At 33.8% G+C, this 243,793-nt stretch overlaps 5 protein-coding genes across 5 annotated transcripts; 4 read left to right on the forward strand and 1 right to left on the reverse strand.

The window, feature by feature from the left end:
* Positions 1–2,766: 2,766 nt before the first annotated feature.
* On the reverse strand, positions 2,767–3,978 carry LOC106721130 (distal membrane-arm assembly complex protein 2). Its single transcript, XM_014516004.2, has 2 exons — positions 3,438–3,978; positions 2,767–3,242 (listed from the first exon to the last, which is right to left on the reverse strand). The coding sequence occupies exons 1-2, from the start codon at positions 3,836–3,838 to the stop codon at positions 2,822–2,824; spliced, it is 822 nt and encodes a 273-aa protein (XP_014371490.2). The 5' UTR covers positions 3,839–3,978; the 3' UTR covers positions 2,767–2,821.
* A 25,762-nt stretch (positions 3,979–29,740) lies between these two features.
* On the forward strand, positions 29,741–30,172 carry LOC123721951. The gene has a single exon (XM_045682314.1). The coding sequence runs from the start codon at positions 29,741–29,743 to the stop codon at positions 30,170–30,172; it is 432 nt and encodes a 143-aa protein (XP_045538270.1).
* Positions 30,173–32,309: 2,137 nt separating this feature from the next.
* Positions 32,310–32,888, forward strand: LOC123721952. Its single transcript, XM_045682315.1, has one exon. The coding sequence runs from the start codon at positions 32,310–32,312 to the stop codon at positions 32,886–32,888; it is 579 nt and encodes a 192-aa protein (XP_045538271.1).
* Positions 32,889–35,598: 2,710 nt separating this feature from the next.
* LOC106721153 (spondin-2) lies at positions 35,599–43,831 on the forward strand. Its single transcript, XM_014516040.2, has 10 exons — positions 35,599–35,761; positions 38,405–38,589; positions 39,605–39,819; positions 40,169–40,363; positions 40,668–40,874; positions 41,813–42,073; positions 42,639–42,819; positions 43,051–43,090; positions 43,313–43,487; positions 43,745–43,831. The coding sequence occupies exons 1-10, from the start codon at positions 35,736–35,738 to the stop codon at positions 43,829–43,831; spliced, it is 1,572 nt and encodes a 523-aa protein (XP_014371526.2). The 5' UTR covers positions 35,599–35,735.
* A 463-nt stretch (positions 43,832–44,294) lies between these two features.
* LOC106707400 (DE-cadherin) lies at positions 44,295–237,524 on the forward strand. Its single transcript, XM_014516041.2, has 24 exons — positions 44,295–45,076; positions 204,513–204,595; positions 205,705–205,827; positions 206,364–206,489; positions 206,734–206,883; positions 207,951–208,136; positions 208,668–208,870; positions 208,945–209,122; positions 209,200–209,692; positions 210,362–210,633; positions 210,856–211,140; positions 216,157–216,310; positions 217,421–217,608; positions 222,503–222,694; positions 223,676–223,831; positions 225,488–225,685; positions 226,680–226,896; positions 230,483–230,701; positions 233,867–234,091; positions 234,604–234,734; positions 235,258–235,393; positions 235,755–235,961; positions 236,306–236,458; positions 237,177–237,524. The coding sequence occupies exons 1-24, from the start codon at positions 44,974–44,976 to the stop codon at positions 237,296–237,298; spliced, it is 4,500 nt and encodes a 1,499-aa protein (XP_014371527.2). The 5' UTR covers positions 44,295–44,973; the 3' UTR covers positions 237,299–237,524.
* Positions 237,525–243,793: the final 6,269 nt, after the last annotated feature.

The following is a 243,793-nucleotide window of genomic DNA, read 5'->3' on the forward strand; positions in this document are numbered from 1 at the left end:
CAATCGAGTGGTAAAGCTCAATTGTAGTTAGTTAATAACAGTTTTGGTTTCAACGTTGTCGATGTTTTACAATGAAATGGGTAATTGTGCATTTAATATCGAGTTTAAATCGCTCGTTCGTGCAATATTTTAACGAGTGAGCTTAAGCAAGTAGATGTTAAACGTCCATTTGTCAACTGATGTATTTGAACTGCGCAAACGCATATATCTAATGATATATAAGTAAACGGTTACTTATCTTGTACCGGATATAAGTTTTATAAATTCACTTTTGCTTATTCTAGAAGTATACAAGTTTAAAATATGTAGAGGGCGTTAGTGTGCATATTATTGGTTGCATTTGGACGATATTGTATTAGTGAAAGATTTGGTGCGAATTTTCTAAATTAAACGAAATCGAAAACAATATTATTGTATGTTTTTTATCATTTATGTTGTGATGTCGGTCTTCCACGCGTTTTTTATTAAATTTTCTTTTTTTTTTATTATACTTTAGATGAATATCTACTTATTTAATATTAGTGTACAGTGATTTAATTTAAGTGATGTCGTGTGATTTTGAATCTTTTTTTCTTTCTTTTTGCCATGATTTTTATTTTTGTGAGACTCGATTTTAAAGCCGCTATTATTACCCTAATTACCAATTAGAAACTTGGTATATATTAACTCGTAACAGTTAATTATGTTGAACGTTAATTGAAGTGACAAGTTTTAACGGTATATCAGCTCAAAACAATATTCACACTTAGATAAATCAATGTTTATAACAATCTCATTGTAAATATAGATTTTATTATAATTTAGCACTAAGCGTTCCGGCTCTCAAAGCGTTTATGTTTTTATTTTAAAAAATCGCTGATCGTTCTAGAAGAAAAGAGAGAGAAAAGGTTTACTATGTGATTTATACTATGGTACTTTTGGCCAATAAATATTTATAATATATATATATATATATATATATCAAAATAGATATTTTTTAAAATGATCTCTTTGGCGTTTAGATAAATTGCTTTAGGAGTCTGGAAATTAAAAATGAATTTATTAATAAAATAATATGTATAAGAAGATATTTTCGCACTGTTACAATCTTTAATAGTTGTGTAGACGGCCTCATACCAAATACGGAGATGTCTCTCGAGAATTTTCAACAAGCTAATTTCAACTACGCAAATATCATGAAAATGAGCAAATACTTCCTCCTTAGAAGAACAGTCAAAATTTATAAAATTGTTTATAGGATAGTCACTATTGTCTTTGGTTTTATATATTTTCGAGAGACGACCTCTAACTTTGTAGTCAATTGGTCAATAATTGTTGTGGTACCCTAGATAGCAAGAACAGATCCCTTGTTACCAGTTAGTATGTAATAGTCCTGCCTTTCACATTTATACATTTTGAAATAAAAAAAAAACCTTTATATTCTTTCTATTGATTATGTAGAATGCATTAGGCATTGCTTTGTCTTTGTCCATATTATTTGCGTTGAAAACAAGATCCAATTTTTTTTTTAAATACAATTCGTCTGGACAGTTATTATGGAGTTTTTTTTTTGCAATGCATTTTAATATAAAATGAACATTTATTTAAATAAAAATAGTTTCACTATTTTACAGAAACAAATTTAAAAAAATGTATTTTTTTAGATTGTCATCTGACGTATTTTAAATAACAAATCTGTTATTTATTAAAAAATCATAACACGTATTTTAATTATTGCTTAGAAAATTAACCACCATTGGATAAAGATTTAACTTGCTTTATTTAACACATATGAAATAAGATATTCATTATAAGTTTACTTCCAGTTCATCTGTATTTAATTTTTTGAATTCAACTTGCTTTGATAGCGTCCATTTATTTTATTCCTTATACGATTGAATCTTTTGTGTGCTAGTTATAATAACAAATATGAAAAATCTTATTGCTGCATATTACTTGTGCCTTATTGACTCTCACATCTTAATGTATAATATATGTTTTCTACCACAATGAAAACCCAAGGTTATATTTTAAGTTATAGTTAAGTTTGACAGTCAATGAACAATCAGTAATAAGCAGTACTCTTTAGACTGAAGTAACATTTGTTTCACTTAAGTTACAATGTTATATTTTAAGAAATATTAGCAATTAGTTCAAAACGACATTTTAAATGAAGCATTTCATATTCGTTATTTATTTCCTCAAAATAAGGCATTAATCTAATTATTTTAGTCAAAGTGCCGTAAATGTAAATATCTTATTTAGATGGTTTATTTAGTGTTAAGTGTTCAATTTTGATGTAAAATTAATGCAACAATGGTAACAGAATAAATGAGGTGTATCACATTACCTTTCAACTTACGATTTAAATGTTTGTGAATCCAAATAACGGACCAATAAGTAGCACCTAACTTGAACTTAAGACATTGTAATGGATTGTACCGCGCAGCCGAACCTTCACTCCGAACTTGTTCAAATATATTGGAACATTGTACGAACTTATGTTAAACATAAAAAAATCATCGAAATTTTTTTGGGTTTTATTTTCCTTATTTTATTGTGGACATAAAAAACAAACAATTGATAATATGAGTTGGGAAAAGGTGGACTGGTATTTGTGTGAAAACAACAACCCTTAACCTTATCACTCTTTAAAAAAATAGAATTAATGAAGTCCTCATACTAACAACTAATTTGACAAAAAAATATTACTACATCCTTCATATAAGTTGATTCATTGTTTAGTTTGTTCACTTATAAAACTAGTTTGGTTGAAATCAAATTACAAAATATCATAAATTAACCTTTAATCTATACAAAGTTAATGACAAGCTTACCATCATCATTCAGCTATTTTTATTATTAATCCTGGTTTCTCTTCTTCTAGTATAGACAAAGCTGTTTGAACTTCAACATTCTCACCCGGATCAGATATGGTAAGAAATTTAAGAGCTGACATTCTGGATATAGCAATAACTGAACCCAAGGTTAGCTTATGACCAGTTATATTAAGGAATTCTAAAGTTTTTCCATTTTGACCAGCAATTCTATCAAGGCACCATACATCTATGTGTTTATTATTACAAAGTGATAACCATTTCAAATAATTAAGACCAGATAAATTTTTCAATCCTTCATATCTGATACCATTGTGATGGAAATTTGTACAGTCAACTGCTTCAACAAAATAACCATCAACATAACGGTTGGGTAGATTTAATGTTGTTATATCCCCAACAATCCATGGTGTTGAGCCTTTTAATCTGGAAAATAAATCACACATGGAATATAATATTTCTAACGTAATAACAAATAAAAATGTATCTCGGAGACTCAAAAACCTATAATTCTTTTCACTCTTTTTCACACAATTTAAAGTGCAGTGTAGGTGTACTGCCAATTAATTATTTTAGGAAAAGAATGTACGTGATGTTAGATAATACCGGTGTGAAACTCACCTAACAGCTGAGTTACGATGCGTAAAAAAGTGAATTGCAGCTAAATTTGCGCCCAAGGAAGCTATTCTTTCGGGCAAATATTTTTGATTTTGAATCTCTTGAATTTCCTTCATTTCGCCCCACCAAGTTTTTACCTTGTCTATAGTTAAATTAGGTACGTTACTCATGGCGTGCAATATGTTCATGCTTGGATTTTTTTCTACGAAGAGCGATAACTTGGTAGTCCATTCGCCGTCTCGTTGGATCCAGGGCTTTCGCCATTCCGGGTAAGGATTTCCGTGTACAGTACGAGGTTGTATCCCCTCTTCATTTCGTTGATAAACTGATTTATTATCACAATAACTTCGAGTTTTCATAAGGGTATAACGCAACAATTTTTTAGGTTGTAAGCTCAACGCCATTTTTAGAAAATGTAATGCCTAACCTATTTTAAATTACATTAAACGTTCGTATTCGTTAATATCTCGCATACTAGTCTACGATTTCAATTTAAGAATTATTCATTGTGTTTTAAATTGCGTATTTTTTGGATGTGTTTACCAATTTTTAAAATGAAAATCTTATGTCAATGTCAAATTGACATTTGATAATATATATTTTTTTATTTTATGACGTGGTAACATAGACCTTTAGGTCATTTGATAAATGAGATTGATTTTCACCATAGATGATTACAAAAAATATGCAGATTCTGCCAGTGACATAATTATAGTTCTGAACATGGACAGGACAGGCGTGTTTGATTTTGTATTTTAAGCAGTAAGGTGAAGTTAGACTGCTAGCTATTAACAACAACCAATCAACAACCAATATTCATCTATAGAAATCTATCTATCTATGTATTGTTTCTATAATTATTATAAGCAATTCGCAAAAAAACATCTAGGATTTAATTTATACTGAAAATATAATTTTGTTATTCGGATAGGGATAGGATAGCTGATATTGTTCACTTCGAAGAACATTTTATCTTATATATAAAATTCTCGTGTCACGGGGTTCGAACTTGAACTCCTTCGAAACGGCTTGACCGATTCTCATGAAATTTTGTGAGCATATTCAGGAGTCGCGGGCGACAGCTAGTCATAATATAATATTGTACCAAAATATCTATACAATTCATAAAATCGGTTTGTCTGTTATATAAAAATAATATTTTGTTAATACGATGTATATGCGTTGCTTATAACGAACAAACCAATTTTTTCTGTATGTCTGTCTGTCCGCAAATCTGCTTTTATTCAGGGTAATTTTTGAACGGCTTTTTAACGGGACTTTTAGTGGAAGGTAACTAATGTATGCGGGAATAACTTAGGCTATTTTTTGTGCGCTGAGAAAGTCGCTGGCAATCGCAAGTATGATCTCAAATTGAAACACATTGTTCCTTTACAAGTAGCTTACATCACAGAATAACGTTACAATTCCAGTCAAAATAATGATAAATTTTAAAACTTTTTATCAGTTATTCAAAACATTAGGAATTTATAAAAATGTTTGGTTACATGAAAATAACATTTCTAAAAACGTTTGTAACAAATTGCCCACTTTACAATTATCATAAAAAATCATAGAGTTGATAGAATTGATTGAATTAAATTAAGTATTGGCCATTTTAAAAAGCTAACAATACATAAGCTACTTACAATTTGCTACATAAATATCGGCATTGTGGAAACGGAAATTTTAACAGCAATGGGTATTAATGACAACAAATGCAGAGTGTAATTAGCGTCAGGGATTTGTGCATAATCAGTAAACGTATTTCATGTCACGTCAAGCCTTGCCCACGTCATCCGTCATGTTATTTGTAAAACCTTCTGAACACATGAAAATGCAACATGATATTTAATTAAATCTTGTATTTATGGAATATTAACAGAAATAACTACTGATTGATTTATTATTTTCTGGTTTGAAATCGAAAGGTTCAAATGTTTTCTTTTATTTAAATAACGTATTTTATAAAACGAAATTATTACCTATATTATTTGAACAAAATTTTTTTGGCTACCAAAAGAACAAGATGTTTAAAATAAGAGATTAGTTCGAAACTCAGTAAACTGTATCAAGTAAGATAATAAAATCACAGTAAATCCTTCTTGGCTCAGTTCCAACTTTAGGCATTATACTCAACAAAGTAAATAATTTGTTCTAGAAACGCATTACAGTCGTTTTAGAAATGCTTTTAGTTGTTATTGTGCTTATGAGCAAGTCTAATTTATTTTGCAATAATCAAGAACATATCTTTAAATTAGATTTAGGAACAGAATATTTTAAATTATTGTACATACCTGTAAAATTATTATTGAAAAATCAACCACTATGGTTTTCAAATAATCATTAGCCACTTATGTATCTTTGGCGTATGAAACATAAAACTTCTCTCATTATATATACTCAATAAAAAACTATCGGTTGATTAAGATTCCTGATCTTATGAGGTTATGTGGTCCAAAGATGGTAAATACGATATTTGGACGGAAACATTGACGCTGGCAACTTGTACCACACCTTTGCTGCATGCACTGGTACAGTTATTATTATTTGACGTTCACAAAGGTAGTAAACCAGGATAGTGTAATGGATGTAGTTAATATTGCACGCTGTGGGGGCGTGCTCGTACCTGTCACATGCCATGTCACTCCAGCAGCATTTCAATGGGACTCATCTCGCAGGCTTATCAAACGGATATTGCGACATGTCACCTATGTACTCGTACCTTATGTACACGTTTACCATGTACTATGTATGTTAGAATATATTTATAAATAAGTAATAACATTATAAAATATTTTATATAGTGTTATACAGAAAACTATGATATAATGTCAGTTTACTATATAAAATCGTACACTGGATGCAAGGCTTCTCAGTTGGGAAATTTGATGGAAAATTGTTTCGAAATTGCTCCTACGAAACTTGGACAACGTCCCGAGGGTAAAATGCGTCGATACAATTTGTTACTAATAATATACTCGTAGAATAAAAACCATGCTTAACTTAAATTCATAGAAATCATAAAAATACTCATATAAAATGAATCAACTTTACGCAACAATAGAACTTGCAACGGTATACTGACGTACCCATGGGAGTTATATGTAAATACGGCCTTCCCTTAGTGCTGATTTACTGTGAGAAATCTCCATTAAGGGCTCAAGTAACCGCTCAATGACTGAGTGTGGCATTAAATCAGTTAATATTCATACGTCATTAAGTGCATACCAAAATCCAATTTGCACGATCCATTTAAAGCAATCAGCTAAAGGAATCGTATGATAACGTATGTTATGCATATAATATTAGAGCTCTATAATAATTTTAAACCATTACTTTTTATACTAAAGATATCTTGCTTTTGGTACTTTTATAAATAGAAGAACTTGACACAGACACATAGGCAGTATTTTTCCGATTCTTCAAGAATAAGCTTGCTGTTACTGAATCTGTGAACAAAATAAAATGAATTTCCTAGTTATTAATACAGATTGATCGTCCTCGAATGGAAAGAAAACCCTTTTTCTATCTTTCGCAACTGCAGAGTTGACTAGAAAAGCCAGTAGTAATGGAGTCTTAGAATATCCTGTATATGTACATACATACAATATTACTTATATTTTGAATGCGAATAAAATCTAACATAAACAGTATTAATTACAAATGCAATTGCAAAATGCATTTCGCCCGGTATTCACGGTGCGTAATTAGCATGCATGCATAATGTATCTGTTATAAACCAACATGGTTTTGTATATGTGAAGATGTATCATGAACCAGTCATGTTGGCTATATTTGCTGACTTGATAGGATTTAAGATTCGAATCTTGATTTCTTTATAATACAAATAATTTATTAATGAAGCCATTGTAAAATATGATAATAAAAAGAAATAAGACGGAGTAATCGAGATACACGTCGTGTTCTTTTGTAGCTATTTTTTTAGTTAATGTATTAAACTTTTTTTTTTAGTAAACTATTTCACATTTGTTAGAGTTTTATTTAACAAGCTAATTGCTGGGTTCAGTTTCCTGAGTTCAGGCGATAAAGTTTTAACAAACTGTATTGAATATTCGATGATAAGTTAGCAGGAAAATTGTCCTTAAATTGCTCGTTCGAAACTTTAGCAACGTCGATGAAGGCAACAATGAAAATGTCTGATGGATAATGAATTTGGCTTCTTCAGTATATTTGCTATGTCAATTAATTTCAAAGGGTTAATAAAATCATCAGGAGAAGTAAGTTGATAAATATTCTAATCGAAATAACAAGTATTAATTCTAAAAAATGCATTCACATACGTTATCCGAGAAATATAAACATAGTTTTTGTGTGGCCAAAAGTGTAAGCAGAAGCTAACTTGACAATGTTTTATCAAATGGGGTTTAACAATTACGTGAGCGTATGAAATGATAAACGAAAAAATATACATAAGAACTTCATTACATTGAAATCATGTAGTGTAATGTAAACGTTTAACGAACAAATGTGTATTCATCGTAGTATTTAATTAACAGTGTTAGAGGACAATGATATTCTGATAGGGTTTATTTAACGCATACGCACAGAATGATAAACATCTGACGCTGGGATGTTTGCATAAAGCAAATATGCTCCTAATGAATTGCTGATCATCGATAGGTTTGCGTTCAAACCGCAGTTCAATGAGCAAGCGTTAAATGTTTTCATTGACTATATACGAGTACCTGCCCAAAAACATAGTGCTATAATGAGGGGGTCATTTCCTTTGTAAAAACAGAGTTAAAAACATGCTCTTATACCGATGTGACAGACAACACAGCCAAATTCACGGTAACAATGTTGTGCCGTACACAACGGGTTCGAGTCCTGCGGCACAAGCTGCCTTAGACTACGTCTCGCAAGGCTTGCCGTAATATTGTAAGTATATGAAGTGTGGCACTTACCAATTCGATGCCCCGTTCACCGCCTGCAGGTGCCTGGCCACTCTGTCGGTGTCAGTCGAGTCAAATAAGTCACTATCATACAGTGTAAAGGCGCCAGCAATGCTGCACTCCTGATGCATCCGATACACCGCTTCTCGTAAGCGCCCTATAGACGCGTCGTTATCGGACCGAACACGGAACCGTAAACTTAGCGACCCTGTACGCTAAATAGTAGACACGTCCGAAGTGCACTTTAATTCACTCACGTCCACTTCCGATGCTGACACGATGAACTCTGCCGACTCACTCCTTCCCCGCACAAGCGCCCGCAGGCCCCGCGCCCGTCCGTAGCGAAGAGGGATTTCGAAACTACCCGCTTGTGCGGGAGAATAAAAATGTGTCGACCTACCTTCTCTAATCTTTAAAACTGCCAAATTCAAAAGGGCATTAACATGACGTAAGCACATCGCAACTATATCGAACAAATGTTCATGTTTTTTTATTAAAGCATTTCTTTATTTTAAATTCTATTTTTATTTATATATTTTCATTTCCATTTCACTGTAGAAATATAATTTGTACGAAATTTAATTTTTTTTTTCAATTAATTGAAAATAAAATAAAATTCTGTCAAAATATCTCATTCGAGCAATATTTATGTAGAAACGGACAATGTGTCCCGCGATCATTAATTTCGTAACATTCTACGGATACAAATAAATGACAAAATATTTCTGCTCCACAATGTTATACATTTTAAATCGCAATTCTGGAAAAACCAAAATAAAAACGAAGTTTGAGAGTACAATATAATTTTCGTGGAATGTTGGTACATAATATTTGGAAATATCCAAGACCTAAAGCTATTACAAAGTAAATGAAATGGAGATTCTATAATATTAAAATACTTGATTCGTATAGACAAAAAATATTTAGATACATAAAAAAAACTCTATCAAATTAAATTTATAAATTGGTCAATTTTAGTAACACACAAAAATATAAATATATCAAATAATAAATATTAACAATCTGAGACTGTGATAACAGAAAAGTTGACGAAATAATCATTGAAATTTAAGATTTAAAATAAAAACGGTTATATTTAACAGTTATAACGGTTCCGCATCATACTTTATTTAATGCCGTTACCCAATCCTTCAGGTGTGTCAATCAATCCCGGACTGACGCGGGATGGAGCAACGAAGTGTCGGGGGAAATGAACTAAATGCACTCACCCTGTATACAATCTCGACAAGAATCGACGTCTACGTAAAGAGATACGTTGACAATGATTATTATTGAGCCTGTTTGTTTCTTTATAAAGCTTAGACATTAATATATACTACAGTAAATTAATTATCGATGCGTTATGTATTCTGACCTAAAAGTTAACAGAAAATTATAGTTGAAAAATAAATATTTTAAGTAAAAAAAAAATATTAAAAGCTCAGAATATATTTCATTATTAGAGAAAAGAAGTTATATAGGAAAGTTTAAATCAATATCTATTTTATATACAACTCAAATCTCGAGCGTAAAAGACAATCAAAGGAAAGTATAATACTAAGTTACAATACAGGGTAAATGTTTAAATAAGTTCTTTTAATGTACAAACTAATTTATACTTTAATAAATATTCAAATTTAATGCTATTACAAAATCATAAAATGCAAATTAGGTTTGCAAGCTTTTAAAAAACATAAACAAACGCGTTGAGTCGTCGCAAAAAGAGTTGACACGGGTCATATTTCAGGCTGAATCAAGCTCCTCCTGCAGCGCAGCCAGTCACAATGTGTAAGCGCTTAATCCACAGCCTTCGCTCGAGCTTTACCACGACGGCTCCAATACAAACAGTCGTAACTCAAAAAATGCCAATTTTTTAAATAGCCATTTTGGTGTACTTGATTTCCATTTGCATGACACATTTCCTAAACTAAGACTGACTATTATTCCATTTAAATTGTCATGATTTAAAGATGATATTCTAATTTTGATATCTTGCCCAGTACAGTTCAAAGAGCACAAAAAGTCAATTTACTTAAAAACGAGTTAGGACCTTACGCGTAGGATTGTCGTCGTAGTTGTAGGCGTCGTATCTCATCCTTTCATTTTAATGTTGCGAGCTTCATGAAAATACGTGTTTCATTTAACGCGCCAACAAAATGATGTTTTAAAAAGAACTTTGCAAAAATTAATTTACAGTTTATTTTTTTAATGATCATGCTGAAGTAACTGATATACCTGCCTTTATGTTAAAGTATAAATTTTGTTTATCGTTTTTGTGAACTAATGTATTTCGGCAGACGAAACTTACGGTAAAGAATACATAACAAATAATCCCTAGATGAAGAGAAAACAAAATAAAAGCCATGAAGTACATTGAAAACGTCTAACAACAGTTTACTCGAGCTCTCTTTGTAAAATCGCTTCCGACGACAAACATATCTACGACAAATTGAATTCACTTAACTTGTTCTTCAATATATTTTTAAAATATAAAATAAAAGCTATTCTCTACCGTCTATAAAGTAAATGGAGTGTTTGAGACATAGATTCAACATCTACTAAATTAAATTCATAAGGTCAAACTATAGAAAGAAATAGTTGTAAATAATCGGTTTTAAAATGGACATCAATTTTGTAAACATACCTAATTTATATCACACGATAAGATTCCTAAATTCCATAAATTTTACAGAAAAAAACTTCTTTCACTATCTTAAACACTTGCCCGCATTAACAAAAAAAAAATGATTTTCGATAAATATAGCAGAGTGTTTTTTATAGAAATTTTAACAAGCTTTGTCCTTTTTCCAATTTGGAAAACTCATTCATTTTTTAAGTCTTGTTCATATAGGTTAGGTTATAGACGATGCAATATCCCTACAACATGAATTCTTGTTTTTTTTAGCAATTTAGCATTAAAATCATCGTCATATTTTTAACCTATACGTAGAACGTATCACCATCTCAAAGGCCGGCAACACATCTGCGATTCCTCTGGAATTGCAGATGTCCATGGACATCGATGAACACCTTGGTATTCCTGCTGCTCGTTTGGCCCCTTCTCTTATAAAAAAAAGAAAAAAGAAAAAAAAATGGATCAGCTTTTCGAAATTGAGACATATTCATCGAGAAATTCTTCCTCGCTTGTGTGCAGCTGGGCCGTCTAGTTGTATGAAACAAAGAGACACTGTTAGAGGGAAATTTAGAGTGTACAGCTTTGTTAAATTAATGGGTGCTGGAGTTTGCGGACGTAAATCGCAATTTGTTCACCGCTAACGTCTAATGAAGACTTTGGAGCTTTGTTTGTTAATCCAATTTTATACTATAAGTTGCTTGATGCTTGTTGTTAGTTATATAGGTACGTCGCGTCGTTTCGATCCAACACAAAAATTATGTAAACGAAGGAATGTCTTATTCAGAACATGGCGGCCACTACGATATTTTACTTTTTCATTTATTTTGGTTAATTCTGAGATTAATTAAACCGATGTATTATAAAAGATATTTGAAAAAAGCGTTTTGAAATTGTACTTCAATCAGTACTAAATCTACACTGAAGTTCACCAAGGGACCAATTAATCACTCTGAGTACGGAACTTAGATACCGCTCGAGCAATTTTTTCTAAACCAATTTTTTTTAATAAATAACTTCCTTAGGTAAAACACTAAGCCGTAGGGTAGGAGCAATCGAATATTTATAGAAAATAAAAGATTCGCGAAGTAAAAAAAACAATAAACCTTAGCATGAAAAACGTTTTAGCAAAGATGTCTTTAGAAAAAAGGAATTCACTGTCATTGATAACTTTATTTAAGAAGAAATGCTACAAGAAGTTACTTTTGGATTACTTCAATATTGTTGGATGTAAAAAATCGATAAGCCGCAAAATTCTTGAACTCAGTAATAACGAACAAGATATCTTATTGGTTTTTCGCATGTTGTTTTAAAAGATAAACATGCGCATTCACATATCGTCCTTATAGTAATAGCATCTAAAACAAAATTTACTGATTATTTTCACTGAACAACCTAACAGAATAACTAGAGCTGCGCGTGCTTTTATATTGCATAGCAGTCAAGGACACCTCGGTGGAAATGGAAGGTATAAGGCGGGAAACGATCAAACGCTTACCTGATTTCGCTAAATAAGCGACCCATGCCCATTGACATCTTTAACAAGTTATCGATTGCTCCCTTCCTGAAATAGACAGAGGATGGGACGTACAGAAAGAGAGTACTTAATCTTTTATCCGTCCCGTAACCGTTGAGTTCAGTTCTCTTCCCCATCTAATTGGTGCTAAGAGTCAAATTATCACCCCACACTTATATATAACTTCTATCATTGTGTTGTGCTTGTTTTTTTAAAAGCACAATAAAAATCTGATGTGTACAGCATTAAGTAAATGAATATCGAATCGTTGAGTGATGTATGTACATTTTACACGTCCATTAAAGCGTAGCCCGGATCAAGTTGATACTCGACGTACCACGACACGGAATATCACTTAAATGTTGCCATAAACCCCATCTCATTTCACTACGAAGCTCTACCGACATTACATTAAAAAAAAAATTAGAACGTATGTGATACTTTTAAAAAGCTAGCCTGACTTACTATGATAATTCGAGAACGAACACAAATGGAACACGAGGGTGAATGAAGATGAACGAAGACGACGAAGACACCATTCGTTAAAATCAAATCCATCGTTTAGCAATTACAATGGAACGGACGTAATATAATATATTAACCACGGAGAACAAAACGGAGATATAAAACAAAGACGACGCTACCAACTTTGATTTCAATATATTAATATGAAGTGTAGACGTTTTCAATCATTACGAACTATTGATGAAGATTTATTATTTTGATAATACTTAAATATGTAACTTAGGATACATAAATTGAATAGAAACCTAACCTAACTTAACAGGGACGGTTTTAGAATTTCCGTTGCCCTGAACGAGATTTTTGTGGCACCCCTACCTAACCCTATTCTAAAACCGCTACCGTAACCTATTGGCGGAGTATTTCATACAAGTTCGACGTCTTATCAAGAGTAGATTTTCGTAATGTCATTTTGTACTGTACTTAAGTGACGACACTAATGATATTTACCCTAAAAAAAAGCCTTCCTGACATGACAAGCGTATGACAAATTGTAACCATCCAAGTCATTTGGCGTCTACCATATTCTAACTTAAAATGTTTTACTAGAATACTCGCATTTATTTATAAAAGTTTCTAGTTTAAATAACTTCAATATATAATGTTATGTTGCTTAGATACAAATATCTCAATAAAAGAGTTGAACTGTTCTCATAAAAGTTGACTGAGACGCACTTTGCAGCCTCTCCAGATATATTGCATCCGGCATATTAAAACGTCAGTTGCATTGATGTATGAATGTACAGTAACGATACCAGATTGCCAATATCTAAGAGTAAGTGAGATTTTATTGATCACGATATGATGCTATCGCTGCATGTTTTTGTGTCTAACTAGTTATTTTATTCATAAAACCATTTACCATATTTTCAATTTCTTGCATATAAATTTTATAAATAATCATAAAATAAGTAAGAAGCAATTTATGAAATATTACATATGTGCAATTTTATTTTTATTACAAAAGATCTTAGAAGTTTACGAAAAACGGATAAAATATTTTTATTACTCAGATATAGAGTTTTATTTGTATCAATAAAATTGATACAGGTAAACAATAAGATATAAAATTTTATGCACAAAAATATGTTATGTCGAAAAATATTTAGTGTCGGAAGAATTTACAACATCTTTATTTCGAAAGGTTTAGTACTGTTTCGTTCATACATAAACAGATACCCGAAGGATATTGGATAACAAAACATCTTGCCAACTTTATACTTCGTAAATAAACTTTTGCGTTTTGATAACATCTTCCTTTTGGTTGGATAATATCACTGATGTTTGCTACTGTAAAGAAATGAAAGTTCAAAACTATTACGTAAAATATATTTAGAGAATCAAAATGCGATATAAGACAATATAGAAGAGTTTCGATTATAAGTTCTAAATAAAAAAATGTATATTTAGAGACCTAGTGTTTAAAAAAAGTAATTTTTAAGGATTATATTTAAGTAGAATGTTTATGTGCTTTTATGTAAAAAATATTTAGAACAGTTATACATAGACTACTTCAAGCGGTTGGTGGTTGGAGTCCGTGTATGGAACTCCTAACTTGTGACGTACCTTACAAATTCTTTAGCTATTGTGATTGTCGTGTAAATCACGTTTATAAGTGTGTATGACGGTCCTTGTATATCCCGCAGTAAATCTTGAGTCCGCAAACTATCTTATTGTTTCACTGTCGAGTATCCTTAACATATGGACATGAGAGTAACAAAAGCTACCTATATCATAAATTATATGTTGTCCCACACATTCTAATATAACCGTGAACGCGTACTTCAGAAATATTATATGTTATTATCTCTTGCGACGAAAAAAATGCATTAAAAAGTTTTCAATGTTTAACAATGTGATAAATGTGATAAAAAGATAAGGTTCATAATATATTATTTATTACTGTGATAACTATCTTACTACTATTATAAATGCAAATGTTTGGATGTATGAACCAGAACGGCTCAACGAATCTCGATGAAATTCGGCATAGGTATAGATCATAGTCTGGAAGAACACATAGGCTACTAATTAAGTTTTTTTTTAATTCCTTGTGAACGGAGGGATGGGCGCCTGCTATTTATAAATATCGCACACGATATAATAACTACATAAGGTGTATTCATCAGTTTTGGATAGTATTTGGTTACAATAATTACTATAATTACAGTTCAAAGTTGAAGTCATTACACGTACCAAATTTTCTATTAGAATGCTTTAATATTTATTTTGAAAACCATACTGTAATTTAGATAAATTATGCTGCACATGTGAGCTTGTTCCTTACAATATTCCTGTGTTATTCAACAAGACTATAATAATACTGGACTAACTTACCAGAAATAATATTATTTTCATAAACTCGTAAGGGTTTATAACCAACCTAAGATACAATTAAGACGTTTACTACCTTGTTTATTTAAATTTAATTGAGTCCACCGAAGTCTATAATATCTATGTCCAATAAATTAGTATTATTCCTGAAAGAGATATTTATTACTTAGAAATTTGAAATAACTAAAAAGCGAATAGTTTTTTTTTAAATAACAACCATAGAATACAGGACATCAAAGTATTTTTTTTAAATAAGTTTAACAATTTTTTTTAACACGTTTTCTCCTTTCTCGTTTCATAGAAGGAAATTATTAAATTTGTTATTATTGCGCTCGAGTCCACGGCAAGTTAATTTTTATCTCTTTGAAGCTGAGCGGCAATTACTGTGTATTAGTAAAGTTGTTTTAATTCTTTTGCCAGAAGTGTAACAGCAGCGCTGCCAACTAACGAAGTCGGAAATAAAACAAGCGATGCTTCGCTTTCATTGAACACTTTTTTTAACCTTTTTAACACCAGCTTCTTTATATTTTTAAAGTAATAAGAAAGCAATCAAATCGTTAAAATATGCAGACTTGGTGATATAAGACATAATTTCAACCGCATTTTTTTGTTGATATTTTGTTAAATTACAAAGAGTTGTATTTGTTTGACCGTTGGAAATGAACGAATCACGAACGAACCCAAAAATCATCTTATCGCGCTACAGATTTAACTTAAAGAAGGAGTACAAAAATTGTTTGATTTAATTAAAAACAGGTTTTTGGATTATTATTGTAATGCTTAAAGTTTGAATCTTTGATTGATTTGAGAGAAATGGATCAGTATGTATCTTAAACACTCCAAGTAATAAGTACCACTGTGAAGTTATTCACATACACAATTTTATAAATATAAACTTTCAATTGTGCGACACGAAAATGATATATTGGAATAAAGGAATCGCCAGTTTTCCAATATTTTATTTCACATCGAACATAATCCGGGAGTAAGATAAAAAGTTTCAATATGCCGTAAACTTTGGATCGATATTATTTCTTTGTTATAATGTGTCATGGATTAACAAAATCGATAATATTTAAATTTTAAATGACATTGAATATAACTGTAACATAAAAATTATTCCATTATTACAATTTCAATGAATCTATAAGTGAAAAATAACCTAAACAATTGTTGCGATAGCAGCGCCATGACGCGGTTATTTGAAAAGGTTATCATGCTCATATTTGGTGCTATTTTTTTAATTGGGCTAATATAACGGCAGGTAATAAATTAACAGTTAAGTTTAAAATCTAGGATTTTTCTAATTGCTACATTCTTACAAATGCGAATTATATTTTAACTAGTATTAAATATTTTCGTTTACATTTTACTTTGTGCCAATCTAGATGGCGCTGTTTAGACACGCATCCTGCTATGGTTATGTTTGAGGGAACAAGTAAGTTTCAAGAGAAGTTATTGCGATATTAACAAATGACTTTGTTGTCCGCGTTTCGTCTAATGAGAATTTTTGAAATGTTCCGTCTGTATAAACGGCACATTCTATTACGTTATGTTACTTGTATAGTTGGTTATAGTACAAATATGCCTAAAAACATTTTCGTAACTTTAAAGAAAAAGTTTGGGCAGCTATACTACTTCAATAATTATTGATTTTTAAAAATTGACTATTGTTAAAATAATAATCATTCCCTAAAAATCGAAATAAAAATATAACAATCGTTTTTTTTTCAAAAATCGATGATTTTTTCCATCCATACTAATTCTAAACTAAGAAACTTGCTGTGCAATCATTAAGTTACCCTGAGTAACGCAGCAAGGTCTCTTAACTTCATGTCGAATTTATGATTAAACTATTTTACATCTACAAAAATAAAACTAACCTTTAAAAAAATTATCATCACCAAAAAAGAAGAATCAGATAACACAATGTACACTTATTAGAGTATGATAATTAACGGAAAAAAGTTATAAGTAAAATTAGATATTTACCTATCTTACACGAATTTACAACATTTTAACTTATCACAATAGGCAGAACTAGATCAATATATCGTATGTTTTAATCTTTAACTTACAAAAAATCTCTGTTGTTGTCTAATCTTAAACATTACAAGAAAAATAACTCACAACACGCCAACGTGTTTGTCAGTCGTTTGTCTTGACGTTTTTCCGAAACGACAACCTTTGGTTGTATCTGCAATAGAAATAAGTATCAATTTCAATAGATTACAGACCTAAATTACACTATGTTACAAAGTGATTATTTTTATTAATTTCATGTTACCAATTTAAGTTTATGCTTTTACCAAATAAGCAATGCTGTTTTTTTTTATTTTAAATACGATGTCGCCAACGCCATCTAGTCTTAAAATTGGTAAATAAATAATGTTTTAACGAATTTGAAAAACGTTAAAAATTTCACCACAAATGTAAAGTAAAAATATCTTGTTTACAAATGAAGGTAAATAAATATAAAATAAGAAAATAAAGAAAATAAAGAAAAAAAAAGCAAATACTGAGTTTTCAAACAATTTTATTTATATAGAGAATGAGATGCATGATAATATTTTTATAAAGATGTTCCCGCAGTGGAAACTCTGTTCAATAAACGCTGGAAAATTAAACATTGCAAAAACAAGCGCAGTCGGCTTGAAATTATCGTGTCGTATGGATAGTTGTTAGTCAATTAGTAGGTACGGTGTTTTCGAACAACAGTGGAAGTACAGTGTTTTTAATAATAGTGCTGAATGGGAAATTCGATGGGGTTTTTTTTGGAGACGCGAAGTAATATGCGACCGGGTATTAGGATGGCAAATGACTTCTATTGATTACTTTAAGCACCATTGCACAATATATAATGGACTGAGTAAGATGAATGCAGTTTTACAAAAAACAACTGCCAAGTGCCTACCATGAAAAAAAAAATCGGTAGTTTTAGAATATCACGAAAGTTCACGATGTTGATTATTGACTTTTTACATTAAAAGAGCCTTATGAAAATGAATTGTTATTTCTGTTGAGTAGAGTATAGTGAACATTTTTTCCATAAATGATTTAAAAAAGTTAAAGCTTGTTACAAATCGTTGTTAAAAGACTGGTTAAACGTAAACTGGTCGGCTGAATGGAAGCTTAGAGAGTATTGTTTTAAGCGAATATCCTATTTTAATTTCGCGAAACAACATTAAAATGTAAAGCACGCGGGCCCGGGGGAAATCAGTTAGTGTTGTGTTGACGCGCGGCTAACGTAGCTCTTGCAAATTTTGTTGTTACGAAACCATTTGTTTTAAGAAACATTACGGAAACATCTTACTATAACATATTAATATTATAAATTAGAATGTTTACATGGATGGATGGACGTTTGAAATTTGACATAGAGGTAGAGCATAGTCTGGAAGAACACATAGGGTACTAATTAAGTTTTTCTAAATTCCGCGCGGACAGAGTCGCGGGCGACAGCTAGTATCACATATTAACAAAGGTTGAAGGTCTCATTTTTATCGTTTATTCATTAAGTATCCGGTACTTGTTGTGAATTCGTGTTTTTACCATTTGTCAACTAATTATTCCGTTGTTACTTTTCGCTCGGTACACAAATTTTAATAGATAATTTTGTCGACGAAATTACAAAAGCGTTCTCACGAAAATTCGCACTAGGATTTGAACTAGTAAAATCCATTTAGAATGCAAGTATTTGACAACTAATATGTTGGACGGTTTAAAAGCATTTTGTTGAACGCACTCGGGAACCGTGGAAGTGCTTTTGAAAACGGAAAATATTTGTAAAAGATCGAAAAATATTTGTAAAATTTTTGTTCGCTTGTTTTACCTATCTACAACATAAGGTTAAAAATAAAGTCTTAATGTAGAAGAGGAACAAATTGAATTTAAACAAATACGAAATACATTTATGTCGATCAAGCATTTTCGTTTAACTCACACAAAATTCGATTCTTTTATCGTCTACTAGCTGTAGCCCGCGACTCCGTCCGGGCGGAATTAAAAAAAAAACATCATTATTAGCCTAGGTGTTCTTCCAAACTATGATCTACATTTATGATAAATTTCAACGAGATCTATGCAGCCGTTCTGGTGATACCTTGTAAGAAATATACATCAATCCATCTATATATCCAAAAATTCACATTTATAATATTAGTAGGATTATTAAGATTTCAACATAACCAATTTCCACCAGTCGCGCACCATTTGTCTGAAGTAGCCGCACTGGTGGAAATAAGCACTTATATCGAAGAAACTAATTTTATTTCGTTGATAATTCAAAATCAGGCAAATTGCTTTTTGTTTCAATTCCAAAAAAAAAAGACTTTCTCGTGTTGGTCAAGTTGTAGATTTAATACATTTTTATTCTATTCCTCATTTCTCATGAGACACTAACATCACAGTCACGTACGTACCTTTATAGCAGTAAGCTTTTAAATTCAGTTTAAAACTTTAGTTCCTTTAAAGAACTTTCGCGAGTTGACTACAGCAAGTGTAAATGTTTTGTAACAAGGTGACACGGTGGTGGGTAACTATTGTGTACAGACAGACTACATTTACACGGTTAAACTACTTCTTTGACTGTGAGTTTCCATACCACACTTGTATGACATTTATATTGTACTCTTCCTTATCTTCGAAAAAAGATATAACAATATACTTTTATAGGTATTTATTTCAGCAATGGAAACGCACGTCAGCGCTAAAAAGAACAAGACATAGTAGCAGCAGATGTATATGTTTAAAAATATAAAGATTAATGTATCTCATTAGATGAGTAGGTAAGACAGCATGAAAAGTTATATGAACGGAAGAGATTAAATGAGAAACGAAGAGATGAGATTAGATTAGCTAGCCTAGATAAAATTTGATTTGATTGGATTAGATAAGATAAGATAGACAGCTTGATTGATAAATATTCTTCAATCTCATTGACTGAAAAAGATAAAAGGTACAATGATTTTTAGGATTTAGTTGGTTTTCGAAACTCAAATAGTTTGAATACAGTATAGAGCATATTGCATTAGATTTTCTCACACCATTTAAGTTATAACGAGCTGCAGGGAATATCGGATGAGAAATTCGGCGACAAATTGTCTCGAAATTGTTCTATTAAAACTTGAGCGACCTCTTGAGGTCAGAAATTGTTGATGCACGAGGAATTTGGTTTGTCAAGTTTTTGGATTATGTCGCCCCCTACGAATACTTGAAGTGTGAATTCGATTAAGTTCTCCGCAAATTGATCGATTACATGTTTACACATACCATGCACCTAAGAGAAACTTTGCTGTTATCTTAACTAAGGATTTCTTTCCGTAATTATAAATTTACTAATGACGCATGTCATACTTATCATTATATGTTTTTATACATATATTACGAAAATGGAAACTGATCGCTGAATCAGTTGGTTTTATAAGACACTTGAATAACGGTTAAAAAAATTTAAAACGGTTGTTTATCTGACTTAGGAGTTATAGCACGCAGCGGAAATCTTATTTTCTATAGATTCAGACGTTACAGTAACAACAATAAATATATGAACCTACTGTTATCCCCATGTTTGACATATTAAATTTTTAATATTTGAAAACGAGAATAACGAGACTACTAGTGGCGCCATCTGTTGTCCACACAATTATATTAGACGTATGAAGTTTTCACTTATATCACAAAAAAAAAAACATAAACAAATTGAGAAACTCCTTTTTGAAATCGGTTAAAATACTAATAAGTAGTATTTAGTATTCGAATATTTTCGATTCATTTACATTCATAAATAAAGATAAATCGAACGATTCAGAAAACATCTTAAAAATATCACAGATGGTTATAACTGACGTTTTTAATATGCCGGTTGCAATATACTTGAAGAGGCTACGAAATGCACTCTAAGTCAAACTTTATGAGCATCGAACTAACATTTCAATATGTGTAAAGTGTTTGCTTTTCCGCCTACCAACTCTTAGAACGCTATTTTATCCAGCTTAAAGTTATAGAACTGTGGCCTTAAAAATCAAAAGAAAAAAAGTTACATCATAAAAAATGGAACTCACAACTAATACAATAGGTGAGAGGAAAAATTAATTCACACATAAGAAGACGTTAATATAAGACGTGCAATATCATAGTATGAATTTTTAAAGATAACTGTAAAGTAATATTGTAAAATTAAACCAAAAACGTGGTAATATTTAAATACAATATGCCTCATATTTTATGTCACTTGCTGAGTCCTAAATTCCCCGTAATAAAATATTGTTATCTGTGTTTTGTCAAAGATAATGACGATGTTTTCTATACTTTATATTCTATACTTTGGTCTCAGTAACCCTATAAGTGCAGCACAGTATAAGTAATACTCGAAGAGTTACCACCATATTTGCAGTGAATGCATATATGACGGCTGATAGAGAAGTATGGAAGAGTAATACATACTATGCCTACCTAAGGAAAAGAGCACTATAAAGATGATGTTACTGTCCCTAAACAAAGTAAATACGTGTAGAAGTAACTACAAACAATAGTGAACAAAACTAAAAGAGTAACAGTTCAATCGTGTAAAAAGTATAGTAGGACATAGCTCAGGTAAGTTACCTCAACAAGTGTATCCATATTAAACTAAGTCAAGACAAATCCGAATGTAACCCGCAAGAGAAAACTTCTCTCTGTAAAGGAAAATATTTTATATTTTATAATGAAAAGTTAACATAATATATAGATGGTTATACAAGTATAAGTATAAGATATAAATTTAGATATATTGATGTTTGTTAGCAGGTAACTCCAAACCGACTTGATGAATCTGGTTGAAATTTAGCCCTGAGATAGCTTACTGTCTGGAATAACGTATCTATAAGCAACTAACTGTTAGAGAGAAAATCAACACTGTGCCGGTATATCGGCGCAACTCTAGACATTGTGGGAAGGGGTTTATGCATGTTATGTTATCCATCATGTCCTTCATAAGTTCGTGTAAGACTAAGATGTCTTCTATTAAAACTACTAATTTTGTATTTTTAGTACTGTAAGCAGCGAGTACAATTTTCAGTGCATCGTTAATCATGTTCAGTAAGTTTGCGGAGGCGGGTCATACTACAGCCCGGAGTTCAAATACAATACGTGCTCGCAAGTTGCAGCTAATCAATGCACGTTTGTTTACATTTAAAGTGGACGAAAAAGCAACAATTATTATTTACTTTTTCCTTTTATCTAGCGATGCACAAATTTAACTGGAGACAGTTTTTTTACGTTTTTCGCTGGCATGTTTCGTTCCTTTGTGACCTTTTAGGTAACTAGTAAAGAGTTTGCAGGAGTTGGAAATATTTTAAGCAAATAAAAATATTTGTGTAATATTAATAAATGTTTTAAATAAAACAAAGACAGAACCATTTAAAAGGTTAAAATATACGAGTATCTTAATAAGATGTCTTATAGTCTGGAACATGAATTCTCAGACAAAAAGAGAATTCAGTTTATAAAATAAAAACGAAAAATATAAGTACATATTTACATGTATATTAATTAGGTGACGTACAAATAGACAAAAATTTCATTTATCTCCATATATATGCATGTCAAATTTTTTAAACAGTAAATTATATGTTCTTATTAGTTGTGACCCGCGACATCTATACATCCATCCATACATCCAAACATTCATATAGATAATATTAGCAAGATAAACGTTCATCTGATGCATAGGTCGGCCATATAATCGAATTCTATTTCACTTTCTTTGTACGTATAAAGTACTTATTACCTTTGACATCAAGTATATTTAAGTCGTATCGTTAATCTGTTATAATTTAAACATGATCTTAGAGTAGCAGTTAATGTCACCTGTTTCAATTAAGGTATTTAAGATAACGCCCTTGGTAAGTATAAGCGCTTAGATATTAGCTCTAATGTGTGTCCGTTAACTGATAGAGAAACACTCAGCATTGTAATTAACTTGATAATTTGATTTATATACTGATTATGATCAATATAATCGAAAAAAAACATAATATCCTTTAAAAAAACAAGAGTAACAATATTTTTTTTTACAGTTTTGACAACGAAAAATCACCATATATACTAACATCTTCACCTAAAATTACACTGCAGTAATACATGTATTAATATATATTGTCATCCCTTTCATTTTCTTTGACAAAACAGAGACAACAATTATGTGTTATTATTAATAAAAACATTTAAATTATTGTTTATATGGTTGACATGCTGTTAAATACAGAGGGCGTTGTTAATGTTGTTTACTTCGTTTACGCAATTAAAAATTGATAGTGAATGCTTCCTAAAGGATTTTCGCTTCAGCATTCCGGGAACTAATGCAATTGGCTCAGTTAGAACTTAACTAAGTTAGCGGTCTACTTTCATTAAGTTGAGAAAAGAATATTAGAAGTAGGTTCTCTTGAGAATTTTATACCATACGTGTAATAGAATGTTTACTATCTTGTAGAATACACCTTTAGATATATTTATATGTTTGATATTTATATTGTAAAACCTACATACAAACATAATCATCACCTTATTATCCCACTCTGTGTCGAGTCTCCGTACTTCATTTTCGACTACCAAATCGGATAATTTATCATTTCAGTCATCAGTCCCTTCTAAATCAAATCACATCCAACACACAATCCATACATCTGTTCCTAGACGACATACAAATCTGTGAGCAAAATCTGCTAGTAGTCGGGAACAAAGATAACTAGATATACTAAAAACACTTATAAACGCGTACATTGCCCTCATATTATTCGGGTAAAAATTACGATGTATTAATGATGTAAACATCAGACAAACAACAGACTGTAAGCCTTGGCGCTGAAATATTAATTAAGTGCACACACCTTTGAATACCGCATTATTATGATGGGTCACGTTTCGTATTGGAACAGTTCGCGCTAAGTCTGCCTACATACACCTTGACTGTTAATGAATAACACTTCTCTGACTAAGCTTAATTGCACTTCTACCAAAATACCTCGGCCAAAACATACTGTATTACTCCATAAAATACAGTCCAAAAAACTACTTCTGTATAAGTACTTTGTTATTTATTTGTCAAAATCGAATTACGGAAGCATACGCATAATCATGATTCCGGGCCATTACCCCGTGCGTGTGTATTTTCAGCGAGCGATAAAAGGGTTGACATATATATATATGTTTAAGCTAAAATGTAATTGAAACAATGTCTAATTTTTTACTGTTTAGGCACATAAAAATGTATGAAAAAACCAATCATAATTGTATGTTTCTGTGCTTCGTCAGTGAATAACCACGTCACAATAAACAATAGCGGCAACGCAACTGCGATGGATCTGGTTTTGTTTATGTCCATAGGCGTCAGTGACTTCGTCTCATTAAGACTTCCGCTGCCCGCTTGACCCCTATTTATATTTAAGAAAATCTAGAGTAATGCCTGACAGTCCTCTCATCTTTACGTTAACGGACTTATTTATGTTTTTTTTATTATTTTTTTTCAGTAAAATTAGAATAGTTAAATATTGAAAAGTAAACAGGGCGTTTTATTTTGCCACACTCATGCGGTTAAGTCCGTTAACTTGCTACTACGGACAGTGAATTCAGAATGCGAAGAATGCTTTTCATATAAAAGGCTGACGCTGTATGCAAGAATCAAATAAGATGAAATTTATTATTTTACTATAAAACTATTATTAAAGCGAATTATTAAAAGTCCTAAATGAAAGATGTCTATCAAAACGCGATTTTACATTTTATCACAAAATCAATTATTCAACACAAAATTCAACACATCATTACCAACGGCTAGAGTTTAAACTGATTTGTAATTCTAACATCACGAATACAAAATGACAAAAAGGCAGAAATGACTCAGTAATCAGTACTTATCTAACAAGCAGGCAACCGGCAGCGTGGTTGGTTCCGAGTTCATTAGTTAAGCAAACTGTTGAAGTTATGTTGACCTTCCGACGACAGAATAAAAACTGAACTTGCGGTGTCAGTGCAACGGCTTATATAGGGTAGATTCACGGGATGTGACGACATCGTTGGCGTTAAAGATTGATCAGCGACGACTTCCGTTTTGCTGGCGAGTAGGCGGATGTAGATGGCGTTGTAGCTCCGCTCTGCTAAGTGCAGGCTCAGCAGGCGGATGTAGATGGCGTAACACTATTGTTCCGGCTAAACTTTTATGTTTTAAAAATAATCCGACTTATTTTTAATTAAATTTTATATACTACTTTGATTGTGTAAACCTAAAACTTAACATACAAAATAAAAGCAGTCCAATTCAAAGCTCAGGGGTATGTTAGTAAGTTTTATACAAGTATCTCTACAGTGGAAATCCAGACTTGGCGACAATTCTCAGATTAAATATGTCATCTTTATATGTTTTCGCTCAGCTGAAGAAGTTTTATCTTGCTAAGCAAGTCAAGGTAAGGTCATCTTTTCAACCTTTTTAACTTTACGTTTTCAATCTTATCCCCGGCCACGGCCAAATGTCTAAAGATACAACCGTAAGACATTTTGCTTTTCAAATTAAATCTAAATAGAATCAATATTAATAGAACCGTTAGTATATTTTTTAAACCCGATTTGACATTACCGTATATTTGTACTGCCAAAAAATCATAAAGAACAGCAACAAAACGTTTATGTTGTGTTTTTGATAAAAACACCTAAAATACAAGAATAAAAATATATGCTGTGGATAAAATTATTAAGCAAATTAAGTACAGTGAATATATTAAATTATTACGTATAATTTTTCGAACGAAATGATTTTTAAAATCCAATTGCCAAAAGCATCAATATTTCTATTTTTATCATCAAAAATTTACAATATGAGATCACAATTTCACAATCACAATTTTCTACGAGTATTTTATTTACTGAAAAAAATGTGTCTATTTAATCTTTGTACCACACGGTTGGTGTAATTCTTAGGCGGCATTCATTTCACCTTCAAAAGTTTAGGTCAGGCCACAAGGGAGCTTACGAATCACACTGTCAATAAGAAAAGTTTGTAATTTCAGTAATATGAATAATTTACAAACTTTTTACATTTGTAAATGGAGGTCATGTGGATACTTTAAATCTTAAAAATAATAATACACTATGTATTATTTTCTTATTCACTTTTTTAGTTATGTAAACGTAGTATTCAAATTTTGAGCAGAGAATAATAATTAACACTTTCGAATTACATAGCGGTGTACATAATATTTAACTATGTATTATGTACACTTTGTTTATTGCGTAGTTAATTGATTTGTAGCTGGTAACAGTAGTAAGTAGCGTCGGTGGTTCAGTGGTTAAGTATTTGTCTTTTATCTGCAGGTCCCGGGTTCGAATTCCAACTCTTCGTCCTTGGGACGGTCTTATAGAAGAAGAAGAAGTAGAAAAAGAAGAAGAAGAATTATTTTAGGAAATTTCAGTTACTTTCATTATACATGTGACTCTTTGTCCATCTTAGGACGTTTCTTATTAGGCTGCGGTTGCGTTCCGTATGGAGATCCCGTGTCCCCCCGCTATCGCTGTTGGCGGCCACCGTGGAGTTTTAGTCGGTGCAGACCCGACATAACTTGTTAGGCATTTCCCCACGAAAAAAAGTCTCCCACCAACATCCATTATACATGTGACTCTTTGTCCCCTATAGTCAGATATTGGGGTGCTAGGGTCGGCAACCTCCACGTTGGGCCGCCGCTTGGATTGCTCTGGGACAAGTCCTGGGGGAATGGAAGCGGTTGGTCCGGTGCACTCTGGACGGCGGCAGATGGGTTCCTTTTCCTCTACGGGGGGAGGGAAGTCATCTGCCGCTGACCAATATCCGGCCAGCTGACCCATGGAGGGGTCGTGGGATGTGGACCTTCAAGGTCCGCGGCGAGGCGCTCTTTTAAGAGCGCCCCGCGAGTTGCCGGGTCTGCTCAGTGCACGGTTTGGCTCTGTTTTCAGAGTCGACTGGTGAACTGGTGCAGACCGGCGTCGTCGCCGGCTTAGTCGGCTTGGGAGCGGTGTTCTCCCCATTGTCGGTCCTGTTGGACAGCGGTCTTCGGACGTAGTTTCGGCGGGAGTATTCCGCGGCGCGGCAGTTCCCCTGGGTGTGCTAACCCGCACTCAGGGGGATGTCCTTCGGGACAACGTCGGGCAACCTGTCCCGGTCAGACGTGTCAGTTGATCATGTCTTGCGGCGTCGCCGGGACAGGGGGCTTGCCTTAATTGGCCGGCCCAAGACAAGTATCAGTCACTAAAAACCCGACAGCGAAGTCGTTAAAACCTGCGGATACTGGCGGACCTCCGCAGTATATACGCCCGGTCTGGGTACAGGGGGCTCTGCCTGGCTGGAGTTTCCTTTCCCCCACACTCGTGGGAACTATATGGAAGATCAGAAAACTCAAAACAACAACGACGACATTGGCAAGGCACAAACGACAGAAGAGACGCACAAAGATGTGGAAGCAGTTGAAGGCGGGAGCAGGGCCGCGGGTGTGGCCGTCCGGGAGTTGCGGGTGTCGCTCTCCCGGTGCGACTCGCCCATGGTGTTGGAGAGGAGGCAGCTGTCCGATTCGGACAGCGGCAGCTGCGCCTCATTGGAGGCAATCGGGGGTGAGGGTATGCGCTCAATATCGCGCTCCCCACCCAGCCGATTTTGGCGGAAGCGATCGCTGACGCCGGAAGAGGGAGCGGCTGGCGCCAAAACAACGGCGCCACGAAAGAGAGGCCGCGGACGCCCCATAACGACGGGGGAGTACGCCGGTCTGGCCAGAGCGAAGGCGGAGCTCAACGCCCAACTGGAGCGGGAGATAAAGCTGCAGGCGGAGGCGGAGCTGGCGGCGGAGGTCACGGAGAGGAGCCGGGTGCTGCGAGCCCGGGCCAGGGCGGTGATGCCCGAAGGTCCGGGAGAGGCGGCGTCCGGCGAGCACTCCGCTGAGGACCTCGCCGGCACGGTCGAGGCGGCGCTGGACGTAATTGCCAGCGTCACCAAGAAATCGGCCAAGATGAAGTGCCAGCACATCGCCAGCGTCCGCGAGGCGGTGTCGACCATCGGCGACGCGGTGCGAGCGCTTCGATCCCGCACTGAGTCGCAGGAGGTCGCCCACCTGCAGGCCGAGCTGGCCGCTATGAGGGCGGAGCTGGAGGCGGTAAAGCGGCAGGCGGCTGCCCCCCCGCAGATGACCCGGGAGGAGATCCTATTCATGGTAGACTCCCGGATCGCGGGAATTGGCGACCGCCTGCTGCCCGAGCCGAGGCTGCGCCCTGCGCTGGCTGCGGACGCACATAATGCCGCCGCCGCCGCCGCCGCTGCGACGTATGCCGCGGAGGCGAAAATGGGTAAGGGAAAGGGCAAGAAGAGCCTGGCGGCCCGCGAGGCTGAGGCCGCCCGCGAGGCTGAGGCCGCCCGCAAGCCAGAGCCGGCGCCCCCCGCTCCCCAGCCCCAACCTGAGGAGGCCTGGAACGTGGTGACGCGGAAGGCGAAGGCCCCGAAGCAGGCGGCAACGGCCCCCGCGACGCCCGCCGCATCCAAGAAGAAGAGGAAGAGGGCCCCCCGACGCCGACTGCGTGCTCCTAAAACGGCAGCAGTTGTCATAACATTACCCGAGGGGTCCATGACGACCTAAGAGGCCGTCCTGGACAAGGCCGAGAAGTCTGTCGACCTCTCGGCCCTGGGCATAGAGGGGCTCCGGTTCCGCAAGGCGAGAACCGGCGGCCGAGTCTTGGAGGTGGCTGGCGCCGACAAGGGCCAAAAGGCCGATGAACTGGCGGCCAAGCTGCGGGCGACCATCGGTGACGTGGCCCGCGTCTCCCAGCCGGAGCTCTGCGCTGAGATACGCATCTCCGGTCTAGGCGATGCGGCCACCAGCCAGGCGGTGGCGGCGCAAGTGGCGAAGTTGGGGGGTTGCCCTCCCGAAGGTGTAAAGGTGGGCGTTATAAATCGCCCACCTGGCCGCCAGGGCACCGTGTGGGTGAAATGCCCCGTCCTGGCGGCCAAGAAGATCGTCGACGCCGGCTGGTTCACGGTCGGCTGGTCGACGGTGAGGGCAACCCTCCTGGAGGCGCGGCCGCAGCGGTGTTACCGCTGCCTGGTCCCCGGCCACCTAGGGGTGCAGTGCGACTGCGGCGTCGACCGCAGCGCGCTATGCTTTCGGTGTGGCCAGCCGGGCTACAAGGCCGCGTCGTGCGAGGAGAAGCCCTCCTGCGCAATTTGTGCTTCGGAGGGCGTGGAGGCCGGTCATCGTCTGGGACACAAGAAGTGTCCAGCGATGAACCGGCCCCCTACCAAAGGTGGCAAGAAAAAGACAGGCGGGGGCAATCAGGGACCCCCCGCCTCGTCGTCTACAGCTGCAGCTGCAGCTGATGTGGAGGCGATGGACACCGCCCATTAATAATGGCCCCCAGTGTCTCGATCCTGCAGGCGAATGTCAACCACTGCGTCGCGGCCCAAGATTTATTGATCCAGACCGCGGCGCAGTGGAAGATCGATGTAGCCATAGTCGCCGAGCCGTACTTCGTCCGCGCCCGCGATGATTGGGCGGGCGATCGCGACGGCTCGGTGGCTATCGTCGCCTGGCGACGCACGGGCCCCACACCCTTCGAAAGTGTAACAAAGGGTAGCGGTTGGGTTCTTGCGTCGCTGGGCGGCATTGCAGTGATCGGGGTGTACTTCGCGCCGAGCAGAAGTTTTGCCGACTTTGAGCGGATGCTCGCTGAAGTCGGCGCTCTTGTGGCCGATGTGCACCCCACCCCTGTGGTGGTCGCTGGAGACTTCTACGACAAATCGAGTGCATGGGGTTCTCCGGTGACAGACCTCAGGGGGTAGACACTGGCGGACTGGGCGGTGTCCACGGGGCTCGTCCTCCTGAACAGGGGGGCGGCCCAGACGTGCGTGCGCAGTCAGGGCGGGTCTATCGTGGATCTTTCATTCGCTAGCCCCGCCCTGGCTCGCCGCACGAGGAGGTGGAGAGTGGAGGAGGGGGTGGAGACTCTGTCGGATCATCGGTATATCCGGTTCGACATGGTCTCCACCCCCGCGGACGCTTTGGCCGTAACGCCGGACCGTCTCTTGCCGGGAGAGGGCCCACGGTTGAAGGTGTCCACCCTGGACCCGGAGCTGGCCAAGGAGACGGCCATTGTGGAGAGGTGGGGCGCCAATGGCACGTTGAACGGCCTGGACGCAGACGCGAGGTGCAAGCGACTAGCTGGAGCACTGACTCGCGTCTGCGACGCGGCGATGCGACGCGCAGGTCCGGCCCTCCCGCGAACGCGGGTGTACTGGTGGAGACCTCACCTGGCCGGTCTTCGTACGGCTTGTCAGGTGGCACGCCGCACGTACACCCGCAGCCGCAGAAGAAGCAGGAGGGACCTGGACCAAGAGGCGCTGCTGCTCGCCACGTACCGGGCCGCTCGTGCGGCGCTGACCTCGGCCATAAAGGCCGCCAAGGAGGAAGCCTGGAAGGAGTGGCTCGAGAGCCTGAACCGTGATCCGTGGGGGCGCCCATATAAGATCGTGAGCCAAAAGCTCCGACCATGGGACCCCCGCTAACCAGGTCTCTCGACCCGCTCCTCACAGAGCAGGTGGTCAGCTCCCTCTTCCCGGCAAGGGAGGAGTGGGTGCCGCCGAGGATGGCGGCGCCGGATCCTGAGAGACCGGCCGTATCGGGCGAGGAAATCCCGCCCGTATCTGAGGCCGAGCTCGGAGCCGCGATTCTGAAGCTAAGGCTGAAGAACCGCGCTCCGGGCCCAGACGGCGTCCCTGGGCGCGCCGTCGCCCAAGTCGTGCCGGTCCTTCAGGAGGAGACGCTGTCCCTGTTGTCGGAGTGCTTGGCGTCCGGAAGAGTCCCGCGGCGGTGGAAGACGGGTAAGCTCGTGCTTCTCCGGAAGCCCGGGCGCCCGGCCGACTCGCCGTCGGCCTACCGCCCCATCGTGTTGCTCGACGAGGCGTGCAAGCTGTTCGAGCGAGTGCTCGCTGCGTGTCTCGTCGCGCACATGGAGGCGGTTGGGCCCAATTTGAGCGGCGGCCAGTTCGGCTTCCGTCGCGGGCGGTCCACCATTGACGCCATCACCCGACTCAGGGACAGGGTCGAGGAGGTTGTCGGCCACGGGGGAGTGTTGTTAGCGGTGTCGCTGGACATCGCGAACGCCTTCAACACGATCCCCTGGCCGACAATCGCGGAGGCGCTGAGGTACCACCGCGTCCCGGGGTACCTCAGGAGAGTCCTTGCGGACTACTTCGTCGACCGGGCCATATTTTATCCGGCCCGAGACCAGGTAGTTCGCAGGGACATGACGTGCGGTGTTCCACATCTTCAATGAACATCGGATACGATTGGGTTCTGCGCGGTGCCAATCTCCGGGGTGTCGAAGTTCTTTGTTATGCCGACGACACCCTGGTCACCGCGCGGGGCCCAACGTTCCGGGACGCGGGCGTGCTCGCAACTGCGGGCACGGCCCACGTGGTGCGCTGCATCAGGGCCCTGGGCCTCAACGTGGCCCTCGAGAAGTCCGAGGCCATGTTCTTCCATGGGCCTCGGACTAAGCCCCCCCGCGGCTATTCCATCGTTGTGAGCGGCACCCCCATTGCTGTCGGGGGACTATGAAATATCTTGGTCTCATCCTCGACAGCCGATGGGGGTTCGGTGAGCATTTCCGGATACTTGCACCAAAATTGGTGAAGTATGCGGGAATGCTCACCAGGCTGCTCCCCAACTGTGGGGGGGCGGGCGGTGTATGCCGCCGCCTATACGACGGTGTGGTGCGCTCTAAAGCGCTCTACGGAGCGCCCATTTGGGCGTCGAGGCCCCTGAGCAAGGATAACATGGTCCTGTTGCGACGTTCGCAACGGACCATGGCTCAGCGGGCCTCCAGAGCGTATTGCACCGTCTCGTACGAGGCAGCGTGCCTCATCTCGGGACCTCGAAGCCGGGGTCCTGGTGGAGGTTTACCGGAGAAGGGCCCTGATGCGGCATAGAGGTGAAGAACCCCTCCCGGAAGAGATCGTACGCTGGAGGAAGGAAGGACGTGACGATCTCTTCCGGCGATGGGAGGAGAGGTTGGCGGACACTTCGGTGAGCAGGCGACTCGTCGAGGCTGTCCGCCCCGTCCTGCGCCAGTGGGTGGAGGCGAAGCACCGGGAGCCGACTTACTTCCTGACGCAGCTTCTCACAGGGCACGGCTGTTTTGGCCGTTACCTGTGTGAAGTTGTGGGAATTGAGTCGGATCCCGGTTGCCGACATTGCGCAACCGGCGCCGTGGACACGGCCGAGCATACGCTCGCCGTGTGCACGGCCTGGGACGCTCAACGCGCCACCCTCACTGGCGCAATAGGACGCGATCTGTCGCTGCCGGCCGTTGTAAGATCGATGGCCGACAGCGAACAGAGCTGGGCCGCCATCGCCTCGTTTGCACGCGAGGTGATGGCGGCCAAGAGAAAAGCCCTGCGGGAACGGGAACGCGCCAGCGAGACGCTGCCGCCCCGCAGGGCCCCAGCGAGGGGCCGCCGGCGTACGAGGTACGCCGCGGCCCTTCAACCAATTTGAGGTGGCCACGCGCGGCAGGCCGGGGGGCCTGCTGCGCCGAATGTGGCGGATGCCCTCTCTCCTGTGTTCCGAGGGAGGGCATCATAGGGTGATGGGAGGGGGTGTTAAAAACAGTCCCTCCATACACGTGTCGAGCCCCTACCAAGGGGCTCCCCTAGCCGGGTCGTGGATAAACTAACGTAGATGCCACGGCCCGGTCAGGCGAAGGAGAACACCGCGGGGTTTAGTGGGTATTCCGGTCGCCTTTTGCGGCCGGCGAGTCCCACACGAAACCGTCCCTGCTGCCCCCGCAGCACGGACGGCGAAGTGCGTAAATGCATTCCCCGCGTCAACAAAAAAAAAAAAAGTCAGATATTAAAGTTTGATTAAAAAATTAATTAAAAAAATCAATAGTCACTTACCTGTAGCCACGTCTTGCTACTCCGAGTATCTGCTTCAGACTGATGGTCAGACTGACGAGCAAGGGTTTATATAAGCTCAAGTCATATCCCCACCACGATTGAGTCAACACAACTTTTCTTTATGAAAAATTGGACAAACCACCAATTATCATTAATACAATTATGTGTGACTCTTTCTCCTCCATAGGACGTTCCTGTAAGAGTCTCCCACCATCCACCATTATATATGTGACTGTGAGAATTTGTAGGGTAGTAGAAAAAAGTTTATTCTGTAATTGTAGGGTAGTAGAAAAAGTTTATTATGTAATTGTAGGGTAGTAGAAAAAAGTTTATTATGTAATTGTAGGGTAGTAGAAAAAAGTTTGTAATGTAAGGTATAGGAAAAATTTTCATCCGAAAAAAGAATTTCCCGATATTTTTTCCCGTGTACTGCTTCAACAAAGCGCGGCATCTCTTCAGTCTCAGGTCCATTAGACGAGTCCTGTTTTTCTTCGATATGCACGAAGCCCTAAGTCTTCATTTAACACTCTTTTCACCGTGGTTCTGCTTAACCCCATCTGAAGGGCCAACAGCTTACGTTTGGGATTTCTTTGAATTCGCGCCTTCACAGCTTTTATCACTGGTGGAGTCCTAACAGACCGAAGGCGACCACTTCTTGACCTGTCGTCCAATATCCAAGTAGCGATTGACTGGAATGGATTTTTTCACGATAGTGTTTACAGAGTACAGTCAGTCGAGGTTCTTTTTTGGTCTTATTATTAAAAAGGGACAGAAAGGTTAAATCCAAAGAGATGTAGAACAAATCCACGCTAATGACGGGATAGCAACGTTTAGTCATTCTACAAATGAAACTGCGCGTCTTAAAGACATTTTTAATGAGCTATGCCAGTCCTTTTGTGCTAGGGCCAGTTGTGACATGTATGTATCTTATTAAAGCATCCTTTCTTTAGCTTATTAAATGTGAATAACCATTTATAAGTAGAGCAGGATTATATTTAAGGGGGTTACTTAAATAAAATATACTTGAATTTAAAACCAAAATGCGTCGTTTTTGCTATTATAAAATAAAATTGTAAAATATAGCATATAACAAGTTATCTTTTTGTACAACAGAACAGATAAACTAATATTCTTCATATAAGTAAGTACTTACCTAAAAGTAATATTAGTTTAATATTTTAAATGAAGCGCTTGAGTCGGTCGAGTCAGGACAAGTCAGCAGATTAAGGGATGCAAATAATCTGAAATAGGAGTTTTGTGTTGAATAAACGATTTAATCAATTCATAATCGTTGTTAAAGATAGACAAAACAATTACTATTTGCACTCTCTTATTTCCTTGTAGAAACGAGCATAAAGGTACAAAAATCAGTTGTTTAGTTAGTATTCTGAAAGGAATGCTTTATCTGTTGAACCGAGAATGCGCATTGGCTTTTCTACTTAAAGAGGTTAGAATTCAAAAGCATAAAGTGCAAGAGGCGCCCGACCTCGGGAGTATACCAACTGCATACTTTACACGGACACACCACTCCCGACTTACTTTGTTTATATGTATTTTTTAATGTTTAAAATTTACATTCCTCGTGTTTACGGTAATTTATAATATTAAAATATGTTGTTGTTAGCAATATTAAAATACCAATTTGAGTAAATGGACCGTCCTAACCACGTTTATCACGCTTTTTCAAAGCTCAATACTTGCAATGTGAAAGAAGCGACAGAGATGTGTCAAAACTGCATCAAATGGGATATTGAAGCCTATTTGTTTTACTTTTATGTTTTAAAATAAAATGTCATAGATATATTAGAATGCATATTTAATTACTCGTATTTCAAGTGATTGCCTCATTTGACATTGATATCAGTAATCGTACTAATATTACAAATGCGAATGTTTAAGTGGATGGTTTGTTGAAGGTATCTTCGGAACGGCTCAATGGATTTTGATGAAATTTGGCACGGATATAGAACATAGCCTGGAAGAACAAACAAGCTAATTTATAAGTTATTATTAATTATATTTGCTTTTTTGGCTAATCTCTAATGATTCTCTGTAGTGTGTATGAATAACGTGCGTAAGTTGAGTTGAAAAGAATTGAATTCGAAATAACTTACTAAGCGCCTAGTTGCGTTGAATTCCCAACTAAGAAACAACATGCCACAACTTTAGTTTTATAATTTAGTCTTGGTCTTCCCGCCGCAAAATGTCAATATGGCGCCCCTAGCCTGGCATAATGCCAGAAAACCGCGCCGTTTGGTTTATTTTGAGTAGACCGCGTTTAGTTGACGCCGCGATAACCAACAAGATTGCTTCATATTGAATTTATTTCGATATATTTGGTTTTCAAAAAGGAATATTTTCCCGCTATGGAAAAAGTTTGTTTTAATTTTATACTCTGTGGAAATTGAGTGTAACTGACGTTTCTTATTAGTTGGGGGGAAAGAAGATGCAAATGTCAATATTTTGGTTAACGTACGTATAAAGTTCTTTTGTTTATGGTAATGATTTTAAAATGGCAAAAGCATCATTTATTTTCATCAAGCATCTAGCAAAGTACTTTAATCTGAAAGTACGATTAAATGTTACTTAATTAAATAATTACATTAGAATGTGGTTAGCTCAAGTCAATGTTCTTATTAAATACAGTGACATCAAATTTAAAATAGTAACAGGTCAGACTTTACGGTGACCCTTAATTTAAGTAAGAAATAAAATTTGTTCCAACACGAAGGTACTTAAATTATTATATTTCAATAGTTATATAGTTATATTTTATAATTAACAAATGCTGTAAACACTTTTCGGTCTGACATGGCTCAATTTTTATCCCTTATTTTTATCCTATCGAATTATTAAAATAGTTTAAATTTATTTCAAGAGAATTTTAATCCGTCTGTATTTTTTAATTACAACGACTTAAAAATTGTGAATTTAAAATAACTTTTCGTAAATATACAGGCAGATTAAGAGTTTTGAATTTCACGTAAAAATCAGGTCGTAATAATTAGTGGCGCTTTATCGTTAATAGAGAAATCTTAAGAGCAGAGTTTCGTACCCTTACTCCTTACGCTCTAATGATGTTTCTAGTCCGGGCAAGTGCAGTTGTATCAAATGAAGAAGAGAGTTTAATCTTAATCTGTAATCTTACTACTTGTTAGTGCCTCATACTATCGCGTAACACTACCAATTTTAAATTATATTGTAAAGCAAACTACGTTTTCAAAATAAAACTAACTGTTGTTTAGAGAACTTCTACTACAGTCAAACTTAGATAAGTAAGAAACCTCTATAAGCGAGAGTCCTTGTCCGGTCTCGACGGACGATCTCCATAACTGAGAAACTCGGATAAGAGAGGCACCTCTATGAACAACAAAAATAACGCTCTCCCTTGTACTCTCGCTTATCCCGGTTCGAATGTGTTTACTAGATCCAGTGTACGATTTTAAGCCGTATTTTGTTTAATTATATTACAAAATTTTTGCTTTAAGTCATGTGTGTTGACTTATTTTTAACCCCTTTCAGTGATTATAACTAAATATATTCAATTGGGTGCACAATACAAAAAATTTTAGCGCCTTTTAGCGAAACTACAGCGGAATTGGGTCGCGGAGCAATACGGTGTTCACAACAACTAGAGATGTTTTATGACATTGTCTTCTTTGTAGCTTAAAAATAACTTGGTGTAAGATTCGCCTAAAAGCAGTCTCAGTGCAGTGACCGTCTTAGGGTCATTATATAAATAGGTGTTTTTTTCGGTTTCGGGGAAATCTAATGACATACCTTCTGGTGGAAGACAGTTTTATGTAAGACTTGATTTATAAAAACTTTCTTGGTGACCAAGTTCATGAGAAACAGGTGAGGAATCCGGAATCTTCAATGAGCGCATCGAAAAATAATTTTCACTACCGCCAAGGGACGGACGCTGAATATCACAAATGTAAATTTCCGTAGCCTTTTTGTCATAGTTTTTTCAGAGTAAAGCCGGTCCTGTTTAAAGAGACTGTTATATTTCTTTGCATTAATTATTATCAACGGACCAGGTATGAATAGGCTTAGTATCACTAACTATGGCCGTTCGCCGAAAAGTGTCGTATATAAAATGAAATCTACGTCATTTTCACTGGGTTTTTCAATTTACAAGCTGCATCAGGGGTTGCATTGCAAAATTAATTATGTATAAAATTTTAAAGCTTATTGTCGAGGAACTTTGTTTTTAATATTATGCCATTTTCATGTTTTGAGGCAATCCCTGTCTACTGAGTAAGTCTTTAAAAGACAACGATATTTATCACTTTTACTCGTTTACCTTATATCTTACATCATTTGCAATAAACTAATTTTGCCTATCATATCTTGTTTCGTTTTTTGTTCCATTTCTGATAATATCTTGAGTTCTTTACGCTCATGGTAACCATAAGCATTAAAATCTTGATCCGATTTTAAGTTTTTTTGGCAATTACTTAGCATTTCGATCAAATATAAGAAAAGAGATTATATGGCATTTAATACTTAATTATAATTTGAATTCATCAAGTCATATTCATGTAACACCGATAAGTTGGCGCGTAGGGAACAAGTGTAATCCTCTGCCGGACGTGCCAACTTAAGTCCCGGGTAGGTACTATACGCCATTGACCCCTTTAACAAACGAAATGAAGCGGAGTCTCCGAAGTAATCAAAACTTGTACTTCTCAGATCTTAGCGCGAACATTCACAGGAATTTCCTCCCGAGGAAGTTACTTGCCTTTACTAATTAGGTATATGACGTTCTAAAATGTTTTATACTCAATAATAACCTAAGAAATTACTCGCTTGTTCCTAGAAACTGCAAGTCATTCTTATACTATTGCCACTTATAAGCACTAATAACAGTAATAAGATTTCTAATAATGTTATAAACTAAAACATACGTAATAAGTGAAACATAATTATATATTAAGAGTATATCCGTAACCGAAAAGCATAGGTATTGTATGAATGAAGAAATGTCTAGACGTTAAATTTATACTGCTTATAACTATATGTTAAAAAGAAATATAACATCTCTGTCCACTAAATGATAAGTAGCAAAGTTGTTTACTTTTTGTTAAAATAACGCGGAATTCTATTTTGCAGATGCGTTAATATGTTAGTGTTATTGAACACAGTACAGGTCAGTGGTAAGCTGGTAAAATGTGATCAAACACCGCCGCAAGCGACCGCCGAAGAGCCTAGTGAGAATAAGGGACTGTTCAAACTGTCCGTTGAGAGAAAAGACAATGATATGCAAGATGTTTATTTACCTGATCAAACGTATGTTTGTAAGTACATATTGCATATTTATTTTTGTTGTGCAGTCGAGTGACTATGTTTATTCCGCTTTAATATTTACAACTTTAATTTTAAATGTAACTTAATATGTCATACAATTAAATATTGCGGATAAATAATCTTCTTTCTATTAACCCAAAATTATACAGATATATAAAACTTGAACACTAAAACTTGCAACTTAAATAATATATGTTGCAAGTAAAATAATAAGTTATTTCTACACATTCAACTCACTTTGGATTGTCATATGTTAATTTAAATCTAGACTTATAGTTGCGTATTCTAAGCATTTTAAGAATTCACCCTAGTAGGAGAATACTTGAGGTGAGCTGTGCGAGTATTAAATATTTTTATTAATTCCTTCGAGTTATAGTACACAAAAATTGAGTTCTGTTTTATTGCTATTTAAATGTGGTAGGCGTCACCTTAATTAAAATGTAAGAGAAAAAAATAATAATTGTGTGCATAAAAATAACAATTGGATATAATTACAGCAAATGGATTAGTAGACATCGTTTTTTTCTGCAGACATTCTTAAAGAGGTGCTAGACAGCCCCTTAAACTACGCCTATTCCTCAAACGTGATAAATCACAGTTTTTCACATGACCTATTACGCTTTGATTCGACAAGCCTACACAATTTCTACATTTTTAAGTCAGTTTCCTGTCCTTCAAAAGTTAAAACAAAGACTTAGTCAAAAAAGACAAACAATTCTTAGTTTAAAAGACTATCAAAAAAACATTATTAGAACAAAAACGACATTGTAATTTTATTAAAGTCAGAACATACCTAGCATAATCGAAAGGAAGGATGGTAATGAAACAGAGTAATACAAATATGCGCTGCGAGTTTCTACTGCCGCTATAGCTGTCAGAAAATATGTTGTCACTTATTATGAAAATGTGTTTTTACACAGATGTTTAGGCAGAGGAAACTTAATTAAAACCGACGTTATACATGATCTGTATTATGCATTACTCAATTTACAATTTTAATTTTAGTAATACTCAAAACAACGAACAAAACACGTCCTTTCCGTTGGTTCATGATAACAGTGGAGGATCCAGATGTGGACAACAGCATTAATGAATACGAACAAGTGCCGGTAGATGTCGGTAGTTTGAAAACACTCGCTGATAACCCACAGTCGAGATACAGTGAAAAATGCTTCAACTCTGTCGAAAGCGCTGATAACTTTGATAAGGAAAATGTAGAGGTACGTAACGAGCTGCAAGAGGTACCTACGCTAATTGTCGATGCCTACTACCGAAATACTAAATAAGAGAATGGAATGGGGACGACCTTCTAAAAAAAGTGGAGTTTCTTTACTCCATTTATAGCAGATTAGTATATTTTCCACTAGTAAACTGTGAACGCTGTAGTGTTTCTTGCGAGGCAGGCAGGTCCGAACTTCCCTTATGTTAAAAATATTCAGGGTAAATTTTTTTTTTTTTGTTTTGCTCGTTGACATTTTGACGACGCTACAGATAAAATTATTTAAGTTTTCTTAATCTTCCTATGTACTTCGTAGAAATCGCCATTCGACTAAGTACACTAACTTTCAGATACATTGGGTATCACCTAAAAACAGTCCGAAACAAATAGTAAGACTGCGCGCGACCGTCGCCGAGAATCAAGAGACATGGTACAGCGATGATGATTTGACAATTTTACTGAAGAAAGATACGAGAAGACCTTTAGACAGCGCTCCACATCCCACCGTGGAGAACTGTGAACTAAACAGTGAAGCAAGATACGAAGTAGGTATAACTATTGATTGAAAAATGCAAACGAAACAATAGTTTCATTGGTGGTTAGTGACGTAATACATTTATTAATAGCTCACAAATTACTTTTCAAACAAAACCGATTGTTTTTTTGAAAATGAGGAAAAGCAATAGTAATCAAAAGACGCCTGCCGATGCTATATGCGTTCTGAACTTTATTTATAGAACATACCAGATTAAAGAAAGACATGATTGGAAACAAAAAAAACTCTCTTCACTTTGGTAATATTTATATGCAAAAGATATTCGAAGTGCTATAAGTGTTAATTTTCCTCAGATCGTGTTCAAAGGTCACTGGTCAAGATTAACACATCCTCGTTATTACCCGAGCAAGCCGGATGAGAACGGCTATAGCCACATGGTAGGGGCCTCGCATGGCTACGACTATACTCTGTGGCAGCTAGGCACACCTGCCAGTCCTGGACTCAAGTTACTGGCTGAAGACGCTAATATCACTGTTATTGAACGAGATATTATTAATACTGTAAGTATTCGTATAAGGGAGCTACTTTTTACCGTACAGCTGCAGTGTATATGGATCAACTAAGGGCCGCAATACACGGAACGCTACACATCAGTACGGACTGCTCTAGGGAATCGGCAGATGGCCGCTGTTAACTTTTTTATCAGTAAAAAACTGCGGTGCATGTATGGAGGAGCTGACGATATGGACTGTTTGATGCAGTCCGTGTATCTGTTTTTTAAAATGCTAGCTTAAAGTGTTGTATAAGACTGCAAGTATATTTCTAACTCTTGTCACTTTATGGTGCCTTACAGAAAACAATAAAGTTTGAGCATTTCATGTTCTCATATTGTTCTGACTATCTAATTGAGAGGAGCATGTAGTGCAATGCACGAAATCAACAGCTTAATACGACACCTCGATGTTATCACATTTTACATTCAAATGCCATCCCTAATCCATTGAGTTAGAGTTCAATTACTGCTTCTAGTGAACGTACAATATACGCAAATAAACGCACAAAATGCAACTTTATTGCGAATCCTGATTTGAACTCCATACAAAGTAAAGTCCAGTTCATTTCGTTCGCAGAACGTTCTCACAAAAGTTTCCAAATGAAATGCGATTCTGTTCTCATGAATAAAATATTCATTCAAAAACGTTCCTTACAATAGTTTGTATCGTGAATTTATGAAAAAATGCTTTAATAAATTTATTTACAGTGTTAAAATTTAAAGTTTGTTAAATTTTGTTTTAAATTTTTTAAATATAACGCTTGATAAAACAAAATTTTACGCTTCCTTGCAAATATTTTTAATAAAAAATAAAAGTTGGAAACCTTAAAGTTTGTCAGTTTGTACCGCGCAAAAGTAATTCTATGATCTCTGCGTTTCCCTCTGAGTCACAGACGTGAATTATGTTGTTGTTACTTGTACCCATGTATGAAGTATATTTTGCAGATGTCAGCAACTGGTGGTACTAGAACGCTTATCAGAGGGAAGAGACGTCATCATCCAGAAATGTTTGAGCCATCCTATGCGTTATTCAGAGCGGATAGTATACACCACATGTTCTCAGTGGTTGTGGCCATCAAGCCGTCGCCGGATTGGTTCCTGGGCGCCTCAAGGTTCGAGCTCTGCACACGCAATGGTTGGCTAAAGGAATATAAAATGCCGCTCTATCCATGGGATGCGGGTACCATGGATGGTGTATCTTACGAGGTATTAAACTAACAAAACAAACAATTTTAACGCAGTGTTTCAATAGAAAGGTTTCATATAATTATTTAAGTTATATTAGCGTTTACAAGATGGCGCTAGTAGTGTGAATATGGAAATTATGAATCGACAGATTGTCGGTTAAACTAATAAATATAATTTATTTCATACTACTTAATGAAATTCTTATAACAATTAGACGTGAATATAATAAACTAGCTTTTACCCGCGACTCCGTCCGTGCGGAATAAAAAAATAGAAAACAGGGTAAAAATTATCCTATGTCCGTTTCCTGGTTCTAAGCTACTTGCCCACCAATTTTCAGTCAAATCGATTCAGCCGTTCTTGAGTTATAAATAGTGTAACTAACACAACTTTCTTTTATATACATAGATATGTAAAATAATTTTTTAAAGGCTTAAGCCCTAGTACTGCAATAAACTATTTTTTATAATTAAAACGTATATTATTATGTATCTTTGATATGATTATTACGATATAATATGATCTTTATACGTATGAAATGTTTTCACGAGAACAAAGAAAATAAATTTGAATGTTTTTACAGTCGCCAAAATCGGTAACAAACCCGACGGACAACATTGACAGAGTGGAAATAGGGTCTTTTAACAGCGAGTCGCCTTTCTATCAGATGAACTTGAACGATTTGAAGCCCTTCGCCTACCTACACCTCAAAAGGCTGTCCGTTGACCCGATAAAAGGACGAAATTGTAACGACGAAGGGCAAGGTAAAAATGTTTTATTACAAAGTTAATATTAGACAATTAATTTTAGATTATACATCATCATTTTTAATAACATAGACCCTACATTAATTTAGGTTCCATTAAAAATTATTACACTTTTAACGTAACGTCCTTATTCGAGAAGGCATATTCTAGTAACAGCTAATGCTATTGCAATATTTATCGTTTGAAAATATATTTAAAATAAAAAATGTAAGCATGTATTAATTCCAGAGCCGCAAACTGAAGGCGATGTACAAAACGAACAAGAATCGTAAGTAAACGCGTTTTGGTAATTTTATTTAATTAATACAGATGGCGTTTCACCCGCTATAGTCAAGCAATTCTATTCTTTTAAACTGAATCTCCAACGATAGCAAACTTAGTGTTGATTACTCATACTAAATCTACAGTGACCGTAAAATGTCTGTGAGTGCTGCAATAAGATTATTTTTTTAACTTACTTGCTTATATAAAAAATCTATTTCTTGTTCAGGGATGTAGTTGAAGAACCAAGAGTACTGGAATCCAAGCTGCATGCAAATAAAGATCATTGCACGTTCAGTGATTGGTATGAGTGGTCACCATGCGTCCCTGATGAAGGCTTCTGCGGCTTCGGTACCCAAATACGAACTCGATCAAGACTAGATAATGATCACAGCATATATTCTGTAAGTAAAAAAAGTTTATACAGCCTTTTATTGATTACATAAACAGTAGCTTAGTGTAAGCTTCTTAAACTAATTCTACACTAAGGGAAGTATATCTTAGTCACCTTTTAGCGAGTGCAGCGCTACAGATTTGGGTTCCCATTGTTCTAACACTTGTATCAAAACATACTGTCACTACTTTTTATACAATGGTTTGGCCTTGGTATAAAACAGGTACATAGCAATTTAGTTACTCACATTATGTTTTTTTTTTGCAGAACAATGTAAATGCGCCACGAGATAGGATAAGTTGTCCAGAAGAACATGTGTTGATGCAGTCCCAAGCTTGTTATGTTAGTTGCTGAAAAAAAAGAAAATAAAAATTATTAGCAAAAACGTATGTTTAATTTTGTTGCAATAAAATGGCGGTGGTGGATAATTATACTTTATTATATGCAGACTTATAAAGGATTTGCAATAGGAGGAAAAAGACAACACTTCTTGTCAGAAACATAGATAGCAGAGAGAGAGAGAGAGAGGAAGAACTTGGCATAGGTTAAATATAAAGGCACAACATGCATAGACTATATAGTATGTACTTTAATTTTGTTTGCATAAATACGCACCAAATACGAAATAAGCAGTCCAAAGGTTTTAAGAAAATTTAAATTGAATCTAAACATTTTTTTGCTCTTATTCTCTTGTAGATTGCCTATAAAATTTAATATATTTACTATTTTGAACACTTAAAAATGAACAAGATACCTTCAACAATAATTGCATTAAGTAGGTAGTTTATCCTAAAATAATTAAGGTAGGTTTACGTGTGCAACGTAGGTACTTTACAATAGTTTTAGTTGTACTTGTGTTGCGCCTGGAATCACTCTGGATATAGTCGTTTTTTTGCGCGAAAACAAACAGGTTTGAAAGATTCGCGTTCGCCAACCGTGATGGGCAAAGGGAGCGCGGCAAGATCGCAGCAAGACCACATTGTTGCGCTAGTCAAGTATGAACATAGCCACGGATGGCGCATGCTCGACCTGCAACGGTCCGCCTCGCCTTGCTTCGCGCGATCGCAACTTGTTGATTGTTCACTCACTTCACGCTAGTCTGCCGCGAACGATGCGCGAGGCGGTCGTGTCTTCCGTTGCATCGTTGTTCACTCCGTACTTCGAAGTTATTTTACGAAAATATGTGAAGTTTTCAAACCTTAAATTAGGAAGAACTACCGCGACGATCGCGGTCTATAGTTTTTAGTTAACTTAGAACACCTTAAATAAGTAGTTTTAAGTTATAGAAACTTAATAGGCTTACTCACTTTACCTGTATGCTTCGTCCCACGACTCGTGCGAAGCGGTTACCTTTATCGGATAAACGGACATTTTTCAAATGGATGTGCGTTTGAATTTTGTGATAGTGAGCTTGTTTAGTGTAATCCCAAAACTTTTTGAGTGCACCCTAGAGGCTTGTGACAAGTTGTTACTTTTGTGACGTGTTAAAAGTTGCTATGAAGTTAATGAAGAAAATGTTGCCGCGCGGGGTAGAGAGGGGCTTCCTCGCCGCGCTGTTGCTCGGCTCGCTTGCGGTGGCGTCGTCCCAGTACACTAAAGGTAGGCTGTAAAGATGGCTATAAGTTTTCTTACCTGTGCACGCGCATGGCCCTGCCCTATGTTTGTCGCCCGCTCTTTGTTCGTTTGTTCGACGGTCTATTGTTTGCTAGTCGAAATAGCCCATTAAGAGTTCGGTGTTTTTAACATGACGTCATAATTCTTAGAAATTCATAAACAAGATAGTATACATCTATTTACTTTCTCGAGAATGAAACGGTGATTGATATCTCGTTACATGTCCGGGTGTCTGTGATACGTTCACATTTTGTTCCACGATAAGTGTTCGTTTCCTTCCAAGTACAAATCAATGACTACCTTTCACAATCTTGTGATACCACGAAACGTAATAAACACTCGAGATATAAGTCAACAAGAAAATGTAACGGATAAAGTAAAAAAGCATACTCAGCAATTCAGTTGTCAAAACAATTCAGTATTCATGACGTCAATCTATTTAAGTAAAAATATGAATATTTAATTTTACTGGATTGTTACGCCTTGAATACGTGTGGTATTTTTCTTTTAAAGATATCATAATTGTGCCTATAAATAATATTTAAATATCAAAGAATATACACATAGCACTAGATTTGCTTAACGTCTTATTTACAATTCTTATGCTCTTTAAATTTATTACTTATTTCGCAACTATGTGAAAATAAGATAATCTACCTACAATAACTGTTACTCATCGTATATAGTAATACTAGCTGTCGCCCGCGACTCTGTCCGCGCGGCATTAAAAATCTTATTAAAAAACTTAGCCTATGTGTTCTTTCAGACTATGCCAAATTTGATTAAGATCCGTTGAACCGTTCCGGAGATACCTCCAAACAAACATCCATCCATCGATCTAAACATTCGCATTTATAATATTAGTAAGATAAAAATTAAAGTTTACAAATTATAAAAACAGAATTATTGAGGTATGAACGCCCTTCGTCGTGTTGTTGGGTACAACTATGAAGTTTTCGAGTTTCTTATTTTTGTTGCTTTGAAGTTTAATATTGTTGAAAAAGTTTATGCTACGACGACTTTTAACGATGGATTTATTTCTCACTGAACAAATTTATGCCATGCGTCTTATTTACATTTACTTGTAATCTTTTCGAGGCTACTTATTTATTACTAAATTAATGTTCATTTTAGTATTTAACATTGATGCGTTTGAAATAGGAGTGAGTAAAATGTAATATAGTAATTTTAATGCAGCATAACTATAAAGCAAATAGTAATTATTAATAAGTATTTATCTATATACTAATATTATAAACAAAAACGATTTGATTGTTTGCATTAAATATGCTTCGAAACTACTTCGTTCAGTAGTAGTGGGTTCAGTAGTTTCAAAGAATTTCAGTAGTTTGGAAGCTATGCTGTCTCCGGGTTACATAGGCAATATTTTTATTATTTACGAGATTTTTTTTAATTACGTGTGTACGAAGTCGCTGGCAGCTACAAGTATCTTAAAATAAAAATTGTAATGAATTATGTTGAAAAATTAAAGATCTACATTATTACCTCTTTTTAAGGCCGCCATGTTGTAAAACTTAACCTAAGTTTATAAATTTAGCGATAGCGATTTAATCGAGGTAGCAAATACAAATCTAATATATAAATTATGCAGGGCATGTTTTTTTTAAATAAATTTCAATAGCATCTTCCTAAACAAAGCGTTCGTTCTTACAAGTTAAGCATACAAAATGATAGGTTGAGTGGCGAGCCCTTGTAGTTGGGTTACAATAACAGATCGGCGATGAAGTTGCCTCGGTGAAAGGTAGCCGTGCGCACGACGTACCCATTGTTAGTTCGAATTAAACCACAATGTATACCAATACCCGAGTAACAAGGTTCAATCACACTATATACACGAACTTTAAACCTCAACAATGCAATAAAGCATTTATTTTAATATTTATTTATTACAAGCTTTTGTCCGCGACTTCGTCCGCGCGGAATTAAAAAACAACTTAGTAAGTAGACTATAATATGTTCTTCCGGGCAATGTTATATATTATCTGTGCCAAATTTCATTAAAGTCCGTTAAGTCGTTTTGTAGTAAACTTTCGCATTTATAATGTTGGTAAGATTTATTTTGTACTAGCTGTCGCCCGCTACTGTTCGCTTGGAATAAAAACAACTTCATAAGTAGCCACGTACATAGATGCCTTATAACAAACAAACATGGATGGATCATATAAACTTTCGCATTTATATTATAAGTATGATTTAAATCGTGGTGCTAAAATACGCTAAAAAAAGTACAGATTTAAACAAATATGATATGCGTAAACTAAGTTAAGACGTCACAGTATGGCGAGAGTTCATGCACAATTATATTTGAATCGCAATGTACATGCTAAAACATTACCCTACTTCTGTATAAGTGTAGCAAATAAACATAAAAATTGAAGGAAGTTCCTTTGTCTTAAATAATAAATATATGAGGATACTCGTTACTTTCTCTGCATTTTTTCAACAATGGAGTAAGCAATTAACATCTCGTTATTAACAGAAACACATATAGAAAAACTAGTTAATTAACCTTTATTTGTAATATGGTACTCTACAGAACTTATCTTATATTTTTCAATAATTCTGTCCTTAATTATTATTAAAGACAGAATATTATCTGTTTGAGACTATTCTGTAATTAGCCTAAAACAACTATAATGTTAACTCTATTAAGATTATCTTATCTTTCTTACAGTTTTGTTAAAATTTATTTAGGTCACATATTTATAATTGCCAAAAGAAATGAACAGTTGAAGAGTCTGTAACCTTTTGATTATATGGGCTGCTTATAAAAAAAAAGTAGCACGTATGTACATCCATACTCTAGAACTCTAGAGTGTTCGGAAAAGTATTAGTTCCGTTTGGCAAGATCCTGGGATATGATAATCGGTGACGTAGACTCCAAATAATGACTTATCTTACTAATTATAAATGCGAAATTTTAGATGGATGGACGGTTTGTTTGATGGTATCCCCGGAACGAATCAACGGGTCTTGATGAAATTTAGCACAGATGTAGAACATAGTCTGGAAGAACACATAGGCTACTTATTAAGTTTTTTTTTAATTCTGCGCGGATAGAGTCCAGTAATTAAAAAATCAGTCACCAATGCGATATGTCGCAACATAAATTATTATTTTTCTTACGTCACGCCTTAATACCTTTAAAATAACTTATTATATTACGTAAGTTTCTTTTAATAAATGTCTAAAGCCTAAAAACCGTCAAAGAAGTGGAAAAAAGTTATTCTAATAAAAAGTGTTTTGTACACCCAAGGACCTCAGTAATTTGTCTCTGGTCGGGAAAAAAGTTCGTATTTCGTTTTCTTATTACAAAATATACGATATAGTAGCAGTAGCCCGCGACTTGGTGTGTGCACAATTAAAAAAATCTTTTTTAATATAGTGCATAAAAACATATTTTGGTATAATATACCGATTAATTATGTTAATAGATTAAATGTAGATATAGCATAATAATAGTAGATTAATAAGTTAAATATGTTTCTTCATCGTAATTTATGTAAGGTACGCTTTGTGTTGATGTTTTTGCTTCGGGCGGTCGCGCCTACGTACATACCAACCCAGAAAATTACTTGTTCAATAAGGTACAATTTGAAACATTATGCCTGTTTCACACGAGGTGCACTGTCTTACTGTTCACTTTCTGTGTGAAACTGTAATAACGTAATAAATGCAAAGTTGTAAAGTAACAAGTTTAACACATAAACTACTCTACTCAGAGAATTGGTCTACTTTATTAGGTGAAGTGGACATTTAGTATGAGAAGTCTACACTATGCGGCCCTTAGTGACCTTAAAACACTGAGTACAACAGTAAAGATTTCTAAGAATTGTCAGTTCAAATACTATTAAACAAGTCAAGTAAGCGATGAACAAAGATGTAGCAAGTATTTTTCAGAAGAACAAACCAATACCGTTTTATACAAGTATTTCAGAAGTGGAAACTCATTGTCATTTCGATTTTACTCGATTGTCTACTTCATTTATTCACGCAAGCGATACGAATATGATCTTATCTCATTTCGCTGCTAATAACATTACTGCTATCCAGTCTTAATATACCAGTGTATTTAATTCTTTGTTACATGAAAATGTTTTTGTCTCTCGCTTCAGGCAATAAGGAAATTTGTACAAACAGATGATGATAATCGTATTTACGTTGTATATTTATAATCTTATATTAACGTTTCCATTTCCTTGTTTTGTGAAGTATGTCTGTTTAATTTTGCTCTTTTTACCTTGCGGTTTTGTTATATGATTTAGAAACGTCAAGTAAAAAGAGTTTTGATACAAAATGTATCATACATACATACATAGAATTAAGATAATTATGTTTATCACTGCAATTGAAATTGTCGGGGTCTAAGGCTAATAATACTCTGGGCTTAAAGTATAATTTTTAATAGCAGATTTTTTTGGCATTATGAAGTTTCGTGACTAAAATGTAAAACCCTAGCAAAATTTATCGCAGTTCAAATTTTTTGTTTACATAAAAATTTGTATTTAGAAATTCTATATTCAAGGATCTGTTCTCTCAGAAAAATAACAAGACTTCAGTCATTTCTTCTGTACGTTTTGTTTGTTTTTTGTGTAAAAACAAAACCACTATAACTGTTGTGATGCAATCCATTCGCATTGTGCGATCACCCAACCTCGTAACTGTCATACAATACATGAATCAAATATTATATATCAATGTATTAAATAAACAACCAAAATCAATATTCGATCCGTAAGATCAGACCGAAAATTATATACTTTGTATGAAACGATGTTCAATAATTATTTGACCTCTAAATTGTAGATCATAGGTTGCCATGGCTATTGCTTTCTTAAAATAGTTCTAATTTGAAACAGATGAAATCTAATGTATAAAATTCTCGTGTCACAGTTTTCGTCACCGTACTCCTCCGAAACGGCTTGACCGATTCTCATGAAATTTTGTAAGCATATTCAGTAGGTCTGAGAATCGGCCAACATCTATTTTTCATTTTTTTTTAACTGCGCGCGGACGGAGTAGCGGGCGACAGCTAGTATTCATATAGAAATGTTCATTGTTAGAAATGTTAATTTAAACAAAATTGCCTCGAGTTCTAAAATTGATTTGGGCCGTATAGGACGTTGTATTCTGGATTTTCCAACAAGTAAAACATATTAAATTGTGAACACAAAGACGGGATATTGCTTCAAGTTATAAGTTAAACATCTACTTATAGGCTTTCGTCCGCTCAAAGTGCTAAGCTGTAATGAGAACAAAACCTGTACAAAACTCTCCGCTTCTTGTGCAAGTAACAGCCACTAGCTTTCAATAAGTAGGTATAAACCTGGACTCGCTTGCCGCCCGCCATTGCGCGGTGGTTTCGCTGTTGTAAGAGGATTGTTACTACTGTATCGTAAGTTGTTTTTGTACCAACAGTATTTGACTCGACACGAAATATGAATTAATTTTAATAAAAAGTTATACATTGCAGTCACGGATTTTTTATTTTTATTAATAGTTGTTTGTTAAAAAGTTAAGCATAAAATTAAATAAGGTCTAACAAGAATTGATTAGCCGTTCCTTTGTGACATTAGTTCAGGGACCATTCTTGTTCTTCTTGTTCTTCTCTTCTAGTCCTAAGTATATTACATAATTAGATTTGAGTACAGTATATAGGTACAATAGCTTGTGTCAAAATTCGCGAGCACGTCTTCACTCTTGTAACAAAATAGTCTCGTAATCCGACCGTCTAATAACAATTTCCTGTCTCCACGCAATAAGTCATTCATTAGCCTTAATTTATTCTCCTTGCACTCACCTTACCAACGGACAAATTAAAAAACACACTCGTTCATCGTAACCCGCCCCGTTCGCATTGTTCGCAGGAGAATGCTGCGTAACACTGAGTCGTTTTAAAACGCACTAAATTAAAGGAGGCAATGTAAAATGTATTCTGTTCATGGTCGTGTGCTCGTGCGCCGACTTCAATATGGCTTCTGTGATGCGGCTGCCATTGCGATGACGTCACCGCATAACCGGACAGTCGCGTCGGCGGTGAACTGTGTCGAGTAGGGTTGCTTGACATGTTTGTTAGCCTTTTGTACATTTTTGTAACTGACAAATACATAGAAACACTATCAGCACAACAATTTTAGAGCAAAAATCCTATTTTAGCAATTCCCTTTAGTCTCACTTTATATACGCATGATAACTTAGAGAAAATTCGTATTTATTTTCATGCCTGTAAGAACCATTTTTGTTTAATGTCGTTATAGCACTCTTCTTCGTTGCATTGTCTTGATGACAGGTGGCATTTAAATTGCTTGCATTAGTGCTGCCTTAGCATTTGCTAGAATGCTTTAGTTATTTTGCATACGTGGTTATAACGTTGGAATATGTGTAAAATAAGAGATTATTACACATTATGAGTCACTCCCGTATTTTTATTGCCAAATGTTTATGATTATTATTAAAGTAATGTTTTCTTATGAAGTAACAAATGTCTGGAATAGTTAATTTATAAATAATCTGTATCTAATGGTTTTTACATTTCTGTTAATATAAACCTAAATCGTCAATAAATGACGGCCTTTGTTTTTATCTGATATTGTCTAAAGAAAATCGTTCTAATGCAGATAAATGTCTGTTGCCTACACATAGATGTATTTCAACATTACTTGAACTTTGCTGTCATTACTGCAAGAATGTGGCTGATTTTAATTTATAAGACGGTACATCACTAGATTTAAATGAAAAGAATTCGCGTATCGATAACGTCAAACTCTGTTGGCCCGTTATCGATATATTGATAACATTGCGACGTTTTTATTTCGCGTACTATAACTCGACAGAATTACGTGATTGCACTCGCGTTAACAACTAACACTACTCGAATTCAATTCCGAATTTGCCGGGTTTTAATTTAGCAGTAATTACTGGGACGCTTTGATGATCATTTGGGGTCTAATCGTGAACCAAAATGACATTGCCATGTCAAGCAAAAATATACCCCATATCTATGGACTAAAGTTACGAATAGCTTAAATGTTTCCTAATAAAAGTCAATATGTTTGATTTACCACTCACTCTAATGGATATTCATGAAATATAAGTTGTTGAATTTTATATGAACATTTTAATCATATTCCAACGAAAATGTACTAAACTTGCAGTTTCAAATAAAGAATTTTATAATACCTACTAGCGCCCGCGACTTGGTTGGTGCGTAATTAAAATAATATTTTGATATTACATACAGATACTCTAATCTTATTAATTGTATAGATTTGACCCGGTCCAAATCAGAAAGCATACCTGCTATTCGTTCACTAATATTGTTTTTTAATCGACAGTAAGGGAAGGCTTAAGTAATCATTTTACAACTCTCACTATTGCAGAAATTCTATAACGATATATTTTAGTGTCAATTTATTTTTGTAAAGAAATCTTTGTAACCTTCATTTGCGATCTTTGTCAGATTATGAATAGCGCCCAAGGAAGTTGAATCATCGACAGTTGGTAATTTGATCAGTCGTCTGGCGGCTGTCAATTGAAGAGAACGTCTAATGGAAATCCTGTGTTGTGCTCTTATATACAGCACAACTGTAACGAGCATACCACTGACAACTATTTTCAGCTTTACACATTTGTAGATTGTGATTTATAAGACTTAATGCACAATACTGATCTCTTGTAATGTACATTTACGTTATTATTATTTAGGTATTTAGTAAGGAAGGAAGTGTTGCCGAGGATAGGCACATATCGTTTATTTTAACTTATCTTAAACGGTCTTACTGATTTTATAAAGTATACCATCATTCGAATAATAACCTATAAAAGTGGCGGTAAAGCAACCCAATTAGATTATATCCTTACCAGAAGGGACAAATTGAACAGTGTCAAAAACTGCAAAATTATACCGGGAGAAAATTTAACAAGTCAGCACCGACTTTTAATAGCGGAATTCAAAATTAAAATAAAATCAACCAAGCACAAACCTAAAACCCCCAGTAAAATAAAATGGAGTATGCTAGAAAGGCATGAATGTGCAAAAGAATTTTGTAAGCAAGTAGTGGATAAAATGATAGAAATGAATGATATGAGTGGGATGACGGTAAATGATAGTTGGAATGAAATGGCCAGTTGTGTTAGGAATGTGGCAAAAAGTATACTGGGAGAGACAAAAGGTAAAGGGAAAATTGATAGAGAAACTTGGTGGTGGAGTGCAAATGTGCGTGAGGCTTTGAGTGAAAAGAAGAGAGCATTTAAAGAGTGGCAGGGTGTGGATGATAATGATAAGGATTTGAAAGAGAATAAAAGGCAGTTATATAAGGAGTGTAAGCGATTTACTAAGAAAGCCATCGCAACTGCTAAGGCACAGGCACAAGATAAATTATATGAATCCCTGAACAGCCCGCCGGGACAAAAACGCCTGTTCCGTATAGCAAGAGAGAGAGAAAGGAATGCAAGAGATGTAAACCACATCAAGTGTATTAAAGACGATGAAGGAAATGTATTGACGGATGATAATGATATTAAACAGCGTTGGAAGGATTATTTTGAAAAATTGATGAACGAAGAGAATATTTGGAGTGGAGTGTTGGAAAAAGTGCCGGTTAATATTGGTATGGTGAAAGAGATTAGCGTGGATGAAGTAAAGAAAGCTGTGCAAGGTATGAAGAACGGAAAAGCAGTTGGGCCGGATGGAATACCAGTGGAAGTATGGAAGCTCCTAAAGGCGGACGGATTGGTGTGGCTGACTCTATTCTTCAACAAGTTGTTACAGGAAGAGGTGATTCCAGATGAGTGGTGTAGGAGTTCGCTGGTGCCAATTTTTAAAAACAAGGGTGATGTACAAATCTGTAACAACTATAGAGGAATAAAGCTCATGTCACACAGTATGAAAGCTTGGGAGAGAGTGGTGGACGGAAGAATAAGAGAGGAGAGTGAGGTAACTCGGAACCAATTTGGGTTTACACCAGGACGGGGGACTACCGATGCCATTTTTGCTATTCGCCAACTTTGCGAGAAATATAGGCGTGTGCATAAAAACCTGCACATGGTGTTTGTAGACCTCGAAAAAGCATACGATAGGGTTCCGAGGAAGGTTTTGTGGTGGGCTTTGAAAGTGAAAGGAGTGCCTGGGAAATACCTGCAGCTTATTCGTGCTATGTATTGTCGAGCCAATACACACATCCAGTCCGCTGTTGGCGATAGTGACAGGTTTGGTGTCTCGGTAGGTCTACACCAGGGTTCGGCTTTAAGTCCGTATCTCTTCCTCCTGGTAATGGATGCGCTAACGTCAGACATACAGGAGGAAGCACCCTGGTGTATGCTTTATGCTGATGACATCGTGCTTGTCGGGGAGGATGAATGCGAGGTGCAGAGCAGGTTGGAAAAATGGCGAGATAAATTGGAGAGAGCTGGTCTTAAAATCAGCAGAACCAAAACTGAACATTTATTCTGCGATTTTGGTGGTCCGACCAGCTTTTCTCCAATCGCTTTAAATGGTGTTGACCTACCAACCTGCTCCGATTTTAAGTACCTCGGTTCACTCGTCCAATACGATGGTGGTGTTGACCGGGATGTGAAAAGCCGAATAAATGCAGGTTGGATGAAATGGCGACAGGTCACCGGTGTGACTTGTGATCCAAGAATGCCACCCAAGCTTAAGGGACAGATCTACAAGTCAATCGTAAGACCTGTCTTATTGTACGGATCTGAATGTTGGGCCACCAAGGTTTCGGATGAAAGAAGATTGCATGTAGCTGAGATGCGTATGCTAAGATGGATGTGTGGTGTGACAAGAAAAGATAAAGTTAAGAATGTGCATATCAGAGGAAGTTTGAAAGTAGCGCCAGTTATCGAGAAATTGAGGAGCAGAAGGTTAGCGTGGTTTGGACATGTTATGCGGAGGGATGATAATCATATAAATAAAAAAGTAATGAGATTGAATGTGGATGGCTATAAAGGTAGAGGAAGACCAAAGAAAGTATGGATGGATTGTGTGAAAGAGGATATGCGTAAGAAGGGGGTAAATTCAGATATGACGGCTGATAGAGATGTATGGAGGAGTAGTACATACTGTGCCGACCCTACATAGGGATAAGGGCAGGTTGATGATGATGACCATCATTCGAATAATGTTCATCTCTTAAAGAGTTAAGGATTTTTTTAAATTAAATCCAGTGATTAAAATATTCCGTATATAAATCCTTTGACCAACAGATAACAGTAATCCACTCATTAGTGCTTACAAACAGTTTAACAATAATGTTACAAACATTAACCAAATAACCACCGCATTTTTGTGTTACAAGTTTAGCGGACATTATCGCAATTCACCGCCAATTATCCATTGACATCGGATGACCGCAAATTTTATTCGATTTGCAATTATTCGATACTATCCTATGACTCGGATGAAGTCCGATTACAATAACTCGATAGTGTTGTGCTACGAATAGAAGAGATATAAAAGTGGCGTTAAATTATATCTTGACGTTTCCCTACGACATTTTTCTGCTTTGAAATCGTTAGAAGCCGGGAGGAACAGTCGTTACCAGTGAGGTGATTTCAACATCCGATTACATATAATAGTAAATTGCTTTTTCTCGGAATAGGATTTCTTCAACTACGATTGTACTTGATTTTCAGTATCGAAAAATGTCAACGTCAAATTACATTCTCTAATGTTTTTTTTATAAAGTACTTTACCTAATATCGAACTAACTATGACAATATGACTGACTATTTTGTTACGGATGAAAAACCTTTAAGAAGAGATTATTATTAGGAATACGGCCCGTTTAGACGCTGTACAATAATTAGATCTATCTATCGTCGCAATACCAAGTTAGTTGAGAGTAATAATAGCTGCTTTTAGTTCTATTTGTTCCGATGCAATTGAAAGTATAGTACACGTGTTTTACCACGTGGGCAATATCCTTGACTCGAATGCAAGCCAACGATCTGACTCTAATCATCTCTATGTTGTGATGTCATAATACCTCGATCTCGTGTTATTATGAATGAAATATTTTAATAACTCTATTAAATTTCAAATGATTTTTGCGTAAAAAAATGTTGTATAAGAGATAATATTTTTTAAAGAATAAACTTTATTCAACGTTTAATCGCGAGCTATTTCCATATCCGTCGTTGCTAATCTAAAACAAATGTATTGGTGAACTTCTCGATTTCAAAGGAACGTAATTAAGTTGTCGGAATGGCACAATAGATCCGTATTAGAGTTTCATTGGTACGAGACCCGGGGGTGCAATGAGAGTAATAAACCTAGCCTAGTGTTGAACTGACAGAATCTCTGCCAAGACTGATACACAGGCTTACGTAACATCTGATAGGAGTTAGGAAAGAATGGCTCGTAGATAAATTGTTTGCCGTTCGTTTGGATTGCTTATTTTGTTGTTGTTTTGCTAACTCTACCATTGCTATTGCTATGAACAAGTTGGCTTTTGTTAGTTACTACGTAAATATGTTTTTTGCAGTTGTTTTTCTAAAAATGTAAGTTATTGAAATCGATTTCCTTTCAGTTTAGTTGTTCGAGATTTTTTCGCCCCCTACATTAATTTCGTTATTAATAATACCTTACCTTATTATATTGTGCAATATCGCCTTTTTTAATTACAATGAATAAAGGTTAATGGTTATTATATAAAATTACTCAAATCAATAACATTATTTGCCTAAACTAACAATTTTGGAATAATAAAGAGAAATGCATAAATTTTTATATATGACAGATTATTATATTAATCCAAATTACATTTCATACGATTCAACCCGAAAGACCGAAATGAAAGGACGAGAGTTAACCAATCGTGCGTCAAATTACCGCAATAAATGTTGCAATTAAATTGCTTTATACGTACCGTAATGACTTTGCCGTTTGATTTAATAAAACTCCACCGTCATAATTAAAACAGGTGTAATAATAGCTCCGGGAAATATCCTCTTTACTTCCGTCTGCATTTAACATTTGTAATTAAGCGACGCGGGTAGCACAATAGATTCCCATTAAACGAATCGTACCTATGGTACCCTGGGGCACCGTTTCCCACATAGCAGTGCGGCTGTTCAAAAAAGACTTTTGAGATTGCTTTCAGTGATACATTAATCAATAAGAAATTAGGACTTGAGCCTTAGCAATCTACTTAATCTTACGTAATTTACCTTGATTTTATCGCACAACTAACTATCGCCCGCGACATCTTTCGCCCAAAATAAGAATTGTTCTTCCAGACTATGATATCCATCAGTATCAAATTTCATCAAGAACCGTTGAGCCGTTCCGGAGATACCTTTTAACAAACATCCATCCATCTAAACATTCGCATTATAAAATAAGTAAGATTATGACCAAATTTCGATAATATTTTTTAAAACAACTTATTTGTTGGCTTATATGGTGACGATATTGGTTTTAATAGTTTTGAATTTTAATTAGTAGATGAAGGTACCTACTATATTTCACTTTTCACAAAAAAACATACGTAGAATTTCAATTTGGCTGGTAGGTAATCTGTTTCTAAAATCAAGACATATCCTGTTAAATTATTTTGTAGTATTTTTATAGTATTTATTAATTATTGTATATATCGGCGTGACCATCCCTAATAAATTATCTCATTGTTGAAATTAATTAAATAACTCTTGTAAATACGTTCTTACAATGGATTAATTGATTAAAACTTCATTTATTGTAATTCTCAGATTAATTTACAAATGATTACTAAATTCAAACAGTTTATTGTAAGTCTCATGAGGGTATAAATAAGAATGTTCCGGCGGCACAGAGCCAGTCTCAGTACGACCGCCGGAGTGTTCAGAGCTCTTTAAGGAGGCAAAAACTCTGCTGAGAAATATAAGGATATTCATCAAAGGCTGCGTTTCATTTAAGGATGAGCAATGCTAAAAATAATGTTAGTGGTGCCACCACCACTGACGTTGTGTGTTTTTCAAACACTTCGGGCGGTGCTCATCCGACATCTGAAGTGGGATTACAAGAGCTTTCAGCCCACGAATTCACTTCGGTAACTCATCCGCCGCCTGATGAAGTAGAACAAAATTCTCGGCGATGATGGAGATGATGCAGAAGATGTCGGAACGTTTGTGCGCTCCACTCGCAGAAACAAAAGTCAAGATCAATGATATCTACCTCCCATTGTTTGATCCGGATACAAACGTCGGTGTACGAGAGTGGTGCCAGCACATAGATCAGGTAATCAAAGCTTATAACCTTAATGATTTAGACATCCGAATGAAGGTGTGTAGCCTGTTGAAAGGACGCGCCAAAATGTGGGTAGATGATTGGATGGTGACCACTTCTAAATGGGAGAACAGTTGACCGTATCGGCGGAGAATGAATCAACCCAGAATGAATTAACCCAAGAAGGTGATACTGTTTCAAATCAACCTCTTCCATCAACCTCTCGAGAAATATGCTGATCATCAAAATAAAATTGTAAGTACACATTTTTATTACTATTAAACTACTACCATAAATCCATAACAATAAAACACTGAGGAATCTATGAGACCCTCCGAGATATCTACGAGACCCTACGAGACCCTCCGAGACATCTACGAGACTCTATGAAAAATCTACGAGACCAATGTTCAGAACATTCATAGTCATAACATTCATGATTGTAATTAATTCGCAACATACACTGTTGATTAACAATAGGTTACTGATTAGTGACAAGTTGCTTACAGATAGCGAACTCGGAGAAATACTCTTCAATGATTACAGGTGAACAAACAGGTTTCTAAGAGGCTGGTGCTGAGCGCGCACCGCCTGTCAGCATGGCCGTATCGGCGTGACCATCCCTAATAAATTATCTCATTGTTGAAATTATATAAATAACTCTTGTAAATACGTTCCTACAATGGATTAATTGATTAAAACTTCATTTATTGTAATTCTCAGATTAATTTACAAATGATTACTAAATTCAAACAGTTTATTGTAAGTCTCATGAGGGTATAAATAAGAATGTTCCGGCGGCACAGAGCCAGTCTCAGTACGACCGCCGGAGTGTTCAGAGCTCTTTAAGGAGGCAAAAACTCTGCTGAGAAATATAAGGATATTCATCAAAGGCTGCGTTTCATTTAAGGATGAGCAATGCTAAAAATGATGTTAGTGGTGCTACCACCACTGACGTTGTGTGTTTTTCAAACACTTCGGGCGGTGCTCATCCGACATATATTAGTGCTTATATTTAGAAATAGATTAATATGCGCCATAGATTCACTTATACGCTGCCATTTCGCTCATTTAATGAAGAAATACGTTTAGCTCTATCACTCGTAACACGTAGCGTTCGCCGATTCAATCAATATTATACTGTGAGATTGGCTTTGTTTGTCAGTCAATCGCTCTATAATTGTTATATGGGTTAATCCTAAACACAGAAATGTACTTTGCGTAATTAATAATTACTACGGTGTTAATACTGATAGAGCTTTACGATTCTGCCACTGTGCTGAAATGTATGAAATTAATGTAATCCTTATACGTATTTGTATCCTAAGATGTATTGTCTTATGAATTATTGTACATTTCAGTATCAAAGTTTGTGGCAACATTGGTATCGATATAAAGTTCACCGGTTCATCATTCGTTTTTGTCAGCGTTGATCAACTTTTATGACGGCTCTATATTAGCGCCGTGCATTCATGGCACAAGTCTTGTCCGGTGGGATGGTCACATTCGTTCGTGAACTAGAATACCTGGAAGCTGCTGCTGCAATAACTTTGCCGTCAAAACATATTACTAATTATATGATGTGAAATTATTATAATTTGTTGGAAAAAAGAACGTAGTGGATGACACCATAATTCTTAAAATCAATATTATTATTAAATTAAATAAATAGACTGATATGAGGCCGTAAATGTAGATGAGTTACCTGCGAACCCTTTGTCGTAAAACAAAATACCGAATCTGATTGGAGACAAAGGCGCGAACCCCGCATAAACCATCCACATTCGGTTTCGGAGTTTCGCGGAACTAATGTGGAACCGCCATGACGCTTGGCACAAAACAGGAATGAGTTCGTTGAGCTGACGGTCAACCTCTAGTAATGGAGAGGCAGAAGATAAAGTCAACAGAACATTATGCTATAACTTATTTGTTATCTCTGTAGTTCAGGTTCCTCTTTTATCAATGTTAACTTTTAACTTAACCAAAAGTAAAATATTACGTAAAGCAACTGCATGCTTCAAATGTACTTAACTTTTAAACATAAAATTTACATTTACCGTATCGTTTATTTCAAACTTATTTTTAAGTCATTCAACATAAAAGCTAGCGATAGCTGTGAAAGTAAAATTATAAAGCTTTTATTTTAATGTATGTTAAATATACAGCTGCAATTTCTCAACGGGATACTTAAAAAAGCGGTCCTATGTTAGAAAATACAGAAAAAGTTGTACCGACCAAGAGACACGTTCCGAAGCTCAAATGATTTCCGATTGCGTTTTCCTTTTACAAGGGACCAGCGTAATAAAACCGATCCGAATCAGAACAAATTGCTATCGATTATTAAGTATTGCTATGTTTGATTTACACCCTGTTTTCCTTTAGTATTTCACAGACAAATTCCGTTACGCACGAGGTGTTTATTAACTAAAATAAATCTTATCTTAGGCCGAAATTTAATTTGTATTTACCACAGCCAGTCTTCAATTTTTTCGCCTTACTTTTGAGCTCCGGATCTATTGATCTATTCGTTATAAATCTATGCCTTAAAATATAAATCAGAAAAATAAAAGAGGTGAATTTTGTAGTGCATTCGAGAAAGTGTAAAGATCTAATTGTAACATCAACACGGCGGTATTACATCGGAATGGCTCTTGTGTTCATTCATCGTAAAGATTGAGTGCCATCGCTACGAGTGTCGCATAGCGCGAGAGCTCATGATGAGTCGTAAGCACAAGGGTATTGCTTTCAAAATGATCAACACCGCATATATTGATGTTAATCATTTTGATTACTGAGAATGTACGCAAAAGTGTGGCAAGACAATTATGTTGCGAAAGTAGCAGTGTTGATCGACCAACTACAAAGTCACCATTTCTTTTGTCACACCTCTACGCAAGCATATTGTTATTTCTTTTATTCTCTTTGAAAAGAAAAGATAAAATATGTTTCTATACAGGTGTTTCGGCAATGTGAACTCACGGTTGGATTGGGTTTAAGCAAGATCTATCAGACGTAGTAGAGGATAGTACCTACATTTTATTAGTATGTTTATTTAAAATTCTTTACTTCGGACAACAGAAATCCATATGAAAAAACATTTATTTATATATTTTTTTATACATAGTTACAGTTATTTAATTTCCATATTCAAATACATATAAGATATATTCCGTTACAAGACGTAGACTGATTTGATTTTATTAAATTTTTTCGAGCGTACTTTCCATGGACTCTTGATTAATTTAGACACCAGACATTTTAGAGTATATTTGGTTAGGTTAGGTTTTAACGAAGATTGATATGTAATAGGACCAGTCTCGAAAATGTTAGACATGCAATGTATTTAATTCAGTTCACGAACGGCTCTATCACCGTAAATTCTTCGTTCCTTCTCCTTTATACGGGATTTCGGCTCATTTCCCATAAATGGCATCATTAAAAAGCTAAGACCGGCTCGGAAATGGATCTACTTAAATATACATTGCACGAATGCGCAAATTGATATAAAATACTTTGCTTCTTCTCGTCCGACTTTCGGTGCCAAGTCAGCGACTGCAAGAAAGAAATTTTGCTGCTTTTAAGAAGTTTATAAAGTTTTTATTTGAGGTTTTGCTTTGGTACTATTCGTGTCCCTTACGCGGAAAGTAAAGATCAACTCGGTTAAACTCCAAAGGTTTGGTCCGACGCTAAATTTATCCGCATCTAGTGGACTGGGAGTAAGTTTCGAAAACTGACAACATTTCAAAGCGTGATTTGAACTCATTTGTTACAAATGGTGTAAGTTTACTTCGTAATTCGACGCCATATGTTTTTATTTATAAACTAGCTGCTAAAAAATACTTAATAAGTAGCCTGTGTGTTCTTCCAGACTATGTTTTTCATCTGTGCCTAATTTCAACAAGACCCGTTGTGCCGTTCCGGAGATACCTAAAATCCATCCATCTAAAAAAATCGCATTTATAACATTAGTAAGTTAGATAGTAAGATTGCTACAAATTCTAGTCGGTGTGCCTTTCGCTTTTATCTTTTTTTTCGTATATCTATATTATCTCTGTAATGTTGCTGTGATATATTTATATATGTTACAATTTATGACGTACGTGATATATTATTTTGCTGCCTTCATCCAGTATCGATTTTGTCTTTAAAACACATACAACATTGTTATAAGAGAAGATGTGAAATAGTACTTGTTAAAAAAAAATGTTATACTTGTTTCAGGTAAAATCCGCATAAAGAAACAATTGAAAAATTCTTAGCCATTATAACATTACATTTGAATCCATCCCGAGAAATCAGTATCAGAGAGAGATTTAAAAACGCTAGCTTTCTTTTTTGGGGCTGACTGGGATTTGAATCTATGGACCGCGATGCTAAGAAGATATTTTACTAGACAATAGTTATACATAACATACATATATTACTCTACACACATGATAAGGTAAGACACCTAGTTATATTAGATATTGATCGAGTAATGTTCCATTAAGGTCAGTCCCTTTTGCTTCACCCGAGGGTCTGATGCCAACAAATTGTAGTTACAAAGTTTTTTGTAGTGTAATCATATTTCATGAATATTTCTAACGAATATGAAAAGCAAATTCTTTTTTGCTTATTTAATTTTATAATATAGTAGAACATGTTTCAATAGTTTCTCGTTATTAGGATGACCTTAGTAACATCATTAGGAAGTTACGATGATGTTTGGCAGAAATCGAAATTCCTGACTAGATTTGTGTTAAGCATAAATCGATCGAAAATAATGATTTTCACATAAAAATTATAATGTCTGTACATTCCCGTCGAGTCGAGACAGGATAGGGTTTGTTTAATATTATTTTCCAAGTTTAATTAATCTTTTTCTTGGAAATTTACATTAAGGTTTAAGAGGTATCCACAGTTCTATCGGGTGGCTGGAAGCCAAGTGCGCTTTGCACTGAATCACTTCAAAGAGTTTCTTAGCACAAGAGCCTCCACTTGCGACCTCGACTTAAAGCATTACTATTACACATTATAGTTTATAATATTGAATATTTTATAATAATAATAAATATTTATAATATTGAATGTTTATAAGCCCGTACTCAAAGTAATGGTTAACCAGTTATTTATTGTAGATGTTTCATACTAATTAACACTATGCGATTCCCTTGGTGGTCACTTAACAACTCTGTGTGAGACAGTTTGTGTTTTAATTATTATTATATCAAAAATAAAACTTTTTACAACATAATCATTATCTCTAACTGGTTCCAGATAGATTTTACAATGTAAGAAAACAGTTGTACTTTAATACACATTTGAAGATAATATTTCAAAATGATATACAGTTGCGGTATTCGCTTTACTTTTAAAACTAACGTAATTATGCAACAGAAACGAATGCGGCGTGAAAATGTAATCCATAACATTAAGAAGTTGAAACAAGCTGTCTCCAACTTTGCGCTGATGTCTGCATTCGAGATAAAACTAATCTCTAACATGTATAGCATTTACGTTATCTTTTTTATAAATACGAAATTACTTTTTATTTCATTTTGTTGATTATATTTGTCAAAAGTGGAATTTATTTTTTTAGGTTTACTTTAAAATGTAGTGCACGTGCTGCTGTGAAAGAGCAGAGGCCTATGTCCAAACTATCCATGCTAAAATGATGATGATAACTCGGAATTGTTACTAAATAATATGGAAACGCATTTATATTTCTAGTAAAATAAATACACACGACCAAATTATTTTAAACCTTTCTAGAAATGTACAGTGTAATGATTAAGCCAGTTTTGATTAGCCATTTGAAACCAACCTAATTTTAATTTCTCTTATTTATAAATAACTCGAACTGGTCGTAAGAACAAGATGTTGTTTATAAGTATAGTCGTTTGCGGTTTACTTTACTTGACAGATAACAAAAACAATTCCATTTATATTATAGTTTATAATCAAATGAATATATACCCAATTCGTACTTACATTAAGTTCGTTTTTCCTTATCAACATAAAAGAAGCATCACTGTTACATGTCACATTAGTCATCTGTGTTATTAGTTTCCGTTACGCGTTATTATCCTCTCAATTAACAAAACATAACGTTAACGCGTATGGTTTACTTTACGATTTTTTTACTTGACACGCGTTTATACGCGTGGCTGACATATGTTCTGCACGCGTGATGTATAAAAGTAGACATACGCCCATTGCTTAGGGCTGTCAGTTGGGAAAGGTGCCCCGCTGAGTTAGAATTTGTATGTTTTTGACAACCCTGTTTATGAGCGAGTTATTATGTACCGGTTTGCGTTGGATTTAAATGTTTTCATAAAGTTATTATTCTGGAAATTGCGTTATTTGTACTTGGTGCATGTTCTGTGATTGGATTGTATGTCACTGTTTTGTTTGATTAATCTTATGTGTGTGTGAGTTTCAAATTTACTTCGGCATTATTAAAAATTAACTAATGAGAAGTAATACAATTTGATAGTCAGTGCTTTTACTAAAATGTTCCTCAGTTTTCTGTACATTTAGCTTGTCTAATTTTAATTAATTTAATCAAACTATGTACAAAATCTATATATATATAAAAGAAAGTTGTGTTAGTTACACCATTTATAACTCAAGAACGGCTGAATCGATTTGACTGAAAATTGGTGGGCAAGTAGTTTAGAACCAGGAAAAGGACATAGGATAATTTTTACCCCATTTTCTATATAATTGTTTCTATATATTTGTTGATATTTAGTTTTAACTTATTTATCATACAGCTCAGGTATTATGTAGAGACAATAGTAGCTCTGTTAGCAAGTTTACTTTTACAAAGTTGCCAATTTTATAAATATGATAATTTTGTTCACAGCTAGCAATCTATTGGGAATATGCATATTGGTTGCTGACTGAGCGCAACAAATAAAGGTATTGCTGGTGAATGGTAACTGCAGAGTAAATAGCAGCCGGAGGCACTTAAATTTGCATAGGGCCTTGTCTCACTCGTGCTAGGTTCACACGAAGCCAATGAAACAGGCCAGTAGACAGTGCAGTACAGCTATTGGGTTGACGCAAATTCATTGTCAAAACAGAACTGTTTTGTCACGGCGTATGCTTAAAACGCAGTACTGCAATGTCTACTAGTCTGCCTCCCTATTCTGCTTTCGTGTGAAATTAGCATGGGGTCTTGTCTCTCTTGGGTAGTGTTTGACGACGTCCACTGAGTTGCATACTGTTACAGTTTGTAATTGAAAATGGTCTTTTGTGTCTCCGCGTTTATCCTTACGTAATACTAGTTCGCAAAGCTACGTTCGATTGGCTAATATAATACGTCTGATTTCTTTTCAGTCTACCAGCAGTCCCGTGTATGGTAAAGTTTCGTATTTCAGTAAAAACCATGTAAAACCACCCAGCCCGGGAGTTGGTTTGGCATAGACTTTTCGATATAAGATTGTTAAATATATTATAATTTTTTTAACTTTTTAAACAAAAAATATAACGTACCGGTATGAAAGGTTTCATTAAAATAGTTTTATTTATTTAACACTTTAAAAGCATTTAATTTGAATTGCGTTCTGTGTAAATCCTTAAAAGATCTTTCTAAAACCCATCTTATGAGAATTCATTGTCTGAGAGTCTTAAATGTACTCTGTAAAAAGTTTTGAATTTAACTAGCTTTTTATATAATGGCGGACGACAACGTTGAATTCAAATCCAATTCTTTCGAAAAATTTTAAAGTAACTTTAACATTTTGCTATCTGGCTTTGGTTCGTTTAATGTTATTTGAACGTGGTAGAGTTTTAAAACCAACCAATTTATAAGAGAATGAATATTTTAATTCAGATCAATGTAAATTATATTTACGTAAGGTAAATTTGTGTGAAAGCTGTTAACTGTTATTTTGTATTGATTAGACGTGTAGAAAGGCACGCGTTTGATAAAGTTAAATTGCAAATCTTATTCATAAAAGTTTACTGACAAACATGAAACTAATATACTTCCTTGTAGCCTTCAAAGTTTTTGCAGATCCGTCGCATGGTCCTTCGAAGCAGATTTCGAGTACTTCAGTCCACATTATCGTATCTCGAGTGGGGTTCATATTTCAGAGTGGCGCCCCGTCGCGTTAGTTTTGTTTTTGACACTGCCGATATTAAAAGCTGTTGCTGTGCTATTAAAAATCAAATTTTAAGAACGATAATTCTTACTGTTACGTCCTGACTCGAAGTCGTTACTTAGGCATTAAATCTACACTAACAGAGACCACTTAACCGACTTCGCTTAGTGTAGAATGACACACGAGAGACGAGAAATTTACACTGAAGGGTTTCTTTGTTAAACAAATCATTTAAATAATCAAAAGTGTAATATCTCAAATAATAATTTGCTTTAGTGTTTTGGATTCCACTAGTTCTTCATAAATTCATTGTTAATTTCTTTCACAGGTCAATAATGTGGAAGTGGATTTTACAAAATGATTCCTGAGGTGTAAAATATTATGGTGATTCTTAAAAGTATTTCCATTTCGAATTAACTTTACGAAACATGTTAGAAATATGATTAATATTCTATGAATTTATATTAATACTCTTATCATGGATGAACTGGTTGGTAATTCTTATTGATACTGTTATCGTGTATCGGTGCTAGGGAGTGCCGTTTACCTTGCATCGACTGACTCGATAATTTTATGTCACTATCTCTAGTGTTGATAAGTCGTGTTAAATACTTTGCTTTATGTATAACATATGAGTGAGTTCCTTGATATTTGTACTTTAAAAAAATACTTTGCTCAGATGGAATTAACTATATCTATTTATAGATATGGAAAAAAGTTCTATGTACATAAATAAGCGAAGTTTTCTCACAAAATAACAAGTTGAATGTTCTGGCACAACTGTGTGACAGTTGAATTGAGTTACATTATCCATGTTCACATTCACATCACAATAACGCAAATAACGTGTTTGTTTTTTTAAAGCCATCGTTATTAAGGACATCCTTGAAGTTCTTAAAAATTCTTTTTTGGACACAAGCATCTAATTGTCATTCCTATCACTACTGTGCTTTTTATTTTATTTGAAAACCGATCATAAAAAAGTAAATATTTCAAAACAGACTTCTCTTTCTTAGAATTCGATACCAATCAATTCCAATTATTGCGGCTTTCGCAACTTCGTTTCATTTCGTTGTGAGTCACGTGATCGAAATATATCGAATGGCCGACTTCCCGCCATTATTGGCGTAAAGGCGGGAAGCCTTAGTAACATACATTAGCCGTGCTAACCGCATATACACGCATTGTATTGTCACGACTCCTTCGCTTTTCAAACGGCACGTAACACTTTGAGAGTTAATCTATCTTGAAGTTAATGCCTTCTGTAAACGTGTGTTGTTTGTTCTCGAAAAACTTCAGAGCAATGGAACATCTGCGTTATTACTTTATGTCTCTATGGTACAGTCGCATAGATACAAAATAACGAATACAAGAAAAAATTGAGTATTGAAAAAAGACTAAGTTCGAGGACCTCAAAAGCAAAGGTTTTATTTTGTGAATTATTTGCATAGAGTATGTGATCCATTAATATACAAGTCCACGCATGTATTTCCGTAGTTTTAATAAAATATTTAGAACACATCGGACAAGTTGAAAGAATGAATAAAGAGGACCAAAACTTTATGTTGTAAAAGTGGGTAAGAGGTAAAGGAGACGTTCTATTTTAGACTTACATTGAACAACTAAATTAAAATTTATGACGCATCTTTTTCTTTATTTCTCTTTGGAGCTCAAAAACTGCTGGTCCGATTTCATGAATTCTTTTGCAATTGGAAAGCTACATTGTCACTGAGTAACGTAGGCTACATTCAATTTTGCTAGTGTTATAAATGCGAATGTTTAGGTGGATGGATGTTTCTTTGAAGGTATCTCTGGAACGGCTCAACGGATCTTGATGAAATTTGGTACAAATATAGAACATAGTCTGGAAGAACATATAGGCTACATGAATTACGTTTTTTTTAAATTGAAATTATTGTTTTGGATAAATTAAACAAATGTAATTTCATCATAATTGTTACAAACAAAATATGGACGCAGGTCTGAAATAAACGATATTACTTTTTTATTTATAAATATTACCGTGGTATTTAAAGCCGAAATACGTGTATAAATAATATTTTCATTGGTCACATTTTGGAAAAAAACAGAATAACAACATATTTGTACAGGTGTCTCGGCATTGGAAACCTGCGTTTAGTAAATATCATGTTTACACCAAGGGTTGTTTCTGACTAAGAAATGCTCGACATTGTCAAGGGGGCTGGAAGATACCTGCGCCCACTAACTTAAAAGCACTCACGTAAAAAAGGTACAAACTTTTATTACCTGATCCTTTTTTTGTAGACATCAATTGATTTTATATCTTTCACTGTATTTGTTCTTGGGACACACAGCATTACGTTTCTAAGGAACGTCTAAGTACACGTGTTAAGGAAAATCTTTTACATTTTTCTGTAATTTTGGTCCATTAAATAATTTATAATTTTTTATGTTTTTTGTTACAACGTGGAAATTTTCGAATAGGTATATCGAATAAATTCTGGAAACCCTTTACATCTGATTTGAATAACTTTGTGATATTTTTTCGTTATTTTTATAGTTCGCGTATAACATATTTCTGTTATCAAACCTTTTTTAAAATAATAAAACGCTACTGTGACCTGGTATAGAAAGTTTGTCATCGCCAATTAGTATAAAAAAAACTTATTTTTACAGTGGTATAATTTACTCCATCAAAATAACTTATTAAGTAGTTTCTGAACATTGTGTTGGATAGCGGATGTCAATAATTGTGGCTTTGGTAATAATATAGGCGACATCTTTGTAATTCATTCGAGCACGACACGTCGCTTTGTGATAGAAACCTTTTTGTGTTTGTTTTTTTTTTTACTAGGAATACATCATGTACAGAACAGAACAGTGAGGCAGAGCAGATAGTGTGCTATTTTGAACACACACTTACGCCCTTCGTACACAAGGCGAAGTAAATCGTTGAAACCAATATTGTATGGTTGCGCCCTCCGGACACACAACGTTGAATCATCGACGCGACTTGTCTATTCGTTCAGTACAGGCATAGCGATTCCATATCAACTGTATAGCGCTCCGACTTTTCTCGCGATGCTCTTGACAAACTGGTTGCGAGCGATTGTCTTTGGCGATGACAGATAGAAATGTCGGCAACGCGCACTGTATACGAACGGCGGCGACTAAACTCGCCTGGTTTCGAAGATTTACGTTGCCATTTGTACGAAGTGACTTACTATCATAAAACTACTGCACTCTATTGCTCTGTCTCACTATTTTGCCTTTGTGTATCTTATAATGTCTTCGATCATTATTATGTGACGGTAGACATTAGATAACACACAATTATTTCATTATATAATGATTTTAAAAACTAAGGTCTGACATTTGTTTTATATCACCATATTTGTCAAAAGACATTGTAAAGGTTAACTAGTTCGTAAGTTATCATGTAAGTAATTTATAATGTTAATATTTTTTAGGTTACAATTTTTCAGTTACAGTCAATCAAATTTTTCAATTAAGATATGCTGAGATAAAAATTATTTAATACATTCATCTACGATATTTTTATATCCTTAGTATGAAATATTATTTTGAAAAATAAAACAAGGATTGCAATTAATTTATAATAAGATTTTATAAGCCAGTGCACGAGATGTCTTCAGTTACGGGAAACAAGTTTGTGGTTGTAATGGATCATTGGGATGTAATCAATGAAAATGATATCTTGTATTATTACTATTTCTAACTCAATAAGTATAAAAGACCTTAACCTTTTGGTTTGTGTAAAAAATGGTAATATTTAAAGCCGTTGTTATTGGTACGATTAATGATGACAGATACTTGGAGTGAATAAATAAGATATAAATATGAGGACAAAAAACTTGAGAGGTGTCAAGGGACACCCGGATGGAACGAAGTTCCTTTCAATTAATTAGTGAAGGAACCAATGTTTATAAGTATATATTGTCACGTCGTTGCCATGGTGAAGTAGCGCTCATTCGTCGTTAACATACTTACTATAGCAAAAAGTGTCGTGACAACTTTTTGTAAGAATTTTTTCCGTCTAGCCCCCTTTACAACGCGCGATAAGGAACTTCGTTCTAATATGGATATGTGGAAGACATTTTTATTTTTATGTTTATTTTTGTTGTTTTACGAAGTTTACCCTATCACCGTACCCAAAACCAGTTTTATTTAGTAGATATATATAAGTTTGTTTGTTGTTTTTTATTTTACAAAAAACAAGTCTACGAACAATAACTAAAATCATATTCTAAAAAATTTTTGTTTCTTCACTCAATATTTCAAGAGCAATTTATTTAGGATTAGTCATAAAAAAGTTCGCGCACAATCTTAGAGCTCCACTTTTCATGATACAGCAAAAAATTTGAATCACTCTCCTAAGAAATATTCGTAGTAAGACTTGTACCGTAATACTATTAATCATAAGGTCAATATTTGAAATAAGACCATGAACACACTTTAATCGTTTAGAGTTGTAGCTAATAAAATTTCATACCACCCTTTTTTTTGTTGTTTTTTTTTTTTAAATCATCATAGAATGACTCCGAAAAATGATTTGTGTGACCCAACGCCTGAGAACCATAATGTTTAGTTACGGTTAAGAAGGTTTAAGTCGCATTTTAATTTACTAAAGCTGACTCAGAACCTGCTTTACTTTTTGGATATTTAGGTTCGATTATTAGTTAAGGTAATATTTTTTAAGATTCTTAGGTACAAAACATCATCAACTAATATTTGTAGCGGTTAATAGATTCTTTCTGTTCATCATCTTTTAAGTTTTAGTATTGAGTGACGTTATATATTTATAACTTCTCTCTCAATTAATTTTAAATGACGAAGTTTTATTATTTTAACAGTTCCTAGTCCAAAGATCGACATCGTCAGTAAATACCAACCTATTTCAGTTGAAGCTTATCGCTTAAGTTCGTTTGTATTGTAAAAGCGGATTCCTCAACCTAGTTTAGCAACTTACCTTTATTGGATTCTGTTCCCTATATTTTTATTCTCGTTCAACAATATCCGTTAGCTGTAATAACTTTCCCGTCGCGTAATCACTAGTCATAATAAATATTATCCAATGAGAATGTATTTGGTGTACCACTTCACAATATACTAGCGTTATGTATATATTGTTTACTTTGTTGTTTCAAAAATAATGAGTGGGATGGCAATGTTTTGTGAATGTATTTCGGCAATAGATATCTTTCGTATGTTCTATAAAATATTGTGTTATAACTTGGTATTAAAGTATGGAAAGCTATTTGTCGGTTATAAACTACTAGCGACCCTGCCCTGCCTGCGACTTCGTCTGCGCGGAATTAAAAAAAAACATAATAAATAGCCTATATGTTCTTCCAGACTATGTTCTACATCTGTGCCAAATTTTATCTAAACCCTTCTGGAGATACCTTCAAACATCCTTCCATCCATCCATCTAAACATTCGCATTTATAATATTAGTAAGATTTACATTCACAATTAAAATGTACATAATTATTATAGCACATGAAATAAATAAAAATACAACAAATCAATGTCGTTGACATTTTAATGTTGCTCTTAATAACACACCTCGACATTTAAAAGCTATTCCGTAATGGATATTGTACCGACTTTCGTGTTTTGAGTTATTATATCAGATGAAAATAAATATTTTATTGCTTAAGGCACCAATTGTTCTGTGACTTTGTTGGTTGCTATATTTAAATGTTTATTAACACGCTTAAATTGATGTATGCCGATATTTATTTGATTTATAATGAACTAATTACAATTCAATTTAGTTCCAGTTAGAAAACTGTTGAGTTGTGAGGTTGCGTTAAAAAAGGGTGTTCGCTTGATCACTGTAAACTGAACTGAGTAATGTAATTCATTGAGTAAAATTGCTGTACTACGTTTTTTTTTTTTAAAAATAACCCTTTCTTTATTCAAATTCATTAAAAAATCAATATAATTGCCAATGCCAAAGGTTTGAATAGAAAAATAAAATATTGAGTTTGGCTTAGGTACTACATTTATGAATTAATTACAGCTTTTGCTCATATTTTTCAATTAGCTTAACCTTCACTCTTATCGTAAATGTAGTACAATATAACAATTACTAATACTTTGTCGTTACACTGATAACCATCGATAGAATAATTTGCGGACCACGCGATGTAAATAATGTGGTCCTTCAAGTCGGATAACTTACCATTTAGTTGACCTAAACCGGATTATACATTGTTACTCATTGGATTTGTAGGTATAGAATCTTACGTTTAAAAACTTAATCGTGTGCTACGTTGTTCCCATGAGCCTAAACCGGTTGTGCACTAAAAGTGGAACATTGCCCTCATTTCACTTCAATAGCTGGTACATTTTGATTACTCAACTCGTACCGTACTAATAGCTGTGATGGAGTTATGTTAACTGCATTAATTTGTTTTCATGCTTTGATTTTTTATGTTCATTTAAAATTAATAATTTTTCTTTTGACGTATTCAGGCCATTACAACTGTTGTCTCGCGATCTTTCATAGTTAGTTTTTTTTAAAGCGAAAATATTAATAATTTCGCTTTTTTAAAAAAATGTCTTTTGGTTCAATAGTAACTTAATGAGATTTTAGTTTTTGAAATTCCTTGTGCAGATAAGAATAGATGCATCATAAATAGTGTTGCAATTATGTTATTGGCTCTCAGATAAAGTGGCGTTCGTATTTTCAAGGATTCTGACTCACTGACGCCATTGCAAGAGAATGCAGTTAAATGTTATAGCAACACGATTATGCATCTATTATGCTGCATACTTTGAAATGGTATGTTTATTAGAAATAATCTGTTGCTGTGTGTCTTTGTAATTTAACCTCAACATCCAGATATATCTGTCCCAATAATTTCGTCTGTGTGATTTTTTGTTAGTGTAGTGAGCGTCGATGACTCAGGAGTTAAGCACTTGACTTCGACGACAATCGGAAGGTCATGGGTTCGAATCCTGCCATGTACCAATGCGTTTTTTGTTTTAAATATGTACGATACGACGATATTTATCCGATATTTTTACGTTGAAGGAAAACATCATGATGTAATCTGCACATATCTGAGAAGAAATTTAAAGGTATGTGTGATGTCAATCAACCCGCACTGGGTCAGCGTGGTTTACTATGGCATAGTCACCACTAACTTAGGGTATGCACCGAGCCCCTCAGTGGGGACATCTGCTGAGCTGATGATGATTAGTGTAGAGTTCCAACTTCCAATCGTTAACGCAAAGGGTCTTTATTTTTTTGCTTGTTACGATAATTATATAATAATTAAAAAGTACGTTGAACTTTTTTCCTAAATTTAAATATTCATCGTAGAATTCCCCCGCTTGATAGATGAATTTTTAGCAAAGGTGAAATTTTTAAATAACATTGCGACGTTAAACTTGCTTCGAAAAATTTCTTCTTAACTGACGTAAGAATTTAAGCTAAATATAAAACGAAGGCAGTAAACCGAGTTCGCGGACGTCTCTGTCGGTTTATAAAGGTTTAGAGGGGATGAAGCATGTCTCTAAAACAGGAAATTGCTAATTTAAATCACTACAGGCGCATACTTGCCAGATTTATTTTTGCGAAGCCAAATCCTTCAATCGCGTTTCTGTACAATTACACCTTAATGTTTTCTTTACGTTTTTCTTTTGTTTTTTTCGCCAACGCTGACGGATATCGCTAGAGGAGATTATACGTGAGTATATTTCGGTATTTTCAATTCTAAATTGAATTTTGGAATAAAGAAAATATAACTTTGATTTATAAAATGTTTTAAAACTAATAATTAGGTTAATACGTAAAACCTTTTTAATCTCTACGGGCTTTGCATAGTGGGCAACTATTGGAATGTATATCTGTAATTTATTAAATAAGAGAGTAGAAATTCAAAGCACGTAATATTCTAAATGACTATCGATGAACGGAAAAACTACAGATTTGTAAAATGACAATTTTTATACGAAGCTTATAATTAAGCTGTCTATACTATGTCGATCAACATAATATTCTACTATCGTTATTGTAACGAGAGGTGTAAATATTTCAAGGTCACCTTGTTTACGCTACATAAAACTTAAACAACTCAATGTGTCCAACATAACAATTTGGCGACGTCGAGTTTCATTGTTATCCCTTTGAAAATCGCGTTGCCTTGTAAAGACAAGACACAAGATAACAACAAAAGTGTTGTTCTACTGGCATGTCCAAACATTCTCAATAGGTTCATTGCCAAATGTGGTAAATTGTAACTCTCTTAACTTTTCTTATGTTGTAACAAAGCTCTTGACCCTATATAACCCTTTGTTGAGTATTCAAAGGATGGTACTGGATTTTTTTTTTGTCGGCTCACTCGGTGCAATACCACGACCACACAGAAAACAGTCTTGAAGTGGAAGAAATTGCGCTTTTCGTGTGTGGCCACTCTCTCCTTAGCCACCTTACGATAAAAAAACGCTATGTATGACGACAATATATTTCTTGACATAGTTGGAACGTAGCCGAAGGCTATTATAATAAAGGAATATTGTTTGGTACTTATCGTGCGCAAGACAATAATTAATATCCTTGAAACTTGCGCTTCGAAACACGCGTTAACTTTAGTTTTATACATATGGGGATTATTCCTGCCAGTACCGTTCAATCCCATCTTATTGCAAGATTTTAATAAGTGTTTCTTAAAAAACATTGTGTTATTCCATTTTTAAAAAGGCTTTTTAAAGTTCGACAAAAAGTAAAAGAAAAAATTCTTTTAAGAACGTCCCTTGATAAATAAAGTTCTCTGTTACGATTTGAAACTTAATTTAAAAAGGATAAGTGTCCCAACCCCCAGCCACGGTTTAAATCTTGGGGATATTTTAAACCCCCGTTACCTTTACACGCGAGTTTATGAGAGCCAAGTATTAATATAGGGGACATATATTACGCTCGCCCAAGACCCATAAATATTTTATGTTGATTAACTTTTTCTTTAGTCGAGCTCGTGGTTTAATCTAAGCAACGTCTATTTAATATTTCACTGAGAATCTATTAACGGTACGATGTGTGTAATAGGTACATAGGACAACATAATATTCAGACGAGGGTTGGTGTTATTTGCCTTTTTTGCACGCAGTGTTTTTATTAAGTAAAACAAAAGAAAACTGTGTGTAAAATTTGTTAAGAGTTGCTTATCGTTGTGTAAAATTAAGTAAAAACAATAAGATGATGACAATATGTTGTTATACTGGTGTTTAGATAATGAAAATCCACAGTCAAACATCGATACCATGATATATCCTGTTATCCCTAAACTGACACTAAAAGTTTGCACATTACGATTACAATTATTGATTATATTTACTGCTAGTAAACAAGTTCTCTTGTGCTCGTTTCCATTGCATCGTTCGACGTATTTGAACAATGACTTGCTTATGCGAATATTATGGTAATGGTATCACTAACGTGCCGCGCTTTCTTTCTCCGACCCACTCGAGGTAACAATTTACCTAAGATAGTTGAGATTTATGGCCGGAGAGATAACGACCATTGCCACAATGTTGCTGAAAACAGCTAAAATTAGGGTGACAACAGTAAATACCTTTTTGAATTAATTGCACACTCAATTTAGGTTAAAGAAAAAGATGAAATTTGTTTAAAATAGTTCGAAATGTACGAATATAGATACAATTTCATGATGTAGGGATGGAAGTGAGAAAAATATTAAATTACTTTGTCTACAGTCGAGCAACGTAAGTTGTCACTTGTCGTCTTTCAAAGTGCACTATCCCTCTATCAACTACCTGTCTTAGCGTAATTAATAAGTCAGAACACAATTCATAATTGTATGGAATAAATAACAAAATAACATCTTATGTTGTCATTTAAACTGCATCGTCACTTCGTCACCCAGATCAGAGAAATGCAAAGTGCAAAAATTTTATTCCCGATCTTTGGTTACGGTTATAGACTAATGCGACTGTCCATATACCCCAAGGATGTCCCTTACCAATGTTACAACGTAACGAATATTGTAAATTTTTATCATCATACTTCGAGTGTCTATTAACATAATATAAGTCTAACATCACACCAGTGGTTGTAAACTCGTATCGATAAGTGGAACATAACCGGGCGTTACGTTTTACGGGGGAGACGTTACACGTGATTCAATGGAGCCGGGGTGTTTCTATGACGATAAAAATGAGGCGGGGTCTTATCTTGTGTTTTTATATTACGCTGCGTTGGCGATACACGCGTGACTGGGTGTGAGCGATCATGATCCGTGAGACTGTTTACAGTCCCCCTGTAACAGATATCTATTGTGACATAAAAACACCCTGTAGATAATGTATACTTTTATTTCCTTAGCAATCGTAACCGTCAAAGATGATAATATTTAGTCCACTATTCTATAATTTGTAGTTTTTTTTTTGACTAATTTATTGGTAACATTTTGTTATTCAATTTTGTTTCAGTCTGTGTCTTTTCTTGTTTCAGGTAAAAAACGGTTTTTATTCAGAACAAACTGATCAAGAAAGGTTTGAGTGCAATTGATACTTAAAATTTTATAACGAACATTTTAAACAAAAGCCGCAATAACTTTTTTGTTTCACAAACTAATGTCTTTTAAAAACAGTTACATGTTCTTGTACAGGTGTGTCAACATCGGATACCCACTGTAAAAGTAACAAATATGTAAACCACCTATTTACTAACGGTAGACCCGTTAATTAAAGCTTTTAAAGATAAAAATAACCGCGTCGCATTTTGCTGTAATAACCCATGTTTTCCATTCCACACTTGAACGTAACACCTGGACTGTTCGCCACTGCTGGTGCATTATGCACGACATGCAATCAATACACGAACGCTTTACGATGTTACAGGTCATTACGTTATTATGATTCCAGTTGTTATACCTCCCACTAAAGTGAGCGAATAATGAATGACTGAATGATATGTAGCTGGGCAGCTTATTAAGAATGATTACTAGTATGGGTTTAGAATTTACAGAAATTACTCATTAAAAAGAATCAAGTATTTCTTTATTAATACACATTTTACTGTTGTTGATGTTTTAGGAATTTGATTTTAAATGTGGAAAGAGGTTTTAAATAATAAATGACTTGAGTAGTAATTGTAATAAATTGTTTTTTTTTCATAGCCAAGAAAGTCAAAGTATTTTGTGTAATAGACTAGGTATTTTGAAGAATATAATATTACTAGGTATTTTGATACATTTTATTAACATACTTGGGTTTAACGTAGTTTTATAAGAATGAGAATGCTCATTTTCCTACAAAACGGCATGTATCGTGTGACATTAAACAAATGTGCTTTAAAATGTTCCCAGTCCCCGCGGCATGCGCTTGTGTTATCGAAGTGAATGGGCCGTGAGTGCGATGTTAGTAGCATTAGCCTGTTTGCTTTTCGCACCCGGTGGGAATATTTTACACATTTTATTGCACTAATGCAGCGTTGGAATGCAAACATTTGCTATGTGTCGATAAAGAAGTATTTACAAAACTACAGCACTTACAATTTTGTTATATATAAATAACATATGAAAATCTCTTTAGAGACATTTACAGTTTTTTATTTATACGATTAGTAGCATAGTAGCTATATGTGGCATTTAGAAGTCTGAACAGTAAGGACACCAAAGGAACTGGCAACATTCGTTCGAAATGTCCGATGTATGGTTTATATTTATAACTGAGCTAAGGGACTTTTAGCTCCGACCGACATTGTTTTAATTTCCTATATTTACACGATTGGGAACTTAGTATCTAGCTAATCTGTAGACCTCTATGTTTCTTGAAATTAATACAGTTATGAGCAAGAGAGAATTTTAATAAAGATTTAAGGTTCCTTTGTGTTAGTAATTATTATGTTTAATGTTGAATGTTGTAGTTAAACTATTCTAATTGCCAATTTATACTTAATTAACTAAAGGTAATTAAAAAACTTCAGATATATCTTACTCTATTTTTTTATTTTTGTTTACATTTTGTTATTTAGAAATTCATCTTTATAACAAATAGTTATAAATTGTGCGATATTAAGTAGAAGACAGTATGATTTAATAAAAACAGAATGTAAATAAATCTTCAAACACACCCAACAATACCCGCTAACGAGAAAACTCATGTCATTTAATTATTTAAAAATAAAAAAAAATCGTTCGCCAGCATTTTTCCACACCCTGTACAATGTTACCACTGCGTTGCAATCTTAATTACATTACGAGTTATTCGAATTCGTTAACAAAATCACAATTTCGTGAAAAAAAAACAACCAAAACAACATCACAGCACGGTCATTAATTACTCAACTTAGCGGACTAGTACAGTCGCATGTTTCCATTGTCAATTAGGTAAATTAAATAAACCGTGACGGACTGGGTCGGTCCGCGAAAATTAACATAGCTTTTGTGGCGCTAGTTCGAGGTACAAACTGGACGGGAATACTGACGAAGGGTTTGATAAAGCTTTGTGTTACGTTCAGTCATTCAGTTATGTTTGTTGTACAATATTTATCTTTGATACTGGATTTAAACTGTCCTGTCCTAGTTTCTATTACGGAGGATATTTAATTGTAACTATAGAGAAGTACGTTCTTTGTTTTGAATTGGTTGAAACAAAGTTAAGAGAATAAAATTGCTATTAAAATAACAGTTTTAAACTGCTGTAGGTACTAAATAAGTCTTCCCTGAAGAAGTCTCTTGGTGCAGATTTGATATGAGAAATTTACAAGGAGTTCTTAAGACTTCAAATAAATAGAGAATATAGCCCCTTCCCATCCTTTCCTTATAATAAAGTGTGGGAAGGGAAAGAAGATAAAAAATTAGGCCTACGGCAATCACAGTCATCAGACGAAACGCGGAATTGCTTTCACTTCATGCCTCTCTTCTGAGTGGTAGTGGTATTGCACAGGTTAAACCGGCTCATTCGTGCAACAGATGTTGTTGCTGGCGCTGTTAAAATATTGCTACTGTTAAAATTAATTTAAAACTGAAGTTGAAGGTAAGTTACGCGAGTGCCGAATGTATGCGGTCGAGCATGTCGTGCGCCGGCTTTGTTTATTGGCTCTTTATTATGTGAGCAAATAAAAAGTGAAAATATTTAGTGTGGAAATGTAATTTGTATATGTATGCGGCCTCGCACGCTAAACTCGACGGTTTATTATGCCTCAAAAGTCCACTTCGGCATCTGGCATGCCGAACCCTGCATTTATTTTCCCATAAAGAAAATGTATTCAATGTTAGTTGCTGCTCTAATATTGTGTAAGTTTTTTTCATGCGGGTATAAAATTATAGCGTACTTCGGTTATTACATGTTACATTATGTTATTTATTTCAGTATAGTATTAAATGTAAATGTAGAGGCAAAGAAGCGAGCTGTTCATGCTTTGATATTTGACCATCATTAGTAAACAATAGTCATATACAGTATGGAGATGTTATTTCATCCAAACGATGAAAGTGGTGTAGGGCATTCAAAGGAGACGAGAGGGACTTGCTGACTATAAATAACTGTGATAAACTATGTTTTATTTTAGCTTTTTATTAGTATTTTTGCAAAGTGATACTATCGCCATTGAGTATATCTCCCCGTAATATTAAAGACACAGTGTCTAGTAGGGCAATTAAATTAGAAAAGATAACTGCAAGTCTTATTCTTAGGGTGCTATGACCATCAGTAATTGAACCCAATTGCTCCTTATTTAAGAGTTGAAACAAATGAAGACGAACTAAGCAAGTTCATTCACAACATTATTTTTGTATATATAGCCTATGTATTATTAGTTATAACGACAATAATTTATGACTTGATGTAAAATAAAAGTATACGTCGTTATTGCCCTTAACTCCGCTGTTATAAGTCCCGTGACCTCTCTCAGTAAAATATGAGCGCGAAAAGTTTAGGCGTGCCTCCATTAAAATGGATGGAAAATCATACTATACAAACCAAAACACTGATATTATTTTCAGGGCGAGGCCATCGATACTATATTATAAACAGCCATAAAGTTTCTTTTTTAGTGAGAGTTAAAGAGTATTTGTTGTAGAGAACGATAAAGAAAGAATTGTTTATTTGGAATATATCCCTTAATAAATAATCGATATAAAGTGTATTTATATTACAAAGATTTTAAACTAGAATAAAGCAAAGTTCATTGTCCACACGCTCGGACAAATATGTTTCCGCGCAAGACTAGTTCACCTTAATGTATCATCCTCGTCTTATCCAACTATTAGGGGAATATCTCCATTAGACGACCTGCATACAGGGCTGGTAACTTTTAAAAATTTAACTTTTACATTATGTTTGGAAATTGTACAAAAAATGTGATTACAAACTATTCCACTTAAGCTGAAACATTTGGTACAGATTTGTACGTATTTAATAAAAAATCGGAAGAAGAGGCAATGTTAAAAATAGACAATGGTTTTGAAGTCATTACGAACTATTTGGAGGGTACGAAGTTCTTTATTTTTTTTCTCTATTAGATATTTATATGAATTTTATAATGCAGTAACCCTAGCGTTGTTATAGTGTACAAAGTGATTCGTTCCCGATCGCACCATAGATAGGAAAGGGAAGCGGCAATAAATACATTTGCTATGCGCACCGTGTCCGAGGTCACGACTTATGATAAATAGCACTTGTTCCAGCTTTATTTCCATTTTGACCCTTAACGTGAGTCATGGACACATAATATTAATAGTTCGCACGCTTTTTAACTATTTTCATAATTCAATAAGTACGAGTATCTATGAGATTATTCATTGATCATGGTAATTTCCTCAACTGTATCTTAACGTTGTTGTGACTGTCTTATTTTATATGTTGTAACTCCTCGTCTTAGAACTTACGTATGTTGACAGAATATAAACGTATTTTGTTATCTAATTTTACGGACAATGAGAGAGAGATGGTGAAAGGATATTTTTCCTTTTATTTCTCGATTTACATCAGTGTCCATTTTGTTTACATTAAATGTGTCTAAAATACAAATCGAATTTTTAAATCCTTTCAATGTATGAAAACTCAATTATAAAGTCATTCCTTTAAAGTTAATATAATACCGAATAAACACAATCAAATTAACTTTTCTCGTTTTAAACTTAATGCGGAATAATAAAAGCGACTTATTTAATTCGTGGGAAAGTATTAACGGGATTATTGTTTTATCCATTTGCTTAGGATTCTGTGTTTAATGTGAAATTTCCAATGTTCGTTTATACTTATTTAAAGCGAAATTGATGTTCCGAAAATGATATGTTTTTCAAATTATGTAATATGTTCGTTAAAACGCAAATATTGCGCATTTCTTCAGGATGAAGAAATTACAGTTTAAAAATTTCTTAAAAGTTTCAAAATTTTACTTTTAGTTAGCATCTCTTTTTAGTGATGAAGTGACTCTGCGTTCACTTAATATAATTATGTTATTAAAAGTAAAGTTTGCCAAGATTGGGCTATACTATGAAATATAAGCGTGCTGTATAATAATGTAGGAAGATGGACTGAAATTATCGAACACTTAGTAGGGGCGGTAACTCTATCGCCCACAGGCACGACACCGAGACTGTCTTAGTCCTGTAAAGTCTTGTTCACAACGAATAAATAATAACTTTAGTACATTTCATATTAGAAGAATTTTCCTGTAATAATTTTGAAATACATTAATTATTTTTAAATATTAATAATCAATATTTCGTAACGAAATTTCATAAGAACTTTTGGAAAAATGTTTGTCATATTCTTTAACTCCAAAGCCTTGACTTGATCGATTTTAAAGTGTGATATCATTCACTTATTCGGGTTTATGTTTCTTTTTTTTTAAGAACAACTACTACTAACACTTAGTCATTAAAGGTCACTAAGGCAGTCTTTTAGTGTAGATTTAGTGTGTGTTTGAGTAACCCAGTGACGTATGGCAGTAGGTTAGTAACCAACTAGTGTATAGCTAAAGTCAGTGTTACTCTGCCTTAGTCTATTGTCGATAGCAATCGTCTTATATGCTACTCCACGGTTCAGATAGGCATCAGCAAACAGGCTAGAGCTTACTGCCTCGGCATTAGGTATCCGCTCGCTGATTGAGGTCGATTACTGCCTCTTGCCGGTTCGCCGTTTCCTCGCATACCTACCACCTTCCCTATATTACGTAACATCTCAATTTACGTACGACACAGCGAGTTTAATGGAAAATTATTAATATTTTTCAAAGTACAGATTAAATTTGAAATAGACTAGATAGAGAGAAATTTGTTAACGTAATACGCGATGTAGACAAAAGTCTGAGTATTGATTAGTTAAATCAACCTGTACAACCCACATAACAAACTTTTCACTTGTTCCTGGTGTTGTCTAATTTCTTACAGTTCCAAAAAAAAAATATTTTTCGCTTCTAATCCATTTGTCCGCATCCTCTCGCGTGTCTTAGTGGGAAGCGATTTATTTTGATTATAGCTGAGGCTTCGGTGGAAAACAGGTCATAAATTAACATGGAAGACTTAATTAGCCGCTGTGTTTCCAATACCATTAGCACCGGGCCGCGCTGACGGCTCCCGTTTCCTTTCCATTTTAATGTAATATTTTGATAGGGCGTTGTCAATTTCAATATTGTGAATCGCGTAAATTAACTTTAATATTGAAATCGTTTTGATTTGGCATCTACTTATATACGATCAAATCTAGAAACATCATAATTTCTATCTAGTAGTAATTATACTTTCCATCAAAACAAAGTAGTACAGTTTTAAAATCTCAATAAGATATTGAAATAATTAACCACATTTAATATTTTTTATAATTAATAATTATCTTTTTTTAATGATAAACCAAGAAGTAGTCGTTTTAATTTATATCCGAAAAACTTCCTACCGACAAAATGATAAAATGCTACAATCTTAATTGTTAAATAGTTACTAGAGCAGTTCCTTAGTAAAGATGGCTTATAAATCTACACTAAGCAAGCAGTTAGTGTCTATTTAGCAACACTGCATCTCTTGACCTTATCATCAGTTACCAAAACTGTTTTTATTAGAGAAAATCCTTTAGGTAATCGGGTGTACCGTTGTTGTATTGGTTTACAAAAACGTGGCGAGGATCTCGCGGCGACTGTTTACATTGTGCTCGCGCGGAAATTGAAGCGATTCAATATCTCTAAGAATTCCCATTCTCTGAAAAGAAATCCGCGGATAGCATTTTAGCAGATTTTGGAATAACGCGCCGTTTAAATGTATCCCCGGCGTGTGTTCGGAACGCCGAATAAGCGATTTGATAAATTGAAAATCTGCTTTATTTGAGTGTTTGCGTAAAAAATTGCTGACGTTGCTGAAGGTAGTAAAGCGTTTTGTTACGCTCTGATTATATTTATTGAATATTATTTTCCAATGGAAAAAAACTTGTACTAAAATGTATTGTCATCTCACTCATTCTCTTTCAAAAATCAGAGATAACAATGTTGTTTTGTACGGGAGTAACAGCAGTAGTATTCAGAATTTACAATAATAACACATACATTATCTTTGACAAAATGTATTTTAATAGTGGACATTGATTACTTTCTTTACATTTTTATATAAATTGGATGTGTTACGAAAGTTAATAATAATTGAAAGATAACCAACTCTTAATTGGTAACTAGTAATTGATCAAGCCAGTAAAATAGATTCAACCAAGAGACTCAACTATGTAGTCTATTTTATTAGATGTAAAATTCATACGTCTGTCGTTGTCCGGTCTGCTGGTTTCCGATAACAATGATTAATTAAATTTCCAACGCGGTTTTCGTTTTATACGAAACGTAACTTCTGATGTTAATTGGATTCGAAAATAATTAAGTCAGCGACGTGAGAAAATAAATTGTGTTTTTAAATTGCCGCCCGAAAATCAGTACGCGGTCGGCCTAGGGCTGGCAATTTTCAATAAGCCAATACCTGAAGTACCAAAACCCGAAAGAAGAAACGACGACAGAAGTCGAATATAAAAACAAATTCCACTCTTGATTTTTAGCGGACGAAACAAATGACAAGCAGTGAGATTTGTTTAACACCACCCAAAGTATCAATGTCAAACTTGTACCCTGAAATTACATCTTTCAAAACCGGAAATCTTTATTTCAAATCCGAAGCTGTAGCAGCCCTAGGTAGTCTGGGGAATTGTCAACATTTTGTTCCTAATTCCAACATGTAAGTTATAAAGACTCGGGTTAAGCTTTGCTATATACTTTACTTACAGTTGTTGAATGTGACATCATATGTATAAAGGTACCTACTCTAGAACTTAAATGTTAAGACGCTTTTTATGGTTTCATATCAACCACGTGCGCACATATATATAAAACTTTGCCAATATCTTAATCACATATAAAGAAAGTTTTTGGCATAATTTCTAAATTGAATAATTTGTCAGTTAATTTAATTCCTCTCATTATATAAGTCATCATTTATTTGTTACTTTTCTTGACACATCATTAAAGCAATAATTAAGAAAGAATAACAGACGAAACATATGAAGTATTGAATGTATCGAGGGATATTAACAAAAGCGTCTAATTATCACGATGGAGTAATCTATATCGTAGCTAGTTTCGGTACAATTAGTTCCAACTACACAATTTTCCCTAAAGTATATTATATTCGAAGAGTGTTTACATTTAACAATAAACGTATTATAACATATTTTCTTTTCTTTTTAACACCGTCCGAAGCGTCTATTGTTTATGGAACTTATATGGTTTCTACTTTATTACTCATTCTTCAGGTTTATTGTTTAAGCGACGAAACATTTACTCGTATTTTCTACTTCGAAATAGGATAGCATATAAAAAATTGGGCAACAGCCGGCAATCCATTGACCGGGGTAGCAGTAAATAAACTAACTCGGACCAAGTGTGGCTAAGTTTTAATGCGTTTAGAAATAAATCGGACTATTTGTCTTTATATCCTGCTCCCGGTCATGTGGAAATGATCTGACTGATTGCTGTTACGTAAAAACTATTGGATAAGTAGATGTATGTACCTCAAGTTTTAGGTTGTAATAAAATTTATATTTTCTATAAGCATGATGACAACATGACTCACCAGATGTCAATTATTTAAAAACCTAAATGAAAAATTTGGGTTTATGAGTTTGGGCTTACAAGTTAATTTAACAATTTATAACTATTTTAGATGACCCATGTCTTCCTAACATGGAAAGTGCTTATTTATAGCCAAGTGCAGGTCTTACTTATGCAGATGTTTCTAAAAAGGCATCTAGAAATCTTTTCTCAGAACCAGTTTGAAGTCTTGACTGTACTCTCGGCGAACATTCGCATGACATGAAAGTACGCCTATATATTGTTAGCGATGAAATTTATTAATGCATTAAGCATATTTTATCCAATAATTGATGTCGGAGAAATATATTGAATAGATAAAAATCACAATAATATCACGTTGTTAAAGTATACAATCGTTTTAGCTTTTAACTCTGACCTAAACCTCTTTATAACGTTCAAAGTTTAAACAAAAGCACCAAATGTTTTAAATTCATCTATTATGTTCATTACCAGATCAAATAATTATATAAATTGATGTTATATTTCTTAAAATGAACATGAATCTAATTATTCTGTCTGTGGAAACCTATTTAATATCGTCTCAACTCAGAATTTCACAGATTATCAACTCCAACGAACTCTTTGGTTCTCATAACTCGAAGGTTATTTTATTCTGTAAGACTCGGGCATGCCCAAGTTATTATCTTTACGAGGGGTTGAAAGCTCTCACTTTTTTATTATTGCTTTTTATATTGTATTCCGCCTTGTACTTAACTGTTCAACGTGGGTCAAATGAAAGGGGCCCAATATAAAACAAAAACTGTTACTCGGCCGCGCCAGTATTGCTCTATTTTATTTATGGGTGTGTATTAAATTTTTCTTTCGTTCTTGGAGCGTTAACAATTAATCGGTTATGCCGGCGTGTGGTTCTTGAAAATCAATTATTTTGAGTTATGTCACGCTAGCGGCGTGACCTTTATGCCGGAGAATGTTCGTGTGAGTTGTATAGTTCGACTGTCCGTAGATTATGAGCTTACGTGACATTCAAAGCGCGCCTTTCAATTATCGTGCCGTCATAAATATGAAATGCTTATACTGTATTCCGTCTAACAATATACCTTTGTATCCCGTACTAGGTAAGTTCGAGTATCTTTTGGTAATCGATTTTTTATATGAACTACTGACGTTCAATCGACCGATTCTTACAACTGTCGGTGCTCGTGATTTCTGATTTTTTTCATCGTATTCTTTACTTTATACATTTTCTGTGAAATAATAATTATTACGTAATTCTTCTAAGAGTAACTTAATATGAGAAAAGCTGTTTTTAAACAAAACAAGCAGCATCTTTCCCGGTTTCGTTTGTTTGTTCTGAAATTTCTCGAGTTTTACCCACTTGAAGCGTACGCCAGCTGTTGTTTTTGTTTTAACTTTTAAGTAATGTTAATCTCTATATAATTACTCATTTATTTATATTAAAAGTTTATTTTTATTTAATATTTTTCCATCATAATCGTAAGATTATTGCTGAATGTCTTGCAAAGATTTCTTAGTTTAAATCTTATTAACGTTTTAATGTTCATTACGGTGGTAGATTTATACAGTAGGTAAAACTGTAACATCCAGGAAAGAAACATATAACAAAGTTATGACGAATATTGTTTGTGTTTATAAAACAGTAATTATCATATAAAACTTAATAACTTTTCATTTAACAAAATTGATCTATCATACATGTTGTCAAAAACTTTATAATTTCAATAAAATAATTCCATTCAAGCAGAAAGCTACATTAAAGCGTTATAAAAAGTAACTCTGATAAAAGTGTTTTGTTGCAAAGGACCTTAGTAATTTGTCTCGGCGACGTCTGATAAAAAATCTTGTACCGGTGGCTGTAGAGACTGTAGACTAAACAAAGATCCATCAAAGGCTTAATTTAGAGTGTTTGGTGACGTGACGAAATATATTTTGCCTGACAAGCGCCCTCTCGTGGCACCAAATAAAGGAGTGTTGAAAAAATCACCGCATCAGCGGCGGTGAAATAACATTGGAGATTCTCGATCAGTCTATTTTATTGCAACCAAATATTTATCGAGTCGGAAATTTATCCTCGTTTGAATTGCAAAAAGGTGCCTATGAAATTCAAAGCTTATTCGATCGGATCCAGATTTATAACTCGTAGCGTATTCGTAAAAAACCTCGTGTTATATTGTTACAGGTTAACGTATATCTTACTTAAAGTATGAGAGTATCTTGTAAATTGCAAATTTTGTTTTATAACTATCTGGTCGCTCTAAAAGTTCTATGCCAATATTAACATGTCTTGGTTCAAAGGTTACCGAATATTTTTGTCTCAAGGCTACACGCAAACGCAATGCTGCGTAAGATTTTTGTTATATTTATAAACCCCGCATTATGATCAAGGTGTGTTCGTCATGAGGTGAATGCCCTTTATGTCTCGTCGCTTTACGTTATAAAAAGTCATAGACTTACCGTAATCGCTCAGCGACAGTGCGTTACTTGTTTAGTAGCGGTAGTTTATATTTACACGACTCCTCCGTGCACTACTTATTACAGTACCGTATAAGGTCACAGTCGGTAACACAGCTATACAAAGTTCGGGCATTTCTTAATGCAGGGGTGGCAAAGCTTTAGGTATCAACGTGCCATTATTCTAAATAAAATAATTAGTACATAAAACGTGCCATAAAATAACTTTGACTGTGATTATTGTGACAGTCGTAGAGTAGGAATCACTAGTGGTCGCTCCTCATAAAATGACTACGTCACTTTGTCGTACATTTTTCGTAGTGCATAATTAATGTTGTGTCGCGTTACATTGGTTCGCCAATTCTGACCTAATACAACATCGCTTTTTCTTAATTTTAATTTTGAAGAAAATATTATTTTTTTCTTCGTCAGCAATTTATTATCAAAACAGTAATATTTTTGTTGAAGAATAATTTATGTCGTTGAATGCAATATGTTAATTTAAAATTAAACCTTTTCTCTCTCACTATAATTTTAGTTAGTTAGTTGTAAGACACGTACGAGTTTTTTCTTGTAGCGAGTAGGGTCGTTCACAATAGGTCTGTAATCAATTTATAGACCCTTCTATCTCGGTTTTGTAATACTCTCTAATATTATCAGAGCATTTAGATCAACTTTCGGTGAGCTTTTTTTAACTCACGGCAAATTATTGGCCAAACAGTTTACTTGCAATCAAGCGCTGCCTTATTCAATTTATAAAAAAAACTAAATAATGACTTTAAAGTAAGTAAAAATCAGCAATGACCACAGTAAAAGCTCGCTTTTATCAGTACCACGCAGTTTGTTTTAAAAGTATTGAAGCAGCATGTTTGTACGTGTTCATAATACAAATTGAAAAAAGCTGGGATTTCATTGATTTCGAGTGGAGATACCTTTACGACGCTGACGATTTTTGATTAAATTTTTATATATATTACGAAAAATGTTGAAAATTCATTTCATTTGAACAAACTAAGAAATATGATTTTTTTTTTATAAAATGGCGCTTTATGACTAAGGTCAAAAGTGTTCTGACTTTTCAGTAGTCTAAGCTAATTTTCTTTTAAAGCTATGAAGAAGTTTTATGTCTCTTGTGAAGTACGTAGCTGAACTTGAAAAATTGGATAAAATTGTTAAGAATAAATTATTTTCAGTATTGTGAAATGACAGTTTAAAAATATAGTCATTCAACAAAGAATAAAAATACCTACTTAAGAGACATTCTCTCCAGATTATAGTGATGGATTTTCTTGAACTTCAATATCAATTACTTTGCTATTGGTCTATCGATCAGCTTGATATATATTGAAATATTTAAAAAACATCATTTTTATATTAGCACTCATACAATTAATTTAATTAACCACAACCCACCATTGGTAAACGAATATTATTCATTCGTCGCAACCCTTTCGCTCACTCGCACTACATAAGATGTTTTGTTATACGTAACGAGATCATGGTTGAGTCACTGAAGTCGAGTCAAAGTGACTAAGTCACTGCGTCACTTGACATCGTGTCGTTTATTTTACCGGCCTTTGACTTAACATCTTCGATTCGTTTATTTAGGATCCGCTATAGTCCAATAAATTTATGCCACCTCATGACACTTGCTAATTATATTCGAACTAATTGCGAGGTCATTGTAAATTTCATTTATATTCGACTCAATTTTGCCGGCAACTTGTTGGTATATCGTTGTTATTGAACTGTTTCATGGGATATTTTAATAGCATTAATAACAGGGAGGGTTTAATTTTGGAGTGCTGATTGAATCCCAGTTGGATTTAATATTAATTTATGTAGATTCATTAAACACTATTAAATACCCTGTACTGCGTTATTGGTCGTGTTCGAGAGTACTTGAGTCCATTGTGATATTGTACAGAGTATAATGAACATTTTATAAAGTTACAAAAACGGTATAACATATTATGTAATGTACTGAACCTTTGATTTTACAATACTTTGGTAGAAAATAGAAAAGAAGCGACAGCTTTCATCGCACGAATAGGAACGGTGATTCATAAAAAAACAAATTTTCCACGTATTACTGTACAATTACTCCACGTTTTTAACAGAGAGATTACAATTTTCGTTCACAAAAGTAAATAATTAAATAAAGTGCATTTTTGCCACAAACTTCCACTGAGATTTTTTTTTATTTTTCACTTCCTTTACCTAGACCGGACTAGGTACTACAGGTTTTCTCGTACAACAAAAGTTTATTGCGTTTGTTTGTATAGAGTGAAGGACCCGACAAGTTTTTAGCGGTAGGGCATTTGTTCTACGTTTTAATTGGACTAACAATCTGCTAACTGAATTAGCTAACTACCTCACAAACATTTAGTCAGTTATAATTGAAGCTTTTGGATTGTTTATAAATACCTAGTTAATAATTAACTAATTGTCTAGATTAAGTTGCAAATATCTATATTGAATTATGGTTTAGTTCTGAAAATAAATTTATAACTGAGCAAATCTCAACACCATTTTATCATAAAGACCTCTGTGGTTCTCAATCACGCGATATTTATAATTGAGTTTGGCCTCCGAAAAGAGAGATCGCGAACGCCGCCTATCCTGCGCTGTCTGGTACCAGTCGATCTCTTTTAGATCGCGCAGGTCAATGGCGTCTCGTCAGTGGGATCTGGGACGGCTGACAGGAGAAGATAACCCTAACGATCTAAAACTACAATACTCAATTACATATTTATAAACTTAAAAAGTAATCAACATCTGTTGATTACATTAGGTACAAGATAAATACATAAACATATTCATGTTACAGTAAAACAAATTAACTTCATTGTATTTAATATCTCTGTGTAAAATCACAGGATTTACGGCAACACCTTAAGCCGAGCTCGAACCCAATCCCATTAGTGTAAACGGGGCCACAACAAAACTCCATAATTTAATTAGCTCACAGTCACGTATTATACATGATTTCTATTTCTCGGACTTTGTTGTTAAACTTTTATTTGTAACTCTATATTTATTAGTTTCCGTTCGCTTCCGCTTGCTTTGGAATTTGTTTAGCCAGTTGTTTCGGACTTGTTGAACTGCACTAATACAAACTTTTTTATTACAGGTAAATAATAGTTCTGGTGTCGAAATTATAGTTATGTAAGTACATGATACTTTGATAACATTTATTGAGACCTCAACAAAACAGAAAAAAGCTTAAAAAGATTCTTGTACATATATAAGATTCTTGACTTTCCGAGAAAATAATTATAGAGCGCACTATACTAACTTTAACATAATAAAGCAAGCAAAGGGAAGTCGGTGTCTCCAATTAAAATGGCCGACAAAGCAAAAAGCGTGCCATGTTTCAACGTAATAAATTTTTAATTATTACAATCAACACTGTTAAAGTGGAGTCTTTACAATGCACAAGTTGTTTTGTGGTTAAGACCTTGACATACATTTCTATTTAACTAGTTGTATGTTACGTCACGTCACATAAATGTCACATACATATGAATGTACCAGCTGTCGCTCGCGAATCCGCGCGCGCAAAATAAAAAAAAACTTTTTAAGAAGTCTATGTGTTCTTCCAGACTATGAATTACATCTATGTTAAATTTTATCGAGATCCGTTGAGCCGTTCTGAAGATACCTCTAAACATTCGCATTTATAATATTAGTGAGATTTAATCTTGTCCCTTATTCATAAATCAAATCGATATGTAGTTTTTAATGTTAATAAATATAGAAGCATGTATGTACGTATACTATTGTTTCAATTATATTTTATTGTAAATTATAAATATCAGTGGGCCTAGCACGAATATTTGTGACAATAGCTTTTGTTTCGACATCGTCAATCATGTCAAAATTAGTATGAGATTATTGGTGTACTTTACTCTCCTATCGCTGCACAAATTTTGATACTTTTCGTGACTTTGTACTTTAAAAATTTTCATGTTTAGAATGCGGCAAAAACATAAATAAACGAAACATATTTGTGAATTAAAAATTTAAATATATAGCATGCTAGTAATAAAAAGAATGTAGTACCAATTATAAAATAAATGAGTACCAATAAATTGAAGTAATATTCAACAATATATCTTTGTATTACGTGTACCTCAGGTCAGGTTTAGTTATCGATAAAAGCGTAGGCGAAGGAGCCTGAATGTGGTCAACATTTGTGCCCCCATCGTTTACACATTTGTCATAGCAATGTATTGTGGGTCTGGCTTACCGCACGTCTCCTATACAACCCTTTTATACTCTCTAGGTATTGAATACAGTCGAGGATATTTATTTCCAACCCCTTTTAGTGTGTTTACAATTTTTTGACAATATAGGCATTCAATTCTTTGAAATTAATGGTTTACGCTCTCATATTTTGGTATTTTTAAAGTATGTCTAAGTACTAAATGATAAAATATGCTCTTTATTTAAGGAAGTATAGGATGATAGTATTAAATATTAAACCTAACACCAGGAAGTTGATGTTGTGAACATATCACAAAAACCGCCGTAACGCTGAGCAGATTACAACACAGGCGTCGCGGTGGTGTAGTAAGACAGTAATGCTGATGACTTATTTACACTAAGGCCACAACATTAAAAAAGATAAACACAGAAAAATTATACGACTATCTTCGGAGTATTCAATTTACAAAACGCTGACATAAATTTATTAGTTCCATCAAAATTAATGTTAAAAATTATTTAAAGATGAAGATGACTCATGCCCCTCTCCGAGTGAAAATCACTTAATTTTGTATTACCACTAGGTAGTAAAAGGTAACCTAATTTTCAGATCAGGCTAATAACTATATCACCTTATACCGTACTATGATTCATAAACTTTAAAAACAGTTTCGACTTTCAATTCTTATGACTGTAGCCCATAAACCAGGTCACTGGAGCGGAAAAAAGATTGTAAAAAAATTCCTGGGCTGTAGTCTATTGTATGGTTTTTTCGATAGACGTAAAATGTGAATTAGATATCGTATTCCACCCGTCTGCCATCTGTCGTGAGTTTTAAGGTTTGATATACATAATGTATTTTTAATATTGTATGTGTTTCGTAATACATAACATGTGGTTTTGTTTGGAGAGGGAGATGTATTTGGAATTTTATGTAGAAAACATAAGATATGAATTACATTTTTTTATTTTCTTTCTATTTTTTTAATACTCCTACAAAACAATCAGATATTAGTAAAATGTTAACATACTAAAATGCGTATTTATGAAATTAATGCAATTAATTTCCAAATTTCATATACAATCTGAAAATAAAACATATTTTTTTTAATTTTTTGATTGTTCCAAAATAAATTGTTTCCCTCGCGACATTCAACCCGGTACATTGTATAATTCCTTCTAATTTTAAATTTGTAAAACCCGATGTTTTTTTCTGCGTTGCTCTGCCCGACCGGAAATAACACCGCCCCGACCGGAAACACTTGGTCATTGTGGTGTTTGTAAACCGGCTCGTGATGGACGAGCTTGTTAACATTTCATAATTTCTTTACACCTTTGTATGTTAATACTTGATTATATATATTATAAACAAATCATCTAAACTGCATTTAATTGTTTGAAAATATTAGTTGGTATTAATTACCGAAGAGCGTCGGTGGCTAGAGGTTGACTTGTAATCTGCGGGTCCTGGGTTTGAATCCCGCCATGTACCAATGCGTTTTTCGATTTTCAATTTACATATGTACATCTATCCAACGTTCTTACCGTGATGTAACAAACCCGCATTGGGCCAGCGTGGTTGACTATGGCCTAGTCGCCTCTAACTTAGGGTAGGCTCCAAGCATCTCAGTGGGAATACTTAAATTTGAATTAAATACAAGGCATCAATTTCTTCTTTTTTAATGTATGCAGTTTCTTTTAATAACATTTTTGGAACAAGAATCAACCTTACTACGCAACTTACTTCAGTCTTAACCTACTAAAAAGACAGAAATATTTATATAATTTGCAGTAAATAAATGATAAACACGTTGTACTTGGTATATAAAATGTTATTCCAGCAACTTCCTGGCTTTAACTGCGTGCTAACTATAATTTCTCGTTACAGCTAAGGCTATTTCTAGACAATGGCTCGCCGCGCAAACTGACCGCAACTGCGACCGGTTTTACTGGATATGCCGAGCCGGCAACTCGAGAGCGCACTTTCTTATGTCGGATCTAAATGACGCTTTCAGTATCAATATAATAAATTATATAGCCGGCGATTATCCTCTCTCCGGCCTGTCGTTTTAAATGATCGTCGATATTTAAAAGGTCCGTACTTACATGTGTGAGTAACCTTTTGAGCGGTATTTAAATTTTACGGTGCTTTGATCGTTAGGCTGAAAATGCTGTGACATTTTATCGACGCCATGGGCTAAGTAAAAGTTGGAAATCGTATATTTTATAAGCTCATTTCCATATTCAATTCATAATGGCGATGCAAAATCTATTAATAATATGGTTTATCAATTTAAAAAAGATAAATCCGATTTTTGTTGGATTTAGTTGATGACACTGTTAACGCCATCTCAGAGATTGGTTTAATTTTTAATTTTATATTTGTTAGTTTCGAAAAAACCACAAACATAATTTTTATTGCTTTAATAAAAACTAAATTAATTTCTTTTTCCAATGTTATCATATAACATTTCTAACTTTGACGACAAAAATAGTGGTTAGTTACAATTACGTAGGCACATACAGGGTTGCCAATTATAATAAGCGTTGACTTGAACAAAAAAAGATCGAAAGAAAAGGACGACGGTTGTCAATCCTTAGCGGAGAATGAAATAAATTCCAACCTAACCCAAAGAAACCGATTTTAAACCTGTAGACGATATAAGCACTAAAAACTGAAGAGTGTGAGTTTACCTAATGGTTAACAATCTTCGAAATAAGATTACACTTTAATAAGAAGAAAACATCAGAATTCGCGTTCAATCCAAAGAGGTGGCAACCCTAGTCGCGGCGCCGGCGGACCGAGCGACCAGTTGACATCTGATATTAGAAAGCTGCGCTCATCTCTCCTTTTGTTACCTCGCTATTACCTCTGTGCACTGCTTTTGAACGCTTCCGTTTTTGTGGAGAGACATATACGTTTCAAACGAAACAAACTACCTGTACATGTCAACTGGTATAAATGTATGTCAGTGTAAACAGACATAAACTAAAACAAAATACCTTTGTCACTAAAATGAACTAGCAGCCGTGTACAAAAGGAACCTTAATGTCTTAAGCATAACTTATAATGTTAGTTTATAAATAATGCCATCTGACGTGAAGTGATCGTAGCGCGACATACAATATGTCGGTAAATGCATTAGATGAAAACATGCGCTAGTACTACGATCATGTGAAAACATAAAAGGAGCTATTATATTCCTTATACTTTTATATTATTCATATAACTAATGTTTGAAACTCATAGAATTTTGTTACAATTTTCTTAGGAATTCAAAGAATATCTTAGACTTTGTTATAAATAGAAATGGAACATGCATCTCCGGCTACATATTTAGTTAAAAGAAAAGAGTGATACAATTATGTTAACTATAAGAATTTTAATGCAGTTTCAAGGGATGTTGAAAGTAAACGGTTTGATGTATTTTACCAAATGATTTTTTGATTTGTAAACGTATGCATATACATTTTGTAAATTCGAGGTAATATATTGTTATTCGAGTGATAAAATTATGTACTACAGTTCTATGAAAAACGAAATCGCTCTGTTAGACGAATGCACTGAAGTTTTAACTAAGTCACAATACTTTTAACTTCTATTCGCTTTCTCCATATTTCAAGTTAAATTAACTTTTGACTTTGGGATCAGAATATTTTTATAAGAAAATGTCTAGACCTTAGCTTATAGTCGTCATGCTTTGATTATAGGTACATTGTAACTATCAATAATAAAACTGAGGTAAAGACACTTAAAAAAAAAGGTTAATTTTACTATTGTCTATTCTCCTTATAGCTACAAGTATGTTAGAGTTAACTAGGTTACAGCTTAAAACTACATTGCCCTTATTCGAGTTGTTAAATTGCAAGGTTTTGAAAGTGCATTCGCCTCGTTTGGGTTGTAAAAGCGCAAGTATTATAAATGTCACAATGGCCATAGAAAGCGTTTCACAATGCCATGTTACACAGTTTTTAATCATCTCCCAAGTCTGGGTTACATCATTAACTTTGAGTTAAAGTTTAATTTGATGGTTAATTAGAAGGTTAATAACCTTTACTTTAAGACAATCTGTTTTTCATTACTAAACACAAATTTATAAGATGTTTGTTTTGTTTTAAATTATGTGGATCATTTTTAAATCAAGGAGGTAGACAACCATATATAAAGTAAGTCCGTCGTACTATGTACATAAAACATTAGCAATCACACTTTATACATATTTGTTTTATTCACCCGAACTACTAGAGTTTATTTAGGATTGCAGGATTCATAGATTTTTCTGGTGTAGCGATATAAGCCAATAGTTAATTAAGATACTGTCTTATTCTAATATTCACTCTTTTCATAGGCAGAAATTTATTTAATTGAGAAACGTGACTTACATTTATTGCCGTAAGTGGTGCATGACCGTGTAAACCCACATTGCCCACTTAGCATTGTTTATTTATTACTTAATTAACCTGAACGTTAAAATCCGCTTTGTGGTGACATACATAAATGCAAGTCTGACCTACATGGAGCGAGTCTCAGTCGATGCAAACTCGAACGAGAGCTGCGCGGGCGCCGGTCAGCCGGTGTCAATGACCCCCGCCCGACAACCTTTGTACGTTGCTCGTTGCCTTTTTACCATTGGAGAGATTCTTATGACGTCACAGATAAAACTAGTCTTTGTCCATGACTGCGTTAAATTCCTTCAATTCTTCATGCATTTCAATAAGATCACATGAAGTGTATTCAAATTTTGATACAAGTGCTCTTTTGGGCCCTAAGGGAAAGTGTAATACTTGACCATAATACAACCTTCAATTTTTTAGTTTCGTCCATATATTATGTTATTTTAAAATCTGTTCTTATAAGAATACCACGAGTTGGTATTCTTATAAGAAATTGTGTATTAAAACATCATCATCATAAGTCACAAAAGAACGTTTCACCTTAATGTATCCGTAGGTACTAGATAAGCATAAGCCAACGCATGTTGATTCGTCACGCGGTCGGTGTCGTATCTGATGCGATACGGTAATCTGATGAATAATGGAAACAGAGCCCGCATCGTGTCACGGCCACGCACGATAACGTTTCGACGTTCGACGGCTTTTTTATGTCTTCGTAATGTTATGCTTTTCTTTGATTCACTACGGTTACATAAAATTGTATTAAGTATAATATAATGAATCACAAATACATTGCAATGTCCTTGAAGTAAAAATCAAACCATAGTTTAAAAAAAACATTTATTTGTAGATACTATACTAATATTAAAAATAGAAAAGGTTTTTAGTTTTGTATTGAACGAATAAATCTCAATAAGTATTGGGCTGATTTCTATAATTATTATTACCATTAGAAAGCTACATTAGCACTGAGTAACATAGTCATTAATTCGTGCTTAAAAGCTAGTAATTTAATTAAAACTGTTTTTAAACACGGTGTAGTAATAATTATCTATTGGATAAATATTATTATCTCTTTGTGAGTAGTCTTATACAGTAAGTTCGTTTATTAATAGATTTCTTTGTATTGGAACTTGATATGTAATCGAATGTGAAATCCCCTATAGCTCATTAGGCGTGTAACGATCCAACTATAAAATGAGAGGCAATTTCATCTTACAGATTATTGGCCCTTGTAATGTTAGGTAAGTTCAACGTAGAGTATAAAATGTAATTTTTCATTGGACTTTTAAAAAAAAAAAGTACTATTTAAATTTACGGATTTTACGTGGACACTTTGAAAACTTATGGTTTTACAGCTTTTTTAATTAATATTTTTTTGTTAAAATACTTTCCTGACTAGCACCATAGTATAAAATGTAAGCACATTTTTGTCCATAGTTATTTACTAATTCATGCGTCCCTAATTGGGACCTTGAAAATTAAGTATATATCTCGTAACCGCCTGTTCAAATATTCAATTTATTGTTTTAAATAGTTGTCATTCAAAACTTTATTTATGTACGTCATGTTTGTATATTTCTATTGGAAGTGTCTCTCGCTTTTGTTTTTAATAAACCTGTCTCCAAGAATACAGGCAATTTATTCCCAACTGTCGCGTCGGTACGATACTGCTGATCTGTCGACACGCCGAATTGAAAAATAGTGAGAGGATTTCACTCAAAAGTTTTAAAACGTTCACACGAATCATGGAGTTAATTTACGATTTTCAACTCGCACGTCGATAATTTGGTATTTCCGACCGTATCACATTAATAATTCGCAAACCGCTCGCTCACTAACGATCGGGGGTAGGCAGGAAGCGTACGCTGAACCGACACTGAAAGCTTTCTGCTTTATAGACGTTAATAGACGCTGAATTGTTGACACGGAAAGCTACTTCCCACTTTACGCTCGATTGGACGATCGATAAATATTTGTGGCTTTTTATCGTGCACATTCCTCTCGAATGAGGTGTTTTGTTCACACTTCGAAATGTTTTATTGGTCCATGTAACGGAAAATAAATGTTAGATCTCTACAACATTAATTCAATGTGTGACCGCAATAACAAAGTTATTTGATAACATTGCAAAACGAAAACGATTTTTTTTTTACTTTAACTTATATCACACATAGTATTAAGTAAAATTATTGATTGCTACGCTCCATTGATTTTAAAAATAAATTATTGTAATAAAAGTACATCCTGTAAAATTTTGTATAACAGCAACATTTTTCCCATAAACTAAAGAAACATGCTTACGCCGCGTATCGTTGTTAACCTCTATTTTGATGCCTTTATTCCCATATTTTATAAAAGGGCCACACTAAGGCAGGCTCGTTTTAATATTTCAGCTATAACCTTACGAAATACATTGGATGTGCCGTACACATAATTTTGAATCTACATATTTTTCGCGTAAGTCTCATTTTATTGAGGTGGTTTCAGATAATACGTAATGTCGGCTTTATGGTGGGTATAAACTGTCAATGCGTTCCTTGCCTCGCAAACTCTAAAATAGTCCATGAAAATTACGGTCGGGCATATTAAATGTTATAAGAAGTAAACAAGCCGCATTTCCTTACTTTATCAACGCCTTTAATGTTATTTTATTGGCAATTTATCCAACCCAAGTAATTCTCGTGTGTTTTATATATATTTGTATGAACCGCAATTCTCTTTATGTGCTTTGTTACCTGATTTCTGGAGGTCATTATCTCGCCCCTTCATTTTTCTCGTAGTGTTCCTCTACAGTGTCTTCAGCGATGTGCATGACTCTATGCAGCGTGAACGAACGGTAGTTTACGTAATTTAAATTACGTAAATTTACTATTATAACTAAAAGACATCTGCTGTTAGACGTAGACTTTGAACGTCATCAAAGTTTGCCCATCCTCATGCCTCCAGTAGACTTCATAATCCTAGAAAAAAATATCTGAACCTTAGACTGAGTACTAACTCTAGCAGTGGGTATAGTTTGCCTGATACAGAAATGATTAAAATTTAATTTGGCACTGTTACTTTAAGTTTTTTTAATGTTCGTAAGTGAAAATAATTAGTTCACAAACCGAATTGTACTTTAAAAATATTTTTCAAGTTTAAAATTCTTTTATAAACTTTTTCACTCAAGTAATATTCGCTTACGGCAACAAAAAAGTGATAAAAGTTTTCTACAGTTTTTTGCGGAGTAAGAACTTGCAAATCCGATTTAAATCTCATGTAAGATATAATTTAATAAAGTGAAAGTGAATCGTGAAATTAATTTATAAAGAATAAAATAAACTCTTTTTCGTAAATATACAAAACGTACAAAGGTAACCGTCAGATAAATATTCAAGTTAATGACTCAATAAATGAAAGGGGACTTTATTTTAAATTAATTTAAACGCAAACCCTCTTCATTAATTGTTGAAATTTTTGGTGTATTTTACTTTAATAATCAAGGAAAAGCTGGAGACATTAATCTTAAAGGGCCCCAGGCTCGCACCCCACCATTGTTGGGAAGAAGCAAAACGATTATGTTAATTGCAGACGTTTAACAGGAATTCGACAACTAATGGAGGAAAGATGAGAAATCATTCCGATACATTTTCATTCGCTAGGACTTTGTAATAGTGAACGATTCAATTTTCTTTGGTCGAACACGTCCTTTTACGAAATTATATGCTATATTTTTTTTTGTAAAAAATACGAACATTTTAAGTAATTTTAGCTAAGCTATACTTATATATGGGTTTTTAAAGATTCGCTTTGAAAATAGGGTATTCTTACAACAATTGGACTTTTTCAAATCGGGAGCTCAAAAAGCCTTTTTGACGACTTTATAAAAGCCGCTATATAAGTTAGTGGATATAAGAGCAAACAATATAAAAGTCGGAGATAATGTGGAGTAACACAATTCCGCAGACCTTCCCGGATCGCTGATACATTCGAACGAGTCTGGTAACTGTACAACGTGACTCAACCGAGAGAATATCTTACGTAACTTAAAAAGGTTAAAGCTTTTAATATTGAACGAGCGCAAATACCGTTCCTTGCCTACTCATTCATAATTCTTTCGTTTACTCGAGTCGCTGACTTTGTTGGATTGAAACTTGTACAGCCGTACAACGAAGTTTTGCATTGAAAATTTCATTTGTACGAGAAAAAAGAAACAATAACGTTTAACAAAGACTGTTTATAAGCGATCTCTGAATCACAGTATTAAAACAAGTCAGAATTACTCATTTCCAGTCTCCGTGTACTGAGATACGTATTATTCAAATGTCCTTTGTCAGCGGAATGAAGCCGAGACAGTAAAATAAACCAAAAGGCGTGTGCCTGTGCCCGACTTTAATTTATGTACGAATGTTCTCGTTAAGGTTTCCGTATTCAATACCTTTGTCAACATTTTACCAAAATTTCTACGAACGCCTTTGAAGTTTCTCGCGCAATTTATAACACAATTTGTTTAAGGAAAATGTTTAATTGGTATTATTTAAATATTATTACAGAATCAATGTTTCTTCGTTTATGTTTGATTTATTCAACTTTGGTAAAGAAATATAAAATCGATGAATTTATTCCATCCATTCATTCTTTACGACAATAGGATGTGTTTCCAATCACTTTTGGTCAAAATCTAACACCAATATTGCAGCAAAATTAATCTTACGAACATTATAAATGCGAAAGTTTAGATGGATGTATGGATGTAGAACATTGTATAGAAGAACATATAGGCTAAATTAAAAATAGGTAAAACAAAAAAAAAAAAGGAAACAAAGTATTTTAATCCATAAAGATGTCGCTTGAGTCAATTGATATTACTGAAGGGCCTTCGCGAACGTTTTAAGCTATACAAAATTTAAATATTTCCCTCAGCCCCCTTGATCAGTACTTATCTCGGAGCGCGGGGTCGAACGAATCAAAGTGAATCATTTATGAGTAATTTTAAATTCTGTACATTACGTAAGTTAGGGCCCACTTTTGGACTCCAGTTTCTTTCGACGCCTATAATTTAACATTTCGCTATTACTTTTGGTTCAGTATTCTTAAATATATTTTTTCAAGGTAAAAAATAAATTTTAATAGTAAATATATTATGCTATAGGGATACAGTCAATGGGATGTACTTATTGATTGTTATTTATGATTACTTATTTTTGATACAGCAAATTATTTGGATGCTTAGTGCTTATGTTATGTGTGTCATCGCTTTACATAATTCTTCAAAGATATACTCATGGGTTTTCCGTTGATGTGAAAGTATACATTGAATCAACACAAATCATATTTATAAATAGTGGTATTGAGCTTCCATAATGCGATGTTTTATTAGTATAGCTTGTTTATTTGTTTATTTTTAATCTTACTTAATATTATAAATGCGAATGTTTAGATGACTGGATGGATGTTTGTTTGAGGTATTTCCAGAACGGCTCAACGGATCTTGATAAAATTTAGCACAGATGTAGAACATAGTCTGGAAGAACACATAGGCTACTTATTACGTTTTTTTTTATTCCGCGTGGAGGCGCGGGCGACAACTAGTAGATTATATAAAATTTACTAATATTTCTTGTAACTACTCAAAGTAGGATGTAGTCTTGTAATAGTAGTTCATGACAATAGCTGAAGTGCAGGATTCAAACGCAGGTTCACATGATTGGATGTCCGTAAACTTAACCATTAGGCTATAGGTGCTTCATATAGTGTAGTTTTATTGTTTTCTGTGCGCTTCTTTATGCCTAAAGCTTGCGCCTGACACAACATTAACCTCCCCCGGTGTGGCTGCGCTTGACATCTTTACCGATCGTTCTCCGACTGTTTGTATTATGTAAAAGAGAAATTACTGCGAAACCTGTATTTATATCTGTGCCCTTACATCGAGGAACATGATGTAAGTTTACTTCAATACATTCGATTTTGTTTTACACAACGGTTCATTGTGAAGTTTCTTTAATTCCCGCACTCGAGTAGTTTAACTAGTAACTTTGTGTAGATTTTTCATAATCCAAATAAGGATTTCCCTTAGTGACCACTTAACAACTCTAATGATTGTATAAAAGTATGTTATAATAGTTACTTGTGTCTTATGTCTAATAGACTCGTCTGATTCTGTTCGCATCGATGAAAGTGTTCAGACTTAATTAAGTTTTAAGTGGTTGCTTTAATAGCCCGCATTATAAGAGGTCGCTTTGATTTCACCTTTGTATTCATTTAAGCTTGTCATGCGATGTTATCGAACGTTTGTAATAGTTGGTATTTCTCATGTCTGAGGTTTATCGTTTGAATGATTGGTTTTTGAAGACGTACAAATGCACTCCACTTTCCGTGATGCGACAACTTGCATAAAATTCCTATATAAAATCGTGCAACTTTTATTTGTCTTTTAGCGACTTGTTTCATAGTTTAATTATTATTTATAAAAACACAGTCGTCCAGTTTGTAATAAGTATAAATAAAAAAAGGTGCTAAGAAAAAAAATTTGATCATTTAAGATTTGGTTTTGCTGTACATAGTACATGATTTAATTAAACCTTAATCACTATAAAATAACATAGTCATGAAAATGACATTGTATAAAACATAATAAGTAACTTATTAGTAAAAAAGAATTGCGTAAAAGTACCTTGTAAAGTTATTCAATAAACTCTATGAATAGCTGACGCGCAACAACTTTTTACTTTATGATTTCATACCCGTGAACCATTTCTTTACAACCCTGTGAAAGGCCTCATGCAAGAAGGAGGAAACATGACATCGGACGTTGAAAATGACTAATGCTCTGACCCGGCATGACTTGCGTACCTCTCTACTGCTGCATCATCGTCAGCTAACGTTTACAGTTAATTTATGTTCACTTCAAGTTTGATTACAGTGTTTAGTAAGCTTTTGTTATTGGCGTTACGGCTTCCGAGAACCCATTGTAATCCTGTCCGATATTTTTTTTCCTTTTTTCTTTTCGAATTTCAGCCGTAATCTATTTAAATCGAGATCTACAATGAAGGGGAAATATTCAGTTTTTATTTTGCTGTATCGCTGTTGTAAACGTTTTTAACGTAAACATCAAAAGCTTTTCAAATTTAAGAGTGTCTATACAATAGGATTTAAAATCGTTCTTTTAAGCATTTTTTCTTATAAATAATCTGAAATTAATTACAATTGATTTGTTTTTTCTTTACGCATTGAAATCAAGTTCACAAACATTTGAAAGGTCTAAAAGATGTTTCATATAAAGTTTGAGTTAATGTTACAGTTGAAGGAAATAAGTAGTTTTTATTTTATTAACATTTTTCGCTTTACATAACAGCTCACACATTGAATTGGGAAGTTAAAAGTTTCGATAAGCACGAAATGAGTTTCAACGAGGCCGAAGGCAAACTTTCTCTTGCAACTTTACTCTAATTAAATTACTCGCCTGCAAAGATATGTTGCAATAAGTTAATGTCTAACTTATACTGCAAATTCTGCAAACAAAAAAAAAAAAAAACAAAACAAGAGCAGAAACAAAATCCAATATATTCTTATTCAGTCTCTTTGTCTGTGTTTAAAGTTTACAAACTTATTTTACAATATTATCCAATATGTAAAAGTTAGTATCAAAGCCTTTTTCTTTATTTATACCTGTCTGGACTGTCTTACTTTAGATGATAAATCCTCCTAAAGGTCATTCAGAGTCTCGCATTCAGCCGTCACATCACTTTAAATGTAAAAAAGGAATCAGACGATGTGTAATAAAAACAACAGCCGACAAAAGAAATCCCCTCTCTCAAATATAAAGCCGTAATGAAATTCATCCCCAAGTGTGTTGTGGCCTATTATTCAGCCGCATACAATATGTAGTGTGCGGGTACAAATGCTACTGGGCCGGGCTCTCGAATAATGTATATATTTAACTGAAAGAGACATGAGCGTAGTACGCATGTATAAAATGTTATACCCCGATGGCTTTTGTTCGAAGTAGAGTCAACTTAAAGTAACATGAATACACCTAAATCAATATTGACTCATGGTTGTCTTATCACGTATTTTCCGGCTGAGTAAGCTAGAAACAGGGAAATAAAAGTATCATTTTAGCGTGGCGACCTTGAATGTCTTGTACACAGTGTATAGGTAAAATAATCGTTTATATAAAAAAAGAGTTCACGATCAATTTTAGAATTACAATCTGATATTTGGCATTTTCCTACAGACGAAACGCAAATCAGCACATGTATTGAGTAAGGTCGTGGCTATTATACGACCGAATACATTCTTTACTGTCATAAAAATTAAAATAGAAAACACAAAAGAGAAGTGATTTTTTTTCGTGTTATGTTTAACTTGAAGCATATCTAGATGAGTTAGTATCTTCGTCATTCCGTGCAATATTACCCTGCGATTTGTATAGAAATAATTCCAACATTGTGCCATACTTCTTGCCAGGTATAATTTGCCTCGCCGTTCTTACTACAATTACCTCGGCTCCTTGCACCTCTACAACACGAACACTTATTATGTTGTATTGATAATATTGTTTTTAAATATGAAATGTTTTTATATCAATTTTTGGGGAAAATAATTTTTGTGTGATGAACTTTTTTATCTGTGGAAACGTATTTTGAAATGTTCTGTTAAATCTATTCACGTTAAATTTATCTTGAAGTAATAGAAGAAGTTTAGTCGGCTGCAAGTGATTTTGACCTTTGTAATCTGATTGCTTCGACCTATATCAGATAACTTTGACATATCCCACGAAACGTCGGTATTTTGAGGCGAGTTTTGCGTGAAGTTTGTGGCGTAGGGTACCTTATCGGGTCCTCGAAGCACTTATTGTAATTTATTTCATAGTACCTTTAAGTTCAGTTTAACTTTTTCGAAATGTTTTTGACCTTTATTGCGGAACCGTTTCGTTATCTCAGTATGAATGGCACTTATTGACATCAACATATATTTTCACATTTTTTGAATTTTTAACCAACAAAATGATAAGGTGTTGTTTTTGAATAAGAATAAAATATATATCCATAAATTGGGATAACGCGGCCGAAAACTTCTCACTTCGTTGTCTACGTCCACGGAATCTTCAATGAGTTCATTTGACGCGTACAAATTTTTAAGACTTGAATGAATAAATGAATTCATACTTTTTGTTGGAATTTATTGTTGACAATTTATCTGCAGGAAGAAGTGGTGTGCAAAATCACCTAAGTGAAAAGAAAATTAATAAAGTGTTTGTTAAAAATATTTCTCTCGACATTATTTAAGATTAAAAAATAGACAAAATCCAAAGTATGTACTGTAGACCCGATAATAGAGATAACTGTAAAATAATAATTGAATGTGGCATCAAAATTGTGATGACTCGAACTAAGAAACATAATCATTCAAAATTTCTTTAGAATAGGACAAATTTAATATGATTTATATTATTATATAATTTGTAAAAGGATACATGTTTTCAAGGATTCATGTTTTGCCGTCTCTTTTCAAGCACGGCGCGACGTTGGTATGTCAGCGCTTAACTGATAGCACCTATTTTCTATGATTTGTGAGGCCGAAAACGAGCCTCGTCACAGCGCCGCCGTTCAAAAGTGATGTCCATTAGCTTTATTCAATTTTATGACACGATCCTAACTTCAGTGTATGATACCTGAAAACCATTAATGGAGGAAATGTTGTAGATAACTTGCGATTTTTTTTTAAAGTTAACATTTTCGTCAAGCTTTTTTTAGTCATTATTGTAATAAAACAAATTGAAAACAGATGAAACTAAATATAGTTATTTAGTTATTATATTGTTATTAGGTTTTAAGAATTATTTTTAAGAATGAAATTTAAATGTACGTTTCAATAAATGTTGTGGGTACTAATCGAGATTTTTGTTCAATAAGATCTTTCAGAAACCAATTTAAAATTTCCAACATAACAATTGAAAGCAAATGTATTGCGAAACTCAAACTCCCGAAGTTACTTTAAAATAGAATTATATAGTTAGATTCCGTATTCAAAGCGGGTATTAAGATAATTAAATTGTTACTTAAACCGACCGGAAAGTTATCGTGTCCAATGACGAATTCTATAGCGACTTTGTGAACTTGCCAAATGTTCGGCCAACTTGGATGTTTGACAAACACCTCGGGCGTTTTCCCAAGCGCTAAAACGGCGCACGCTCGCGCTCAGATTTTGTACAAATATCTTATCTTGAAAGTTTCATTTGGGAATTGAACAATTGAACGGCCCCTCGACTTTATAAACAATGTTCGCTAAATCCATTATTAATTTAACATTAAAAAAGTTAATCTATAAAATGAGAATATTTGCTTCTTTAGTTTCTCTTTCATAGGAAAGGATTTTTAATGTATTTTGACATCGCATACTCGATCGTACAGTATGAACCTAAACACTAAACAGTGGATTTGTCAGATTTATTAAATAGATTTGTTATCCAACCTGTCAATCTCTACACTGAATTCACTGCTTATTAACGCAGCAATTATCATTATTTAAAAATTTTAAAATATTACGCCATAATACTGTAATTAAACGTTTAAAGGTGCTTTGTTTCAGAACGAACTTTAACCTATTACAGGATTAGGCAAAGGGTTCACTCGCTGCCCTTCATTATTTTAAAAGTATACTGCAATCCCGTTCCCTTGATCTTCTCTTAATTAAAACTTTTAAAACTAAACGAATAAAAGTAAGGATAACGAAAGATCTTTAACAGTGTAGTAAGGATAAATATGTTTAATATTACTGTGAGTTTACATTTTCCAAAAAATGTATAAAAACTTATTTTTAAACAGGTATTACGGTGATGAAAACTCATTAAAACTTTTTTCTATCACCTCATTATGAAAATTATCAATCTATTTTTTGTTACAGGTATGCTTGCAGTCGTGCTTGCTTGCGTATTAGATTTATGCATCACTTAGTGCATTCCAGTGTGGGTTTACATTATTCCAGTTATCCAAAAATGATTTTCGCTGGACTGGACTAATGTAAACCGGGCATTAAGTAAAAGTCAAGTAAGTGTGTTACCTAGATTTTTAACGAATTTATTTAATACATTTTGTAAAATAACAAGATTTTTAGAGAAACAATTGATTAAACGGAATAAACCTAAAAAAAACAGTACAGACAGGTGGCTGTGCTATAAATAATCGAAAGTATGAATGTAAGGTAACATTTTAATCGCATTACAGGAGCCATTAAACAGGGAAAGATCATTAAGTGCTGTATTAAGATAAACAACCGTTATTAACTGCTATAATTGGAATTAACTGTATTTGCTATTCATGTAACGACGAGATATGGTCGGGGCAGTAAACAACCATCAACGGATGATCCAGAAAACTCGTTGTGAATTAATGAGGTTAGGATTATGTTTGCATTAGCATGGTGCTGCCTGGAGGTTTGTGTGTGCCCCTTACTAACCTAAATAGCTTACACGTGTTTATTTATTAAATTCCACGTGATCTTGCAACCATATCAATATGATAATACTCAAATTTGATACATATTAATGCTTTTGTTAGTTATAATTAAAGATTAACTCAACTTGTATTGATTTTAACGATTATAAGATTTTATATGAGACTGGTATGGTTAAATTAAAACTTATAGATTTGGTAAACAAGATTTGTCTATGCTATCTCAGAAGTCAGAAGAATAGAGATTTTTAGACCACATTTTTCTTTTCTTTATAGATATATGTTTTTAAACAACAAGTATTGCAATAAGAATTAAGCAATTTGGATGATAAAAACTTTTTAAAATGCAAATTATGTATTCCATAATTGTATGAATCATAGGAAGTGTTGTTAAGCAATTTAAATGGACATACGTTAACCAACATATGATTCTACGAATATCAAATTGCTTGTTTGATTGACATCGATTTCTGTATTCAAGTTGATCCGCGGCCCGCGACCCGTATCGCAACTAACTCAATATGCGACTTGTTTGCATTCGGATGCAATCGTTGCCGGTTTAATGGTAATACGGGAACTGAATCGATTCCCTACGTATTCGTATTCACTTTGAAATTGGCCGAATGAGTGAAACTAACAGTTCGTTGTGGTTTTGATCAACTTGATTCGGCTGCGTGCATGTGGATTTTTGTTTTGATTGTATCTTTTTCATTTTTAAATTTTGTTTTGAATAAATTCTGTTGAAAGATTACTAGGCTATCATAATATTTAAATAGAAAATGGAATATAAAATTTAAACTTTCAGTAGAACTTTATTCAGTAGAAACTAAGATTGAAACACACAAATAAATATTTTTATACAATATGCAATACTCGTATAATGTTATAGTTCTGTATATCTAGCGTTAATATTCCACGTTAAAGCCGAAACTACTGCTCTGAATGTTTAAGTCGTCTCAACATTCGATACATGACTTGGTAAATTCTAGCGTAATTTTACCTTGTATACGAGCGACGAAATTTACCAACAAATACGTGGCGAGGTGGTATATGTCAGTGAGGGTAATTCCACATGTGATGCGATCGCAGTGTTGACGTTTTAGAATATTAAAGCAGTGCAGTAGCGCTCTGCGAATCATCTCTTTTGATTTACGACATGCTAAAGCGAGTTGACGCACCAAGAATGTACACTTTTTAATTTCCGTAGATATGAACTAAGTGCTACAGAAAGCTTTGACAAAATAAAATTTTGACAATCTTGCTTCTTATAGTCATAAAAGCATATCTGAGCTGGTAAAAGGCGCTGCTGTCGCACTTCTGTCAGAAGATATCAGTGGTAGATTCAGCAACAACAATATTTGTTGGGTGCACGAATGGGCCGGGTCAACCGGTGAAATGCCCTGACCACACAGAAGACAGATGTGAATCGGAAGCAATTCCGCGTTTCGCCTGACCAGTGTGCGTGCCGAAGGCCTAATTTTAGTTCACGTTCACTTCTCACCCTTTGTTATAGGGAAATTATGGGATGGGGAAGTTGATTTAGCGAAATATCCTCTTTCTGTGCGTCCTCCCTCCTCCGTTGATTAAAGGTATTCTTCCAGAGTATATGCTACATCTAAGCCAAATTTCACCTAGATCCGTTATGCCGAGATATCTCATCCATTCATCCATCTATCTAAACATTCCCATTTATAATATTAGCAAATATGTTTTAATATATTTTTTTATAATTAATTTGTAATCCTTCCAAAAAATACCAGAACTTAATTTAATTCCAATCTTTCCAATTCCCTACTGCGTTTGATACGTGGATTTGTTGGATGGGTAAACTTCAAAGAAGTGCTCTTCGCGGTAAGCGATTAAAATCCCGAGAGGGAAGGATTTATATACGTCATCAGTTTCACCACAAAGAATTCCTAACTCACTAAAAATTACTTAGCCTTTAAATAGCCTTCGCATAATATATTACGGAATTAAATTCCTCGTTCAGTTTTTTTTTACTTTTGTGGTTATTACACCCACAAAAATCCTATTAAGAACACTTCTTTGTCTGATGTGTTGTTAAATACATTCTGCGTTGTGCTGATATATAACATAACCAAGATAATCTATGCTCTATACATATTTATAAAATTGAAGTGTCTGTGTTATGTATATCGAAAAAAAACATATTTGTGATTACAACACCTGATTATTATTTGCATTGCCAACGCCTTATTTGCATTGCTGAAAACCAAAAATCGATAAAATTTTTGTCTTCCTCCGTAAGGCCGCGTTTATTCCAGGTAATCCCCGCCAGGGCTCGACCGATTTTGACGGGACTCAAGTATAATGATTTTATAAAAATGTGGAACTGAAAACTTCATTTAAATTGATATCATCTCGTTAATTTTAACCTACGTAAATTTTTATTTGATAATTTAGGTTGCAAATGTTCTCGTACGCTCAGCACACGAAGATTTCCAAGTAAATCAGATTATAGAGCCACGGCGGCACAGCAACGTGAATACTAACTTGCGAAGTAACATCGCTTTCTAGTTATACCTGCAACTACCTCTAATATATTCATTGGAACCCTGCATCTTGCTTTCCATCTGCGGCCGCAACGTGAGACGAAACTTCTTTGAGCATAACATATTATGTGTTCAATTTGGTTAAGAAAAATAAACGTCCGGATACTGGCTGTTTTTTTATGTAAGATCTGTTACTTATCTGAAGTTTGCTTGTTTTTGTTCATGTTTTAAACTGTTATTACTTTACAGTCCACATTATTAAAAATTAGTTCTGAGATAAGAGGGTTTAAACAACGCATTTTGTGCTTTATTATGAATTTTATGAACATTCGTCATTTACTTGCATACGATACGATAAGTAACTTCATTTAGTTTATTGAATGAAGCATCGTGCTGATTTCTGTCCGCGTACGATGAGCAAATCAAATTGAATTCGTTCTAAGTAGGGCGCGCGACAATCTAGCGCAGTACAGATACTCAGACATATTGCATCTACATATATTGTAGTATATTTCTTATTATACTCATATCAGCTAGCTCCCAATTGAAAGTGTAACAGTCGGCCAGGCATAATGAAATAAGTTAAACAATGTTGCAAAACTGATTAACAGTTTCGTTCGGGACGCATTTTTAAGTCAGATCATACCCGTCTGTACCTAAACTACGACCTTGAGTTAACATTAAATAAAGAGTGATTAGGTCTTAGTCAACGCCTGAACAGTATAAATTAGTTACCTCAAACACATCTTTGAATTTCTTTGCAGATATGTTATTCCTTTCGTCAAAAAAGAATGCTGGTTCTATCGCTTTATATCTTTTATCAGAAGTTGTTACAAGTAATGTTGTAATTAACGTTTAACATTCTATTAACGCGTAAGACGTGTTCACACGGCAACATCAATTCGACGAAAATCCTGCCAATCTCCGTCTATAGCTAGCAGCGTCATTTGACTTTGTCATCCCCCGCCGTGTAATGGGTACTGTTCACAAATGATCGCGCTCTGCGATGCTAAACAAACACGGTGCGTTTGTTAACGCTAATTAGTCCCAGTGTAAACCCTTCCTAACACTGTGCTCACATCGTCTGGCCCATTTAGATTACTATTGTTTATTCGCTTCTGATTGTTTATCAGGACCCTTTGCGGAATGCGTAGGTACTGCGCTTTATATTCCGTACAAGGAAATTGTCTCAAATATCAACTTAATATCATATAAGTCTGCAGTTTTTTTTAGTTAAACCAAAAGATGTTGATTTTGGTGCATATCAACTTCCATATGAGTGATAAAGGTTGTTTACACTATTGTACTTTTTATAGTAGGTAAAGAATATCTTAGGTATCCTTTAAGTGTTTGTTGTACATAACCTATTTGTTTGTTACGTGCTATTCTATGCTTCGATAACCTCTGACCTGCTTACACTTTCTCGAGCACTGATTGATTTATTGATATGTTATCTTGACAATAATTTGTGCACGTTTGACTGTATGCAATCAATTGATTTATGTTTGTCAATATGTTCTACACATTAATGAATTGAATTACACGTTCTCTAACATATACTTTGGTATCAATGGTTATTTCGTAATGACAAGTCAAAAGAGTTGTTGAATGTTCATCACTTACTTCATTTCAAACAAAGTTTATTTCGCGTAAAAGTTAGCTTACTTATTTTAATTATAATACGTATTGTAAGCAATGGGAAATGCCCTTTAGTTGTTTAAATTTGTTATGGAAATTAAAAACACAATTCAAAAATTATATCTCATGAAGTATTATTATATCACATATCGAATCGAGATGTTGGCAGTCGATTAGAATCTAACCTTGTAGACATTTAACTAAAACAATGTATACCATAGAGGTCCTTTATTGAGATCATCAGAAAAAGCTTAATTTGGGAGCGTTCACATTGGGGTCATGCAGGTCGAGTTAGTGAAGATTCTGTACTACTGATGCAGGGTATTAATTATAAAAGCCCGAGACATCACTCATATTAGTACAACCCATGAAACGTCCACAATAGTTTTTCTCTACATTGAGCTACCCTCTTGTAACATACGTATTTTCTACTTTATTCTGTAAATGTAATATAAAACAAATATTAAGAAAAGTTTTTTTTTTTTGGAACATGTTATTAGTAATTTCATAATATGTAATCATTAATTTCCATTATTTGATCGTTGCTTTATATATACTTTATTAATTGTTCCCTTTAATCCACACGTAAAGCCCCTGCCTATTTCTTAGTTATCTTCGTGATATTACTTTCTAAAATTTCGCCAGTGAATTTCACCTTTATTCAAAAGCTTATTAAAACATTTCATTTGAAAATTAATTAACAATAGCAACGCTACGTCCGTAACATAGTCCGCATTGCTTTTATACGGTAGAATTTAATTTTACTTCGATTGTACCCCGGACAAAATTTCGCCTATTTGGCACCACGTCGCTCCAAACTTCTCCACTTTCAATGGTTGCAATTAACATTTTGTCGCCGGAGAGCGTCGCTTGTTAAACGAAACCTCACTATCCGCTGGCCCTCGCTAAATTAGCACCGGTCTCACCGAAACTGGAGACAGATTAACTCGAACTAACATTTGATGGTTTGGCGACCTCCCTCCACGCATCTACAAATTGGAACACTATGTTTATTTATATGCTTCGGCTTTTCTACACATTTATATGAATTAAGATTTTCAGTGGAAAATATCTTTCTTAACCTTTGTTAAAAATTAACAATAAATACATCAGTTTGTTTATTTTAACGTCTAACAATGATTTAGATCTGCCAAATCTAAGTAATGATAGAATATCTGTTTTGTATTTGGATAGAGTGGACATGGTTGAATTTCTTTAACGCGCTGTGGGTTTGAAAAGCACCTAAATTTTTACTGTTGCAGTGCAAAGTGACCCGTTGTCAATTGTTGATTTATTTGAATAAAAAAAAAGTCTCAAAATAGTGCAGTTAAATTAGTCTATCGAGCACATGTAAAATTCATAAAGTACAAACCGGACTGCGAACAAAGGTTTTCCATTAAAGTTTGTACAAACATAAACATTTCAAATGCCCGTATATGTTTTATGTTACTGGATTAATATTTATGTGTTTGTATTTTGTTATTAACGTGCTACTGATTTATACGATTCGATTTTCGGTTTTGTTATAAAATGATTTGTAGATATATCCGCAGCGCTGACCTGAATAGGCATGTCCAGTTATAAATTTTCTTTACTTTTTCATTAATCTAAATACAATTTCGTAATTTTATTATATTTATTACGCTCTCTACTGCTCATAATAAGAATAAATTATTCAAATAAAGCCAGAAAAGGTCATTTATAATGAGAATAGGTTACTGCCATTCAGTTATTCTGTGGTCATTCTTTACTCAGGAACTCCTTCAATGATTATGAATAATACATTAAGGCAATAAATCTTGGAGAATTCTTAAAATAATTTGCAAGTCCCTTTTAGACAAGAAACAAAATTAAGATGCGACGGTCCATGAAAACATGATATCCATCACCGTTTGTTATCTCCGTCCCCTTTTGTATGCACCTGTTCTGAATCCACCATTCACCGTACCCCATTCAGAGTCATTCTTCCGTTCGCTTGTCGCTTTGCATTTTTATTCATTCATTTATTAGCAGACGCTCCAAGCCCGGGGAGAAATTAGGGGTGAACTCGCAGTTAATTCGTCGGGGTTCCGTCGAAAATATGTCAGTCAATCGTTCGCATCGGGGACTCTGTTACAGAGTAATGAACCGTGATTGTGTTGTAGCGCCCCACTAAATCGGATTTTCGTCTCTCATTGTTAGCTAGTTAATTTATTAGTGCTGCGTACGTAGTGGCGGTCATGATTTTTATTTTGAATAGTTTGAACATGTGTTAGCTGAGCGATTTTTTTCGTGTTTTGAATAGGATCATTTGTTACGCAATACAATGGTACAACATGAACGCGGGTGACTTATATTTGTATACCTAATAAGGAATTCTAGGTTATATCATAACAACATTTTCATAATAAACTCTTGAGACGTTGAGTTTTTTCGCAATATTTTAAGACGAGAATTTGATCTCGAATAACACAATTAAATCGCCCCTCCGGCTGTTGTGAGACGACACCTTGACAAGCGGCCCTCGTAGTCAGACAGTCTGTCTTCTTGTCAAGCAACACTTACCAAATTGCTTTCACCACCTGCCTCAATCTTAAACAACAAGCCCGGCTCGGCCCCGGCGCGTTCGCAAATTAACCAAACCAAATCCCGTTGGGGCACAGTCGAATTTTTTAGGCAATGTAAACAAAACGAAACCGACATTCCCACTATTGAATCCACCAGCTGACAGTTAATTTTTTTGCGAACCAACGGACCAATCGCATTCGAAAAAGGAATATATCGAATCTGATATATGTTTTTTCAATTACGTCTCTGTGTACGTAAATATTCAAAATGTCAAACATCTGTTGAGGAATATCCTTATAACCGAAAAAAACTGCCTGCAGTTTATTTCAACTGTAATGAAAGAGCGATCATGCAAAAAAATAATTGGTTCTTCCCCACAAAGGCAAGTCCGTCTATTTCCGATGAGCGAAAAATTTTAATTTTGATTTTTGTAAATTTATAACCGAGTTCAACTCTACGAGCGAATTTAATTTGTCTGTTACAGTGTTTTATGGAAATCACGCTTTTTCGTTTTTTACAAAGGTGAATGAATTATTTTATGTAAAATAGGGAGTTGACTAAACTTTACAGATGTCTTTTCGTAGTTTCTGGTTGTCATTTTGTTATATGGTGCTAAACACACTATGAATTATATAGAATACAAATGTTTGGTAAAAATGGTTTTATAAGTGAAGAACGATTATTAGTAAAACTATCGCAATTATTGAATTCGAATCGCGGAAGTTACCGCAATGCGGCCTGCATTATATTAAATAAGTTTCACGAAAAATAATGAAGCGTTTCTTTTTAGTCGTTCATTGTTTGACGTTTTATCAGCCGTAATACGATACGCTTGACCGATTTTTATTTAACTGGTGATGGTGACATCGTTTAATAGAATTTTGTCATACTTAACGCGTAAGATAAATGTAATTAAATTGAATTAAATCGGGATAGTACAAATTTGATCCCTGATTACTAAATAATTTGTAAACCGATTGTAGTCTTAACGTTAAAAAAAAAACAGAAAACTAAAAATAGAAACATTTACATCAGTTACTACGAAATTAATAAAATAGTTTAACACCAATTGTATGGCGGCGTGGAGTCGATTACAGATGGCAGATTTGTAACTTGATAAACATAATATTAAATGTTTTGAATTGATAATGACAAAATAATAATTACCTCTTATTATTTTATATTTCTTAAATTTTATGTACGTAATGCAATGTAAATGAAAGTTATTACCTTGAATTAAAGAGGCTCTAACAATACCGCCGCGTCGGTTTCGCAAACATTTCCCATAACAGCTAAACTGCACGTCGGAATGATCATTTGTTTACGGGCTATTTTGCATATAGATTGTTCGCGCCGGTATGAATTGTATCAAGAATAAATTACGTCCTCGATATCAAAATTTCCACTTTTGTCGCGCGCCTACTCTCCGAGAGCCTTATGTAACGTATTCCGAATGAACGTCAAACACCGTCCCAAAACGTTTTCAATAAAGGGATCGCGGGAAGTTCCTACGAATTTCGTATTCCAACACCATTTGCCGCGTATTATACCCACGCCTTACAGTCCCCATAGATGCGCTCCTTTACGCTTACTTTGCCAAAATTTCATTTGCTTAGGTTTACGCAAGCGACGATTTGAATACATTTTATCGTTCCGACAAATTTTGTAGGATTAAAGAAAATTAAAATGACGTTCTTGAACGACAAGATTTTGCGAACTAGAAGCGTTAAACTGCTCAAGTTTTTTACGAACGACCGCTTTCTTTTTAGTCTGTCGTAAGTCTTTTTTACGTCTAAAGTGTAAGGCACAAAAAGTTTTAAGCCAGTTTATTGCACGTCAACGGAAAATGAAAAAGTTTTCTTTCTTGCAATATTAGGTATATTCAGTATTCAGAGATTTACAATTATTGTTACAATTTGTTCCATTTAAGTCTTGTTTCATTAAATTGAAGACGAAGACATTGAATGTTATTTTAACAATAATTTCATTTTTTTCGCATACTGAGATCCGCGTGGAATCATAGAGCAAAGGGTGATGAAGTGAGGCCGGTTGCCGAGCACAATTGGCCAGATAGTTTCTTACAACTCCCCTTAAACGTTTCAACTGTTTTGCATAACTAAGTCGTCAGGAAGCTTCTCTTCGGAGATTTAGCCAAGTTTAATGAGCGGCTAAACTTTGCCGTTCCGAGAAACGTCTATAGCAGTTGCTGGAGAAATTCTTATTTACAAATTATATAATTTGAAAGGAGAGCCTACTTTCTTTGAAGGAAAAAATCATTTCAACTTGGAACTTGAATAAGGTATTAAATTCATTTTTCAGGAATTTTAATCTAAGTAAGGGTAGCTTGCTGCTACTAGCTACAGATAAAAATGTCAGTAAGCCAGTCCGCGAGTCTAGCATGGTATGGGATTTTTTTTGTACAGGTGTTTCCGAGACTATTTTTAACGTCGTTGTTGAAGTACTTAAGAAGAAAACTTTATGAATAGCATACGAACATATTAACAGTGATGATACCTATACGATTGGAAAAGCTACGCAACGTCACTCTTATATGCGGATGGGTTACCGCATGTGGCTTTAACGAGAATAGTTTCCGTATATTCAAGCGTAAGCGTTGTTGATTTAGGAACAGTCCCTAGGCAATACAATAAGTTGTTATTATCCACTATTATATGTAAATTCATGTATTAAGCATACGCTGAGATTATACATGGTTTTATATAATGTCAACAATCAACATATTAATGTACGTAATGAAATACAAGTAACAACATATGACCTAGTTGCAAACTGATTGAGTCGAAAGAGATGTAAATATTTTCGAGTCAAAAACGCGACCCCACGGCGGGCCGGCGTTCTGTGGCATTTACATTTCGAGTTGGCAGGGCGGCGGCGCGCCTGCGGTGTAAATCATTGTAATTTCATTACAACCCCACTTCCTTTAGCGCCGTGGGTATTTGCCACTTTAAACTCGGCCGCTGACGAGCGCCGCGAATTAAATATTTTAATTTTTTAGCAGCTGGCTGCGACGCTTTGTGAATGATGACGGTCATGATAATATTAATATTTTTATAGATCATTTTTTCTGATTCGTCATTGTCTTCCAGATTTTGAGCATACGGAGGGAGCATCGGCACAATATTCACAATATAATTTCATATCATTTTCGGCTGTCATAGTTGAATTCAATTACTTCTTACACATCTCAGTCACTTAATCCATCAATAATTTTTTCATTTCCCTACCTTGTAGCCATCCGTTTTACGTGTTTAAATTCGTCATGGATTTGTGGTATCATTGAGATAAATTCTTAATTGTATAAAGTTAAGTGAAGATCACAATATTATATCCTATGTCATTTCATGTGTATTTATGTGTATATGTGTAAATAACATTTATTTGGTTATTCAGCATCAAGCCGGAGCACAATAAACATTAGTATCTATTTCGGCAACGTATGCAGATTACGCTAAACTGCGAAGATAAATAGCATATTAATGCAAAATGTTCCCAACGTACATGCGTCCATGTTTACCATGTACCCTCAATAGTATTATGATCGTTCGTATTAAAACGTTTCGGTTCCTTTATTTCAAATTATATAACACAATATTCTATGGCACACAATTGTAATTTGATGGTAGCTCTACCTGCTAGGTGAATTATTTAAAGCATGTGGCAAAAATATATTATTTACTACTAGTGTTAGACACAATTGCAAAGGTTACAGGATCTATTCTAGCCATGTACGCAAAAAAGTAAGGATTTGTATGGGAGATGTAGGAAATTCCATTACTTTAGAGATTAGATTAAACATATTAGTGATTGCTCATTGGTCTAAAATTCGAATGTAATTCATAGATATGTATTTTTTTTTATTTAAAAGTAGCATTGTGCACGTCTTCGCATTGATTTTAACCGTGTTAAATTTCATGGTCATTTATTAGCGCAATTTCCATAGAAAAGGTTGTAAAGTTTTAGCTTCACGTACGAGTATTATTATAATTTAATCATATAACCAGTCATACATATAAGAATCATGCAATCATATTATAGCTAGTTGGCAATATTTTGTATATTTTGGTCGCACATTCGTATTTCTATTTCAGAGCAGCGAAACTGGCCAAATGCGCAGAAGGTACATAATGTAAGATGACTTTTCATGCGGCATTCGCGTCTTGTGAAGGGAAATATATTATGTCGCAAATAAAGTGCCTACACGGTTACCTACTAATGGAATATTCTCTTTTGTAATATATCGTTTTTACCTCACTATTTTTACGGTTCAGTGGATTTAAGTATTTATTCGCTCGATTGAATCGGTTATGTCTTTATTACGATTCACTTTAATAATAATTAAATGGTCGAATCGTCGAATGAATTATTATTACAGTCAACAAAAATTTTGCTATCTTATGAACTACTTAAAAAACATTACTTTGAGATAACATTTGATGAAAAATATTAGATTATGAGAACTATAGAAAATGAAATATTACTTTCTAAACTGGCGCATCGTTCGAAAGTGATAGTTAGCCTCCGTCCGACATAAGAGATCGCCAACACCGTCAGTCTTTAGCTTGGAGATAGATGGGTGAAGATCGGAGTACTAAAGCTGGAACTGCAACATCACCAAATTAAATATTATATTAGGAAAACATATAAAACTACTAATACTTTTTTGGTTCTTGTAGTAATGAAAACTTTAAACCTGTTTTGATTTTAAAAGTAAGATAAAATCTGTATTTTTTTTTTGAGATCAGAAGTCTGTGAGTTATGTATAATATCTAAAGAAAGCTTTATTAACTTCACAGCTTATTTTCAAGGCACTTGGGAAAATGTTAAGGGTGGCGTTTTATTGAGTTTTTTTTGTGGAGGGTGAAGAACAGTGGCATAATTTTTCACTACATATTCATAAAGTTGGCAAATTACCAGACATACCTTTTTTTGTTTTTGTTTCAAGTGTGATTATTCACAGCCTGGCAATTAAAACCATTTTAAAAGTCATTTTTACGTTATGAAATATGTAAATTTTTATGAAAAAAAGACACGAAACTGGTGGTATAAACACTTTCTTTTGTTCAATGGAATTATTGTCTGGTAATCGTACCTAATCACATTATCAGATTGTTGTAAGCCGGGTGTAAATCGTATTTGGATTAACTAAAATCCAGAAAACGGCATTATAAGTCAAAATTTAATCAAGATAATTTAATCATTACACAAAAGGAGTTTTAATTTTGCTAACTTCACAAAGATATATTACACAGTTACGTAGAAACAGAACTTACCCGCAAGGAACATTGTTAACAATCTAATTCAATTAAATTTTCACAAGGTCGTTTCCTTGGTACGGAAGCATATGACAATGACTCGAGAGAATATTACTTGTATAATACAACGCTTCTTGTCTTAAATATTGTTTGTTTTAATTGTTTGGACAATGTGTAGATCATTTCGTTCATGTGACATGACAAAACAATCACTCCAAAGCTTTTAATATATTGTCACTGTCTTTTGTTTAATTATCTAATGTGGGTATTTTACGACAATTTGAACTTCCTTTCTATGCCTGTAACTAGCCTTGGACGTCAAATTCCACCCTGTTTGGAAAATAATGGAAATAACTAAATGTTTTGCATAATTATTTTGTCAGTAAAAAACACAGTAATACTGCATATTGGACAATAATTAAATTCGAACCTGCAATAATATTGATGTTTATAACTGTCTACAAGCGAGCAGAAGCTGTTTGAAGAAAGAAAAAAAGTCAGTTCCTCTCTACTCATTTTAGGCGGGAAGGGGAAGGTTGACGGTTAATTTTATTGCCGCCCCGCCTGTCTTCATTGAATCGTTTTATGGCATCGTACGTTCAATTAAAATCAAATTTACTTCCCCCTTCTGTTTGATTATTGACAGCCTTTTAAATGTGAAGTTGCTTGTCAACGCTTCTTGTTAAATTATGGAAACGTTTACGTTGAAATTTTCTTTACTTCCTCGTTAAATATAACTCGTATGTGTTTGCTCGTTAATGGTTTAAAAATATAACGTCCCGGCTTGCTTATTATAATGTTATAATACTTTGGAAAACTCACAGTGTAATTAATAACGCTGGTAAATTCTTTTTTCTTTATCTTACTAAAGTCCTTTATTGCACAAAAGACTATGAAATTGTAAACTTTTTGTTGGATTTCCTTATACTAATATTTAACATAGAACTAAATAACATAGTAGTTATCCATAAACCTTTCAATTCCTTGTTTTCAAACTAAACCTGACAATTAACGGTATGTTATTGCACACCTGTTTATTTCTCCCGAGCCATGTTAATCTAAAGTTGATTAATTCTTACAAGATAAGTTTGAACATTCAAAGTGTTAACACAAAGGAGCAGCCGATTAAAACTTTGCAATACGATACCTAATAACAGGTTACTTAAAGACGTCAGTGTGTTTCGCTAGTGGTTCTAACTTTTGTGTAAATGTGAATTTCGAATAGCTCTCATTCTTTTGTACTAAAAGAAGGGCTAATGTATTATAAATGTACTGACATTAAAATTATTCTCTCCCGACCTCAATGGCGGCGATTCGACTATGCCAGCTCGTTTATTAAAAGGAAAAAGGCACTATGGGATTGGCATGTCTTAAAAAGACAAAAATCCCAAAAAAAACAGATTAAAAAAAAAAATTAAAATTATTCTCTCTAAAACGTAGTCTTTTGAAAAATCCATATATTTAGGTAAGCAAAATAACTTCGCTTTACTTTGCAGGTCGATGTAATTGCAGATGAAAAATATTTGGACAATTGTCATTTGCTTAGTGATGTTTTATTCAATCAAAATAAATATTTATTATTTAATTAAATCAGTAATTTATTTCCATTCTTACCATAATCTAACTCTATCTTTTCAAACACCAGACGATTCATAAATGTAATTCATTAACTTTAATATTTTTTTATTACTGACTGCGTATAATTGCAAACTGAGAACCCGAGAGTTCCCTCGCACTCGATAAATTAATTGATTCATTTTTTTTCTCGAAATATATTTGAATGCGTACAGCTTTTAGATTCAATCACTTTTGTTAACGAATGCAAAATGTTTTAAATTTAGGCCTTTCATCCTTTAACTTTAAAATATATGTTTAATGTTTGTCGGTGGGTTTCTGATCACAAAAACTCCGTTTAAAACTCTCTTATTGTTATCTCTGTTTTGTCAAAGATGACGATATGTTTTATTTAGAGATTTTGGTCTCAGAAACCAACGGTAAGTGCTTGATATAATTGATAAGATCTATTTGCACTATCTACTTATAAGTTAGCCTACGACTTGGTTAAGTAAGTGTAACATTAAAAGCAAACACTTGGTTTTTAAATCTTCTCGTGAAATATGAAGTGGTTCTTAGTCATACGTAGGTACAATAAACAAAATATCTAAAATTGCAAGGACACTTGCCACTTGAAACTAAGTCCCATAGCCAATGTTTTTTCGCTTAAATTACACTGAGGTAGGTTTTTAATCTTTAAATAATTTTAATGTGACAGTTAAAAATCCTAACACGCTATAAATTAAGAGTAATAATTACTTCTTGATTGCTTTCGTCGCTTTGTTCCGATTGGCTCCATATTTCGATTGTCGAGCACTAATCTCACGGTTTTATGACGCGCCACTTCACAGCAAACAAGTGACTGTTACAAGGCAAGTGTTACCAAGTGTCATCGACCTACACTTTCCATTAGGACGCTGCTTGATTTACGATGTTAAGTTGTTCGATAACTATGTTATCAACTTCTGTCCATTCAATGTTTTTTTTTTTTTCAGGTACGATCGAGGTCAATAAGTTATAACATCAGACTTCTATTACGGTATTGCTATAATACAGTATATTTGTAACCTCTGAACAAGGCTTTTTCATAGCCTTTTAAATATTCCATTTGTATTCTAGGAATTAATACTATCGAACTAGTGCTAGTACAATAGGTATGATCCGAGAATCATTAGTTCTGGGAAATCCTGGGAATCCTGGGAAAATCCTTGATTAACATAAGTTTAAGTGTACCTACTAGCACGGTTACTTATTAATATAGTAGTAAAAATTGAAAACAAAACAAAGAGCTGGGTAAACATTAGACAAAAAATAAGTAAAATTTATTAAAAAGCTATGTATTCGTGAAATCATTTATTTACAACTGCTTATTTACTAGTCAACAGAAACTATTAAGTAGACTAACTACAGAAAAATTGATCAAAAACGATTAATTAATAATGTAGCATTGAAAAAGAAAAAAGACAAAACGCAAATCTCAAAAGGTCTCTAGTTAAGAATTCAGTTCGTGTATTTCAGGAGACGAATTTAAACAGGACATTTACCGAGGGGAAAATAGGTTTCACCTAGGACGCTAAGTTGTTTACGACCTTTTTTTGCACAGGTTAACCATTTGTCAAAACTTGATGGATAAATGCGAATGTGGGACGTAAAATACTACTATCTTAATCACAAAATGTTACGACGAAATACCTTTAAAAACTTATAATGTACAAAATGTATGGAACATTCTGTTGATAAATTTTTGGACTTTTTTCATTCCAGTTGTAACCAACTTTAAAATTGATCATTACTATTTTTTACATTTAAGGAACTAATAAAAGTTGTAAGTATTTGCTATTAATAAATGAATAAAATCCTAAACAAGTTTTGTGTTGACAATATTTGTCAAACAAGTTAACTTTAATATAGTTTATTTTCATTTAAACAAAACGTTGCATTTTATTGTCCGTTGTAGTCGCAATCCGCATCACACCACCAGCGCACTGGTCGGGTTTCCGCTCGCAAAACACATAATGAAAATCAAATACAACAAATTGAAATCTATCGTGCGGGGTCAACACAAACATCGCGACGACCGAACGCCAGTTTTATAGAGCGAAATTCAAAAGTAAAATATTTACCGTCCGCGCTTCTCTTCCACTCAAATAAACAACGTTTGTTATTACTCGTCCGCCTCCAACAGTAAAGAAATCTATCTATTGAATGGATGGTAGAATTGTCTGGTTGAAATAATATGAGACGATTGTAACAAAGACAAAATGGGTTAATTTATTAGTTATTTGAAACGTTTAATGTGCGAGCACTATAGGATTGAAAGTAGGCAGCGTCAGTTTTCTGTTCAATTATGTTCCTGAGAGAAAAAAAAGTGTAACCATTTGATCCCATCGCAAATCAACATATAATGTAAAAAGAATAACAACTATATGCATAGCGGCCATATAATATATAGAAAAAGTACTTTAATATATTCTTTTGTAGGCATTTCATGTAATACTTTTTATTGAAGTTGCTAAATTTTACTAGACACGACGATCGTTCGTAACACGTAAGCAAGATGCGAGAAATAGCTAACACACCCGAATACCTTATTAGGATTCGTTTTCTCAATTCACATTATTTCTTCCAACTTATTCCTGATGTTGAACGTTCCGTTTAGATGTCTGGAAAGTAAAATTTACTGTTGAATCTGAACTTTAGCATTCCAAAGTTTATTGTACGTGTAATACGTGCGAACGGCAACGGGATTCCACCCCCGGGATTGCATTCCCGTCTGTTGTTTGCCCCCTGCATCTTTATTTGCTCCGGGACATTGCAATCCTTTCTCTGTCCCATACATCAATGCTTATTTACCCTGCTCATGTTGCTACTTTAAACACAAATACGATTGACATTTTATGATACGTCTTCAATAGCTATAAAGGATGTTCATATTTTGTTTATCCCTTGTTTAATTTGATTAACTATCATACAAAAAATTCACACACAAATACCCTTATGCACGTATATGTAGTTGATAAACGTTATTATATTTGTGTAACGTGATTGATTACTTGAAGATCTGTTTATGTTGCATTTTATCGTATACCACTATTAGTATTCAGGTGTCCTCATGTTTCCTAATCTGATGTATTGGGAAACTATTGATATATTCCGAATATGATATCCATTGGTATAATTATACATTCTAGTTCCAACATGGTGAACATAAAACGTGTTAGCATACTGCATATAAATTTTGCACAACAGAGTTCCGTTGATTTCGTTAATTAGCATTCTTTGAACGCGGCAGACTGCATCGAATATAGGTGCCTTAATGAACTAACGTAGAAAGGCCACTACAGCGGAATTAGTAATCTCATTAATGTTATTCACGCTGTTAATCAGAGGTCCGTAGTTGCGACGCGAGGGACCTCTAGTGATATACCGCTGTACGTGATGACCGGTCCCGTTCGGACGGAAAACGGGGTCGACCTATTTTGCGACGAATGTATTCTATCTTCTAGAATTTGTGGCCGGCGTTACGTGTTGTGTCCACTTTAATCTAAGACCGAAGAAGATTGCCGAGACGTACATGTATCTTTATGTCAAAATATATATATCTTATGTCTAAAATAATTTTAGTTCTGTTGATCTCTTGTCGTTAATAAAAGTAATATGATATAGTATATTAATATTGGTATGGATATGTTGGAAGTATATTTTCCTTTTTAAAATTTTTTTTTTTAAATAGACAAAGCAATACATGCAAATCTGCATACATGAGCTCGTTTTTGATTAATGTACATTTATTAAAATTCATTATGAATCAGGACTTTCGACTACTTTTTTCTTTCTCACGAACCTTAATTAGTATTTAAGTCATACAAAATATTAAACCTCTTAAGTTATAGTAGTATAAATTCTCGAAATAACAATATTCTTAAGAGTAAGCCAACGTTTCAAGTTGTTGTGGATATTTTCCTCTTTCCCCGTACAAGACGAGAACAGATAAGCTACAAGACAAAGATAGAGTGATTCATTGCTTTCCAAGAACTCTCAAGGTGGGATATCAAACTAGTGACGTCACCGTATTACCACCCCCACGTGCCCCGCGTTCCCTTCGCTCGTCCGCACACCTTTACGTTTTTATCCCCCACTCAAAATTGATTACAATTTAAGCGAGCTCACCGTTCCCCGTTAAATTAATTGCTCTAATGTTTGAACTGGGAGTTGAGAATTTACGATATTGGTTTAAATTTCGTTACGATTTACGACTGTTCATTTCCGCACAAACGGTTAGAAATAAACTACAGTATTATGAGCCTAATAAAATTAAAGGAAACGAATGTTCAACAGTTTTGATTGATTTATAATAGTTTTGTTTATATTTTATAGTTTATTATCTGGTTTTAATGTTATGATGTGGCAACACCTATTCTATAAAGTGCCGACTGGAATTGTTGAAGCTATTATGGGCGTTTTAATACAATATCATTCTTTGATCTTGACGGTAATAAAAATTCGTTAACTTTTAATAAGTCTTTATTCTTTGTATGTATTCTTTTCAACATATTCTGCTTGAAATAAGTGAAGGTAATGTCTAAGAAATTGTGACGGTTATTTTTAATGAAAACTGCTTGAAATGGTGGCAAAGTTGAAGGTCTATTACAATAATTTGATATACAAACCCGTCCCCTGCACAATGCGAGTGATAAATTTTAACCGCTGAATTCATTTTGAATCCGCCATTTTGTCCTTTAACCGGGAACAATGCGGGTTAATTTAGAGCTCGTGGTTTTGATAGCACGCATACACTTCACTAAGTGGCCGCACGAGTTAAACGAACAAGGAACAAACTGTTCACAACTCACCGCTACCAGTACAACAATTGCAATCAATCATACTATATACCTCCGCTAAGGGTTGGGTCGGGAGTCTTCTTAACAATACAAGTTCTTAGTTCACATTAGTATAATGACCCATGCGTAATATTAATAATTTATATCTATAGAATAGAGAAGATTAGAAAAATTTAGTAGCGACCGATAATAATAGTTGATCTGTAATGATTTTTACTTCTCTAAAGTCCATGTGTTTTAAATTAACGTTATTAATCCATCCATCATGAATAGGATAATATAATATTTAAATCGTAACATTAATGATATGAAACTGATTTGCCCAATTACGTTATTTCGTAACAAACAAATAAAATTACTCAGGCGGTTTGCGTAACAACAGTAAATCATAGCATACATTACTAAACAGCATGAATGAATCATCAGTTGAAGCCCAAATTAGTAGAATTTATAGAATTTTATTCGCAAAATTTTATCGACATTAACGACCGGTTTTGCACAAATAAATGAATATATTTTGGTACGAACGGGTACGACGCTAGAATGCATCGAACGTGTTTTCGGTCCACTGAACTCAGTGGGACAGACTGCGTTCGGAATTCGGTCGCACATCACACTTGTGTGGCTTCGGCCTTAGTTAATACCTGAAATAGCTGCGTACTTACCTTAATGATGGCATGTTAATAGCCAACTCTTTTAACGCAATACATTTGTCATTACGTTGTTAATGAGGTCAATGACACCGCGACAGCTGTTCATTATGAGTTCATGAACGAACTCTATGAGGTCTTGGTTGCATCCGTTTTCTATCTATTTTATTGTTGCTCATTAAACTTGCTACTGAATGGTTTTAAGTGATGAGCTGTTTAACAAGTTCCTAATGTAAATATTTAGACAGCTACTCAAGCTTTTTTGGATTTTGATTTTTTCCTTTCTTGTTTCTTATTTAAGAATTATCGACAGAAGGTAACGTCATCTGCTTTTTCTGTTTGTAAACAAGATATTGAAACCTTATATTTGGCAATGACAAAACAGTTTTTAATGAGTGTATTTTTATTCCAAGGTGGTTGATAAATGAAAAATAAGTCGGGCATATTACAGTTATTAAAATTACGTTAAAAAACTTTGAATGTTGTCATAGTAATATAAATTAATATGAACATGCAGAGCAGCAAACGCTTTAATGAAGCTATGACTGTATTTAAAACTTAACATTAGTTCTTATACCGTAATTAGTCTGTACAAAGTCTTACAGCATGTAGATTGTCTCCTGTGCTAATTGAAAAAATTACGTAGCGGCAAACGTAGCAGGAATTAAACTCGCTTAATGCAAGTACTTTATTGAAATTATATGTTATACTTTGCGACGTTAAATTACACTGAAATATATTTGCTTTGTGCCTACCTCGCTGCCTTGATGTTCTTTCGACTAACTATAAGATATTGAAGACGAATCGTAGTCGTTTAGTAACAGTATCTTTCTAGATTATCATATTATCTCATACAGAGCACTTTTACCAAGTAGTAATACTTTTAAAGACTTGTTCGTCTTTTAGCTACCAGCTGAACAGAACAATTAAATTTAAATAAAAATCTCTCAACTTATTGACAATAGTTGAGAGAAACGATTGAATCCATTGAAATAACTAAAATAGGTTAAAATATTAAATGCACTTTTAAGACTTGTTTAATAACTACCACACGATTGTGACGAGACGACACAGAAAGAGATTTTTAAATTAAGCATTCAAAAAGAATTTAAACTGATTCGTACGCTTTCACGATTTCTTTTTATAACGAAACCGGGTTACCTGTATAATGTCACAAAACGGGAGCTTTTCCTAATTACGTAATTCTTACAAATTCACCCCCATTTTCCTACCTCTAGTACTTTTCAGTGTCTCATTTAACATCCTTCTTTCATCCTCACCTAAATTTAAAGCAGATTAAAGGATAAATCCGGGGTAAGTTTCGTCTAGGGGATTAATTCTGAAAATATTTTGCTCGGTTTAATTCTTCGAATCAATTATGCAGGATAATCTCATAAACAAGAGTAATAGGCTGGCTCCTAACCAGTACTTTCATATTTTATTTTATAAAGACTACGCAATAGGGGTTATAACATGTACATTTACAACGGTTTTACATGATAAAGAATATTCCAATAACTAAATAATACCGTAAACATTGCCTGCAGGGGGGGGGGGTAAAGGGTTCAGCCCGAGCCGAGACTCCTGAGGGAGCCCTCGAGCCTAGTTACTCTTAAACGAGGTTTAAGCTAAACGCCATCTGCGCCCGACCACCTCAAGCCCGGTGAAGACAAACAATGACTACTCAATCACAAAAAAAGGTTGAAATAGTGTTGTTTTATTTGGCTAAGTTGTGGTAAAATAAGATACACTGGAATCTATAAGCTGTCTGTAATGAATGTACTGCTTTATACTTACGAATAGAATGCGTCGCAACATTCCAACGTGATAAAAAGTATGTGAGCGAGGGTTGCGCCTGCGCACGTAAGATTGATAGATAAGCTCCATCCGAAGGCCCGCGAAGATTCCCGAGGTTCACCGAACCCAGGAACGAGGTCATTCAACGTTCACTTTAATTGCCGTCCCTTATCAACACGCGCCACAAAATCTTCCCTCCTTTTCCCTCCAATATGAATATTTAACTATAAGGGACAGAAATGCAGACTGACAATGATTTAGAAGAGATATGAAAGCATTATATCATGGTTGAACAGGGAGACTCGTGGCATGAATTAAATTAATAGGGGCATCAATTTGTTCAAGAAATATTAATGTTCTATGCTCCGCTTTTATTCATTTTGGCCGCCATATATCAGAAAGGGCACGGTTTTTTTTTAATATTTATATTACTGCAGACATGACGAATGTTGTGCGGACTTACAATTTTTTTTGGTCATATCAATTTAGCAAAACTAACGCTCTTTTTTAAGAATATGGTATAAAACGAAATTGTTTAATATAATTTACAAGTCTAAGGACCTTAATTGTATATGTGCGAAGTAGATAGTTAATCGAAGAACGAATTTCGTCTCTATGTATATGAAAAGAAAACTGTCCTAGTATGATCCTAGTAAACCGGCAAACGAGCAAGCGGCCATCTGAATTCGCCGAAATAGCGAAACGACCACTGCACATAGATATTCGTAATTGCAGATGCGTTGCCAACTTTTAATCACAAAGTCAAATCTACTTCCCCTTCCCATCCGTTCCTTATAAGAAAAGAGTGGAAAGAAAAAGAGAACTAAGTTTAGGCCACCAGCATGTACGCTTATCAGACGAACAGCGGAATTACATCCACTTTAACAGATAACATCTGATTGTTTGTTTTAAAAAATAATTTAACTTTATATTCAGGCGTTTGTAAATCAAATTCAGTATGAAATATATCGAAGTCATAGAAAATAGTTTATTAATTGATCATTTAAAGTAGTATTCGCTGTTCATAAGCTATTGCCAATCGAAACTTAATAATTCTCGCCTATTCAACTTTGTTGAAGCGAAAACTTGACGTCGAGTTGAATGAAATTGCTAGAATCTGATAGCGCATCCTATTTCACAAAATCGATTCCATAGTTTATGAATTAATTGTACTTTATATAAACTGAAACACTGGTATAGATATTAACAAGTTGCGATAGCTTCAAAATACGAATTAAAATGAACATAGTTATATAATCATGGAGTAAAATTTGAAATTTATTTCAATAATTAACTAGATGCTTGTTTTTGTTAATAATTATTCTTCTTTATCCTAATTTAATCATTAATAATTTTTTTTAAAAACTAAATGAGTCATTACTAACTGCATCAAAAGTACCTTTAAAAATTTTAACCGAGAAGCGTGGCTGTCGGAAATCGTTTCGCTTGATCGTTAAGTTTTTGTTAGCCGTCCTCATCCCATAACGAGCTCTTAGCGCGTCGATTGTCTTTTTGTCATACAGCGACCAACATGTTAGTATTAACCGTGAGTTTCCATTGCTGAAACAATTTTACATAAAAGTATTGCCATCCCTCTCGATCTCTTTTGATAAAAATAGACAACACGTTTTCAAATCATATCTAACCGTTTATAAAATTATATTTTCATCGGTGATTTTCTGAATCAGAGTTATCAAGTGTATTTTATTGTAGAATTAGTATAGGAAACCTTCACTAAGGGTTTCTCTTAGTTATATTAATAAATCTGAGTGCCTCTACAATACCTGTAGAAATCCATACACAAATATCATCAATCAATTGACACTGTCACAGTCGTACGTCATGCGATGCTGCGACCTGTGGCCTCAATGCCAAGATTAAGACGGAGAATCTATCCCGATTGTCTCCGACACTCGGATGGATATATGTTGATAGCAATTTCACTAGATTTATTTACGTAAATGATTTGTTTTAATAACGTGACGCATGACACGTGGCATGTAACGCACTATAAATTATCCATAATGTAGTTAATCTAGGACAACTTATAATTTATATAAAAAAACATGTCTGTAAAAATTCCCGAAGAGATTACAAAATTAACATAACAACAACATCGTAGTATTTTATGTTGCATATTATGTTGTTCCCTCGGGACGGTTTTGATCATATATACATAAATGTTCCTTATTTATCCTTTCTATATACTTAGTTATTTATGTATGTATTGAAAAACATTAAAATATATCACAAAGGCGGGATAATCAAAAAACTTATTGAATAGACCCGCATAATATTAAAGTTTTAAATTGTTTTCGCTGGTTGGTTATAAAATGTAGTTTATATTAAATATAATAGCTTCCTAAATTGGAGCTTTTTATCACACCTCGTAAGGTAAAGCTGATAAGTTTATTTATAACTTTAGACACAAAGATAATGATAAAAGGCAATGAAACTTATTTACTTAGGAACAATTAATTCTGTACTATACTGTTCGCGTATTGAGTGTACACAATAGATATTTAAGACGGCATCTGGATTAATGAATACGTTATTAAATCTTGCCCGCGCTTAATAAAACAGTTTTGCTTCCAGTACCGCTCGATTGTATTCCTTTGTTTCCCGGACATGTTTCGGGGAGAAGGCCGAACCAATCAATTTCCTTGCTCCCTTATAAATCATCGTAACTGTCACTCCTAACTCACGACACGTCTGGATAAGAAGGATGCTCGGATTACTTACAGACAATCATTTCTGTATTCTGTGTATTATATATGTAAAACTAATCGATAAATAAGTTGGTTGGAACATCAGTTTAAGAGAAGCTTAAATGTTAATAAGAGACTGCTTGAGTACTTGGCTTTTGTTTAGATCTTGTTTTAAATTTAAAAACTCTAATTTTTATCTTGCCCACGTTATCTATGAATGCGTGTATAAAATAGATTCATATACGCAGTAGGTTGAGTGTGATAGCAGAGCAAGCCGGGACAATTGCCAATCAATTATCGCTGGCTAGATTCATAAATCATCTTTTAGCTCCGTTATTCGGGGGCCCGATGCCAAAGCCGGCGAGAACGTTTTGTTGCTACGTACGATTTTATTGTTGCCGCAATACTAGTGACGTGCAACCATTTGTTATACTGTCTTCTGCTATGAAAATTGTGTGAGATTTGATTTCAATTTGGTAAATTTATTTCTCAATTCAATATTAGGAAAACTATTCATCCATAAAAGAAATGTTAAAAGAAGAAATGAATACGAAACCGTTAATTACTAAAATATTAAACAAAGTTAAACAGTTAGGGACTTAATATAAAAGAGTTAATTTAGTAATGAAATGGATTTGCTTAACAAAAAAATGAGTTATCCATTGTACTGACGATGTCAATATAGTTTCTTGGTATATATCTATTTAAAACCGTATAATTAATTTGTATTTTAGAAACCTATGGTAAAGAAAACAATAACAATTGTAATAAACTATCTTAAATATAATATAAAAGCTAAAATATGTCATTAAAATCATTTATATCATTTCTTGGTTGTCTGAAACCATATGATATTTTAATTTGAACTTATTTTGTAAAGTGAAAAACTAAATTTATTTAACTAAGCTGTCGCCCGTCACTCCGTCTGTGCGGAATTAAAAAAAACGTAATGAGTAGACAATATGTTCTTCGAGACTATATTCTACACCTGTGCTAAATTTATACAAAATCAGTTGAGCCGTTCTAGAGATACCTTCAAACAAACATCCATCGATCCATTCATCTAAACATTCGCATTTTTAATATGTTAGTAAGATTTCAAAACACAACCAAATGAAGCGTTCAAAAACTAAGAAATTCGCACAAAAATGTGAAATGGCTCTTAAAGCTAAAGAATATTAGCTTCTACGGTATTTTGTGAAATATTGTTCAATAGCAATGAATACGAAAGCAAATTCAGCTGAGAGTGTATTGTTTACGTAGAAAAAGAGGTCTAAAGTGTTCCCCGAGTGTTTGCTGCCTTCACTCATGAGCGTCGTGTTTGATGTCTCAGTTGACGGTGTAATACAAATTCCTCGAATTTCGTATACCTGCTAAAACATGTGAATATATGTACATGGCTCTATTGTCTTCCAGAACTGACAAATTTGCTTTGATATGTTATTGCCCTTACTCATTTATTTGGTATCTTTTATATAAATGACATGTTACTGGAATAATTCTTAATTAATATGTATTTGTTATTCTTTCTTGGCTTTCCACTCTTTTATTTGTATATTATTTCTGTACTCAGTCAAAAAAAATACGTTTATTTAAGTGATGTGTTTCATACATCAAAGAAGCGAAAAATCTACAACAGAATATATGTAGATTCTGATTCCGCCAAATGATCTCTCCTTTCCGGTCAAATATTATTTTCCACAAAGAAGGCGACGGAAGTATTACTCTAAATTATCTCACTAAATTTCTCATTATCTCACTAAATTCTAATAAATTTCTAGTTGTGAGAATATTGTCCTATTTTATTTCAGTCGTTAATGAATTTACAATTATTTATTAACGTACCAGGTTAGACTTTTGAAACAGGCAGACTGTAATAGTTTTTTTTTTTTCACCCACTGTGATAATTCGTACGGCAGTGACCCTTGTCTTCCGAAACTAATGTGTCAAAGCGGTACCGATACTAATTTCTTAATGCCTCGCTACAGACCGCTGTGACCTTTCTTCAATCTACTTGATGAGCTGCGATGGTAAAAGAAATATCAGTATGAAATTGATTAATCGACTCATTAACATAATGTTCCGAGCTCACAGAAAGAAGTGTACCTATCAGTTTTTGCGTCGCATACATATATAAAGAAAGAAAGAAAGAAAAAACATTTATAACCACACAAAAAAATGTAAAATCAAAAAAAGAAAAAACACACACAAGGCACAAACTTGGTACAATAGTGTGGCAAAAGGGAGCCGGCTCAGCGAAGCAGGGACAAACTAAACTGCCCCTGCACTAGTTTTCAGTTGGCACCTTTAAAAAAAAAAAATGTATATATATATATATATATATATATATATATATATATACATATATATACTTTTTTAACTATACTAGAATAGTTTATATTACTATAATTTAAGACAGAGTTTATATTGTTATAAGAGTCATATGTGAGAATTAAGAATATGCCCCTTCACTAAACAAAATGAATTTTGAAAGGCCTTTGTCTAACCGTGGACTGATACAGGCTAATTATTTCTTTGTTATGTAAAGAATATTAAATTATTTTTAATTTTGATTACAATTGTAGGTTGTTTATGAACTCGTCAACGCATTTCACTTTCACCTCAGCCTTTGCAAAGGAACGCGACAAGACAGCGTTGTGATAAAATTCCGTTTGTCGTTTCTTGTTTAATATCAAGGATTGTTGGCAACAAGTCTGTTGTTAAACTTAATTTAATATGTATTCCTCAAGTATTTGAAGAATAGGTAGTGGATAGAGTATACAGTTACATCTTGTGAATATCAACTGAAAAGAAATTGAATTGTATGAGATAATGAAATTTGGTTGTCATAGTTCATTTCAAAAAATAAATATAAAAGCGATTAAATTTTTCAAGATAGACTCTACTATCTTAAAAGTTGATCAAGAAAGGATGCATTCAAAGGGGCCTTTGTTAGCTTTTGATGAAACATTTCTCTTGCATACTGGACACAAAGGATCGTCGATATCACGGTCCGAGGGTCAGTGTGTATTTCTATAGAATTTCTATAACCAAAGGTTTTTCTGTAAGCATTGGTAATGACATCTCTTGAACTCGAGTGAGGGTCCAAGTACGGACCAATAGCGTACTACAATGTTAACAAGCTTACAAATACCAAAATGTATTTCTCTGAAAGAAGTTACTTACGAGATACTTGTAAATGCTGGAGCGAATTTATTTTGAGATATTTGTCGAATTAAAATTTCATCAGCACGGGAATTATTCAAGAAAGACAGTAGGGTATTAATGATTTTTAGCTTTTACCTGTTATCTTTCTTGAATATTTTTTTTTATGTATTTAGCCGTTTCATTTAGGCAAACTGGCCACGAAACTTGTCAATAACGTTTAAAAGGTACTATAACAATCTTACAAATATTGTAAATGCAAAAGTTTAGATGGATGTATGGAACTTTGTTTGAAGGTATCTCCGGCTCAACGGATTTTGATTAAATTTTGCAAAGATATAGAGCATACTCTATATAGGAAAACATCGTGATGCAACCTGCACATATCTGAGAAGAAATTCAATGATATGTGTGAAGTCAACCAACCCGCACTTGGCCAGCGTGGTTCATTATGGCCTAGTCACCCCTAACTTGGGGTAGGCTCCGTGCCCCTCGGTGGGGACGTATAGTGAGCTGATGATGATAGAGCATACTCTGGAAGAACACACAGACTTCTTATTCCGCGCAGACATAGTCGCGGGCAAAAGCTACGATTATTATATATGGAAATATCACATAATGTAGTTCGTGTGAGCATAGAAGTGTAGTATGACAATATTTATACATTACTAGCTGTCGGTCGCGACTCCGTCCGCGCGGAATTAAAAAAAAAAAAAAAAAAAAAAAACTGTAAATCTAAACCATTCTCGAATCTCCACGAACACACACAAAAAATTTCATCAAAATTGGTCCAGTCGTTTAGGAGGAGTTCAGTCACATACACACGCACACAAGAAATATATATATTAAGATTACCCACTGTTACTAAATCTTTTTAGGTATTGTTATGCAAACAAGCTTTATAATAATAATTTATCGAAAATTCTTTCTCTACTTACTTTTTCCGCTCACCGTCAAAAGGAATCATTAGGGCCATGCCATTGTGTAATTTGTTCGAATTTCTCATGGTCATTAATAAGAAATTACCTGCAGTCGGTTTATCTATTATATTGTCATTAATATTTTTTCGTCTTATTAGAGAAATGTCTTATATAAACACATGATTTATTAACAATTCAAACTTCCAATTTGTACCAGTCTTGCTTCTATTCTTATCTTTTTTTTTATTATAGTACATATTTCTAACGTGAACTTTTCTGTTAAATTATGAGACTTTATAAGACATTACAAAGACAAATGAATATAGAGACTGTGATTAACATCACTTTAAGGGAAAGTCAAATCTATCTATCTATTATCTATATATATAAAAGAAAGTCGTGTTAGTTACACTATTTATAACTCAAGACCGGCTGAATCGATTTGACTGAAAATTGGTGGACAGGTAGCTTAGAACCAGGAAACGGACATAGGATAATCTTTACCCCGTTTTCTATTTTTTATTCCGCGCGGACGGAGTCGCGGGCAAAAGCTAGTAGTGTATAAATGGAAAGCTGTTCGAGAATTATTCGAGGTTTCACTATTTAATTGTAAAATCGTTTATTCTTTCATTTGTTATCCCTGTTTGCTACGATATATTATTACATTATTTACAACTTGCCGAATTTTATAGTATCGTTAAAGTCATAATCTTGTTAATTACCGAGCTTAATATCTATATTAGCACAATTTTATAGTTTACGACCGAAAGACGTCGAATAAACTTAACACAATAAAGACACAGAAACATTTTGTTTTACGTCCGTCTCTGTTTACGATAGAACTGAAAGTAAGGCGTCAAATAAAAGTCTTAACTGTCCAACAGATGTTCCAACAACAACTTTGACTGGGAATGGAAACTTCTCGAACAATCCCGTTAAAGAAAACTAAGAACGGCTGTTGGGTTATTTTAAAAACTTCTTTTTTTAAATAAAATCGTTTTCAAACGAATAAAGAAACGGCGTTGAATCAGTATCAGTGGAAAATTGCTTTGTCTATAATAGAGCCGCTTAGGTGAAGCCAGATTAAAGGGAAACCTGGTTCATTATAATAGCTGGTAGTTTTAATCTAATACATTATGCATTCGCTCCGTTTATTCTTTGTCTACCTACATTTATTTCGTTTTGTGCTCTTCCCACTGCAATGGTTTTTATTATACCGCCTTTATAATTAAGTTAGTTTCAACAATTCTCGTTGTTAGTACAGGAAAATAACAGGGTGAGTCGTTTGTTGTCTTTAAAAAAATTAAAAAGTTAATCGGAATTTATTATTTTAATGTAATATTTTGAAAGTATCTTTCTTAATTTCAATTAACTGAGTCAAAATAATTGTTTTGATTGAAAATCGGGGCGATTTTTTTTATCTTTGAATAGCGTATTTATTAAATGTATTCATGTTCTTGAAAATTCGAACGGCGCCGTGTTCACATCCATCGGCGACTTTTTATCTTTTGTGATTCGATGCGCGCCCGATACAGTCACTGTTATTGATACGTGACACGATTCTAACACGTGGCCACACTAACTGACCTCTCAGTACCGGTCTTCTGTTCACTAAAAAACGAGATAGTTTACTATCACGAGGGTCATTTTAAAATGGTCTCTTTTAGAGATCTCTTACATCTGCTTATATGTCGGTGTACCGTTGAGGCCGTGACTGCACCGTTAAATCATATTGTGAATACTGTGTAATTCGATGTCGAATTTTGATGTTTATTCGATTCATGATCTATCTATGAATATAAATTAGATTTACACACAATAATTTATAGCTTCAAAAAGAATTCCAGATATTCTAGATATATTGTTGAACGTATTTTATTTCGATCTTTTAGTCAAATAATAACATTCTTAAGAAATTACTGATAGAAACCAAACATCCTCTCTTTATGGTGTGGTCACCTATAAGAGAACTCTTTTAGAGTTTAACTCACCAGTACGTCACCGCATTTCTAATGTAAAGGTACAAAAATTATATTGTGTGCAAAGTTTAAATCAATAAGATAAAATAAAAAACTAAGTCGTAAAATTTAATTTTCTTGTAACGCAGAACCATTACTAAAGTGAAAAGTTTTTGAAATACACTAGTAGATGAAAGTGATACAAGACTAAAAATTAAAACTTCATACTCGTAGCGAGGTAAAAAAACAAGCGAAAATAAACCGTTCAAATTGATTCCCTTAACATCCGGTGAATAATTTTTCGGAGAAACATTTCAATATTGCATGCGTTACACGAAACGCCCCGGTAAGCCCTCAGAGACCATTATAGAATAGTTTACAAACGAACGATTCGTATTCCGGTAAGCTATAACATGTGGACTCATATAATCACATCGTACTCTTTGGGCGGGATTCTGTCCTCCTCTAGGGACCTCTCGACAGTGCCATTGCCGAAATTGCAAAGCAATAAAGGTCGAAATCAGCTTCTTTAATCATTTACTTATTTTAAAAATGCATGGAATCATTCAGATAATATATAAATACAATTAAAAAAATATTGTTAATATAAATTATAGTAAAAATACTGAAATTTTATGCAGTAATGATGAGCTCAAAACCAACGTTTGCGTGTAAACCATAACACATAATGTATGAAAACGTCCTTGGCACTTTCTCAATAGGGGCAGACGTTTATTGTTCTATGATCTGATAAAATTTATATAGAAAGTTACGATTTATCATTTATAAATTATTCAACAAACAACACAATAACTATTACTTCATGAACAGAGAATTGTTTGTTGATTTTACGATTTATATCTCTACTATTAAACGGATTGTTTCATCTACATTGTCTCTGCAACACCGTTAACCGGTGAACTTACTGGCAGCTAACAATTGGTAAACAACAGAAGAGAAAAAACAACAAATGTTTACTCCGCAATCGGTTAAAAACGGTTTTGAAAATAGAATTCCATTGCCAAATGTTCGTTTCGCCGAGAATTCCGTTGTCGAATTTAACATCGCTTGTTGTAATGTGCGACAGTGTTCCGGATTTCAGTTTCCATGATTGTTGTTACGGCTCCCTCAGTTCTATTTGTCTTTTGAATTGCGTCCCTCGATTTAACGAAGACGCTCGAGTAGTTTAGAAAAAGAATAGACGTACGAAACAGTGGAAAATGCTATTGCTGTGTAATAAATTTTGAATCTTTTCAAAATTGTAATTACACTTTTAACTTTGAACTTCTTCCTAAGAATCGTGAGTAGTAGGTTTTTTATGAAGAGATAGGAGAACTTGTAGAGCGATATTGATAACGGCTGATAGTTGAATTTAGAACAATTAACACATTTTATGTGCATGAATAAATTTCTTTGTATCGTCTATGTGGAAAGCTACTGGTTGAGTTAGCAGGCTCCTAACATGTGCTGTTTTGCAATATTTTACTAATTGACATTAATGAAGACGAACTTTCATTGATTTTTCATAACACGGTGATAGATTTTAGTTGTTGTTATAACTAAACTTTTTGACAATATTTATTTAAACAAAATAACAACTATGTTCAAAATTCTGTTATCTACGAAATCGTCGTGACCTTTTTATCTCCCCATGAACTGAATTGTTGTTGTTGTTGTATTAGGAACTTTTTCTTAAAACAATTACAAAACTGTAAATTGTTTCGAATATACCGTGAGAGATTAATAGTTAACCTTAGTTAATGGCTTAAAAGTAAACAAGTTGAATTTTTAGCTAAACTTTATTGAAATAAATAACTTACGAGTATGGGAACACAAAAGAGTTTGAAATTTAACCGTAAGCCATAACGTGGTCGCAGCGGCGCTATGAAATCAATTATTTCGGGATCCGGCGGGTAAATTTACCTATAGGGTTGCCAGTGGTGAAACAATATTTGTTTACATTGTCACCGGCTTTTATCAGAGCTTCAATCAGTTTACTTAGTGCTCTTGAAATATTGTCTATGAGCACGTGTCCGACACGCGATTGTTTTGCTTCTCGTGTATTGATGGATATTGGATACTTTAAATAATGGTAACAACTCTTTTTATTCTTTACATTTTATACACATATCAGTAAATAGAATTGAATTAGTTTTAATTGCATTTTGACCGTCGTATCTAGGATTCCTTCGTTTAGGTACCTCAATAATCAATACCTCAATAAATCTGTTTATTAGTTATATGGCGATTGACTAAAAAAAAAAACGTTAATGTAAGTTATCATTTCCGATACAAAACATTGTAATGCCTGTCTTTTTATTTGCAAAAAAATGAGATAAGTGATAATATGTTTCTACAAAAATAAAATTTACGGATCGAACAATAAAGACATGTTTTAGAAGACGGAGTTTGTTTTCAGTGGTAAACCTACTTTATTTTGTATTCATGTCTAATCAGTTTGCATGAAAGTTTAACGATAGTCTTGCTCAATTCAGAAACTAACGGTCCAAAGTCAAGTTTCCGGCGGAAGGCCTTACCTCGGTTGCCCTTAAAGAGGTCTCGGCTTAGCGTAGGTACTTAATGCTCTTACAAACTGACATGTCCATCAACTTTAACTATATTGTTGAATAAGTAAAGTTCACAGTAGATAAATTATAAACGATTTGTTTTCTAAATATACGCAGTCTACTACAAAATATTTTATGTTGTCTCTTTTAAAATACTAAAATACTTAAAAAGAAAACATCCTTAAACATTTATTTTACAGTTTTATTACATTATCTAAATTAAAAAAGTCTTATAACATCTCAAAGAAGGCAGCAGTAAAGCCTCTTAGATAGTTTGCTATTTGGCAGAATTCCGAAGTCAAAGTTAGCGGGTTAAATGGAAGATTCTTTACACACGAACGTACAAAATATCTGGCCAACGTCCAAACATTTTAAGGGAATTAAAATTGTTCATTCATATTTGACATCATCCTTTGCCTCGATCGTAAGCGCATCCTTGAATCCGATCATTGCCCTAGTTTAAACTTTAGCGAGGTTGAATTAATATGGCACATGACTAGAATGGGAACGAACTCTAAGGAACAATGCCGTCATCTATGAATTGGTTTATTTATTTCAATTGATATGTACAGCTTTAGTGGAGACTCACAGATAAAATGCTAATCAATTTTATGTCTTCAATTTTTATCTTCAATCAATGTAATTAATTTTTGAACACGTTGATTCTAATTTATAGTAATACTAGCTGTCGCCCGCACCTCCGTCCGCACGGAGTTGAAAAAAAAAACATAATTAGAAGCCTATGTGTTCTTCCAGACTATATTCTACGTCTATGCCAAATTTCACTGAGATCCGGTTGAGCCGTTCTCTAGATACCTTCAAACAAACATCCATTAATCCATCCATCCATCCATCCATCTAAACATTCGCATTTATAATATCGGTATGATTATGTTATAATATGTGTTTTGGACCTTGTGTATTTTGTATTTGGGAGCTGTGACGTCACTTCTTATTTGAAACGTATTGCCATTGTATTTAAAATTCAAAACACCTGTCCATTTGATAGATAAATACTTAAAGTCCACTTTTAAAAGAACTTTTATTTAAGAATCAAAGATAATGAACAATAGGAACTATTAATTTAATTATATTAAATACTGCTCGGTTTAAGTAATGTGTGGAACTCACCCATCTTAACTAGGTGGATGTGAACTTGTAAGAAAATTAATTAAGCCGGTAGTTTTAAATAGAGCAAATCTTAAATAAGTTATGGAGAATTCTAGAGTGGGTTGGCCTTTGAGTCAGGGGTCCGCAATGGCGTTTTTTTGCTCCAGTTGTTCCACTGCCGATGTTTACTTAATGTTGTGAAATGATTACGCCCAGCTTAGAACTGTTTAACGAGCTCTACTTATACGTCTATTCTAAGAAATTAGAACAAACTATGCAGTAGCTTCATACGTTTATGAAGTTACAAAGTTTTACTGTGGAGTTGTTGATTTTTGTCTTTCATTTCAATTTTATAAAGTTGAATAGATCGTATTTCTAATATATTATTTTAATTTAACGTTTCTACAGCCGAACAAAAATATATGCTATTTCATTTTTTTCAATGGGAATAAGAAATATTTGAACAGTATTATGTTAACAATATGATACACTTGCGATACTTTCAGCTAAAATTTACAACACAATTACCTTCAATATTAGCAATACGACTATTTATATCTTTTTAATTTAGTAATGTTTCGCATAGCTATTACTTAATTCATGTAATTATTGCCGTTCGGAACTTACTCTATTGATAATTTTTATTGTTGGTGTAGACAGATCCGTTTTTTTTTTTTTATATTGATAAAGTTAGCGTTCTTCCCGGATAATGATTCCCTCTTAAAAATGTAAAATCTCTCTATTTGAATTGTCTTACAAATACTTAATGGTTGTAGATATTAATTTTCCTTTCTTTTTTGCAGGTAACAAAATGCATTGCGGTTGGCTAGCTGAATCGGTATGCTTAAGCTATCTTGTTGTTTTTGTTCAATATCCGTGTTTTTTTATAAAACTTTTCATTTTTTGATGGTGTGTGTATGTTTTTCAATATCGAAAAATATAATATAGTAATTTTACAGTGTTATGATTTTGTAAATCAAACAATAAGTGTGCAATTTGCTTGCACATGATCCAGTCTAATAATGGCTAATCAAATGCAGTGGGCCCCGATAATGGCAGGCAATTTCATCTCGCAACGACATTTTTCTACGGCATTGAGAGTAACACAGCGGGCGGGCCGGGGTTACTTGCAGCCTGAATGCAATTAGCCAGTGAATGTTGCCAATTTAATATCAGGCTATTGTTAAGCCCCAGCGGCATTTTAGCACCCCCGATGAGCTCTTGATTCAGATTAGTGTAATCGTGCATTCCATTCTACACTCAGAGGGCGCCAATTTTTAGCTTTGCCCTTTTTTACCAAGCTTTGTAAGAATGCTTTTTAAAGTTGTATTAACAAGTAAAGAACGCAATCAATTTTTTTTTTTGCAAAAGATACTGTATAAAATTAATCTAAGTACTGAAAAACATGAAGCATCTGGTTTGTGTTGAAACATAAATAAAAATTCATAATTTCAAAACTAAGTAATAAATATTTGAAACAAATTTACATTGTAAATTTAAATGTATAAAAATATCCAACGTTCGTATCCCAAACCCTGTTTGCTAATATATATAGGACTCTTATTTGCATGAATAAAACTTTATTTTCGTTGTATAAAGTTATGCTTTTCCGTGCTCTGAAATATTCAAATACATGTTAAGTTTCTCTTTACAAATTTTAATTTATCACATTTACATTGCGTTCGCCATTTGAACTTATAAAGCCAGCTCTACACCTCAGTTTTGAACTGTACAGTCTCAACCGAACGGTCGGACTGTGCAGTTAAAACTAAATGTCTGTAGCCGGCTTAACATAAAATTTCATTGAAATTTATATAACAATAAAAGTACTCTACATATAACTAAACATGCATGGTTGCCGTAATCAAAATTTGTTCCGAAGTCAATCCAATAAACTTAGTTATACGTAAAAAGTTTGCCATCTGTTTTATCAAAACACATTTTATTTAAAAAGCGATCGAATTATTCATTGTATCCATCGAATTACAGGGGGCTAGTTCGATAATGTGGGGGCGATTGCCGAGGTCCGAGAGTAAAGGGGGCTCCACATATGTTGCCTAATGACGTCACACTCTGGATTCTCTATTAGCCTGCATTCACGCCCCGTGGAACTCTGAAGGGGAACTTGCAAAGCGTTCCAATTAATCTCATCGAATGGGGAAATTGTAGAAAACATTAAATATTTTCGCTGGCTTTCGTGATATGTTTTGTTTGTGCTTTTATTTCCGTTATTCTTTGAGTTATTAATAATACCATTAAAAGATTGACCGAGTTACAGGAGTAACTACGTAATTTTAGTTAATATTTTTCAGTACCAAAACATTTGTTTACTTCCTAAGTATTTTGTGATTGGCTAAAATAATGAGGGTAAAACACACAGATGTGAAACATAATGATTAACACTAAATTCAAAACAAACTGTATTTTATCTACTAAAAATAAGATAAGAAAAATAAATTTCGTTATGAACTATTTTAAACATAGTTTTTTTCTCATTTCAACTTTGACAACTTCGTAACTTGAAATGTATGTACAACAAAAACAATTTAATGTCAGTGCGGTCGCTCGCTTGACGCGGGTTTACCGACCTTGACCTAAAACGCGCGCGTTACACGTTTATTACGAGTACGTTTACGTTATGTTACCCCTTACTTCGTCAGATAAATGTTGTAGCCAACTCATTCTTTTAGTATGTCTTATACTTTACACGGACACATTTCATATTTATGATTTTCGACTTGTATTTATTGTAAAACTAGCGACCCGCCCCGGCTTCGCACGGGTGCAATGCAAAATATACCTACTACAGAATAAATGCACAATTTATTTAAGGTACTTAAATGGATAAGGATTAATGCTGTATTGTTTAAAATCACTTCGTAAAAGAATAAAAATGGTTATGCCGGGTTATCCCTAAGAGATAGACATATACCATCGCGGACTTTTTTGTTGAACTTTTTAAGGTGAACAATACTGTAGTACATTATTTTGGTCTATCTCGTAGGGTTCAGCCAGCGTTTGCAATATAAGCGCAAAAAAACGTGCTTATTTACGACATCACATTAGAAAACTTTAAATTTATCAGTGTTTCTCTACTATATTATGCATTTATTATACATACAAACCTTCCTTAAGAATCACTCTATCTATTAAAAAAAACCGCGTCAAAATCCGTTGCGTAGTTTTAAAGATCTAAGCATACATACGGACATACAGCGAAAGCGACTTTGTTTTATACTATGTATTGATAACTACACTCGGCGTGGATTTTCGACAAATCATGGCTATCGAAACATTATTATAGTGAAACATTAAACAGTGTCTTAATATTTTTGAGGGTATTACAGTTGTAGTTTATGAAAGAGAATTATGCTTCGTTATAAATTATATCCAAAGATTTGGGTTAAAAGCTTAAATGTTTTTCCCTAAAAATACAGTTAAGCTACTATAAATATAGTTAAGTACTGTATTTTTAGGGAAAAACATTTAAGCGTATAACCCAAATCTAAATCATTTACATTAATGTTATATAAAGAGAAAAGATTTGTATTTTTGTATGGAATGAATAAATCTCACTAAGTATTGGATTGATTTCTAAAAGTCATTAACCATTAGAAAGCTACATTATCACTGAGTAAGTAACATAGGCTATATATATTTTTAGATTTTTTATTTAATTCCGACGAAGAAGTTGCCGTCAAAAGCTAGTCTGATATAAAGCTTATTTACAATAACTGCAGGTGAACGTGTCCTCGCATTAATTCTGCATCTAGACTAAAACCATCGGACAAACTCAGCTTGCCCACAGTTAGATCATGCTATGAATTTTTGGAGCTCTTCCAAATATAAAATGTTAGGTCAAAGCTCGATTTAAGGGTACGGAAAGTTACCGAAGCGACGTATATTCTCGGAGATGGTACGCAAAGGCCTATTTATTACTACTTATTTGGAATCGTTTGAGGCTTCTATTTTGTTAGAACTTTTACACAAAACTATGTCCTTGTAACACAAGAGTTTTTATGAAATGAAAAATTGTTTATACAACAACGAGCCGTTACCTCCTTTATTTTTATCCCTTATAAATATATATAAGTACTTTTTGTATGACTAATGGCGTTAAGATATTTCAACTGACATTGACCAATACATAAAGTTTGTAAAAAATTATAATAATTTCATATAACAAAAGTCTGTAACAATCTTATATTACGAATTCATTAAAAACATAATGGAAACTTTTAATAATGTTTGAAGTCATTAATTCAGGATCGGTCATAAAATTGACTTTGAAGACTCTTTTTCGTACGCCAACAACAATGTATGATTAAAATTATGTAATACGTCAAGCTTGACACATTGCGTGGGCGTCGTGCCGGGGGCCGGTAGCGCGCTTGATTAATGAGGGCTGGGATAAAACCGCGGCCCTTGCATCGCGGGACCCTAAAATTTCGCTTTTCTATTTATTGCTTATCCGTTTTATTATCATCCATACCTTTTCCTTGTTTACATCTCGAAGGGTGAGATCTAAGAATTGTTAAACGGAATCCAGTTTTAAAAGATATGAATTTAAAAATTGCTGTCCTCTTTCTTAAATTTATCAGCAAAAAGAAGGTTATAAAGCTAAAGGGTTCCGTGTTGATTTAGGAAAATAAAGTGTAATAAGATAATGAGGGGCGATTTTTTTTAGATTGTCTTTTTATTATTCTTTGATTACATCTTTTGATCGCTTTAGTTTCTTTGGTTATGTAAATTTAGCTCAGTTAAAAGGAAAAAAACGAAGTGAACGTTTCCTTTGAAGAGTTTTTCTTCTCATAATTACAATGTACTTAACATTGACTTAATTCAATTTATTCAGGCTTCTGAAAGCGTCTTAAAATTTAAAATGTCTTCATAAAATGCACTTGACGGAGAGAGCGCTTTTGGATTTGAGAGCGCGGCTTAGATAGAGCAATCTGAGGAGTGGCGACGACGAGGTTTCACAAAGTTTACTCCCGACTCGTGGGGCGTTATGGGCATACGTGATTGCAATACAAACCCACACCGACTACTGTGTTGTTATTATTGTTAAAACGTTGAAATTGATTCCGCCATTTTGTGGAATTTGCGAGAACGCCGAACGTGTCTAAGATCCGATACGAAGAATTTGCGCTCAGCTCTAGGATTTAGTTATGATGTTAACAGATTTTAGTTAAACCACACCCGGATTATCGTAAGATTTCCGTTGTTTTACAAATTTTTGGTTGATTTTAAAAATACAAACTTTCTATTGGAATTGAAATTTAATCTTTGCATTTAGTTTTAACAAATATCAAAGATAATGACTAGTTCTAATTTTTGTTTAATGTTACATTTTGTAAGTCCACGTCTTATAAAATTCTTATTAGCTCTGTCATCAGGGGTGCGCGACCCTCATGCCCAGGAGGGCGCTAAGTGTAGCACACCCAGATACATAACCTCTGGTGTATATAAAACTACATAATAGCAACTATTTGATTAGGACTTATCAGGGTTGGGGCGGAATTGGAAAGGGCGCACTTTTATTGGGGGTCTTAATGCGTTTTGTAAATGGGATTTATTTCGGGCTACGGTATAAAATATTGCGTCCACTGTGGTCTATTAAATTTGGAATTTAATATCGTACGGGAACGTTTCTAATAAATCTTAAGTTGACGTTTGAAAGCAAGTTATTAAGTTTCTATTCGTCGGGTCTTTTGAGAAGATATTGTAAGCTAGTTCTAGCTTCAGTACTTAACTATGTCACTTTCGGGCCAGGAAAGTAATCGTGTATTTAACCTTACCCTTAAGACGAAATGATCGCGAAAGAGCAAATTTCTCAAATTTTAACGCCTCGTTCTCTCCTCTCGTTTTTGTCTGTTTCTCTCTCTTGCTCTCTCTTTGTCTCTCTGTGTCGTTTTTTCAATGATTATGGTCACGACCTCTATATACCATCTATAAAATATCCACTTAATATGTTTTAATTTGTTTCCATATTTAATATTTAAAAAAACATAAAGACGTCGTAATTAGTAAGAATTTATTTTAATATTACCATAGTTGAATGGAAAATTTTGCTGAGTTGTACAATTTTATTAGAGCACGTCATGTTACACAATGTACATAATTTATCGCGTTTACATTAAGGTAACAAATTGAATATGACCCTAATTACTGCGTAATTCATTACAACTACTTAACATTATCGTTTACATTAATGTCTTATTATTTACGACCTTTTTAAAAAAACATTTTGTGATGGTTTTATTTGATTGTTTTGATTTAATTGTTTTTATTTAAAAAAAACATCATATCGTACTTATACTAAGTGATAACGCTTTTGTATTTTAAAATAAAGTTATCATTTAAATTTGTGCGCCAATATGACAATACACTTTGCTACCCTAAGAGGTCGTTACATCATGTACTAATTTTCGATATATTTATTAAAAAGGTAACAATAAAATAAGTATTTTGTTTCTTATTAATGTCTTCTAATTTTAAGAATATTCAAGTTGAAGAGCAAGTTACAATGCAAACCTAATTACTATACCTCTTCCGTTGTATCCTGACACTGAAGCTTTTAATTACACCATAGAGTAAGATAAAAAGTGTTCTTTTATAAAAGAAAGGAAACTTAAAAAAGCCCTTTGATTTGTTTACGTTGATTTTTCAGTAAATGGTACGTTGCTTACAAATTAAGTGTCATTAAATTTGATATCCGAAAACAGTTTTCTCGAGGCTCGTTTGAAAATAGACACCGGTCGGAACCCCAATTAAATGTTTCGTTAAAGGCGCTCAATGGACGTGTGAGGGGTCCCTGTTTTGTACGGGCCAGCGATGGCCAATTATTTACTTCAAACTTTCCATTATTAACTTTCGAAGGTTTATATTTTCAAGTTTAATACCAAGGCTACACTGATTACCTTATACATTAGTCTTTCGTATTTTTACCAAACCATAGATTCCTTATGTGGTTGTAGTTTAAAGAATGAGATCCGTTGTTTTTTTTTTTTTTTTTACCGTTGCTCCTGCTGCTATTGTTCTTGCAGCATCCTTGTTATCTAACATGATTTATCGTTAAATAGAGTTAATCATAGTTTTTTTTTTTTTAAGTTTTTATTTTTTTTTCTCCATTTCAAAATTTTATAATGAGTGGTGCCAATCAAACGCTAATCGAATATAGTTACGTGAGTGGCCAACAGCACATGGCAAGCCTTTATAAGATATAAGGTAATGAGATCCGTTGTTATCGCCTATATAAGAATGTGGCAAGTCATATTTGGCTTCTAAAAGTGATCCAAATTTTTTTTAAATATGTTCAGTATGTATCTCTATTTTGTTTATGTATTTGTATTAGCTTCGTATCAATAATTAGTAAGAACGCGGCTGCATGTATTGGAATCAATTTGCGTTCACGTTGCTAGCGAGTGTCACATGCGTTGCAATGAACCTTGACGACTAATTTAGGCCAAAGTTCGATCAGCTCCTGATTGATAATTGTCATGATTATCAATTGTTTTCAGACTATGAAAGGTATGGAGCGTCGATTGTTTAAAGGACTAGATACCTTTTAGGTCTTAGTAGTTTTTCTGCCACCGAGTTGTTAAATGGTCACTAAAAGATTGCACCCTTATTGTAAATTTGTAAACTAAATCTACACTTAGGGCGGTGCTTAGTGATCATTTAACGACTTTTGCATAGCTTTTATAATTAGTTGCTGTTGGTTTTGACTGTTGCGATACTTGTTTTGACACATCTTGTCATACCTCACATCCTCATTGACAAAACAGAGACACCAAATTGTATCAATACAGTCGTAACCAATAGTTACAGATCTCTGTATTTGATTTATCTGCATTATTTGTACAACTTTATTTCTGACTAGCGGTCACCTGCAACTTCGTCAGTAATAGAACAAAGCTACTTTATAGTAAAAGTCTCGTAACAAATTGTCCCATCGTTCTGATATTATCCGGAATAAACGTAGACTTCCGGACGGACAGACAAAAATTTTTATATTAGATTTTTTGTTATAAATAACGCAAATACATTGAAAATGTCTGAAATGTGTGTGTCATAGACGATATTATTTTAGTCACAGAAAGTACAATTTTATGAATTGTATAAATATCGTAACTTGCAAAAATTTTTTTTCAATGTAATAATAGTGGGAAGCTGTGAAAACAAAACAACTAATCTCACAGCACCCCAATAAATATAAATGAAATTATCCCCCTCGGCATTTATGAAAAATATTATTGCACATTCCCTACAGTTTCGCATTTGTCGGTTTTGCTGTACAAATACAGAGCGGGCTACTGCCCTCTTTGCAAATACGATACAATAAAATAAACACCGCTAAATTCATATCCTTGTTAGTAATCTTATTTCAAATAGCAATAACGGATATAATGGATTTAGGGATGTTGCGAAACCCAAATAAAAGATGTTACGCTGTGTTTTAACTAAGGTTTTACTTCGCAATCTATTTAGGTTGTATTTTTACTGAAAGATAAAATATATGTTCCTATAGGTTGTTGGTATATCTAAATAAATATCTATTAGGTGCCTAAGTGCTTCGACATACAAAAAATGTTTGATATCGATTTAATCTTTAATAAAAAATTATACGATTTATCTATTATTATTAATTTATATAAAGTACAAATATACTCTATTTTTTGTTTTTATTTATGAAAAAGACTTGACACATTCTAGTAACCACGTAATTCTTCATTATCGAATAGTAATTTTCCGCATGATTTAAGAAAGAGCATCTTAATAACACAAAACGAGATAACAAATAAAACTGTGTAATGTGAGTGGGGGATTGGCGTCAGTATTCCCGGCCTTATCTCCTCATCGTGCGCGCAGGCCGGGCAAAAACGACGCTCGTATGAGGATTAGCGGCGGATCAACGAGGCCTCTGTGTACTTGTCACTCTAATGCTTTAAGGGAAACGAATGTTGCACTCGCCTTAAATAGCTCAGATGTCATTAAAATCGTACATCTTGGCTGTGGCTGGTTTAGTATTTGTTATCGTTTTATTTAACACTAACCTAGCTTGTCAATAGTAGATAATCAAAAAATAAAATGCATTGGTTTATTAACTGATATGATACATTGTGGCCCAAAGCATCCAGTGTCTTGTATTGTCATTGCACTTGTATCAAAAAATGTCATCTATGTTTTACCATAGCTAATTAAAAAAACAACAATTTGTTTTATACAACTGTTTTGCGCACGGAGAAACCACTATTATATGACATAGTTTTCTCTTCCTACCTTAAACATATGGGCAGTGTTCCCAAAAAACTCATCCCCAACTCACTGGGTTGATTAAAACGTTTCAGTGTTTAATCGCTAGCTCGCAGTTAATTCTATGTTGTATTTCTAGAGCGACAAAGCGTGCCTTTGTGAGACAGTCCGCTAGACATTTGTACACAGGCTGCTAGATCACAAAGAGAGACGTCAACTTTTTTCTTGCGCTTTGTATGTTCTCCGAACGGTCCATGGAATTGGAAGCGTTACTGCACTAACTTGCAATGTTATATTGCCAGACTTAATCTTATATATATAAAAGAAAGTCGTGTTAGTTACACTACTTATAACTCAAGAACGGCTGAATCGATTTGATTGAAAATTGATGGGGAGGTAGCTTAGAACCAGGAAAAGGACATAGGATAATTTTTACCCCGTTTTCTATTTTTTATTCCGCGCGGACGGAGTCGCGGGTAAAAGCTAGTTTATTATAATAACTACCATATTCCGTTTCTTTAAATCTTTTTCAACGAGTTAACTTATTCAATATGTTAAAAATATATATATATATATATTATAGTGCTGGTGTTACTTCAATGGTAACTCATAGTAATACAAGCATACACATAGAGTTTTATAAATAAGAATATGAGTTGTAAGGGACGTAATGTTTGCGGTCGATGTGTCATTTGTTGTTTTTTTTTCTATCTGATACAATACAATGACTAGTATGATAAATAATACCTCATTGTTTGTGGTCACGTGGAACTGTGGTTACACATCTACCACGTTGTCAATACCTTTTATTTATAAATGAATTAATTCAGTACAATCACATTATATTGATTGTCATCATTATCATTAGCTACATGTCTCCCACTACATTACGTTATGCTAGTCCCAAAGATCGCCACGATACTTGCATCCAGGATACTCCCGCTACCTTGAACAGATCATCATTCCACCTTGCGAGAGGCCTATCCACGCTGCGTCGACCTATCAGTTATTATATTGATTGTAATATTAATTTAAATTATATTAATTGTGATATTCAGTACCATCATTGCCAGGTGAGATGTCCACTTCTCGTGTCAGTCACAGAAGGTAGGCCTACTCCATATTTGCCTCATTATCTTGTCGTAATATGGATGTATCAACGCGTAGGGCAATCTTAGCCGACTTCATTGAGGAAAATAGACCATTTATTGCGAAGATAAAATAATGGTCCCTACACGTCTCGAACTCCTAATTTCGTGTGTATTTATGATTTAGTCGTTTTCATTTTTAACTAGGTATTCAGGTTTCTGAACCCTTTACTTTCGTCCTGGCCCTAGCAGAGATTTATTTTTTAAGAGGTTACCACCTTTAGTGTTGTAGTTACCAGGTCCTTAAAATAAGTATGCAGTGTAATACTAAAAAACAAAAGGGTGTGACATTTTATACGATAAGAGTTGTACTAAAAAAAATTTTACTGAAATCTTTTGCATACGAAATGCCTTTAAAACTTTAATATCAAATACTCAAGTCGCGAATAACATACGTTTAAGTGAAATGCAGGTTATGGAAAGGTTACCGGACATTTCTCTCAACAATAATAATTGTGAAGTACACAGTGTCAATCACTGAACGATCGACGATGTGAATCTAAACATGTCTGTAAAAAGCAACCAATCGTCCACACTACGACAATAAGTGTTTGTTCAACACACATTGAGACCATACATGACCGCGAAGTTTTCAAGTGTCAGCACGCGAGCAATGTATAGCTAAGTGTTAACGACAAATTGATACGTTGCCAAGGAAGCAAATTAGATGGGGGCGACAGATATTAACGCTCCAGTGTGCACGCGTTCAAATTTATTAAAATGAGTTTGATGATCAGCTTTATAACTTACGAATACTATATATACATATATAACGTAAGTAATATATGCAGTTTAGATTTATTTCCTATTTCAAGCCGCATCAAAAAATTAAGCTCTGTACAATATTTTATCTCTTAACACGTTCAGTGCCACTAAGAATACGATTTTGAAGTATCTACTTAAGTGAACGTTGTAATCGGTGGCACTGACAGTGTTAACTCCATCACGAAATATTTTAAATTACTTATATTACGTCATAAGTTTTCAATATTAGAATCAGTCAATGAAAACTTTAATCTATCTATATATATAAAAGAAAGTCGTGTTAGTTACACTATTTCTAACTCAAGATCGGTCGAACTGATTTAGCTGAAAATTGATGGGGAGGTAGCTTAGAACTAGGAGACGGACATAGGAACTTTTTTATCATGTGTGCATTTTTTTTATTCCGCGCGGACGGAGTCGCGAGTAAAAGCTAGTAATCAATAAAAACGTTTGACTGACGCTCAGGGTAAGAATACGAATCGAATGACACCTTACACGTTGCCTAGGCAACAGGCGGTTATAATGAAACTTCCATTCTCCTGAGTCACTCGGATAAAAACGAAAATAACTACATTGCAACAAGATTTCTACAGTTCATAATTCCACGTCCGTCGTTCGGCTCATATTAATTCATACATCAATGCATATGTCATGTGTTACTGACGTACTTACGGCAGGAAGTAATGTTATTATCAGCTCAATTAAGCTCCCATGTAATTGCCCATAACTCTCTTTAATAGTCGCGCCTACGTTTGTAGGCCGTGATGAAAAACTTAATATACACTACGCCTTTGCCAATTCACTTGATCTAATTCTTTTACATACTATCTTAATGACAGTCATTGTCTGCTTTAGTGACCATGACTAAGATATCAAAGCAGAATATTGTAACAAAAGAAAAAAATTAAAATTCTCTTATTCACAAAAAAACTTGACGAAATTAATGTAATTAATAAAGTTTCAAAGGAGAATTTTATAAAGTCCCAAATAATCGCAGAGTTAATTAAAAATGTGTAGCAAGTTTATTCTCTGTAGAACAGAACAGGGGGGAGAGATTAAATAATTCCGACCTTAAAACCCATTTGTTTCTCGTAAGTAATGTATTTAACAGCCCCTCCCTTTGAAATCGGCGAAGGCATTTGTTCAAAAGATATTCTCGTATATATTCTTCCACTTTATTTGGAGTATCTGTTAATTGAATTCTCTAATTAGAGCTATTTGCTTAAGGCGATTTTCACTGTTCTAGAAGCCAAAAAGTTTAAACATTGAGGTGATAATTGGCTATAAGTTATTAGGAATTAAAACCCGTACCTGTTCTCGTAACTGAGTTACGGTAAAAGCAAAATTATTTTTAAACTTCACAAACCATTAGCAATGCTTGGAAAAACAATTTACACCTACCTAAATTCCAAAAGGTATGACGAAATGTAACCGCAAAGAATACCTTCTCGTTTGCATATATTGTAGGTAAATGTCGTCGATGTAGTCTAAGAATTAAATTCGCTTCCCACTTACAATCAAGTATGATACAGGAAACCGTACATACATACCGAAACACCGTAAGGGTTATAATTTAACACGTATGTATATAGCTACAAGTTTTCTACCTCATTGCATGGCATGCGTCAAATGATATTATACCGAAGTGGGTAGGATATAAACGTTCTCGTGAATATTTGGGAGGGAGTCATTTGTAGTCGCGCGGCGTAGCATTCGACGCTACTGGCCTGTAATTTCGTCACATATACTCAGTAGCTCGGCACCGCAACGGTTATGTCATCGGAAATCAACGACTTGTAGGAATTTCGATGTACGCTTGTGTTACATTCCAATCATGTGCTGCTTAGTGCTTGGTAAAAACAATGTTTTTAGACTTTTTTTAACTAGAACCAGATACGATTTTAAAGTAATGAATTTAAAAAATGGTTACACAGAGGTACATCTTATTGTTCTGTGTAAAACTTCGAAAAAGTAAACTTAATAAAAAAATGTTAATTGTATCCGAATCTCATAGATTAAAAAGTTAATGTAATAGATATGAAGCTTTAGTTATTTATCATAAATCCGTTGTAAACATGTAAAGAATATATCTATGATAAATTGTACTTGAACATTATACGAGTACTAAACGATTGTATTGTTAGTTGGGGGAGACAATATGCGCTGCCTTATTAAATATTCATAAAGGACAGTCCGCAGCCATTTGCATTCGGTTAGATAACTCGTAGAATATTTATATATTTGTCATGTCATTGTTATTTCAGACCTTTTTACTAGACTATTTGCAACTTTGTTTCTGTTGAACATGGATTTCATTATTTAGAATTATATTAAGACTTTTTGTTTTAAGTAACTTTATCATATATAGTAGGATTTAGTTTACATGTCACATATTGTGCGAAATTAGGAATTAAGATCCACATACTCTAGTAGTAACTGTGTTAATGTTAAAGCAACATCACCTTTCAACTTGACAATCCTTTCGCAATACATTCAGATGGTAAGGACTAAAGGAAGCTGATGACAACCGTAATGATCTAATCTTATTTCATATTTATAATCACGATCGGTGGTGAATGTGTTAACCACTGTAAACGATATTTACAGTTGCACTACCAACTCGTCTGGCAAGATTACTTAAATTTGAAAATATATGTGGCATATAACGTGTTAATAAAAAGCCGGACGTGTAAGTACGTTCGTTTTTATTCACGTATCATCCCATAATATATGCGTATTGAATCCCGCGCCATGGCTCGACAACTTATCTTCCATTTTTTCCATTTCCAACACACGACGACATTCCGTTTCTATGTTTTCATTTTATTATACTGTGATAACAATAGATGTAAGCATTATTAATGTACCATTTACAATTTCATAACTCTATTTTAAACGAAACGATGCTCTTATTTTTGTCTATTCGGAATTAGAAACATTGTTTCAGTAGTCCTATCAACCAGATGTTTTTCATGTTTTAATCTTCTATATATATATATATATATAAAAGAAAGTCGTGTTACTTACACTATAACCCAAGATCGGTCGAACTGATGTCGCTGAAAATTGATGGGGAGGTAGCTTAGAACTAGGAGACGGACATAAGAACTTTTTTATCTTGTGTGCATTTTTTTTATTCCGCGCGGACGGATTCGCGGGTAAAAGCTAGTATATAATAAATTGACAAACGAGCGTTACCTTTAATTTCTTTCATAATACTTGTAGTTGAGTTCATCACAACAAACACGACTGTACGAGTTACATAAGATATGACAGAATTTAAATGGAAAATATTTAAATAATATAGTTTTAAATTAAATGATATTCAAAGATGAAATTTCGTCTATTCAACGTTTCGGTCACGAGCGTTGGCGAACGTTTATGATAATGACCATTCTAAACACCTACATTTACCATACGTTACGCACGCACCTACGGGTACATCGTAATTTGTACATATAATAGCAATCCCCAGCCCGCTCAGACATTACCCGAGCCGTTATGCAGATTAAGTGTTCTCTGTACGACATCGATTTAAAACCAGCCACTGCTGAGCCTCCATTCGTTTTAAGGGTCCCTTACAAGGATAACAATTCAACGGAAAATTTTACATTCCACGTGAATCTGTTACCAAAATTGCTTGAGGTTATACCTTTATTGTCATTGCTTTTATAACAATTACCATTTTAGGAGAACGTAACATTTCCTTTTTAATTAATGATTACCCGCAACTTCGTTAAAATGTAAATTAAAGTAGCCTAAGTTCCTACTGCGTACATCAGCTACAGTAAAATTCCCGTCAAAATCGGTTTAGCCGTTTCAAAGATTATCCGAAATCGACAGACGTACTGAAAAAAAAAACCTGCTTTTCGCGCGACATATAATTTTTTGATATAACATACAGACACTCCAATTTTAATAATTTTGTGAATTAATTTTTATGATCATATCTTATAGTTTGGTACTTTGAATTAGTGCCAAATCTGTTCTTACATTGAGTTAATCAAAGTTACATCAATAATTATCAGGAAATATCTTTAACAGTAATAAAAATAAAGTTTCCGTAATTTTTCCAAAAGATATTAGGTAGTCAGAAATCAAAAGATACTAGAGGAACACAAAAACTTCTTGATTCCCAAGGAATATAATCATTCAAAAAGAAATTTCTCAAGAACTCTAAAATTCACATTCGTAACACGCGGTAAAAGTAGGCTATAAAACATAAGATTTAATATTGGTAATTGGTATCGTTCGCGAAGACATATTTGTAATGTTCGCTAAATACGACATTATTTATTGCACAACTCGTTTACATTTAAAAGATAGCTTAATGTATTTTATAAATGGAACGGCGAGGATCTGGATCCAGTGCGAGAAATGGCCACTGACAACTTAGAGTGCAAAACACCAATACCGAAGTTAACTAAATCTTTACGGACAAAACATTTTGTATTGATTAAAATTGATATTACAGTTATATGAGTCTTGATATGAGTGATTGACAATCGATTTCCGTGCTTGTATGCCATTTAAACGTGCATGTAAACATTTGGTTTGTCTAACATATTATTTTGTATTACGATTCACGCATTCAACGAGTTACATCGTATTTAGCCCTCATTAATCAATCCGTGTTCCATACGGCTGTGACAGTCTCATCAGAGCTACGCAGTACACAAGCTACAAAGCATTATTAACATGAATACAACATCCTGATAATCACGCCTGCATCTTCCACGGGTAGGCAGAGATTACTTCTATGAACATAAAAATGCAAAAGAAACCAGTTTTCGAAATTGAACATTTTCAAGGTATGATGTTAAATAATCTTATAACATTCCTTATATTATTGATTAAGATGTCAAATACAAGAATGTTTAAATCCATTGATATATTCTAGGATTTCAAACAAATATTAGGTAATTGAAAATGTATGTATGACTGTTCATGGTTACTGTTTCTTGTACATATTAAAGAGTTCCTAGGCGTAAGTTGATTTATATTACAGGAAGGCCAAACTTTTAGCTCGCTTGTCTATAGGCTCCAGAGTAAAGTAGCTCAAAAGGTCCCATGAGGCAATGTTTTTATTAATACAAAAGATTTTAGTTTACGCTATCGCACAAAAAGTAAATTAATAAACACAGTATTCGTTTACGAAATGTTTATTATAAAACTTTAAGTAGGAATGTACAGATCTAACATTCAATGAAATGAACGCAGAAATCATTCCATCCAGTGAGTTACGGCTATTGTTGATTTCGAAATTGTTTTCATATTGGCTGCACATACAAATATAACACTTAACAGAAAGCTATTAAAGTTTGTATTCCATGAAAGCGTCACAGTTTCTAAATTAATAAATCTAAATAATCTTCTATCAATAACACTATTCTACAGTTACAAAATTTAGACCGTTATCAAATACCCAGCTTTTACGTAAAAATCTCAAGTTATTAATAACCTTACTGTGGGTTTCTATTGTCACACAGTAACAACCCACAATATTGTGTTTGCGCTAGTTTTGAATGCCCCAAAAAACTATGAACTAAAATGTGTAATGTAGTTTAAGTGGTTTTGTTCTGCGGAACCCGAACCCGTCCTGTATGAGACAAGTAAATGGCCGTATTAATCATCTATCTATAGTAGGGAATTTTCATCGAGACGTTATTGGGTGAGTGGGCACCGCGATACATTACGATGAATTGTATTCAACTGGCCCGTTATAACCGCCAACAATGTACAAGGCCTCACGAGAGCCTGTATGTAAAACGTTTTCTTTTGTTTGCTTTTTTACGTTCGAGCACCGAGCCCTTTGTCTGTGCGAAATTCGAAATTTGAAAAAATCTTCTGATACAATGAAGTAGCGTCTTTGCTCGAGTACTCTCATGCGTATTAGGAGTAATGAAATGAATTTTTTAAGCAACTTTTTATTGTTAAGAATTTAGTCGTAGTTTGTACACTCTTATGCCTACCTACGAGTACATCTTGAACAACATTAGTTACATATAAATCTTTGTTTTGTTCTGGTATTTTTAGTCTACATTATATTGACGTAAAATTATGTTTCTTAATGAATAAAGTGTAATTTGCATTGCTTGCTGACAAATAATAAATAACAGCAGTTCATTGGTAGGTTTGTTGTAAGTACTCGTATAAATATTCAAACATGTTATTGTCTGACCATGTGAATCACGAATCAGTACAGTAATGTGATGTAACAAGACACAGACAGGCAATGTGCCAGCATACCAAGTGAGGTCACAGAGCATCTGAGAATCCATTTGTAATGGGATTCAAGCTACTTATCTCACTTTTGCTTTCACACGAGTTCAGGACATAACTACTCATATTATTTGAACGCACACGCCCGTGACGGAATAGCACTGTTTTGCCAGTAAATTTGGGACCAAAAGCAGTACTGCATCGTTTACTATTGCTCTACAGCCTTACTGCTGCCTACGCGTGAAACTAGCGTACCTATGTATACCTATGCAAGGTGTAAACGTCCATTTAACGATGATTCGAGTGGTTACTTGACACGTGATTTAATAAAGTGTTTATTTATAAGATGATCATTTTAAAGCAAGCATCCGTTGTTAAGTAAGCCGTTTTTAAATTTGATTGTATGTTAGAACTTTTATGTTGTAACCAATATAATTGGTATTATATAACGTCACAATAAAAGAAGTCAGCTAAGCCACAATACGTGTCAAAATATTTATTTACCGACCAACCGTTATTACAGAAAACAAGTAAGGGTTTTCGTGAAAATTTTAAAGGTTTACAAAGAGGAAAATTACGAGTCGGACAACGATTTCTACTTACAACTTGTATGTTTTTTAATATTAATTTTCCAAAAAAGCTTTCAAGCCTGGCGTTGTCACAGTCACGGATCGTATGTGTAAGTGTGTACAAGTGATTGATGGCGTTGTGTCGTGTGGCCCGTCTGCCTGTGCAGTTAGGGGTATGGTCCAAGTTACAAATGACTAAAATTTTACTCTACTTATTTTTTTATTGACCCACTAGAATAACGGTTTTGTTTTGGAATTTTCAAAAAGTTTTACATGTCAAGATACTTGTTAAGATCTACTTCAATTCCTGAAATAAGATTTCTGAAGTATAATGTATAAGTTACTTTGTATTACACGTGTAATTTCACGGCATTTTTTAAAGAGCGTAAGAATCATGTCAATACATTTTCATTAACAATGATAACCTACAGTTATTTACAATATTTTGTTACATTTTGTATTTGCAAACTAAATCGCTGTCGCTTGTGTTTGATACTGCAACACTGTGGGCGCTAAATGGAATGGTTCGGCGCGATATGAAATGCTTTCAATATTTTTTGTTACAGTGTTAGTTTTAATTTTTTTCCTAGATATTGGCTAACGACTTTTTATGATCCTACTATGAGCTCTTTAAATGCTTGAAAAATTCATACACTTCAGATAAAATAATTTAGATTTTTGTGCTGCAGCGTCCTCCGTACTATATTTATTTGTATTACTGGGAATACCGTATTACAAACTTTTATTGAAAGTGTTAATATTGGTTGTTATGAGTAAAAGACCCATGTTAGCTCAACATATGCTTAAATCTTCTCTTTAGATAGTATACATTATCAAATTACAGTTAAATAGACATTACAGTTAGTCAGACTTAGGGTCCTTCAAGAAGCGAGCGTATCACCATCTCAAAGGCCGGCAACGCATCTGCGATTCCTCTCTTCTTGCAGATGTCTGTGGGCGTCGATGAACACCTTGGTGTTACCGCTGCTCGTTGGCTCCATTCTCTTATAAAAAAAAAATGTTATATCACCATCATCAAATCCCTGGACTTATCCCACTCACGTGGTTCGGCGCACAAGGTTTTTTTTTTTTTTTTCAAAAAAGAAATTGTAATATTTATAAGGTAAATAATATTTTATACAGTATTTATTTTAATGAATAAATTATTTAGTCGTCAAATCGTTATTAGGCAGTGGAGGCTAACTAGCAAAGTTTTACCGAATTCGTTTCGTACCGGATCCCCTGTGGTCTCTCCGGATTGAAATTGTTTATGAATTATTAATGCGGTCTTAGCCCACATACTTTTCTAATTTGCATGCATTGAACATTGAGAGTGTACGGTTATGCTTAACTGATTTTAATCTAGACTTGTACCTAGTGTTAATTTACGTAACGGCTAGTTCGAAACAGTTAAAACATTTCCAATATTTAAAAATAAATATTTTCGGCTATTTTGGATTGATTTTTAATTAATTATTATTTAAACGTATTTCGCATTAGTCAATTTATCTTTTCGGATACGTAAATGTAAAGAAGTAGTTCATACTTATTATTTGACGGTCGAAATCAATAATCGATCCTTAAGATCGAACCGAAGATAAATTTAATTATACTCATAATTATTAATATTTATATATTCTATCAATCGCCCTCTAAATAATAAAAATAAAATAAAATTGTTACGTGTGCTTTAAGTTTGTGTTTGTTGTGTGTCCAACTTCTTAAAGTATCTCAGCAATAAGGCCACGCGTTGTCCGCATTTTAAAATATTTATAACACCCGGTCTACTGCTGCCAAAAGCTAAAATTTTCAGCTTACTATTTTGTGTGTTTGTGTGTGTTTCTGCTTTAGCTTTGAGATTAAAGTGCTTTGCTTTAAAACTTTTTCGCTTTGGCTTCTCTAAATTATTAAAATTTTCAGCCGGATGCAAATACTTTGTTTATAAACTTAAGGATCTGATACCTATAAAATACAACATAGGCACTGTGAACAAATAGCTCTGAAAACAACAACAAAAACAAACTACAAAAAACATAATTACAACAACATACCTTCATTTAGCGCCGTCTTGACACCCCTCTCGCTTCTTCTACATTATATTTTATACTATATTCATGTTTTGTAGCACTATTTGTAATCCTATCAATGATAAATGATCTTTCACGGTCACTCCTATCATGCTTCTCAAAAATCGCACTTCCACTGCATTAATTTTACTCGCATTATCCTGACAAATCCAACTCTCACTTCCATACATCAATGTGGGAACTAAAATCGTATTATGAATCGCTAGACGTACCTTCATCGATACATTTTTACTATATCTAACCAGTAATAATAATTTAATTTTTTTTATTAAAGAATCGTTTTTTATGTTTCAGGTAAGAATAATTGCAGTTTTAAAAGAAAAAAATGTAAGTTAAGTGTTGGTTTCATTTATTTTAATAACGTAAAATATGTTTAATACAAAATCGTATTAAGCGCAATCGAGGTCAGTTTCTTCAAAGTAGACTCAGTAACTTGAGAAGCACAGTTACTTCTAAAATTAACGAACAAGAAATATCGTATACACATCGTCGTTTTACTTTAATGGATGTCAATAATTTATCTTTGACAGCCACAAAAACCAATATTGAAATGCCATTTTTAATCAATAATAATTAAAAAACTGTTTGGCTTAATTTCATCAAGGACGTCGTCGACTTCAAATGATTTTAGCTCATACTATTTCTTTATTACTTTCTATTCTTTAATATGTTTGATTCTACATAAACAAAGAAATAGATTTGTAAGTGTAAATGACATTAGGTCATGTATGCATAATGTTGAGACGGAAACGGTGACTTCAGTCGACATTTGCAGGCTTATTTTTAGCTCGGAAGAAGCGCAGGGCGCCGTTACCTGTTGTGGAGCCATTCTATTTACATAATAAATTCTAGCCTTATCATTTTAACAAAAAAACACAGTGTAATATGGCTACGATGTTGCCGTATCAAAATCGTATACGGGTTAAGTATAAATACATTCGTAGACTTTGTTTTTTGTAGCTCTGACCGAGTAACTGTGTATTTTTTTGTATAGTAGCAATGTTCATGGTATAAAAATAATAGTTCATAATAATTACTTACAAGGGTTTTAAAATATATATGCCTGTTATTCGATACATTGCAGACAAATTTAATCGTTCATAGTTCATCTGAGTACATTCTAGTGAGTTTATTTACGATAGATCTTGTTAGAAACGTACCACGGACACAATAATGTGATATAAACATTGCTCACACACACATACTCTTTACCTTTGCCTTTTTTATTTCAAAGCAAAGAAGTTATATTTTTCTTCTCTTTATTAATGTTTTAGTATTATGCATTGTTCTATAACTTTTTTAATTTATAGTAAAACTTAAGCAAAATACAATGCGATTTATGCTTACTTCGCCTACATAAGAGACGTGAGGTACAGAGACTCACTGATCAAATATTATAAAAGTCGATTGCAGAAAAAACTATTGTTTTAGGTCAATGATCTTTACAAGGTTTTAGCTAGAAGTTAAATGAAATTGTTACCTGGAACATTCCGACGTTTTTTTTTTGCAATTTGTGTTTAGTTAATCGCTATGTTCTGCTCCTATATTTTTAAAATTCAATATGTTAAGTGCAAAAGCGACCATGATTTTTATCTTCATGTCCCTAATTTACAATGCAACGTATTTTTTAGAGCTATTTATTAATTTTAAAACTCGTAATGGACGGGCCATGAAGCCATTTTAATGTCATTGAAATATTAATATTAATGTTTTCTATGCATGCATGATGCATAACACAATAAAGCACTATAATGAAAATTAATTTCAAATATTACTGTTCCGGACAATGACTCTAATAGAATTATTTGATTTTAAGGGTGCTGTCGACCTTTTAACGCACTGGTCGTAATAAATTTAAAAATACTTTTAGGGTTACTAATTAAAAACATGTTAATAGAATTTTATATATAAGATTTGATGTAAAAAGTTCTGTCTGTAAAAAGGTCTGTTGACATATGTTTGTTATGTAAAACTTAAACTAAACTCGGATCTTGTACCTGGGTTAAGAAAACTATTAGAATTAGTAAATTAAGAACCCGAGTATTTAATAAGTCGTTTATATTTTTTATTTTGTTTTCGTCTTGTTTTTGCCAAGGAACTATTTGTAGCTTGTATTTTTTTTAATTTAATTATTTATTTATTAGTGCCTGCGACGTGTGTTGCGCGCGACGTAATCTCGGAATTAAAAAAACATAAAAGTAGCCTTTGTGTTCTTCCAGACTATGTTCTACGTCTGTATCAAATTTCATCAAGATCCGTTGTACCGTTCCGGAAATACCTTCCAACAAACATCTATCCACCCATCCATCCATCGATCTAAACATTCGCATTTATAATGTTAGTAAGATGAATTTTAGAACTTTATTTAACATTTGTTTTTAAGGTAAATTGCAATTCTTTCAGTAACGGGTCAAGGTCCCGTCAGGGAAGGATGTACGAAACTTTGATTTAATAGAAGTCAATTTCTTAACCTAATTTAATAGCACATAATACAAAGACATGCAACATGTTTTACCAACGAAATGAACATTTATTTTGGAATATCGTTTATTTTACAGTTGTTCAGACTTTCACCAAATAATCTCGAAAAAATAATTTTTGATATAAGATATGATGTTCCATTTTAATTAATAAAAAGTTAATTTTATTGTGTCATTCCAGCATTCATATTGTGAAATGAGTTCATTCACACCGTATCTTGTTAATTATAATTCGCGAGTATAATTGACTGATTGGATACATATCATGTATCGATCTTTTATGGATCCATTTAAATTATCTGAAACGACTTTTATTTTTAAAGTAGAAAATTAAACGGCCCCTAATCGGCCATTTCCTCTGACCCAAAAAGTTCAAGTGGTTACCGTGTCTAATCTCTTCTGGGAACTGCACTCGAAGTTATTTCTGTGTTTTAATTATTAAACTTGCTTATTTTCGAACTAAAAGTTTGTATGGAATGCATTAAAATTTATTGTAGTTATTTTTTTCTGAACTTAAGTAATTTGTGAAGATTTAAGGACGATACAAAATTTGGTGTCTTAAAAACTAGTATTCGTTGATGATATCACAAAAATGCATTAAAAGTAGTCGTTGCTAGTATAGCAAAGAACAAGCTAGCGTACAAGGAAGGAACTATTACTATAAGTGGGTTAACGGCATCAAAGACCATACATCTAAAGATTTACTCCAACAACGGAACTTTGTTTCGCAAAGTGGCGATCATGACACCCCTGAGGAAAATCGGGACTCTGATATCACGCGGTGAGGTTAATGAAACATTTCGCACGAGTGAGCTGGGCTACTTACGTATGTATGTAAAAGGGTACCAACACAACCGCTCGCTTTTCAAAACTTTTGACGTGACTTGATTAGTTTCACGACTGCCGGGTGTTGGCTAACCAGATTTTCGGTTCAAAATTGACTATGTATAAGCTTAATGTCCTATCACTTTGTTCGTTATTATCAGTACACACACATAATTCGATTTTTCTTCCATTTTTTTATCAATAGGAATGTTGGCAGTAGCGTCGTGACGTAAAACAATATACTCTATAATAAGATGTTGGCCTTAATTGAATATTAAACCACAAAAACTCAGCAAGTTAATTCAACGTCTTTCCATTAAGTAAACGTCAAGCTGCATAAAATCCATTACCACTAACGGAATCAATTAAGGGCTCACTATTTTACGTAATGGATAAAACAACAATTTCAACTCAAAATCGACCAATACTGTTAAGTGCATCATTTACTGTAGTGCACTGTTGACAACGCATACGTCACTTAATGTCCTTAAACTGATTAATGCCAATATCAACTTTAAACTCATATAGTTAAAGTGCTTTATACATTGTAACTATCGATCATTCAAAGTAGTCATCCATCATGTGCGAAAGTATTCGTGAAGCGTCGGAACTGTTTACGAAATACATTTCCCTAATTAATAAAGGACGTCTAAACAAATTAAGTTCTGGTGCGTACTGATGTTAAGGTGACGTGAACTGACGTAAGAAGTTTAGTGTGGTGGTAATTTTTACATGCTAAACGGGATATTGAATTAGTAATACTTTACTTTATTTTACTCGATTGACTGCGTAAATTAATTTTATTTTGCATTTGTTATTTTATTAATTTTATTTAATTCTATTAGCCAAATATCATTTCATATACCGAAAGTTGACAAACAATTCGCAATCAATGCAATCCTTGTTTTAATTAAACATATTTGTGGAATTTCATATATATTTCATCCGAATTATTGCAAACAAAAGCAGGTGTATACATTCATAACAGCACATTACCAGGTTATCCAACGCACAATCAAGGACGTTAATTCCCTACCCATTTCGGTAAAATTTTATTTGACGCTCACATTACAAGTAAGTATAAAAGTTGTCAAAGCAATATACATAACGAAATAAAATATACCTCTTATGGTGTTGTTACCTTACGATACGATTATAAATGGGAATCGAATTTAATTCTCTTACTGAAAATTCATGCAGGTTTAATCATTTTATACAAAATTAACATCAAGCCCTCATTGCCGGGACGGATGACCCAATCAAAGAGCGGTCGGGGACAATGGGACGCGTCTGTAATTTACTTGCATTATTAATAATGTTAACACGCCAAATTATTCTTAATGATAATTAATTTAAACGCTTTAATTGATTGCCTGTTGCGTTGTTTTGTTTGTCGAATTTGATTGTTCATTTAAAAATCCATGAGTTGTGTAGTATATTTAATTGGTTTGTGATTTTAAAAGTAAAAAAAAAAAAACTAAGAGCGAACATGCGACGAGGAATAATGTTACCAAAGCCGAAATTGGAAATATGGTTGTGATAAAAAAAAAAAACTTTTACTATCGTGATTCAATGTTAAAATGAGAGAGGTCTAATAAGGAAAACCTGGGAAGGAAAAGTGGATTTGACGGAGGAGGAGACATAGAAAGGGGAAATATTTTCTGTTTGCGCCCCCTCTTTCCTCGATTAAAGGTAGGCAACTCATCTACAATAGCTAATGTCTATAGGTAGCGGTAGCTTCGCTATTTTAGCGAAACATTTATAATATTTTTTATCTTAATGTTTTTTTTTTAAGAAACAGAGACCAAACATGTTTTTATATCAATGTTTTGTAGTGGAACTCACTTAGACATATGTGTAGACCAAAATAAAACGTATTCAGTGCAATAGTAATCTTCGCGGTATTTTCAATGGATGGAATCGTCACACGATGTTGTTACACACGACGTACAGTTGTATCCATTGATTGTTCTTTATGGGAAATCGCGACCGTTACAAGTGCTACTCCGATGCAGTGTACATACGAGTAAGCCATTATTCGTTTATTGACATAACAATGAAGTGCTATATAACTAAGCTTGTAATACGACAAATGTATCATTCTTCAAATGTAATTTTGAGATATTTCTCTGAACTATGTTTTTAAACATAAATACTGAGAATTATTTCCTTGTAACTTTTTCGCTGCGGCTCTCATGCAAAGGAATCTGATTAAAAAATTCCAATAGTTGGCTAATTGAAGTCTTATAAATGGGAAAGTCGTTTTTCAATTATGTTCGATAGATAATAATTAAAAGTTTCAAAAAGAGGACGTAATGAAATAATCAATTAGGAATATGCTTGTGGGCTTTTCTGCTGAAAAACATCTATAAAGTAATAATGTCATACCTCTAATTCTGGAGGGGATAAAAACATTGAAAACTCGCTGGAACAAGTGTTTGGCTCTTTGACTATGTTGAGAAATATATGTAAATTTGTTTTAAAACAATATATATTATTTTAATTTTCAAAAGGACTGATCAAACAGCCTTCGTATCAATATATTTTGGTACAATTGTTACGGTTGTGGAATCCCACGATTAGAATAAGACGTCATTGAGTTACTTTTCATACAACAAAGGTTGCGGGACTGCGGACGCGGCTTAGGTTGATGACACTTCATATCTATGTCACGGTCCAACTGCGACAGTTGTCACCGCGCCTCTTCCCAAGTGCAGTTCGAATTGTGTTAAAAATTTGCCTTGTCCAATAAAGTATAACGGACGAAAAACGTGTTTTTGTCTCACATAATGGACATTAATGTATGTCTTTTTGCTTGTTGCTAATATTGTGTTCTGTTAGCACTCTCTTTGACTTTGAATTAAAATTATTGTTAAATAACACATGTTAAATGTCCAAAAATTATTAATCTTACTGCTTTTGTTACGAGAACCGTTTAAAACGCTATAAAACACATGATACATGTTCAAAAAGAAACAGTAGCGAATAAACCGGAAATAATAAAACGATAAATTTGCCAGCTGAAGCGAAGCATGTACACAGACATAACCACGCGTGATGTATAGGAAAACCATATTTAACATGCCACATCGCTTGCCAACGATGCCATGTTGTGGACACACACACTTGCCAAACATTGTCGACTAATAAAACAATTGACCGGCTATTCTCGTTAATTTTTAGAACTATCATTTTTACTCATGATTTCTTTTGCTAAGAACATCGCTTTATTGATCTGTCAAAGTAGTTATTTTCAAATTTGCTTTTTTAAAAAAAATGAATCAAGTGATGAATATTAAAGTCATTTATTAAAATCTACTACTTATAGATTGATAAAAATTTTTTTTTCAAGCTTTTTTATAAAGTGCTACAAAACATAACTAAAATATTCCACTTCATTTTCTTTGTACTCTTTTTTTCATCATCGATTCAAGGATAAATAGACTTACCGTGGGTCAAAACAGAAATTTTGGTCTCAGAAAACAACGGTTAGGTTAGATAGCTTTAGTTAAAGTGTAAATACATATAAAAGGTTATTTTTATTCACATTTTCTGCATAACTATCATCTTATCGATTGGCATGTGTAAACTATACCTAAAAAATTCCATTGTTCTAGGTTTGACTCGCATGGAATTGTCCCTTGTAAGGCTTATTGCGTTTTCAAAATAGCCAATGTTAGCTACATTCGCTATTTTGCACACAAACAGTCGAATACAGTTGTATGCCAGTAGAAATGGAAAAGCTCATGTAACTGTCACATGACACGCAGTAAAGTATGCAAAACATGACCCACCAAGCCCCTCAAGGTCGAAAACCGATAGTATAAGGGCAAAAAGTCTGTGATGTTTTCATAAGGAACTACGATAACCGACAGATCGAATTTTTCATCGTCAAATTATTCATTCATTTCAGATATAATTTTATAGGAAAGAAAAAAATCGTAATTTAGATACAAATTAATAATAATAATAATTTTGTTTTTATTTTCTCTTTATTTTGGTATTTTATTAAATATAGCTATTTTTGTATTGTAATATCCACTATATACTTTCGTATAATATAAAGGTATTTCAGGAATTCTTACCCTATCTTAGTAGAGCTAGAAATCTAGTTATTCAGTATAACAAGGACTGAGTACTTGATCCGCATTATATATTCGATTCGCAGCTCGCTGGAGGAAACATAAATCTTCAAGGATGTTCCTAAGTCAGTTTTTGTCTCAGAAACTGTTATTTACGACTACACTTATCTTGTAGTAAAATTTTAAATATTGAATTGCATTTGGTTAACGGTGAAAACAAGCATCCTGTTTAGTTGTGATATGAATTATATTAAATGTAACTTTTGAAACAAACATACGTATACCAACCGAATATACTTCATAATAATGTTTGGAAAAAACGTACCACAGTACGAACCAGAACAAACTTACCAAATTTATTAGGAAATAGAAAAAGAATAATGCAATTTCAAAATGCTCTAAATAAAGTCCTAAACAAGTTCAACGTAGTTTACAGAGTATATGAGCCGCGAAGAAGGTCTGAACGTAACACGAGAAATGTTAGTTGAGTAAATTCCTTTGAGATTGAATGATTTATTTCCGTCGTCAATGCGATCCTGTATTGAAAGGTCGTTTTTTTATTTGTCGTAAAGGGATTTACGAGTCCGCCTCCCCGACCCAGTCTCACCTGAACAGGACTGGATTACGATTACCCGAACTCAATCTGTGTATAGCGAGTTCTTTTCACATTCGCATGTTGTTTTCAATTTAGTCGCTCGAAAGTCCGACGCTGGTAAGAATTTAATATACCAAAATACTGACGATATCTGAACGGTAGGTTTTGAGTGTTAAATGATTTGATTTTGCGTATTTCAATTTTTCACATAAGTAGATGAGCTCTATTACGCTATTTAATAAAAGGTATATACAGTCGAACCTAGATAAGCGAAAACTTAATAAGCGAGAAACCTCTATAATCGAGGACTTAGACTCTCGCTTATCCAGGTTCGACTGTATATAAAATCTCCAATAAATATATGTTTGGTTTCTTTTCGTTAATGAAAAATTGACTTCAGATCTCTACTTTAAAAGCATGTTTCGTAGCACAAACATTTAATTAAATCCATTGACTATAAAAGTAAATTTCTACTACTTTCAGCTTAGGGGGTCATAATTAACGTGGGTGTTTTTGCTGAAGGCCATTTAACATGTCGGGTCCAGTGTTGAAACAGGAACCGGATTGTTGCAGCGACTCTTTTTGTGAGCAACTCCCGCTTGACAAATTACATAAGAGAAAATTAAAATTTGCGACTAACAATAAAAACAGAGACAAGTTTTTCTACTGTCAGTATAAACTGTTACCTAATATGAAATTGTTGCGTATATCTTATATTATATACTTAATTGACACGATTCGTATTTGTTAAAAAGTATCAAATTTTACCTTAATTACTTTCAAAGTCAAAGTATCTAAAACTATGAATCGCAGTATATTTAACTAACTGTAGGGTTGTCCAATCTCTAAAAAGTGGTAAAAAAGTTAGTTGTTATCAAGGACTTTCCCAACATTCTTTGAAACACCGTATAGCTAAAAATACAAGACTACGTAGAATTTCACGACCGTATTTCAAATCATACTTTTATCTGACTCAATTCGGAAAAGGTACGTGAACGTAATAAATTTATTTAATAAGTTACGATAGGCCACCATTGATTTAGGCATATTGAAGGATATAAAATCCGATCGGTCCCAAAATGCCCAAGAAACTTGTAAGCGTCTCTTAATTTTCAATTTAGCCTTGATCTCTGCCGCGATATTACTTACGGCCTTTTATTAAATTCCCTTCATACGACAAAGTCGGACTTTTTGCGACAAAATTGGAAACACCTTTCATAATCCCGATAAAAAGAAATATCTTCATACAACACAGAAATTGGGTTTCCCCGGTATTTGTGTTCGGGATCGAAACGTTTTAGGAAATGGATGAACTTATACAATCAGCAAAACAGTTGCGTAAGAATACAAAAAGGATACATTTTATAAAATGTGCCTTTCTTTGTATATTCGATTTGGTATAATGCAATAAATTATATGAACTCCTACATTTTATTACTTTTGGAAAATATTCCAGGTTATTCTTACTTAATGACATCAAATAGACGCTTGACGTTGAATTTGACACTCAGTTTCTCTAGTTAAATAATAATTCCCCACCGAGCTTATTGTTAATTAAACGATAGAAATTCTAGTTTGTAATTTAATTGGCGTCTAGGATTCAAGTCCAATATACAGTATGAAACTGGAGTCTAGTCTGTTACCAACCCAATTTAAATTGTATTCTACAGTTTGTGTAATGTATTCAATCTAAAAGAATTTACTATGCAATTTTTCCAACTATAGGACTCGCAAAGTTTCCTTCACGGATAATACACTCAGTAAATGATACACACTTGTTTCGGTGTCGGGTTTTTGTAGAGTTATAAAACGACGTTTTAAAAACTAAACCGAGAAAGTTTATATTTCGCTTTGATGCAAAAGTCTTTTTGTTTTTTATGTTTATTGCTTTGTTACTCTATATTTTTGAACCTCTATGTACTTTTGTCTCTGTAACAAGTGAAATTTGTAACTATTTTATTTACCTATTAAAATTCACGTCAAAATGTCATCAACAGAATCGTTAGTTAACGTTCTAGGTAGGGAAACTAATAGCGACTAGATTGGTGACATTTTAAAGCTGGTTACCATGAGTTGATGATTTATTATTAAATTGAAAAGAAAGAAAAGAAGTTGTAAAATGTAATAATTACTGTAGCTACTCGTAGCTGTTGAGACAGAATCATTTTCATATCGCTCATTTAAAGTGCCTCAACTTTTGGCAACGATACAACTCTTGTCTGAATATCCGATAATAAATCTAATTAACATAAAAAGATTGCAATTCTGTACTGGATTTAATTTACGTCACTATGTACTAGTATATATGTACCTATATGGGTCGTATTATAATATTGTTTTCAATTTTCTTTAATAATAATAATCATTACGCTTGTAGAAGTATTATTCTTAGGTCAGATGACGAATCAAATTAAGCTTTCGTGACGTCATCACAAATATATTACACCAACAAACATCATTAAAGATTAATTGGATCAAAAAGCTTATGAAAGATAATGATGACTTGGTGTCTTGTATAAATCTTATTTTGTTGATTAAGTCGACTATCCACCAACATACAGATACGGAATAATACAGTAAAATGTTTTCCGTTCACAATGTAGCCATCTGTTATTGATTCTGATTTATAAATCATACATATAAAGGAGTAGTAACACCGTATTAGTGTGATAACACCCTGACGTACACATTGATGTTTGTAATTTGTACAAAATCACAGGAACAATCTATTTAATTATCATCGCACAACCAAGAGGTCATTTTCTTTTTTGAAAGATGGAAGAAACCTATTGGATCTCGAATATAACTACAAAATTAATCAATAATGAACCCTCAGACCCGCTTGAGGGTTTTGAGAATTCTCGAAAGATTGCAGTCGATCGTGAATAACAGAGGCAAAACTGATTTACTAACTGCTCTGATTCGTGTTTCCAGATATACGATTTGAATATGTAGAGTAGTTCTGTACTAAAAACTTGGGGCTTTGTTAAATGTAACGGTTTTTCTCTATCAGTACTATCTTTAAAACAGTTGGTAAGCTAGAAATCATAGATAGGTTTGTTAGTACTGTACCAAATTACTAAAAATAATGCGTGTGCATAGAAAATGAAACCTATTTTCATTTTCTGGTATTTTTCTCTATTCGCTGTTTTACTCAGCAAGATTTCTGGAGGAAATCGTGAATTTTTTATGCATATTTCCCGCTACCCAAACTTACTTCAATTGCTGTTGAATAGAGAAAGCTCTAGAGAAATATTCAAAATCCAGATAAAACCGCCAAATGTATTTATAGTCACTGTGTTTTTATAGGCTCTTTGCTGGTATGCATGCAAGTCACGATAGACACTTGCTATTTCAGACACTAGATTCAGAGCACTGAATATAACTTAGTAAAGGTACGTATGGGCGTCAAACAAAGGTTCGGAACGGTGCAATTCCACGCGACCACGGCCTGGGTACAATGGTACTCGTAGATGACTTTTTTATACGATTTGCGTGACGGCCTCAAAGCATTGGGTCACTGTCTATGTGCCCTCAGTTACCTTTACGTTATAGTCTTTATCCTCACCAATTTGTTAAACGTTGATAAGTCACAGAATTTTTTTAAATTTATTTCGACAGAATTTACTTATTGCATTTTAACAATCTGCCGTTGGTGAAAATTCATAGCACATTTTGTCATCTTCAAGATGAGTAAGGCCGTGGTTTTTCAGAGCCAGGACCCACGTTACACAGGTTATACGGATTTTGTTCGATGGAATCTAACTTTTATACTATGCTTAGGCCATGTGATTGTTAAACACATTGTTTTGTTTTCAATGACGAATTTATTTAGTAAAGTTTTACGTGACCGTTATAATTATATGCATTTCTGTTGGTACACAAAACTCGGAGCGGTGGGCCGGCTTCGTGACTGTAATAAAAGAACTCGGAAAGTCGTAGAATAAATATTTGTTAAGCCGTCCGTGTACACTGCGAAGATAACCCCTCGCTGACTCATTCAACGGCCCTCCTTATTATTATTTTTAAATTTAAAATTGTACACAGAATTTCTCTACTTTTAATTTTTCATTGTTAATATTTGCAGAATAATTAAAACCAATTTGTTTGTTTGTCAAAGTATGTAACTATTCGTTACTGAGTTCGGAACCTCTCTTCTTCCTCTTGAAAGGCCTCTCCTACTACCAAAGGTTGAAGCCACCTGCAAAAGAAATGTTGATCGTAGGAAGAAATCGTAGTTACGCAACATTCGAGAGGGGACAGGAATTGCGAGTGCTGCCCAACTGTTTCGCCTTGCAAGAGACAGAGTCAAATATGGAAAACTGACCGCAACTTTCGGTACCTTTACCACCCTATAAATTGGTAAATATGATCAAATTTTCCACCAAAATTCTGCGATTCTGTATGATAGATCGATTTGGAGGACGAAAACTTGTACCGACTCGATTTTATACATACAAAATAAAATATTTTGATAGCATACATAAAATGGTATTAAATATGTGTAAGGTAACGACATCTGATACTGTCATAATTAGGCACCTTATTATGTATCCGTTTGCGTGTCAAGTTGTCGGGGCAAATAATACATATCATTATCCCGCTTGTTATCTTATGTTTGTAACTCGATTCTATGGATCGTCAACATATCAAATAAATGTTTATTGCTTGCACATGATAACATATTTGCAAATAATTATTTGAAATATTATAAAAAATAAATTCTCCCGCCACACCTGTTCTCATTAAACGCAATTGACTAAACACTCAACGCCTTTTTTAATATATTTTTTACTCTAAAATACAAAGATTAAATTTTTTGTAATATAAGAAATCATTTAGTATTTTCTTTATTGAAATAGTACGTTAATATAATATAGTTTTGTAATTTTCAAGCAACGAGAGCATTATTAAAGTGTAAGGTTTAGTAATTAACATAATAATATTTGGAAATAAATGGAAGGTTTATAAATGTTATAATTATCAAGAGAAAAAATTGTTGGCGAATATTCCATGCAACCCGAGTAAAATGAAGGCGGTTAGCTAGTCTATATATATAAAATTAATCCCTATTTCCCTTGGTCACGGCAACACGCGTGAAAGGCTGGACCGATTTCGCTTATTCTTTTTTTGTATAGATATTGACAGGACAAGGTTCGGAGAAAATTAGGATCTCTAGTGAATTTGGTATAAACACAGAACATAGTCTGGAAGGCTACTTTTTAAGTTGGTTTTTTATTCAGCGCGGACGAAGTCGCAGGCAAAAGCTAGTAAGCAATAATACAGACGTAGTTTAGCTGTCTCTTGACCCGATTCATTTTACGACATGATATCACTTGTGAGTACGCATCGAATCTAACCGTACGTGATGTCGTTTTCATCTAGCCTCTTTTTACTGCCGACATTTTTTTTCTATCCACTTCGCAGAATGGAATAGCCGCTTTTTTATTCCGATATAACAATGTGCCGTTTTGAATTTAACTATTGAAGTGAGCTATCGATTTTGCTTTTTGCTGTATCAAAACACCAAACAATAAATTCTTGTATCACAACGGAATTGTTTATAACCCTGTTTGTCTAATATGTTTTCTTTTTTAATTCTTTGATCATCATTTTTACATTTCAGTCAATTTTATCTAAATTAATTACATCAAATTTACTAATATTGTAAATGCGAATGTTTTGATGGATAGATGTTTTTTACTAGTTATCTCCAGAACGGCTCAACGGATCTCGTTGAAATTTTGCATAGATAAAGAACACAGGCTAATTTTTATTAAATCCTACGCGGCCAGAGTCGCAGGCGACAATTAGTATGTACATATAAAATTTTATAACTAACCACATATAACTAACCATATCAAAAACTTTGTATTTTATGTTCATATTCAGACAAACAGACGAGCAAAGGAAGTTTGTTTTCACAGTGTCATGTAGTGATTATATAGATTATTTAACTACATACACCTTGAATAGTCGTGTTTAATGTCTGTTTAATCTGTCGACTGGTGTAATTCAATTAATGTTAAAACGTGTAAGGCATTATAATTTTGATTGATGTGACTCGGTCCAGGCGAGTGCACACAGGAGACGCTTTGTGTGCGACTTACGTGATCTGCTTTTAATTTATCTTAATGATCCCAGTGGCGCCTACACATCTTATGAATACCTCCTTTATACGCCAGCTAAAATAATGGATTAGAAACGCGAACACTTCGCAAGCGTTGGGCGAATTTTATGCGTGAAATGTAATAACATTATGTTTTACTTCCAGGTAATTTCGTTATCGGGGATTATAACATCCTGTATAACGTGCTGTTGTGTTTGAAATATTAGTTAATCATATTTCGTTGGTGAAGCGACGATGGTTAAGTTTTATTTGTCTTTGGTCTTCTCTTTTTGTAACTGTTCCAATTGTCGTCACTAAATTCATAGACATGGGTGAGAAAGTTTTATTCTAACTTAATGGTAGATTTAGTTGTTTTATTCGTCATTTACTTTTAAAGTAATCGTTAAATCAATCCTACAGTTAACAATCATTTTCGTCACACTATGTAATTTTTAGGTAACGTAACTAACTGAAACGTTTTTAGAGATTTTAATCTACAAATTCGAATGAAACACGCAAAGACCTTTATTGTGTAGACACGATAAGGTGGGCCAATTTCTAAATAAAATATTCCATGGTAAATATAACCTAGAAATTTATACAAATAAAGGGTTTTCGAATATATTGACCAAACATTTGTTATCGACTAGTACCCTATGTTAAACATGACCGGAGACCTGGCCGATAACAGTTCAATAAACTTTGCCGAGACAGTATCTCTGGTATGCAAATATTTTAACTGCCTACACGTAACCAGATAGTTTGGCGTAATACGTATAGAGTTTCTTTCCTGTTGCATGCGATAGTTGAGATTGCATGTATTGATTTTGAAAACTACTGACTTGTATCACATTTGGTGCTTCGAACGTCACTTGGATTATCACCTAATGGTTTTATTAAAGGATTTCTTTTAATTTTTATTTTCTAGCCGTAAAATGTTTCTTGAAGAAAAGGCATATAGAAATATAACTCCATTCAACAATCAAGCACGCTCAAGAATTACCGCTTTTTTATAGAAATCGAGTAATATAATTTACTCATAATATTTTATGTAAATATTTTAACAAAGCATAATATTCCATTCGTTATACACAAAGGAATAGGGGAATAAAGGTGCAATAAAATAAAACGGAACGCGGTGCGGAATAATATATTTAGAGCGTACGTAAAGTTTGAAATGCCTATAAAGCTTACGGATCACGAATTACTTTTTTATCGGGACTTAGTCGATAAAGCTTCAACACGTTAATGGTAGCAGAGGTAAATGGAACTGCTGCTTTGATAGTGGCTTTAAACAACGTGCACTTTCTAACTTGCTACGATTAAGTGATTGCAATATAACGAAATAAACCTTGCAATAACACTAAGCCGACTTAAAACAAAAAAAAAAACTAGTTCTAGCTTTCGATATCATGTGCCTTAATTAAAATTCTTATTACTAAAAAAACAAACAGTGTATCTTCAGTAAATCAAGGATATTTAACTGATTTTTTCTGTATTGTTGTCGAGGGTCATAAAGAGGACTATATAGGGGCCTTAAAGTTTCCGATCGTTCTCGACCGTAGGTCAAGAATTCCGGCGCCGACTCAAATGGACAAAGAGGTGTGGTATTGAACAAAGCCCCGTTTGATCAATTCGCAATGAAAGTCAACCGTGGTGTGGCCGAGTACTTCTAATACGCAAAGGTACGGCTCAATATTACGCTGTGTTTGAATTGTACTAACTGAACATTCTGACCCACTTACTTTAATATTTCGATTGTATAAAATGATATATTGGGAAGTTTCACATGTAACATTGAAGTTGTTAACCAGAAAAAATTGCAAGGTCGAATAAAACTTAAATTTCGATAGTAATAATAAACACATTTAATCTGCTCAATAATATTACAAATCTATACTATGCGAAAAAGGGGTTGAATTCAAATGTGAAGGCTGCCCTCACTTCATAGGTACAATGGCAGGTTGAAGATGATGAAAAATAGCAAAAGTAAGACATTACTTATAATAAAGTCAAGACAAAACATTCGAAAAAAAAAAAGTAGATTAAAACAGACATGCATTCTAACCACGCGTTGCAATGCAAAACAGATAGTATTTTGCAACGCATGGTTAGAATGTCGTGTTAGTGCTATATGTTTATTACCCTTGGGGGTAAAACAGTGATATTCTGCGGAAGGCTTTGCGTTCTCCAATACGATGTGCGGTGCTCACATCTATCTACCTTCTATATCTTTTGTCATCCAATTGCTCTGTGCTGTCAACTCAGTTGCCAGTTATTTTCATAAACAGCAGCATTTTAAATTTATTGAATAAGTATTGCACTTTTGGTAAAGAAAACTATAAACCTTACACCATTAAGATTGAGTTTTTAAATAAAAATTGTGCGGTGAATGCAATTAATATCTTGTTTAACAATAATGAATCTTGGAGTTTCTATTTCTAGCTACTATCCAATATAAAGTTTTAAACAAACTCGCAAGCGGCTCCAAACCACAGAGTAAATAAATCGAATTTTTACAAAAATAAATCGATGTTTTTTGTATTCACGCCCTGACCTGGATTGTTTTTAATTTAGTCTGCGTTCTGTGATTATTTACTAATTGATTACAAAGTTATTTTTATTATGTCTTGTAAAATTATCTAATTTTGAAAATGGCTACATTTTCAAAAGAATAGAAAGCTTGAAATAAAGATAATATGCAGATTTCGTATTTTGATGTCGTATTTGAATTTCTATACTATAGCCGTCCACCACAAACCACAGCAGTTTTGAATTCCAGCTAATATTATTTTACTACATTTGTGTTGTACTACTGCAAGAATTAAGAGCTTTCGAATTTAGCTTTTACATTATTATAGAATAAAAGATAAAATACTGTCTTGCCATTTTAATGTTTGAGTTATGAATTTCGTTAAGGTTTTTACTGAATTATGTTTATGAATATATTACGCAAATTATCTATGAACAGTACTCGCTAACCGCGGATGTGGAAATCAACCGGCCAATCACTCCCTAAGCATACTCCGCACGGGCCGGATAACCGGGTTAGACGCGTAAACGGATAAACATACCGACCTGTTTACTCACTGCATTCACACCGGTCGAGTTTAATTGATACCGACCGTGTGTGAAACGAGTTCAATTCCTAAGAACTGGTATGAGTCACGCGAGCATCCGTCTTTGTTACTTTGCCGTTTGTCGAAATCTTACATCTTAAAATGATTGTTTTCTTTTCGTCTGTTTTAGACTCCATATTCCTATCACTACGCATAAAACAAACTCGCCGCGGGTAGTGTAATGGAGATAGTTTGAAATGTCGGTATTTGTAAATGTATACTTAGGGTAGTTATAAGTAAAGTGAAAATAAATCAGTCTGCATCTGAAGGTCGTGGTTTTATTACGTGTTCCCTTGTCGAAATGGCGCAGTCGGTACGATATTTATACTTTCACTTACCCACGCTAGACGAAATCACGACAAATTTGGCAGGTTCAAAATTTTACAGCACATTAGACGCCAAAAATGGGTTCTGGCAATTATAATTAAATGAAAAAAGCGCTGATTTATGCACGTTCAATACAGCTTTTGGTAGATATAAATTTTTACGTTTACCGTACGGGATTTCCTCAGCGTCAGAAGTATTTCATAAAAAGATGTACGAAAATTTTGATGACATTGAAGGTGTGTGTTTGTTTGTCGATGATTTATTTTCACTTTACTTATAACTACCCTAAGTATACATTTACAAATACCGACATAAAAATAATGGAGATTTTTTTACTAAGCTTTCCATCAAACAAGGTTATTAGTACAGTTTTTAAAAACCATTTTATAAGAAATTCAATTAGCATTCTATTAAGGTATACGTTATAATTACCAATAATCTTTTATTGAAAAAAAGATAAAAACCAAGAGGTAGTCATGTTTAAAAACTACTTTGTTTTGATGGAAAGTTAGTATTCTATACCAATGCTATTATTGCAAACGCTAACTGATCTCAAAGTCGTAAATGGTTGCTTAAGCAGCCCTTTAGTGTAGATTTCTTATACTAACTACACTAAGGGAAATGGATGGTAACTATTTAACGTTTATGAGTTCGACAGATAACTAGTTAACTTTTTGATTCTAAAGTTTGAATAACTTACAAACCTTTTCACTACTACCTATCTAGTTTTCTTCGTAGTTTCCAATTGCTTGAAAGTTTCAATAATTAAGGCATCTCGGACTGTTGATGTTTCTTTTAATACTCTTACCATTAGCGTACCTTTTTAGCTATGGTATTCTCCTTTGATCTACTTTTCGTACGTACTTTTCTTAGACACCGATTTGTATGATTATATTTTTATCTGAAAAATTACCAACTAAAGATAGACGCGAAGATCACGCAAACTCCAGATAATAATTACCATTTCATATGCCACGATTTTACATACAACCTATATACATTTTATAGACACTATTGTTAACCAGCATACCGTGTTTTTCAAACAGAAGTCATAGGGTTATGTCTCGAATTCGGAACATTATCCTTCAAAGGTAGTATCAATAAAATATCACATCGTTATAATTCAACAATATCATGTTTTTTGGCCAAATCCTGATGCACGACCATTAAAAGCGGGCCAGATGTTTATGAAGCTGAGTCACTGGATAATCTTGACATCCATGCAGCCTTGTTAAGTGCTCAGGGAAATTTGAGCCTTATGACATTAACAAACAAAGTATCCCGTGATCAAGACGGCATGACGGCCACTTTCGTGATAATGTTCCGGTTGGTACATTGTTATACTTTTTGCACTATACCGGTATACAATGGCCCCGAGATGGTATGTTGGATTAAAGCAACTCAAGATCCCTTTTATTATAATGCTATGCGCGTTCCTTTGTCTGTTATGTTATATCTTACATGTCCTTATATTATGGAAAATATTGTTACGAGAAAAACTGTTAATATTTTTGTTATCCATGTTCATAAAATCGTAGCCAATTTTAAAGATAACTAATATTTCTTTTGTGAAAATCGAAATTTCGGAAAAAGATCGCGTTTTCTGTACCAAACTTTCGTTTGGTGTAAACATTATTAATCGTAAATACTTATTACTATAATGTGCGCTGTCTAAACAAAAATCATGTTCCAACTCACTCAAATGTGTTCACTTCATAATAGGTATTTAATATAAGAAAATACGAAATATTTCCGAGAATTTGCTCACCGCGCTCCAACCGAATGTACGCTAATCAGGAACAAAGAAATATCTCGAAAATACCTCATTCAATTCTTTACCATTTTTTCGTCAAAAAGGAGGGAAACTCGAGCTTTTGATGCTTTGTGTTTTTAGGAGATTTCGCTGTTGTTTGGAATATTTTCGTCGATTATAATCACAAAACCAGATGTTTATACATTGAAAAGGATTTATAGGTTTAAAATAATTAGATTTGGTAGAAATTAAGACATACATAAAACAAGTTTTTTAACAACAAATAAACTACAAATAATTAAATTTTTGGAAACATATTTCTTACCTTGAAGTGTGTCGAGTTACCAAACCTACATTTTAAAATACACTACAAAAAATTATAGCATATAGTCCTTGTTAATGAAAGATTATATAAGAATTAGGTAAAGAGAACTGAAGTAAAGAATAATCGTCTTTTGAATTCTTCTTCTTCTTCTTGAGGTGCCTCTCCGACTAGCGAAGGTTGTCTTTTGAATATATACTCGTTATAGCCAATGTTACTTAACAAAAGCTAGCTACAATCAATATAATAGCGTGAGAACGGATGTTAAATAAATATTATTCATGTGACATAATTTTATCACTACAACCGGACGAAGATACGAACATTTCATTGAACTTTATTCTAAAGTTAGGTACCTCAAGCGACCATCAAACCTTACTTTATAATAGTTCCTATTAAATTAAACAATAACAAAAAATAATCTATTTTTACCAATTAGTAGATATTTTGAAAATAATATCAAAACAATTGACTGGCGAAAAGAAATTAACATTAAAAAACAAAATGTGTACGAAGATAAAAGGGTATTTATACAATCACCTGCTCTTAGGGCGGCAAAGGAAATCGACAGATTGTGTATGGGATATTGGTTCGAAACACCTGTCTCGGTCAGGTCAGATAAATGTTCGGCAGCTGTTGCGGACGATTGTTTTTTTTTGCTATATAGATAGTGGTATAGACTGGAGACTTGATGTTGGTCCTTTTTAATTTGCATCGCTGTGGATAATATATATTGATGTGTGTGGATTTTTGAATAACTTACTTATTTTTTTCCGTAAAATTATTGTCTGAAAATCTATAAAGTTATAACGATAATAATAATTATAATTAGTATATGAGACGGTTGAAACAGATGACTTTCGTATCACAATTGAACTCTGGCGTTGCTGTATCTTAAAATAACAAAATTAATTCTATCAAATAATTTAATTCTGCTGCTATTGCGTGTCTTAGCGTTAAGTTAGCCATTTAAAATTAATTCCGCGTCTACAAAGGGAAGGACAAAGTCATCTCGTGACAGCTTCTATTATAACAGAATTGATTTTGTTGCGCGCCGCGTCAAACCTTCAAAGTTCTTTGTCGTGATGCTTAATTAAAATTAAATAAAAAGGCAACGGACGCCGAGGCTTTGGTTTCTTAGAAAATTAGGACCGTTATTATATTTTTATTTACCGTTAAATCCAGAACAGAATAAAAATGCATATGAATTTAATGAATAAATCGTAACAGATAAGTACCATTATTTTGAAAGTTATAAGTTAAAATTTAAACCAGAAATCATAAAGCTACTGACCTAAGTTAAACTTAAGTCAGTTAAGTAAAGAGCAAAAGGACGCTAAGGCCACTAGTCTTGTTAACTGTTTCAATTAAGTAAAGACAATCCAAGTGAGATAGTTAACAAACAATAGTGGATTCGCAATTGACTTAATGCCGCAGATTAAGTCGCTATTGTTAAGATGCGGGGTACGTCTTTAAGTGGTTCATTATTGATTCGCTACTTACACTATGATAACTATTTGTTTCATTTGTAAAGGTTTATGTTGCCTTAGTAACTGATACGAATAAACTTAATCATTATTTACCTTATTTTAAATAGGGTTAAGGACATAATCTATTTTTGTAATGGTTACGTAAAAACAGAGCGCATAAAAAATCTCACTAATGATCTGGAATGCTCAACATTTTCCTTGTTTCATTTATTTGTACATATAAGGCTGTGTGACAACCAGGATTGTGTTTTGACCAAACGCTCGTACTTTTTCCATGGACGACATGTTTTAGTGTATTTTGTTGTATATCTCAGAATTGTTGATAAACCAAATTATATTCTAAAACATTTGATAGACTGTATTTTTCATATGAAAGGAAATCGTAAATGATTCAGAAGGGATGTCAGGTTTTTTGATTAAAATAAAACTAAGTGATCGAGTTTGGTCAAGCCTAATGCCATCTCTAGAGTGGGTATAATGAGACCATTCTTTGTTGCAGGTACGCGTGCGTCATCGATGACACACCGCAGTGGAATGCCGCCGGTATAGTACCTAATGGACTAGGCCAGGGGTCAGCAACATATCTGGACTTAAGACAATTTTTTCCCGACGAAATAAACGGCTTTAAAAGAGCACGAACGAGTTTTTAAACAGAGTTTTTGGAGGAGACGACTAATACACTACTTAATTTTTTCATTAATAATGTAATAGAATATTTTTGGGCATAATTTGTCATGATCTTTTTTGTTTTTAATTTGTACAGCTTTTGGTTGTTTAATTGTGTAGGACTTAGAAACTAAAGTTCGATCCCTGGACTAGGCGATATTTTTACATCAAACATTTTTTTTCTTTTATTTTGTATCTCGCCTGTTGAAGGCTTTCGTTTCGCAATGGTTTGTGGGAAATGGTTTTATTAATAGATATTTTAAGCCGGATTCATTTAACGCGATTCGATTGAATGGGTTTACAGACTATTGCGGTTTATTTTTATCATTCTATGTGACAGGAATAAGTTTTAAACACAGTTGCATTTTCTACGTTTGCTGCTGTAGACGCTTAAATCGATTAGAAAAAGTTTTTACATTTTTGTTGATTTGTTATCTTTGGTACATTTATCTGATATAACGAAGAAAGTTAATTATTATTGAATAATTAATTCTAACAATAATTCTCTGTACTACGTGACCAAGAAGATTTGATCTTGCTTGATTCGCAATTTTTTTCGTTTTAATGTTTAGCATAAATACTAATAATATCTAGTATAAATCATCTTTTGTTAAAAAGATAGGCAACCCTTTGCAGCGCTCCAATGAGAGATCATATCTTTTTATGATTTATGAGATGCTTCGGGTTTTTAGATCAATGTTGGACTATGAATTATTTATCCATCATATTTATCTTTGTTATGACCACAAAAATTATTCTCTTGAGACTATACTATTATAGATCACCCTATGTTACCAATAATGTGTATTAAACGACGAGACGTTGCAATTTCTTTTTCAGTAAAACATTAGAGATGATTAACAATGGTAGACTCAAGCAACGATACCTGTTGCGCGTATGGGCCGGATGGACCGGGGAAATACCACGACCACACAAAAGACAGGCGTGAATTGAAAGTAATTCCGAGTTTTGTCTTATGTGTGTATGCCGGATGCCTAATTTTCTTGTCCTCAGTGCATTAGACGGAGGAGTGAACGCATGGGAAATATTCCCTTTCTGTTCGTCCACTCCTCTATCGATTAAAGGTAGGCAACGCATATGCCATTACGGATGTCTATGGATAACTGTCGTTTCGCAATTTCGGCGAATTTAAGTTGGCGCTTATTCATTTGCCCCCTTATCTTGTAAAAAATATATCTGTTTGTTAACTAATATATTTGCAACTGAACCATGAGGTGACTAATAATGGGCATGTTAAAGCCAATCTAGCAAACCTTTTCTATTCCTCTTATGGTACAGTTGCTAAGTTCCCAAATCGTCGCAACGTACGTAATTATACGTCCTTGCGATGTTCTAATCCTCTATTGTGTAGCAAAGTCTGGCTTCGTCCTGGTTTGGAAGCACGTTTGGTCGGTCTCGAACAATGTGCGAAGCTCTGTATGGTTAACCATTGTGTTGGATTGGCGTATGCATATCTCAATCTAGACGCTTGACACATTGTGATCAGATGTTACCGTAAACAAAGCATTGAAGGTAACAATAAATTGCTTTTACTATCATTGTTTACTATTGTTATGTAAGGGTAATCATTTGAAGAGTATTTTACCCCGATTAAAATTTGATTTGACGGTTTGATTTAGATTTTACCCCGTAAAATCGATCTTCTTGGTGGTTATTGCAGTCAAACCAGCCTATTCGTGCAACAGATAATGTTGCGGCGTCGACTACTGTTAAAACCATGGTATGGCCTTATGCTGCTTTCTTGCTCCTCTCTAAATCTCTTTACCTATTACATTTAAGCTTATCGTATCTGATTTACTTCTGTTCTATTATCACTCTTTGCTTTCTTGACTACTTTTGAAATATTATCTACATTTAAATCTCTTTAAAATATTATCCTCATTTCAATTTCTCAATAGTCGTTAGTGGATTTAAATTTGAAAACGTTGGATATTTTAAATTCTGTAAGTTTGTGCAGATATAGTGCACCAACAGGTGAGCGCGCCGAGGGCCCATAAATAAAACATTTAAACAAGATTCGAGGACGCCGGCCAGATGTTGTTTTTGGTCCAAAACAAGTCAAGAGTGCAGTGAGTTAGCGCCCATCTGGTTGTGGCGTTTTTTGTTATACCCACGGTAAATTTCACCGAATATTTTAGTGAAATTTGTTATTTTAATTTATTTTAGTTTCTATCTACAATTTTCTGTAAATACAGAGTAATAATTTTCATTTAAAAGTGGCTTTAAGACGAAGATTTAAATTAGTTTATCGATTTGGCTTTTGATCTTGGACCTCAAACTTAAGTAGTGACGTGCTACTAAATTATTAAAAACATGCCAAAGTTTCAGAGACGACAAATATAATGAAATTTTCAATCTCTATCTACCCTTATATTGGGTTATTACTGTGTTTATCAGCTCTTTGTATCAAGTAAACAAGTACAGTTAAAGTTATTTATAAAACATTAAAGATGTTAGTAGTTACTTTAACGCCGACTTCAAGCTCCGAGTTCAAAAGCTTTGATTAATAGCTGCCGTAATGATCGGTGTTCAAAGTCACTGAGGTTCTGTGGTACATTACCTTTGGATAAACAGAGTGCCTCATTTTTCTGATTTTTACTGCTACCAAGACAGTTGTACTGTTACTTCATAATACACAGCTTGAATATTTGTAATGCCTTTAATACTATCTACCTATATCTAGCTATTTATTAATTAGCAAGTCATGAAATTGGAAAACTTAAGGCATTTACTGAAACTAATTAATATGACTATTACTGTTGCTGACATGTTTATAGCATTGGATAAAAAAATGTAATAAAAAAGCAAACGCTGAAAATCCAATTAATTTTGTACTCGTACGTAATATTAACAAATCAATGAATTGGATTTCAAATGTTACGATGTCATAAAATTCTTAAAATTAACGCAAATCGAAAAACAATAAAACAAAATGTATCACGGAGAATAGGAGGTCCTTTATTTCGCATTTGTGGATTAATTAGGGTTCAGTACCGATGGGATGGTAAATAATACAAAGAGTCACGTTAATCAGAACACAAATTGTAGGCAGGACTGTTTTCCGACGGTCGCTCGCTTCGTTTTGTATCTAATAAAACAATGATTGACTGTACAGGGAGACGGGGACGTGACTCGAATTTTACGTTCAATTTTATATCCACGCATAAAAACGGGCCTTGTGCACGACGTGAAAGATTCATAACGTGCCGTTTTTGTGCTAGAGGCACACAACAAGCGAAGCTATGAGATACAATTCCTTCATTATGATATTTGCTTGGCTCTTAGCGTAGAAACTAACCATATTCAAGGGTAGAATTCAATATCCTTGAAATCTTTTAATTTAAAATGGATTACAAAAATTATTCTATCACTCTAAACAATAGATTATGTTTTTCAAATGTTATTGCTAATCTGTAGATTCCTTATAAAAATAGTTATAGATCGAATATTGACGATGGACTTTGATGTGTGTTGGTTCAAATGTTACGAAGAAGCCGTAAATATATCATCATAGAGATTTTTGCACTTCAGTCTCACTCTGTTAAGTCTGCAGGAGACTGTTAGTGATGGATAAAGTTAGTAAACTCTTGAACATGATCTGTTTTAGGCGTGCGCACCGGCGGCCTCTTTGTTTAGTTTATGGCTCATTATGTAGGTCGTATACTGCGTCGGATATTTATACGCGGGGTACGTTCTTACGACATTTCAAACTCGTTACGTGCAGCTGGAAATGAGTTTGGAAAATGTTTTAAAGGGTTTTAAGGAATTAATAAATGATGGTAAATTTTTAATGCATAATTATTACCTAAAATCATTATTGTACGAGTCCAAATCAAAAAGTGAATAAATTCTAGAGTAACCCATACTTCATAATTAACCTAAAAATCCTCACTTCTGAATTGCTATAGTAACAATTTGTTTACTTTTTTGTACCAAATCGTTCTTTAATAAAATAACTAGTAAAAACCACGCATAATATTGGCTGTATTTTGCTGTTAAATCTATAATATGTTTGTTGTTTGTAATTGGAAGCGTTTCAAAAGAGATTTGAAGAAGTTTCATGTCACATCGATTGTATGAATCCGCAGTAATCACTTGTCAAAGTGCCGCATTTGCTATATGTTTTTATATCTGTGTATAGTGCGAAACCGGGAAATGGATCAAACCATCTTACGATTACAGAAGTTAATTTGGAAATTCTTATTTTCTGCCCATCAATAGATGTTCAGCATCCCAGTATGTTTTTATTATTCTTAAGATTATTCTACACATTTTAAGACTTAATTTCATTTTTAGAGAGTTTTACTCTATTTATCTTCAGGATACTTACCTAATTATGGTGTACGTTCAGTTAATGAATTCCCTACATAAGCAACGAACCCTGGCGACGGCTTTCATATAAATTTATATACCTATGTTTACTAATGCAGGCCACACACATAAGGTTTTTGATAAACTTTTTAACCATACTCAGGTCTATAATCCTCAGAAAAACCATACTGTGTATGACAAAACTGTACGTGTACTATGAAACTCGGTTTTACTCGTTAATGTTGCGAATCACTGTGTATCTCCGAATTACAAAATCTAACGTGTATAGGTTGCTTTAAAGGACGGAGATTTAACTGGCCTCTGAGGAATCCATTAACGGGCTCAGATTAGAGGCGTGACCCTTGCGTGATGCTAGTTTTATTAACGTCGGGTCTTATATCCTTTAATACGACCCCGCACAACAATATAGGTGTTTCGTAGCACCCAAAAACCTTCCACCCTTATAATTGTTAACCGATCCACTCATCAGTATCTACCCTTTTAATTATAAACTTTGACAAATTTTGAACGTTAGTTACAAATCTTTTACGAAACCTATTCATTAAGTACAAAAATAGCTAAGTTAGTGCAATTTTGATTAAATATATTTTTGCGACTAATGTAAAATAATAATTTTGTTTGATTTAAATCGCTTGAGATTATTGATCCAAATATTTATTGAAAAAGTGTTGAAAAATTGCAAGTAAATTACAAATATATATCGTACTAATGTTTGAAAACAAAAAAACTCAACTCCAAAAACATGGTTAAGGCCGTACAATGTACCTTTAGAGCAAAGTTTGGCCAAGTTAGTTGAAAACTAACAATTTGGTTTTAATGTAATTCAATAACTAACTTGCGGTTGCTGGAAACTGTTCCTTAAACAAGTTGTTTAATAAAATATTCGATTAATATCGATTGTGTGGTATTTTGGTAAGCTATTTAATATTACTTTAAATTTTGAATTTATAAATATTAAGATGTATTATATGTTCCATTAGGTAATTTTAAGTTTTGTAATTTCAATATTTTGTATTGTGAATTTTAAAAGCTAACCTTTCCCAACCAAGGTCATACAGAGGTTTCATGACAAAAAACCAAGATAGTCATTTACTATGAACATATTTAATCTATACCTATATATAAAAGAAAGTCGTGTTAGTTACACCATTTATAACTCAAGAACGGCTGAATCGATTTGACTGAAAATTAGTGGACAGGTAGCTTAGAACCAGGAATAGGACATAGGATAATTTTTACCCCGTTTTCTTTTTTTTTTTTATTCTGCGCGGACGGAGTCGCGGGAAAAAGCTAGTCTATGTATATAAAAGAAAGTCGTGTTAGTTACACTATTTATAACTCAAGAACGGCTGAACCGATTTGACTGAAAATTGGTGGGCAGGTAGCTTAGAACCAGGAAACGGACATAGGATAATTTTTACCCCGTTTTCTATTTTTTATTCCGCGCGGACGGAGTCTCTCGTAAAAGCTAGTAACTTAATAAATTGCAAACCGTATCAGAATAGCAATAACGAGTTAAAATATAGATAAAACTAAACATTATTTTGTAGCGGTGTGCTAAATGATGAGAAAAATAGATTCTTGTTCACGGAACAGTGGTAAATACCCAACGAGCAAGCACTCACGGCCCATTACCGGCGTCGCAGCTGACAGCGAATCACCTTACCTATTTCCTGGATTCAGTTCCCACCAATGCTTTCTCACTAAACTGAAAAACATTCTACGATAATTATTTTATATAAGTTTTCATAATAAATCAATAATAGCTTGACTAAAACTTCATTTGATATCAATGCGAATAGAGAATCTTTATTCATATGTTTTATTATCCCGGAGAAAGATTTACCATGGAAGCTTTTCCCAATCCTTTACCGTACTTCCAAGTGGAGCGATAATCTCATGATAACAGCAGGAAGTCGCTGTATGTAGAAAACGAAGGACGACAGATTGTGAAATGAATTGGGGAAATGTCTAGGTCTTAATGGTCCATTAGACTTATAGTTCCTCCGATATAAATAAGTTTTTGTAATTTACATAATTATCCGATAACTAAAATATTCTATTCCAATAATCATACAACAACAGCACAGGCTGGTGATTATAAATATGATGTAGTAGTAAAGACTACGATTTCCGCAATTCCACTTCTAGCGCTTATTTTGCGTGAGGGCAGGCCATGGATCACTCCAGCAAACCTAGTTCACCATAAAACCCCAGCAATCGTTTTATGTTACTGGTGACGTCCGAGAGCGATCTCGGCTAGCCGTGATGGTACGATATGATTACATCAGCATTAGCAAAACGCTATCGGCAGATGAGCTCGGTATAACGAAGACAAATCGATGAACTGTTAATGATAATGAAAACAGAGTCATAGCGCCGACGAACGAACCGCAGTTTGTATCCGGAGATTTAATTAAGCTTTTGCAGGTAGTAAGCTTAGCAAAATGGACAGACGCCTCTCGAGAGCTAATTAAATGGATTAGTTTTGATAAATGTAGTGGACTGGTTAAAGTTAAGTCTTCCTGTGGTACTATGAATACTCCTTACGGCTCTAGTAAAGAATTTTAACACCTATACCAGTATCTATAGACATTCAAAATTGCCGAAAAATTCCAAATTCAGAATGAATTCGACATTGGTCTTTATAATTCGATCATTAGGCTAAAGATGCACGCATCATACATAAATTTCGCACATATAGTTCCTAATACAATGTTACTGAACGATAACGTCAGGGGTTCGCAAGTACGTAGGTGATAAAACGGAAAATATATCTCGTAAGGCGGCCGGGCTGATTGCTGACCCTTTACATAACATATCTTTGAAGTCGACAACATTACCAAACTACAAATAAATTACTATTTCATGCTCACTCAACAAAATAACATCGTGTACTTTCATCCAGATGATTGAAATAATTTATTAATATTTTTTAAACCATTCCAACTAAGCTTAGAGTTTGTTCTTTTAGGCAATATTATTACTCGTAAATCAATGCGTAAAGCTGTGGATAAATCTAAACAAAATCTCACATTATAACCCTTCTGTCCTACGTCCGGTTTTGTAAACAAAATTACCCATTCTCGCAAAATTCGTATGATAAATACATTGTTTTATGACACGCATGTGACAGCTTAACGTTAATATTTTAATATAATTATTTATATATTTCAGTATTACAGCGCGAAAACGTATTAATTATTCTCAGTATTCGACGGTGTTGCATTTGCATGATAAATTGCGAATAGCCCAGATTAGTCTGTAATTATTCGGCTAATTTGTAGAAGTCCTTTACATGTGTGTGCTTTATTATATGTGGACTTGGATTTCTGGTTGTGCGTAACTTTGAGTACAGGCAATGTAATTTAGAGAGTAACATATACGATACGACGTAGATGTTAAAAGAATAGACAGATTAAATTAATCAGTCAGTCCATAGTTACTTTCGTCTAATAACATTAACATTAAATTAGTTAATTAACATTTTTTAATTTTTATCAAAATGTAATAAGGTTTTTTAAAAGATTAGCATCAGACAGAGCCTGGCGTGTTCTGATATACTATGTTGTTGCTCTTTGGTTATTTCTGATAATAATGATGTTTGTTCGGGTAAAGCTCTTACCGTTCTAAAAGGTATCTTTTATATAATTTACTTCTTAAAATAACTTGTGTATAAGTCTTATCGGAATTCGTTGAGTGTTTCTCGTTAGCATTATACCCTTGTTATTTCATTTTAATAGGTACTTACTACTTATTAGACTGTGTTTCCACAGCGTTCTACTGAGACCTACTAATTAATTAACCGTACCTGGCGAAACTTTAAAGTTAGACCTAGACCTTTCAGTTATATATGTGCCAAAGCTTTCGTATACTAGGCCTGAAACTTCTATGATAGATTACGAGGAAAGTGGTCCTTTGATCCCTTTGCTTTATATGTTACATATAGCTTAATGTTAACCTACTTTATTTCACTCTTGATTAAAGTATATTTGAATGCGAGCGGCTAATGTACGAATAACTGAACAATGGCTTAAATACCTGTTGTGACTTAACTGGCATTATTAAATGGAAAAGAAGTGATTTTTGTTTAATTTGAATCACAATATTGATACCTCATCTAACATTTTCATTTCCCTGAATGTTTAATTTTAATACAGTGGTTTACATTAAAAAAAATGTGTCTCACTTTTAACCACCAAATCATTCTGGAATTAAATAAACCTCTAGAAACATTTATCAAATTACGATGTTTGGTGGCGAAACATATTACCTACCTTATTTCGCTCACGTAAAGGAATAAATAAAATTTTAAAAATTTATATTTTACATTAATTAAAATTAAATTATTTAATACAAACATAGTACCATTGGTATACATTAATAAATAAATAATTTTCAAAATTTTATTTAAAACGAGGAAAAGTAATTACGCACATACATTTCACAATACATCGTTTGTCTGGCATTCAGTGAACACAGATCAACATTAATCGTGCTATACAATAAACACGAACAACATTTTAATTCCAGCTATAAATTAATCCCATCACTATAGTAATACCTAACCAAGCGATAACATGTTGAATTCATCACGATATCAATGATCGGTAGTTTGTACAACTTAAATTATAACAACATAATTCAGAAATATCAAATAATATCGAATGTACATTGAATGCTTGCTTTATGTTGTGCGGTTTGATTTAAATTAACAGAACTAAATAGTTCTTCATTTTCCATTTTGAACAGCCAATAATGAAATAGTACACCACATAATCATTTTCATATTTCAGCAATCGAACGCGACACGTTGCGATGCAATACCGGAAACGACTAATTTTTAAAACCCGACCACATAACACGATAACTTAGACCACTTTTTCACTAAGGGACTAGAATTCGAGTTCAGTGAAAATTGTATAACTCATCGTCTATCGATGTAGTTGTCTTTGCCGAGTCTAGTGCGAAATACTAGTAGACAGGTCACAGTCGACAGCGCAACAACACGTTACACCATCGAGCCCGACCTTACACACGACATTTAAACGTCCCTTGACTAAGCGAAGAGAAATGAAGTTTTCGAGAGCAATTGGAAACAACAAATCCGCGTCGGGGCGTGACAAAGCGCTCGTCCATTTTGTTTATGGAGTCATTAGTTAATACCTCGGAAGGCACTAACTTCACAGTTATTAGTTGAACGGACGTTTATTTTCGCATCGTTGCACATAAATTTTGTTTCAGTTGAAGCTAAATTTTGTAACATTGTGCTAATGGACTTTTTACAGAAGGACGTAATGTACACTCAATTTCAAAAATAAGTTGTACACTTTTTCAATAAAAATCATTTAATACCCAATTTCATTAGGACGTGTTTTGAAACATATTAGTGGTGAATAATTGTAATCAAGATAGTAGCAAGTTGGTTTAGTCTTTCAATCGATAGTAATCTATTATTATCTCATCACGTGTCAAACATTCATCTATGTAGAGTATTTCTATTGTACTTAAACAATTAGTCGTATGGTGGTATTAAGTACGATTTATTAACATGGAACATACTCACGTCGCCTTTGATATGTTAATAAACGTGTAAATGGGTCACAAAGAGCCCTTTGCTATACGTCGTAGGGCTCTTTGAAACAAAGACCACATACCTGAATAGTTGTCCAGAATTGACAGAGGTAAACTATATACGTATTGAGAATTATATTTTAAGCTTTTCTTACCTTATCGAAGACATCTACATACGATGTTTTTGCTAGTTGAAATATTTGTTAATAGTTCCAAAGTAACAATACCTCTCAATGGGCAAAACTACTATATATTACCTGGAATTTCTTGCTAAAATATGATTGTATTTATGAAACGCCTACAACAAAAATAGTCTTCAATAAGAGACATAATCGTAGCGAATTGCTTTTGGACACCTCTATTCCAAATAACACTCTAACTCCGACCTTACGAGATGTTAATGGGAACTGTCAGTACCATTAATTATTCCTGTATATGTATGTTGGGAGATAATGTTACCAATGCAAAGGTTATTTTCATAATTCAGCGTATGTCAATGCTATATTAGTTTCAATGATTACAACTGTATGATGTCATAACAATTTTCAAAATTCGTTTTATTGTTGTACTTATAACTTATACCTATACTTATTATATTTTTGCCTTAATTTGAACTTTATATTAAACTGATGTAAAATCCAACAGTTTTTTTCATTATTAGACACACTTTCTATTAAGCTAATGATGTTAGCATACTAGGCGCATGCGACTTTAATCGCACGTGTCGTACGTCGACGAACGTCGCATTAAAGTCGCATTCGAACAGTATGCTAACATCAGTAGCTTAATAGAAAATGTGTTTAATAATGAAAAAAACTTCTGCATTTTACATTAGTATAAGAAAAAGTTCGAATTAAGGAAGAAAAAGTACATCGCGCGACTAACTGTGCTACTGAAGAAATGTTCTTATGACCTTAGTCTATTGTATGCCTTACTTTAGTCTAAACTTTAAAAGCAAACAATACCTGACTATAAGTAAATCTTGTTAGTCCGGACAGGCATCCTCCCGGGGGAGTACCTGAGAACTAAGTCCGACGCGACAATGCGCTTGGATAAAACATGCTGTCTTCGAATATATACATTTTTTTTAATAAAGCTAGTTTTCTCATGAGATTTGTAACTGTAGGAGTATTGCGAAGAAGTTTATGAGCTATCTAAGGTTTATTAAATTAAATAAAAATTTACAAAAATCGAATATTACCTAGACGTTTGTTTTGTTTTTTTTTTCATATTAGAAAGTTTATTTGAAAACAGTTAACAAGGTAATCGACGTGGATTAAACATACTGTGTACGAATTATTCTGTCAGATATTATCAATTAAACTAACAATCTAGGTTAAACTTGTTCCAATAGCGTGCTATCAAACGAAATTGTTACATTGTTTGATTTTATACAACGCGAAGGTTTAAAGATCTTTTGAAGACATTTTAATTTAGTACACTGATGTCCAAAGCTTATTCTAACTTATACAATGAGCAAGTTCACAGATTGACGGTTTCAATAAACAGAGTTTATAAACAGATCTTCAATTTTTAGCTTTTACTTCTTTATTCTGTCATCTTACTTTGTTATTAATGTCTTTGAATTTAATGTGTTATACCCGCTAATCGCAATTTCTATTAGTTAATTTCCTTTTGATTAAATAAATACTTTTTAAACATTTTAGCAAAGCTATTAAAATATTAGAAAGCATAATGCTAAAATCTTGTTTGTCCATCCTTTTAATTACATATCGTCCAGCCCTTACACAAACTTCCACAAATTCACGTAACTTTGCAGAGGGACAGCGAGAGTGGCCAAGGGTTTGATTTATTGAATTATTACTCGATTTGCATCGCTAATTCAAATCCGTCCGCATTTATAAATGTAAGGCAAACAAAGATAAGAGGTATTTTGTGTTACCCGAACTCCCTAAATAATTCAATAATGGAACAACATTCGGGTTAGAATGTGGTTTGAGTATCGGCTTTTAGTAGTTACTTTATTGAGAATGCCAAAGGCCTGATTGTAATGCTTCTTATTTGTGAAAATATTACTTACCCTTTTTATAACAACGAAATAAGGATGTATTTTTTTACATCCAGTAGCAGGTCGCAGTTTAGATAATGGATTATCTTAAAATACCTTCAGTCAGCCTTAAAGGTATATATTGTACATCAATGAGACTGGTATTCCAATTCCCAAAAGTAAACATGAACAGAAAACAACTGAATTGTAGATCATTAATGCAAAAAAAAACTTTCAAATCTGTTTTTCTTATTAAGTTTTATCTATTAAGTCAATCAAAGTATTATTCATAATATTCAAAGTCTACAAAGATTGAAGTGATAAATTTTATACCAGTCTTATAACTTTCACTGGTAAATACAGTGTAGTGGGCAAGTTCGTGACCCGTGGTCCCATGAGCGACCATGGGCATCGGAGCAAGGCGGACGTCGTGGGAATACGGACCCCGGACTCGATCAACTCACGATTGCCGATTTGAAATGCAAACTCGTAAAAATAATATTCTATTTTTTAAAATAATACCTTTAATGTCATAAAGAACTATCGGCTTTACTATTAATAAATAGGTAATGATTTTGGGTACAAAATAATTTCTTAATAGTTTGTAGGTACTCTGGGTACCTATTTGGTAGTCAATATGAGACGACTGCTTGCTCGCTTGACAGTCGAATATACCAGAAATTGGCAAGCGACATTCTGTCTCCTAAGGTAAAAATCTGTTAATTCCGTCTGCCAGTCTGGGTTAGAGCGTGAATCCTTAATTAAAAGTAAAACAATAATCTAAAAGTACATTATAAATATATTTTTTGTAAGTATAAGTTTTTTATAATATTAAAAAAATAGTTTATTTTAAACTTAATAAATAAACTGGCGCTTCATAATTACTTCATTTAATACGTAGCGGCAAGTCAGTCCTATCTACACTCCGCACACGAAACGCAAACGTAGCAAAATATCTAATGTATATATATTGTTACGATATATTTTGTTTAGTATTATATTCTGTAACACTAACTTATTAAAACGGTAATGTTCTTTCTTTGTAACAGTAGAAAAATCCACAAATTATATTGTAATTAATTAATTTAAAACAGATTATTTAATACGTTGTTATCATAAGGCCGGTAAAAATGTTGTCTAATTTGGAATACATGATACATTTTGAATACAACTTTTGCTACACTAGAGATTTTTATCTTGTACAAGACACATTCAACTATTATTTAGCTGATAAGAGTATTGGGAATTAATTCAAAGCGATTGGACGAATATGGCAGAAATAAACGATTCTTATGCATCCAACACCGCCTCGTTGTAATATTTCACTAGCTAGTTGCCAGCTTACGATAACAATGCAAGTAGCAAAATGATTCGTGGCACGTGATCTAAATAAAAATTCATATTTAAACAAATACTTCTAAGTTTGTGATTTAAAATATTAATAGCCGAAAAGAGAGTTTATAGTTTTTGATTTAATACTTAATGGTAATGTTAATTGCTTAAAAATACTGAACTCTATGTATAAAAATGACTCCATTCGAATCCTATTTTACTTACAAATATCAAAAATAATCAATAGTTACAAGTTTGTTTTATTTAAACAACCATACTTTATGAGCTGTGGATCATAATAAAAAATGTAGGGATGGTTTGAAAGAAATACCATTTTATTTGAGGTTTCAAAAACTTCGGTTAGGATAAATAGATTCAAGGACGAAAGTAAAGGACGTTATTACTAGCAATTGATCTGTTAACGCATAGGAAGAGAGCGATTTAAAAGGACTGATATAAATGTAAATGGTATGAATTAACATGATCGTTTATTTATTTAAAGAAGGGGAGAGAACTAGCGTTCGACGCATTCCTTCCTCTGTACTAATCTAGATACATACTATCGACGGGATCAATTCGCTCGAGCCTCGATTCTTTTCCCCTCAAAGATGCCGCTGTCACTAGAAATGAAAGTTATTCAAGCTATTTGCGTTCATCGTGTCGTGTAATGAGTTCCAGTGAACCTTTGATTTTTTGCCTTTTGCGTTTTATTTGTAGATCTGATGTGTAAGGGTTTTAGTTCCGTTCTCAGTGATGATATCTATTAGAATTGTAAATGCATTTTAGTGCGTGTTCTTGAGTTTAGGATAACATCAAAACACGACTGACTGGCGCAATCGCACAAACATCCAATCACTTAAGATTCCCCTTAGTGTATCTCTCATAGTAAATCTACTAAAAGGGTCTCTCTTAGTAACCATCAAAGAACTCTGAGTGTAGCAGGAATACTTACATAAATGACGATACATAGTTATTTAATTTAATTTAAGTAGTTTTTTTTTTTCAATTTTATTAAGTTTTTCATTCATTCACTAACGACTTTAAATGCACATTCATTCAATGTCAATTACTGGCTGATTCTGCATGTCAATTTTCATTACATGCGACCTGACAAAGGTCATGACAGTACCGTTTTGGAATTGTAGCTGTTGTTTACAAAGTTTACTCGTTCTATAGTGTAGAAAAATAATACGCTCACTTAGTTTATTTTATGTTGGGGATTTTATTTTTTATTATAGTCTTAGAATGGATCGATTTTTTTGTTGTTTGTAGTTTTGCATATTTACCTGTTTGTGGAAAGTGTAAGCGATGCATACAGAAATTGTAGTATATTGTTTGTTCAAATACATTTTAAGCGATTTATACCGTTGATTATTAAATTGTATGTTCGACAGGCATACTCATCTCAGTACACTAATAGTGTGTCATTTGTCAATGTTACTAGAACCTGACCGTAATTGTTAGACATTTGTCAACGTTGCCATTTCTGAGACAATATTTGGCTTCGCAATCGGTACTCTGCTCCCTTTGATGTGCCATAAACGTTCCTCCTATTACAATATCATCTTACATTTGCATAGATATATATATTGCGACATTAATAGCAGTGAATCTAGTATCTACTAATAGAACTTACAGAAAATATTTAACTGCATTGATTGTATATATTTTCCCCAATAAAAAGCTCTCGTAACATATTTTGTACTACTTTTTTATATCTACCAAGCTAGGAAAAATACAAAGAAGATGTGGTAGTATTTATTATAACCGATTTCAACAAATCTTTATTTTTTTTAAAACTACGTTTAGTATCCTACATTTAGCAACTTTTATTTTTGTAGACATCGACTACAAGTACTCGTATATAGGAAAACAAAATAAAACAGTTTCTTAAGCCATTTTTCGTATTCTAATAATATCAAGTAATCTTTAGTTTAAAAAGATAAGCAACCCTTTGCAACGCTCCAATAAGAGATTTTATCTGATGATTTATGATGGTAATAGAGGTATGTAAATAGCGTCTCGTAATACAGTGTTGCTTTCACTGGGGTCATTTGGTCCCAAAGGTGAAGGGTGATACTATCGCTAATTTATTCTGAGAATCGATTACACTTGTAATTTGAAAACCAAATAGAAAATAAATTAAACATTTATAAACTTCGGCACTACCTACTTCGGTACAAAATTTGAACTGAAGGTAAGGCATCATCCTTGAATCTATAGATTTTAATTGTCGCCGCGCCTCCGTTAGAATGGAATAAATAAAAAAAAGTAACCTATGTTCTTAAGACGATGTTATACATCAAGATCTGTTGAGTCCTATCAGAGATACTTTCTAACAAACATCCGTCTAATTCTAAACTCTCATTTTTAATATAAGTAAGATTATGATAACTTAAACCTTCGTGGTTGCCAACATGAATGTTGATAATTAAAACAATGGTTCTGAAATGCCATATTTACGAGTATATAAGAAGTTTATGAGCGATCCCTTAGACTTGTCTATCAAAAAATCAAAGATGAACGAAATGATTCGTAATTTGAAAATAAATATGTATAGTCGTATATACATGTGTGCTCAGCAATACAGCGTTTATTGACATGTCACATTTTGTCTTGTCAGCCATTTGCCCACTAGCAAGGGAAAATATATTTTATGGTGTTAGCGACAAAGTCTAAAATGTATTTTATTTCGCATTGTACTCTCTTATACAAGCAGAATTTCTCGTCACGTATTATCCTAAAAATATTTAATTCCCAAGGCAATTATCTTCCTTACATATTAATGATATACAATGTTTTACGAATCAGAAACAAATGCTTATTAAAGTACGGCCTCCCTAAGTGACGGATTTAAAAATGTTTTCTTTTTTTATATTGTAAACAGGAAGTGATCAAAACAATTTCACGTTATCTTTGCGTTTTCAAAAAGATACGCAATTTAATAGTCGGCAGATTGTAACCGCTGCTGGTCATAAATTCGAAGTCATAACTCGGCGTTTAAGGCCGAGCGTTATCTTGCGGTTGCGATAACAGGCCATGCCTAGCCCCTTCTCACCTTTGATGTCCTTATCAAAAGAAACCAACCAAAATACGTAGCTATAGTGACGTCTCTTGCAATTTATCGATGAATATAATGAAGGAGAAAATGTTTTGTGTCCCGTTAATTATTTAATGATAAGTAATAAAGGATCTTATATATTTACATTATTATAGTTCCAATCGTGTTCATCTTCTACTTACAGACTTTAAAAACGTTATTTCTTTAGTGATCTGCTGATAATGATTAGTAGTAATTGATTACTAATGTATTTTTTTCAATCGTATTTTTACGTTATATTTAAAAGTGTAAGTTTTCATCTCTTTAAAAAAAAACAGTGGTAAATGTTAATTAAAAGTAAATTTTCTTTGACATGCTTTCAATACAAAACCATTTTCCTGAACGTAGGACAGAATGTCGATATAATTTTGCGGTTAATTAAAGCGAGCCATTTACCAAGGCGTCTACAAGTTTTTTTTTTTTGTTGACCTGAAAAAATAAGTGCTGATGGAAACGTCTTAACGTCAAAGTAATTAAAAAAAAGCGAGGCGCACGTCGCTTAGTAATTTTTGCATGACGTTAAAAATTGACAATTTATTTGGGACAATTCGGTACTTTCTCTTTGTTTTGTTGTAGATATTATAAAATACATAAGTTTTTTGTAAATTTTTCGTACGTTTTACTAATACTGTTGTACCCTATTTCTTTTTTGTATCATGAGGCTATCTAACAAAATCTTCTTAAATTAACGAACAAAAAATGAAGTCAATAATACAAAAAAGACGCTAAATTTGAAAGAAATATAAAAGGAATAAGACTTTGAGTTGACCAGATGAATTATTGAATACTGCGGTATTTCGAGAGGTTACTCTTTCAATCGCTTACCAAACGTACATAGCTCCATTAAACCAACAGGTGATACTTCTTTGTAGATAACACAGCTAGTAGCTATTGTGATAATAATTACATCTATCATTAAGCAGTGTACCTTCCTTAATTTTGTTACGACGCAAAATTTCGCTTCTAAATAATAATCCGCAAGTGTACCACGCGGCTGTTTTACGGTTAAGATAATAAGAATATAAAAGTTAATTAGGCTACGGTCGCCTTTATACTGTCATTTAAACACAAACCCTATTGCACCGTGTTTAAGTCCATTTTTCTTACTACCGTATTAGTTTGGAGTTTATGACAATTAAATATAAACATTATATCGTTGAAAAATGTTGAAATTATTCTCACGTCAGTGGATTCCGAATGAAAGAAACAATACAAATAAAATTTCATTTAAGGCTATTGTTTTTACACAGCCTATGCTCTATGATATGACATAGTCGAGGTTAATATATTTACTTGTGTTACTTGTTAAAATTAGATTCAGTTACTTATTTATTATCCATTTTATTACTAAGCTTATTAGACCCAGATTATATTTTCCAGATTTTTTGGCGACTACATTAAGAAGGAGTATTTTTTATATTTTAGTCTTTGCATTATTTACAGGTACTTTCAAATTAATCTTAAACGATTGCAAGGATAAGACTATAGATGTAGGCATTTCATCCATAAAATTCTAATTAATTGTAAAGATTATATTATATTGATATTATAAAACACATATCAAAACACTAAACTGTACGTGGGGTCTACATGCGCGATACTAGACCCCACGCATCCTTATCACTTGTTGTGCAAACACATTAATTCTGTGAGCCGATACTCAATAAACTCGCAAATTGTCCCCCAGGGAGCCGGCTCAGACGCCACTCAACTTTGACTAACACATCATAGCTAACGGAATACTAAATAATTCACTACTGTTTTAGTGTAATAATGATTCTACACAATAATAATACATAATGTTACAAATTCATTTTTTATATATAAAATTAATAATCACGGGTTTGATATAATTATCTATCTAATTATATATCTGAGTTTAAGAGGTGATATGGTAAAAATATAAAACATGACACAAAAAAAGTAGGCTTGCAACTTGATAAGTTGTATATCTCTAATATAACATCGTATATCTTGTATATTAACGTCTTATCGTTTTGTTTTCCTTTTAGAATGTGCCAATATGCCGTATATTGAAGACGACATCCTGCTGTTACCCGACTATGAAAGATTACAGTTTTTTTCCTATGACCACGTATTGAATCTGCCGGAAAATAATCATATTAATGCTACAGCTCCTACAAATTCTTAGTATAGCTTATGGTACGTTACTTAAGTAAATGGGCATCTCTACTCAATTTAAAAACAAATGAAACTCTTTGGTCATTAAAATTGCACTGTCACATATGTATATTCCGGATAGAAATGTTATATGACGATTATACCAAATAGATATTATGGACGAAAGTTGAAATTGTCTGTCGTGTTGGAAATTTTAACGGTAGAAAAAGTCCAATTCAGACTAAACATATAGAGAAATTATGTTTGAAGTTATCTCCAGAACTGCTAAACAGATCTCTCTGAAATTCGACATATATGTAGAAAATAGACTAGAATAATACATATGCTACTAATTCAGTTTTTTTTAACTTCGTGCGGACGGAGTCGCGGGCGACAGTTACTTCAATATATATAACTATCAGTATGCTATAAGTTATTGAAAATTAAAAAAAGAATTGTTTTAGACATGCCACTAATTTAGCACGTCAGTACCGTCATCCATCAGAAACAGGCGTGGCTCCGAGCTAACGTTTCAATCACTCGCACACAGTTTTTGTTTCACGTGATAACGCACTACAACTATCAATCACGGCTAGATACTTCCACAATAGCATACTATTCAGTCTGTACATTTTTCTATTTTAGTTTCATTTCAAAAATTAATGAAGTTTGCGATTTTAATTTCATAATTAGTTACGTTTCTAATTTTATTTGGTATCGGTTCTTACACTCTTCATTCTTTGGTAACCCTTTATTTATCGGTATATAACAGTGTAGATTTTACACTTTTATATTCCGATATTTGTGTTCTTCTTCGTATGCTTATACCGAAGGTCGTGCTCGTCTCGTCGTCGTGTCTTCACACGCTTTTACATGTAAAACAACGAATTATACTGATTTTTAAATACAGATCCAGTCTATAACGTAATCAATCAAAGCTTGATTAACATCGTCACCTTTGGATTAAAAAATTTAAATGTTATTTGAATTGTAATTAACGTTGAAAAAAAAACGCATCAGATTCCTATTAAGATACTGTCGCCGGGGGAAATGAAAAATGAAATATGTTGATGTCAACGCGCTCTCGTTTCTTTACCCTTTTTCAACCTCTCCCCCCCACCCTTCCGGCCCCCAACAACCACTTCCGGCTTGTTAACGCAATTAGTTTGATAGCGAATGTTTTTCTCTTCCGCTTCCCTGAATTTCCCGATCAAAGATTTATGTGTACGGGAAAATTCGTTCAAATAAATATAGCAAGTCAATTACTTCTGATTTCGTGTCTTCAAATAAATTAATATGTTCTTTTTTTAGTTTATACAAGTATATTTGATCATCACTTGCGTTCTTATTAGTGTTTTTCTTGTTGTTATTTTTATCCATCAGATGTCTCCTATATACTGGGTAGTTTTCAAATAGACACATTGTTATGTAAAAAATTAGTCTTGAAAACTAACGTAGGTATGTTATATTTTCGGGGATGTGGGGTCTATTAGAAAATATATTGTACGTGTTAATACACAGAGATGTGAGTCGAAGCGTTATGGATACAGTGGTATCAAAACTTAATACACCGTTGTGTAGCCGAAATAAGGCCATTTGTGTGTCTGTTTGTGTTCAGACCACAAAGCGTTTGAAGCATCGTCTTTGTGCTTGTAGCCGTTAGCGGGAACTCACGGAGAGCAGTGCGTTCTATTGGATTATTTCTGTTTGAATGCATCACTCCGCCCACAGTGTTGCCAGCTTTTGAATGCATCTAATCCGTTTCCATCAAAGCGCAGTCCACGGAAGCGTTGCGTTATCTTAATAATAATGTATCATCTATGTAGAATATTCAATTATTTGCATTTTAACATGTAATTAATAAATATGTTGAAATTCAGTGCTGGTCTCAATTGAGGATGTATACGCTATCTTCTTTTTCTATTGAATTAATGCCTAGATGATAGTGTTGTCTTTTGCATATTGAAAAATATCGGCACAATCGGTAATTGGCTTCTCTGTATTAGTTGCTTTTTACTATTCAAAAGTAGAGATGGTTCTTACAAATGATTCCTACTTTAGGTACCTTAAGTGTATCTAAAGAATTTTGTTTAGCTGCAAATGTGAATTAGTTTAAATAACATTTGCACGACCGTTGTACGTCAGATGGCTTAATCCAAGTAAAATATTGTTATTGTCGAGGTAAATTAGTTTTAGCTAGCGTTATCTCGCAGTAATGGAGCGTATACTGAAGCTGCGTTAACTTCAACTGTTACGTAAACACGCCGCTAAGGCACTTGTATGATGTAAGCCGAATAATAATGATTGTACTAAAGCTTAACCCCATGACACACTTTAACTTTACTGTATTAAGATAAAGGTAATGTACTTTGTATGTATTTTATACTAACGACCAGTCCTGTCTTTACACGGATAGCAAAACAATTTTGTTTACAGTTTATCCCTTGCAATGCCTACACATTACTTCTTTTTGGAAACATTTTACATAAAGAAATGCAGTGAAATATTAATTAATTCTATAAATACTTAACCCTTTTTAAGTCGGGTGCCGTCTCACCTTGCATGCAGATTACTGGTACACTGACAGGTGTCTCAATGGTCAGCTTACGTCAGATCAGCCAAACGAAATAGTTCACTGAGCCAGATTATCGCCCATTAGGTCACCTTCCCCAATAACTAAGCTTTCAAAAATATATTCATTTGTGAGAGTCGATATGACTAAGATTATGAAGCAAAAACAGTGGGAATATTTTTACTAACATTGCAACCACAAAGCAGAGTACCAAACAATATTTAATTTATGCATGTAACGGTGAGTCTCCACTGTCGTAGGGCATATGTCAAAACATTATTACCATCCCCTCAATCCCTTTGAAAACAACAGATAAAACAATTGTGTTCATATAATGTACTATAGTTTAAATATCAGAACAGAGAACTGTTAACATAAATTTAACATTTTCTTTCTTTTTGTCCGCAGTGAGAGAATATCCGTCGCACCACGTGACCAGATTACGTCACTCGAGGCACCTCGATGGGTACCTGCCAATACACACTTCAGCCGTAAGTTTTGTGACGTCACCAAACGCATCCACAACCAAATATCTCATCGTAATTCATAACATTACATTTCTACCCTCAAAGCTTCCCCATAGATTGTTTTTATTATTTTCTTGCTTATTCTTAAAGAATAGATGTGTTATGCATGGAAATAAAGTAATTTAAATTGATAAATTGCATATTTAAAGAATATTAAAGCTCTCGAGGATAAATGTAAGTTAATATAAGTTAGTTATCGTGTCATTAATATTAATAGTTATAATAATTTCCAATTGCATACAGGGATTTCGAAAGGTACATATTAAAAACGTAAGATTAATGTATATAATGTAACCACTCTATTATACTTTTTAAAGTATATGCATGATGTTTATTTCATAGTTTTGAATGTGGTTAATATCTTAGTTAAGTATTTAGATAAATTGTCACCGAAAAAAATGTGTCGTTAAAAGGTCTATTTATATAATTGATAAATTACTTTTAATTTTTTTTAATATGCAATACAAAAAAAAATTGTCTATAATAGGTTACTTATGTCCTAATGCTTTTGTAGAATTTATGCCGTTTCTATTTTTATTTTCTACAGTTAATGAACAAACAGTTCTATCAATTTTACAAGTTAATTGTTCTATTGTAAGTTTACTTTTTATAACTGATATTTTAATTGGAATCGTTTAATTCAATGTTGGCACAAGCGTTCTGCACGTGTTTTCCAGCAGCTATCAAAAACATTGGACAGAGGTAATTTAACTGGTATTGGTCTATTACTGATAGATATATTGAAATGTTAATGTTTTCACTTTAACAAATAAAAGCACCTACTTTTTTTTAAATTTAATACCATTGCCCCAGAATAAAGCTGGCAAACTTACGTATAATATTCTAAACTCTATTTATGAGTTTCCACTGCGTGCAGAAAAACATTTTGTTGTCTATGTTTTTTAAGGAAAACGAAAGATGACAATATGTTTTTATACATGTAAAGTGCAAACACGCGGTAATAAAACATTAAATTCAAAACAAAGACATTCAGTAAACGTTTATCAATAATAGGCCAATGATTAAATTCAAATACCCGACTAACAATGGGGCGCGCCCTTACGCGATTTCAGTTCGTACCCGGCATGTCACCGAAGCTGGCAGTCAAGGACAACCACAAGCCACTGTTCACCGAATGTTTGAACTACAAACCTACGGTGAAAGAGGAACAACCTGTTGGCACGTATGTGTTCACGGTGAGTAATTTTAACAGTGGCTACCACTGACGAATAAACTACTTGTCTAAAACATATTATCTTAGTTTTGTGGAAAATTACTGTAACACGATAATATAGAGTAACTACAAATACAATACAGTATTTAAATCACCAACGACATGCTTTTTCATACGTACCTATTGCTAAATGATGCATTGGGAAAAGATCTGTCTGACCTGTAAAGATAAAATTTGATTCTTTGCGTTTATTATTATGTAAATATTTATAATCATTGGTCAAGTGTAAGCAGGAAATTACGAGTGAACGGTCCCTTGAAACTTATCGGACATATCCGATTCAATGGACGACGCAGTTGCCCGTGAGCTTTCACGATTCAAATATTCTGGAATATATTATCTACTCAACGTCAAATGTAATATTAATATTCAAATAAAAACTAAGTTTACTATCATATCATACTGCTTCATAATTCTACGAAAGGAAAATGTTAAGAACATCACTTCCGTACAATGTTAGTTTATTGAAATGTTTTTACAATTGTTAAATAATTCCAGGTGCATGCAGAAGACAGAGATCCGCCCGATATGGGTGGTAAAGTCACGTATAAATTCGTCTCCACTCCTGGCGAAAAAGAGAGGTTTCATGTAGACCCTGAAACGGGAGAAATTACAACAGCCGATGTAAGTTATACATTTCTTCTCGGAATTTTGTTAAAGAACTAGCATCTTTTACTTCTTTTATGATTATTAAAAGATAATAAAGAAATTTGACATTCATATTATGATAAACTTAACTCCTTACTTTTTTATCTTTTAAGATATATCTATGCGTTTTTATCACATTGCATATAGCTTTCATGGAACAAAGGTATGTTATTTGTAACCTAAGTTCGGCCAATTATTAATAATAAAGATGTAAATACAGGTTTTCGACCACGACGAGCCGTCGCGCGAAAAAGAAGCATACATAACGGTACGAGCAAGTGACAACGGCCAACCTCAGCTAGACGACGCCTGCACCATCAAGATTCTTATCGAAGACATCAATGACAACCAGCCAGTCTTCGATAAAGTTGTGAGTATAAAACAAACCAACAAGTCAAACACATTAGGGCTAGATTTAGCAAACGCTCTACCCTGTATTAGGTATAGAATTCATTCTTATGGTTATTTCTTCTAATTCCTAGAAAATATAGCCAAGATTATTTTCTATTATTAAAACTTGATGCTCTGAATTCCAATTTTATTTTTATCATTTTCCATGGAATATAATTGATATCTGTTTAATGACGGCCATGTTTAATATATTTTTGAAATTTTAGGTCTCACATTGGAATGGAATTTGCATTGTTTAATGAATATTTATCTTTTTGATTGTCCTAATAATTGTTTGTTTGTGACTAACTAAGCATTCGTCCACTAGCCTCAAAACGTGGCGCAGACTTTATTAACTCTTGCCTGTTTTTCGAAGGTCTTCCGTGGAGACGTTTGGAAGGTTTGTCTAAAAGAGCAGAGAATTTCACAAAGAGAGAGAGCGTTTCGCACAAAAATGTTTAAATTGACACTGTTAATAACTAACATTCGATTGTTACCATTGCTGATGTTTTTGTATTCGTAGATTTTGTTGTATTATTGGAAGTTGATGAAGCCGTGGTAACAATCGATACTTGAGAACAATTTGAATAGCATTCTATTTCTATTGCATGTTGCTGCATGATTTAGGATCGTAAGCCGCCGCTCAAGGCGTTATCGGTAAACATTTCTTCATTCTGTGTTTGAATTCACTTATTTTGCACATTTCTAGTCGATGTGTTTTTTTAGCTAGGCTGCTCTTTCCCCTTAGGTGCATTTTATCACACTGCACGATTATTATTATTTTAATTAAGAAACTTTCTCTAAGCTTTGGGCATGCTTCGCGTAGAACATGTCGAAGTGAAATCTCATAACTACTTAACATAGAAGCTAATGTGTGACTATTTCCTAAAAAATATGAAATGTTAATAAAACATTTTGATCACAAAAAAAATCTATCAGGTTTCAACATAACTTATTGATGAACTGAAATTTGAAATTCCCACCACTGACTAAACCTTTCTAAACGGCTTCAAAATCAAATAATTTAATGTTTAATCTTCTGTCCAGTCGTATTCGGAGTCTGTACCTCAAGACTTGCCGAGCGGACGCGAAGTGATGAGGATATCAGCTACTGACATCGACGATGGCAATAATTCCATCGTCCACTACAGCCTCGACTCTAATTCTCCGGACCAAGCTTACTTCTACATAGATCCAGACAACGGAGTTATCTTTTTAAATAAAACTATTGATGTAAGTATTAACTATTTCAAAATCAATATTAATGTTATAAAATATTATTTACTGTTTTGCTGCAGTGCCAAATAAACATAAAATGTTACCTAATTGTATTGCTATCAAATTAATGAGACTTAGTAATTGTGTTAAGGCAAAATGTGTTAAATCAAACATTATTTTCCGCCTTACTAATATTATAAATACGAATCTTAGATGGATGGATGGATGGATGGATGTTTGTTTGAAGGTATCTCCCTATGACACAGATGTAGAACATAGTCTGGAAGAACACATGGGCTACTTATTCTATTTTTTTTAATTCCGCGCGGACGGAGTCGCGGGTGACAGCTAGTTGAATAATAAATTTAATATTATTGGATGTTTCGCGATGTTCATTTTTATGGATCAGCAAAGGATCCACTGGTTTGGCAAGATTCCAAATATAAAATATTTTAGGTTCCCTTTAATATCTCTCTACGATCTCTGCGGCATCGTAAACGGGAAAATATCGTTACAATAATTGTGATTTTGATGTTATTCCTGCAGAAAGTTCCCGGGTACAAATTTAAGTTGAGTGCCATAGTGAAAGATATGGGCGATCCGCCTCAGCAAAGTTCGATTACTTTAGACATTCAAGTCATAGAGTCTAACAAGAAAAGCCCGTCCTTCATAGAAGTTCCCGATGAACCGATAAGATTAAAAGAAAATTACGCTGACTTCAACACACCTATAGCTACAATCAGAGCTGTGTAAGTATTGTTCTACTTTCAATATCAATATCTTATCCTTAGTAAGTGTATTTTACTTAAAAATTATTTTTTAGATCAAATATACCTGAAGAGAAGAAACTACAATTCGAATTAGTTATGGGTCAAACAGAACAAACGAATAAATGGCACACATTTGTATTAGAGCCCGAAGCTGATTCCGCCTACATAAAGCTTGGTAATCATTTGGATTACGAGAAAATCACCGATTATACATTAACTGTCAGAATACAAGTAAGCATTTCACATTTAAAATAAAACTTTATTTTAATTCATTTATTGTATGGTATCTCATTCAATATTATTTTCAGAATAATTATAAATTAGCTGCAGAAACTATTATCCAAATAGAAGTTGAAGACGTTAACGATAATATTCCAATATTCAGCGAAATCAGATCTGGCAGTGTCCTAGAAAACGAACCGCCGGGCACTCCCGTTATGCAAGTTCGAGCATTTGACGCTGACGGTACTTCAGCAAACAATCAAGTGACTTACGAGCTCGGAGACCCGTCCGATCCTTTCGCTATCGACAGCATTACTGGCAACATAACAACACTAAAGATGTTCGATAGAGAAGAAAGGAGTTTCTATAACATTAAAATTATTGCAACCGATAATTCAGAATCGGCACTCATACCCGGAAAACATAACGCCGGCCAACAAGTGTTTCTTATCGAAATAGCCGATAAAAACGACAATAGACCACATTTCACACAAGAAACTTACGTCGCTGAATCAATTGCGGAAAATGCAAATATAAATGAACTGGTCACTCAAGTTACAGCAGTCGATATCGACACAGGTAAATTTTTAATCGAGTAATTTGATCCAGAACTCATAGTATAAGTTTAGTAATAGAACATCGTTGTTAAATCAATACACTCGACGATACACTTGCTTCATTAGGATAATTATTGCATATGATATAGTGCTTGATGTACTCTGTTCCAATATCTAAGGATTTATTATCATCACCATTCTAGACATTAAAAATTATTTTAATAAGCAAGACGAATTTTCCTTGCTTGTTACTGTCTTATATAAAAGGTGTAGTTGTTAATTTATTTCAACAAGAAACTCAAACTTAAGTTCCAACCCACGCTAAACAAAACATTCAATGTTTTACCACCGCGATTCAATGTGGGCGTTGTGACCCTGACATTTGTGATCTTCGTAGAAACGTATTCGTTTGTTTTGTATTTTAAGGAATTCTAGATACTTAGTTTATAACCCCGGGCTTGTGTTATAACTTTGTTTTCAAATAATTAAAATATATGTCCTTATTATTATTAATGACGGTATTTAAGGGATACTATTAATTTTTATTTAATAAGCGAAATATACCCTAAGAGACAGTTTAAGTGACTAAATTAAGCATGGCAGAAAGAAAATATGTTATATTATAATATATATATAATAATAAAAAATATGTAAATATTTATATGTTATAGTATATTTTTTTTTGTTTTAGCGTCTGTGGTATCGTATAGCATTGTAGCTGGCAACACTTACGATGCTTTCGTTATTCGTAACTTCACCGGCGAGATTCGAGTCAACAACGAACTGGATTATGAGAATATAACTAGCTATAGCCTTGATGTGAAAGCTTTCGATGGACTGTTTGAGGATTATGCTAAAGTCATAATCAATATTGAGAATCTCAACGACAATCCGCCCGTCTTCTTGGCCAATTACACGAAAACCATCGAAGAAGAAAAACTGTACGAAGGATGTATTGTTAAGGTAATAATATAGTATTATGTTAAACTAATTTCTTTGAAAATTCTTCAAAATCTCTTGTATTTTAGGTTAGGCTGAAGTAAATACCCTATTTCGCTTGTGGAAAATTATTATTACACACCTACGAGTTTGTCTTTGTAAAATAAAAAATAAAAAAACAGTTTTTTTATTTTAATCACACGTCTATTTCTGATGGTTTCTACTACGTGTCTAAATTTTCCTCAGGTCGAAGCCTATGATCCCGATATCAAAGACCGTAACGCACCACAGAACATAGTCTACTCTCTAGTCAAGCACGAACAGAAAGAGTTCCTGCAAATAGACAACGATGGATGTCTTCGTCTCACCAAACCTCTGGACAGAGACCAACCTTCAGGGTTCACGAGGTGGCAGATACTCATCATGGCGGCTGACCAGGGCGGCAGGCTGGGTTCTGACAGTTTACGGTCTACCACTGAAGTTATATTGGAGCTGACGGATATCAACGACAATGCCCCATTCCTTACCAACGTAAGTACACATTTTAACAATTTCAGTACCACCGACTTAAACTACCTGTCTTAAAAGTGATTTTAATAATTCTTTGATGACCGAAATTTCAGGCTTAAAATCTTATCTTTTGTACGTGATACAATAAGAAAAAATATTAAGTTAAAAATAAACTTTCCACTAACTATAAAAGTTTAAGGAAATTAACTCTATTATTATATTTACATCGATTTTCTTTAATTTCTCTATTATGTTCCCTTTAATGGGTACATGTTTTTACAACTTAATTCGTTCGTGGCGCTACATTAATTACACTTTTTTTGTTTGCGATAAAATGCACGCAATTTCACCTTGTCGGTTACAAGCCCCTTGTTCTTTATAGTTTACTTTATAAGAATCGCCACGGGTATAAATTAATAACCAACTCTTGTAAAGGTTTGCTGTCAAGAACAATCAATTGATAGCTTTTATTAAATAAAGGTTTCTATGCTTTCTTCCTAAGCTGTAAGATGATATTAATAACCGTTTTTGCGCAACTTCCTTGAAAAATAATACATGTTTTTCGTCATATTTTTATAGTGATAGGACATTTTGCTCACTTATTAAAAGAAAATACCGTCTCTGTGACATACCAGAGTTTACGATGTAATATTGTTATACCTCTGTTGTATTAATATAGTTGAGTAAAATTTAATTTACTCCAACTACTGAAACAGCAAAACATCTGTGGCTAAAGTTAGATAAAAAAGTAAAAAGTTTTATGAAAATGATGATTTATAAATAAAGCAATAAAATAAACCAACGGATCTCACTTTCCGGTGCAACTTTATTTCGTCTTTGTAAAGTCAGAAGCATCTGTTACTCTTGCTTAAACTTTGGCTACTAGAATTGGGCCAGGCGCGGCCCCAACTTTTGCAGCCCCTAATTTACCTGAATTCGCTCTATGAATAGAAACGTTCAAGAAACCGTGAACAACAATTTTGGGTTGAAGATTGCTAAAAAATAATCTACCAATTTTTTTTTTTTTTGTAAAACTTGATCATTTCAACAAGAAGCGAAACAATAGAGGTAGGTAAAAATTTATCGCTTACCTGCCTCTTAATGCGATCTCGTATTTCATGATTAAGAACGATTGTTTAGCGTGAGCTTTTTCCGCCAATTTTTTATGTAAATTTCGTTTCCTTTTCTGGTATATTCTATATCTCGTATAGACTTGATATAGACCCGTACTTCACTTCTTCATTGCTTTAACGATTATGTGTTATGATTTATTCGGCAGTTATGCGGCGTTTGTTACGTTCGTGAAACTTTTCCATTTCTTTAGTATACGAGGCAATCTTCATTTTTTATTTCGATATCAAATACTTTCAGAATGATTCAAATTAAATAATCTAAGTTTTTTATATACTTTTTACAAATTTTCTTTATGTGTAACATACCGTCGAAATCATTCCTTCCATTTAACTGTTTCGTTGTTTTTAATTATTTGATACGTTAACATTGAGATTAAATTTAAAGCAGTATCCAAGTTATTCCTTGATAAATATCAAAGCTAAGTAACGTGTAAGTTAAAGTGAAATCTGTTAAGTTAGCGGGCGTAATCAATTAATCTCAGACATGCACACTTTCCAATAGAAAATAAAGAACCGACTTTCCGATTTACAGGCGAGCGCCAAGTTTTTATAGGGTTAAAAGTTCGATACTTTTGCTACATTGAAATATTGAAGTTTCCTTTGAATCTGACGTATAATCCTATGGGAAGTGAGCGGAAGTTTGACGTAAAGTTCACAGCGGTCGATAAACCTAGGTTCTATTACACCTTCAATGATTTATTTCTATTGAACAAGCGACACATGATGAACTGAAGGAACATATGTGATTGAACTAACGCCCTACAATTTTTTGAACGATTACTTCAAATCAAAGAAAATAGAAAATCTTTTTTTAGTCTTTCGTCCGGACGGCAGACTGATATAAAATAAATGTATTTTTTCCACAACTTTATAAAGTGTTTCCTCGTAGAAAACACCGCAAACATCAAATATCTCTAAAACTATATTGGTTATCCTGATATATAAGTCCGTATATCCTTAATTATTCAGGGCCCCTACTATCTCAAGACAACACATTAAGACTCGCGCCACTAGCTGTCCTCGCCGCTCGGGGGATTGATTCCAGACTAGCTTATGTTAATAAATGCCTTAAAATATATTCATTATATTTCTATATCACTATGCTACTTTAACATTTTTACATACTATTTTTATTTTGTTTTCACATATATCTCTAGAGATATATTGTATATATTTGAAAACAAACCAGTGGTAGACGCCAGCAAAAACAAAATCAGTTGCACGAATTGGCCGGATCGCCCGGTGAAATACCACGACCACACAGAAGACTAGCGTGAAGTGGAATTAATTCCGCGTTTCGTCTGATGAGTGTGGTGCCGGAGACCTAATTTTAGTCATCTTTCCCTTCCCACCCTTTTCTTATAAGGAAAGGATGGGGAGGGGAGGTGGATTTGTTAGAGGAGGAGATGCATTGGAAGGTTAAATATTCTCTTTTTGTGCGTTTCCTCCTTCGTCGATTGAGGGTAAGCAACGTATCCGAATTGCGAATGTCTATGGGCAGCTATGTTATTACTAGTAGTACTCATTTGACATAAGCCAGACAAAAGCCATTAGAGACATATGTATGTATTATGTCTAAATGAACCTTTAGTTTACCAAAACAGATAATGTCTTCTCCAAAGTTTATAATTCAATTGATTAACATACACACTATACACTTTATTAAAAATCAATCATCATTTTAATACGGCGTATTGAAAACAAAAGAGCGAATCATATTACTGTAAAGTTATGATGTTACTTTAAAAGGAAGTTAAGTTAAACTTAGTTAAAGGTCTATAAAGTGCGGAATTTTTTTCTTCCCCAATAAGTAAGCCTTTTTTTCATTTAACAAAAGCGTAGTGTATAAACCGTTGTATATCAAATTTGCTAGTAACTAAAAAAATACATTTTTAAGCAAGGTTCCAAATATTTTCTTACATTAATTTTTAGTCTGACTTAATTTTTTCGACAAATCGAGATCCAACAAACGGAGAACTGTAAGAATAACAATTAGATTCCAATCTTCCCTAATTGTAAAAGCATTGTCCGCTGGGTAACTTCGTATAATGTTTTTTTTACACGAGGGTATAACATTAAGATAGAGCAGACTAGAATATTCAGTTAATTTTATACATGACGGCAAACGAGCAAGCAGCCACCTGAAATCCTTAAAATAGCTAAGTGACTGCTGTTTTTAGACATCTTCAATACGAAGAAAGTATATCAGTACTTTCTTTTCCTACTGCTCTATGTATGCTGCCCTCGTGTGATACTGGCATAAACGTGATTTTAGGCACAGCGGGCGCGAGTTCTCTCCACGTCGGATTAAGACGGCATTATCTAACTTGGGGGTGACGGCAATTCATTCATCCTCCGAGCTGATGCCTCCCTTCGATACAACTCGGCATATTCCTTAAGATTTTATCGACTTCCTCAAAATTGGATCTTTGAATGAATTATCCTTTTTGCAAGTCTGACGTTGCTGAGAATTAAAAATTTTTGCTAATATTTCCTACGAGCTCGCTGTTATTCATTTATTTTTGCAACCGATAAATGTTACTATACAAGTAGAAACATACGAGTATTTTACATAATCGTATATTTAAATAATCACAAAATATAAAAATTTCAACATTTAATAAACAATTTTTTTAACCATTTAATATTACTTTGTCTTCGGTTCGAAAATAATACAGAATTCTAAAAGTTCGACTTTGCGCAGTATTATTTACTATTATAAAGTATAGTTTATTTAAATATCTAAAAGCTAGGATCACAAAAATATCTTTGGCTTCCTCTTAAAAACTTTAAAAGTTTATTCTTGCGAAGAGTTTAAACATTACAGTTATTTCCATAGTTAACGACGCGGCAACCGGCGCAAAACTACTTTCTAGCGACTTAAACACTGATCTTTTTAACAATTCCCTTCAAATGTTTCCTCGGAGCGAAGTTAAGGCGTAAAATGAATGCTTTGCAACTTGCAGTCTTTAGCAAATAAACAAAATATGTTGATGATACTACACGAACACTTGCGCCATCTCGCGACCGTAACGAAGTTATGAGAAGTACATAAAGATAGCATAATACTTTAGTAAGAAAGTATTTATGTACTTCTCTTTCTTACAAACTTTTAACATGTCATTCGGGTATCTTAAAACCATAAAGTAAACTTTTCCTTCGTTAAAAAGTTAGAAATTTATGCTGATCGTGATTCAGTAAGCATATTGAAAAAAAGAAAAAAAAATGTATGATCCATTAAAACTTTATTACAATTCGCTATTAGTATAATGGCTATTAGTTTGTCATACGACTTTTCCATTTACAAATAGTCGTCAACGTTACTTATTATCTGGTTCCACAAAAAATTCGTAAGTTTACAATATTTGCATATTTCAACTTCGAATTTAGTGCTGTCGTCGCCAAAATCCTCAAATCGAATAAGTTACGATATTGTGTTGTACGGCTTTGTCCAACAACCGCCGCCTGAGGCGCCCTATGACCTAGTATTAGATTAAAACCACAGCCTAGCCCAGTTATGCTGAGGCTTGACTTTGTAACTACAATACAGCAGTATTATACACGAAAATGTTATCTTGTTTTACATACACCTAAAGTATAGCTTAGAATAATTAACACAGTTTGTGTCCGTCTTTAAAACACATACAAGAATTTTAAAAAATATTTATTTCCATTTAATAGTTAAACTATGACACCACTGATTTTTTCCGATTTATTTATTAATTGAAAGTTATCCAAGAATAAACCTTAATACATATTTGTATACTTGTGGTTTAACCTGAGATAAACATTTTGTACAATTTCTTTTGTATTTTTTTTGTAACTTGACATAACTGCCAAATGCCTTGTTCTGTTGTTAATTTTTAATCTGAAAAAACGCTTATAATTAATTTGTACTGTACAGACGCAACCAGTGATATGGTACGAGAACGAACTGCCTGGCCAAGTGGTGATACTGACTGCCAAAGACTACGACTCAGCAGAGAACGGGCCACCATTCACCTTCGCGCTTAATGATTCCGCCAGCTTCGATATACGATCCAAGTTCCATATTCAAGGTAACAGTTTTTTTTTTTAAATTATTATTCTATTTTAACTATTAACTATTAGAGCAGCAACTACCGTGACATTTGTATAAACAAATATTTTTATTCCATCTCTTAAAAAAAGAGAGCAATGTTTTTGTAGTGGAGTTTCGGCAGCGGCATATTCACGGTAAGTTAATGCCGACGCCTATCGATATTCAAGAAAGTGGTTTAAGAGGAAGATTATTATCCCTAGACTAGATCCATTAGCTAATAGTAAAATTTCATAGAGATTAAGTTTGATAAATCCGTCTTCATTTTGAAATCTGGTTCCGACAACCTGAATCTCTGGGGGGGGGGGGGGGGGTAATTTCAAAGAATCTACCAAAATCGAGTTCACGATTAATTAATGTAGTTAAAATGCAATAAATGGTGCTAGAGACGAGCTAGCTAACTTTGTTTTTGTAAGTGGCAATTCAATTTCCAGGCCGCCTCCAGTACCCTATTCAAGTTTGCGTGTTGATAATTGTAACCCACGTTTGCGGAAATTATTCGCCACCGGAGCGAAATTAAATAAACTTTTTCACTGCCGCTTAAGCTATATTTCGGAGATGTACATATTTTGATAGTTGAAAGAAATTGTACTGTTGAAACTGTACGTTTACAAAATGAAGAAAATGGTAGTGTTTTAAAGTGCTGTGTAGTAAAGTTCACTGCCAAAATATTTAAATCATTTTTACAGTAAATTTATTTTAAAAAACCGAGATATTAGTTAATGGCATAGGCAGTCCCCTAATATTGATAGTCGATTAAATTAATTGTCGTGGGCGGTTTCGTATATGTGCGATTTGTTGCCAACCGTCTTCGTGGGTTGCCATATTAATTACTCTGATTTACACTTTGTAGGCGTTGCTCTTTATTTAACTTAATTAAGATTTTCATTTACCGTTAATAAATTGAAAATTTGCACGCAATATCCAATATTGAGTTATTAATATTAAATCTTTGATGTAGCTTTTGATATAATTATTCAAAATCTGGGTTTTATTTTGGAAAAAATATTTTTTTATCCTGTTTCAACAGTACTTCGTTTCGTTTAAGTAGTCGATTAATTATGTACTAACTATAATCGTACGTTTGCAGGCAATATACTATCAACTCTAGTATCATTCGACCGAGAACAACGCAAGGAGTACAGGATACCGGTGGCCATTACTGACTCAGGCACGCCGAGACTGACCGGTGTGTCTATATTGCACGTTGTCATCGGAGATAGGAACGACAATCCCATGGGTCCGGGGCACAGCGATATATTCGTTTACAACTATAAGGTAAATACATTGAAAGAGAGAAATGTATATAAAGAGTCAATGTTCACTGGTTTTACGAAATACGTGTTTTTAAATTTATTTGAGTTTTTATATCAAAAATGAAACACGCAGTGAAGTCGTAAATGAGTTATCATGAAAAGTATCACATAGTTTTACTGGGGCTCAAATCTAAAGCGCCCGGTAAATCAATTTTTTGTCAAAAATTTGATGCGGTTCTGTTTAGATGCGTTCTTGCATATTTCAAAGGTTTGATAAATATTTTTCTACATGCTCGGTTTAACAGAAACAAAATGTAACTAGATCATTATCATTAATCGAATAATATGGTCACACTATAAAATAACCCGCTCTCAGTATTGTTTCTGTTAATTACACCGATGTATTTAAATTAATTTACATTTAATTAAGCTTTCCTCAGTGAAAATGTTTCGCACTGTATAGGTATAATTATAGCACCGCATAGGTCGCATTATTTCTATTTTTATTTTATCTTATAGACATGTACCAAATTATAACTGAAAACATAGGTATAGGGTTTTTCTATACTCCTCCATCGAATATAACCCATGGTAATAGGTGAGATTGTTCAATTTTCTCACGTTAGTGTCCTAAACAAGTCAATAAAATGTAAACAACAAATTGTAACTCGTCTCTTCTTGTTTAAATACATTGTAACAATCAAATAATTTAGCCTCATAATGAATTCGTCTTTAGTAAATATAATTAATCCGGTTTGTCTGCAATATCCTCACTTAGCCATCCAGTATAATTCAACTGAGTATTGTACTCAAGTTGCATTCAGAAAGTACATTGTAAATTCATTACATTACTTTGGAATTGTTTACAGCAGTCTAAAACTCTTTAGTGCTGCACATAAATTCCTTAAATCTGTCCCATAAATTGTTGTAGTTCACTCGATGAAGCGGTAGATTTATTGTGTTCTTGGTAACAACCACACCCAAGTTTATGACAGAGTTTTTGGGATATCATTTTCGTTTCATACACTACGTAACATAGTCCTAATACGTCAACCATAATAAATGAAAAGCTGTATGTTTATTTCAAAACTATTTGTTTTTAATATCACTGTCTCGGAGTTTAATTTAAAGTAATAAGATAATAAATACCCGGCAACACTGCAGTTCCTCTTGTGTTGCGGATGTACATGGCCGTCGATAACCAACTCGGTGTTCACGAAGCTCGTTTGGTATCTTTTTAAAAAAAAAATACTCCTGTATTTTTGTAGCCAAATCGAGTTTCGTTCATACTACAAGTTCAATAGCAACTAATTAAAAATAAATGTATTGATAGATTCATTTTTTTTATATATTTTATCAGACAAGTGATCTTATTTTAAGGATACTCTTTGATATAATCGTGTGTAAAAAATTTAAAATTGAATGATGCAGAAAGATAATGGTTTAATCCTGCATTCCACATATTTAAAAAGTAATTGGTATTAATTTCAAATTGTTTCCTTTAATGCTTCAGACGGAAATTTACTTCAATGAAATTTACAGCTGGCGATACTATGTGAGTATTAATATAATTAATATTCAGCTATTGATTATTTTCCCTCGTTTTGCAATTTTATTTTCGAGTTGGTTTTTTTTTTTTGTTTGAAATTTGCCGGTCAAATTGTACTGGATGGTTTAAGTTTGTAATTAGTTTCAGAGATTTCGTTAAAAGTTGGATGTTTTGATTCGATAAGGAAGTTTTCGAGCCTTTGTTTTAAATCTCCGTCGTGAAATTATTTATTTTTTTCTGTTAAATTTCTCAAAGCACCGTTTGCTTTGAAAATTAAAGTGGTAGCTGGATTTAATTTCAACTTAATTTTATTACGTTGTGATGCAAATGTTTTAATATAAAACGGTTTTTTACTATTACTTCCTACTATTATTAATGCATCATAACCCTCCTCTTTTCTGTACTGAGTATCGTCACAGTGTGTACTACTCTTTCATACATCTCTGTCAGCCGTCATATTTGAATTCACTCCTTTTTTACTTACATATTGTCTTTCACACAATCTATCCTTAATTTCTTACTTAATTATATAGGTTTAATATCTAATCAATTTAAATAGTGAAAATTTTAATAAAATTATAGGAAATTCGGATATGATTTATAAATGTAGAATTATGTCAAAGTAATTGTAAAATCATAAAAAAAGTCTTTAAAATTTACGAAGTTTGTTGATGTTTCATAATACGTGATGATATATACAAATACAGTGAAAACATCACAATACTTTATTAATTGTGTATTAATATCAATGTCATTATTAAAATAATAAACGTAGGTGTATAGTTTTAATGAATGTTCATCCATTATCGAAATGTAGTTATCGCTCGCACTCGATTAACGCCGAATTCAATTACGATTTCATCTGGCTTCATTTCATTCACAATTCTTCTGGAATGAGATTGTTTTTGATGTGTCCATGCCTCTTAATGTATTTCCAGTACCGAAACATATTTATATAGTTGTTTTATCTTCAAAAGGAATAATTATGTTTTGATTTTTTTTTGTTAGCAGTTTGACTTATACTTTTGAATTGAATGGAAATAGAGATGTTTGAAAAGATGATAAACGTCTATCAGACAATACATTTTGTAACTTATCTCTGAGTAGGTAATAACATTCAATTTGCATTCACTGAAGCTACTGAGGGGGTATAAAACACACAAGTGTCGCTTTAACAGCGCAAAGTTCACTCTGTGCCCTCAACAAACCCAAGGGCGTAAAACTTTACGATTCCTCACTCTGGTCGCGACTATTTTTCGGAATTAGTCGTTTTACTGTCGGACGAAAGTTATGTTCACTTTTACACTGCAAGCCTTTACCGTAAAATATTGGTTATAAACATTCTTGACAGTAATTTGCGTTAATTTGGGAACTATAATACTATACTCTTGCATATTTTGCTCAAATCGATGTGGATAATGCAAACACATTACGTAAATATAATTGTAAGGTAGCTGAGATTACAAAGCAGGTGAAAACACAGGACAAATAATGATCTCCATGTCCTTATGGACACTCATGTCAGGTTACCGCACGATTATTTTATCCGATCTTCGTTCTTTTGTCGTTTCAATTGTCACTCTCTACTTAATCAAGTCACCTTTCACACAGTTCATCCACCTCTTCCTAGGGTTGCACTAGTCACAAAATATTATCAATTTTATTGCAACAAAGTTTCTCACTTCAGTCACCTATAGGATAAAGTAAATGCTCTTGATGTATAATAATGATCCTTAAAATGTTAATTCCGCCTTAATGAAATTGTAGTTTAGTTTACGGGCATAAACAGGGCTTTAGGTGGGGAGGTAGTTTTTATAGTCCTGACCTGATTCCTCTAAGTTACGCCGACCGTAATATTCCAGATGAGACGTCAACGAGTGACGTTGTCATGGGATTTCGTCAGATTCGCGCCGTATTATTCAGCGGCCATTGTTCACGAAATTTGAACAGACTTTTTTCTTTTGCCTAATATTTGATGAAAACTTTATTCTGTCTGGAGACGTCCTTTAATTGGTAGCTTAAAAAATTATAACATTAAAATATTGTAATTTTAAGGAATCTAATATGAATAAGAAGTTTTAAATCCTCGTTGGTTCTTAATATATTTGTTAAATGAATGAAATAATTTAATAAAATCTATGTGTAATATTTAAAGTTCATCTCCGTCTTAGTAATAAAACTTGCATAATTTTTGAAAAGCCCTACGCACGCTACGATATTTGGGAACGAACAACTCTACATGCAGTACAACCAAGACAAATAACAAAAAACGAAACTATTCTACTCTGTACAGTTCCATAAAAACCTCTGAAACGTTGTAGAGTAAACATAAAGTATTGTTTTTATTATTTTTAGTTTCATATTACCTATTGCATAAAAGCACAAATTATATTTGAAAACTTTCATTGAACATTTTACCATATTCTTTAAAAATCAATAACATATTTTATGTTTATTGTTTAACTACATTGTTTTCCCACTAGAATTTTAAAACTAGTTCTTTCTTTCACTACATTCATTTGAATATTTTAACGTAATACTTTTAAAGCTTGTAAATTTCTCATCTACAATACGCCTTAACAATAGAATTGGTACAAGTTAAAATCATAGGACTTTGTTTGCAAGTCCTAATAAGAGTTTAACAGGCTAACTGTTTTGTTTATGTTCTAACTATAATAAGATAATTCGAAATTGAATACAAATGGTCGTAGTCCCCTTTCTAATTCGTCGACTGCTCCCTAATGAACCTGAGACATCGCCGCAAACGAGGCGACATCTCTCGCACAAATTGAACAACTTCCTTGCAGATTAGTGTTGCCAGTTGTTTTTCTTGGATAAGCAAACAATGTTGGATAACCTCCTTGCTGATTAATATTTTATTTGTTAATATTATTACTTTTTTTGTGAAGAATCACTTTCATCACATCTTTTTGCTTTTTAAAGCTATGCATATAGCTTAACAATCACCGGAAAGCAGAAACTATGATTAAACATGTATAATTAACTTTTTTTTTAAATTTAAAATTCTAAACCTATGTCTGTAAGTTTAGATATGTATATTCTGGCACTGGCCTTAAATAAAAAACGATTGCATTAAAAAAAAAAACATATTCAATAAATCGTTTAATATCACAAATGTCTACTTAAATAAATATGATACAAATTTTCCATTGAACGTAAATATCAATATTAAATAACATCATTATAACTAATAATTATATTAAAATGCAATGGAAACATTTAAATATTGTTTAAATTTATTACATTACTTGGATAATATTAATCAATTTGTAGCATTTTTTTCAGTACCACAATCTTACATCTTTAATGTTTTAATCTAATTACCAAAACAATTGTTTTTTACCAGGGCGAAGCACCAGATACGGAGATCGGTCGTGTATTCGTCGACGACCCGGATGACTGGGACTTACCGGATAAGAGGTTCATGTGGCTACCGTCATACGAGAAGAGAAGTCCATACTTCGATGTGCACAGTAACACAGGCATGATTACTATGAAAGAAGGAACGCCTAATGGAACTTATCTATTGAGATTTAATGTAAGTTAACTTGAGCTTTTCTTATCTGTTGTATAATATTTAATAAAGGGTAATTTTCTTTATCCTAACTTTGTACATTTGAACAAAAACATATTGTTACCTCTTTCATTCTCTTTACATAAAAAAGAGATAAAGTGTTTTGTAAGTGTGTTGTTTCTGTGGTTTTGAAACCCATAGTTAGTTTTTGATGAAATAATAAAAAAAAGTTTTATACTCAAACGATACTTTCCATAGGAATATACTCTTAATGCTTTTAAATAAAATAATTTTTGTGACTATTTCAATAAATTTGTGTAATTATTTGCGAAAGATTACAATTTTGTTTAAAAACTACAACGACAAAACCTGTATTTTAACAACAAAAAGTTCTAAAGAATAGTCATTAAAATCACGGGTAAATCATAAACAAACTAGGGACACTAACAAGTTTAAGTGTAACAGAGTAAATTAATTTTTAACGAGAAACTTTTTAATTTGCCAACATAAAAACATGGAGCGAACAATATTTTTATTAAGAGCCGACACTACGGCGTGGTTAAAACATGAGCGTGCAAAATGACGACTTGCGCAGTAAATACTGAACGCTAAATTATTAAGTTTGAACCGCAAGTTGAGAGGAACATCTCCCGGCCACTACGGACAAACTTTTTCTTGTTCAAATAAATCTTTTCTTAAGTAAAGATAACGGTTATTGCTGTTACTCTTTAAAATATTCTCTTTATCATTTGCTAGTTTTGCTTTGATTAAAATTGCTATTATAATATTTAAGGGCACAAAATTTAAATAGCGACAACACATTTATTTTACTGTTGAATCACCAGTGGTCAAAGACACGTGATTAACTAAACAGTGTCTATCTGTAATACAGAAATAGGTTTAAGTTTTACTTAAAGTTACAACAGTATATTTTTTTGACTGACGGGGTCTTATTTTCGATATTATTATGTATTCTTAAATATAAGGACAATTTTTTCCCTTTAGGTGACCGAAGAAAATGAACCTCTTGTGCCGTTCCACTGGGTGGAGGCAACAGTAAATGTCACCATCAAAGAGATCCCGGAGGAGGCGGTAGACAAGTCCGGCTCAATCCGCTTCGTCAACATCACCGCTGAAGAATTCATCGTACCGGAAGCTGACGTAAGTACATTTCAATTTGATGAAAGCGCCATCTAGTAAACTACGAATAATAACAATTTTCTTTTGTTTATTTATTTATTTTTTATTTTATATTGGAAATTGGCAAACGGGCATGTGGTCACCTGAATTCGCTATATGTTTGAAATTATTATAATGTTTGTGCATTTTCAACGAAGTGACATAAATGTAACTGTCATGCTTAATAATATGTCAGTAAATTGCATTAATATAACTGTATCGAATATTTTGATTAAACCAATCAGTGACGATATACGATAACATCAAAATCACATACCAAAATTCATGTCCAAATATATTCCTAATGCAATTTACTATTCAAACTACCACGACCCAGAAAAGAATCATATTTCGAGCTTCTTGTTAATTAATATACAACCGTAACTGCATAATCTCACGATCTATATTTAAATTGATGGTGTGACAATGTGACACGCCTAAATATCGCTTTTCGCGTCGGAATTTAGATGCCCGTGAATGTTATGGGCTTTAGTCACACGATACGCAAAATGGTACAGTCGTCAATGCATTTCTATGATCCATGAACTTTAAATCCTTTGATATAAAGTTCAGATTGACCCAATACCGCATTCGTATTAGTGTACGCGACTGTACTGGTGTAAATTTCACTCGCTTCCGCACTGCGGTGACCCAATACTTCTTTTTCTGTCTAGCACGAAAGCTTGCTGGGGAATTCGTATAAGTTTATTGCTTATATCTGTTAGTACGAAAGTTGTCGAGTCTAGCATCGGATTTATATTTTTATTGACAATATATTTTTGATTTATAGACCGTAGTTGCGGGTTCGTTAAAGAAAATATTTTTGGCGTTCTTTGAAGCAAGCGACAGACTGTGAAAATATATGTCATTGATTTTATTTAAAAAGAAAATGTAAAGCACATATAACATTATAAGTATACTTGAAGTAAAATTAACGGAACACGAAGTTGTAAACAAAAGTTATCCCCAATCAACTAAATTTGATTTGTAGACTTGTATGGGTTTATTAAAGAAAAGTTCAGCTTTAATCTGCGGATTATATCTTGTACATTTTGTGCATTAAATCGGTCGTATTAAAAACAAACTGAACCAGAAACCCAGTTGGTGAGTATCATCGGTAGTACAAAAGGTTCATGATAATTTACGACCGAATCAACAGCAGTTTCACTCGCTACGATAGTTTAATTTGCAAATTTATGCTCGCGGGTCGAGAATTTGCATGTCAGTGGCGCCCACTCGGTTACTGTGTCGTTGGGAACGATTAATTCTTTCTGATTATGCTCAAGTACATGCTTTAAAACGTTTTGTTACAACCAAAATCGCACTTTTATATCTTTGTAAATTATATTATGTTAAAAACTGATTTTTTCGTATTCGAGATTCCATTACGGTAATCATATTTCGTGTTTGTAGCAAAGTACTTTAAATTATTTTATTTTGTATTTATCTGTTAATATCACGCTGAATATTATTACAGGTATCACCATATTCAACATTTAAAGATTTATAAAAGTTATACGTGTAAAAAAACAACAGTTCTTTTTTATGTATAAACATTGAGAATGGACCAGTTATAACGGGCAACAGTACCGATGCTTTCAATGTTGTTAATAAACAAATATTTTTTTTTTGTAACAGGGTACGAGTAAAAAAGACAAACTACATCGCCGTCTCGCACAGCTATACAACACGTCACTAGACAATGTGGACGTGTTCACGGTGTTCAGTAAGCCAACTGTTAAGGACGTGTTCTTGGATGTCCGATTCTCAGCACACGGCTCTCCGTACTATCCCGCAGAGAAACTGGATAGTATGGTAATTGGGATACAGGAAAAGGTGAGTAACATAACACTTTCAATGCCACCGACTCGTCTGATGTCGTTCTAACAAAAAAGTCCTAGTAGTTTGTTAGGATTTCTATAAAGTAGCTATGAACATCTAAATTTGTAATTTATTTTTGACTCAATTCGAGAGAAAATGAATCGAGTTTATTTTTAATGTTTCTATTTACTTTGATGTTATAAAACATACAAACTTAGTGTTACAATTTATAAATTAACCAATCAAAATGTTTCCATAGAAATCTAATCGATAAGGTATTGAGATGAGCTATGTAAATAGTAAAGGCCTAATGCACAAATACGCCGCGTATTGTTGACGCTAACTCCCTAAACTAACATTTGCCAACAAACAAAACTGCTCCGTAGCCTTACCTTGAATCGATTACTTACCTTCTGTACACTTTATTGCAAATAACTGGGAACAGTAGTAAATATGAAAAGCGTCTGGAAACTTGCCTTAAACCTAAATAGTTCTGTTTATATTTACAAGATGAAGATAAGTCGACTTATGTACTGCAGAAATAGCTTTTAAAACAAATTAAAATTTCCACTTTTGTTTATTTGTTTATCCAATGTTAAAACCTTGCTCTTATTAATTCCTTGGCTACTTCCACTTATCGGACGACAAGCAAAGTAAAACTATCCCCTAAGTTAAATTACTTTCCTGATCGAATCATTTTTCAAACATATTTCAAAGCGTGTAAAATGTAGCCATAAGGAATAGCGGCACTCTATTTTATTAGAATTTTAAAGAAATAAGACAATTTTTTTACAAATTTATTTAACTGCGACTTCAAATGCAAATTCTATTACTTCGTAAATTTAATTTCTATCTGGTTTAGTGCATTTATAATTTTAATAAATTTTATTAGATTCGCTACTTATTACGTCTTAAACCATTACTTTTTAATTTATAATGCAGGATATATGGCAAAGAATTTAGATGCTAAACCATTTCAATTAAATTAATCCAAATCATTATTTATCAGCTCGAAGAAGAATTAGAAGCAAAGATATATATGGTGAAGATCGACGAGTGTCTGATAGAGAAGGAGCAGTGCGAGGACTCGTGCAGGAATGTGCTGATGAAGAACAACGTGCCTCTTTCCGTGTACACCAACACGACTAGCTTTGTCGGTGTATCTGCAAGGGTTGAGTCTGAGTGTACCTGCGATGTTGAGGAACCACTCGTGTGTTTGAATGGAGGTAAGGAATTTTGATGATAGAATTAAATACGCGTACTCCATCAATCAGCAGTTTATCATTTAAATCTCGTTCAGTAATTGTTATACAGTACTTACAACTGTGTATTTCTGTGATAGAAATCTTTGTATAAAACATATCTTTATTCATAATCTTTGACGAAACTGGTTACAGAGTATTGGGTCTCAGAAATCCATATCAAAGTGTGTGACAAAACGAACTAGGTTCAAATTTAATTAGTCAATGTGTATTCGAATATTGTCTTTTCTTACTGTGACATTCTGGTGCCGAAAACTTTAAATTAAAAATATTGTTGACTTTATTTATTCAAAGAGTAAGGCTGCAAACAAGTGTTAAGACAGTAAAAACTCACACTCGGTAAATCGTATTAGTAAAAATACTTTATTTATTGCGATATTTAAATAAAGTATTAAAATTATATCATCGAACACACAGCAAGGAATATCTCAAAGTTCATAGCCGACTTTACGACACCCGGTAGATATGACATCATATACGATGGGTTTTATTATGTGGCCACACAATGTAAGCTTTATTTTAAGTGCATATACCACTGCAAGATACGCTAGCTGACGATTTTTACGATATTATAAAAATATATCCTTCCAAATAAATAATACATATAAAGTGGTCAGTATACGATGTCTCCATTTCAAAGAAAAAGGTTTATTATCCGTACACAATAAGCCAATAGCCGGAGCTCGAGTTTCGAAAGCGGCCGCCATTGTTGTAGCACTTTTATTTCTCATAAATTATAACAGCCAAAAGGGAGTAATAAAGCTAAAGAAATGTACTGACTGATATAAATTATTACGATCTAAAATATAACTTCAATGTTGCAAACAATTTATATATTTTTTTTAAATAAGAAATTGGAATGTCAAATATTTATTAACTATTAACTTTTTATAAGAGAAAATACAAGCGCTTTATCTTACCATGGGTTTTCTCTTCAAAACCCGCGAAAAACAAAATTGGCACATCAATTCTTCTTTATAAAATATAATAAGTAACCTATACATAGATAAGCAATAAATCATAATACTTAATTTAGTTTATATTATATTTCATTTTAAGATATTCCTCCCAAGTAGGGTTGGCAACAGGCAAGCGACTAGCTGTAATAAATAAAGCTAACTTTAAGGTTTATAAAACCTAATGCGTCGACCCTTCATGAGTGGAATAAGGCCAAGGAGATGATGACAATCTGAATCCAACAATTTGTAAAATGAACATCAACAACTCCACTTACAAGCGCGTATGATAAATATACTATGAAATTGGTTTATTCAATTCGTTTACGCCGCGCCGTAGATACGAAATTGTTTCTTTAATATCAACCATATAAAAGCCGTTAAAATACTCCATAAAGTATCTATCACTCAGTGTTGTGTCGTAAATATAAAAGCGTTTAAATCAATCCTCTGAGCTAACAAAGTTATATATTAACTAGCTGTCGCCCGCGACTCCGCCCGCGCGCAGTTAAAAAAAAAAATGAAAAATAGATGTTGGCCGATTCTCAAACCTACTGAATATGCTCACAAAATTTCATGAGAATCGGTCAAGCCGTTTCGGAGGAGTATGGCAACGAAAACTGTGACACGAGAATTTTATAGTTGGCAACTAAGTAATTGCGGATTTCACTAATACATGGCTTAAGTTGAATTTTTAGGTTTGTAGACGTAGTAGAAATGTAAAACACATTTTGTTATTTAATAGTTGGCAATTCAGCTGTCAATCAGTAAAAAAAGTTTTTTGATCGGTTGCGTAGTTTTCGCTTGGTCTTCATTGAAAAATGGAAAATCAACAGGAACGTTTAGTCATATTTCCGCAAGGGGAAAAACGAATTGCAGGCTCATAAAAAGTTATGTGCTGTTTATGGTGACGAAGCCTTAAAAGAACGGCAGTGTCAAAATTGACTTGCCAAATTTCGTTCTGGTGATTTTTCACTCAAAGATGATAAACGCGCTGATCGTCCAGTTGAAGTTGATGACGCCCTAATCAAAGCAATAATCGATTCGGATCGTCACAGTACAACACGTGAGATTGCAGAGAAGCACCATGTATCACATACATGCATTGAAAATCACTTAAAACAACTTGGCTATGTTCAAAAACTCGATACATGGGTTCCTCTACATTGAACAACTAACGAAATTAATCAATGCAGTTGAAGAAAAGCGGCCCGTCTTGGCAAATCGAAAAAGTGTTGTATTCCATCATGACAATGCAAGGCCACACACATCTTTGGTTACTCGGCAAAAATTATTGGAGCTTGGTTGGGATGTTTTGCCACATCCACCATATAGTCCTGACCTTGCACCATCGGATTACTTTTTGTTTCGATCTTTACAAAACTCCTGGAATGGTTAAAATTTCAATAATGATGATGAAGTCAAATCGTACATGATTCAGTTTTTTGCTAATAAAAACCAGTAGTTTTATGAACGTGGGATTATGATGCTGCCTGAAAGATGTCAAAAGGTCATTGATGAAAATGGGTAATACATTACAGAATAAAGTTATTTAGTTCCATGAAAAAATTGTCTTTGATTTTTTATAAAAAATCCGCAATCACTTAGTTGCCAACCTATTATATTAGATGTATACTAAATGTCAAAACTTAGTTGTACACTTTGCAATATTGATCTCCAAAATTAGATTTTTGAAACATCATTTAATAACGTAAACATTAGTTAGTTTCTTACGACCTATAATTTCTTGAGCTATATATAAATATTTTTTTTCATAATTAAGTGCCTATAAGTTTAATACTAATTAAATTCCACTCAACAAAGTATCTAGTAGATAAAACTTAAATCACATCATGAACCTAGCACGGATGTTATAAACTGAGACCGACGTTATCCCCTGAAGTTAGCATCGCAAGGGTTGGCTTGCACCAAGAATCGCGTTACTTCCTTCCCACTGTCATAATGAAGTTGTGGAACTTTACTAACAACTTACAATTTAATAACTCACTGACTTAATAGAGAATTGACTTATAATAGTTTTGAATAGTATTTTTTTTGATTATCTACAGCCATTGGGTAAAACTTACTTGTTAAGTGGTAAATTGGTGTTATTATTTAATCGAGTTAAAAATAATTAAACATCGAATAGGTAAAGTTAAACGGTTTGATAACATTAACTTCGATTAAATTTGTCGACAAAATTATTTGAGTCTATTATTTGTTTCGAATATTTAAAAAAAAAAACTTTCTTTTAAATTGTATAATAATTTTTTCGTTATATTTTGGTAGATTTTACATATCTTCCGCCTGTTAACTTTCACGCTGTACTAACCACTTTATAAAATACATTTAATATAGCTTAGAGGGGAAATTGGTGGGCTAATACTTTGGTAAAGTTTACGCATAATCACGTACATTTACATTTTGAAAATGAGGGCATAATAAAATCTTAAATTCGGTTACATGTGAAATACCCTTCGCAAAGTATTACTGTCATCGGTAAAATTTCTAAAGATACTTAGAAATTGTTGTATACTTTACATCTGTCTGCGTAACATTTGAAATACTTATTTTTAACATTTTTTTTTTTCTAGGAACCCCGTTCGCGGACAAGTGCGAATGTCCAGAAGGTCTATCTGGGCCGCACTGCGAACAGACGTCGATCGGTTTCCATGGGGACGGCTGGGCCATGTATCCTTCCCCGCCAGCCTGCCACGAGGGCCACGTCACCCTCACTGTGACGTCACACGCCAGCAACAGCCTCGTCTTCTACCTAGGACCTTTGAAATACAACCCGCTGTTAGATGTACAAGGTTAGTGTTATTGCAACTTTTAATTATTAATTGATAGCGGTTAAGGGGTTAATTGACTAGGTAAGAAAAGGCTCGTAATTTGATAAACATGACATGATACACACATTACTGAATTATCCGATTAAATTCTATGAGTGCAAATATCAAATATAGTGTTAAAAGTTTCACAGTTTCAAAATGACAATAACGAGAAAATATAATCAAATATCTCCAAGAAATTGTCTGGCAAGCTTAAAAACTTATGTGTTACAGTTTGCTTTTATAGTTCTTATTTTATACGCTTGTTTGGTTTTAAAAACAAAATAATAAAAAAATGTTAAAACTTCCATGTCTTCTGTTCGATCGGATATCGAATGTAGCGGTGTTTGGAACAAAATAGAAAGCGAGGGAATTGACAGCGCTGCCACGGATAAGCAGCCGGTGTCGCGGCGCCAAACATAAAAGGTTCCAGACTTTATTTCGTACTGGGACTGCTTGTCTAAGTCTTTTCACAGCTAAAACTTTTGTCACTTAAGACACACCGCTGTGCTATAATTTGAGATTTAAATATGAACTTGGACAAACAAAATAAAGTTATAGCTTTATTTTCCGTGTACCCAACTGTTTTTGCTGATTCGAATAAGTGCAAATGAATTTGCTTTCGAAATTTCTCACGTCAGAAATAAAATTCGTGGCTAGAGCACAATTGAACTCTCCATATTTTGTGCCAATAATTTGTCCTTTACTTTTTCTTAATTTATCGGGTATAACGTCCTAATGTACATTTGAGCAATAAAAATTATATTTCTAAATGACTGTAATTAGTGATATATTTCAACGGAATCAGTCGTTAATCTCTTTAATTAATTAACCATTACAATTAGATTGAATGACCACATAGTGTCGTAAATGTACTTTTTTACTACTACAAATAGCAGCTGGCAAATTATTTATTTTTTTTGGACTTCAAAGCCAGAGTCAAGCTGTAAGTCTAGTTTGAGCAGGCGCTTAAATTAGGGTTAAGAGATACTAGGGTTTTAGGATTTCGATTACAGATGACGAAACTTCATCCACACCGTATTAGTTATGTTATGTCTCTTGATGGCATGTCTTTTATTATATTGACGGCCGATTTTTTTGTTTTAAGTTTTATTATTTAAAATTGTAAATCTTGTGCGGGATAACGTAGTGATATAAGCCTTATTGTTAATATTGAATTGTTAGTGTCCGGGTCTTTGGCACCGCCTCGCCGCCAGAGTAAATACGATCCCCAGACGTTGCCAAATTGCCAATTCTGTTAAGTATACTGCACACACTTTGAGTTAGACGCACGATTGCTTACGTTCGCGTCGATTGCAGATTTCTTTGTGATCACGGATTCAAAATTTGAAGTTGTAAAATGATCTAAAAACAATTTTGAAGACATGATACCTTTTCTCTTCTTTACCTTCCTCCCTGAATGATCCCTTGATGTTTAAAAGTGAATGCTAATATTTATGAAAGCACTTAAACATTGCAATGCGTGTTCGTTCATCAAAAATACATCAAAACGAGAATTATATGTAAGTTCAAAGAATTAAAATCGGTTACCACTTAGGATTGAAAATTGTACAGCAAACTGTCGCAATAAGAGCTGTAATTTAGCATGTGCTATGTCAAGTTTTCGACGTAATTGCATTGTGAGCGTCGAATTACATTTCGCCGAAGGATAGGAAATAAACGTCCTCGATTGTACAATTCAAATTAAGTCATACAATGAACTACTATTGTAAAGTTAGTCGAATAAACTGGTCATGTATTTAACTGGAATTAACGTTGGTCGAGAAAGCGTAACAATGTCGCCGGCTACAATGAATATGTCACAGTAGATTGGCGTAACAACTTGAATAATGATTTCCGGACGAAATCCACAATGGACCCCGGATAAGGGCACGGAACGAAGTTTTATTTCTGAGGGGGTTCGTTAGGGTTGAACGAAAGGTAAAAATTTAATTAGGCACGTCAAAGATAAAATGAATTTTAAATTAAGTATATGTTTTATTGAATTACATATTAATAATTTTATACAAAGTTATAAAACATAGAAAAACATTTAATTAAGTAGTTTTTCGTAATTTTGTAATAATAAAGTTTCGTTAATTTGAAATACAGTCAAAACCGTTTATGACGACATCGTTTAGAACATCATACCGGTTAAATTGACCAAAATCAAAGGTCCTGGCTGAATGTTATATACATATCTTTCCTATTAATACCTGTCACCGGTTGTTACAACTATCAGTTTTTACGACTCAATATGAGTAGTCCCTTCGATGTCGTTATAACAGATTTTGACTGTATTTAATTTTATATTTGAAATATATAATGAAAAAACCTAAAATATGTAGGAATATAAATCATACACATCAAATAACTGACTAATATTACCAAATTTAAACCTCCTTCAGCCCTGACAAGCGAAACGAAAAACGAAATCCAAACAAAACGTAATTCCAAACCCGTTGCTTTGAAAAGAACGAACCAATAAGGTTTCTCACGTCATATGAAACGCGCTTTCAATAGCTTTGTTTGGGATTAAAATTTGCACTTATCTTTAGGATATCATTTTAAATAATTAAAGACATTTGTATTTCCAAAATCGTAAATAATTACAATAGTAGTATTTTATTTTTGGAAGAATTGGAGAAAACGTGTAATTATACAAAGTATTTCCCAGTCTATTGCTGGACATAGCTCAAAGTTTCTACGTATTTACAGTGTTCTGAATAGCTTTTATCCACGATATCGTCTGCACGGAATTAATAAACAAAAGAATAGTAATCTTTCCTATTTATAATATTATATTGAAGATTATAGTGTCATACGTAAACATACATAAATTTTCCTTCCGTTGTCCATAGCTGTAAGTAATGATTTTTTAATGACATAATAATGATTGGTGACGAATGTGTTGTAAGCTTTGTTGAGGTGATGGTTTTATGATAAGACTTATTTCTGTGTTATGGGTTACGCGTAATCATAGTTTTTTACTTTATATGATATTGATTTTGTTCCGTTTTATATTTAAGTATTCAAATTTAAGTGTCCAGTGTGTGTAAAAAAGGAAAAAAACAATGCAATATATTCGAGAAACGTCTTTTACCTAAATACTTTATATAATTCTTTAAACATCGTTTTTGTTCACAGATTTCATGTCACTAGAATTAGTAGAGGGATTCCTAGTTCTTCTAGTTAACTACGGCTCCGGTACTACGAGGTTGAACAATAGCGTAGTCCACGTAGCGGACGGCAAACCTCATCTAATAGAGATAGTCCTCATGAGAAGTTCCATAGAGATGTTTGTAGATAGATGCAAGCTGTCCACATGCATGAGCCTCGCCGCACCTACAGGACCTAGGGAAATACTAAATGGTAAGTCAATTTTACTGAAATATTAGAATTAGGGCAATTTTCAACAAACATCCCTAATATTTGGGGGTCCCTAAGCAGCATTAGAAGACCCCTAGTTTTTACTAGGTTAAATCTAAAGCTAAATTATGAACTAAATAAAAATTTAGTTCATAATTTAGCTTTAGATTTTAGAAGATTAACCAAAGAGGCCGTTATCTAAAAATAATTTAGGACCTGGTTGGTGAAAACGGACATTATTACCTTTTAATTCAAAGTTTAACTTTAATACCAAGTTTGAGGTGTGATGATTGTGTTTGGCAACATATTTATTTATACATTTGACTTATATCAGTTTTGTATTCAACCTTTTGTATTTTCATATATTATCCCCTTCTCAAAGACCGGCAACGCATCTGCAGTTAATTTGGTACTGTGGATGTCCATGGACGTCGATTAAAACCTCTGTTTTCCTGCTGTTCGTTTGCCCCCTTTTCAAATATAGTTGATGTCTATAAATAAACATTATCTTGTAGTAAATGGTCCCCTACAACTGGGCGGCGCCAGCATCGATCTGCAACACCTGGCGCAGACCTTCGGCTGGCAACATGTACCTACCAACCAACACTTCGTAGGCTGCATCAGTAATTTCACTTATAATGATTTTGTAAGTATACTTTGCGTCAAGTTTTATCTTTTACCGTATTGCTCTTTCAAAGTTTACTGTTTGGTTTCTAGTAATTGATAATAAGTAATCCAATTTTCAATTTCTTTGACAATTGTCTAATTATTAGCTAGACTATACTAAAGGTAATAGAATTAGTTACGAGACACTGAGTACGTAAACGATATGTGCGACCAATTATCTCATTGAAGTATATCATTATATATCCTTGTGAATTGTGCTCACCTAATAAATTGTTTTATTGGAATTATTCATCTTTCAGAAAATCTTTAAAGAACCCAATAGTGAGATAGTTAATAGGTACTAAAATCAGTTTCATTTGATTGTGTCTTTACTAAAATAGTTACCAATTCTAGGGCTGTGCAGTTTATAATTTCCACGAAATTACGTTTCATCTATAGAAGTCTTATAAGTGAAGCTGTAAAATTACAAAGATGATATTTAGAAGTAAAGGTCAAGACACAAAATTAAAAACATCGACATAAAAGAGTCATTTCTTATTTAGATGTACAACTTGGGCGAGCCTTCGGTACATCGCAATGCAGACCCGAGCTGTCAAAGGAGTATGTTCACCGCTGTCACATTCGGCATTGACACCAACTTCCTCGTCGCTATATTGGTTTGCATAGCCATATTAGTCAGTAAGTACAATAGTTTTTTTTATTCCTTGTCATATATCAGATTAATATAAATGTTAATAACTTAACTTTTCTAATTTGCCATGATTTTGATAGGATTCACAGTGCGTCTTTATATTATTCAATGTTTTATCTTAATAAGATCTCAAGTTTATCGGACATTTGGTCACCTTTAACTAAAACGACATAAGTTTTCCGTAAATCAAGGAAAATGTTGTAGTAGTTTGCCTAATATTATAAATGCTTAACTCTAAAGCTACTTGGGGTTATTTGTCTTACTTAGCATTAACCTACTTCAGCAAAGATACCATGTCACTTATCTGGAAATCTCTTCAATATCTTTACCCTGAACCTTTTCTTCCAGTACTTCTCCTAGCAGTGGTAGTACATCGCCGTCGTGCGGACGCGTGGGCGGAGAAAGAGCTGGATGACATCAGAGAGAACATCATCGCGTACGAGGACGAGGGCGGCGGTGAAGGAGACGCGGGATACGACCTGCACGTACTCAGACAGATGTACGACGGACCGCCCATAGACAGTGATAGATCTGCCACTTTCATGCAAGCACCAGGTAATATCTCACTCTTTATCTCTTACTCACTCTCTTACAAACTCATTTTTACTCCCTCTTTCTGTGAAACGCTTGTCTCCAGCTTAAATAAAGCTGGTCCTCAATCTTTCCTGATATTAAAGTAACTGTCTAATTTAAAACTATCATTTCATAGGTGTTTAAATTGCCACATACAAAATTAATTAATTTTATGCGTCCATGGGACAAATTCTTGCAAAATAAAATCCTTAATCCCCTTCATTGTTATGTCTTAAATTAAACAAATTTTACATAAGATTTGATACTTTATTTTCATAGTTTTGTTACACTGTTGTTAGTAGACTCTAATTTATTGTTCTTCCCAGTGGTAGGCGCGGCTCCGGACATCTCCGGCTTCCTGGACGACAAGAAGTCAGTGCTGGATCGCGACCCCGACGTCAATCCTTACGACGATGTGCGTCACTACGCGTACGAAGGAGATGGTAACACCAGCGGCTCTCTCTCCTCACTCGCCAGCTGTAAGTTGCTAATTTAAAACATATTTCTACTAATTTTTTAATTAAATGCCATCTTTAATAGGCTAAGAACAGGAGAAAAGGATTAAAAGGACATGGGACTTTACACAAAACTAGACTAGACTTTTAACGTACTTCAACTTTAGTCTAAACATGTTAATTCCGAGGATTAAGTATGTTTTTATTTGTTGGAAGTAAATCCAAAGAGAAACTACTAATAAATAAGGAAAAATAAATTGCATATTTATTTCTATTCTGCAAGCGAATAACTCTACAACTTATTGTACAATAAATCCGGCATTTACATTTTTTTTCCTCTGTTTGGTGACAGAACATTGCTCCCTAAAATATAGTGGTCATGTCCGGTCAGTTTGTTGTGTATCAAATTGAGTTGTAAAATCTTTTTTTTGCACCGCGTAACGAGACCTGTGTACACGACATGTTTTTCTCTCTGTTATTTGCAAATTTTTGTAAACTTTTTGTTGACTTTATGATGGAAATAAAAAAATCACTTTACATCTGATATTGTGTGTACTCTGGTTTGTCGGTTGTGTTTTTTTTTAATATCGTCTCTTCTAACTGGGCTTCCACTAGTATTAAAAAAAAAACAGATAACCAGTAATCCTGGATTATTTACACATCTAGAATTTAGCAGTCTCAGGCATATTGGTTACCTTAAATGTAAACTTTTTTTATATTTTTTTTGCTTTTTTTTCATTAGGTACCGACGACGGCGACCTCAAGTTCAACTATCTGTCAACATTTGGTCCGCGGTTCCGGAAGCTGGCGGACATGTACGGAGATTCTGAGGAGGAGCGGCCGCACGAGGAGTCGTGGTGCTAGCGGCACGCCTGGCTCGTGTAGCCAGACGAAACTGCACCTTACGTCACCTCGGTATAGGGTCTGTTTTGCACTAACTCGCTCCGGGATAGACCAAACTTATGCCTTACCGCTTCCTTCATTTTAACTCTATGTGGACGCTGGAAAGTGAATCACTGGACCCACCGCTCTGGAATTCTCTGGAGAAAGCCTGTGATAGTTTTGCGCGATCTAGGATTTTTTTTTATCTAAAGTGACTTTTTTTTTGTTAATAAATCTGTGTGAAATGTGGTTTTACATTAATTCATATAATCTTATAAAAAATATTGGTACTTAATAATGTTTGAAGAAATAAAAGTGTTTTTAGTTTTTTTCGTTGATATTTTGAAAATATATATGAATTCATTTAAGATCATATTTTTGCAATTGTTTCAGTAACAAGTTCTTTTTTTTTGTTTTATATTGTAACGAATGTAAAAAAAAATTAAACAAACATTTGTTATTGTCAATTATGGTCGCAGAATTAAAAAAAAATCTATGAACGTATTAATGTAACAAAATTATTTGGTTTATACAATTTTCCATAACGATATGATTTTCTAACACAAAAACTAAGAACTTAGAAATATCCCATGCTTTTGACAATATTTTTTTTAATTGCTGTTGTAAAGAAAAAAATTTTGTGGCATACATGTCATAGTCAGTGAAATCCAATCTGGAATTATTATTTGACCATACATTCCAAAAAATTTTAAAACCATCAAAAAGAAGCAGAAGGATGACACGTTTTTTATACTGCAGCAGTGGAAACTCTCCCTTAACTGTCGTTTGTATGCAAATTTTTCAGTATTTGTTAATACAAATTTATACTTTATAAGGAAACAGCATACTTTAAGGCAACTATGTTTAAAATTAAGTACGTAATGTACTTGTATATTATATTTGGAAGACGTTTTGGAAATGCTTAATTCGTAATCATCGTGTAAAATAAACATTTTAGGACAAATGAAATTAAAAAAAAATGTTAATAAGTTTTAAGAATTGACTGATTTGTACTGTTGTTTAGGCATCGTTGTAGATACGCCTAAATTATTTCTACATAATTGTTCCGTGTAAAAATAAATTTGTAATGTAATTGTGAATATTACGGTGAGTTTTCACTGTCGTAACACTTGTATTACAACAGTTTGGAAAAGAGAGAAAAATAACCTAACCTTAATTAAAAAAATCGAAGGTCTAATGAACGAAATATTAGTGCTATCTATTGACAGCATTTTAAAACAAAGTTTTTTTTTTATAATTTTTAACCAATTAAACTGTAATGGTATGTTTAAAAAATCCTCGAAGATGTCCAAAAAATGACATAGCAATGTAAAAAAAAAATTATGATGAGAGAGATTTGAACTCATTTTACACGTTCGTTTCAAAAAAATCGTTTCAAAAAATTTTTTTTATGGATTTTAGATTTTTGTCAAAGAGAATGGAAGAAGGATGGTGTTAATACAGGGTGTTACGATAGTGGAGACTCGTAATTGAAAAACAAGATGGCGGATGTATGACAATGTGTTGGGAACGAATTGTGTTTTAGAACAATTTTTTTATTGTTTAGTTATTCAACCTAGGTTTATATAATATATAATAATTGGACTAAATCAGTCGTCGACATTTCGACCTGTCAAACGAAAAAAGTTACGGGATCTTGACATGTAACTCTTTTCGTCGGATGTGTCAATTTTTTTTTGGCAGCATTTATGGCAGTATCGTACGTAATTTAAGTGTCTATTAAAGGGTTAGTGCCATTATTCCTCTTTTATAAGTTAAATTTTCGGTGATACCTGTTTCTACCGTGATACCAAAATGGTAACTTACTATTATTTCAGTAAATTGCACGGTAGAGGATTATCGATTTAAAATTTTTATGATTTTGTGTTAGACCTAAGATTTTTTTTTTTTACAATTTTTATACTTTAAATTGTATGTATTAAATAATTTTCCACCTTAGTTAATAATTTGATAAATGTAATTTATTACTTTTTTTGTAACTATAGCGTCCAGATGTGAATGAAGTGTGATGGATAAAAATTAATGTTTTTTTAAACAATGACAGTGTGAAAGTCCCTTAATATGCCATTTGTAACAAAATACTTGATATAGGAATGAAAATAATAATAAATGTAATTTTTATAAATATTTTTTTTTCTGTTCGCCGTAACAAGCGGGTATCCCTTTATTTTCACGCGTGAAGGTAAAAAATAAAACAACTTTACCCAATTAAAATCTTAGACGATATTAAAGATTTTCACCATCCTGGGTATGATTTTTTTAAGAATGGACTCTTTAAAAACAATAACCAATTGTTTTCTTATAATTCCTATAATAACAAACACTTACGCCACGTTTAATTTCTTTTAATGTACATTTCTTAACTATAATGTAGGGTTACACATTTATAAAACATCCTGTATGCTATATAAAATATATAATTATAAATATTAAATTAATACTTGTAAGCCTAAATTGTAAATATGTAAATTTTTGTGTAACGTCACTTGTAACTTGTAACTTAGTATTCAATAGTATGTAATTTTTGTAATGGTTAATATTAGGAAAATATACAAGGTGTCTTATAATTATGCATATCAACGAATTGTATGATTAACATTTATTGATCTATAATGTAATTCTGTTTTAATACGCCTAAAGGTCGGTACACACTGACACTTAGAAACCGTTGGATAAAACGTGAGTTGTGTCAGACCAGTGTGTACTTATCTTAATCATGTACATACAATGGAAAGAATATTTAGACTTTAATTCGATTCGTTGTTAGTTTTATCATCGAAAAATACTGTGGCCGCTAACATGAATCCAGTTTAGATATGAATCAGGTATGGATTTAATTTGTTCCAAGGATCCATTTCAAACCGTGATACTGCTATGACGTCACACTTGTGTACCAACGCTATTGTTGTCTCTTATTCATTCAGAGTGAGAGAGATGGTAGGTTTTTTTTTACATTCGGCAGTGTAGGTCCTCCACAACACCGAACAATTAAATTTTATATTTTTTCATTTTATTTTTAATTAACGACTATTTATTTTGCAGCTGATTTGTAACGTTCTTCACAATTAAGTTATATTTAAATATGTAGATTAACAGGAATTTTGAGTGTTCCAGATATAATGGTTTTAGTTTCCTTTCTATTCTAGGTATTTTTGAACATAATAGATATTTAAAAAGCAATGCCTAAACTTCTTAATTTCAATAAAGTAGATAGCGAATGCTTTAGTTAATCCGGGAAAGACGCGTTAGGGAAAAGAATTTTTTAATATTACTATAGAAATAATTTCATAAACAAATCTATGCTTTTGTAGTCCAGATTTGATGTTATTTCAATTGTCAATTTATGTTAGAATTAAGTTGTTTTCACTTATTACTCGGGCAGAATAACATAAAATCTAAGTCGATGACGTCATCAAGTGTTCGTACAGTTTGCAAGAAAGAGTATTGTAATATTATAACGTGACTTTTTCTAGTTCTTTGTTAGCTGTATGAAAATGGGATTAGGTGTTTCTTTATGTTGTGCGATTAGTAATATATATTGTAACAAGTTTAGTTAAACGTAGATCTCAGAACATCTAACTCCGTATACACTCGATATTTTTATTGACAAGAGTGTTATTTAATCAGATATTTGATGCATAGAAAGTATCGATGTGTAAAAATTTCTCATACATTCCAATAAAAAAATTAAATAAATTAAATTTAACTCCGTGTTTATTGATAGTTATAAAGGATCAATTATTTGTACTTATATCTCGTTGGTGACCATTTTTGGTGACAAAAAAAATGGTGACCTATTTGAAACACTGCCATGTTAAAACTATATTAAGGCTATAAAACCTCTATAGTTTCCAGTGTTGCCAGTTTATAAAGCTTTGTATTTTTTAGACGCGTAGTAGAATAAAAAATTGTTACGCAGAAATTTCTGACATTGCAGGAAGACTATGGAGGAATATTTGCAGATTTGCAAAAATATCGATAAATTATTAAGTGTTTAATATAGAGTGATGTACCTAAGTGTGTTTTTTGTAATAAAAAATAGCATAAATATAAGTCTGTGTGCATGTAAACCCTACTTTATAATTATTGTGAGAGAGCTAAAATGCTGCATGATGTTGCTTTTTACTTATAATTACTCATTAAACTTGATTATTGTATAAAAATTTTGAGTTTTTTTTTTCAAGCTGTTATATTTCTTAAAGTAAAAAAAACATGCAATTTTAATCCTAGGTACAAGTTATTGTTACTTTACCAAATTTATAATTATTTTCTTTATGTCTTGAGAGAAATGTAACACCATATATATTGATCGATTTGTTTTCAGTAAAACTGTTAATTTGTTTGAATAAAACTGCTTTTTAATTTTTACCATGAGTGATTTTAAGTAAGGAAGCAACCAACAAAGATATTAGCAAATTGCCTGCATTTAGAATCATTAATTGTTTACTAACCGTGTTCTTTAGTGTACATTTTTTATATTAAATCTACATTAAGGGAGACCACTTAAGGATTCTGAGTGCTGCAATCAGTAATGTAACAAGTGTATGTGCGCGGTGTGGGGCCACGCAACCTGCGGAAATGTTGTGTTAAAAGAAATGTTCTAGATTGAAAACATGACTGATACATTTCGTTTAATATTCTATAAGTAGTTTTTAAGGACATATAATTTTGAAATTGTTTGTATAGAAATAAAAATAATCATTTTAGCATTGAAATAAAGTGATGAAATTGAATTTGGTGTTTTATTTAAAGTTTATTTGATTAAATCAACGCAACAGCTTTGGACCGAAACAATTGACAATTACATTTTTAACGTTAAAGGATAACAAATTGCTCTCTCAATAACCTATTCGATAAAGACACAATACTTGTCCAAGTAAACTGTTAAAATGTACTTAAACATATTCCTTATTCCCATTTTTTTTTTTTTTTGGAAAAGTTACACTTACACAGTTACACTTTCAATTATTACATGCCCCGCAAAACTGCTTACGCAGTTTGACTGCAGGTTACTTGCTTTACATAAACATAGCTATGTTACTAAATTAGGTTATATTGATACAATTAAATTACGTAAATTAAGCATTTAAAAAGGCTTAAACTATATTTGGATTGTAAGTCATTTATTTAACACCTATAGATAAAAAATAAACTAGCTATTTCTAAACACAACAATGGCATATATTCCCCAGTCCCTGACATCTGTTATTACCGCAGTGCCCGCTGTCAAGACCAATTAAAGTCACGTGCTTGTAACATGAGTCTGACAGCTCCTGAGTGACAGCTTTAATACTTGTCAAAAGTGACGTATGTGGTACGACTGTTCCTTAATTCCTAAATAAGGCGCGTAATGAAGCATTAAGGAATCTATTACTTTTGTTATTATACGACTGAAATTATTTAATAGCAAAAATATTATTGCGAGGTATATTTTAAAATCAAAGTACATCCAAAAAGATCTTTTTTTTGAAAACTTAAGGGAAGGTAAGTGAATGACAAATGTATTTCTAAAAAAATATAACATAAGTAATAAAAAGGTCATTACACACATATTTATCAAAATAAATCAAAAATTTTAAATTAAAATAAGTTGAAAAGTGTTCAAAGTGTCCTTCTCTGAAATTATATTCTCCGTTTTTAATTAAATTTATGGACAATATGCATACAATTTATGTACAGGCCGTTTAACATTGTTGGTTCATTTCCTTGCAAACGACAGGCGCAAAAAATTGTCATCGGTGGCGCGAAGCAAAACATTTTAACGAGCGCTAGTTATAAAATAAGCATATTTATTTCTCTTCTCGTGTCATAATGGAATTGCTCAGGGGTTAAGCATTTGACTTGTAATCTGCAAGTCCTGGGTTCTAATCCCACCGTGTATCAATGTGTTTTTCTATTTACATACGTTCATTTATCCGAAGTTCTGACGGTGAAGGAAAACATCGTGACCTGCACATTTCTACGAAGAAATTCAAAGACATGTATGAAGTCAACCAACCCGTACTGGGCCAGAGTGGCTGATTATATCCCAGGCACCTGACTTAGGACAGGCTCCGAGCTCCTCAGTGACGTATAACTATCCTATGATGATGTTAAAACGTGATAATGCATTATTTATAAATGGAGTACGTGAGTACATTTTGAGACCGACTCCCGCATTCTCAGTAGTTAATTGGTCATGAGGGAGAACCTTATTATGAGAAATACTGAATATATAGTAAGGGACTGAGTGCAGCAGTGAGTTAAATCATCTTAATTACTAAGCTAATTACTAAGGTCCTTTAACCTCACATTGACAATCCAATGGGTAGTTAGACTATCTGCTCTCGAATGCAGATCGCTCGTCGCGAAGTTAAAGTAATTGCCTCACATCCGGCGGTCAAGCTCGCCGAGCTGCGATCATCTGACTCACTAATTGTCGACTAATTCACTTTTGAGTTAAATTTATCGGTTTAT

Source organism: Papilio machaon, chromosome 18 (genome assembly GCF_912999745.1).
Source record: "Papilio machaon chromosome 18, ilPapMach1.1, whole genome shotgun sequence".
In the NCBI taxonomy this organism is placed as follows: Eukaryota; Metazoa; Arthropoda; class Insecta; order Lepidoptera; family Papilionidae; genus Papilio; species Papilio machaon.

Bases quoted from the DNA above. Each gene is read 5' to 3' on its own strand.
- LOC106721153 (XM_014516040.2), top strand. From the start codon at position 35,736: ATGCAAATGTCAATATTTTGGTTAAC. The intron at 38,590-39,604 runs GTAAGTACATAT...TTTTAATTTTAG, and splicing joins ACCTGATCAAACGTATGTTT to TAATACTCAAAACAACGAAC. The intron at 43,091-43,312 runs GTAAGTAAACGC...TTTCTTGTTCAG, and splicing joins GTACAAAACGAACAAGAATC to GGATGTAGTTGAAGAACCAA.
- LOC123721952 (XM_045682315.1), top strand. From the start codon at position 32,310: ATGCGGCATAGAGGTGAAGAACCCCTCCCGGAAGAGATCGTACGCTGG.
- LOC106721130 (XM_014516004.2), bottom strand. From the start codon at position 3,838: ATGGCGTTGAGCTTACAACCTAAAAAATTGTTGCGTTATACCCTTATG. The intron at 3,243-3,437 runs GTGAGTTTCACA...TTTATTTTCCAG, and splicing joins CATCGTAACTCAGCTGTTAG to ATTAAAAGGCTCAACACCAT.
- LOC106707400 (XM_014516041.2), top strand. From the start codon at position 44,974: ATGAAGTTAATGAAGAAAATGTTGCCGCGCGGGGTAGAGAGGGGCTTC. The intron at 217,609-222,502 runs GTAAATACATTG...GTTTTTTACCAG, and splicing joins TATTCGTTTACAACTATAAG to GGCGAAGCACCAGATACGGA. The intron at 235,962-236,305 runs GTAATATCTCAC...TGTTCTTCCCAG, and splicing joins CACTTTCATGCAAGCACCAG to TGGTAGGCGCGGCTCCGGAC.
- LOC123721951 (XM_045682314.1), top strand. From the start codon at position 29,741: ATGGCCCCCAGTGTCTCGATCCTGCAGGCGAATGTCAACCACTGCGTC.